Source organism: Astyanax mexicanus, chromosome 2 (assembly GCF_023375975.1).
Source record: "Astyanax mexicanus isolate ESR-SI-001 chromosome 2, AstMex3_surface, whole genome shotgun sequence".
NCBI lineage: Eukaryota > Metazoa > Chordata > Actinopteri > Characiformes > Acestrorhamphidae > Astyanax > Astyanax mexicanus.
In genome coordinates this window covers 3,368,066-3,611,858 of record NC_064409.1, presented here as the reverse complement: position 1 = coordinate 3,611,858, position 243,793 = coordinate 3,368,066, and the positions used below count along the sequence as shown (strand labels likewise).

The 243,793-nt window shown below is 36.7% G+C and overlaps 4 protein-coding genes and 1 long non-coding RNA gene across 8 annotated transcripts in view; 4 read left to right on the top strand and 1 right to left on the bottom strand.

Moving 5' to 3' along the window:
• Window positions 1-294: 294 nt before the first annotated feature.
• col7a1l (collagen type VII alpha 1-like) lies at window positions 295-159,874 on the top strand. 3 transcript variants are annotated; one of them, XM_049474987.1, is made up of 110 exons: window positions 295-677; window positions 17,350-17,549; window positions 28,318-28,498; window positions 32,331-32,490; window positions 35,084-35,177; window positions 36,951-37,124; window positions 38,241-38,404; window positions 41,449-41,578; window positions 41,676-41,792; window positions 43,091-43,246; window positions 45,553-45,669; window positions 46,941-47,087; window positions 48,297-48,416; window positions 50,210-50,368; window positions 51,059-51,172; window positions 52,075-52,224; window positions 55,229-55,366; window positions 56,560-56,706; window positions 58,266-58,385; window positions 59,782-59,928; window positions 61,339-61,545; window positions 62,548-62,687; window positions 63,575-63,698; window positions 63,789-63,932; window positions 65,297-65,484; window positions 68,269-68,346; window positions 70,065-70,082; window positions 72,340-72,366; window positions 72,474-72,542; window positions 74,419-74,499; window positions 74,932-74,958; window positions 75,411-75,455; window positions 75,644-75,715; window positions 77,104-77,199; window positions 79,359-79,385; window positions 79,470-79,523; window positions 80,348-80,419; window positions 80,538-80,597; window positions 80,728-80,763; window positions 81,163-81,207; window positions 81,546-81,581; window positions 82,632-82,676; window positions 87,328-87,363; window positions 89,450-89,485; window positions 90,014-90,046; window positions 94,285-94,356; window positions 94,465-94,524; window positions 94,615-94,650; window positions 95,438-95,518; window positions 97,048-97,083; window positions 98,270-98,314; window positions 98,816-98,887; window positions 99,013-99,048; window positions 99,301-99,330; window positions 99,963-100,004; window positions 100,110-100,172; window positions 100,334-100,372; window positions 101,085-101,135; window positions 102,522-102,554; window positions 102,792-102,857; window positions 104,781-104,825; window positions 105,115-105,150; window positions 105,252-105,278; window positions 105,386-105,454; window positions 106,524-106,586; window positions 108,247-108,264; window positions 108,355-108,390; window positions 108,512-108,550; window positions 109,187-109,222; window positions 113,752-113,886; window positions 114,128-114,244; window positions 116,561-116,707; window positions 118,102-118,209; window positions 120,361-120,405; window positions 121,495-121,569; window positions 122,534-122,581; window positions 122,858-122,905; window positions 124,708-124,758; window positions 124,843-124,896; window positions 131,369-131,443; window positions 131,537-131,590; window positions 132,163-132,198; window positions 132,716-133,258; window positions 135,123-135,158; window positions 135,558-135,584; window positions 135,695-135,754; window positions 136,838-136,963; window positions 137,601-137,672; window positions 138,842-138,877; window positions 138,984-139,043; window positions 139,215-139,259; window positions 140,890-140,925; window positions 143,055-143,090; window positions 143,192-143,248; window positions 143,404-143,475; window positions 145,649-145,720; window positions 146,290-146,325; window positions 146,913-146,993; window positions 147,745-147,798; window positions 148,826-148,879; window positions 148,970-149,032; window positions 149,182-149,244; window positions 149,731-149,847; window positions 150,517-150,594; window positions 150,706-150,759; window positions 151,696-151,744; window positions 152,222-152,386; window positions 155,470-155,532; window positions 155,648-155,833; window positions 157,443-159,874. In XM_049474987.1, exons 2-110 carry the CDS (start codon window positions 17,474-17,476, stop codon window positions 157,454-157,456), a joined length of 8,886 nt encoding a protein of 2,961 aa, XP_049330944.1. In that variant the 5' UTR covers window positions 295-677; window positions 17,350-17,473; the 3' UTR covers window positions 157,457-159,874. The 3 variants fall into 3 exon arrangements, with proteins under 3 accessions (XP_049330944.1, XP_049330945.1, XP_049330946.1); XM_049474988.1 differs by lacking the exon at window positions 108,247-108,264; XM_049474989.1 differs by lacking the exon at window positions 120,361-120,405.
• A 4,702-nt stretch (window positions 159,875-164,576) lies between these two features.
• Window positions 164,577-167,723, top strand: ucn3l (urocortin 3, like). The gene is made up of 2 exons (XM_007259008.4): window positions 164,577-164,756; window positions 166,925-167,723. The coding sequence occupies exon 2, from the start codon at window positions 166,934-166,936 to the stop codon at window positions 167,372-167,374; it is 441 nt and encodes a 146-aa protein (XP_007259070.2). The 5' UTR covers window positions 164,577-164,756; window positions 166,925-166,933; the 3' UTR covers window positions 167,375-167,723.
• A 3,598-nt stretch (window positions 167,724-171,321) lies between these two features.
• On the top strand, window positions 171,322-189,635 carry copg2 (COPI coat complex subunit gamma 2). The gene is made up of 23 exons (XM_022671782.2): window positions 171,322-171,469; window positions 173,699-173,751; window positions 173,850-173,930; window positions 174,037-174,108; window positions 174,604-174,683; window positions 174,779-174,854; window positions 175,893-175,985; window positions 176,089-176,175; window positions 176,273-176,430; window positions 177,138-177,271; window positions 178,016-178,083; window positions 178,340-178,528; window positions 178,670-178,765; window positions 179,773-180,016; window positions 182,832-182,907; window positions 184,523-184,626; window positions 184,749-184,874; window positions 185,062-185,130; window positions 186,166-186,477; window positions 187,463-187,560; window positions 187,666-187,804; window positions 188,687-188,785; window positions 189,178-189,635. The coding sequence occupies exons 1-23, from the start codon at window positions 171,433-171,435 to the stop codon at window positions 189,306-189,308; spliced, it is 2,622 nt and encodes an 873-aa protein (XP_022527503.1). The 5' UTR covers window positions 171,322-171,432; the 3' UTR covers window positions 189,309-189,635.
• Window positions 189,636-193,180: 3,545 nt separating this feature from the next.
• mest (mesoderm specific transcript) lies at window positions 193,181-206,067 on the bottom strand. Of its 2 annotated transcripts, none has more exons than XM_022671781.2 (12): window positions 205,852-206,067; window positions 203,659-203,833; window positions 202,904-202,983; window positions 202,030-202,107; window positions 201,809-201,945; window positions 200,617-200,675; window positions 200,380-200,420; window positions 200,215-200,285; window positions 199,915-200,016; window positions 199,006-199,082; window positions 196,523-196,586; window positions 193,181-195,230 (listed from the first exon to the last, which is right to left on the bottom strand). In XM_022671781.2, exons 1-12 carry the CDS (start codon window positions 205,870-205,872, stop codon window positions 195,113-195,115), a joined length of 1,023 nt encoding a protein of 340 aa, XP_022527502.2. In that variant the 5' UTR covers window positions 205,873-206,067; the 3' UTR covers window positions 193,181-195,112. The 2 variants fall into 2 exon arrangements, with proteins under 2 accessions (XP_022527502.2, XP_049330975.1); XM_049475018.1 differs by having other exon boundaries at window positions 205,875-206,049.
• A 12,831-nt stretch (window positions 206,068-218,898) lies between these two features.
• LOC125799090 (uncharacterized) overlaps window positions 218,899-243,793 on the top strand; it is a 229,757-nt gene continuing 204,862 nt past the window's right edge. Inside the window, exon 1 of the long non-coding RNA XR_007437940.1 lies at window positions 218,899-219,056. This is a non-coding gene — a long non-coding RNA (uncharacterized LOC125799090). The remainder of the gene's footprint in view (window positions 219,057-243,793) is intronic.

Sequence of the window (243,793 nt, the reverse complement as noted above, 5' to 3'; positions counted from 1 at the left end):
AGTTGTCCACTGTGAGCTGTGAGCTCCAGCCAGCCTTCCAACTGGAACCATCTAAATCTGGAGCTACATTCCTTCTCTCTTTACAGACATTTACAGGGAAAAAAGGGACGTAGATGGATGGAGGGGCGGGCGGGGGGACAAATACTTTCTTGGAGGAGCTAAGGAACAAATCAATGCCCTCCAGCCCCTGTTGCTGGTTCCCCAACCCCCCCCCCCCCCTTTCTTCCCTCCCTCCACACACACTCACACTCACACTATCTCACTTTCATACTTTCACTCTTTTTTCTTTTTTTTTAACTACGCTGTTCGACCTGTTACTGCAAATCCACACACTCCATGTGTTTGCAGCTGGAGAGGTGTGTGTGTGTGTGACTCATTCATTCACACACACTTACACACACACACTTACACACACATATTTGCACATATCGCTACTTTCCTGGATTCTAACCCCCACTTGTTCCACTGGGACTGGAAAGTTCAGTGCATGGAGTTTCATCTCTTGCTCTCTCTCTCAGAGAGTTGTTCGCTCCAGTTTCTGCAGAAGGTTAATAAACTCAGGAGCTTCTGATTCCAGCAGGATTGTGTTGGAAGCTGCTGGAAGAAGACCGGTGTGGTGGTGGTGGTGAAGCTGGTGGTGGTGAAGCTGGTGGAGGAGCTGTGGCAGCAGGTGAAAGGTGAGTTTGACACAACAGCACAAATAGGTGCACTTCACTGTAACAGTAATGAATGGATGTTTGTTTTTTATGGTCTGATTAAAACACTCTTTTAAAAAATTGGAGGCCAGTGCATTCGCTTCACACTGTCAGCTGTGTCTCTGCCAGCCCTCTTTCTCTCTCTCTCTCTTTCTCTCCATCTCTGGATGAAGGCCATTCACGCGTCGAGTGAGCGTCTAAGCATTGTAATTACTATTACTCTCTGATAGCTTGTTAATGTCTCTCTTTTTGTTTCTCTCTTTCTTTCTCTCTCGCTCACATGTACCATTCTTTTTAATCCCCAGGCTCAAATCGGTCATCAAAAAATAGGGTAACACTTTACTTGGATGGTCCATTTGATGATGCTCAACTGACATTCAACTATAATTCAACTGAATGCCTATTAAATGCAAGTAAACTAAAAGGTGAAAGTAATGATTCTCTATTAACCCAAACTCAATTTTAACATTTCAGCATTTAAGCATTGAGTTTAGAGTTAGATTTAAAGGTTAGGTTAAGGTTAAAGTTAAAGGGTAGGGTTAGATTTTAGGGTTGATTAAGGGTTAAGGTTAGGGTAAGGTATAGGGTTAGATTTTAGGGTTGATTAAAGGTTAAGGTTAGGGTTAGGTGTAGGGTTGATTAAGGGTTAAGGTTAGGGTAAGGGTTAGGTGTAGGGTTGAGAAGGGTTAAGTGTAGGGTTAGATTTTAGGGTTGATTAATGGTTAAGGTTAGGGTTAGATTTTAGGGTTGATTAATGGTTAAGGTTAGGGTTAGGTGTAGGGTTAGATTTTAGGGTTGATTAAGGGTTAAGGTTGGGGTTAGGTGAAGGGTTAGATTTTAGGGTTGATTAAGGGTTAAGGTTGGGGTTAGGTGAAGGGTTAGATTTTAGGGTTGATTAAGGGTTAAGGTTGGGGTTAGGTGAAGGGTTAGATTTTAGGGTTGATTAAGGGTTAAGGTTGGGGCTAGGTGAAGGGTTAGATTTTAGGGTTGATTAAGGGTTAAGGTTAGGGTTAGGGGTAGGGTTAGATTTTAGGGTCAATTAAAGGTAAGGGTTAGATTTTAGGGTTGATTAATGGTTAAGGTTAGGGTTAGGTGTAGGGTTAGATTTTAGGGTTGATTAAGGGTTAAGGTTATGGTTAGGTTTTAGAGTTGATTAGTGGTTAAGGTTAGGGTTAGGTGTAGGGTTAAATTTTAGAGTTGATTTAGGGTTAGGGTTAGGTGTAGGGTTAGATTTTAGAGTTGATTAATGGTTAAGGTTAGGGTTTGGTATATGGTTAAATGTTAGGATTGATTAAGGGTTAAGGTTAGGATTAAGTGTATTGTTAAATTTTAGAGTTGATTTAGGGTTAAGGTTAGGGTTAGGTGTAGGGCTAGATTTTACGGTTAAATAAGGGTTAGGTGTAGGGTTAGGTGTAGGGTTAGATTTTACATTAAATAAGGGTTAGGTGTAGGGTTATATTTTAGGGTTGATTAATAGTTAAGGTAAGGGTTAGGTGTAGGGTTATATTTTAGGGTTGATTAAGGGTTAAGGTTAGGGTTAGGTGTAGGGTTATATTTTAGGGTTGATTAAGGGTTAAGGTTAGGGTTAGGTGTAGGGTTAGATTTTATGGTTGATTAAGGGTTAAGGTTAGGGTTTGGTGTAGGGTTAGATTTCACGGTTAAATAGGGGTTAGGTGTAGGGTTATATTTTAGGGTTGATTAATAGTTAAGGTTAGGGTTAGGTGTAGGGTTAGATTTTAGAGTTGTATTGTTGATTAAGGGTAAGGGTTAGATTTTAGGGTTGATTAATGGTTAAGGTTAAGGTTAGATGTAGGGGCAGATTTTAGGGTTGATTAAGAGTTAAGATTAGGATTAGGTTTAGGGTTATGTTCAGTAGAATGTTGGTTGAAGGTCAGTTGAGCATCAACGAGGCCATCAAATGACCCATTCAAGTAAAGTGTTACCAAAAAAGTCACACTAATATGATGGATTGATGAAATAACCTGGTCTATAATATTCAGTATATTCAGGTAGTCAGCTGACCTCATTCTTTCAGCACATACTGTTGCTGAACCTAAACCTGCAGACCAACTGCAGCATCAACCAACCAACCAACATCATTTACTTACTTAAACACAGATGGAGACTTATTTTGTCCAGGCAGTTGATTGATTTATGTGATAAAATAATTGCAGAACAAATTCTGAAACTGTTAAGCTTGGTGCAGGGTGTTCCATTCAATTTACAGAGCTTGCAGATTTTGACCTAACCATACATTTTATAATTTTTTTTCACTGGGTATATTTGCATCTAAAACAGGGAATCTAGTGCATCCCAAATTATATTTTTACATTAACATTTTAATATTTTAATATTATAGTCATTCTAGCTTTTAGAAAAATGTGTTTTTGGGAGGGGGTGGGGTTAGTGCACTATAGGACTTCCTTTTACATTACTTTTATTTTTATACTTTAAGTAGTTTTAAAACCAGTACTTAAATCCAGAGTAAAAAGCTTGAGTTGATAGTTCAGCTAAAATACAGAAGTATTTTGAATTCTTTAGAAGTATCTATACTTCTACCGACAGAATAATGAATGGAACGAATCCCGAAACTGTTAAGCTTGGTGCAGGGTGTTCCATTTAATTTACAGAGCCAGAGCTTGCAGCAGTAATGACCATAACCATGCTAATGCAGCACATGCATTACACAGTGTACAGAGTACAGCTACTCAGTTCTAGTGATCAGTGAGAGTCTTCAAAACCTTTTTGTTTTTTATTTTTAGAGCATGCACTCACTCAGTGCATCAGTCAGGCTTTTGACCTAAGTGTAAAGAACGGGTGAGAAAGTGCATTTCATCACTTTGCACTGTGTGGCACGCTGCCTTGTTGATTTGCTTTTGCTGATCCACAAACTATATTAGATGTAATAGTGTTTTTCTCTTATTGTCAGTAAGAGAAAGAGCTTCTGACGGCATGTTTGCTTTCAGCTGAAATGTCATGTGAACTGAAAAAAGCATGTTTTCTTGCTTGCGTTAGTGTAGCATCTTGTCCAATTTAAAACGCATTTAATGACGGTGGCCTTATCTTAGGTTGTGTTTGTATTTGTGTGTGTGTACGTGTGTGTGTGTGTGTGTGTGTGTGTATTTGTGAGTGTGCGTGAATGCAGGCTCCTACGTGTTTAAGTAGTGTCTACACGCGAGTGTGAGTTCAACAACCAATTTCACACCTACAGGGATAATCCTTTGTGAAGTAGAAAAATGCCATTATGTAGAAATAGCTGACATGCAGAGGCGACTTGTAGGATAGAGAGGGAGGAATAGAGAGAGAGAGAGAGAGAGAGAGAGAGAAGGGCAGACGTGGAGACTCGGGCCGACTCTTGTCTTTTTAATCCCCTCAAAGCCTCTATCCACGAACCCCCGGCACACTCGCCTTCAGACCGGGGGTCGGCCTGCGCTCGGGCGATTAAGTTTTCCAGCTTGCTGCGCTGGTTATACTGTATGAACACTGTAGAATAAGTTGCTTGCATGTTCTGCATCATTCTGGAGACACCACAACCATGCATCTCCTAAACCGAGGATCTGGGGCCTCATGTACTCATGTAAGACTTGCGTGGACTTCCTGTTAAATTGTTCCGTAGGCACAAAAAAACGGATGTATCAAACTGTGCGTAGGCAGAGTCCCACGTACTTTCTCTTAGTACATCGCACCTCACACCTCACACCTGCCATGTCTCCTCCCTCAATTATGCAGAGTATAGTGTTATAATAATAATAATTATAATAATATGCTAGATTAGAACAGTTAGTTCCGACCTCACAATCTGATTGGTTGAGCACAAGCACAAGCAGCAGCGTTAGCTTAGCACAGGCTAGCGCTCAACCACGACACGCTCGCCCGCAGCGCTGGCTCGTCTTTTGTGGAAAAAAGGGAAAGAAAATCGCTTGGCTAATGGCGTCTGACAGCCAGAACACTAACTTAACCAGCTAAAGCAAGCTATGCTAACCTAACCACAGTCCAGCCGGCATGCTAAAACCAACACCACCCAGCAAAACTGCTCAAAAATGCAAAAAAAAATTGCAGCTTTCACCTGAAGACGACTCCACAGAGCAGGAGAGGAGAGTATTAGCGGTATTTCAGGGTCCTAATGTTACCATCTTCAAGCTAACTTTCAGGGTTTTAATCTGTATGAACCATGCACCTTAAAGTTTAGTTTCAGTTCTGTTACAGTTGTTGTGGAACTACTTTTTGGCGGAAGGCACAGTTCATATTAAGGCATATTCATTCTGATCAGATCTTTGATTTATTTTCTTTATTCATTTTGTAACAAAAAACTGTTGTATAAAAGCAATAGAACACTCAAGGTCGTGTGTTATCACGAATAACATCACGGCTGTGATGATCAACGGATCTATGACCGAATCACAGCCATGCTGCTACTCGTGATAACACACTCCCTCTAGTGTTCTATTGCTTTAGTATAATATGCCCGTCAAGAAAGTGTCGCAAGGCGCATAGCGTTGCCTCTGTCTTCTAAGTTATTTAATAGTTACCCATATTTTAAATTAATTGTTCTAAGATGGATAATAAATTCTTTCATTCAAATGCTTTACATGAGTTAAATGACCAAGAAGCCACCAGTCACGCACTCTTGTAATCTTAACCCAACCCAAATCTGGAAATCTGAAACGGTTTATAAGCCAGTCGTCATCATGGGCCAAAAAACCCTTAATGGTCACGGAAAAAACACGCTCTTGAAGAATTCGGACATAAGCAATATTTTTTTAATAATGCCAACGCTGCCATCTCCCACAACTCCAGTTCAACATTTTAATGCATGTTTATATAATCTAGGCCAATGAAATTGTCTAATTAATTTACTGTTTAATTGTCATAATAATTTACTTTATTTTACCCAGTAATGGCTGATTACTATAATCTGTGCATAAAGGATATCTTAATAGTTGTAATTTCAATGCATCGCCTCTAAGTGTCGCCAAAAGACAAAAACACATTAGAAACATACGTACAAAAATCCTACGTACGCCTAAAATGAAAGTGTTGTGGGGAAACACGTGCATTTAGCACATCTGACCGTGAGTGTGAAATATGGCGTACGCTAGTTTTTCTGGTATGCACCTTTAGTACATGAGGCCCCAGATCTTCAGTTCTGTACTGTATGACTGTATGAGAACTCTGTGTGAGGATTTACATGCAGGGGCAGGACTGACTTGCTCTGGCATGTTGGCGCTGAGCTCCACAGCTCTGCCACTGAAAGCCATGGCAACTTTCAGAACCATCTGCTCTCTGGAAAGCAGTGAATAGAAGCAAATACACACAAAAATCTATATGTAGCTCTGGAAAAAAATAAGAGACCACTTAAAAATTATGAGTTTCTTTAATTTCATCAAATTAAAAACCTCTGGAATATAATCAAGAGGAAGATGGATGATCACAAGCCATCAAACCACCAAACTGAACTGCTTGAATTTTTGCACCAGGAGTAAAGCAGCATAAAGTTATCCAAAAGCAGTGTGTAAGACTGGTGGAGGAGAATTTCAGATTTCAGCAGGACTTGGCACACTGCCCACACTGCCAAAGGTACCAATTGGTCTTATATAATATTCAACGTTTCTGAGACACTGATTTTTGGGTTTTCATTAGCTCTAAGCCATAATTAATCATCAACAATAAATAAAAAAGGCTTAAAATAGATCACTCTGTGTGTAATACAGCTATATAATATATGAGTTTCACATTTTGAACTGAATTAAAAAGTTATCCAAAAGCAGTGTGTAAGACTGGTGGAGGAGAACATGATGCCAAGATGCATGAAAACTGTGATTAAAAACCAGGGTTATTCCACCAAATATTGATTTCTGAACTCTTAAAACTTTATGAATATGAACTCGTTTTCTTTGCATTATTTGAGGTCTGAAAGCTCTGCATCTTTTTTGTTATTTCAGCCATTTCTCATTTTCGGCAAATAAATGCTCTAAATGATGATATTCCTATTTGGAATTGTGGAGAAACGTTTTCCGTAGTTTATTGAATAATACATATATAGTCCTGCAGATAAAAAAAAAAAATATATCATTGAAAGGTACTTGAAAATGTGAAACTCATATATAATATAGACTTTGTTTATATATCTATTTTAAGTGTTTATTTATTTTATTGTTGATGATTTTGAGCTTACAGCCAATGAAAACCCAAAAATCAATGCCTCAGAAAATTTGAATATTGTGTAAGACAAATTGGTACTTTTGGCAGTGTGGGCAGTGTTCCAAGTCTTGCTGGAAAATGAAATTCACATCTCTATAAACGTTGTCAGCAGAGGGAGGCATGAAGTGCTGTAAGATTTTTAGGATTTCAGCAGGACTTGGCACACTGCCCACACTGCCAAAGGTACCAATTGGTCTTATATAATATTCAACGTTTCTGAGACACTGATTTTTGGGTTTTCATTAGCTCTAAGCCATAATTAATCATCAACAATAAATAAAAAAGGCTTAAAATAGATCACTCTGTGTGTAATACAGCTATATAATATATGAGTTTCACATTTTGAACTGAATTACTGAAATAAAGTAACTTTTCAATTGTAATATTCTTTTTTGACATGCACTAGTATATAAAGTTGCTGCTACTGAAATCCAGTCTCCACGCAGAAAGTGCCAGAAATGTAAGGTTGCTACCACAGATATGAAAGGCTCTGAGATTGAGAGACTATATAATGTATATCATTGGTGTCCAAACTTTTTTTGTTGGGGGCCAGAAGGAGAAATATATTTGAAGTCACGGGCCACAGACTCTGTAATAAAACAAATAATGAAATATACCACTTTAAATAATACATTTTCCTGATTATTTTATTTACACACCATCTTACATGTCTTACAATCTTTATCTTTGACAGTGTTGTGTAAACTAAGATTTTTCAAATTTATGTTTAATTTCATGATGTCTCTTAATATTAAACTCCTTAATTACGGCAACTTTTAGACTCTTTTGCCATTTTTCTGCGCTAGAAATGTGCACTCTCTCCGCTTTTAGACTCTTTGGCCTGTTTTTCTGCGCCAGAAATGCGCACTCTCTCCGCTTTTAGACTCTTTTCCCCGTTTTTCTGCGCTAGAAATGCACACTCTCTCCGCTTTTAGACTCTTTTCCCCGTTTTTCTGCGCTAGAAATGCGCACCCTCTCTGCTTTTTGACTCTTTTGCCCTGTTTTTCTGCGCTAGAAATGTGCACCCTCTCCACTTTTACACTCTTTGACCCGTTTTTTTGCGCTAGAAATGTGCACCCTCTCTGCTTTTTGACTCTTTTGCCCTGTTTTTCTGCGCTAGAAATGCACACTCTCTCCGCTTTTAGACTCTTTGGCCCGTTTCTGACACCTAGCGTTCAAACTTTGAATCTCACATTATAAAAACCTGCTTAACAGCGGGCCAACTTTCATTCTATTTCTAAAATACCTCCAAAAATAGAAACGGGCCGCAAATGGGCCATAGTTTGGACACCCCTGATGTATATTAAAGTGTGTAAAGTATAGAAGTGCTTGTAAATACAGTTTAAAAGCTACAGTCTTTTAGCTCTCAGTGTTTTGAAACACTGTGTTGCTTCAGTTCCTTCCAGCACTGGGCTTCTTGCAGGTCCTCCTGATTAGGGCTTTAATCAGACGCAGCAGCTTTCTGCTCCATCTGTGAGCTGGAAGCCTCTGAATGGAAGAAAAAGCTTTCAATTAACTGTGTTTGTGCTGCAGACTGAAGTCCAAGACTGAGTTTTTCCTAATCGAAATGATGTGTTAACGCCGTCCAACTCCATAATCATAGTCCTGTTGCTGTATTTAATACAGAGATATGAGATTCTGCACGGCATGATTTATATACTTATGCCATTTTTCACGAGCTTATGTACAGATGATTTTGATTACACTGTAAATCCATACGCTGTTAAAACTCAAATGATTTAATGAAGTCTGTTTTATATAAAATTGGATATTTCTAAACAATAAAAACTCAACTATATTGAGTTAGTTTAACTGAATTTGTGGCCACATAAACTGTACTATTCAAACTGAGATCTTTGAGTTGAACCAACTTATAATAATAACTGAGTTTAGTCTGTTTTGTCATTAACAGCTTCTTTTCCATTGGCTTCTGTCACAATCGATTTGCATACTGGGGGTGTGTCCAACAGATTCTGACTAACTCTCACCATCAGTGTGTAGTGATTCCCCCTGGGCTACCTTACAAATAAATCAACTTCCCCTTTAGTTGTAATAACTTGATTTTTTTATGTTATGCTAACTCAAGTTTTTATTCCCCATTACTCATTATTTAAAAATATTTGAGCAAACTGGCTGCCTTAAAAAAGTTAAGTAAACTCAACTTATCCGGTCTTACAGTATAACAAAAATAAAAAAAAGTTAAATCAACTTCCTCTTTAGTTGTATTAACTTGATGTTCTCAGTTATGATAACTTAAGTTTTCATGATTCATTACTTAACTTTTTTAAGGCAACCGGTTTCCTAAATTTTTTTATGTAAATTCAACAGCAAACATTCTTGCTTTAATTTAGAACAGCCGTATTTGTCTAGAAGCCAAAGAAGGCATTTATTGAGAATTTTAAATTGTTTTTTCATGAATAAACGTGACTTTTTGGACACACTGTGGTGTTTTTTACAGGCCTTTTTTCAATGCTCAACATGAAAATGAATGAAATTACATATGGCCACAGCCAACCACATTGGCTCATATGAGCAGTATATTACATAATAGCTTTTAAAACAGAAATAAATACACCATAAATGTTTTTCATAATTATTTTTGGGTCTTACAGGAAAGCATTGGTAGTGTTATGGTACTGTTGGTGTCTTCTGAGCAGATGTTTGACAGAGATAATAAACCTATCGATGCTTTGGAGATCAGTAACGGTTTCCGATCACCTTATAGTACGATCAGCTGACTGCATTTATCAATCGAGGATGGGACAGGATGCCACACTAATCTTTCTTTCTAAGATTAAGATTAATTATACTTTACTCTTTGCAATCAACAAGATTTAAAAGCTGTTAAACTTAATACAACAGCTATAGCATTTAGCAAAAATCCAACTAGACAAAATGTAATTCGAGACATAATAAGAGAGCACTTCAGTTTCTGAATCAGTTTCTCTGATTTTGCTATTTATAAGTTTATGTTTGAGTAAAATGAACATTGCTGTTTTATTCTATGAACTACAGACAACATTTCTCCCAAATTCCAAATAAAAATATTCTCATTTAGAGCATTTATTTACAGAAAATGAGAAATGGCTGAAATAACAAAGAGATGCAGAGCTTTCAGACCTCAAATAATGCAAAGAAAACAAGTTCATATTCATAAAGTTTAAAGAGAGTTCAGAAATCAATATTTGGTGGAATAACCCTGGTGGTTTTAAATCACAGTTTTCATGCATCTTGGCATCATGTCCTCCTCCACCAGTCTTACACACTGCTTTTGGATAACCTTATGCTGCTTTACTCCTGGTGCAAAAATTCAAGCAGTTCAGTTTGGTGGTTTGATGGTTTGTGATCATCCATCTTCCTCTTGATTATATTTCAGAGGTCTTTAATTTGGTAAAATCAAAGAAACTCATCATTTTTAAGTGATCTTTTAAGTGATATTTTTTCCAGAGCTGTATTTACTTATATATATATATATATATATATATATATATATATATATATATATATATATAAAATAAGGGCAAGCATGGTAGGATCTTGAAATGGTTTCTTCTAATAAGCTATTGTAAAATCTCAGAATGAGTAAAGTACGTCTTAAAACAAAGCAAAAATCACTGACTTTTGCCTTAAATTTGGATAAAAGGATATGGACTACCTTGCCTATTTTGAGTTTAAATTGCTTAAAATAAGATTATAGTTCCAAGTAAGACATTATCCCTAAAATAAGCAAAATAATCCTATACTTACAATGCTTACTAAGACTTTCTAAGATTTAGTTCTTTGCAGTATGTGTTTTTGTTCATGATTATTTGTGGTCTGCAACACTTGCTGTTTAATGTGGTTAGTGGTGTTTGTTAGCTCTAGTGCATTGCGATACTCACTGTACTGGGCTGAGCAATGGGAGTACTGGTTAGTGTTGTTTAAAGTCTTTATTTGTTACCCCCACCAGCATAAAGACCCAGCACAAAGTGTGAACTCGATAGGTCCATCTAGTGGTTGAACAAGAAACTGCAGTGACAGAAAAATCTAGTGACTGATGAACCTCACCCAAAGCTGCTGTAATCCTTAAAATGTGACTATAACTTGTTTGGCTCTCAGGATTTGCTCTATTTGAGATTTGAGACATGTTTTGGCTGAAAATCGGTCAATATGATACGTAGCCAATTAATTTTCCATCTCTTCCTCTTCTCACTTCCTCTGACTTGTGGTTTAGCAGCTACTTGCTTCCAGGGCTTTCGCTTCATGACACAAGCTACTGCTTTTGAGCTTCTTCTGAAGACGCTGCCAAATAAATAACCAGGGACATGAAGCCTAGGAACCTTCTTTATGATAACTAGCAGATTCTGGCAGTGATCTGCCGCTCTCCAGTGATAATCACCAAGCCAAATAGAGTGCAGTGCAATTTGCACGTTCGTTTTGACGATCTGAGACCAGGAATCAAATCCAGCAGGAGTTAGGCGTTCATAAAGAGTGATAAAAGTAAATGAAGGTTTCAGTCAGCTCGTTCCTCTTGTGTATGTACTGTAGATAGATAGATAGATAGATAGATAGATAGATAGATAGATAGATAGATAGATAGATAGATAGATAGATAGATAGAAAAAGTAACGCAATAGTGTAAGGGGTCAGCCAAGTGCTGCCAGCAGGGGGCGAACACAAAAACCCCAGAATTCCAAGAGGTAATCAGTGCAAAGGAGGCACACCTGCTGGCACTGGTATATCCCTTTCAGACCCTACGTCCATTACAATGGACATATTTTCTTATTATTTTAATTTATATTATTATTGAGACCTGTTTTAAATCAGAATAGACTATAAACGAGCCAAAGAAAAAGTTTATAAGCCAATGAAAAAAAAAAAAACAAGCACTAGAGCCAAAGAGGCAAATAAAAAGCGCTCAATTTTTACCAATTGTTCGTAATTTAGAACACTTTTCATCATGTTTATTTTAGTGTTTAGGCATGGCTTGTGAACAAAAAGGCCAATATCAAATCTAAAATAAAAAGGTTAATCACAGGCTTCCAGCTTCCAGTCCAATATACATTTTATTTTATTTATTTTAGTTAAATGGAATTATTGTTAATATAGATTTTATATTATAATATAGAGTCTTCCTTTGTGTGCATTGTAGACAGACAGTAGACAGCATTATTATTATTATTATAAAAAATATATATATATTTTTCAACACTGGCACATAATTCAGGACTGAAAGGGATATAAGGCCAAGGAAAGCAGCACACTCTTGCCGCACCTTTGTAGAGGGGTGACCAGGTAACATAGGGTACTGAAGAAAATAAAAGAAAATAAAAGAAAAGAAAAGGAAAAGAAAAATCTCAAAAGATCTCAAAAGAAGGCAAAAAAGAAATAAAAGATCTCACAAAAAAGAGTGAAAAATATGAGAGGCTTACAAAAGAAACAAAGAGATAAAAAAGAAAAAAAGAAATCAAATAAAGAAAAGATCTCAAGGAAGTCCCTCTCACACTACCTCACATCCACATCAACTTGTAATAAAAATAAATCCTTAAATAGCAGGCAAATATTACTTACCTCTTTGCACTTGGGTCCTGTCCTTCTTAGTCCCGTGACAAATGGTTACTTTTACTGGTAACTAGTTACTTTTATAGTGGAGTAACTCCTCTAGTAACTCAGTTACTTTTTTTGGAGAAGTAACTAGTAACTATAACTAATTACTTTTTTCAAAGTAACGTGCCCAACACTGAACATATGTCACTGTTTAAACTGCAGAGGTTTTTCATTGCTGTGGTGGTTCTGATGATCTGATGATCATGGTTTTGGCGCGATGACAGACGGTCTGCATGTCTACAGAATCTAAAATCAGTTAGTGTGATTAGTAAATGGCCTTGAGGTCCATCACTCATCATCATGAAGTTCTAGAATTATCTACCTTTAGGGCAGAAGAGACAGAAACAGTCAGATCATATCTCTCTTTTTCATATCTCATTTTACCTCATACATTCCCAGGAGGTGTGGGTTCTCACGAGCAGGTGTGAAGTTTGACGTGAAGTATGCATAGATCGAAACTGTATTTCCATACAAAAACGATTAGAAAGAACTGACTCGTTAAAGTTGACTCAAATAAAATACTAAGACTAAAATGCTATAAAATATAAAGTACCATTTAAATTATATATTTTTCTACATAGTAAATGAATAGAGAAGTGATTCAGACTATAAAGAAACACATAAGGAATCATGTAGTAACTTAAAAACAGTGTTAAACAAACCAGAATACTCTGTGAAGAAGCTTTTAGGTGCTCTTATCTGGGGAGCTGTTAACTCTGATGAACAGAGGTAACTCTTGCTCTTCCTTTCTTGGGGCAGTCCTAATGAGTGCCAGTTTCATCATCATAACCCTTTCGATGGTCTTTTTTGTGACTGCACTTGAGATTACTTTCAAAGTTCTTAAAATTCTTCTTCTCATTTCTAAAAGTCATTTTTTCTTTATTTAGTTGAGTAGTTGTTGCTTTTCATAACCTGGATTCGAACTTTACTCAAATATTCACTATTCACTGTATACCTGTAACTCTACCTCTTCACTACTTTACTTTAACTGATGCTCTCAAACACTTTATTAAGAGACAAGTAATTAACTCTTGACGTGGTCAGCACAGCTGTTAACTGAAAGCCTGAAAGCCAGAACATTTTAAAATAATGAAAAACACTATATTTAATTATATATATATATATATATATATATATATATATATATATATATATATATATATATATATATATATATATATATATTAATATAAATTCTAATTATAATGTAAATATTCTTTACAATAAACGTGATGCACCCTTTATTGTCTTAGCAGTTTCAACAATAAAAGAAACGTTATTTGACTAGATTAAGAACTAGTCTAGTGAAGAATACAATACTAGCTCTGTAGAATACAGAATTCAGATTATATTCATCAATAGAAGCTTTTACTAGTAGCTTATTGAACAGATAGTGAGCTTATCAAACATTGTATTTGATATGTATTAGTGTTGTTCCCATCTGATACTTACAGTAGTATTTAAATAATCAAGGGATTAAATATTGGAAAAAAAAACATAACGTGATGTTGATTATTAGTGTATATATTTTAAGACTGATTATTCTGTCCGTAATGTGTGTTCCCTCTACACACCAATGACAGATAGTGAACACAGAATCCAGAGAAAGACGAACACAGGGATGTAGTTTAAGTGTTTCACTTAAATCTTTTCTCTTCTTTCTTGGTTAGAATTTTGTTCATTCCCTGGTTCTTTATTTTGTAAACTGCAAAGAACACAAATATACAATGATTTGTTTACAAACTACTTCAAAATACAGTACACATGAATTTACATTGTTTACAGGTAGAACCAATTTACCCAATGGACTGCATTTAAATTTCTACCATTTCGAATTTTAGCTCTCTAACACATGAACAGCTTATTTATTGCTCCAACATTATGAAGACAGAGCTCTTCAAAGAGCACTTACTCTCCTAACACCTCTAACTAACTACCTTCTACTACCAGATCAGGAGAATCTCTCACTATCTTTAATAATAAACTCCTGAAGACAGAGCTCTTCAAAGAGCACTTACTCTCCTAACACCTCTAACAAACTAACTAATTCTAACCTCATCTCCTTCTTCCTCTTCTCTACTCCTCTATCCCATTATTTCCCTCTGACCTCCTTAAGGCCCTATCTATAGATGCTTTATTTTTAACTTCTATTATTTTTGTACTTAACCTCTTCTATTATTTGCACTTCATTATTGTAAGTCGCTTTGGACAAAAGCGTCTGCCAAATGTAATGTAATGTAATGTAATGTAATGTAATGTAATGTAATATCTACAACATATCGTCGCTGTCCAGTGAAAAACACTCATCTCCATTTTTGTCGATTTTTAGTTTTTTACATAATCTGAACAGACAAACTGTCCTTTACACTTTCTTGTCCTTTTCACTACAAAATGTCTTGATGAACGGACCAATTGAAACTCTTCAAAATGAATAGCTCTTTCTAGCTAACCTTTACCCTCAGAATCACCTGTTCTGAATTAACCAATATAAAAAAGCACCACTAGGTGCCGCAATTATGCACCAAATAAAAGCCACATTATATGTGCCATGACACTGATTTTATTTTAAGTCTGCAGTTCTGAAATGAATAAAGTGTATTTTTTAATCTGTAAAAAATCTATAATAGGTGAAATAAAAGCTTTTTTTGACAAAGATATTAAAAAAATAAATTTTAAATGTACATGTTAATTTGTTTGTTACTGGAACTGACACACTCTTTATCAGCAATTTCATAGGTTAATAATAGTGGTGCATAATAACACTGTTGCATATCCTAATATAGATGTGAAATAAGTTATTTTTAGGCTCTTTAAAGGTTTTTGCTGCATTGATTTTGGGCATAGAGTGTAAGAAGTAGTTTGGAGTGAGCATTCACTGTGGAACCCTACCTCACTCTACCTCCAGTCTAGTTGCTGTATGTGTTCATTGTGAAACCTCAGCACGATTATGTTAAACATGCGTTAAACATTTATCTGTAAAATTTATCATACAGTGTACATGTACTATAATCTGTCTAGGATATAGAATATTCATTCAGCATTCAGAGAAAATGTTCATACAAGGCTTAATCTGGACTAGAAGAGCAGATCTGGTACCTCTAACCTTTAATCATCTGTTTTTTATCTGTATCCTAAGAGAGAACAGTACACTGTGCAGACTGTTGATGTATTTAATCTCAATAATAGCATTTTATTCTCTCCTCATTGCTTTTTCTTGTAGTCCCTGATCAAATGCACATCAGTAGATCCATCACTGTCATTTACGTCTGATAATATTCATTGTTTTCCTGTACTGAGGAAACCGTACACACAGACACGCTTTTCTGAAGTAGCTGGATTGCTCTCATCTCGTGCTACTACAGATTCCTTCGGTGTTATTTAGGTAATAGGTGATCATTTATACAGGAATTGGACAATGAAACGAAAACGCCTGTCACTTTAGTGTGGGATTTTAGGTTTCATGGCTAAATCAGAGCAGCTTGGTGTCCAATCTTTATCATTAATTGCACATTATTGCACCAGTAAGAGCAGTAAGAGTGTGAAGGTTCAATTAGCAGGGTAAGAGCACAGTTCTGCTCTAAATATTACAATGCACACTATAACATTATGGGAGACATACCAGAGTTCAAAAGAGGACAAATTGTTGGTGCACGTCTTGCTGGAGCATCTGTGACCAAGACAGCAAGTCTTTGTGATGTATCAAGAGCCACGGTATCCAGGGTAACGTCAGCATACCACCAAGAAGCACCAACCACATCCAACAGGATTAACTGTGGACGCTGTAAGAGGAAGCTGTCTGAAAGGGATGTTCGGGTGCTAACCCGGATTGTATCCAAAAAAAACATAAAACCACGGCTGATCAAATCACGCAGAATTCAATGTGCACCTCAACTTTTCTGTTTCCACCAGAACTGTCCGTCACCACAATCAATTACTGTGCTCTAAAACCAGGTGTTTCAGTTTCATTGTCCAATATGTTGCGCTTTTTCCTCATCACTCCTAGGGTGATGTGGATCAGCACAAAGCTGCGTCTGTGAGCTGATGTATCAGAACCAAGTCACTGCGCTTTCCTCTGAGCGTTAGCGCTGTGATGCTATGCTGCTCAGCAGCAGTTCAAAAAGAGGCGGTGGCTAAAAAAATATATTGGTCAAAAAGCTAATTTACAGATCCTGGCTTGTGCCTGCCTTCTGATATTATCTTGCTGTTTATGACCCTTGGACTGAATCTTGTATTTGGTATGTTTGTTTCCCCTTGCTGCTGTTTACCGGTGTTTACTTTGCTTGTTTTGACTTCTCTTTGTGCTCAAGCTTCTTTGGTATATTTGCATTGTACTAAAATGCATTAATTTTCAATGTGCATGTATGTTATTTATTGTTATATTATTCTATAAACTACAAACAACATTTCTTCCAAATTCCAAATAAAAATATTGTAATTTAGAGCATTTATTTGCAGAAAATGAGAAATGGCTGAAATAACAAAAAAAGATGCAGAGCTTTCAGACCTCGAATAATGCAAAGAAAACAAACAAGTTTTAAGTGTTCAGAAACCAATATTTGGTGGAATAACCCTGTTTTTTAATCACAGTTTTCATGCATCTTGGCATCATGTTCTCCTCCACCAGTCTTACACGATGCTTTTGGATAACTTTATGCTGCTTTACTCCTGGTGCAAAAATCAAGCAGTTCAGCTTGGTTTAGGCAGAGTGGCTTAAACAGGCTGAATTTGTAAGTAACTGGAGATTACAATAAAGAAGACACACTCTAGATTAAGAACTTCATTTAAACGCATTTCTCTGCATGTAGTATTCTGATATTGATCTCTCTGTCTTTCTTTCTCTCTCTCCCTCTCTCTCTTTCTTCGTCAGATAAAGGAGCGCAGGAGTCACGGCTGAATAAAGCGACGCTGAGCCCCGTCACACGATATCAGGCCAGAAAAGAGGAGCTGCTGGAGGAGAGATAAGAGAGGGAGGAGAGAGAGAGAGAGAGAGCATGGATCATTGCTATGTGTGGATCTTGCTCCTGTCCCTTCCTCTCTCCTATCAGAGTGTGTCTTCACAGGCTGAAGGTATGAGCTGGAGGCTGAATCATTTTGTCCGTTCTCTTGTTTTTACCGCATTTATTTTAAAGACACGTGCTCAAGGACAACACGCTTTTTTATTGAAAGACTTTTTAGATCTTATATATGCAGTAAAACCACCAGCATTAAATTAACTGTAACCGAGTTTCTACATGAGTTTACTGTTTAGAACTCCTGACCTTTGAAAGTCAGCATAAAGGCAGATAAAATCTTTATATAAAAAGCTTTAAAAAGGATCGTCCGCACTAAATTCTGTCCATATGTCCGTCTGTCTGCACACCTGATCTGCAGTAGAGTAAGAAATACTGACTATTCATACTATAATTCATATTATAATTTATATTATATTCATCAACAAAAGTTTTAAAAAGTCTTTATGTGGTAAATTCTGATCTAACTTAAATAAATAATAAATATTTTTTTATGGCATTTTCCATTGCTGCACTCATTTAGCCAGTTATAAAAAGCTATTTGTATACGGCATTCACTGCCTCATCTCCAGCCTAGATACTGTATGTGTTTATCATGATTATGTTAAAAATATTATATTAGCTAGACTGCTAGCTAGATAGATAGATGGATGGATGGATGGATAGATTGATTTCAGACCTCAAATAATGCAAAGAAATTGAGTTCAGAAATCAATATTTGGTGGAATAATCCTGGTTGGTTTTTAATCACAGTTTTTTTCATGCATCTTGGCATCATGTTCTCCTCCACCAGTCTTACACACTGCTTTTGGACAACTTTATGCTGCTTTACTCCTGGTGCAAAAAATCAAGCAGTTCAGTTTGGTGGTTTGATGGCTTGTGATCATCCATCTTCCTCTTGATTATATTCCTGAGGTTTTTAATTTGGTAAAATCAAAGAAACTCATCATTTTTATGTGGTCTCTTATTTTTTTATTGTATTTAATCCTATTCCTGTTCTACATGAATTAACTGTATAGACTCCCGGTCCTTTGAAAGTCAGCAAAAGGCAAATAATTATTTTTTTATTAAAATTTATCAACAGAAGTTTAAAAAAGTCTTTATGTCATAAATTATTATATAACTGTATAAATGTTGAGTTTATTAAATGTTTTATGGCATTTTCCATTGCTGCACTCATTTTGCCAAACATTAGAAGCAGTTTGGTGTGTGTATTCAGTTTGGAACTCTGCCTCACTCTACATCCAGCCTAGTTACTGTATGTGTTTATTGTGAAACCGCATCACAATTATATATATAAACAAATATATAATATTTATCATATTAGATTTATCTAGGTCTATCTATGTCTAGGATATAGGACGTCCATTCAGCATTCAAAAAGAAAACCATACAAGGCTTTTTATTGACTTGAAAGGTAGATCTATACACTGTATGCAGACGGTTGATATATATTTAATCACATTCCTGTTCTACATGAGTTAACTATATCAAACTCCTGTCCTTTGAAAGTCAGCATAAAGGCAGATCAAATCTTTACAAAAAAAAAAGCCTTTAAAAAAGGATTGTCCGCACTAAATTCTGTCCATATGTCCGTCTGTCTACACACCTGATCTGTAGTACAGTAAGAGCTGGAACGGAAAGTTCTCTGTCTTTTACACTCAGCACATTCTTTCACATGGGCATCTGTATGCCTTCCAGCAGAATCCATCCTTTACTGTAAATCACTGTAAATCACCTTCACTCCTACTGTCTACTGTCTACTGTCTACTGTCAGCCTGACAGAGCAGCATGAGTACAGGCCGAAGTTTCGCTCTGTGTCTTCGGCTGAGCTTAGGAAGGCTTTGAAGTTGGTAAAAGAATGCGAGAGAAAGTGTATGTTTCATTTGTCTGTGTAAAAAGAAGACTTTTTAGCACTGATGACAAAATATAGAAATAAGCCATCTAGCCTTAAAGGAGAACTCTGGTGTAAAATGTACTTTTGTTGTAGTAAAACATGATAAAAAGTTCTTATCTTTGATGAATAGCTCACCTCCGTTCTCCCACAGCGTTCAGAGATCCAGAAATTTTAACAGTTTGTCCAAACACAAATCGCTTTTTCAACCATTATCCAGACTCTAAGTAGCTCCACATCTGCTTTCTAGAATCCGGACAGCCCTGACATTTAAAACGAGGCATAAATAACTTAAAAACGGCACAAGAAGATTATTAAAAACCACTCTTTATATCCATTAATGCTAGCTTCAGCTCCGAGCGCCGCCATTACTGTACTGATAATGACATAGACATATATATACATAGATTCCACATAGCGTATCAGCCTGCGCCAGGAGGCAGGGTATTTGGAGTCTATGTATATATACTGTATATCTATGTTATTTTTTTAGTATAGTGATGGCAAACAGTGATTTTTAATAAGATTCATGTGCTTTTTTTAAGTTATTAATGCCTCGTTTTAAATGTCAGGGCTCTCCGGATTCTAGCAAGGAGGTGTGGAGCTACTTTGAGCTGGATAACGGTGGAAAAAGTGATTTATCAGGGCAAATTATGTCCCATATCCCCCAGTCTGAAAAGTGTCTGGACAAACTATTTAAATTTCTGGATCTCAGAACGCTGTTAAAGAAAGAGCAAGGTCAACACTGCAAAACAGCAGCTAGAGGGTCGTAAAGGGTGTATATATAGTTAGTGCATGTAACAGGTGAAATCAATATTCAGGTGATTTGCTCCCTGGTAGTGCTGTGTGCAGTGTGATGTTCACAGTGTGATTGGGAACAGGAGTGATGTCAGTGTGAGGTGCATTCTGGGTATTGTAGTCCGGAGGCTGCAGATCGGTGGTAGAGCTGAGTGTGTGAGAGACAGGAGCCTCTTTGGCACCAATTTATACTGTATATATATATCAGCATCAGCAGCCAGAGTCCGAGAGAGAACAATTGGCAATGCTTTCTTGGACTCGATGACACAATTAGCCTTACTCTGGGTTGACGGCAGCCTCTCCTTTCACTCCTAGTTTACTGTTGTTCAGCGCATGCGTCTGTTAGATGATGTATTGCAGCTTAATTTCTTTATGAATCCTTTGTTCACTAAATGTACTGGCCGAGAGACAAATAAAAGCAGTGCTGTATTGAGTTATGTCTCAGTTTTCAATGCTAAAGTCTTGTGTATAAAGGTCTCACTGCATTAAACTCAACTTATCTCTAATAGTGAAGCTAACTCCAGGTGGATGCGCTGAGTTGTAGACGTCACTGTAAATTTAAAAGGTTTAAAAAGGGTTTTATTTGGGAGTGTTTTCTGTGGCAGTGACGCTGAGCTGAACAGACAGGTGATCTGTTTGTTGTGTTTTGTGGGATGAAAAGTCTGTCTTCAGCTTCTCGGCTGTATTATGCTGCTGTCGCCCCTCTCGGGCGCGGGTGTCAGTGCTAATCCAGAGTGTGAAGGGTCGAAAGAGGAACGGATGGAGGGATGGAGGCAGCAGACGGGTTCCTGTGCTGCGTTTTTTCAACACTGCTACTCGTTGCCTAAACTAGGTGTCTAACTGTGGATTGGGCTGATGGAGGATGTGTTAATGGACAGATCAAACTGATTGAGGGTTGCTATTGGAATATAACCTCAAGCTTTTTACTGTTTAAGTAAAAGTGTTTAAAAAGGCGACTCGGTTCTGATACAACAGCTCACAGACGCAGCCTTGTGCTGATCCACATCACCCTAGTAATAATGAGGGGAAAGAGCACCATCTACTGTACCCACCCAGAGAGAGCAAGGCTAACTGTGCTCTCTCAGGGGTCTGGCAGCAAATGGCAAGCTGCATGACAGGGATTCGAACCAACACCTTAGTCCGCTGGATGAGATTTGATTTGTTTGTTATTTTTGCTTTTTGACAGTGTTTTTAGTAACATGTGGAACTTACATATTATATAGCTGTATTACACACAGTGAAATTAATATTTGGTGGAATAACCCTGGTTTTTAAATACGGTTTTCATGCATCTTGGCATAATGTTCTCCTCCACCAGTCTTACACACTGCTTTTGGATAACTTTATGCTGCTTTACTCCTTGTGCAAAAATTGAAGCAGTTCAGTTTGGTTTGATGGCTTGTGATCATCCATCTTCCTCTTGTTAATTTGAAGTGGTCTCTCATTTTTTTCAGAGCTGTATGTTAGGTCTTACTAATCCCAAATAACTAAAAAAGTCCTGTTGGAAAATGAAATCTGCATCTTCATAAAAGTTGTCAGTAGCAGAGGGAAGCTGTAAGATATGAAGTGCTGTAAGATTTTGTGGGAAAACAAAACTGCACTGACTTTAGACTTGATAATAAAACACAGTGGATCAACACCAGCAGATGACAGGCATGACTCTCCAAACTATCACTGATTGGTGGAAACTTCACACTAGACCTCAAGCAGTTTGGACTGTGTGTCTCTCCCTTCTTCCTCCAGACTCTGCTCCCTTGATTTACCTTTAAATAAAAAGTAAAATGTACTGATGATCAGTGATGGTTTGATGGAGAGACATGTCATCTGCTGGTGTTGATCCACTGTGTTTTATTATCAAGTTATATGTGTTTTCATTTTCCAGCAGGACTTGGCACACTGCCCACACTGCTCCAAAAGTACACATTGGTCTTATATAATATTCAAAATTTTCTGAAACACTGATTTTTGGGTTTTCGTTGGCTGTAAGCCATAATCATGATCAACAATAAAATAAATACACACACACATTTTGAACTGAATTACTGAAATAAAGAGTAACTTTTCAATGATATTCTAATTTTTTGAGATGCACTAGTAGGTTCTAGGTTCATATTGTCTAGTCATGGTTCTGTGCATGTGCTTCTCACCTGTATTCTCCGTCAGACATTCAGAGATAGAGAACATCTGTGAGCTCGATCTGTTTTTCCACTTCGTCTGTCCTTAAACTCAGCCTCGGCCCGGACGTGTCTGGGTGTCTGGGTGTCTGGGTCAGCGGCGTTGCCTGCAGCAAATGTGTGTTCAGTAGATCATCATATTCATTCAGTGGGTTTGGAGTCACACACCAGAGCGCAGGCTTTATTTTCGTGTTTTTAAAGTTGCTTTTCTCCACAAAAGTGCTGCACACACAGAGCTCAGAGCACCCATATCACATCAGCAGAATTTACCCAGCCTGAGAAATAATGTCTTTGCCAATTGCTTACCTATTGTAAATGTCAGAGTTGAGGATAGATGTGCTGCGTCTCCTCCAGGAAAATAGACAATAGTGTGTTTAATGTACTGTACATTTCAAAAGCAATGGAAATGAGGATGTGTGCTGTGGGAAAGGTGGGGGTGTAGCGGTCGTTTGTGAATATGCCTTTTTTCTTCTGTCCTTTTATTGTGGGAGTTAGAGTATCAAACCTTTTCTGTCTGTTATTTCTATTGTTCTCTACTAATATTAAACTGTTCATCAGAAGTTCACCTTTGGGATAAAAAACATACAGTTTATACAGCTCTGGAAAAAATAAGAGAGCACTTTAGTTTTCCGAATCAGTTTCTCTGATTTCTATAAACTACAGACATTTCTCCCAAATTCCAGAAAAAAAAAATGTCATTTAGAGCATTTATTTGCAGAAATTGAGAAATTGCTAAAATAACAAAAAAAGATGCAGAGCATTTAGACATCAAACAATGCAAAGAAAACTAGTTTTAAGAGTTCAGAAATCAATATTTGGCGGAATAATCCTGTTTTTTTAATCAGAGTTTTTTTTCATGCATCTTGGCATCATGTTCTCCTCCACCAGTCTTACACACTGCTTTTGGATAACTTAATGCCTTTACTCCTGGTGCAAAAAATTCAAGCAGTTCAGCTTCCTCTTGATAATTTTAAGTGGTCTCTTATTTGTTTTCCAGAGCTGTATGTTAGGTCCTACTAATCCCAAAAAACAAACAAAAAAAAACATGGGGAGGTTAAACTAAGCTTATTATACTGTAATAATCTATTTTAGTAGCTGTTGCTTACTGCTATCTCTGATTTATGTAGGTCTGTTCGAAAAGAACACTATGAAAATCACTGGCAAGATTGCACTGGCACAAGCGACCAAAGAAACCCACAATTTTTTTGTATTTTCCTTGTTAAAAATGATGATAACCACTATTTTGCCATAGTTTCTTGCGTAATTTCGTAATTTGTATAGCCATTTTCTTCATAACATGCATAAAAAATTGCTTGTAGTTTTTCTCAGTAGATAGCTATCTAGCTAACTTTCCTGTTCCACCTTAAATTGGTAAAATAGACAAGAGGCTGCAGCTTTTATGGTGGAACAGAAAAATAAAATACAATAAAGGCTAATAAGTGCTAGTGCTTAGCGGCTAATGCTAATGCTGCTACAGTAGTGCTTGCTGGGGTTAGCAGCAGGCCACAGGCTGATAATACTCACCTCTGAAGGTGAAAGGTAAAAGAGTTAGCGCTTAACGCGGTTAGCGGCTAATGCTAATAACCGCTCCAGTCTCGGTGCTGGAGAAACTAAACTGAAGCATAACTGTATAACTCTGTATTTCAGTGAAATGGCTTTACTGCTCCTTAATGGGTGGCTAATAGAATTCATACATAATGAGCACCGGATTATAAGACACATTTGATTTTTGGGAAATTAAAGGATATTAAGTTCACGTTATAGTGCAAAAAATACGGTATTTAAAAAGCAGTGGAGGTGAGGATTTATGCTGTGGGAATGGAGACTTCCTTCTGCCTTTTTAATGTGGGTGTAAAAAATATAAAACCTTTTATAGCCTTTTGTAGTTTGACGTTTCAGGGTCTGCTATTGCTATCTATATCCTCAAACTGTTGAACAGATCAGCTCCTGTCAGCACACCCGAGGGGTTTATATACTGTAACTTTTGTTCTCATATTATCTCTTCGTTTTTTGGATCATTGCATTCTCAGACACTGAGTTACTTCTCAGTCTTTGGATGGAGAAACCATATGAACTGAATGATTGCAATACTTGTGTCAAAACCATCACTGGCTATATTATTAAGTACTTCACACTAGACCTTGGGCAGTGTGTCTCTCCACTCTTCCTCCAGACTCTGCTCCACTGATTTACTTAAAATAAAATGTAAATTTTTATTGATGATCAGTGATGGTTTGGAGAGTCATGTCTGTCATCTGCTGGTGTTGATCCACTGTGTTTTATTATCAAGTCTAAAGTCAGTGCAGTTTTGTTTTCCCACAAAATCTTACAGCACTTCATATCTTACAGCTTCCCTCTGCTGCCGACAACTTTTATGAAGATGTGGATTTCATTTTCCTGCAGGACTTGGCACACTGCCCACACTAACAAGTAACAAGTACCAATTGGTCTTTCTGCATATATTATTCTGTATATAATTTTCTGAGAGACTGATTTTTGGGTTTTCATTGGCTGTAAGCCATAACTATGACCAACAATAACAGGTGAAATAGTGCAGTAATAAAGTAATTGCTAAGACAAAAAGAAATATAGAAATAAAAATAAGAAAAAAAAACCCAAAAACACTTGTAATAGAGATTTGCAAGTGTTTCAAAGCATTGTACATACAAAAGGAAGTCCATATTTTTATTATCCACAGTGACAATACAGTAGCACTGTGTAGTTCTACATTAGTGGTTTTAATGTTATGGCTAATCCGGGGATACAGGTGCATCTGAAATAAGTGAATATTATTAAAATAAAGATTGAAATTGCAGTAGTTATAAATAACGTGATTTATTAAAATGATTTATTTGAAGTGTTAAAATCTCTTTTAATGTTGATTATTATGTCTTACAGCTAATGAAAAGTCAGTATTTCATAATATTACCCAAGAAATATTATATAAGACCAATTTCTACTTTTGGCAGTGTGCCAAGTCCTGCTGGAAAATGAAAACTGCGCCTCACTATGACCTGTGGTACGAATGAATGTGTTTGTTTAGACTTAAAATATCCAGTTATATTATTTACTGTGGTTCATTCTGTAAACATAAGACTATTGTAAAGCATATAGACGGCATATAGGATGCCATCTCCTCCGTGGTCCACACTGCCCTCACCCACCTGGAGCAGAAGGATTCCTACGTCCGTATGCTCTTTGTGGACTTCACATCCGCTTTCAACACCATGATTCCACAGACCCTGATAAATAAACTCTCCTCACTAGGACTGAGCTCTTCGCTGTGCAACTGGGTCCTAGACTTCCTGACCAACAGGCCGCAGTCTGTGAGAATTCACAACATCTCCTCCCCCACTATAATCCTCAGCACTGGCTCCCCTCAGGGCTGTGTGCTGAGCCCCCTCCTGTTCACACTGCTCACATATGACTGCTCACCTCTCCATCCAGGCTGTCATATTGTGAAGTTTGCAGACGACACAGCAGTGGTTGGATGCATCACAAACAGAGATGAGTCCAGCTACAGGCAGGAGGTGGAACACCTGGAGGGTTGGTGCAGAGAGAACAACCTCTGCATCAACGTAAAGAAGACGAAGGAGATGATTGTGGACTTCAGAAGAGGCAAGCATGCCCACCTCCCCCTGCACATTGGAGGATCTGCGGTGGAAGTGGTCGACAGCTACAGGTACTTAGGGGTGCACCTGAGCAGCAACCTCACCTGGAGCAACAACACTTCCACTCTGGTCAGGAAGGCACATCAGAGGCTCTACTTCCTCAGGAGGCTGAGACGAGCTGGACTCGGGAGCGCAGTCCTCACCTCCTTCTACAGATGTGTGGTGGAGAGCGTCGTGTGCTCCAGCATCAATGTGTGGCATGGAAGCTGCTCTGCTGCAGACAGGAAAGCTCTGCAGAGGGTGGTGAAGGCTGCACAGAGGATTGTTGGAGTCAGCTTCCCCAGCACCATGGACATCTACACCTCCAGATGCAGGAAGAGGGCCACCTGCATCAGGAAGGATCCCACCCACCCAGCACATGCACTTTTTGTCCCGCTTCCCTCAGGACGGAGGCTGCAGAGCATCAAGTGCAAAACAACCAGACTGAGAAACAGCTTCATTCCGGAAGCTGTAAGACTCTTAAACTCCACTTAACAACACACTGCACTGACACACAAGGACAATTACTGCACAAACACGGTCACTTTACCCGCACTGAGACACTTTATTTTCTACTGCTCTAATTCATTTCATGCTGCTATAGCACATTTGCACTCTGGACTTGTTGTTGCAACCTGTCTACTCTTTCTATTTATTTCATTTGGGGTATTTATCTTTAACTATTTTGTATATTCTATTTTTATTGTATTCCTTTATTGTACTTTTATCTATATATCTATTTAATAACAGCTCTTGGGTGTAAACTGGATCGTGAGATCACAATTTCGTTCCACCTCATGTACCACATAAGATGCGAATGACAATAAAATCTCCTTGAATCCTTGAATCCTTGAATATAGAAAAATGGTTTATATATAAATATTATATATTTAACTGAACTGTCTTTCTGAAATTCACACATACAGTATTAATGGTCTTGTTTACAGAGCCGGTGCTGCATTAATGTATGTTCTGTTTCTTTCTGCTCAGTTTGAGCTCGTGTTATCAGAAGCAGATCACAGAGCTGTGTGTCTGTCTGTAGTCTGAAGGCTTTCAGTATCATACTTTCAGTATCATTAAAAACCTGCCTGCAGTTTAAATAGCATGATTTGACCACCAGGCCGCTGTGCAGATCAAGGGTTCCTATTTTTTCTTAAAGCCATACTGCCATCTAGTGGGAATTTCAGTGAGTACCAAATCTTTGTACAATTTTATACTAATTTAACCAATAATAAACAACCTCATAGCATGTATATTTATTATACTGAAGCACAACATATCATCACTGACCAGACAAAAATCTTCTTATCTCCAAAATGCATTATTTCAAGAGAAGGATCAAAACTTTACTCTATTTTTTTTTTATATTCCAAGTAATTTTAGACCATTTCTATTTTGCCAGTTTTCACAGAATTGTGTAAAGATTCAAAGTATGACAAAAAGGAGACAAGATTTAAAAAACCTCTGGAATATAATCAAGAGGAAGATGGATGATCACAAGCCATCTAACCACCAAACTGAACTGCTTGAATTTTTGCACCAGAAGTAAAGCAGCATAAAGTTATCCAAAAGCAGTGTGTAAGACTGGTGGAGGATAGAACATGATACCAAGATGCATGAAAAAAACTGTGATTAAAAACCAGGGTTATTCCACCAAATATTGATTTCTAAACTCTTAAAACTTTATGAATATGAACTTCTTTGTTTTCTTTGCATTATCTGAGGTCTGAAAGATGTGCATCTCTTTTATTATTTCAATCATTTCTCATTTTCTGTAAATAAATGCTCTAAATGAGAATATTTTTATTTGGAATTTGGGAGAAATGTTGTCTGTAGTTTATAGAATAAAACAACAATGTTCATTTTACTCAAACATAAACCTATAAATAGCAAAATCAGAGAAACTGATTCAGAAACTGAAGTGGTCTCTTATTTTTTTCCAGAGCTGTATATCATTATAATTATCAAATCAAATTCTTTCAAAGCCTATGCTCACCTAAACCATGTTCCACCCCACATTTTCTGAACATTACAGCTGACATTTTAAAGACTGTTCTGATACATCAGCTCACAGATGCAGCCTTGTGCTGATCCACATCACCCTAGGAATCTACTGTACCCACCCAAAAAGATCAAGACCATTGTGCTCTCTCAGGGCTCCAGCAGCTGATGCAGAATTTGGGGTTCAAGACACTGTTCCAATAATATCAGGGTTTTAAATGATACCTATGCATTTATTGGTTGTACGTAAATGATGTAAATGAATATACTAATGCTGATATATTTACGGTTGTGTTTCTTCTCTTCCAGAGTGCCGCACGGCCGCGCCGGCAGACATCGTGTTCTTGGTGGATGAATCCTGGTCAGTGGGTCCTTCCAACTTCCGGCAGATTAAAGAGTTCATCGCTGAAATTATGAGGTCCTTCCAGAACAGTGTGATTGGACCCGAGGGAGTCCGATTCGGAGTGACTGTCTACGCAGACGTCCCAAGGTACAGGAGATAATGAAGACTATGGTGGATCATACTGTAGTTTGGGTTTTAGACTAAAAAACTGGTATTTTTGCTGGCCTGATCCCAGGAATGCTGTGTCTAACGTCTATGTCCACTTTGTCCAGTCTATGTCCAGTTTGTTACTGCTGTGCGGGGCTGGAGATGTTCTCCTGATGATTCCCCTCTCCTGATAAATAAAACTATAGAATAAAATAAATATATAGAATTGTATACTTCTAAGCTGCATTAAATATAGCTTAATATTGGGCTAACCCCCCTTAGAATTTTGTATATTTCTGTAAAAATATGACTTATAGTGACCGGACAGTCAAAGATGTGTACAGTACAGGCCAAACGTTTGGACACACCTTCTCTTTTTTCTTTATTTTCTTTATTTTCATGACTATTTTGTATTGTAGATTCTCACTGAAGCATCAAAACTATGAATGAACACATGTGGAGTTTTATGTTCTTAACAAAAAAATGTGAAATAACAACAAAAAACATGTTTTATATTCTAGTTTCTTCAAAATAGCCACCCTTTGCTCTGATTACTGCTTTGATTACACACTCTTGGCATCATTCTCTCAATGAGCTTCTTCAAGAGGTGGCCACCTGAAATGTGACAATTTTCCAACAGTCTTGAAGGAAGGAAGGAGTTCCCAGAGGTGTTTATTAGCACTTGTTGTTCCTTTGTCTTCTTCACTCTGTGCTTCAGCTCACCCCAAACCTCAAATCTGGATTGGGTTCAGGTCCGGTGACTGTGGAGGACATCACAAGCAAATGTGATTTCTGAGAACCGCAGAACAAGAGTTGTTGATGCTCATCAATAAAATCGTCTGTGAAACATGGTGGTGGTAGTATCATGGTTTGGGCCTGTTTGCTGCATCTGGGCTAGGACAACGTGACTTAAATGATGGAACAATGAATTCTGAAGTATATCAGATAATACTAAAGGAAAATGTCAGGAAATCTGTGCATGAACTGAATCTCAAGAGAAGGTGGGTCATGCAGCAGGACAACGACCGTAATCAGACAAGTCAAAATACCAAGGAATGGTTAAAAAAGGATAAAGTTAATGTTTTAAAATGGGGCCAAATCAAAGTTCAGATCTCTTAATCTAATGGAAATGTTATGGAATAGTTTCTTCAAAATAGCCCCCTTTGCTCTGATTACTGCTTTGCACACTCTTGGCATCATTCTCTCAATGAGCTTCAAGAGGTGGCCACCTGAAATGTGACAATTTTCCAACAGTGTTGAAGGAAGGAGTTCACAGAGGTGTTTATTAGCACTTGTTGCCCTGCGTCTGTGAAACATGGTGGTGGTAGTATCATGGTTTGAGTCTGTTTGCTGCATCTGGGCTAGGACAACGTGACTTAAATGATGGAACTATGAATTCTGAAGTATATCAGATAATACTAAAGGAAAAAATATCAGGAAATCTGTGCATGAACTGAATCTCAGGAGAAGGTGGATCATGCAGCAGGACAACGACCCTAAGCACACAAGTCGAAATACCAAAGAATGGTTAAAAAAGGATAAAGGTAATGTTTTAAAATGGGGCCAAATCAAAGTTCAGATCTCTTAGTCTAATGGAAATGTTGAGGAAGGAGCTGAAGTGAGCAGATAATGTGAGAAAATCATATCAACCACCAACATCCCAGAGCTGAGGCTATTCTATATGGAGGATCAAATAAGCTAAAATTCCTTCAAAAAACGTTTAGTTTCACAACAGATACTGAAAGCAAAGCTTCATACACTTTTTCCAATCTAAAATATGTAATAATGGATAATTGTCCTGGATAGATAAATGACCAATTACTCTTTATCTACTTTTTTTAGACTAAAAAAACTGTATATTTTTTTAGAAACCACTATAATATTGCCGTTTTGCATAGCAGTAATAGTGTGTGTGGAATACTAAAAAATGCATAACCTTGTACATTTCTAACCTAGAAGCACAAGAAGTACTCCTCATATATATTCTACATACAGCTCTACATCTTCTATTTACATTACATTTTTAGATCATATCTCATGCTTCCAGAAGGGAGCCTTCAAACGCCTCATTTGCAAGGTGCATTTGTTACAGCAAGTTAGAATACAAAGTAGGAGGGATATTGTCTTTTGTTTTTCTTTTTCACATTTTATTCAGGCAGTTACAAAATAAACAATTCAGAGCATTAAAATGTTCTTTGTGTTGGAGTTTTTGCTTCTCGCCTGCAGAGCTCAAGCGAGGAGTTTTCAGAGGGGAACATGCCCCCAAGCCATTTCTCTAGTTGTTTGAGAAAATTCAGTCTCAGCCACTTTGTTGTTCGGAAATCCCTTACTGTGACTCTAATGAGGAAACTGTACCCAGAACGCTTAAGAAGCTTCCTGAGGAACACGACAATACTTTCTGTATACTTATAGCAGGCATAAGAGATGGACAGTGAATGATAATGAGCTTCTGACCCCTGAAGTAAGTGTATTACAGTCTGAATAATACTGTATATTGGTAGATAGTGATAATGATCACCCAAATTATGTTTTATTATAAATACTGCACCTTTACATTAAAAGTGTTTGTTTAACCCTTGTGTGGTGTTCGGGCCTGTGGGAGCCGTTTTCATTTTTCATCAAATGATACTAAAAAAATATTTTTTCTAACTCAAACTCATTGGCATTGGCTCATTTTTTTGTGAGAAACATATATCAAAACACATTTTCAATAAACACACACTGTACACCCTCCCCCCCCCCCCCCCCCCCCCACACACATTTATATTACATACAGTATGTTTGGCCAAGGGCTAATAAACATTGCTTCATTTGTAAATTTGAAACTAAACAAATTTTCTACTCATATCTTGAGTTTAATTCATTTTCTTTTACATTTTATTAAAAAACTAATAAAAAAAAGAGTAGCGCTTTTTGAAAGAAATGTAACATAAGAAAGGTAAAGGGCAAATATTAACCATGTAAGCTGTTTATATTGCTTGCAAGCATGTGTAAAGCATTTTAATGTAAAATTGCTTAATTTTGCTGAATTAAAGTAACAAAAATATGAACACCACACAAGGGTTAACAAACTTACAAAATAAAGGGGAACCTTAGACAACGATTAAATTAATAGTAAAGTGATCTATCAGACTATGAAGGAACACATAACAAATCATGTCGTAACTTAAAAGTGTTAAACAAACCTAAATACTTATCCTGTACAACAGAGGAAAATCTTGCTCTTCCTCGTTTTCCTCGTGCAGTCCTGATGAGTGCCACTTTCATCATCATCAAAGACCTTTTTGATGGTCTTTGCACTCAACTGCACTTAAGGATACTTTAAGAGTTAAGTTGGTTGCCATAATGCGGATTTTTCACTCTATACCACTGGTCCAGCAGTCTAAAGCGCTGGGGAAATTGCTGGTCAAACTGCCAGTCATACAGCTTGCCATCAGCTGCCGGAGCCCTGAGAGAGCACAATTGCTCTTGCTCTCTCTCTTTCTGTGGGTGGGTACAGTAGATGGCGCTCTCTCTTTCCCCTCGTCAATCCTAGGGTGATGTGGATCAGCACAAGGCTGCGTCTGTGAGCTGATGTATCAGAACCGAGTCGCTGCGCTTTCCTCCGAGCGTTAGCGCTGTGATGCTACTCGGCAATGTCGGCTTAGAGCCTAAACTGTATATGTGTGTGCATCCATATGTGAAGATCAGACTATGGTGCCATGGTTAGACTGAAAAAATCATCTGCTGTAGTTTATATTTGTTACATGTGTCCCCACACATATAGAAGATAAAAGATAGTTAAGTATGTGTGAATTGATTCAGTTTTCTCTGTGCTGCTCTGTGTTGTCAGGATGCGGATTGCTCTGACGGATTACTCCACCCTGAAGGAGGTGTTGACTGCAGTGGAGGAGATGCCGTATGAGGGCGGAAGCAGCCGAACCGGCCTCGCCCTCGACTTTCTAGTAGAATCTGTCTTCAGCTCAGCCATCGTCCGGGACAACACTCCAAAGGTGTGATAAAACTCAAGCTTAAGTTATTTTTATTCACTTTAAATACTTTTAAGAGCTCTGTTAGAACAGTATGAACACTTAAATACCTTTATACAGAGCTTTGATATCAGGCTGTGTATCATAGTTTTCATCAATCAGACAATTAATCAATAAATCAATTAATCAATTAATCAACCTTTATTTTGTCTTGGAAGTACATTAAGGGAAACCCTCATTTTCAATGTAGCCAAGCATTTACAAATACAGAAAATAATAACTACATTTAATCTTTTTTTTTTCAAATAATAGTGAATAAAAGTTAAAAATAAAAAAAATAAGAATAAAAATAAGAATAAAAAGCTTTAAGTTTAATTGATAGAAAATTGAGATCAAATGAAGATTAATTTAACGAAAACAGTTAAAATCAAGCTAACTTTCAAAACTAACTTTTACATAGTGCAATAAAATATAATAAAGATAAATACACAATACTTATAATGAATAAAAATAATTAAATTATAAACTAATCAAAACAAGGTAAAAATAAATAATACAACAAATATAATACAAATAAAGAACTAAGAGAGGAACTAAAATTATAAATAAAAGTTAGGTATAAATATGATTAAGTAAAACAGGTACAGGCTGACTGAAGGTGGTTAGATATTAGGGTACCACTCTAAAATAGGACTACCTTTATAATGGGTTTATAAATGGTTTATAATTAGTTTATTAATGGTTACTAATTAGGTTGTAAATGCCTTAACCTTGTTTTGCTATTAGTGTCGAGTAGTGGATCAGGCAAGCAGTTACACTCTTTCATGGCTCTGCAAATGACTGTTTTACATGTGTAACTGTTTTTTATTATTTTTTGTTGAGTATCTGGAAGTATTAGTTTCTCTCTCTGTTATTTTTTATAATATATTGATATAGAACATATCTATCCCTATCAAAAGAAGCACAGCACCTTTCTGAGCCATGATTATGCATATTAAAATGTAGATTGTTCTTTATTCAGAAACTTAAGGTCAGTGTTGCTTTCATGTCAGAGCAGCACTGCGTCTAAACGAGCAGTTCATTAAGATTTCTAACTGCATACAGCTGCAGGTCCTGCGGAGAGAAGCACCTGATGTGCAAATGAGAGCAGAAGAAGAAGAACAAGAGGCTTGCTGTAATGAACTGCAGAGATATCGGCTCGTATTTAAAATCTGATCACACCTGCTTACACAGTGCTCTCTCTAGTATGCACCGAATAAACAGTGCATCATACTGTCTGGTGGTGCATAGAGAAGAATGTAGACTGTGGATTCTGGGTTCAAAAATAGTATTTTAATATTTTTTTTTAAAGTTTGGATATTGTATGGATTGTTTATTGTGGATTATGTATTAATTAATAATGTATGTGCAGCTTGATTTAGGGCTTGTCAGTGTGTCTTTGCTATCGTAACGTCGGGAAAAGTACACCTTGCTCATCTCAAAATGCGCTAAATGCATGTACTAATTCTTAATTCTAAATAACCATGGGTGTGTACTGTATTTGACGTAACGTGATCGAAATCAATCATGTAAATCAGCATGTCAATTGTATTATATACTCTTTATTTTTATCTATATTCCCTTTAAGAGCCAGGTTTGCTCTGACTTTGGCAGATTGCTATTTTAACAGCGCAGCACTTCTGCGATTCTCAGCAGATGAAACTGAGCTGCTCGTTCACGCTGTGAAGATGCACAAGCAGGTCATTTTACAGAAACAGCAGTGTTACTTTACTTAGTATTCTGTTTATGGTAGATGTAAAAGTTGGGTTTGTGCACTGCTGCCTGCTTATGTGTGTGTGTAATAAGCAAAGGTGTAAAGATAGCAATGAACGTCTGACGTTTAACTATTGTTAAGGTTTAAATCAGTCAGTGGAGCACCTGTGTTTTCTGTTGCCAAGATAGCAATAAACCAGCTCATTTCCAGATCACCACGCCCACTGGCGTAGATACAGCTCTGGAAAAAAATAAGAGTTCACTTAAAAATGATGAGTTTCTTTGATTTTACCAAATTGAAAAATCATATAATCAAGAGGAAGATGGATGATCACAAACCATCAAACCACCAAACTGAACTGCTTGAATTTTAGCACCAGGAGTAAAGCAGCATAAAGTTATCCAAAAGCAGTGTGTAAGACTGGTGGAGGAGAACATGATGCCAAGATGCATGAAGAAAACTGTGATTAAAAAACACCAGGGTTATTCCACCAAATATTGATTATTTCTGAACTTTTAAAACTTTATGAATATGAACTTGTTTTTTTTTCTTTGCATTATTTGAGGTCTGAAAGCTCTGCATCTTTTTTTCCTTTTCTGCAAATAAATGCTCTAAATGAGAATATTTGTATTTGGAATTTGGGAGAAATGTTGTCTGTAGTTTATAGAATAAAACAACAATGTTCATTTTACTCAAAAATAAACCTATAAATAGCAAAATCAGAAAAAGTTTTAGATTTTGAACTGAATTACTGAAATTAAGTAACTTTTCAATGATATACTATTTTTTGAGATTCACTAGTAGTGTATATAATATGTAATATTATATTATATACTAAATGTATTATTTCTGCTGTAATTTCAGATTGCAGTTCTCATTACTAACGGCAGATCTGATGATCTGATTGATGGACCGGTTAAATCTGTATCTGACAGTGGAATCTCTCTCTTTGCGGTTGGTGAGTAAAATTCTTTATATTGCTTTATTCAGGTCTATTTTATGTGTCTGTCTCTAAACGTCAGCAAGTTAGGAGGTGTTGAGACATTTTGATCAATTGTGTGTGTGTGTGTGTATATGTGTGTGTGTATTTGTGTGTGTGTGTGTGTGTGCTGGGTCTTGCTGCCTTGACTCTTTTACACACTTAACCCATCCCGATGCCCAGAGCGCAGGAATAATTACAGCTCATTAGCTAGTGGCCGATTAATTGCAGCGATTTCTCATCAGGCTTGTCTCCTCTCCCCTTGTGCTCTGACTCCCCGACTGCCTAATCAATCTCAGCCGCGAGAGGTCAGAATAAATCAGCTCAGATCTGCACATCTGGGACACATGCGCACAGCAGGCCATCCATCCACATAACTCCCATCACTTACTGTCAAACCCTGCATGTGTGAATTTTCAGTATTGCACTCAAATAAAAGCCTGGAACTGAGCCTGAACAAATGTTACACGTATTTACACAGCATTTACACTGATACATACGAACAAAGGTGTTACAAGGTGTTTAACCCTTGTGTGGTGTTCATATTTTTGTTACTCGTTTACTTTGTTACTTGTATTTAATTCAGCAAAATTAAGCAATTTTACATTAAAATGCTTTACACATGCTCGCTTCACCTAAATTGCAAGCAATATAAACAGCTTACATGGTTACTATTTTCAAATTTACTAATGAAGCAATGTTTATTAGCCCTTGGCCAAACATACTGTATGTAATATAAATGTGTAGGGGGGGGGGGGGGGGTGTACAGTGTGTGTTTATCGAAAATGTGTTTTGATATATGTTTCTCACAAAAAATGAGTCAATGCCAATGAGTTTGAGTTAGAAAAAATATTTTTTTAGTATCATTTGATGAAAAATGAAAACGGGTCCCACAGACCCGAACACCACACAAGGGTTAAAGTATTCCCATTACTCTGTAGGTAGAAGTATAGATACTTCTAAAGAGTTTAATAAAATACTTCTAAAGAAGTTGAACAAGTATCAACTCAAGCTTTTTACTCTTTAAGTAAAAGTACTAGTTTCAAAAACGTCTTAAATGCTATAGTGCTACAGTGCATTACATGTTTTGTGGCCCACTCAGAAAATAACATTAGCTGGTATAAATAGGCTATAATTAGTTTCATTGCCTCAAAAAAAAAAACACATACAGAAAAATACTTGTGCATCTCAAAAAATTAGAGTATTAATGAAACGTTACTTTATTTCAGTAATTCAGTTCAAAATGTGAAACTCGCATATTATATAGATGTATTACACACAGAGTGTATATCTATTTTAAGTGCTTATATCTTTTATTGCTGATGATTATGAAGCTTACAGCCAATGAAAACCCACAAATCAGTGTCTCAGAAAAATTAGAATATTATATAAGACCAGTTGGTACTTTTGGAGCAGTGTGGGCAGTGTGCCAAATCCTGCTGGAAAAGGAAATCCACATCTCCATAAAAGTTGTCAGCAGCAGAGGGAAGCACTTTAGACTTTAGACTTGATATAACGCAGTGGACCAACACCACAACTTTTATGGAGATGTGGATTTCATTTTCCAGCAGGATTTGGCACACTGCCCACACTGACAAAAGTACTTTACATTTTAAACTGAATTACTGAAATAAAGTAACTTTTTATTGATAAAATTACAAAAAGTTAACCTAGAGCTCTGCTATTCAGAATATTATGTTAATATATTGATCAAATAGATTATTTAATACTGTGGCTGTTTTTTTTGCGTAGGTGTGAGGAACGCTGATCCAGAGGAGCTGAGGAGGATGGTGAGTGAACCTCCTGATGAGCACCTGATGCTCAGCCCTGACTCCTCCCTCTTAGAGCACCTGCTGCCCAAACTCTCCCGCAGAGTGTGCTTCACTGCATCCGAACCTCCCCGACCTGTTAAACACAGTCCTCCAGGTGAGACACATCACATTTACACTCACTCTACAATAAATCTCGAGCCAGTAGTACTACACTGAAAAAATGATGAGTAAAATTTACTTTTAAAAAGTTTCACAACTTCCTGCATTTGCTTTTTTTTAAGTACATTTAATTTCAGATAAATTTAAGTTACTTCAACTCGGTTTCAAGACTTAAATGTTACTCAGAGTAAATAAGTGAACTGAACTTCAGTCAATCCTTTCTTTTAGTAAACTTTACTTCATTTATTTTTACTGAATCAATCCTTTCTTTTAGTAAACTTTACTTCATCTATTTTTACTGAATCAATCCTTTCTTTTAGTAAACTTTACTTCATTTATTTTTACTGAATCAATCCTTTCTTTTAGTAAACTTTACTTCATTTATTTTTACTGAATCAATCCTTTCTTTTAGTAAACTTTACTTATTTTCCTTTTACTGAATCAATCCTTTCTTTTAGTAAACTTTACTTCATTTATTTTTACTGAATCAAAAAGCAGGTGCACCACTGGCTTGAATACGTTTATTGCTATCTTGGCAATGCGTACACCTTATTATCCACTTATGACACGCACAAGGACATGCAGCAGTGCACAAACCCAACTTTTACATCAACAATAAACAGAATACCTTCACAGCATGAACGAGCAGGTCAGTTTTCTCTGCTCCGCACTGTTAAAATAGCAAAAAAAATATGCCAAAGTCAGAGCACACCTGGCTCTTAAAAGGAATTTTACGTTACGCCCACAAAACACCCATGATTAATTACGAGAATTATTAGCACATGCCTGTACTTTTCCAGACGTTACGATAGCAAAGACACACTGAAACGCTCTAAATCAAGATGCACAGTCAAAAAATAGTGCCCTCTGTCTCCAATGCTTCAATTTACTGACTAACTGTTATTGGAAATTATTTTATTCATCCCTTTTTCGCCTTCTTTACCTCTTTTATTCCACGATTTATCCCTCAAACCTGAACACTCTCCTCTGCTCCACAGAAATCAATGGGAGGTAAATGATCTTACCTGGTTGGCTGTGATGTAAATGCATTGTCAGACTTTCTCTCTCTCCTCCTCTTCATCACTCTCTCCTCTCCTCCTCTCTGGAACAGTGGTGGAGAAGGTGGTGGGCCCCAGAGACCTGCAGGTGAGTGAGCTGAGTTACAGCTCTCTGCAGCTCTCCTGGAGTCTGGCCACCGGAGACGTGACCGGCTACAGACTGCTCATCTCCCCTGTGTCCCCGAAGGGCCATCTGCTCCCGGCTCAGCACAGACAGGTGACACACACACACACAAACACACACACACGCACACGCACACACACAAACACACACCAGCAGGGTTCACTACTGCAGCCCTGTCCATGTTTTGGTTTACATAATTCATACATTCATTTTTTGTTTTCCATAATGAATTAAATTAGAGGAAAACAAGAATACATCACTGTTACTTTCGATTCCCTACACTGAAAATATAACATAATTAAATCTGTGTTATTAACAACAAAAAAATATGTTTCTACCTTTACATGAATATATCTAGTTTTTATTTACTCCACATTTGTTCAAAGTCAAGTCAAGTCAAGTAGTTTTATTGTCAAAACTGCAGAGAATTGAAATTACGTTAATCTCCTTCCCAATTTTACAGCAGGTACAGATAATAGATATAATTAGAAATAATGGGAGACACTATGGGTACAATACAGCAGGGACACAAATAGACATACATGAGACAGAAACAAGGTGCAGTAGTGGAGAGGGTGAAATAAGATATATAAATATAAGTAAATAAAATAAATAATAAATAAATTAAATAAAATTAAATAAATTCCCCCCTCCCTGTGGAACTCTCTCCCAAAACACATCCGCGCCTGCTCTGATCTTCCCACTTTTAAATCTCTCCTCAAAACTCACCTTTTCAGATCTGCTTTTAACGCATGATGCAACATTTCTGTGTGCCTCTTCTTTTTTCCTCTCCTCCCTTTTTCTTCATCTGTTTTTAACTCATTAAATTACATTTTTAATTTTCTATCTTTTATGCATTGATTGTTTTGCTCTATTTGATTTCTATTGTATGGTATTGATGATGTTGATGATGATGATGATGATGATGATGATGTTGATTATTTCCTATGTATTTTCATATTGTGTTTTTTTATTTTTTTTATTTATTTATTTATTTTTTATTCATTTATTTATTTTTTTTATGCAATGTAAAGCGTCTTTGAGTATCCTGAAAAGCGCTATAAAAATAAAATGTATTATTATTATTATTATTATTATTATAAATAAGATATATAATCTAAAAGAGTGGGAGACACTAAATGTACAAAACAACAAGACACAATAAACATACGTAAGACAGAGGACAATAGTGCAATATTGATGGTGATTGAGATGGAATGACAGTATAAATAGAACCCGTATAACAGTAGTGCAAATAAGGTATATAGCTTAAGGCTGGTAAAGTGAATGAGTGCGTAAAGTACTTAAAGTTCACAGACATTGTGTATTTTTTCCTTAATATAATTTATTTATGTAATCCCAACTAATCTTTTTAGGTACACAACACATCTGCACAACAAACACAAGTCCTGTTATATTTACTCGGGTTTTAGTCACTACCTGTGTCAATGCTCTTTCTACAGTGTTGGCTCATGCAGCTTTCCTATAGGCTCCTGGTACCATACATTTGCATATTGGGTGTGGCCTCTCCCTTACTTACCATCTCTGTGTTGTCTGTTGCCCAAAGCTACCTGATCCTGGGCGTGCAGTAATTATAATATACATGTTGATTGGCAGGTCTCAGTGTTGTAGAGCTGTAAGAGCACATTAACTTTATTCTGTGTTTCTAGTGATCACAGTATGCTGACTCTGAGCTACAGAGTTCACTCTTTACCCAGTTTGCTCCTGTATTACTCCAGTATTATACTGTTAAATAATAATATACTAAATATGTTGAGAATACCCATGATTATATGTGAATATTACTAAAGTTAAGTTTATTAACTTAAAAGTGTGTGTTAAAATAAAGATGAATTGTTTGTTTATTTGACTAAACAGATATATTTTTTTTAAAAAGGACAAATTAAACACTTAAGTTGAGTTAACTCAGCTTTTTAAGTCAGCAGTGTACAAGAGAAAATTAAGTTGACGATACTTAAATTTCCCATGTAGTGTCAATGGACTCTTTTAAGTTGACACTACCTGAAAAAGTATGTTAGCACTAGTGGAGAAAATTAAATAGTAAATACAATGACTTCTCTTGCTTGATCTACCTAATTATCTGATGCAAAAAGTTGACATGATTTTTTTAAAGTAGATCAAGCACACTATTTTTTTCAGTGTATATAAAAAAATGGTGTGTTACAATAAAAAGCCAAAACAAGAAAACACCATAGAAACCTACAATACAAACAATGAACAAGGAAGTAAAAAGGAAAAAACACCATAGAAAATGGGGTTGATGCTGCAGTTGGTCTGCAGGTTTAGGTTCAGCAAAAGTATGTGCTGAAAGAATGAGGTCAGCTGACTACCTGAATATACTGAATATAGACCAGATTATTCCATCAATGGATTTTTTCTTTCTTCCCTGATGAACACGAGCATATTCCAAAATGACAATGCCACGATTCATGGGGCTGGGATTGTGAAAGAGAGCATGGAGGTTCAGGGAGCATGAGATCATCATTTTCACACATGGATTGAGAGAGAGTTCACCACAGAGTCCAGATCTTAACCTCATTGAGAATCTTTGGGATGTGCTGGATGGAGAAGAGCTGCTTTGTGCAGTGGTTGGTCAGACTCTACCATCATCAATGCTGCTGCAAGATCTTGGTGCAAAACTAATCCAGCAACACTGGGTTGAAATAAATCTTGAGACATTAAGCAGAAGCTTATTGAAACAATGCCACAGTGAATGCAGCGTGAAGCAATCAAAGCTAAAGGTGGACAAACCTATGTAAGAACATAGCAGACGTATGTAGTCTAGTATGAAGATGATCCATGCAGAGACTCAAGAGAACTCCAGACAAACTCCAGTCCAACTAAACTTTAACTTTAATATATTTACATTGTTATGCACGTAAAATACATTAATTTTCATATAAAAGGCATATACTCAGCTGAAACAGACAGGGAGGAGCCTAGTGCATTCCAAAATATATTTTTTCAACATTAACATTTTAATATTTTAACATTATAGTCATTATGGCTTTTAGTAAAATGTGTTTTGGGGAGGGTAGCTGAGGTAATGCACTATAGCACTATAGGCGTGGCCTAAGCTTTTGTCCTTGCTGAATACTGTATAAATGTGTTCACAGATTAATCTGAAGGGAGATGCTGGAAGCACTAAAGTAACAGGATTGACTCCAAAGACCGAGTATTCACTCACTGTTCACGCCGTTTACCCCGGACGAGTTGGAGAATCCTCAACTATCCGCATAGAAACCAGTGAGTAATGCAGAGGTTTTTTTTTTAACCCAACCATTGTAAAGCAATGGTCTATCATCTCCTAATCCACCTTATTTCACTGTTTTGTATTATCCAGCTCCTGTTCCACCAGTAGCTAATTTCCGTGTGATTGAGGAGGGTCTGTTCTCTTTGCGTCTGGGTTGGACGTCTCCAATTGGTCTAGTCGACAACTACAAAATCTACATCCCCAGATGTGAGCAGCTGTCATCTGTATATTTCTGTATAAATTGCTGTCTATATGTGTTTAAATGAACTGTATTTTACATTCGTTACTGTGATACAATCTAGATATAATTACAGTGCCTCGTAAAATCAATCATACTCCTCGAACCAGGAACCCTTAATGTATTTTATCAAGATTTGTCAAATACATTTTCTCCCCAATTTGCAAAGTCACTCATTAGGACTCCCCCTATCACTAGCGATGCTCCAACACCAGGAGGGTGAAGACTAGCAGCGCTAACACTCGGAGGAAAGCACAGCGAATCGGTTCTGATACATCAGCTCACAGACGCAGCCTTGTGCTGATCAACATCACCCTAGAAGTGATGAGAGGAAAGAGCGCCATCTAATGTACCCACCCAGAGAGAGCAAGGCCAACTGTGCTTTCTGAGGGCTCTGGCAGCCAATGGCAAACTAAATGAACAGGATTCGAACTTGCAACCTCCTGATCATAGTGGCAGTGCTTAGCTCGCTGGACCACTCTGAGCCCTTTTATTGAGATTTTAAGTGATAGACCAACACATAAGTAGCACATAACTGTGAATTGGGATCAACATTGATACATAGGGCCATATCGCACATCTTGCGTAAGGCGTGTTGTGTTGCTCATTGCTATCTTACACCCTGTCAACAGTCTACTTTCACGCCTTGCGCTTGCATCGTTAAAATAGCGTTGGAGTTTAGGAATATTTCTACACTGATGGGTGTGGTGGTCTGGAACTGAGGTGTGTTCAGCTAAATTTCTGGCGTGTTTCTATCTTGTTGGCAGAAAACACAGGAGCGCCACTGACTGATTAAAACCCCGACAACAGTCAATCATCAGAGTCCATTCCTATAGCTGCTGCAGAGCACAGGTTTATGTTGGAGTAAAATTAATATTTTATGTTTTATTCTTTAAACTACAGACAACATTTCTCACAAATTCCAAATGGAATCCAAGTGGAATACCACTGGTTTTAATCACAGTTTTTTTCATGCATCTTGGCATCATGTTCTCCTCCACCAGTCTTACACACTGCTTTTGGATAACTTTATGCTGCTTTACTCCTGGTGCAAAAATTGCAAAAACAAGCAGTTCAGTTTGGTGGTTTGATGGATTGTGATCATCCATCTTCCTCTTGATTATATTCCAGAGGTTTTTAATTTGGTAGTATCAAAGAAACTTTTTTTTACAGAGCTGTACATATTCATATTGTAAAATAATGAACAGTTTTGTGAGTGATTTTGTTATGGATCTATTTTATGACTGATGCTGTTTTATTGCCACAGCTGACAGACCCGGGCTCACCTATGAGCAGATGCTTCAGGGTGACTCCTCTTCTCATGTGATTGACAGCTTGGAGGAAGATAAGACGTACACCGTCAGCATCTACGCCATATACCCCGAGGGACCCAGCGAACCTGTGTCTGTTGTTGGGAGAACGTGTATGAATCTCTATTAATGCCATTGATCTTGGATACATAATTTAAGAGACAAAATTAATGAAGTTTTAGATTGTAGTAGTTTATAATATTGTATGATAATAGAGTAACCAATCACATTAACTTAATATGCAGCCGAATGAGGATGAGGTTGGATAGATATCTTGATTATGCACTCTAAAAACCAGAGGTACGATATAAGTACTATAAGTACACTCTTTATAATTGTACCCTCAAAGGTACAATATTGGTCTTTACCAGTGTTGGGTACGTTACTTTAAAAAAGTAATTAGTGATAGTTACTAGTTACTTCTCCAAAAAAGTAACTGAGTTACTAACTGAGTTACTCCACTATTAAAGTAACTAGTTACCAGTAAAAGTAACTATTGCGTTACTTTTGTGTTACTCGCCCCTCAGTCCTGTTACCTAAATTACTTCTTAGATCTTATTTTTTATTTTTAAAATACAAATTTTGGGAAAAATCACTTGAATATTCTCAGTGCGCTTGTGCTATTAGCATAGCCGCCATTTAGCTATTTTTCATGTTTTTGTTAATTCTATGCTAAAAACTCAGTCCTGTTATGTTACTCAAAACAGGAGTGAGTGCCAGTAACAGGAGTGAGTGCCAGTAACAGGAGTGAGTGCCAGTAACAGCAGTAGTGAGTGCCAGTAACAGGAGTGAGTGCCAGTAGCAGGAGTGAGTGCCAGTAACAGGAGTGAGTGCTAGTAACCGTAGTGTGTTCCAGTAGCAGGAGTGAGTGCCAGAAACAGTAGTGTGTTCTAGTAACAGGAGTGAGTGCCAGTAACAGTAGTGAGTGCCAGTAACAGGAGTGTGTTCCAGTAGCAGGAGTGAGTGCCAGAAACAGTAGTGTGTTCTAGTAACAGGAGTGAGTGCCAGTAACAGGGGTGAGTGCCAGTAACTGCAGTAGTGAGTGCCAGTAACAGGAGTGAGTGCCAGAAACAGTAGTGTGTTCTAGTAACAGGAGTGAGTGCCAGAAACAGTAGTGTGTTCTAGTAACAGGAGTGAGTGCCAGAAACAGTAGTGTGTTCTAGTAACAGGAGTAAGTGCCAGTAACAGGGGTGAGTGCCAGTAACCGCAGTAGTGAGTGCCAGTAACAGGAGGGAGTGCCAGTAACAGCAGTAGTGAGTGCCAGTAACAGGAGTGAGTGCCAGTAACCGTAGTGGGTTCCAGTAGCAGGAGAGAGTGCCAGTAACAGTAGTGAGTTCCAGTAGCAGTAGTGTGTTCCAGTAACAGCAGTAGTGAGTGCCAGTAACAGTAGTGTGTGTTCCAGTAGCAGGAGAGAGTGCCAGTAACCATAGTGTGTTCCAGTAACAGGATTGAGTGCCAGAAACAGTAGTGAGTGCCAGTAGCAGGAGTGTGTTCCAGTAACAGGATTGAGTGCCAGAAACAGTAGTGAGTGCCAGTAGCAGGAGTGTGTTCCAGTAACAGGAGTGAGTGCCAGTAACAGGAATGAGTGCCAGTAACAGGAATGAGTGCCAGGAACAGGAATGAGTTCCAGTAACCGTAGTGTGTTCCAGTAACAGGGGTGAGTGCCAGAAACAGTAGTGTGTTCTAGTAACAGGAGTGAGTGCCAGTAACAGGAGTGAGTGCCAGTAACAGGAATGAGTGCCAGGAACAGGAATGAGTTCCAGTAACAGGAGTGAGTGCCAGTAACCGTAGTGTGTTCCAGTAACAGGGGTGAGTATTGTCCCCTAGTTTATTGGTTTATTAATGTGAATATTAATTAATGTAAACCAATTTTATTTCCAATTATGTTTGGTTCATCATTTATCCATTTGTTTAACAAATTACATGATAATTAATTTAATTATTTAGAAAAATACAGTGTGCATGCATATATAGTGATTTTTTTGTCATAAATATCATATATTTGAACATGCAGTCAACCGTTTCTTTAAAATAAAGACTTTTTTGAGAGAAAATCAAAGGAATTAGTGGACTTGCTTTTAAACATGCTTTTTAAATCTTACATGAGTTTTGTAACCTAATCTTCGGATTAACCTTGTAAGAAATTAAGTAAAGCTGCCTGAGTTTGACCAGATTTAGAGTTACAAAAAGATAAAAAGTAAGAGTTACAACAAGCAAATGGCACAAATAGTGGATGAAATACTGGTGGAATATATGGAAATCTGATGGGTAGTTTAAATATGCAGAAAGGGCAATTCACCACTAGAGGGCAATATAAGATTTATTCTAAAAAATCACATTCAGTACACACAGGATCCCTAATCATTGTGAATTTTCTTCATGCTGTATGTTCATCATTATTTTATTCTGTGTTTTACAGTGAAATTAGTTCCTGTTCCGCAGCTGCTGGTTCAAAATGCGACGACAGACACAGTGCAGGCTCGCTGGCTCTCAGTCAGAGGAGCATCCGGGTACCGAATCACCTGGGCCTCTTCAGGTACTGAGCTACAGACATCCACAAGACACAACAGTCAGATATATTACTTTAGAATATGGGATGTACTGTATTTTTAGCACAGAAAATAGCAAAACATCTTGAATTAAGATCAGCAATGACTTTATTACTGCACTTCACCTGTCAGGCTGCTAAAACTGAGACTCAGTCCAATCATATTAATCTAAGACAGAGGAGGCTGTTTCCATGTGGGTCAGCCAGACGTCTTCCTGTAGCTCTCTGGCTTCATCTGTAATTTCTCTAAAAGAAAGAAAAGAAAGACTTCTACTTTTAATAGTTACAGAGAGTTCTCTTTGTGTGTTTCTGTGTAACAATCTGTTCCAGCACTGCTTTACTACAGGCTAAGACTTTGGAAATTGATGTTTTCTTAAATTATTTTCCAAAGCTCAGTTTATCTTTAATTCTACTTTCCAGCTCCTAACTAATGAATTGTTTGCCAAAAATCTACACTCTTCTCACTCTTCTTAAAAACAACATATTGTCGCTGTCTAATGAAAAACAAGTATCTCCAAAAAGGCTTTATTTTATAGGAGAGAGAAGAAACCTACAAAATTTTCTAATTAATTAAAATTATTTTTGTGGTCAGTTTGGAAAGTTTCTATTGGTCCATTCATCCATTTTGACACAGTTCAGGGAAAAGTTGGTGTGTTGAAATGATATAGTAAATTAAAAATACACAAAAAATTAGATTTTTTGTGTTTCATTAGACAGCGACAATATACAGCTCTGAAAAAAGAAAAATAATTGAAATGATTTTCGTTATTTCAGCCATTTCTCATTTTCTGCAAATAAATGCTCTAAATGAGAATATTTTTACTTAGAATTTGGGAGAAATGTTGTCTGTAGTTTATAGAATAAAACAACAATGTTCATTTTACTCAAACATAAACCTATAAATAGCAAAATCAGAGAAACTGATTCAGAAACTGTAGATAATGTCTTATTTTTTCCAGAGCTGTATATATTTAAATTTCTTTACAATATAATTTTACAATGTCCTATTTTTTATAATAGTAAAATTACTTTTTTTTCAGTTTTAAGCTTATTTGTTTTTCTTAAAGGCCCTGAAAAAAAATGTGTACACTGGATTTTATATTATTTCCAGTTATTGGCTGGACCTGAAGAGTCTAAAACGTTTGTGTAGTGTATATTTATATTATAAGTATTGTATTGTAATGAGTTAGAGTTGGAATATTAAGTTGGACAATAAATAAAAAATATATACTGATCTTTTCTTCATCGGTTTTCCCCAGAGGGCCACATAGAGAGCGTTAACCTGGGGGATAACTTTAACTTCTACATGGTGCAGGGGCTCCATCCTGGCACTGACTACACCGTCACCATCAACCCCATCTTCGTGGATATAGAAGGTCCCGTCACATCCGTCAAAGCGAAGACATGTGAGTCAGAAAATACATGTATTTAAATATATTTAGAGCAATAATAAATGATTGTAGTGTTTGGAAATGTGAGAGAAATGTTACAGACAGTAAAAACAGTTAAAGGAGATCTCCTGTGTGAAATGGATTTTGGTTGTATTTATTAAAACGTGATTAAAAAAAACTATACTTTGTTGAACAGCTCTCCTCCGCTCTCCTGCAGCTTTCTGAGATCCAGTATTTTTTGCACTTTGGCCAAACAGGCTTTAATCTGGGTGATATGCACTCAAAAAAAAAAAAAAGATAAGTAAAATTTACTTAAAAAAAAATTCAGATAAATTTGAGTAACTTCAACTCAGTTTCAAGACTTAAATTATACACATAGTAAATAAGTGAACTGAACTTCAGTCAAACTTTTTGAACTTTACTTCATTTATTTTTACTGAATCAATCCTTTCTTTTAATAATTTATTGTGGTGACGGACAGTTCTGGTGGAAACAGGAGAGTTGAGGTGCACATTGAATTCTGCGTGATTTGATCAGCCGTGGTTTTATGTTTTTTGGATACAATCCGGGTTAGCACCCGAACATCCCTTTCAGACAGCTTCCTCTTACAGCGTCCACAGTTAATCCTGTTGGATGTGGTTGGTGCTTCTTGGTGGTATGCTGACATTACCCTGCATACCGTGGCTCTTGATGCATCACAAAGACTTGCTGTCTTGGTCACAGATGCGCCAGCAAGACGTGCACCAACAATTTGTCCTCTTTTGAACTCTGGTATGTCTCCCATAATGTTGTGTGCATTGCAATATTTAGAGCAGAACTGTGCTCTTACCCTGCTAATTGAACCTTCACACTCTGCTCTTACTGGTGCAATGTGCAATTAATGAAGATTGAACACCAGGCTGCTCCAATTTAGCCATGAAACCTAAAATCCCACTCTAAAATGATGACAGATGTTTCAGATTCATTGTCCAACCCCTGTACTATGAGCCTGAATAACGGTGGACAAACCACTTATTCTACAGCCTGTTTGGGCAAATTGCACAAAATACTAGATTTTAGAAAGCTGCAGGAGAGCAGAGGATAGTTATTCAACAAAAGTAAGCACTTTTTATCACTTTTTCACACCATTTCACACCGGAGTTCTCCTTTAATATAATAAGAAACGTATATTTTTAGGTATATTTAAATTTTTTTTCTCCTGAATTGTCTCTCTCTCTCTCTCAGTGGAGAGCAGTGCAGTACAGACCCTGAGGGCTACAGCGGTGAGCACCAGCAGTGCTGTTACCTCGTGGAACTCTGTCTCTGGAGCTACTGGATACAGACTGGCCTGGGGTCCAACAGCAGGTAATCGAATTTAACCTATAGAAACCTACAGACAGATTTTACCTCCAAAATCTCACATTGTGTTCTCAGCTTAATTACTCAGGAATCCCTTCACACATTAACATAATCTATATATGGTTAGAAAGGGCGGAGCTTACTCTTTCTAAAAATAGTGATCACATCACAGTGCAGTAAAGCTTAATCTACAAGAAACCCATTGAGAAAAACACCTAAAAAAGTGATAAAATCTCCTTCCCCAACCAATATTATTTACCTTTAGTGCTTCAAACTTATTTATATGATGTTTCATCAGTATCCAAATAATATCAGTAAATAAAGACTCAAAAGTGTCCATAGAGAAAAAGTGTGAAACTACCTGCTTTACTCAAACTAAAGCACTAAAGGTATGGTGTGCGCACTACTTTATATAGATTTTATTTTACTTTTATTACATTTTTACTAAGTAGTTATTTTGCACTAAATATTTTTATTTATTTAGACTAAAAAGTTTACATTTTTGTATATATATGTTTTCTTTGTGTGTCCTGATCAAAATACTGAAAGGTGTAGGCTGCTCTGAGTGTCTTTAGGTTTTTAATAAGTTAATCAAAATGTATCCTAGAGGTGTGATTATTGATTATCAAGAAAAATAAACTCTGCCTGATGCTGTTTCTATATGTATTTTGTTAAAATAATAATTAATAAGCCATGTAATGAACTCAAATCATCAATATTCTTATGCTTTCAGCTCATAAACACTTTAGTCTAACCATTTTTGAAAATATATCTTAGGTGTGAATATATTTAAAGTCTATGCATTCAAAAATAAGTTTTAAAAAAACAGGCGCTTGGTAAAATTTTGACCAAAACATAAAACATGATCAGTTCCAGTGAAATATAATTCTGCTTCCTTTTACATTTTAAATGATGATATTTTTGAGTAGCCGTATGTCTTCTGGAGTAAAAGAGATCAGGGCATGTGTCTGTCTGATATAATTACTGTGTTATAAGACCTGAAAGAGAGAAAAAACACACCAAAACAGACTAGAGTTCAAAGGGTGGGTACATATATCTGTTAGTATATTTACAGCATACTTAGACATTCCTCAATATGTTTTAAGCACAATTAAGTTTATATTTTTTTTTTCACCAGGTTAAGTTAAGTTTTTTTAGTGCACGGATGCCACAGGAAGAGGAACCGCTGCACCAATTTTGTGTCACCTCTGAAACCTCTCTGAAAACAGAGCCTTTGAAGAAATCTCCGGCAGCCCCTGCCTGTCAGCGCTTTCTCTTTTACCCTCCGCCTCTAACGAGCATCCTGCGGACACGCTGTAAATAAGGGAAACGCGGTGACTCACGCTTATGGGCGCGGCGTAGAGATAAGTTTAGATCAGGACCCCTCGCTTCAGAGAGAGAGAGAGAAACAGAAAGAGAGAGAGAGAGAGAGAGAGAGAGAGAGAGAGAGAGAGAGAGGAGGAGTTTGAGGGGATTGATCAAGACGAAAGATGAAAGATCAGAGATATAAGAGAGTCAGATTCACCTCGTATCACTTTATATTTGTGTATAATTACTGTAAATCTATATTTGAAGTTGCTTTCATGTCATATTCACTTCCTATCCCTCTTTACTCGCCTCACTGTTTCGTGCCTTTTTGACGTATCCAGAAGAAAGGGTGATATTATTAAAAATAGCAACCACCTTGCATCAACAAGGTGATGGTAGTTTGTATAACCCAGTGAATATGTGTGTGTGTTTGTGTTTGTGTGTGTGTGTGTGTTTGTGTGTGTGAATGTGTGTGTTAATGTACATTACAGAGTTTGTTGGGAGAGATCGGCCGAGGCAGTTGGCTCTGAACAGCACTACTACAGAGTTTGTATTAAAAAACCTGGTCTACGACACAGAGTACGTCATCTCCCTCTATGTGCTCTTTGGCTCTGTGGTGGGACCTGGAATCACTGCTACTTTCAGGACCTGTAAGCATATATAGCTTTAAAGTTACACATTCTTATTTTTATGAATTTGAAAGTATGAAATAAGAGAGCATTTAAAAATGATGAGTTTCTTTGATTTTACCTAATTGAAAACCTCTGGAATATAATCAAGAGGAAGATGGATGATCACAAACCATCAAACCACCAAACTGAACTGCTTGAATTTTTGCACCAGGAGTAAAGCAGCATAACGTTATCCAAAAGCAGCGTGTAAGACTGGTGGAGGAGAAGAACATGATGCCAAGATGAAAACTGTGATTTAAAAACCAGGGTTATTACACCAAATATTGATTTCTGAACTCTTAAAACTTTATGAATATGAACTTGTTTTCTTTGCATTATTAGAGGTCTGAAAGCTTTGCATCTTTTTTTGTTATTTCAGACATTTCTCATTTTCTGCAATGAATGTGTGAGAAATGTTGTCTGTAGTTTATAGAATAAACCAACAATGTTCATTTTACTCAAACATAAACCTATAAATAGCAAAATCCAGAGAATTTCCAGAGCTGTGTACGATTATATTGTACCTGTGAGCACAACTATAATATAAATGCTCTAAAGTTAAATTTTTGTTTGACGCATTTCAGGTCTCGCCTGTTCTGCCTTGTCAAATGTTGTAATTGATAATGATACTGAATGTAATGCTGCTTTTTGTTGACTGATTGTCCCCAGCTCCCCTTGGCTACGTGTCTAATTTTAAGGTGACGTCCTACACCAGTTCTTCTATCAGCGTGGAGTGGAGCCCCATTGTAGGATCCACTGAGTACAAACTGGTCTGGAGCTCAGGTAATTCTTACCTGATCAAGATGCACCTCTAAAGTGTTTTGATTTAACTTTGAGAACTAGAGCATGTAAAGACAGCGCTAGCTCTTACTGCAGCACTAGCTCTTACTGCAGCGCTAGCTCTTACTGCAGCGCTAGCTCTTACTGCAGCACTAGCTCTTACTGCAGCGCTAGCTCTTACTGCAGCACTAGCTCTTACTGCAGCGCTAGCTCTTACTGCAGCACTAGCTCTTACTGCAGCGCTAGCTCTTACTGCAGCGCAAGCTCTTACTGCAGCACTAGCTCTTACTGCAGCGCTAGCTCTTACTGCAGCGCTAGCTCTTACTGCAGCGCAAGCTCTTTGCCGTTCAGAGGTGAGTATGTCGGACTGTAGCTGATATCACCCTGGGTTACTGGAAGACTCAGGATTCCTCAGTCTAGCGCTATTGGGTGGCATTTACGTCCTGCTAGTAGCTGGTTAGCAGGTAATGCTAATGCTGCTGCACCCAGCCTTAGTGCTGGAGAAACTTCACTGAAACTCACTGAAATCTAAGCTTACTGTAAATAACCAGACAGGTATTACTCCCACAAATAAAGGGTTTTCAGGAGAGAAATCTGTGTAGATTGACATCCAGCATTTGTTTGACTTTAAAAGAAAATGTTTTTTTTATGAATTATAGTTTTGTTTACTTAGGTGCTTCCCCCAACTTCCCCACTAGAAGGGATACATGAGGACACTCTTGCTCACTTTAATGTAGCATCCTTACTAGTGGCGCTTAAATCGCCTTATAATCTGATGCACCTTATTGTTCGAAAAATAATGTATATCTAGTACATTTTGTAGTTTTGAGGAGCAGAATGCAGTTCTGATCCTCTTCTCTGTAAAACTGACTTTTTTGATCTTGACTTTTTAAATTTTCTCTCAGACGGCTCAAGTCCACAGAAGCACTATCTGGACCGCAGTGTTTTACAGCACAGCATCACTCGTCTCCGGCCCAACACCCTGTACTCCATCAGCATCCACGCCCTCTTCGGCAACACAGAGGGACCAGAAATCTCTCTCTCACAACAAACAGGTACCGACTGGCTTCTGAATCAGCCAAGCTTTTCAGAGCTTAAACTAACTAATGTAAGAGAGAGGCCTTCAGTTGCTTAGAAGTTATACTGGGGTCATTCATGACCTCACTGACTATTACAAGCCTTGCTCCTGAGTGATCTATGTTGGTTGACCACTTCTTGGGGAGAGTAATTGTGGTCTTAAATTTACTCCATTTGTACACTGTAATTTTCTGACTCTTTAGAGATGGTTTTGTCACCTAGCATGATGAGTATCAACAACCCTACTTTGAGAAGTCTTCAGGAATCTCCTTTGTTCACCTTTAAACTCACTTTTTAAACTTTCAAGCACATTACCAGACCATTTCTTACACAACTTTAGATTAGTTACAAAACTGTCTGAAGTAGCATTACCAAAAATAAAAGTGCAAAAAAGCTTTTTATTTTGGCATTTCTAAAATTCCAAACTCACCTGCTGTGGTTCACATGCTTTGCCACAGCTTGCCATGTCTACAGCAGTGTTTTTTTAACCTTTTATGAGTCACGGCACATTTTTTACACTGGAAAAATCCACCAACAATTGCACATCATCAACCAAAAATGTTTTAAAATGACACTTTTTAGCTTAGATATGTCAATATGCTCACTTAATTCATCTATACTCACTCAATATGTGAAAAGAGTGATGTCACTTTACAAGCAGGTGAACAAAATAGTCCATTTGCTTGTTTTGAAGCGTTGGATGGTTCGTTTGGAGACCGTGGCACCGTTAGCTAGCTTTTCGCCACACAACAAGCACAATGGAGCTGGCGTCTCCGCATCACTGGTGAAAGTAAATCCAAATGAAAGATAGCTTTCGCTGTTTTGCTGCCTTGAGTTCATTGTCTTTGACTTTTTTTTTTACTTTCACCAGTGAAATTACTCTTAAAACACTGTCACTTAAAAATGTGCCAAGTAATGACCAATGAAAGAAATTGGATAATTTTCTTACACTGGTGTGCCATGGCCATAGACTGTATATAGCAGGACAGTGCATTGTCCCTCAAAAGTGAAGCCACCACAGGTCGGGCGCCCCCTGCTGTTCGATTGCAGAAAGCTGTGTAACCCCACCCATCCCCATAGGTTTCAATGGCAAAACAGACAACTTTCAATCACATTTTTTTTTACCAATATACTGTAATTCTACCTCCATTATTTAAATGCAGCAGTGTTATTCAGCTCTATTCAAAAAGGTGTGGTTATTGGTGTGTAAAAGGGCTGGGTTACACCTATAGCCGGGGTGGGACCAATGACTGTATGGGCGGGACCATAGACTGTTGGATCTCTGTGAAGGCAGCGTAGGCTGTCTCTCCACAGTCTTTCTCCCTCCTCTGGTCTCTACTGCGACTCAGACTCGGGTTTCAGGATCGCCAACATGGCGGAAGATTTTGGCTTCATTTTCATTGAATGTATAGGAACATGATGTGCGACACGCCGTCCATCTTTTTTACAGTCTCTGGCCATGGCACAGTGGTTGAAAAACACTGGTCTACAGGATATCTTACCATATGATGATGGATTAAGTGTCTACAAACTTGTTTTAGATCCAATCCAAACTATATCCCATAAAAGTGTATAATAGCTAAATGACTTAAAACAGCTAGAAATACATGAATAGGAATAATCACTGATTGTGGTTCAGGGGCGCTGATTGACTGGGCACTCCGTGCTGTGCATCAGGTTGCATGTCAGTCCGTGAGCATCAGTGCGTGATGAAGGACTTAGTGACAGCTCTTACTTAACAAACCCATAAGAGGAAATGGTCTGATGGGTTAATTGTGGGTTTGAGGCGCAGACAGAAAGGTTCTGGGACAGGTTCCGCCCTGTTGTTCCCACAGAAATGGCTGATATCAGCTGATTGATTGACAGCTCCTGTATTTTTAGTGCCCAAGTTCGAGCTGCAGCTGTCTAAGGCAGCATGTGTTTTAAGTTAAGCTCCCCGTGTGTGTGTGTGTGTGTGTGTGTGTGTGTGACTGCTGTCAGCATGACTGTTATCATCTCATCCTATACTGAAGTGTCTACTTTTTTCAGAGCAGCACACTGTGAAAAGCAGCAGCAGCGACCTGCTATTTAAAACTAAACTAAACACGTTTTTATTCTCAAATAAAGAGCGCACCATTTTTAACTGTACGCTTCATACCTTCTATTAATAGATATGTGACTGAAGTGATTGACTAAACACATCCTGTAGCCATCATGAGTATTCTTTCCTCTAAAAAACTGATTAATATACTGCATTGTTACTACACAGTGTAAATGATAGATTAAAAAAAAGTGACTTTATTTCAGTAATGCAGTTCAAAATGTGAAACTCATATATTATATAGATGTATTAAACACACAGAGTGATCTATTTTAAGCGTTTATCTCTTTTATTGTCGATGATTATGGCTTACGGCCAATTAAAATTTATACTTTTGGCAGTGTGGGCAGTGTGCCAAGTCCTGCTGGAAAATGAAATCAATAAAAGCATCTCTATAAAAGTTGTCAGTAGCAGAGGGAAGCATGAAGTGCTGTAAAAGTTTGTGGGAAAACAAAACTGCACTGACTTTAGACTTGATAATAAAACACAGTGGATCAACACCAGCAGATGACAGACATGACTCTCCAAACCATCACTGATCATCAGTAAATTTTACATTTCATTTAAAGTAAATGAAGGGAGCAGAGTCTGGAGGAAGAGTGGAGAGACACACAGTCCAAACTGCTCGAGGTCTAGTGTGAAGTTGCAAGGTCTAGGAGATGTGGATTTCATTTTCCAGCAGGACTTGGCACATTGCCCACACTGCCAGAAGCACAAATTGGTCTTATATAATATTCTGGTTTTCTAAGACACTGATTTTTGGGTGTTCATTGATAATAAATCACTCTTTGTTTAATACATCTATACAATATATGAGTTTCACATTTTAAACTGAATTATATTGTAATTTTTTAAGATGCACTAGTCTGTTCTAATATATTTGTCCTTTTTTCTTTTGGCAGCTTCCTCGAGTGATTCAGAACAGATTGATACAGTAAGAGAAGTGAAAGTTGTAGACATTGGAATGAGCTCCTTGACCATAGCCTGGAGGAAAACACCTGCGGTTACCGGCTACAAAGTCACCTGGAGCCCTTTTCATGGTGAATACAGATACACCTGACTTACACCCTATTCTACGCCCTATTAACAGTCTACTTTTATGCCTTCTGTCTGCGTTGTTTAAACAGCAACAGTGCTTGTGAATATATAACTAGGTACAGTATATTTAGGTAAAGTTCTGGGGTATTGCTATCTTGGCAACGAAAAATACAGGTGCGCCACTGACCGAATAAAAACTAGACAACAGTCAACAATCAGACGTTAATTGCTATCTTGGCACGTACACCCCCACTTGTTTCGCACAAATGAACATGCAGCAGTGCACAAACCCAACTTTTACATCAACAATCAACAGAATACCAGCATAGAATGCTGCGCTGTTAAAATAGCAATCTGCCAAAGTGACATTAAAGGGAATGACAAGTGACACACTGATTTATTTCACGTCACACCCAAACAAACCCATGATTAATTAAGATTATTAGTACATGCCTTTTGCATGTTTCGAGCTGAGCAAGTTGTACTTTTCCCGCCGTTACGATAGCAAAGACACACTGACGTGTCTTGAATCAAGCTGCACTGGAAAAAAATCCATTGGCAGAAACGAGTCAACACATGTATGTAAATTAAGAGGTAAATGCTAAATTAAGCAAAAAAAACTCAGCCAATGGGATGAGCAAATTTTTCTTAGTAAGATTTTTTTCTAAAATAAGTCTCAAAGTCTCAAAATGAGTGAAGGAAGACTTAAATCAAGCAAAAATTCTGTATTTTTGCTTAAATTTGTACACAAAAATCACAGTAACTTGACTGGTGGTTTTGTGCTTATTTTGAGATCAAATGACTTAGAATAAGAAAACATCTCTAAGCACAGCCAGTCTAGACTGAAACATGGCTTCATGTATCTTAGCATCATGTTCTCCTCCACCAGTCTTACACACTGCTTTTGGATAACTTTATGCTGCTTTACTCCTGGTGCAAAAATTCAAGCCGTTCAACTTGGTTTGATGGCTTGTGATCATCTGTCTTCCTCTTAAATTATATTTCCACTGTTTTTTATTTTTTTTAAACCAAAGAAACTTAATTGGTCTCTTGTTTTTTTCCAGAGCTGTAAGTTATGTCCTACTAATCTCAAATAACTAGGAGAAATTAAAAAAAGCAAACCAAGAAAAAGCATTTTACACTGTAATAATCTCTTGTTGTAGCGATTGCTCACTGTTATCTCTGATTTATGAAGGTGGAGAGGAGCAGAATGAAATGGTTGCTTCATCCAGCACATCTTACACCATCACCGGACTGCCGGCCAGCACTGCCTATAAGATCCAGGTCACATCAGTGGTGGGAGAACGAGAGGGAAGTTCTGTTACAGTGACAGCAAGAACTTGTAAGTCCATTCCATTTAAGCACACACTCACAAATGATCAAAAGTTGGGACGTACTCTGTCTTCTCTTCTGAAGTGATCCAGATTATAAAGGAACACATGATGAGTCATGTAGTAACTTAAAAGTGTTAAACAAACCAAAATACTCTATAAAGAAGCATGTCTCCTTTCCTGTGGCAGTCCTGATTAGTGCCAGTTTCATCATAATGTTTTTTACTTTAAAAGTTCTTGAAAACTTTTTGATTAATTGGCCTTCATTTCTTAAAGTCATTTTTTGGAACCACTTTAAAATAAGGCTCCTATATAAGGGGTTAAAAATGGTTTATAAATGAGTCTATAAATGATTATTAGTTACATTGTAAATACTTTAAAACCACTAATAAGCAGCTGCAACAATAAGTAGAAAGGGTAACATTGGTCATTCATTGGTCAAATAGTGATTCCACATCTGTTTATACTGTTAATCTTTGTTTTTTTTCCATCAGTCAACATTAACATATATGTTAACAACTTTATTAAAGCTGATGTCTGTATGTTTTGGGATTTGGAGGATTTAGCGCCTCTCTGGTGAGAATGGGTAATTGCACAGAGCGTGCGGAAGAATCATTTTAAACTGGGTGGGTGTGATGCGGTCTCCTTTCAGAGTGGATGAATCCGATTCCAGGTTTCCAGGTATTTAGTCAGGGAAAGAGAGAGAGAGAGAGAGAGAGAGCTCAGTCAGAATCTTTACTCCTTCGTTTCTATGTTTTTATACTATGAGTGAATGAGCTACTGAGCTCTGAGTTTCCTCTTCTGAAGTCTCCAATGCTCCACCAGCCGCTCGCGTTCAGTAAAACTGAGCCGGATCCTCTTTTAGAGGCTGTACGTGTGACGTAAGTACGTAAAGAAAATAAGCGTGATGTAGAGAGAAGAAGAACTCCCAGAAAATGCGACCCGACACCCCAGTTTTTACAATGAATGTATTAGCAGGCTTAGCAGGGATGGTCGTTCCAGCACACTGCTACCAATAAACACAAAATTTTATCTATATTCTTCTTCACTTAGACATGCTTCTGCTTTCAGTTTAGAAACAAAATAATACAGACTGACACTAACCCAGATTAAAATGTATTCCGTAATCCTAATGTGGTGTATACTAACAAATTGCATTAGTTTAATTATATTATAGTATTTTATTAGATATGTTAATGTTGACTGAAAAGCATCCAGACCAGTGTTGCCTGTTGACCTTTCTATTGATGTGTTGTAACTGCTTATTAATGGTTTTACAACCTTGTTAATAGCCATTAATAAACTCCTTTATAAGTGAGCCTTATTTTAAAGTGGTACCAATTTTTTTATTTAGTTGTGTAGTTGTTGCTTCTCATAATCTGGAGAACATTACTCAAAAATTCACTATTCCCTGTATACCAACTCTCTAAAGCTTCACAACTTTACTACTGATGCTCTTAAACACATTAATAGGGCAATACAAATTTATATAATATAGTTTATATATAATTTTATATATAATTGTGTTTATCTGTTTAACTGCTTGTTTTCTGTGTTTTTAATGTTACAGTGGATCTGCCTAAAGTGAATGGTTTCATTGCTCTGAACACAACTGATAACAGCACTACACTCAGCTGGACCAGTGTTACAGGAGCTTCAGCGTACCTCCTCACCTGGAGACACATATCAGGTCTGACATACAAGAATCAAAGCATGTACTAATCACTCTCTGTGTTTCTGATAGAAATTTAGAATGGAAATAAGTCACTTTACTCTTCAATAACAATTTCAGTTGTATTTGCTTCAAGGGTAAAGTAGCCTGTTTATATTATGGGGTGTGAAGTGCATTTTTAGACCAAAATGGGTCCAGAAATACAGCCTGAGCAGAATAAACGTGTCGTCCCTGTTACACCACTGCACTTATGTTGGCTCGGGCACTATCATTTCTGTACACCAAAGTAGCAGCAGGGTGTGAATGGGACACAATTAACAACAAGCCAACCAAATTAGCAATATGCCGGTTTATACCACTAAACCCTGCAGAGAAACACAGTCCTGAAGTTTAACATTTATAAACTCTGTAAAGAGTTGTCCTGGTAATAATCAATTAATAGTCTGTCTGTCTGTCGGTCTGTCTGTCTGATATATATATATGTATCTGTCTACTTGTCTGTCTGTCTATCTAAATGTAATTTATTTCTATATTGATTGATGTATGTGTCTGTTTACCTGTCTATCTATCTATCTATCTATATATCTATCTATCTATCTATCTATCTATCTGTCTGTCTAAATGTTATTTATTTCTATATTGATTGATATATCTATCTGTCTACCTGTCTGTCCGTCTGTATGCATTCTATCTGTCTGTCTCTCTGTCTATCTGTCTGTCTGTCTGTCTGTCTGTCTATCTATCTATCTGTCTATCTGTCTGTCTGTCTGTCTAAATGTTATTTATTTCTATATTGATTGATATATCTATCTGTCTACCGTCTGTATGCAATCTATCTGTCTGTCTGTCTGTCTGTCTATCTGTCTGTCTGCCTGTCTGTCTGTCTGTCTGTCTGATATATATGTATCTGTCTACTTGTCTGTCTGTCTATCTAAATGTAATTTATTTCTATATTGATTGATGTATGTGTCTGTTTACCTGTCTGTCTGTCTGTCTATCTGTCTGTCTGTCTGTCTGTCTGTCTGTCTAAATGTTATTTATTTCTATATTGATTGATATATCTATCTGTCTTCCTGTCTGTCCGTCTGTATGCAGTCTATCTGTCTGTCTGTCTGTCTGTCTGTCTGTCTATCTATCTGTCTGTCTGTCTGTCTGTCTGTCTGTATGTTATTTATTTCTATATTGATTGACATATTTATCTGTCTACCTGTATGTCCGTCTGTATGCAATCTATCTGTCTGTCTGTCTGTCTCTGTAAATATTATTTGTTTCTATATTGAACTGGAATTAATTCATTAAATTTTTATTACACCATTTTCATGTTCATGTGTGTTCATGTGTGACCTCACTCTTATCTCCTAAAGTAATCATCTTCATCATGTGTTTTTATCTCATGGTTTTTTGATTCCTGCAGAGGTTGAGAGCACCACTGATGTTCTTGGTCCTGGTTTCACATCATATAAGATCAGAGATCTGCAGTACGGCAGAACCTACATCTTCACCATCCGGCCCCTGTATGGAGAGGTGGAGGGCCCCATCACCACCATCACCAAAAGAATAGGTGAGAATAGCTTATCAACATAGCACAGGAACTACGGAGGTGTTTAGTGATTAATTTGGATTCAGTAACGACTTATTATTCTTTTATCCCAATTACACCACATGAACTCATGACACTCACATGCTGACGTAAATCAAAATATACTTTATTTACAAAGGTATAAGACAGAGGGATGGTCGAACAAAACAAGGTCGATACCAGTTAACAGCAGTGGCAAAGATATAATATACCAGAAACGGGAAACAGTCCACAGGGCATACACAGGCAGGGCAGTATCAGAGAGCAGGCAAAAATCAAGGTTGGAAAAATAAAAAGCAGGGTAAAAAAAACGAGGGATGAAATATACAGGCAAGAAAATGTGTTGTAGGAGGATAGACCATCAATACTCAGCAAAGGATAGGTAGAACTGAGCCTCTTCAATAATGTCAAACACAGCTGATTAGAATTCAGGTGATTTGCTTCCTGGAAGTGTCATGTGCTGTGTCATGTGATCGGGATTGGGTGTGATGTCAGTGTGTGGTGCATCCTGGGAAATGTAGTCCGGAGACTGGAGATCACACACTGAGCTGAGTGTGGGAGATATAGTAGCGCTTTCAGCTGCAGGTGTGACAAGTGTTTCGCTTGTGGTGAGAATGTGATCTGGTCTTGATCCAAACCAGCTATCAAATATACTTCTTTTTAATTGAGCTAAACTGCTGTAAAGGCACAGTGAGCCAGATAATATCCTGCTATGAATAAACGCTGTCTCTGCTGCTCCATGCTGTTTACACACTGAGCGTGCAGTATGTGCAGCGTTCACTGCTCACATCTGCGCTGCACGTTCTATTGAAAATGCTATATTTCGCTATATTGACTTTTATGCTCCCGCACCAGACAGCTCTGTCCAATCAGAGGAGACGATGTGCTCGCGTGGTTTATTGGTGCGCATTTTGGTGCATTTAGGTTTATACCTGTGTGAAACCAAACAAAACAGAAGGAGAAACTGAAGCTCCAAATAAACAAGCTCATCAACTGATTCGGATCATAGAAACTTTCACAACTACAGGTGTGGAAACGCTCTTTTTTACTCTTTATAGCTATTTAAGTTCTAATTCAGAAATGCTGAGATGTTTATAATAAAGTAAAACAAGTGTCTTCTATCCAATTCATCATGCAATTTTTTATTCCAGTGTCACACTTTGTATTTATGTCGCCTCAAACATAGAAGTATATACTAGTATTTTAATTAACACCACTAATATAAATATAATTGTATTTTACATTTCTTACATTCATTTTTTTATACCTTTAAATATCTACTATAAAAACTTAAAGCGTTTTAAGAAGAACGATTACGATTAATCGCAGTTAATCACAGAATAGTGTGCAGATTAATCAGTAAAATTTTTATTGTGTATGATTTTGTTACAGTGGGAGCATCTCGTCTCATTCCTGTCCACACTGCCACACCAGCCCCTGTTTCAGCTCGCGGAGGAACAGCTAAGAAGATCACTACTACTCTGAGACCTGCTGGAAAACCTGATACTGCCATCACTAAAACAGCACAAGCTTTAACCATGCTCACCACCACCGTTAATGACCAGACCACTGCACCTGAGACTCCTCCACCTGGACCAGGTCTGTTTACACAAAGAGACTGATGATATATGTGTTCCTTCTCTTTTGACAAGCTATAAAAAATAATGAACAGACCTATTTTTACTGTATCAGAAATGATCACAGCAAATTGTGTTTTTTTATTTCAAATAACAATTTTTTGTATTTTTATGTGTGCTAGTTGTTAGTTGTGACTATTAGAATAGAGTTTTTGTTTTTAGTAGCTTCAGTTTGTCTCATCAGCAATCAGAACAAACAGAGCTGAGATCAGATACTGTAATTTGATGGAAATTAAACTAGTTTTGTTGTAAAATAAATCAAAATGACTGTTAAAACATTAAAATACAGGACCTCCAAATGAATTGGAACAGTGAAACCAATCCCTTTATTTCTGCTGTAGACTAAAAACATTTGGGATTTGACATTAATAGATGAATATAAGACAAAAGATCAACATTTCAGCTTTTTTTTCAGCTTTTTATTCAGGTATTTACATCTGTATTTTTGTACATTTGTATTTTTTATCTGAACCCACCCAATTTTCTTTTGAGCAAAAGTATTGGAACATGTCAATGTCAGATGTGTCCTGATACATTGATTATTCAAAAAATAAATAGCACTGAATGTCTGAATGCTAGTTTCAGATTTGGGTTTTATCTGTGCAGACTCTGCATTTAAAATTAAAGGAATAACCAGCATGAAATCCAGAGAGATATGAGTGAAAAACAAGCAATTGTGATGCTAAAAGAAGATGAAAAATCAATCAGAGCTATTGCACAAATATTAGTCCTAAAGAAGAAAGTCGTCACTGGTGTATTAAGTAACATGTCAAACAGATATACATATACATATACAGCTCACATATTTGCCTAGATTTACTTCAAGCAACTGTTGGAAAACTCATTTGAGGAAAACCGGTCATAGTATGAAACAAAACTCAGGACATTTAGCATGTTTCTAAGTTAGATGGTAGGCCTGAAATATGAGTTATTAAACTGTGAAATATATATGTATGTGTCTCAGTGTGTGGCAGGATGAAAGCTGATATTGTTTTTCTGGTGGATGAGTCCTGGAGCATTGGCACCAATAATTTTGGCAGACTGAAGGACTTCCTGTTCAGGATTGTGACTTATTTTCCAACAATCGGCCCTCACGGCACACAGGTAAGGGAATACAACTGTAGTAATAAATTAAATCCAGTATTTTCAATGTTCAGCACCTTTCGAACATATAGTTTGAAAATGACGATCACACTGTAAACGAGCAGGTCAATTTCCTCAGTTTTCTCTGCTGAAAGGTGCAGAAGTGCTGCGCTATTAAAATAGCAATCCTCCAAAGTCAGAGCTCACCTGGCTCTTAAAGGAAATCAAGAGCAAGTGACATGCCGATTGGTTTATTTCATGTTACGCCCAAAATCCAGCCATGATTAATTAAGAGAATTAGTGCATGCCTTTTGCGCGTTTTGAGCCTCGCAAGTTGTACTTTTCCCACCGTTATGATAGCAAAGATGAGGTAACACTCCCTAAATTAAACTGCACGGTGCATGGTTGACGGCTCGTTCTATATATCACTAAAACAGGCCCTGAAGACTGTATATATAACTGAAACACCTGTCATTTTAGTGTGGGAGGTTTCATGGCTAAATTGGAGCAGCCTGGTGTTCAATCTCCATTAATTGCACATTGCACTAGTAAGAGCTGTAAGAGTGTGAAGGTTCAATTAGCAGGGTAAGAGCACAGTTCTGCTCTAAATATTGCAATGCACACAACATTATGGGAGACATACCAGAGTTCAAAAGAGGACAAATTGTTGGTGCACGTCTTGCTGGAGCATCTGTGACCAAGACAGCAAGTCTTTGTGTCAGCATACCACCAAGAAGAACCAACCACATCCAACAGGATTAACTGTGGACGCTTTAAGAGGAAGCTGTCTGAAAGGGATGTTCGGGTGCTAACCCGGATTGTATCCAAAAAACACAAAACCATATATATATATATGTGTGTGTTCTGCACACCTTTGTTGAGTTACTGGCGTGTTTCCCTTTGTTTAGATAGCTGTGGTTCACTACAGTGACCAGCCCAGGATAGAATTCAACCTGAACACTCATAAAGACCGCAGCTCTGTGCTGAGAGCCCTCAGATCTGTTCACTATGGAGGAGGAAACACTAAAACAGGTAAAACAGTGGAAAAAACTCATTACACACGTACATATCTTTTTTCTGTAAATGCAGCTTTAAGGATGTTGAAATTGCTTGCGTGTGCAGGTCGAGGGATCAGCTACGTGCTGAGGGAGCTGTTCCAGGAGTCTCTGGGCATGAGGCAGACTGTTCCTCACGTGTTGGTGCTGGTGACAGATGGGAGAGCCCAGGATGATGTGGAGCCGCCCTCCAGGATAGCTCATATTCTGGGTCAGAAGCTTCTCTGTGCTCTTAAGAGCGTCTCTGTGCACCTTTATCTACCTCTACCTTTATCTCTCATGTTCATGAATAGGTTAATAAAATAGTCTTCTTATTCAGTATAATTTATAATTGGAATTTGGATAGTGGCCATTTGATTTTGTTTTATTGGATTTTATTTAAGAATTAAGATATTTCATGTGTATAAAGAGGATAAAATAGAAATCATATGTCTGTAAAAGCTTTTAATGGACCTGGCTTATACAATTTGCACATTTACAGTAGTCTGACTATTCTCCACTAGGGGCACTAGTTGTCCAGTAGTGGGCACTATTAGTATTTGTAGCAGGCTGATGATTTTCCACTAGTGGACACTATTAGGATGCTTCAGTAGGGGCACTATTAATACTTAAAGCAGGCTTATGATTTTTCACTAGGGGATACTATTAGTGTTTACTGCAGGCTGATGATTTTTCACTAGGGGGCACTATCAGTGCTCACAGTGTTCTGAAGATTTTCCACTAGGGGCACTATTGGTATTTTCCATTAGGGGGCACTAATAATACTCACAGCAGGCTGATGATTCTCAGTTAATTGCCTCCATGCGTATTTATACCAGGCTGTTCTTATGTTCTCACTAGGGGGTGCTATTAGTAACTACAGCAGGCTAAAGATTACCTAGTTGTGGGCACTATTTGTACTGTAACCGCTAATTATTTTTCACTAGGGTCACTATTAGTAACTACAGCAGGTTGATCATTTTCACAAGGGTCACTATAAGTATTTATAGCAGGCTGATGATTTTCCACTAGAGGACACTATTAGGATACTTCAGTAGGGGTATTATTAATACGTAAAGCAGACTTATGATTTTTCACTAGGGGGCACTATCAGAAAAATACAAAGAATTTCATGTTTTATGAATAGGTTACTAAGGTTACTAGTGGACAATAATTGTCCAGTAAGGGGCAATATTATTTTCTATAGCAGGCTGACGATTTTTTACTAGGGGGCACTATTCGTAAGTATAGCCAGTCTGATGATTTTCCACTAGGTGACACTATTAGTAACTATAGCAGGCTGCAGTTTTTTTTAGTAGGGGGCACTATTAGAAAAACACAATTAATTTAATGTTTATGAATAGGTTACTAAGGTTACTAGTATACACTAATTGTCCAGTAGGGGGCAAGCTGATGATTTTCCACTAGTGGCCACTATTAGTTACTATAGCAGGCTGATGATCACTGGTGTGTTGTGGTTTAAGAAAGGTCTTGAGTTGCTTCATGTGTTGTTTGTGTGTGTGCGTGTTTGTGCGTGTTTGTGTGTGTGTGTTTGTGTGTTTGTGTGTTTGTGTAATGTGTGTGTTTGTATTGTAGGTGTCAGTGTTTTGGCTATTGGAGTTTTAAATGCTGATATGGAGGAATTAAGGAAAATTGCGTCGCCTAAACCCTACAAGAACTTGTTCTACGCTGCTGATTTCAGTGATTTCCCCTCCATCGAGAGAGAGTTTATCAGCAGCCTCTGCAGTAAAGCTGTGCTCACTGAGTTCCAACAACATGACGAGGTAAATCATTCAGTTCTAACAAGTTTGTGTAAGGGGTCGGCCAGTGCTGCCAGCGGCCAGCAGGGGGCGAGCACAAAAACCCCAGAATGCCAGAAGGTAATCAGTGCAAACGAGACACACCTGCTGGCACTGGTATATAAGACCAAGGAAAGCAGCACACTCTTGCCACACCTTTGTAGAGGGGTGACCGGTAACATAGGGTACTGAAGAAAATAAAAGAAAAGAAAAAGAAAAGAAAAGGAAAAGAAAAGATCTCATAAAAAGAGAGGAAAATAAGAGATCTGAAGAGAAAACAAACTTACAAAAGAAACAAAGAAACAAAGAAATAAAGAAATAAGAAAGAAAGAAAGAAAGAAAGAAAAAGAAAAGAGCTCAAAAGAAATAGACTTCTTTTAGCAAGTCTGTCCTAAGTTTCCTTTTTAGTTTGTTTGCCTTTCCTTTGTTTGAGCAATGCCATGTGGCATCTCCTTTGTTTAGTTTTCCCGCCTTTTTCCCTCCTCAGTTAAGAGGGTGTTATTCCAACAGCTGCCTGTCCATGCCAGTGGCGCAGGAGTAGAGTGTTGGCCCAGCACTGTCAAGGTTGGGAGTTCGAGCCCAGCATAAAGCAGTCCCTCTCACACCACTTCACATCCATAAATCCTTACATAATCCTTACACAAATATTACTTACCTCTTTGCACTTGGGTCCAGTCCTTAATAGTCCCGTGACAGTTTGTTAAGATTTATTCTTTGTGTTTTGGGGTACCACACCCGACTGTAGCTACACTGGTTAGATAGGTTAGAAGCCATAATAAATATTTATCCTTTAATTGATATTAAATTATATTGTATCGTTGATTTGATTGTTGATAATATTACAAAGGTTTTTTTTTTCCTTTTTGGTAATGTGCAATATGTGATCAGTGCCAGAAACTCTTCTGTCCTTTATATCTATATTTAACTCTTTTATAATTGTTCTGGTTTTATATTTAATAAAATGCATTAAATGCATTCAATACTAGATGTTTTGTTCAGTAGTCCCGGTGCTCTGAATTTTAGTTAGAATTTCAGTAACAACTTTTGAAATGCATTGCATTTTTTTACATTTTTTATTTATTTATCATTTTATTTGTCTTTTACAATTACTGCATGAACAGAAAACCAAATTTTTAACCACTTAAAAAGGATGAGTTTCTTTGATTTTACCAAATTGAAATTCTCTGGAATATAATCAAGAGGAGGATGAATGATCACAATCCATCAAACCACCAAACTGAACTGCTTGATTTTTTGCTAATGGCATAAAGTTATTCAAAAGCAGTGTGTACGACTGGTGGAGGAGGAGAACATGTTATTTTAGCTGTTTCTCATTTTCTGCAAATAAATGCTCTAAATGAAAATATTTTTATTTGGAATTTGGGAGAAGTTTATAGAATAAAACAACAATGTTTATTTTATTCAAACATAAACCTATAAATAACAAAATCAGAGAAACTGATTCATTTTTTCAGAGCTATATATATATATATCCTCCACAGGATGTGTCAGTGCCCTTGGGTTGTTGGTAATGGTTTGAGATGTCCGACAGGAATAGCTCTGATGTCTTTTGACAGATATCTGAAATCAATAGGGGATCAGTCTGAGAGAGTTCTGTCGAGTTTGACGTATGAGTTTGACGTACATCTCTGATAATCAGAACCACCTTTGGTCTCACAGATATTTCTACTCTAACATTCCTCTCTGAAGAACTACAGGGCTTAAGCACATAGTACAGTATCCAACAACATTAACATTATATTTAAATAACATTATTTAATTTATATTTCAGTTATATTCATATTGTATGTGCTCATACTCATATTTAAAAAAAAAAAATATATATATATATATATATATGTATATAAAGAAGAGTTTTGTGAGAACTATGCGTTTGTTTGTCTATTGTCTACAATTATGTCATAAAACTACAGATATTGTCATAAATATTCAGTGTGGGCGTCCATTCAAATATGTCAAAGGAGAAATCCAGTGTGAAATGGACTTGGTTTGTAGTAAAACATAATAATGAGTTTTAACTTTTTTTAAATAGCATTTTGAAATACAGAGCAGGGTACTACTTTTTTACTGTTTTGAAAAATTCACACTGTTCTCATTTCCCATTATATATCTACTAGAGTCAGATTATAGCTGTCCAGTATCATTTATTTTACTTTAATCCTGAATATATGGAGATATTTGGAGTGCATTATTAGTATTATTAGTATCATGACATTCTGGATCATTGACTTCTTTTACAAATCTGATAAAATTCTTTTTTTTTTATTATCTCAGTTAGGTTTTCATTTTGTTGCAGTAGTGTATTCTTAAAATATTTTTTTATTCAGTTTTGTAATATCGCCAAGAGTATCGTAATCTCGAAAATACCATGAAATATCATGATATTATTTTAGGGCCATATCGCCCACCCCTACTCCCAACAGGCTTACAATATTAGTAATAGGGGCATAGAGTTGTCCATGCAAAGAAATGGACATTTTTACACCATTAACAACAAGTTCAAATTTCACTTGTTTTAAATGTCAGTTCCTCAGAATTCTACCAATGAAGTGTAAAGCTACTTTAAGAAAAATATAAAAAAAAAAAATAAAGTAAAACACAGAGTGAGAAGGTGTTTCCAAACTTTTTACTGGTACTGTATATTTAAATGTGTATAATATAATGTACAAATACTTGTGGATGCAAGTTTATCAGCTTAAATGACAGCTTTCGTATATATTTTTCTACGTGTTTATATTTTATTCATAGTCTGCCCAACTGGACACACCCACAAATGACCCAGAGGCTCTTCCCAAACCTGAAGGTCCTTGTCCAATCCAGTGCAAGGTACAAGTCCCACCCTTTACTTAGAAAAAAAATCCTTAATTTGCCATTGTAGTAATAGGTTTACAATTATTGGATGTTGTGTAAAATCACACCTGATTTTAGTGCTGCTGCTAACAATTACTTTGTTAGATGATTAATCTGTTGATTGTTTTTTTGATTAATCGCTCATAATTTGAATAAAAAAGAAGAAATAAGCCAAATTTGATTTCGAGCATTTTATTTACTACCATTTTTAAAAACATGTCATGTAACGTTTACATGAAGAATTAACCCAACAGTTACATAAATTTTATTATAATCTATATTTAATAAAACATAGCAGTGTGTGTAATGCAAATATACACTTGACAGAAAAAAAAACTTGAAATCAGCTAAAAATGAGACACATCTTGTTTAACTACTCTAGCAGGCTCTAGTAACACTGAGTGAGAGAAGAAATAGAACTTCTTACAAATTAACAAATGTAAGCTTGACTAAAACTACAGCTTGCTTCGCAACTGCTGGTTGAGCTGCAACATTTAAGGTGGAATTGAAAACTTAAGAGAAATGCTAATGCTAACTTGTTCCTTAAATGCGAGTGAGATATAAATTTAATAAGAATAATAAACATATTGTTTAACCCTTTCAGACCCTGTGTCCATTACATTGGACATCATGTATTTTCTATTTTTTTTTTATGTTTTGTTGCACATAACACCAATTGAGACCTGTTTTAATCAGATTGGACTATAAACAAGCCAAAGAAAAAGTTTATAAACCAAGGAAACAATAGCTTAGCCCCGCCCACTGCACTGAAGAAAAATCAAGCACTAGAGCCAAAGAGGTTAAAAGAGATCATTTTTACTAGTTGTATGTAATTTAGAACACTTTATTCTCTTTAATATTTGAGTCTTCCTTAGTGTGCATTGCAGACAGAAAACAGCACTATTATTAGTAGTAATAATATGTTTTAACACTGGCAAATAGCTCAGGTTTGAAAGGGTTAAGGAGCTCTGTGTGGTCCAAAGTTCTAAAGCGCTGCCACTATGATCGGGAGATCGCTGGTTCAAATCCCGGTCATATAGCTTGCCATCAGCTGCCGGAGCCCTGAGAGAGAACAATTGGCCTTGGGAGAAAAATGGGAAAAAAATAAACAGAAATAAAGAAAAAAACGAACATTTACTCAAGCCGCATTTAAGGTGGAATGGAAAACTCAGTAAACGTGAGATATAAGTGAGATTTAAATTTACTAAAAATGAGGCTCGTCTTGTTTAAACAATCTAGTAGGCTCTAGTAACACTGAATGAGAGAAAAATAGATTTGTTGCTAAAGTTAGCTTGACTGAAACTAAAGCTTACACATTTAAGGTGGATTTTAAGGTGGAATTAAAAAATCTGGGGGATGGCAAATGCTAATATTAGCTTGTTTACTAAACATGAGGAAGATATAAATGTACTGAATGTGACACATCTTGTTTAACTACTCTAGCAACAGGCTCTTGCCAACTATTTTAATAATCCATTAGTTGTTGCAGCACTACCTGATTCTCTATTTTCCTTAATGGCCCCAGTCTTCAAACATTTATTATATTTATTTGTTCTATATAATTTTCTCTTCTTGAATGGAATTAAAACCTGCAGCCTGTGGCCTTTTACATGCTATATATTAGTATATTAATGATCCCTATTCTGAACCAATCATTTAAACGTGCCTTTTTTTCTTATTTCTTATCATTACAGGGTCAGAAAGGAGAAAAGGTTAGTAAAGGTAGTTTTTCATTCATTTTGATGATGTGTACAGTAGTGCTGTGCGATATGACGATAAATATCGTGGGGATATATCCCTATCGTTTCTAAAGTAATTTCATCAATTATTCATGCAAATATATTTATATTGGCGTAGTCACTTTGCATAAACTCGATTTATATAAGTGATAATAAAGTAATCTTCGCAAAAAAAGCTTCATAATGTGTTTTTTTTTTTTTGTGACGTGACGCTGCTTTACCTTATTTGACGGACACTTTAAAAAATGTTAATTGAGTTTATTTTGATAACTCAATTTAAATACCTGTATAATTTTGAAAAAATTAGCTATTGCATCTACCTCACCTGTCCTCATTTGATACATATGAAGAGTTTGGTTCCAAAACGCTATAAATCCATTTTTATCAATTTGAGTAAAAAAGGGTTTTCTTTAGCAAGAAAGTGGTAGGCTCAAAACCACCGTTTTCTGTTTCAAACTATCAAATACCATACCAAGGTTAAAATAACACAAAAAATCAAATCAAGATTTTAATATTTAAAGATTTTTTTTTTTTTTTAAATCGTTTTTTCGCAAAACGCAATAAATCCATGCCAATTTTTTTTTTCTAAATGTCTTATATATCCTTTGGCATCAATAGATTTCTTTTTACTGAAAATTTGAAAAATACAATAATAAATAACAGTAAATTGTACATCTGAATATAATAGTTTAACCATTGGGCCTAAAAACACAAATTTCAAAACATTTCTTTTCAAAAAAGTGCAAAATTTCATTAACGAACAAGACATTAAGACTATAAAATCCCCAAAATCACGTTACATTCATGTGCTGTACTGTAGTGTAGTGTAGTGTGGTGTAGTATAGTGTGTATTGTGTGTGTGTGTGTGTGTGTGTGAACTGCAGATGACAGCGGGCATTTCCCCCCCTCCTGAATGCCTCATTTTCTTTACCTTTTCACGTACATGAGACTCTTTTGACGGCTTTCTCTTTTTTTAATAACTGCTGCACGAACAGGCTCCTATGGAAGCTCATTTCCGCCACCTGAAGAAAAAAAAACGTCCTCAACTAAGTCATAATTATGAGATAGAAAAGTCATAATTATGGGATAGAAAGTCATAATTATGAGATAGAAAGTCATAATTATGAGATATAAAGTCATAATTATGAGATGACTTTTTATCTCATAAATATGACTTACTATCTCATAATTATGACTTTTTTATCTCATAATTATGACTTACTATCTCATAATTATGACTTACTATCTCATAATTATGACTTACTATCCCATAAGTATGACTTTTCTATCTCATAGTTATGACTTACTATCTCATAATTATGACTTTTTTATCTCATAATTATGACTTACTATCTCATAATTATGACTTTTCTATCTCATAATTATGACTTAGTATCTCATAATTATGACTTACTATCTCATAATTATGACTTACTATCTCATAATTATGACTTACTATCTCATAATTATGACTTACTATCCCATAATTATGACTTTTCTATCTCATAATTATGACTTACTATCTCATAATTATGACTTAGTTGAGGACGTTTTTTTTTTTCTTCAGGTGGCGGAAATGGGCTTCCATAGGCTCCTCTATACCATCAAAACCGCTCATTTTCGCGGACTTTGAGAGTGAAAAACGAAAGTGAAAGTAGGCTACACGAAATACCGGCTGGCTCAACAGGGCGCGCGTTATAATGTTTACATTCTATGGCTCGTGGAATGCTGCCCTGTGATTGGATGAGGGGAGATGTGGCGTTCTGGGGGAAATCAAGACTGGCGTTTGTTGCATTTTGGAAAGAAAGAGAGAAAGCAGGGCAGTATTACACGGCAGGTGTGGCGTTTTGATGAAAATTGAATATTGGCTTTTCAAGAGTGGTCACATAACATTCTGTTATTTTTTTTTTAAAAGGCGTTTATCGCGTTTTGGAATCATACTCTTCATATATATATTGCTGCACTAAAAGGTAGTAATTCTCATTTATGTTTAGTCACTTTGAAATAAAGTTGAAAAAAAGTAAGCAATTATATAATTTTGTCATATTTTTCAAAGAATAACTAAAAAGAAAATACTCAAATGTGGTAAATTATGATATATATTGTTATCGTGATATAAAAAAAATCCATATTGTGATATATGATTTTTCTCATATCGCCCAGCACTAGTGTACAGTATTTAATGTGATATAAACTGTGATATGAGAACACACTCCTCTCTTATTAACAGGGGGACGGGTTCGGACACGGTGGATTGGTACGTTACAGCGAGATATGCTGTGTTTTATATTAATTTATATATTAGTTTGTGTATTCACTATAGTTAATTTCTATTAAAAATGCGTGTTTAATGCTGGTTCACAGAGACCGAAGGTTGGCGCTGGCGATTACGATCCGTTCACGCTGAAGATCAAAGGGGAGAAAGGAGAGAGGGTGAGTATACAATGTGTCATCCGGCGCTCATCCTCTCTGACTTTAAAAAGGATGAGTACAGGGTCTTCTTTTCTTTATAGGTTACATTTAATTGTTTTTCTTTCCAAAGTTGATCCAGCTTATTAAGTGTGGATTTACCCCACGCTGTGTTTAATCATTCGAGTTGATTAAAGGATTTATTGTGGTGATTAATGTCAGAGACGATGTTTGTATGGGTTTGTTCTGTTTGTGCTCCACACTTTTCACCCTTCATCCCTCGTTCTCTGTTTAAAATAGAGGCAGATAAAAGTTGCTGTCTTATCAAAGTGACTGTCTGTCAGAATTCACAATATCAGCTGGAGGGACGGTGTGTGTAATGAGCCTGGATTTCTTTTCTTTTGTTTGTTTTTGCCTTGAAAAACACTGAAAATATTGGCTTTAGAGATAAAAAAAAAATATATTGTGTGTCGCATTCAAAATTGTAAAGTTGCAAAATGTGAAAATAAATGAAATTTTTTTAAAGAATAAATTATAAAAAATATTTAATATATAAATACTTACGCTTACAATTGTGTACATTTACATACAATACATTTATCATTGATAATAGTGTTCTGTTTGTGGGGAAGAATGAAGACCCTATCATTTGCTTATTGCTTATATGCTTATTGCTATCTTACACCCCGTCAACGTTATACACCAGGGTTGTCCAAACTAAGGCTCACGGGCCATTTGGACAATAACATTTCCTGTTTTAGGTATTTTTGAAATAAAATATAAGTTGTCTCGCTATTATATGAAATATATATTATATTATATAAAAGCAAACACACTTGCTATCTCAAAAGAACGACTTAGAATCTCAAAATAATGACTTAGTATCTTAAAATATTGAAATATTATCTTAAAATGATGACTCAGTATCTCAAAATAATGACTTAGTATCTTAAAATATTGAAATATTATCTCAAAATAATGACTTAGTATCTCAAAATATTGAAATTTGAGCAGTTTACTTAATAATAATAAAACAAATGTGCTTTATTGTTTCATATATATATATATATATATATATATATATATTATCAATCAGATAAACCCAATCTAAAACGCTCCTCATCTCCTTTTCTTCCTTCGTTATGCCTACATTAATTTTCCTGAGCTTTTGGGAGAACATGGATACTCCAAAGAAATGAAAAATAGACAGCAAATGCTGAAAATTTCAGGCACATTGGGAAAATTACTATTTTTTATCTGAGTTTTAACAGAGGGAGATATTTTTTTATTTAATCTGTCTGAAATCAGTCAGATAAAGATAAAGCAACTCAAGTAAAATGATGTGTAAATGTTAGTTATCAAGAAAGTGTATTATTATAAGTGGTATATATTCTATGGTCCATGACTGCACATGTATTTCTCCTTCTGGCCCCCAACAAGAAAAGTTTGGACACCCCTGGTATTTTCACACCTTGCGTCTGTACTGTTAAAATAGCCTCAGAGTTTAGGAATATTTCTACTCTGATGGGCATGATGGTCTGGAAGTGAGGTGTGTTCAGGTACATTTCTGGTGTGTTTCTATCTTGGCAATGAAAAACCCAGATGCGCCACTGACCGATTTAAACCCTGACAACAGTCAACAGTAAGCCGTCCATTCCTATCGATACCAAAGACCCATCGACATGCCCTATGTTCAGCTGAGTGATGCACAATTGATGGCTCGCCTATGGATCACTAATATAGGGCCCTGACTGTGCAACATTAATGTGTATCAGAAAATAGAAATCACTTTTGTTGTAAGTGTTGTGTGTTGTTCAGTTGTGAATAATTACATTTTCTCTAAATTGTTTTCTCTGTAATTAATAGGTAATAAAAGGTAATAATTCTGCTCTTTCTTCAGGGTCTTACTGGGACTGATGGTATTCCAGGGTTACCAGGGAGACCAGGTCGAACTGGACCTCCTGGCTCTGCTGGATTAAGGGTAACTATATACAGTGGCTTGCAAAAGTATTCATACCCCTTGAACCCCTTTTTCCCTTTTTTTTTTTGTTGCAATTTACTTTAACCATTTCAAACCCTGCCTCCATTGCAATGGACATCATGTAATACTATTCCAGAGCTGTTATTCATCAGAAAAGACCATAACCATAATTTTACTAATTTAATGTAATTTAGAACACTTTCAGTCATGTTCTTACTGTTTTATTTTATTTAAATTGATCTACTTCATAATTATGTGCTACTTTGTGTTGATCTATCACTTCAATCAAAAAGTTTGTGGTTGTAAGGGGTATTAATACTTTTTCAAGCTACTGTAATCAAAATATAATTCTTACTTTGCTGCACTTCTGTATTATAATCATCTTATATTATCTTTTTTTAATATGGTATATATGATGTATTTGTATCACAGGGTCTTCCTGGTGTTCCCGGGGACATGGTAAGTGTCTACATGTATTCAAACATTCATCCAACGTCCAACTAAGCTTTAACTTTAATATATTTACATTCTACTAAAATACATTCATTTACAATGGAGCATATATTGCTATCCTATGTAAAATCGATTTTTAGTTTACTACATAATTTGAACAGACAAACTGTCCCTTACACTGTGTCAAAATTTCTTGATGAACGGACCAATAGAAACTCTTCAAAATGACCTGAAATAAACTCTTTTTACATTGACTTCCATTGAAAGTTTACAAGGTTTTTTCTCTCTCCTGTAAAGTTGCTGTTTTGGATATGTAGTTGAAACAGGAAACAGCCGAGTGCATCCTGAATTATATAATCAACAATAACATTTTAATATTTTAACATTATAGTCATTATGGCTTTTAGCAAAATTTGATTTGTGGGGGGGTATTGTAAAATTATTTTTTCTGTTCTCAGGGACGACCTGGCATTCCTGGACAAAAAGGCCAGAGAGGGGAAAGGGTGAGTGCATTGATTTAAACACCTGTGAGATGTTGTATATAATGCCGTACAAATTAACACACTGTAGCAAACAATGCTTTTTAATGCTCGCAGTGCTAAATGTTTTAAAAATGTAATAAAATTAGTGTTACAGTTGTATTATATTTATGATTTTTAAAAAAGGCAATATAATTTATCCCTATTTAAAGGGAGAGCCTGGATATTCACTGGGGGGTATAGAAGCTGGTATGCCTGGACGTAAAGGAGAACCAGGGTCTGCTGTAAGTATAATACACATTTAATACACTCATACACTGTAAGCCTGGATATTTTATTTCCTTAAATTATTTACGGAAGCTGGTTACCTTAAACTTGAAAACTTGAGTTAATTAGACTTAAAATGTTTAGTTATTATGCCTAAATTGTAAGTACATTTCATCATTTTATTTATTATTATCTTTGCATAATAATTCTCCTTTAAATGTTATGGCCAGGTGAATAAAATACATTTGTGTTTAGTCTTCTCATTGATTTAATTTAAGTAAAATACAGATTTGAAATACTCATAGAAAATTCGATAAAGGAAGAAAATTGACTCTGCTATAGAGCGTGCTACAGACAGTAAAAATGAAATACATAAAAAAATAAATAATAATAATTAATGCTCATCTGATTTTGTACTTATCTTTTATATTGGTGGGAAAACATGAGAGTTTAATATCAACGTACTGTAATGGATAGAAATGTCTAATTTTGTGATCTTATTCATTTCGTGCAGTTTTAATATTTAATTTTACTGTAGTAACTTTTATACACGCAGTTGTCATATGTTCCTCCTCAGTTTCATAAAAAAAAATTCTCTCAAATTTACTTTCAATGCATATGTATGTTTAAATGGGTTTTTGAAGACAATTAAAAAAAAGAAAAAAAAAGTTAAGTTTATTTCTATAAAAGAGGGTCATGACTTAATTTTAATTAAGTTTTTAGTTAAGTTTCTCCAGCACTAAGGCTGGGTGCAGCAGCATTAGCATAAGCGGCTAATTGAATTGCAGCGCTAGCTCTTTCGTCGTTCAGAGGCGAGTATTTCAGACTGTAGTCTGTGTTTTTTTTTACTGTGTTAAAACAAGCTACGAGAGTCGAACCGCTAGCTGATAGCGCCCTGGGTTACCAGAACACTCAGGGTTCCTCAGTTTAGCGCTATTGAGTGGCATTTACATCCCGCTAGTGCTTCAGTTAGCGGCCAATGCTAATGCTGCTGCTCCCAGCCTTAGTGCTGGAGAAACTTATCCTACACTGAAAACTCACCCTTAGAGCTTTTAATATTGGGAATCTAAGCTAACTGTAAATAAACGGAAGCACTTTACTCACCCAAATAAACAGTTTTCAGGAGAGAAATCTGTGTAGATTAACATTCAGCACTCGTTTGACTTTAAAAGAAAATTTATTTTTTTAAAGAATTACAGTTTTGTTACTTAGCTTCCCCATTAGAAGGGAAACGTTTAGGCATCCTAACTAGTGTTGCTTAATGCGCCTTATAATCTGGTGCGCCTTATGTATGAAAATAAACCAGAAATCAGACGTTCATTAATAGTGCGGTATTCTTTTTACTGAATTATTTTACAGCTTTATTTGATATATATTAAGTTATATTTGTATTTCTGTTTAACAGGGTCCTCAGGGCATGCCAGGTATACCGGGAGTCTCAGGACCTCCAGGCCTACCTGGGCAGTCTGGACCACCTGGATCTCCTGGCATTTCTTTAAAGGTAAATAACATTTATTTTAAATATATGCAATACATCCAGCATACTTTGACCATAACAGAGGGTTTATACCAGGGGTGTCCAAATTACGTGAGGTATTTTAGAAATAGAATGAAAGTTGGCCCGCTGTTAAGCAGGTTTTTATAATGTGAGATTCAAAGTTTGAACGCTAGGTGTCAGAAACGGGCCAAAGAGTCGGAGAGGGTGCACAGTTTTAGCACAGAAAAACGTGGCAAAGAGTCTAAAAGCGGAGAGGGTGCGCATTTCTAGCGCAGAAAAACGGGCCAGAGAGTCTAAAACGGAGAGGGTGCACAGTTTTAGCACAGAAAAAACGGGGCAAAGAGTCTAAAAACGGAGAGGGTGCTCAGTTTTAGCACAGAAAAAACGGGGCAAAGAGTCTAAAAGCGGAGAGGGTGCGCATTTCTAGCGCAGAAAAACGGGGCAAAGAGTCTAAAAGCGGAGAGGGTGCGCATTTCTAGCGCAGAAAAACGGGCCAGAGAGTCTAAAACGGAGAGGGTGCACAGTTTTAGCACAGAAAAAACGGGGCAAAGAGTCTAAAAACGGAGAGGTTGCTCAGTTTTAGCACAGAAAAACAGGCCAAAGAGTCTAAAAGCGGAGAGAATGCGCAGTTTTAGCACAGAAAAAACGGGGCAAAGAGTCTAAAAACGGAGAGGGTGCTCAGTTTTAGCACAGAAAAACAGGCCAAAGAGTCTAAAAGCGGAGAGAGTGCGCAGTTTTAGCGCAGAAAAAACGGGGCAAAGAGTCTAAAAACGGAGAGGGTGCTCAGTTTTAGCACAGAAAAACAGGCCAAAGAGTCTAAAAGCGGAGAGAGTGCGCAGTTTTAGCGCAGAAAAAACGGGGCAAAGAGTCTAAAAGCGGAGAGGGTGCGCATTTCTAGCGCAGAAAAACGGGGCAAAGAGTCTAAAAGTTGCCGTAATTAAGGAGTTTAATATTAAGAGACATCATGAAATGAAACATCGATTTGAAAAATCTTAGTTTACACAACACTGTCAAAGATAAAGATAGTAAGTCAAGTAAAATGGTGTGTAAATGAAATAATCAGGAAAAAGTATTATTTAAAGTGGTATATTTCATTAATTGTTTTATTACAGAGTCTGTGGTCCGTGACTTCAAATATATTTCTCCTTCTGGCCCCCAACAAAAAAAGTTTGGACACCCCTGGTTTAAATATAAGATACAGACTGTTTCATTTTATCCAGATTGTGTATGATTATCTGGCCTCATTGTTGTTCAGAATTGCCTATAAAAATCTATCAAATCTGAAATGAGGAATAAATGAGTGTGACAGGTGATCTCTATGTGTGTTACCTAATTAACCTTTCACCAGCAATAGGTGTTATTCTAATGATTACTATAAATACAGCATGGGGGCAGTAGAGTGAACAGGTTTGAACATTACTTACAAAACATGACAAAGTTGTTGTGTCGGAAATGTTTCTATAAAATAAAATAAAATAAAAAAGTATTTCCACCAGACAATTATTGCAACACAAAAAAAGCAGAGGACATATTTGATAAAATATGTGTTTTTTTGGGTTTTCACACAAAACTCCAAAAATAGACCAGATAATAATATTGGCACTTTTTCAAAATTGTGAGTAAATAACTTTATTTCAAGCATGTGATGCTCATTTAAAAATAAAATTTAAATAAAAATAATAATAAAAGTCTCAGCTCAAACTCAATATTTATTTTCCAGAGCTGTATATTAATAAGTTGAGGGTGCAAATCCTCTTTTTTTAGTCTTATGTGAAATTATATAAATTGTGGCTTTTTTCTCATTATTTTGTGTTGTTCCAAAACACACAAAGGAGATCAACATGTTTATCACTTGAAATAATGTAAAAATTTTCTGTGAGAAATAAAACATTTTCTGGATTGACCATGACTGTATTTTTTGCCATGACTGTATTAGAATGACCTGATCATAAGAGTAAAAATACTAAATTATCCCAATGTATTTTTTATCTCTTTATCTCTACATGTCCTGCAGTAGATGGGAATAATTCAGATGATTTACACATTGCTTGACAAATGGATGAATATTGTTTAAAAAGTGAATTCTTCAGAATTAGACTGTACTGAACATGAAAGACTTAATTTGACTAAGGTTCATGATCTGGTTCTACTTTTATTTGCAGGGTGAAACTGGAGAACCTGGTCTTAAAGTAAGTCCTCTCTCAACATTTGTCTGTAAATGAACTTTTATTTATGGTGGTTTATGTTAATTTAGATGTGTTTGATTTTTGGAGGGACCACGTGGAAAACCAGGACCCAAAGGCGAAAAAGGGGAAGACGGACAAAACGTTAGTTTTCTCAGACCTTTACAAACATTACAGCTTTTATTTTATATTGAGATGGGAAAAATATAGTTAAAATATTAAAGCACAATATGTGAAGATATTTCCACAATAGGCTTTATTTATTCCAATAGTTTGTTTTAAAGTATATATATTTATATACTAGTGCATCTCAAAACAATTTAACATCATTGAAAAGTTACTTTATTTCAGTATTTCAGTTTCCAAATGTGAAACTTATATATATTATATAGATGTATTAAACACATTAAAAACAGTGATCTATTTTAAGTGTTTATTTATTTTATTGTAAATGATTATTATGGCTTACAGACAATGAAAACACAAAAATCAGTGTCTCAGAAAATTTTAATATTATATACAGTAAGACCAAGAGGTATTTTTGGCAGTGTGGGCAGTGTGCCAAGTCCTGCTGGAAAATGAAATCTGCATCTCCATAAAAGTTGTCAGCAGAAGGAAGCATGAAGTGCTGTAAGATTTTGCTGGAAATCTGGAACTACAATACTAAAATAAAGTATAAATGCACTAGTAAATATATCTAAAACAATTATTGCAGTTTGATCAATTTCATGAGGTACATATATTTGTTATTTTTTGGCAGTTTTCTGCCATATAATTTAGCTTTACCAATTCCAGTCTCATTAAACCAGTCAGTATCCTGACCCCAGAATGAGCAAGACCCATTATTATACATTTCATTACTTGATTTATATAGTTTTAAATATTTATTATATATATATATATATATATATATATTTTTTTTTTTTTTTTTTTGTTTGTTTGTTTGTTTTGTGATATTGTGTAACAAGGGTCAAGCAGGTTTACCTGGATCAATAGGAGTGGATGGAAACCCTGGTCTTCCTGGTCAGAAAGGAGAAAAAGTGGGTTTTATTTTATATATATAATAATATTTTTAGAGAGATAATTATTATTCTCTGATAATCTGTAATCTGATTGTCTGAAATTCAGAGTAAGGGATTAATCTTTAATCTGATTTAGGGGGAAGAAGGAGTTGGAATCCCAGGTATACAGGGTTTACTTGGACCTCCTGGAGAAAAGGTAATTAAATAGTATTTTACATACTTACTTTTTATTTTAAGTATTATGGTATTTTCATATTAAAATATTAGTGTAATTATGCTTTGGTCAGGTTCTGTTGTTTAATTCTTGTTGATTTTTCCACTTTAAGGGTAACATTGGACTTCCAGGTCCTATTGGTCTAAAGGTAAGTGCTCAGAATTATAATTTTTAATAGTCATCATATTAAATAGTCTATCCTATTAAAACTGTATAAAAATGAATCTCGAATATCCATTCTACATTAGTATGAAAACAAACCAGTGTTCACTTTAACCACTTTAACACATTGTTATGTGTGCTTTATAACACTGCAAAAACTAAATTATCTCATTTATCAAGGCAATAAACCGTATTTTAAGCAATAAAAAACTCAAATAAGCACAAAAAGTCAATGTTCAAGTTATGTTTCCATATTTAATCAAATCTGTGATTTTTGCTTGATTAATTTTTTTTTTTTTTTTTTTTTTTACAGTTTTTGCCCTACCCAATCATGTTTTATTGGATAGAAATTATAACCCTAATCAGGTTTATTCTTTATTTAAAGGGTGAACAAGGAATTCAAGGAGTACAAGGACCTATTGGGCCGAGGGTAAGATGAGATCTATCTATCTATCTATCTATCTATCTATCTATCTATCTATCTATCTATCTATCTATCTATCTATCTATCTATCTATCTATCTATCTATCTATCTATCTATCTATCTACCTAATACTCTGTGAAGAAGTATTTAGGTGCTTATATCTGGGGTGCTGTCTTGCTCTTTCTTTCCTGGGTGGCCCTGATGAGTGCCAGTTTCATCATCTTAATAACCTCTTAAGGATACAATATCAAAACAATATCCAATCACAGGTCTAGAAGACACTTTTATTGCTTATGAATATATATGAAGTTTTAGAGAGCTTTGTTTGTTTGTTTGTGCTTAGGGAAAAAGGGGGCCAAAAGGGGACCAAGGAGAGAAGGTAAGAACATTTGGTTAAAATAAAAATAAATAAATATAATAAAATAATAAATAGTATAACATCCAACACCACCAAAGAAAGTCTTGTAGAAAACTACAAATAGAAATTATATTTCTGTCAAAAGCAGTTGCAAATCAGATAAAATCACTATGTCTTTACTAGGCAGAATTAAGAACACTTGGTTTAGATTGTGGGCCCTATTTTATTTGATCTATTTTAGCCATTGTACCCTATTTTAGCTTGATTAAGGGGGTGTCGGTTTGTCTTTGCTATCGTAACGACGTGAAAAGTACACCTTGCGCAGCTCGAAACACATAAAATGAACAAAATGAATGTACTAATTCTCTTAATTAATCATGGGTTTGGTTAATTTAGGGCATAACGTGAAACAAACCAATCAGCGTGTCACTTGCTTATCATTCCCTTTAAGCTCCAAGTGCACTTTGACTTTTATTGAATATTGCTATTTTAATTAGTATTCTGTTTATTATTGATGTAAAAGATGATGTAAAACAGGGGTGTGTTGTCAAGATAGCAATGAACGTCTGATGCTGCATTTACACTGCTCCGACACGTAAACGCACATGAATGCACTGCCCCCCTTCAACTGGTTGCATGTGATTGGATTGACTCATCCCTTTGGACGGATTCATTTGCATAAAGTTCACCTCAGCGCAACTTTTAATCGCATCACGTCCCCCGGAATCGACGATGGATCCATGGTGCACTGCATTGAAAATGAATGGGATTCTTTAATGTGTGTTGACGCATGGGAGCAGTGTTAGTGCAGCGTAACTGTTGACTGTTGTCAGGGATTTAATAAGTCAGTGGCGTACCTGTTTTTTCTATTGCCAAGATAACAATACCCCAGAAATTTACCCATCAGTGTAGATATATTCACAAGCACCATTGCTATTTAAACAACGCAGGCAGTAGTGTAATGAGGATTTTGTGTCCATGTGTTGATTTTATTGGTAATTCTCAATAGTTTTACTTATTTACTCTGAGAATTATATGATTTTTTTTTCTTTTAATTAAACTAATTCACAGGGTGATCGTGGTGAAACTGGACCTTTAGGACCTCAGGGAATAGCAGTAAGTGAAGTTTTATCAATATTATTATATTGTCTTTTTACTACGACTTCTGATTACAGTCATAATTGCATATATTTCAGTGTCTATTTACACTAACACTTCCCCAACCTCACTTACATTCAAGTATTACTCATGATTGGGTATTCACATATTCACATTCTCTTTTTAGAACTATATTTGTTACAGATGCATATTTATATATTATATTTATATGTCACATCATTCACTTTCATAATCAGTGTCATTGCACATTGCACTTTGCTTTGCTAATTATTTAATTACTTAATGACCATTAGCAACATCTACTGCACTGCTCCATTTACAGATATATCTTTACCTTATCTATCTATCTATCTATCTATCTATCTATCTATCTATCTATCTGTCTGTCTGTCTGTCTGTCTGTCTGTCTGTCTGTCTGTCTGTCTGTCTGTCTGTCTGTCTGTTTGTCTATCTGTCTATCTATCTATCTGTCTATCTGTCTATCTATCTGTCTGTCTATCTATCTGTCTGTCTATCTATCTGTCTATCTATCTATCTGTCTATCTATCTGTCTGTCTATCTGTCTATCTATGTATCTATCTGTGAAGAAGTATTTAGGTGCTCTTGTCTGGGGTGCTGTCTTGCTCTTTCTTTCCTGGGCGGCCCTGATGAGTGCCAGTTTCATCATCTTACAGTTTTTCTCAATTGGTTTGGCTCATTTCTTGAAACTGAGATGACATTCCTATAACTAAAAGGTAAATTGGCCAAACAGACTTACAGTTCTTCACAACACTTCAGATAACCAGCAAAATGTCATATGTCTCCCAAAACATTCATTCTTGCTTCAAAATGAAGTTTTTCTCCCATATAAATAGTCAGTACCATAAAAATGGCATAGATCCTTCTCAATTGCTTTGGCACATTTTCATTAATTTTGTCCATCTGTCAAAATAAACTGGACGGTGCAGCACAACTACATGGATCCTCATCACTGCTCATATCGCTCCAAAAACAGTTTACCCACGTGTCAAAACTGATTTCCTTTCTCACACAAATCATCAGTGCCCCCAAAATGCATTGTCCCTTTGGCATTGTGTAAGTACTGCAAGTCAAAATGCTTAGATGTTTTGTCTTTATGGCAGAGGTCTAGCTAAAGGAATACAATGTTCACACCACACACACACTGCACTCTTTCTGCTGAGGAAATTGTAACTATTTTTATTTACAAGTACATTTTTACACATTACTGTAGGTAGAAAGAAAAGAAAATACTAAAATGTATCAAATATACTATGTATACAAATTACAAAAACCTGCAAAAACAAAACAAAATACATTTCAGTAGGTAAAAAAATAGTCAAGCATCACAAATGCAATACAGTAACATTCTGACTACTCTGTGTCACTCCCCTCTCTCCATCACCTTCCTGGCCATCCATCCGCTGCAGTCTGTTTGGCCATAAATTCTCATCAACATTGCATCTGATATGTTCTTTAGCAATGCACTGTGGGAAGAATGCCTGAGCCATCCTCTACACTGATCGCCACTACTATATAATCATTATATCATCACAGGACTATATCATCATTATATAATCACAGGACTAGCATCAAAGAACTAGCACCAGGCCAAGATGTATACAGTGGATAGAAAAAGTCTACAAATAATTTCTACCTATAATGTGACCTATAACCTGTACAATGCAATTGAAAAACAAACAGAAATCTTTCAGGGAGGTGAAGTAAAAATAAACAACTGAGATATTGAGGTTGCATAAGTGTGCACACCCTTTTATAACTAGGGGTGTTGCTGTGTTCAAATTTAACCAATAACCTTCAAACTCACTTTAAATTGGAGTCAGCACACACCTGTCAACGATTAAAGTGCCTCTGATCAACTCCAAATAAAGTTTAACTGTTCTAGTAGGCTTGTCCTGATATTTTTGTAGCCACATCTTTCAGCACAAGCCATGGTCCACAAAGAGATGCCAGAGCATCAGAGGTATCTCATTATTCATAGATATCAGTCAAGTGAAGGCTACAAAGGTCATTAAATATACCATGGAACACTTTGAAGACTGTCATCATCAAGTGGAGAAAACATGGCACAACAAGACATTACCAAGAACAAGACATTTGACAAAAATTGATGATAAGACAAGAAGAAAATTGGTCAAGGAGGCTGCCAAGAGGCCGACAGCAGCACTGAAGGAGCTGCAAGAATTTCTGGCAAGTACTGGCTGTGTAGTACATGTGACAACAATCTGCCGACTTCTTCATATGTCTGTGCAAAACAAACATCCAGAAAACATCTAAGCTCTACTTAATTTTCCAAAAATTCATCTGATATCTACCAAACGCATGTGGGAAAATGTGTTATGGTTTAATGAAACCAAGGTTAAACGTTTTGGACATAATTCCAAAAGGTATATTAGGCGCAAAAGCAACACTGCTCATCACCAAAAGAACAGCATACCTACAGTGAAGCATGGTGGTGGCAGCATCATACTTTGGGGCTGTTTTTCTTCAGCTGGAACTGGGGCTTTATTCAGGGTGGACGGAATTTTGAACAGTTCCAAATACCAGTCAGTATTGGCAAAAACCTTCGGCCTCTGGTAGAAAACTGAAGATGAAAAGGAACTTCATCTTTCAGCACAACAATGACACAAAGGACACATCTAAATCAACAAAAGAATGGCTTCAGCGGTATAAGATTAAGGCTTTGGAATGGCCCAGCCTGAATCCAGACCTGAATCCCATTGAACATCTGTGGGGTAATCTGAAGAGGGCTGGGCACAGGAGATGCCCTCACATTTTGTCAGATTTTGAGCAGTTATGCAAAGAAGAGTGGGCAAATTTTGCCACATCAAGATGTGTCACGCTGATCACGTGTCACTGTGTCACGGTTCCTACCCAAAAAGACTGAGTGCTGTAATAAATGCAAAATATGTTGCAACATAGTATTAGTTATATGTATTTAACCAGGTGATTTTAAGTTTTTTGTTTTATATTTTTTCGCTGTAAAGATTTATGTTTGTTTTTCAATTGCATTGTACAGGTTATAGGTCACATTAAATGTGAAAAAAAAGTTATGAAATTATTTGTCTTGCTTTAATTTTTTTACAACACAAAAACCTGGCATTTGAACAGGGGTGTGTAGACTTTTTATATCCACTGTATATAGAGCAATGCCAGCATTCAAAATAATAGACAACAAACTGATGGATTGGTCACCAGTAATGTGGGACACTCATTTTCGTCAAAACCTGCTTTCACCTGTTACCTACTCACCTGATTGTAATGAATTTATGAAATGTTCCAAAATATGTGTTCTGTATTGTATTACAATTTCTTAGTTCATTTTGAGAATTGAGCAGACTATTCTGCAGATGATGACTTATATGATGAAATTGTGCTGACATGTTTTGGAGAGAACAACCATTACACTGAGAACCAACCAATTAAGATAGATCAACAAGATGCATTCTTTTGGAAAATGTACTAAATGTAGGATGATTGTGTTAAGTGTAGGCTACTTGTACAAAACCATTTGCAAAGATGTACTAAGTGCTTGAGAAATGTACAAAGCATTTGAAATGTGATGAAAGCAATGAGAAATGCCATTCTGTTATGAGAAACTGCAAGTTAGTTTGGGAATTTGTCCATGTTATTTTGAGAATGTCATCTCAGTTTCAAGAAATGAGCCAAACCAATTGAGAAAAACTGTAATAACCTCTTAAGGATACTTTCAGAGTCCCTGAATTTTTATATTTATTTGAATGTATCTGAAATTTAGAGTGTATACAAACTTTCAACTGGTACTGTATATTTATTATCTATACTTTTGCGCAAAACAATATCAAAACGAAATACAAATCTATCTAAGATCCTCTTAGCACTTGGAACATGCTGAGTTTCATCATCAGGAGAGGAACATTACACCACACAACACTACTTACTCATAAATTATTGTATTTTCCCCGCTTTAAAGTACAGTACGAACAAACCAGTTACTCATAACTCTCAGAAATCTCACTTATTACACTTTTTTACTTCCTCAGCTGCCTCTTCATAGATCTCTACAGTAGTTCTGCCCCCGGTTGCTATTTTAGTTGTACAGAAACACTATTAAGAGAGAATAAGTTCCAACTCTCCAGGGAAATTAAGGAAGCTGATTAGTGGAGGGAGCACCACCTCCACACAGATCTTTTATTATTTTTTTATCGACCACGGATTTCAGCCCTGCAGTCGAGGACCACCTCCTCCGCCAACTGGATCCACATTAACCGAGATGATTAAAAAGAAATATATACCTTGATAAAGAAGATCTGAGACCATTAGTGAGTGTGTGAGTGAGGGTCCAGGCCTGTGATCTTCATGATGAATTATTAATTATATTTATATATAATTATTTATATATTTCCAGCCATTGGAATGGCTGTAGTTGAACTTGAAGTTGAGTCACTTTATTATAAAACATATTTCACTGAAGTTAAGACCTGAGCTGGTTAGAAAATCAGTCCTGATGGAGCTTTGGTACGAGAGGATGTAGAAATGGGAACGAAGGTTTGAGAAATTATGAGATGGGAGTCCATGTTACATAAAAATATAATAATTTAAATGATATTCAGATAATTATACAATATTTTTCCATTTGTTCTGAACCTAGGGCTTGCCTGGAGCTGTTGGGCTGAAGGGCGAGGAGGTGAATATCAACTTTGTTTTACTTAACTAACTTTAGATAACTTTGGTGTGTGTGTGTGTGTAATTGATGTGTGTGTGTAACAAGTGTGTGTGTGCAATGCCTCTGCATTTTATTTTAAGTAATTGGCCTGCGCTCTATAATAATAATAATTAATGCATGCAGCAGCAGCATTTAAAGCTTGCTGAAAAAATTTCCAATCAACCATTGCTATTAATAATAACATATAAAATCTTATACTGTCTCATACTCTCACAGAGTGACGTGACTACAATCTTCTAATCTACTGATAATAACAAGTTAATCACACAGGATGAACTGAATATGAATTCATAATAAACACATATAGATTAAGATGAGATGCAATTAAATACAGCTGCTTCTGAATCTCCGCATTTATTCCATCTTGTCTCTTGCTTTTCCTATAAAAAAGACATATATAGTGGGGGAAATAATTAATGGATTGCAAAGTTTGATGAACAGTATATCATTTTTATCATTTTATCATTGATTAAGTGAAATAACTATGTGTAACCTCAAGCAAAACGTGACTTAGTCCTTGTAGTTGGTCACCAGGTCATTTTTTTTTTTTACATACATTTCCAAATCCTGAAGATTTCAAGGATGTTGCTTGGCTTACAGTTTCAGTTTTTTCTTTATTTTTCATGAGAATAAGGCCCGAAAATTGGCTAGGCATGTCCATAATCTTATTGTATTTCTCCTCTCCTTTGTTGCCTTGGCCGTATTTTTTGGGTCATTGTCATGTCGGAAGACCCATCCACAACCCTTGAGACAGGCACTGCAGGACCTCAGTCCATTATGGCAAAGTTAAATCATTAATAATAATGGTTTTCTTAGTGAATCTGCTCCTAGCTCCCTTGAGATCATTAACACCATATGTGGTGCTTCAGAGGGAGGGTGATTGATTGACTGAATTATCGTGGAAACAGTGGGCTTTTTCTTAGCAAACTTTGTTCTGATGGTTTTGTTGGGCATTACAGCCATGTGCAGGTCTGCAGTCTTGTCCCTGATGTTAAATGAATTTTGACCTTCCCTTTTTTACAAAAAAATTCCAAATCCTGAAGTTTTTAAAGATGTCGCTTGGCTTGAATTTTCAGCTTTTCTGATTTTTCACTAGAATAAGCTTCATAAACTGGCTAGGCATGTCCCAGCTCCCTTGAGATCATTAACATCGTGCGTGGTGCTTCAGAGAGAGGGTGATTGATTGACTGAATTATTTTGGCACATATCCCAATGGTGGAGGGCTCCATATTCCTCTAGTAATGGAGCTTTCCCTTTACTTTTAGACATAAACAGCCCTGACGTCTTTATGTTAATTGAAATCTGGAAATCTCCGTTCGCACTACAACAGAACATATTTTAGCGAGTAAAATGATCTAATTTGGGTCATTGTCATGCTGGAAGATCCATCCTCGATCCTTGAGCCTTCTTGAGCAGAAGAACTTGGCGGGCTCTGCATGACCTTAGTCCATTATGACAAAGTTTAATAATAATATATATATTTTTATTATTTGAAGTTTAATAAAAATAATGTTTTTTTATGCCTCTGCTCCCAGCTTCCTTGAGATCATTAACATCATGTGTGGTGCTTCAGAGGAAGGGTGATTGATTGACTGAATTATTTTGACACATAGCCCAATGGTGGAGGGCTCCATATTCCTCTAGCAGATATTTAACAATAACAATGAGAACCAGAACATTTAGTTTCCAGCGTTTTTATATGCATCAACATGACTAAAATGGAAAGGGAGCTTTTGCTTTACTTTTAGACATACACAGCCCTGACGTGTTCAATTTAATAGAAATCTGGAAATCTCCCTCTGCACTACAACAGAATATATTTTAGCGAGTAAAATGATCTAATAATCTGGGTCATTGTCATGCTGGAAGATCCATGCATGACCTTTGAGTCTTGTTGAGCAGAAGGGTTTTGCGGGCACTGCTGGATCTTAGTTCATTATGGCGAAGTTTAATAATATATTTTTTTATTAATTCTATCTTGTATATATTTGTTATTTTGTGTATTTCTGCATTTGAGTTGATTCAGTTGACTCTATTTATTCCACAGGGACCGCGTGGAGAACCAGGAGATCCAGCTAAAGGGGTAAAAAACTGTGTAGAATCAATTTTGGTGCCACTTTAAAATAAGACTACCCTTATAAAAGGTTTATAAATGGTTTATAAATTAGATTATTAATTATTATTGGTTAAATTGTAAATGCCTTAAAAACTAATTTTATTCAACTCAGTCATTTTTATGTATAATAAATAGTAAAACATAATTGTACATATATTAATATGACAGTTTTATTGCTGATTAATGGAAACACAAAGTGAGATCAGTCTCTAGAAAGATATAAGGTTTGATACTATGATTTATTTATATATTTATAATAATTTATTTATGTGCTGTTATATTTTTATTATATTTATTATATTTATTAACTGCATATAAATTGATTTTTGGAGTATATGCAACTTAATTAAAACCATTAAAAAACTCCTTTATAAACCATTCATAAACGCTTTATAAAGGTAGTCTTATTTTTAAGTGGTATCTCACTTTTATATGATACATTATGTATTTTATTTCACGTAAACAGAAGATTATAACCTGCTTGTTCACTTTCAGGTGCTCGGGCCTCCGGGGAAGAAGGGCGCCAGGGTAAGACATGCTGTAAAACAAGCATTTCCTGCACAAATCAAACGCAGAAGCATATTTTAATATAAATACACCATGCAGACGCTCAGTAGGTGAATTGTCTGCTAAGTCAGCTGAAGGTAGGCCATCCAGGGGAGGAGTCCCTCCCACACATGCTGTGTTTGGTTTTGCCTGAACTTATGAATCAAATCTGACAGTTATTCTTCCTGTGGGATCCCTTCATCTGCGCTGATAAAAGCAGGAAATAGATCTGCCTCTCTGATGATTCATATGCTATTAATTAGTAAAAAGGCTGTTGAAGTGAGACTAAAGGCTCCCTGAGGTCTACTTGACGATGAACACGATTCTCAAAAGATGCCACTTGCAGTCCAAACAAAGTTTACTCTGAAAAAAATACAATTTCTGTTCATTAAAAGTTTAAGCAGATTCGGAAAGACTTTAAAAAATTAAGACAATGACATACTGCAGCTCCAGCTGCTTCAGTTTCTTTATGTTTGAGTAAAATAAACATTGTTGTTTTATTCTATAAACTACAAACAACATTTCTCCCAAATTCCAAATAAAAATATTGTCATTTAGAGCATTTATTTACAGAAAAAGGGAAATAGCTGACATTTTCAGATCTTAAATAATGCAAAGAAAATAATGTTTTAAGAGTTCAGTCAATATTTGTTGGAATAACCCTGTTTTTTAATCACAGATTTTGTTGTGCATCTTGGCATCATGTTGTCCTCCTCCCCCAGTCTTACACACTGCTTTTGGATAACTTTATGCTGCTTCACTCCTGGTAAAAAGCAGTTCAGTTTGGTGGTTTGATGGTTTGTGATCATCCATCTTCCTCTTGATTATATTCCAGAGGTTTTTACTTGGGTAAAAACAAAAAAACTCATAATTTTTAAGTGGTCTCTTATTTCTTTCCAGTTTTCCAGAGCTGTACATTCATGTCTGCATTTTAGACATAAAACAAAAGTTAAAGACAAACTGTTAAAGACAGTTAAGACAGTAACAATTTAGGCAATTTTGTCAGGTAACGTCAACAGGTGATTATAATCGTGATTTGGTGCATAAAGCCTTAATACTTGAGGAGCAAAAATGGCCAGAGGTTATCCTGTTTGCTTTCAGACCATAAATTATTCATAGAAAACAAATTCAGAAATCAATATTTGGTGGAATAACCCTGTTTTTTATCACAGTTTTTTTCATGCATCTTGGCATCATGTTCTCCTCCTCCACCAGTCTTACACACTGCTTTTGGATAACTTTATGCTGCTTTACTCCTGGTGTAAAAATTCAAGCAGTTCAGTTTGGTGGTTTGATGGTTTGTGATCATCCATCTTCCTCTTGATTATATTCCAGAGGTTTTTAATTTGGTAAAAACAAAAAAAAACTCTAATTTTTTCCAGTTTTCCAGAGCTGTACATTCATTTCTGTACATTTTAGACATAAAACATATAACAAAAAAAGTTAAGTCAGGAACATCTGAGGCAATTTTATCAGGTAACGTCAACAACAGGTGATTATAATCATGATTTGGTGCATAAAGCCTAAATCTTTGAGAAGCAAAAATGGGCAGAGGATATCCTGTTTGCTTTCAGACCTTTAATAATAATAAAAAAAAACAAATTCAGAAATCAATATTTGGTGGAACAACCCTGTTTTTTTATCACAGTTGTTTTCATGCATCTTGGCATCATGTTCTCCTCCTCCACCAGTCTTACACACTGCTTTTGGATAGCTTTATGACTTTATACCTTTACTCCTGGTGCAAAAATTTAGTAAGCAGTTCAGCTTGGTTTGATGGTTTGTGATCATCCATCCATCTAAATACAAAGAAACTCATAATTTTTAAGTGGTCTCTATATTTTTTCCAGTTTTCTAGATCAGTGAACACATAAAAAAAGGTTAAGACAGGAACAATTGAGGCAATTTTGTCAGGTTATGTCATCAGGTGATTATAATCAAGATTTGATGCATAAAACCTAAATCTTTGAGGAGCAAAAATGGGCAGATGATAACCTTTTTGTCATCAAATGCCTCAGAAAATTTGCTGAAATGTTTAAAAACACTGATTCACTCTGTATCAAAGAATGATTCATTCTGGGATTTGCATATTTCTTTCACTACAGTGGATAATCTAGTTAAAATTCAGTGTGTAAAGGGCAAGAACGTAAGCCTAAGCTGAACATCCATGATCTCTGATCCCTCAGAAGACCCAGAAGCGTCAATAACCGTCGTTCATCAGTAGCTAATAGAACCACATAGACTATAGTAATTACTATAGGAAACATTAGTGAAGCAATACGACGGGGAAATACGTTAACAAATGCCAATTAAAACTCTCCTGTGCAAAACAGAAGACTTATGCTGCCTTCAAGATGACAAGAACATCCGTGCTGCACAACACAGTGGCTTAGTGGTTAATATGTGCACCCACAAGCACTGGGGTCTTGGGTTCAAGTCCCTATCTGCGTGGGTTTCTTCCCACACTCCAAAAACATTGAGTTTAGGTAAATTAGATACTCTAAATTCTAAATTATTTGTGAAAAATGAATATGATTCTATACCCTGAAATACAACAAAGATCATGCTCTCCCAGCTTCTGATTGCTTACACCTTGTCTGTTTAGTATAAATACCCCATTTGTTTCTTTAGCTCCTCACCGAGTATTGAATCTAGTTTTCTATCTCTTCTACAATACGTTTCTTTTATTGTTTTCCTTTGTTACCAACACTTAATACTGTTCACAGTACTGTTCATTTCTATTTACAGCTATTTTATGTGAATTAATGATTTTGATAAAAGACTACTAATGTAAGCTTGTTTTCTCTACTGCATCCTGTTAAAAGTCTATGTTAATTCAACTCAACTTTTAATTGTTGTCATTGTTTATTTAGATTTTTTTTTAGTGGTGCGCCTTTAATTTAGAATTTTTGGCTATAAAATTAACTAGAATATCGTCGGTGTCCAATGAAAAACAAGTTTCTGCATTTTAGTCGATTTTTAGTTTACTACATAATTCGTACACTAAAATTGTCTTTTAAACTGTGCAAAGATTTCTTGATGAACAGACCAATAGAAATACCTAAAAATGACCTGAAATAAACTCTCTTTATTTTGACTTCCATTAAAAGTTTAAAAGGTTTTTTCTCTCTTCTGTAAAGTTGCGGTTTTGGAGATACTTGTTTTTCATTGGAAAAAAAAACTCAATGTAATCATTCAAATAACTTAAATAAATAAGATATAGTGGTTGTGCATCAGTTACTTTACCTTACTTTACTTTACCTAAAAAAGTTTCTGGTTCATCACATTTTGAGTATTAAGTACTTGTGGTTTTTATGTTTTTTATGTTTATGTTTTTTTTTTTTATAATTTTATTTATAATTTTTTCCCATTTTCTCCCCAATTTACTCGGCCAATTACCCAACCCACTTATTAGGACTCCTCCTTTCACTAGTGATGCCCCAACACACCAGGAGGGTGAAGACTAGCACATGCTTCCTCCGATACATGTCAAGTCAGCCACCGCTTCTTTTCGAGCTGCTGCTGATGCTGTAGCATTGCAGAGCAGCATCACAGCGCTCTTGGAGGAAAGCACAGCGGCTCAGCTCCGTACATCAGCTCACAGACGCTCTGTGCTGCAGACATCACCCTAGGAGTGATGTGGGGAGAGAGCGCCATCTACCCAGCCGGAGGGAGCAGGGCCAATTTTGCTCCCTCTGAGCGCCGGCAGCTTGATGGCAAAGCTGCATGAGCGGGGGTTCAAACCGGGGTTTTTATGTTGAACGTAAAGATGAAATTACTAATAAAAAAGTAGTTTTCGAAAACGTAATCATTTTAAGCAATAAATTACCTCAAATTATTCGAGTAGATTTAGCTCATTAGGATTTATTGTGGGTTTACAGTGAATAGAGAACTAAAATGAAAAGAGCATGTTTTAAGGAAGAATGAGACAAAATTATACTTGAAACACTTACATAATTAATTGCTTTGCTTGGCACCCTCAGTGCCGAAACATCTTTTAAATGTTGTGAGAAGCAATAGAAACATTACAAAAATAGTAAAAAAAAATGAATGTTTATTAACAAATTAAATATTGACCAGTTTAAACATGAAATACATTGAATTCAGTGTAAATGTATAAAATGCTGTTTTTCATGATGAATACTCTCATGACCTTTTTTCTGATATGTGGTTGCAATTACAGATGTTAGTTACAGTATTTGATTAACCTCATTTTACAGGGAGATATTGGAGTTGTTGGACCTCCAGGACCTCAAGGAATTAAAGGGGACCAAGGAGACAAAGGTGAAAAGGTAAAGTCCTGTTTATACTGTGATTGATTGGCAGAGCGATTGATTGATTATTGAGGAATGATTAAGCTTGTTTTACTCATTTAAATTTTATTTTATTGGCTCATTAAGGGCAGTCCTGGCTTTGGTATTCCTGGTCAGCCTGGTCCTAAAGGAGAGAGTGGAGAGAGGGTGAGTCTATTAAAAGGTTTATAAGAATAATACGTTTACTCCAGTTTTTTTTTATTGTGTTATATATTTTTGTGTGTTTTTTTTACACAGGGCAATGTGGGATTATCCGGGAAACCTGGACCTAAAGTATGTTCACTCATTTTACCTTTTAAAGATCTCATTCCATCGTTTTTTTTTTTTTTTTAATTTTAAAATGTCTAATTTTAGTCTTGAGTATGATTAAATATCATGTGAGCTATTTTTTATGAATAAAGTGCTCCGGTGATCCAGTGTAACACTGCTTTAGTCCAGTGGAGGAGTGGAGTGGGGAGGAACGATAGGATTTCAGCTCTTGCTCATGAATATTCATACATGCAAACATATCGCATCTGATTGGCTAACAGCATTGCAACACTAGGAGGCAGCGAGACGTTTAAAAGTATATTATAAGACGTTTTATAAAGTATAAGACGTTTTATAACGTTTTATAACGCTTTTTAACGTTTTATAACGTATAAGACGTATTATAAGTATATTATAAGACGTTTAAATATTTAAGACGTTTTTACACTAATAACATGTCTTAACAATGTTATATGTTACTTTACAACATGTGTAATAATGCCCTGCTATGAGCAGTTCAGCCTATACTGATCTAGTCTTAGAGTCTCTGTAAAACACAAAATCCACCGGAGATCCTATTTAAACCTATAGTTACACACAGAGGTGGGTAGTCCAGGTCCAGAAAGTAAAACTCCACCAGGGGTTTTGTTGGCTGAGCCATTTTTCTAAGTATATTCTTTAACTAGCTACTGCAGACAATGGAGGTTGAGGTTGAGCACCATAAACGTTTCGCTTATTGTTCACATTTTTTAGTTTAGACATTTATAAAGCATGGAAAATTATTTCTGCACTCAACTGTGCTTTCCTTTAGGGCAAAGATGGCAGTAATGGAGAAAAGGGTGAAATTGGTCTCACAGGCAACCCAGGAGCTCCAGGACTAAGAGGTAAAGATGTAAGTAAACCATGAAGGAGACGTGCATGCTTGTGTTTAGCTCTTATTCGTGTGTTTCATCATTTTTTTTAAATGGAAAGCTTAGCGATTCTATAGCATTTGTTACAGTATTATATCCATAGATATTTATTTGTATTGTGAATTATCAATAGGAATGACCAGATTTGGCTTTGATGACACTTGCAAGTTATGTATTCCATTTGCTACTTGCTGGAGTCATCATTCCCCTCTGGCATGAGTGGCCTGAGTGCTTATTGCTATCTTACACCCCGATCTATTTTTACAATTTGCAGCTGCGCTGTTTAAATAGCAACAGTGCTTGTGAATAAATCAACGCTGATGGGCGTGGTGGTCTGGAAATAAGGTTGTTCAGATAAATTTCTGGAGTTTTGATATCAAGGCAACAGAAAACACAAGTGCTCCACTGACTGATTTGAACCTTGACAACAGTCAAAAGTCAGATGTTCATTGCTATCTTGGCAACGCAGGCACACTGTGCACATCAACAGAATACAACAAAAAATAACATTGCTGTTCAGTCTGTTTCCTCTTCTGAAAAGCACAAAAGAGCTGTGCTGTTAAAATAGCAATCTGCCAAAGTCAGAAGGCACCTGTCTCTTGCAGAAAATGGCAAGTGATATGCTGATTGGTTTATTTCACACCCATGATTAATTAGGAGAATTAGTGCATGACTTTTGTGCATTTTAAGCTGTGCAAGGTGTACTTTTCCCATCGTTACGATAGCAAAGACACTCTGACATGCCCTAAAAAAAGCCGCCTATAGATCTGTAAAATAGAGCTCAGTGAGTAAAATATCTGTTCTGGGTACACCTTTAGTATGGTGGCTCTATAACATCATAATAAGTTATTGGTTTCTGAGATGCTGCCATGTTTTTTCTGGTACCATATACCAGATTCCTTTATGGGCAGTCGTATATAATCGTATATAATCATATATATATATATATATATATATATATATATATATATATATATATATATATATATATATATATATATGATAGTTGGACAATACCATAGACATTTTTTATTATTATTTAGAAATGACACGCACAAAAACAGTTAGATGATTGAGATTGAGAGGGATGTGAAATATAAATGGGTAAAAACATATAGACCATGCTTTATCCAAAGCTGCAGCTGCAATACTGCTATTTAAATGCCAGGTCAAAAGACTTACTCAAATAAAAGACAAGCTTTAAGTTGATTTAATCGATTAATGACTTTAAGCAGGTTATTTTAAATTCAGGTTTTATTAGTGATAAAGGGAGGTGTGTTCTGCTGTTAATCACAGTCGTTTTACTGCACTGAGCTGCTTCTCCACGCAGCTGATGAGCAGGGAGGTCTGGCTGGATCTCAGTAGGGTGATCAGAGAGGACTGATGCTGAATTAGGTCTGATGAAGCTGCGAGAGGAAAACGTATCACTTTATTAAAAATGACTGAATCTGAAGAGAGTAGGAGAGAGAAGATTTCTCAGAAGCCGTTTCTGTGCTTTCATCTCTTACAGGGTTTACCAGGATCAAAGGGGGACCCCGGAGCAAGAGTGAGAGAACACACACACACACACACACTCACACACACACACACACACACTTACTGTAAAATACAATTTGGTGTGTATAAAAGTAGTAGGTAATCTAGACACTTTTGCACACATTAAAGCAAAATCACATATAATATTTACTAGTTTAAGTGTATTCTTTACCAACTGTCACAGTTCAATTCACATAAATGCACGCAGAAACACGATACAGCCTATAGCAGACGCTCTCGCGCCCTGTCTCTCACTCTCTCTCTCACTCTCTCTCTCACGCACACCCTCTCTCTGTCTTTCTTTCGCACGCCCTCTTGCACGTGCCCTCTCTCTCTCTTTATGTCTCTCTCGTGCACACCCTCTCTCTCCCCTTTTCTCTTTCTCTCACGCAGACTTTCTCTCTTTGTCTCTCACACGCCCTCTCTCTCTCTCAATCTCTCTCTCTCTCACCCTCTTTCTCTCTCTCTCTCACGCAACCTCTCTCTCACCCTCTTTCTCTCTCTCTCTCTCTCTCTCTCTCACCCTCTTTCTCTCTCTCTCACGCAACCTCTCTCTCACCCTCTTTCTCTCTCTCTTACGCAACCTCTCTCTCACCCTCTTTCGCTATCGCATTCGCCCTCTCTCTCTCTCTCTCTGTCTCTCGCCCTATTCTCTCTCTCTTTCTTGCACACGCACACACTCTCTTTTTTTGTCTCTCGCGTGTGCACACCCTCTCTCACCTCTCTCTCTCTCGCCCTCTTTCTCCCTCTCTCTCTCTCTAGCTCTGAATATGTGTAGTTTAATCAGTGAAAGTAAAGCTGTTGTGTTTGTTCTTAATAAAGCTCAACAGTCAGGCTCATTATTTATTTGTTCCAACAAGATCTAAAAGATGGATCTTCTCATGATGACAGTAGGAGAGAAACCTGGTTTTAAGCGTTTAATAATAAAAGTGCTCGAGCCCCGATACAACATTCCCTCCCAAAAAACTAAACATGATTACAATGAAGATTCATTGTTATTATAATAGTTATAAAATAGTAATTAAAGGTGAGGCTATACAGAATAACCATCCAACCGTACCGAAAACATACCGAAAATATACAGAACAGTGGGGTTTATACAGAGCTTTGCATCAAACCATGACTTTTCTACCATAACACCCCTAACATATTTACTATAAACTTATTTCCTGCTGTTTGTGGGTCATTTTTCTCAGGGTGATCCGGGTGCTACAGGAGAGCCAGGAGAGAAAGGAGTCAGGGTAATAATACTTCCCTATGTGTTTTAATCATGTCTCATTAAAGGAGAAATCCGGTGTGAAACAGACCTTGAGTGTAATAAAATCTGATAACGAGTTTAAACTTTTGTTGAATAGCCCAACTCCGTTCTCCCCCAAAATTCCTAAATACAGCACGTTTAGCCGATGCTCCCAACAGGCTTACAGCGCTAGTGATAGGGGCATAGAGTTACCTATGCAATGAAATCACTATTTTTACACCATTATAAAAATTTCATTGGTAGAATTCTAAGAAGCCTGACATTTAAAACAAGGCACTGAGAACTTAATACATTTCTTATCATGGGTACCTCTATACCCCTATCACTAGCATAGTGAGCCTGATGGGAGTATTGGCTAAAAGTGCTGTATTTCAGAATGAATTTTTTTTTTACATCTTTACAAATGTGATAGCATGTTAATAAATTATGTCATACTTTATTGTTATTACTTTATTGTCATAAAGTTGTTACTTTAAACAATTAGGGTTCTCTCGGTCTCCCTGGACGGCCTGGAGATCCTGGGGAAAAAGGTGACCCTGGAAAAATCGGTTTACCGGTGAGAATCTGCAGTTTACACACACAAAGACTGTCCTTCACACACACACACACACACACACTCAGAATAAACACTGTAATTCCCTTCATTTGATGCTCTTGCCTTTTTTTTTAACTGTTATTCAGGGTCCTGAAGGACCGAAAGGAGATAAAGGCGAGCCGGTAAGATCTATATTATGAATATTATGATAATCCGTCTTCAGCAGTGCTTTGTTTTGTTCTGTGTTTTGAGACACTGTTAAAGTTAAATGTCTCTCCAGTGCAGCAATGCAGAAATTCCTCCATATTTTTTAATAAGATACCAGAACTTTATCACAGTCGATTGTTGGAATGAATATTTTAAATCAGATTGATTGTGTCTGTTTTAAAATCCAATCTTTTTATTTCATAATTCTTATATTTTCTGATCTGCAGGGAAGACCTGGTCCACCTGGGAACGCCCAGGTAAGTTTCCTCACTCTGAACTGAATGAACATATTAAATATCAGATCATTACAGACATCTACAGGAGTTGGACAATGAAACTGAAACTGAGTGCAAATTGAATTCTGCGTGATTTGATCAGCCGTGGTTTTATGACTTTTGGATACAATCCGGGTTAGCACCCGAACATCCCTTTCAGACAGCTTCCTCTTACAGCGTCCACAGTTAATCCTGTTGGATGTGGTTGGTCCTTCTTGGTGGTATGCTGACATTACCCTGCATACCGTGGCTCTTGATACATCACAAAGACTTGCTGTCTTGGTCACAGATGCTCCAGCAAGACGTGCACCAACAATTTGTCCTCTTTTGAACTCTGGTATGTCTCCCATAATGTTGTGTGCATTGCAATATTTAGAGTAGAACTGTGCTCTTACCCTGCTAATTGAACCTTCACACTCTGCTCTTACTGGTGCAATAATGTGCAATTAATGAAGATTGAACACCAGGCTGCTCCAATTTAGCCATGAAACCTAAGATCCCACACTAAAATGATGACAGGTGTTTCAGTTTCATTGTTCAACTCCTGTATACTATATCTATATCTATATGTAAATATATATTTAAAAACTGGGATTTCTTTGCTTTTACTTCAGTTTTCCATGTCAGACAACAATATCCTCACCAGAGCTATTAAGGTATGAGAGCAGATTTTGTGCTTTTTCGTACATCTTGTAATAATGTTAGGGATATATTTTAAATTCTAGATTTTTAAACATGTTCTTGTGTGGTTTTTTTTAAAGGGTGAACCAGGTGAACCGGGGCTCCCAGGCCTTAGAGGAGAAACAGGACTTCCAGGACCAGCAGTGAGTAGCAGGTCCAGGGCAAAAGACAGTGTTGGATGCGTTAGATGAGGGACGAGGGATTTGCAATGCTTCTTGGGTTCAGTTTTAAAGCAGTTGGTCATTGGTCAAACTGAGCTTTTGCCCCATATGTCTTTTATATTTTTTGCTCTCCTTTTCTGCAGGGAGCTCCAGGGACACCAGGACCTCCAGGGAATTCTCTGGTGAGTCATTGATTAAATAATAAGCATTAAATATTTTTTTGCTTCTATATTAGCCACAATGCTTTTTATTGCATGATATTACATTCCATTGCATTGCATTTGCCAGACGCTTTTATCCAAAGCAACGTACAAGTAATGATGTACATTCAGCAATAAAGGACAGGAGGAAAGCAGGGGAAAAAGGAAATGAGTTAGAAGTAGTTAGTGTGTTAGAGGTGTTAGGAGAGTAAGTGCTCTTTGAAGAGCTCAGTCTTCAGGAGTTTATTAAAGATAGTGAGAGATTCTCTTGATCTGGTAGTAGAAGGTAGTTAGTTAGAGGTGTTAGGAGAGTAAGTGCTCTTTGAAGAGCTCAGTCTTCAGGAGTTTATTAAAGATAGTGAGAGATTCTCTTGATCTGGTAGTAGAAGGTAGTTAGTTAGAGGTGTTAGGAGAGTAAGTGTTCTTTGAAGAGCTCAGTCTTCAGGAGTTTATTAAAGATAGTGAGAGATTCTCTTGATCTGGTAGTAGAAGGTAGTTAGTTAGAGGTGTTAGGAGAGTAAGTGTTCTTTGAAGAGCTCAGTCTTCAGGAGTTTATTAAAGATAGTGAGAGATTCTCCTGATCTGGTTGAATTAGGATCAGTACATAGATGAGAACTATGTTACCAGTTAATAAAACTATTCTATAGCTCTTTTGCCTCTGTTTTAGTGATTTTTACTTGTTTTTCCTCCACAGGGAGAATCTGTCAAAGGAAATGATGGACTGGATGGTTTACCTGGAGCAAAGGTGAGGCAAAATGCAGAGTTTAATTGTTTAAAGTTTGCAAACGAAGTCTCCCCCTGTTATTTTCTGTTCTGCTCAAAGGGCGGGGTTATATATAATAAGTTGCTCTGGATAAATGCTGTAAATGTAAAAAAATATATAAAAAACTGAATTCCTGGTACTTTCGCTTTATAATTCACACTTAAAATCTTTTGATTTTCCCAAAAATCATCAGTGCACCTTTTAATCCAGTGCTCCTCATATATATATTCTACCAGTCAGGTATTAAGGAGCAGTAAAGCCTTATACAGGAGTTTCAGTTTAGTTCTACAGCACTGAGACTGGAGCATTATTAGCATTACCTGCTAACCGCACTAAGCTCTTTGAGTTTTATTAGCTTGTACCCTGCTGCTAACCCTGGGTAGCACTGCTGGAGCAGCATTAGCATTACCCACTAACCGCACTAAGCTCCAGCTCTTCAGAGGTGAGTTTATTAGACTGTAGTCTGTGTGTTTACCGGGTTAAAACAAGCTACGTGGGACTAACCACTAGCTGATATCACTCTGGCTTACAGGAACACTCTGGGTTCCCCAGTTTATCGCTGTTAGGTAGGCAAAAGAGGAGGCAAAAATACGCAAAAATAGGCAAAAGACAGGTTGGTAACAAATACAAAAAGAAAATGCATCGTAGAAGAGCTAGGAAATCCAAATTAAACACTCTGCGAAGAGTGAGGCAAACTGAGGGGTGTTTATACAGGGGAGAACAGGTGGAAACAATCAGTAGCTTGGAGAGCTGGAACGCCGTAGTGTTTCCTGATCAGTGGAGTGAAGAAATAGAGTCTTTGGTGTCAAATGTGTCAAATCCAGAGCAGGCGGACGAATTAACTAAAAACCAAAAAAAAAAAAAAAACTCATATATTGTTTGAAAAATAGGGGATATTTTTTAGCAAACAATTCAGCAAAGCCAATAAACAGAGCTTTGGAAATGGATTTAGCGTTAGCTGCTAGCTGCTAACCGTCTTATAATCCGGCGAGCCTCATATATGAAAATAGACCAGAAAATAGATGTTTATTGATAGTGCACCTTATAATCTGGTGTACCTTATAGTGTGAAAAAGTACTGTATTTACCTGGAAACTATGTATGATTAAACCATAGTAATTGGAAAAATTATTTTAAATGAATTTCGAACAGTTTAATTTGATTCGATACACAATATTTTATTCAAAATTCAGTATTTTCACAATATTTTCAGATTTTTTTGTAAGTACTCATAAAAAATTAATAATGAATTAAGAAGAAAAAAGGACAATTGCATCAGTACTGAGTCTAGATTACACAACAATACTGATCCAATTGTCGTAAGTTTAATAAAATTGTAACCCTGAATGTCTTTATCATTGTTTTTAAGGGTGAACCAGGGAAGAAAGGAGAGCCTGGAGCTGTGAGTAATCATTCTGATATTATAAAAGATGGTGTGATTCATAATTTAAATGCTGCATTGACATTAAAAAAATTACATGTTGTGCATTAGGCTTCATTAGAGGCTTTAGATTGTGTCAGTTTTGATGTGATATTTAAAGTTCTTTCACTGTCACTAATATTATATGTTAGAAGAAGATTTTATTAATTGTGTGCGTGTGTGTGTGCGTGTGTGTGTGTTTGTGTTTTATTTTAAAAGAAAGGAGAAAAGGGTGAAGCTGGTCGAGTTGGAGTTTCTGGTATGCCTGGACTGCCTGGGACTCCTGTGAGTAATTTAGGATTTTAGTAATTTAGGTGCAAAAATACATTATTATACAATATTTCTGCATTTATATGGATTAAAACATTATCAGATTTTCTGCACAAGTCCTAAAAGTAGATAAAGAGAACCCAGTTAAACAAATGATACAAAAGAGTTTATTATTACAATTATATACAATTCCATTATCTCTGTGTATTGAAAGATTGATTGAGTTAAAGAGGAGGAGAAAATGTGAAAATGTGTTTGATTATAAAAGCTCCGCCAGTTGAAATAGTTCCATTGCTACTCTGTTTGTAGCTGCGCTGTTTGGTTTGTAAGCGCTGCATCGTTGCTAGGTTACCTGTATGTGGCGAAGTAATACATGGAGAGCTTCGGTTACAGTACATTACCGGCTGATAATGGCACTCATAGAACGCCTCTCAGCCAATCACGTTGCAGAGTGGGAACTAACTGTGGTATAATTCAGAATTCATTGTTCCATCAATGAGGGTAAGCAGTCTTGGCCCAGATGCAGCAAATAAGGTCCAAACCATGATACTACCACCACCACGTTTCACAGATGAGATACGATTCCTATCTTGGAATGCAGTGTTTTCCTTTCTCTAAAAATAACACTTTTTATTTAATCCAAAAAGTTATATTTTGGTCTTCTTTGTCCACAGAAACATTTTTCCAATGTCCACATGATCTTTAGGTCACTTTTTGGACTTTTGTGAAAATATGATGATATTTAGAAATTTCTTTAAATTTTTTAACTTTCAAGCGTAAATAAATGATCATTTTAAAATAAAAAACAGCCACTTAATTGAAACCATATTGTTTATTTACCTTATTCTATAATATTTATGACCCCACATGAGAGAAAACCACCTCAGAGCAGCTTTTATCATTTTGGTGGTGGAACACAGAGGGGTTTAAAAACTCCAGCAGCACTGCTGCTGTATCTGATCCACTTACTGTACCAGTGCAACACACACTAACACCTCATACACCACCACCATGCTAATCACTGCTAATCACTGCAGTGCTGAGAATAATCACCCACTTTAAAATAAGGCTCTTATTAGGAGATTATTAATGGTTATTAATTAGGTTATAAACCATTAATAAGCTGTTACAACACATAAATACGGGCAACAGTCCACATGATCTTTAGGTCACTTTTTGGACTTTTGTGAAAATATGATGATATTTAGAAATTTCTTTAATTTTTTTAACTTTCAAGCGTAAATAAATGATCATTTTAAAATAAAAAACAGCCACTTAATTGAAACCATATTGTGATACAAAAGAGATGCAGCAAATAAGATCCAAACCATGATACTACCACCACCACGTTTCACAGATGAGATACGATTCCTATCTTGGAATGCAGTGTTTTCCTTTCTCTAAAAATAACACTTTTTATTTAATCCAAAAAGTTATATTTTGGTCTTCTTTGTCCACAAACATTTTTCCAATGTCCACATGATCTTTAGGTGGCCTGTTGTGTACCAGATCTTAATATAGCCTCAGATCTTAATAAAGGTTATCTAACTTTGTCTTTTTTTCATCGGTCATCATTGACTTAATTTCTGTTAATCACTTTATTCATTGAACTATAATAACAAATTAAAATACTAAATTGACTTTTTATATTATTATTATATATGTTGAAGTAAAGTATTTTTACTGCTGTTGCTCTTTTTATTTGTGTTGTAAATTAAGGTTTTAAACTTTTAAAGTATTTACAATTTAAGTTATAACCAGTAATAAAATCTAAACTATGTATAAACCCTTTATAAAGGAGCCTAATTTTAAAGTGGTACCAGATTTTGAATAATATTATTAAACTAATACCACAAGTGACTGGTTTTAGCCTCCTGTGACTTCAACCATATGATCACTAGGAAAAATATATCTTTTAATCTGTGTTGTGGTTTGTAGGGTAAACCTGGTGTGGACGGGAAACGTGGAATAGCAGGAAAAGACGTAAGATATTTATACTAATTTATATTTCTAATTTGCGCCAGCCTGTTCTGCTGGATTTTTCTATTGTCAAGCCATTCACCTATCTAATAAATATATAAAAAACATAATTATAATTGTTTGTAATGGTGGTTTTAATGATAAGCATTCAAGAACTTCAGAAACATTAATTACTCAATTACTCAACCAGTGAAATGGTGTTCAGCTTAGCATTTGTATATTATTATGTAGTTTTGTTAAAAGAATAGTAATACTAGTTTAGTATAGTAATATTTCTGTTTGTCTACTTCAGGGAGAACGAGGACTTAGGGGTGATGATGGAAAAAAGGTTTGCTAAAGGATTAAAGGATTACTCTAAATTTCTTATTTTTCTTTGTAAATGGAAATTATTGTAAAACTTTAATATATTGTCTTTTTCTGTATTTTCAGGGTGAAAAAGGAGAACCTGGTGGTGATGTAAGAACCTAAAAAGCTACATTTAAGTAAAAAAAAAGAATGTTTTTAATGTGATTTTTGTAGTTATTGTGTCTTATTTAGTACAGTAATCTGTTCTTCTGTTTTAGGGCAAAGCTGGAGAAAAAGGAGAGATGGGGCCTCCAGGTTTACCTGGTTCTTCTGTTTTACTGCATGAGGTAGGGGACCTTTAAAAACACTACTGGTCAAAAGTTTTAAAACACCCCCATTTTTTCACTTTATTTTTTGCAATTTAAGCAAAATTAACACAGTAACACAGGGCAGACACTCACAGATACGAATCACAAAGTTTATTGGTAAAAGGACCAGGCTTATAGGAGTAGAAAGGGGCAGGCAGGGGCAGTAAGACAATTGCAGCAAACATACCAGAAAGGGTAATCAGGCAAACTGTGGTACTACAGGATTGATTCAGCAAAAACAAAGAAGAAGAAGGCAAAAGAGGAGTCAAAAATACAAAAAAAGACAGGTTGGTAACAAAAAAAACAAAAAGACAATGCTTCGTAGAAGAGCAAGGAAATCCAAATTAAACAATCAGCGAAGAGCAAGGCAAACTGAGGGGTATTTATACAGGGGAGAACAGGTGAAAACAAACAGTAGCTCGGAGGGCTGGAACGCCGTAGTGTTTCCTGATCAGTGGAGTGAAGAAATAGAGTCTTTAGTGTCAAATGTGTCAAATCCAGAGCAGGCAGCCTTACAAATTAACTGAAAAAAAAAGTAATTGTAGTACCGTTATTGTAAAAACAAATAAAAAACTCATTGTTTAAAATAGGGGATAATCTTTAGCAAACAATTCAGCAAAGGCAATAAACAGAGCTTTGAAAATTGATTTATCAATGTTAATTTGCAGCATTTACACACTTATAAAAAGTCTTATTTTATTTAGAGAAATTACAGATTAAGCCAGAGAGCGACGAGTACTGTTTCAGAATACTCTTGTAAACTGGAGAAAAAAACTGCTACAGGAAGACGTCTGTCTGACCCACATGGAAACAGCAGCTTTAGCCTTTAGCTCTTTAGATTAACATGATTAAAATGTACTGAGTCTCAGTTTCAGCAAAGAATTAGAGAAGAATTAGAGTTATTCTGACAGGTGAAGAACTGCAGTAATAATAGTGTACATCTGTGTACAGTGTAGATTGTTTAGCAGCTGCTAGATCCATTTATTTTCCATTTAAATGTTATTTAAATGATATTAGTTATAGATTAATACTGTGTTTTTTTCTGCAGGGAGCTTCAATAGATGAAATAAGAAAAGCCTTTCCAATACCAATGGGACCGCCTGGAGCAACGGTAAGAGCAATCTGTGGATATTATCTTTTCAGAATACAGTTATTGTGCTTTTATAGTGCATGATATATTAAGTCCTACCCATCCTGATACTGCTGCAATTAGAATCAGAGCTACGCTGTTGCATCTGTATAAAGTCATATGAGTAGGTTTGACACTGGGGGGACACATTTGTTAACCCTATAGTATCTTAGAACAACATAAAAAAAAAAAAAAATATATATATATATATATATATATATATATATATATATATATATATATATATATATATATATATATATAAGGCTTTTGGTGGCCAAAATTAATATAAAAGTAGCCCAAAAAAATAAAATAAACGGACACTACGGACACTGGGCACAAGCCCAGTTTTGCTTGAAAACTGCAAACTTGGCAACTCAGGTTAGAGAGGCAATTCAAGAGCACAATAGAGAAAAGGGAAAAATATTAATACTAAAAGAAGTAAATACTAATAAATAAACACATAATGTAGATATAATAAACAGACTTAATGGCAATTTACTTCTGTTTATTATTAGAAAAATCCGACTAAAGGTGACTTTAAGACCTAAACAAGTTACTACTCCACATTACTACATTTACTGCTGTTAGAATGTCCGAATTATAAACATATATATGACAAAAAACTGATCAGTAATCACCTAATATTTAAAATAATATGACAACAGATTTGTTCATTATTATTATTATTATTATTATTATTATTATTATTATGTATTGAAATTTCATTTCTGTTATATATTTACATTTTCTCCACTCATTAAAATAATAAAATAATTGTTTCTACTGAAAACACTTCTTAAATTTTTTAAATTTTTTTATTAAAAAAATGCAACTTTTACATTTTATAGAGTTTTTTGGCAGCAGTTCATACAAACGTTAGATAACCCAAACCCTCCCAATCTGTCAGCAGAACGAGACATAACCTTAAAGTCATTTTTAGTGCAGTATATTTAAATTTACCGGCTCGCGTGTAAATCCAGTGTTGTGCCAAATTCAGCACCCCCGCCAGAAAAAGCACCCTCTCTCGGGAGCGTGCGGCCATGTCTTCATGGCTTGTAGTTTACTTAGAAAATGGAAATACCTTTTAAAAGAAACTATTCTAAGCTACGCCAGCTCGTAAGAAATAAGGAAAATGAAATGTCACCTGCAGCCTCTCCCAAGAGGGGGTGCTTTTCCTGGCGGGGGTGCAGAATGTGGCACTATAGTAGTGCCTAAATCTGCACCCCCACTATGAAAAGCACCCTCTCATTGCAGCGTGTACACATCGCTTCTTGATAAAAGTGGAGGTAATTGATTAAGCTAACTTTAATTAGAAACGCTCTCCTGAGAGAGGGTGCTTTTCATGGCGGGAGTGCAGATGTCGGCACGCTTTCAAAATAAAAGTTTATTTTAAAACAATTTCTGCTTTTTCTGCGGTATAATTTTTTTTTTTGAGCGGGAGGGCGGGCAAATCCACCTATTTCTAATATCCCCCCAGTTCCTACGCCAATGCATCTGTACGATTTAAAGAGAATGGAGTTTACTTTCCTTATATCAGGGAGCTTTGGTGATTTGGTCACATGCTTTCTTTTATCATGCATTTCATAATGCATGCTTTCCTTTTGCCTCTGTGCGTCTGTATGTGTTTGTGTGTAAACAGGGTCCTACTGGAATAAAGGTAAGATCATTTTAATTTAGAGCTAAACTATAAATGACAAAGTTATTATATGATATATATGATTTATATTTTTTATGTTCTGTCTTACAGGGAGACAAAGGAGATCAAGGCTTTAAAGGAGACAAAGTGTGTAATTCTGTGTATAATCTTCTTATGCATTCTTATACACACTGACTAAAACTGATTTTAAGCATTTAAAGCAATTAGACATGTTTAATATCTCTCTTATTTTTTATATTTTATATAGGGGGATGCTGGTGTTCCAGGGAGAGCTATTGAAATAAAGGTATACAGTACATAGCCACAGATTTATAGTGTAATATCCTCTTGAGACCCAGTGTCCTCATATGGGGACATTACATTTCTGCTTCTCTGCACCAAGATACTTAATTTTTTAAAACATTGACCCTATGGCTTCATATAGAGACACTGCCCGTACCATCTAGTGGTCACAACATGACAACATTACACTAAATTGGTTGAAAACCAATTGGCGGGAAGCCCAGTCAAAGGTTTTTACAGCCATTCCAGACAGAAACATGGGCCAGGTAAAAATGGTAAAAAAAATCCTCCACTTTTATGTTTGAAATTAGTTTATTTTATTTTTGTAGAAAGCTTTAGTTCTTGCACTAATTTTGTCTTTCTGATAACAAATGGAAAGGGTATTTTTTAAATGTTAAAATAAACCTCCGTCCCCACATGAGGACATGTTTTTTTTTTTTTTTTTTTTTTTGCAAAAATGACTTCCTGTACAAGGACAAAGTTTAGTTTTAATACTTCTTAAATCCCAGTAATCCCCAAAAGCAAGGAGAAAGTAAAAAATGTCAGGCATATGTCCAGGTCTCAGGAGGATATAGTAATATATTTTCTAGTATACAACACTATATTTGGCATTAATGGGACATTTTTTTGATTCTTTTAGGATATTGAAGCATTATTTGAATCATACGGCATTAAGGTAAGCTTTTATCATCCTATTTCTTATGTTAAAGATTGAACATAATTATTCAAAATTAGTAAAAGTAAAATTAGTAAAATGTATAAAGTGTTTCGACCAAATACTGTGAAGAAATACAGCTATAATCTTGCATATTAAAATGCATTTTATGCTTTTAATGCTATTGTTCAAAAGTTTGGAATCACACATGTACTCTACAATACATATTTGAATACTTTAGACTAAACATTTCTAAATACTAACTTTTAAATACAAGATAAATAAATGTCGCACTCCGTGTCTCCAAAAAATGTAAACACATCAGATAAGGGACAAGACAACACCCGTACTCAATCACTGTACATCAACTAATCTTATACATTTAAACATATCCTGTGCGTATAAATAATATATAGTGGCTTTTGTTGTCTCTGGAGTGATGTAGAGAAAGAAAGCAGACAGCGAATTACCACAAGCCGCAGCCAGGGTTGCCAGGTCCAGCAAAAATCCTCTCCAAAGTCTGTCTAAACCAGCCCAATCTTTAAGGTTGCCAGAAAAACAAATAAACGGACACCTCGTCCTTTATTTATTTATTTTTTTTCTGCGACTATCGAACAAGCCTGGTTTCGCATGAAAACTGCAAACCTGGCAACTCAGGTTACAGAGTCAATTCAAGTGTGCAGTAGAGAAAAAGAAATATATTGACACTAAAAGAAGTAAATATTAATAAATAAACAAATAATGTAGATATAATAAACTTAGACTTAATGGCAATTTACATAATTTAAAAAAGAAAATTTTAATTCTTATACATTGAACATATATAATATAATATAAGTATATATAAGTAATATATAAATATATGTAATATATAAATTCTGTTCTATATTATATTATGCTTATGCTTATTATCCTATATTATGCCTAATAACTTTATATCAGTACATCAATAATTTATCAAAATGTCCTGCAAAATCTGTCTAGAGCCCTAAAAGTGTAGCTGTAAAGATTCAGTAAAACATCCTTTAAATTGGGAGCCTCAACAGTAGGAGAACTAAATAATTGTGACTAATCGGAAAAATAATCGGCAGATTAGTCGAGTAATAAAATAGTCATATAGTCAAATAGTTGCAGCTCTATAACATTATTAGATTAATTAAACACTAAATTCTAGTAATCAATTCCCTTTTGACAGTAATTTTACTGCTTCAATGGTTTGAAAGTTGGGAAATTATCCTCACTAATTATTATTACATTATGCTGTATATAATTTTATATAGTATATGAATCAATCCTTTCTTTTAGTAAACTTTACTTCATTTATTTTTACTGAATCAATCCTTTCTTTTAGTAAACTTTACTTCATTTATTTTTACTGAATCAATCCTTTCTTTTAGTAAACTTTACTTCATTTATTTTTACTGAATCAATCCTTTCTTTTAGTAAACTTTACTTCATTTATTTTTACTGAATCAATCCTTTCTTTTATTAAACTTTACTTCATTTATTTTTACTGAATCAATCCTTTCTTTTAGTAAACTTTACTTCATTTCTGCATATAATATTATCTAATTACAATTACTTCATTTATACAATATTACTCAAATAATTTATGATACATAATATATTATATTTCCTAAAATGTATATATTTTTGGTTAAAACACGTTAAAATATTTACATAATCTCAAAGATTTATGTTGTAAATAGACCAAGTATTATAATTCCTGAAATTTAAATAATTTTAGTGAAAAGACACATATTACACTGTCTCAACACATGGATGGCATTTACCTAGTTAGTATTTAGTTTACTAGTATAAAGAATGTATTACATGCCATCCATGTGTTGAGACAGTGTAATATGTGTCTTTTCACTAAAATTATTTAAATTTTAGGAATTATAATATAGTATGTATCATTAATTATTTGAATAATATTGTATAAATTAAGTAATTGTAATTAGGTAATATTGTATGCAGAAATGAAGTAAAGTTTACTAAAAGAAAGGATTGATTCAGTAAAAATAAATGAAGTAAAGTTTACTAAAAGAAAGGATTGATTCAGTAAAATAAATGAAGTAAAGTTTACTAAAAGAAAGGATTGATTCAGTAAAAATAAATGAAGTAAAGTTTACTAAAAGAAAGTATTGATTCAGTAAAAATAAATGAAGTAAAGTTTACTAAAAGAAAGGATTGATTCAGTAAAAATAAATGAAGTAAAGTTTACTAAAAGAAAGGATTGATTCAGTAAAATAAATGAAGTAAAGTTTAATAAAAGAAAGGATTGATTCAGTAAAATAAATGAAGTAAAGTTTACTAAAAGAAAGGATTGATTCAGTAAAAATAAATGAAGTAAAGTTTACTAAAAGAAAGGATTGATTCAGTAAAAATAAATGAAGTAAAGTTTACTAAAAGAAAGGATTGATTCAGTAAAAATAAATGAAGTAAAGTTTACTAAAAGAAAGGATTGATTCAGTAAAAATAAATGAAGTAAAGTTTACTAAAAGAAAGGATTGATTCAGTAAAAATAAATGAAGTAAAGTTTACTAAAAGAAAGGATTGATTCAGTAAAAATAAATGAAGTAAAGTTTACTAAAAGAAAGGATTGATTCAGTAATAATAAATGAAGTAAAGTTTACTAAAAGAAAGGATTGATTCAGTAAAAATAAATGAAGTAAAGTTTACTAAAAGAAAGGATTGATTCAGTAATAATAAATGAAGTAAAGTTTACTAAAAGAAAGGACTGATTCAGTAAAAATAAATGAAGTAAAGTTTACTAAAAGAAAGGATTGATTCAGTAAAAATAAATGAAGTAAAGTTTACTAAAAGAAAGGATTGATTCAGTAAAAATAAATGAAGTAAAGTTTAATAAAAGAAAGGATTGACTGAAGTTCAGTTCACTTATTTCAGGGGTCCTCAAACTTTTAAACTAAAGGGCCAGCTCACTGTTCTTCAGTCTTCTGGGGGGCCGGACTAAAAATAAACATTAAAAACTATTTATCATGTGATACTGGTTGCATAATATATGCTATATGTGTAATTCACAATGCAGACATTTTAATGATTTATTAAGTAATAATTTCCATTATCCTACCTCATACAGTGCTTTTCCATAAGTTAATGTGAACTGTGAGCCTGCTTCTGGCTGACAAGACTGTCAATGTCAGGTTCCATGTTTGTTACTCTGTGTAGTGGGAAAATGGCAGAATTTTTTCTCCTTCACATGTTTAAGGAGGAGACCCAGTTTTACTTCAAAGCGCACCATCCGTGGTAACACTCACTAATTTAGCCCAGTCCAGATCTAAATCCGCCACCGTTTGGTGAACTTTCCTGTAGATGTCCTCTCCTGTTGTCGTTCCCTTGATGCTTTGTAGTCCAGCAAGCTCCTCTGTGACTTCGAACTTATCATTAGTTCCGCGGATGAAAATCAACAGTTGCGCCGTGTCACGCATACGTTGCTTTTGTCAAGAGCCAGTGAAAAGGAGCAAAGTCTTTTTGTCTGAGTTTGCAGTTGAAGGTGCAAATTGTCGCCCATTTCTTCTACTCTCTGTGTAACTGTGGGTGCGGATAGACTCACCGCGCTGAACAGGTCCGCCTCCTTGACAACCGCCGTCAGGCACTGTTTTACAAACTCTCCGTCGGTGAACGGCTTTCCACTGCTAGCTATTAGCTTGGCCACTTGAAAGCTAGCTCGAACTGATGATATATTTAGGTGTTTTTGCTTTATAAAAGAATTTTGCTGAGTCTCCAACACATGTTTCAGTTTTGCTATTTTGTCTGTCCTCACCTGCCCCGTCAGACAGCCGAACTTGTCTTTATGGCGCGATTCATAATGGCGGCGCAGGTTGTATTCCTTAAACACGGCGACTGACTCCTGGCATATGAGACAAACAGCCTTTTCTTTACATTGCACAAAAAGGTAGTCAGAGGTCCACTGTTGATTAAATACCCTGCACTCAGAGTCGATTTTTCTTTTCCTCGACATTCCGTCAGATGTGAGTCTCAGAGCTCATGCGAACAGCACAGAGCGAGTGGTAGTATGTTGTCTGATTACCGTGGGAAATAGCCTTCTGTTTTTTTTCATCTGTCTACGGAGACACTCGATGGCCAATTGTCATTTTTTTTTACTGTTTTTTTCCCCCCGTATAGCTAATGCTGCTTGCGTGAGGGGCCAGGGAGCAGGTACTGCTGTTGGAGCTAAAGGGGCCGGTCAAATGAGCGCAGGGGGCCGTATGCGGCCCGCGGGCCGTAGTTTGAGGACCCCTGACTTATTTACTCTGTGTAACTCTATTTAAGTCTTGAAACCGAGTTAAAGTTACTTAAATTTATCTGAAATTAAATTTACTTAAAAAACAGCAAATGCAGAAAGTTGTGACTTTCTTTAAAGTAAATTTTACTCATCATTTTTTTCTGTGTATAAAGAATTACAGTAGTCTATTCGTAAAGAGAAATGAACACAGGGATAACTTTCTCAAGATCATGAACATGTATGAACCCTTTAAATAGTCATAAACAGCTGAGTTACAGCTCCAATAAACCTCCCCCCACAGCTCTCCCTGCTGAAGGCCCTGATTGATCGGCTTCTCCAGGACGGCATGGAGGAACTTCTGCATGAAATGGCCACTAAAAAAAGAACCAAAGGCCAGAGGACGGACCCCAGCTCTAATATCATCACCGAGTACACGGTACCGTTTCACAGCTTCTGTTATCTGATTTGATTTGATGCAATGTTATATAAACTGTTTCACTCTGTGCTTTAAATTACTGTTAAATCTGATTTAATACTCTTAAAGCTTCCCAGGTCAAGATTTCCACTCCAAGCAATTATACAATAATTATCCTCACTGCACATCTCTCAACCAAAAGAGTAATACAGCCTCATCTCACTCTCTCCTCACTCTCTGTTCACTCTCTCTTCACTCCTAGAGCTCAGCCAAGTACCAACTCTCCAGTGATCCTCAGACTGATGAGGCTTTAATCACAGAAGAAGAAGAAGAAGAAGACGAGTTAAACGAGGAGCTGCTGCTGCCTGAACCCGACCTGGTAAAAATGTTTAAACTCGAAAGACATGAACTCTTGCATAGTTTTGCTATTTGGACTAATTGGCACCTTTTTACATGATGTAGTTTTTGAAAAAAAAATGATGTCCACATATGTGGACGTTGGTTTTATATTTCGATAAAACACAATAAAGTGGCAATTAGTAATGACGTGCAAAACATGTATTTATATTTATGCATATTTATGTGTGTTTTTTACCTTGTCTTATTATTTTAGTGTTGGTTCTATGTTCTATAATGATCTATGTACAGCACTTTGTTTCAACTGCTGTTGTTTTTATAGTGCTTTATAAATAAAATTGAGTTGAGTTGAGTTGAGTACAAAACAGAAATAGTAGTAGAAATAACAATTGTGCCCCTTTGAGCAATATGGCTCATTTGAAGTGCTGCCTTAACCCTTGTGTGGTGTTCATATTTTTGTTACTCGTTTACTTTGTTACTTGTATTTAATTCAGCAAAATTAAGCAATTTTACATTAAAATGCTTTACACATGCTTGCTTCACCTAAATTGCAAGCAATATAAACAGCTTACATGGTTAATATTTGCCCTTTACCTTTCTTATGTTACATTTCTTTTAAAAAGTGCTACTCTTTTTTTATTAGTTTTTTAATAAAATGTAAAAGAAAATGAATTAAACTCAAGATATGAGTAGAAAATTTGTTTAGTTTCAAATTTACAAATGAAGCAATGTTTATTAGCCCTTGGCCAAACATACTGTATGTAATATAAATGTGTGTGTGTGGGGGGGGGGGGTGTACAGTGTGTGTTTATGGAAAATGTGTTTTGATATATGTTTTTCACAAAAAATGAGCCAATGCCAAAATATTTTTTTAGTATCATTTGATGAAAAATTAAAATGGGTCCCACAGACCCGAACACCACACAAGGGTCAACACAAAGACATAACTAACTACGTAACTAAGTAAAAAACATACAATTTTACTGTATTTACTGTTTATTTAAATTTCTCAACAAAATCGAAACTGAAACGTGTTAAACTCTTCTGCCACCACTAGGTGACAGTATAATGGCCTCATAAGAGGACACCAGGCCTTCGTAGCCTTTTTGATTTTTACTGTGGATTTTTTTTAAGGTTTTATACTCAATATATCTCAGTCCAACTTATTAATGTTATATTTTCGATATGTTCATCTAATGAATTTAATTCCCTGCAAGATCGCTTTATGATTACTTTTTTCTAGTTATAGCCACCATGTTATGATCACTGCAGCCTACTGAAAGCACTGACATTTCTTTAGAACAGATATATTGCATTTGTGTAAATATGGTCAATACATGTACAGGCATTGGACAGTGAAACTGAAACACCTGTCATCATTTTAGTGTGGGATTTTAGGTTTCATGGCTAAATTGGAGCAGCCTGGTGTTCAATCTTCATTAATTGCACATTGCACCAGTAAGAGCTGTAAGAGTGTGAAGGTTCAATTAGCAGGGTAAGAACACAGTTCTGCTCTAAATATTGCAATGCACACTATAACATTATGGGAGACATACCAGAGTTCAAAAGAGGACAAATTGTTGGTGCACGTCTTGCTGGAGCATCTGTGACCAAGACAGCAAGTATTTGTGATGCATCAAGAGCCACGGTATCCAGGGTAATGTCAGCATACCACCAAGAAGGACCAACCACATCCAACAGGATTAACTGTGGACGCTGTAAGAGGAAGCTGTCTGAAAGGGATGTTCGGGTGCTAACCTGGATTGTATTTAAAAACCTGTTTCCACCAGAACTGTCCGTCACCACAATAAATTATTGTGGTCTAAAACCAGGTGTTTCAGTTTCATTGTCCAACCCCTGTAGATGTTATTGTTCCTGGCTTATTTATCAAAGTTATGTCTTAAGTCAGTTCTAAACTTTACTATAATATGTGTAAACATTTCCATCATAACATGTCCTGTCTTTCCTATATATTGTATTATATCCCTGTATCTTTATTGCCCCATTATCAAAGGTAGGATCTATTTGTTTTTGACACTTTTGAGCCTGAAGTTTATACTCTTCTAATATTTCTGATATTTCATAGACTATATTTCTTAAACTACATATGTTAAGTATGTGATTCTTAGCACTGTATATTTATCATACAGCAAAATTACTAAACTAAAGTCATGGCATAGATTCAGTTCAAATCGTACTATTGATTATTCCTATTGATGATTGACATACAGTAGTTAAACCTGGATTACATGACCACCAGAATGGCTAAAGGCATAATATGGATTCATCTGTCATAGTTAAGACTGGATTATTTGACCAATATGTTAATTTTTTAAAGGATTCTCTTAATGGAACCGATGGAATGAGTCCTGCCCTTTGGAACACATCCTCCTCAGATGGAAAGACAGATATGAGTGGAATGGAAGTGGAAGAAAAAGGAGGAGAAGAAGCTACCATCAATCAAACTAACACTTCTTCAGATAGGGTACGCCATATCCTCTATCTATCTATCTATCTATCTATCTATCTATCTATCTATCTATCTATCTATCTATCTATCTATCTATCTATCTGCTTTTTTTGTCCTTATTATATTTTAATTACAGTATAAAATAGTAAAAAAAGCTTTACTTAAATTGTGCTAAGTGTACTTAACTGTACTAAAATATAACCATTTTAAATATACTTCAGTAACATTTAAACATTTAAACTACTTTATATATGTAACCCCATATTATAAATATGATTACAGTAAATTCATAATATATTTAAGGAGTATTACAACTGTATCACAATTATATTATGCACCAGGTATATTAGAGAGAATAAAGAGACATAAAGAGACAGAAGTGAGAGAGACAAAGTACCTAAAAAAGAGGAGAAAGTTGAGAGAGTGAAAAAGAGAGAGAAAAAGAAAAGGAAAAAGTGGAGACAACAGAAAAACGAAGAGAGGAGAGAAACAGAAATATAAAGACCAAATAAGAAAGGAGACAGAAGTGAGACAGAGAGAGATGAAGAACAAAAAAAGAGAGAAGAGAGGTGAGAGAGAAAGACAGAGAGAGATAGACAGAGAAAGAGAGAGAGGGATGAAAAAAGTAGAAAAAGAAGTGAGGAGAGGAACAGAAAGAGACATCATATAAAAAATGAGAGAGAAGTGAGACAGAAAGAATAAGAGAGAGCAAGAAAAGGAGAAAGTGAACAAGAGATAGATTGAGAAAGTAAGAGAGAGAGAGAGAGAGAGAAATAGAGATGGAGACAGCAGAATTAATGTTAAATATATGTGATCTATTAACTTTAGAGTACAAATATGCTTCTTGTTCCTGTCTTTTGTAAGTAGCACACTTCTAGTATACTTCATTGGGTATAAAAATATATTTTATATATTTTTAATATAGTGTACTACAATTTTTAGTGTGTTTTTAAATTAGAAGTAGTCATTTAATTTACTTTCTAAAAAGTTAGATGATACATTGTACTTAAAATTAACTACAGAAACAGCTGTTTTTAACACACTTTTTAGAAATTGATATATATTTAGAAATAAGTATTTTAGAAGTATATTTAATTACATCAAACTAAAAACTATTTTTTTAATACAATATATTGTGCTTTTTAAAAATTATGATCAAAGTTTACTTTCAAACATTTGATGAAAGCATAATATTAATGTACTTTTTTATATATTTTTAAGTACATAACTCTGTTAGTATATTTACAGCATACTTAAACATTTCTCAGTATATTTAAGAGACAGTTAAGTATATATTTCTCACCAGGTTTGTTTGATTTTGCTCTGTTTTATATTGTGTCTGAAATATTAAACTGCAGTGATTTCTGTTTGTCTGAATGCGGCTGTATATATGTGTATATTTTTGATAGACCGGTTCAACAAAGACAGCGGTAAGTATGGAGACGGTCCTCCACAGTCAGGAGGACACAGGGAAGAAGAGCTCAGGAGAGAAGAAGAAGAGCAGAGAGAGAGGAAAGGTACAGTACTCCTTAGATTTGCATTTATAATAAAGTTATAATAAATAGTAAAGTAGTAAAGAGGTAGAGTTACAGGTATACAGTGAATAATAGTGAATATTTGAGAAAAGTTCTAAGGTCAGTAGAATTTTGAAAGTATCCTCAAATGCAGTCGGAAAGACCATCAAAAACACTATGATGAAACTAGCGCTCACCAGGAATGGAAGATCATATTAAACCCATATTAAACCCCAGATAAAAGTGTTTTGGTTTGTTTAACACTTAAAATAAATGCATTAGAGCTGGGCGATTAATAGTTTTTATCGATTAATTTAAATTTACAGTTAAGGACGATGTGTTTTTATGAAAATCGAGCTTAGCCCCGCCCCTCTCTCCCTCACGCAGCCCCGCCCCTCTCTCCCGCGAGCAGAAATATAAATATAAAAGTGTCTTCAGTGTGACACGAAAAGAAACTCACTGAATTTAACTCACACAGTCTCAGCCTGTCACTCACCTCATCCACAGTGTCTCCCTCTTTATAAAAAGCTATTTGTCTATAATAGGTTTGAAAATAAAGAAAACTTAAGAAAGCTAAAAAACAAATTAATAAAATAAAAAACTGCTCTTATAATAACATTCAACAACACGGCAAAAAACTGATTTATGTAATTTACGTAAAAATAAAGTTATTTTGAGACGTGACTCCCTATTTAAAAAGCAACAGAAGTTGTTCATTAGTTGAAGTTTATTAGTATCATTTCTAACATATTTAGAGTGTTTTTACTCACATTTTTCTCTCCCACAATGTTAATCCTTTACAGCTTCAAAAACATGTATTATGCAAATTAGGCGATGACGTCATTTAGCGACTTCTAGTGACTTTTAGGAGATTTTAGTTGAGGAAAAAAATCAATGTAAATCGAAAATCTGATTTTTTTTTTTTAAATCAAAGTTTTTTTTTTTTGGACCATATCGCCCAGCTCTAGAATGCATGTTTCCTTATGTGTTCCTTCATAGTCTGGATCACTTTACTATTTATTTACTAAGTAGGGGAAAAAAAAGAAAAAAGAGAAACATTAAATAAGATGTGACCTTTAACTCTAATTCATGATCTTTAACTGTAAAATATGACTTTTATCTGTAACATATGACTTTTAACTGTAAAATATGACTTTTAACTGTAACATATGACTTTTAACTGTAACATATGACTTTTAACTGTAACATATGACTTTTAACTGTAACATATGACTTTTAACTGCAACATATGACTTTTAACTGTAACATATGACTTTTAACTGTAACATATGACTTTTAACTGCAACATATGACTTTTAACTGCAACATATGACTTTTAACTGTAACATATGACTTTTAACTGTAACATATGACTTTTAACTGCAACATATGACTTTTAACTGCAACATATGACTTTTAACTGCAACATATGACTTTTAACTGTAACATATGACTTTTGACTGTAAAATATGATGTGTAACTGTAACATAGACTTTTAACTGTAAAATATGACTTTTATCTGTAACATATGACTTTTAACTGTAATATATGACTTTTAATTGTAACATATGACTTTTAACTGCAACATATGACTTTTAACTGTAATATATGACTTTTAATTGTAACATATGACTTTTAACTGCAACATATGACTTTTAACTGTAAAATATGATATGTAACTGTAACATAGACTTTTAACTGTAAAATATATGTAACTGTAAAATATGACTTATCTGTAACATATGACTTTTAACTGTAACATATGACTTTTAACTGTAACAAATGACTTTTAACTATAACATAAGACTTTTAACTATAACATATGATTTTTAACTGTAACATTACTTTTAACTGTAACATATGTAGGTGTAACATATGACTTTTAACTGTAACATATTATATATAACTGTAATATATGACTTTTAACTGTAACATATGACTTTTAACTGTAACATATATAGTCTTATTCATCTTACTTTGTTTTAAAATGTAAAACTCTGTTATTTGTGATGCTTTATAATATCTTGACTATACTGTACTATGCTGCTCATCTCTATAACCTGTCTTTAAAATATATTATAATGTGTTTTAATTATAATGGCAGCAATGCTTTAAGTGTGACATTAACACTCTGATTGTAAAACTCTTAATTAGGGTAAAGGAAATAAAGGACGGCATAAACGGCAAAGGAAACGAGTGGTAAATGCCCTGCTTAAACATTTCTAAACAACTCTAAACTTATTTAACACTTTTACTTAATTCTATCAGAGTTAAACACTATTTAAACTTCATTCTAACTGTCCTTCTAAAACATTCAACTAACCACTACATAACCACAACATAACCACTACATAACTACTACATAACCACAACATAACCACTACATAACTACTACATAACCACTACATAACCACTACATAACCACTACATAACTACTACATAACCACTACATAACCACTACATAACCACTACATAACCACAACATAACCACAACATAACTACTACATAACCACTACATAACCACTACATAACCACTACATAACCACTACATAACCACTACTTACAGTGTTAATCTGAATTGTGTGAATATAATGTGTTGTAATCATGCTTTTATGGTTGTTAGCTTTTAGCATGCTTTGTTAAGGCTCTTGGTATTAACATATAACATCTTATAAACACAACTGATGATGCATTATAATCAGAATTCATTATGCATAATAATCATGAATATACAATGTCATATTTATATATTTTATAAATATGTAAAACTATGTTTATAATGTTTTATAAATGATTTATAATGTGTTATGAGTATGTTAATAGAGATATGACATCCTTAGAAATAATTCTAAAAGTACAAGATACAATAAAAGATAACAGAAACAAGCAACAATGTAAATAGATACAAATTTCACACTGCCCTATTAAACAATGAAATATTGCACTGTAAAGTGACAAGTTCAATATGAAGTATAAAAAAATAAATAAACACAGTCTTTCAATGCAATGAACATTTAAAAAACAATTAAATATTTCAGTTAATTGGATAAAAACTTTTAAATAGTTTTTATATTGAAATATTAAATTCTTCATTTGTGTGAATTACAGATGGAATTTATTTTTTCCCATAATTTTAATCAGGTCTGAAAGGGTTAATATGTCTAATATTTAACTTTAATATATAAAAAATGCAACATAATACATAAATAATAAGTAAAATATTATAAATATTTGTTTTCTGACATTTACAGTGAAGACTCTCATTTTTTTTATTTATTCTACTCACAGGAAGACCAGGCCAGCAGGGAGGAGGAGATAGAGGAGGATATTTATGATGATGAGTTGTATAACTATGAGGATGAGGTTTGTGCTTGTTAAAACATATATGCATGATTCATTTAACCCAGCAGGAAAACTTCTATGGCAGAAAGAGTGTTTAATTTTTTTTTCCTTCATTTTAACATGTCTAGTTGTGTTTGTAGTATGAATAAATGCCATGTGAGCTGTTCTTTGTGAAAAAATATTTGCTCAGGTGTTTCTGTTTAGCCCTGTTTTAGATCACTGAATGAGTGTCTCTGAAGAAAGAGAGGATTTCAGCTCTTGCTCATGAATATTCATACATGCAAATATATTGCCTCTGATTGGTTAATAGCATTGCAGCAGCCCATCAGCGTAGATACTGTGTATTCAGAAGCACTGTTGCTATTTAAACAACAAGATAGCGGGGTGTAAGATAGCAATGAGCATTGGGAGAAAGCTTGGTTGATTGTTACTAACATATATAGCTCCGGAAAAAAATAAGAGACCACTTCAGTTTCTGAAGCAGTTTCTCTGATTTTGCTATTTATAGGTTTATGTTTGAGTAAAATGAACATTGTTGTTTTATTCTATAAACTACAGACAACATTTCTCCCAAATTCCAAATAAAAAATAGTTATTTAGAGCATTTATTTACAGAAAATGAGAAATGGATGAAAAAACAAAAAGAAAAAAAAGAGTTCAGAAATCAATATTTGGTGGAATAACCCTGGTGGTTTTTAATCAGTTTTCATGCATCTTGGCATCATGTTCTTCTCCTCCACCAGTCTTACACACTGCTTTTGGATAACTTTATGCTGCTTTACTCCTGGTGCAAAAATTCAAGCAGTTCAGTTTGGTGGTTTGATGGTTTGTGATCATCCATCTTCCTCTTGATTATATTCCAGAGATTTTCAATTTGGTAAAATAAAAAAATCATCATTTTTAAGTGGTTTTTTTCAGCACTCAATTTGGCCAGCTGTCAGTAAACATGATTATGGTCTATAATTTTGTTTATAATTCTTTCTAGATTGTTTCTGAATCAACAACAGAAAGCAATCTGCCTTCACAAAGCACAGTGAGTATTTTAATGTATTCTTTTTATGTTTTTTTTTCTATATAATACAATGCAAAACATACAGCACAACTTTATAAATACCTAGATTATGACATATATACGTCTTTTTAAGTGTTTTAATTTATTTATTCCTCAGAAAGTTAATTTAGTTCAAATATTTAAAGCAAATAAGAGTATTTGACCGTCATGGAAGCATCACAAAGTGACAACTCAGGTTATAAAGTACATTCTTTACTTTTCTACTTATTAAAACTGAAGTACATTCTCTTCTTTCAGCTTCAGCAGAACACAGTGACAGCTCCTTCATACACACAAGAAACAGAGGTAGGAATTAACGCTGTATTATTAGTGGGACAGTTATTTTTACAAGGGATTATTATAAATTGGTTTCTCAAAGATAATCCCTAAATATACATGCTTAAGAACACTTAATATCACTCACTCACTTAATGTGTGATCAGATTATATGGGATCAGAATCTGAAATCATTTATTTATTTTTTAAAGAACTGATCCAGGCCTTTTGTAACTTGTTAAAGACCCAACAGAATACGTTTTATATGTATTTTATGTTGTGTTTTGATGTAAAAAATAGCAAATATATTTACAAGACTTTGGTTTGGGATAAATGCTCAGATGGAGTTTTATAAGCCTCTTTACAATCCTTAAAAATGTTTTCTTTTTTTTTTTTTCATTTTCTGGTCCAATCCAGAAAGAAAAGTAAAAGCTCACTTTTTATTGGCTGGTTTATAGTCTTGCTACAGATCATATTAGCCATGTAGCACAGAATAACCTAAGTTACTTTACCATACTAACAAAAACTTGTTTTAATTCATTATTTTGTGTTTTTTTTTGACCTGGGAACATTTGTTCCAGTACCACGTTTCTAGTGTTATCTTTATTAATATATAATTATAGGACAGTATAGACTGGATTAAGATTACTGTAATAAGCTCAGCTTTGTGGTGTGAGTGTGTGTACTGACTAGTATTGCACGATATACCGATATTATAAACATATTTCAATACTTTGTCATTAAAAAAGGAACATTATCTCATTTATTTTGTACCGGTACTTTCAAGAGTCAAAATTTCACCATTTCAACAATATCTTCTGCTATATGCTTCTGACATATTTAAATACATATTTCAGTGTGTTTCTCATTTAACAATACCTTCTTAGAAATTGTCTTACTTTTATCCTTGTACCGTATTTTTTGGACTATAAGGCGCATTTAAAATCCTTTAATTTTATTAAGGAACAGTAAAAGACACTGCCAAACGCCAGTTCTTTTGCTGTTCAGAGGTGATTATGATCAGCCTGTAGCCTGGTGCTAACCCCAGGTAGCACTGCTGGAGCAGCATTAGCATTAGCTGCTAACTTCGCTAAGCACTAGCTCTTTTGCCATTTAGAGGTAAGTATTATCAGCCTGTAGCCTGGTGCTAACCCCAGGTATCAATGCTGGAGCAGCATTAGCATTAGCTGCTAAATTCACTAAGCGCTAGCTCTTTTGCCATTCAGAGGTGAGTATATTAGACTATTGTCTGCGTGTTTACTGTGTTAAAACAAGCTACATTGGACAAACCACTAGCTAATATTGCCCTGGCTTACTGAAACATTTAGGGTTCCTCAGTGTAGCACTGTCTAGCGGCATTAGTAGCTATCTGCTAGCGCTAGCAGTTAGCTGCTAATGCTAATGGCTGCTAGTGCTTTGCGGAAATCTGGAACTCTAAGCTTACTGTAAATAAACCGAAGCGCTTTATTTACCCAATTAAATAGTTTTAGTTCATTTATTAGAATTAGAAGGAAAACATGGCGACACCCTTGTTCCTTACTAGTGTTGTATAAAGCGCCTTATAATCTGGTGCTCCTTATAGTCTGAAAAATACAATAAAAAGTCAATAGAATATTCAGAATTGTTTAAATTGGCCTCGTAAATTGAGTAAATCCAAAATAAGGAAACTCTGGTGAATTCCACAATCTTTATAAGTACGTTTTGAGAAGAAATATACAGTATATTTATATATAAATATACAAATATACAGAAGAACAGTGAGTAAATAAGGTGCATTGCAGTTTTCAGCACAATCATATGACTAACCTGTACTTAACGTACATTTACCTCAGGAGAGCTACACAACAGCGCCCCCTCTCTCCACACCTGGAGTTACAGAGCAGGTACTGATTCCACCTCACTGAGTTCTACAGGAATATGTGTGGAAATTCTTACTGATGCATGTGTTCTGTGTTTTTTTTATAAAGTATAAAGAAACAACATCATCCTCAAATCTCAATACCACACAACCTGCAGAAGAGGTAAGCATGCATTCTATTCATTCTCTCTCTCTCTCTCTCTCTCTCTATCTATTTTTGCATTAACCCATTTCCAGTACTAATGAGCTCTATAGAAAGTCTATATATTTGTACAGGGTACACACATCTCTGAATAAAGATATGAATTTCTTAATATCTTAATTTGCAATTTTAATACGTTACATGATGCAAAAAACATCTTAAATTCAGTGATTTTTTTCCTTGTTTTAAAATAATCTGCATTGTAGTAAATCTACATATGTGAATATGTAAATACCCAATAATACTAAATGACTTTAATACTTAAACTATGAAGAAAAACATCTGGAATCATTTAATAAACAAAAAAAGTGTTAAACAAACCAGAATATGTTTTAGATTCTTCAAAGTAGCTCCTCTTGCTAAAATACAGACAGTTTTGCAGATCACTGCTGGATTTTCTCAGTCAGTTTTATGAAGTAGAGTCACCTGGAATTCAGGCTTTCAGTTAACAGCTGTGCTGAACTCATCAAGAGTTAATTTCATGTTGAATTTCTTGTCTCTTAATAAAGTGTTTGAGAGCATCAGTTAAAGTAAAGTAGTGAAGAGGTAGAGTTACAGGTATACAGTGAATAGTGAATATTTTAGTAATGTTCGAATCCAGGTTATGAGAAGCAAGAACTACTCAACTAAATAAAGAAAATCAATTTCCAAAAGTCAATTTCAAGACCTTTGAAAGTATCCACAAGTACAGTCACAAGAAAGACCATCAAAAAGATTATGATGATGAAACTGGCACTCATCAGGAACACCCTTGGAAGGGAAGAGCAAGAGCTTCCTCTGTTGTACATGATGAGTTCATCAGAGTTACCAGCCTCAGAAACCACAAGTTAACATATAAGAGCATATACAGTAATTGCTTTTTTACAGAGTATTATGGTTTGTTTAACACTTTTAAGTTACTACATGATTCCTTATATGTTCCTTCATAGTCTGATAGATCACTTTACTATTCATTTACTATGTAGGAACAATATTAAAATTATAAATAAAATAATTCATTTAAATAAGAAGGCGTTTCCAAACTTTCAACTCATACTGTATGTTTCAAATTATATAATAAAAACTTAATTAACCTGAATCCTAAAGGTTAGTAGTTTTTGTCAACTCTGTCATTATCATAGAATATATTTTAATACTGTGCAGTTAATTCCATAACTGGGAGATGTGCAGTTATTTTAGTGCCTATAAATGTACCCCAATTCATCCAAAACTCAGCAGCAGTGAGTGGGCAGCAACCTAAGAGACCAGGGAGTAACTGAGATCAGGTGATCAGGTGCTTAGCTTCAGGGCTTTATAGCCATAATCCTGCAATTCCTTCTGCTCAGCTTCTGATCCCAGACCTGCTAACCTTTAGGCCACAGCTGCCCCCAATGACCTGATAGAAAGTATACAAATCCTTTACATGCCAATTATTCATGTAAATGCACCACTCTATTCTATCCGAGTGGTCCAGCGGTCTAAAACGCTGCCACTATGATTTTGGAGATCTCGGATTCGAATCCCTGTAATGCAGCATGCCATCAGCTGCTGGAGCCCTGAGAGAGCACAGTTGGGATGGCTCTCTCTGGGTGGGTAGATGGCGCTCTTTTCCCTCATCACTCGTAGGGCAGGGGTGTCCAAACTGCAGCCTGTGTCCTTTTTTGGAATGGCCCCCAATCCAAAATGCTCCTCATCTCCTTTCCTTCCTTCAGTATTCCTACATCAATGTTCCTTTTAGGAGAACATGGCAAATTCAAAGAAACGGGAAATAGACAGCGAATGCAGAACGTTTTAGGCATGTTTGAAACAAAACATCAATTTAAAAAATCTTAGTTTGCACAACACTGTCAAAGATAGACAAATATAGTATTATTATAAGTAAATGTATTATTATAAGTAGTATATTTCATTATTTGTTTTATTACATAGTATGTGGCCCATGACTGCACATATATTTCTACTTCTGGCCCCCAACAAAAAAAGTTTGGACACCGCTTTCCTAGGGTGATGTGGATCAGCACAAGGTTGCATCTGTGAGCTGATTTATTAGAACCGAGTCACTGCGCTATCCTCCGAGCGTTAGCGCTGTGATGCTACTCGGCAATGCTACATCAACAGCAGATAAAAAGAGGCGGAGTCTAACTTCACATGCATCAGAGGAGGCGTGTGCTAGCCTTCATCCTCCTGGTGTTGGGGAATCACTAGTGATAGGGGGAGTCCTGATGAATAGATTGGATTATTGGCCTTGTAAATTGGGAAGAAAATGTGATAAAAAGTAAAAAAAAGATAATAAATACACCACTCTGCAGAGACTTCCCATAGACTGGATTTTTTGTCCGTGCAGATTCATCACTAACACGATATCTGTCCCACGCAAGACCTTGGCATGTGGCATGAACTGATGGAAACATCAAGAATCATTCTTGTTTCTTCAGCTTGGGATGACTAATCGCATTTAATTGTGTTTAATGAATGAAACTGTTTTAGCACATGTTTTTTTTCCTGCTTAATTTGCTTGTAAGTGCTGAGAATGCGCTCAGAATGACTAAAACAAGCTTCAGTTAATTCACTAACCCTCTTGTGAATTTCACCAGTGTCAACATTAACAGTCAAATGTACGTCAGAATGATATATGATATATAAAATAAGAGTAAAAGGAATAAATATAAAAGTTCCCAGCATGCGCTTCATAGTGTTTGTGCTAGAGTTTTTTTTAGATTTCCACTCATAGGAACGATCCGGAGGGGATTAGTTTCTCAGGGTGATGTTCTCTTTTATGGAGGTGATTTTATTCCTCTCTGTAACGACCATGTTCATGTTTTTCTCAGACGTCCTCTTAAAAAAAAAATACAGGCTGATTTATCTATTGTTTTTCCTAAACTCCATGGTCCTCCAGTAATTTTAGTCCCGTCCAAATGCACATCTCTTAGTTTTGTCTCCTCGTGTTTAATAAAATAGAAATTTTTCCACTGCTACGCACCGTAAGTACACTCTGGGAGCACGTTTCCATGGAAACACAACAGCGAGTGGAAATGGAGGAGCTACTGAACATGCACGCGATGTCATGTGATCGAGAAAGCCTAAAAACTCACTGGTTCTTCTGTTTTTTCACTTGCAGTCCAGATGCAAGAGTTTAATCTTCTACTAAGTAGAAGTGTGATTATTATTATTATTATTATTATTATTATTATTATTATTATTTATTATTATTTTTTTTTTTCAGACGTCCCCCTGAGAAACTAATCCCGTCTGGATAGGGCTTTAGTCTAGCAGCATTACTTGCATTAGTTGCGCTGCTCTAGCTCTCTTTAATACCTTCTTTTTCTGGATCTTTAACACAGGCGTTGCTCTAGGCTCAGTTAGAGGGTCACTCAAGCTCTGGCAGAACGTGTGGCCTTCCCGAAGGAAGGCGTGTAGAAACTGTGAACTGACTGATCAGCATTACATGGAGAGGGACCCCTATTCCTTCCTTTGCACAGTGATGTCACGTGCCACGTTCCTCGAACCCATGATGCCTGATAAGAGTGCAGGGTTTTTTATTAATGCACAGTCATTGTAATTTACCTAAAGAAAATTCAACATCAGAGTTGCACATGAAATGCCACGGTTTCTGTTAATTTGAGGGGTGCATAAAGTCATGTCTAGGTATACTCATTTATGATTATGACTGCTTATACAGCTTTGGAAAAAATTAAGAGAGCAATTCAGTTTCTGAATCAGTTTCTCTGATTTTGCTATTTATAGGTTTATGTTTAAGTAAAATTAACATTGCTGTTTTATTCTATAAACTACAGACAACATTTCTCCTAAATACTAAATAAAAATATTGTCATTTAGAGCATTTATTTGCAGAAAATGAGAAATGGCTGAAATAAAGTTATATTCATAAGTTTTAAGAGTTTAGAAATCAATATTTGGTGGAATCTATGCATCTTGGCATGCTCTCCTCCACCAGTCTTACACACTGCTTTTGGATAACTTTATGCCTTTACTTCTGGTGCAGAAATGCAAGCAGTTCAGCTTGGTTTGATGGCTTGTGATCATCCATCTTTCTCTTGATTTTATATTTTTTATTACAGAGGTTTTTTAAATAAAAAAATGGCAAAATCAAAGAAACTCATCATTTTTAAGTGGTTCTCTTCATTTTTTTTCCAGAGCTGTATATTTTTCCAGCACTGCTTTATTTATTAAAAAGACACTATATTGCCAAAAGTATTCGTTCACCCATCCAAATTATTGAACTCATGTGTTCCTATTATTTAATTTCATGGCTACAGGTGTATATATATAATAAAAGCAGCAGCTAGGCATGCTGGGATTGCTTCTACAAACATTGGTGAAATAATGGGTCTCAGGCTCTCAGGAGCTCAGTGAACTCCAGCACTGTGGTACTGTGATAGGATGCAGCAGCTTTGCAAATCCATTTCCAGTCGTGATATTTCACTATTCACTACTAAAGATTCCACAGCCAACTGTCAGTGATATTATAACACAGTGGAAGAGACTGGGAATGAGCTCAGATTAGAACAGTAGAGTGTAGAGAGTGTAGATAGACTTATGGAACAAAGAGTCTCCATCCATCCATGCAGGCAAGCGAAGATACTTTTGGCAATATAGTGAAAAGGTTAAATAAGTTGTATTTTGTTTTTCTGTATTGTTACTTTCTCTAGTTACAGTAACATATTGCAACGAACTGTATTCTTTACATGAATTATTTGCTGCCTGTTGATTTTCACTGGTGAAATTCAGTTTACTCTCTTGTGGTGCATGTGTCTCAGTAAATGTGTTCAAGTTTTCTAAACTGGTGTTTGTGTCTTTTTTTCACGTCTTTCGAATTCCTGACACAATAAATACCTAACAATAACAATATCCTGTCCATGTTATGCCGCTGAATAATACTGATGACTTTTTCTAGAGTGATGGAGTATAGTCACAAATTACTGACGCAATTCAGACAAGTAAAATCTAATAAAGAAAGTTAGAAATCAACCAGTGAACCTGTTTTAATGTTAACATACATTAAACTCTAACCTTAAACATGATCATAGTTAAATCGTAGTAGAATTATTACCATATCTGAATATGCATCTTCATTAGGGGTGTCACGATTCTCTAAATCCTTGATTCGATTTATTTTTTTAGGATCACAATTCGATTCGATTCTCGATTTTCTTTTTTTTTTTTTACAGCAGAGAGGCCTATGCCAGTTTTAGATTAGTCTATGGTCAGTCATTGGTTTGATTCATCAAATTTACAATATCTTATTTCAAAAGGTGGGCTTGATATAAGTGATGCAAAGTGATACAAGTGATCTGTAATACACCACATTAGGCACTAATGGTCAAATTTAAATAATTGAAATAAGATATATATGTAATGCCATCTAGTGGATTTTTCTGGTAGCAGCAGTGTGCACTATTAAAACAGCAATGTGCAACATAACAAAATAATAAAACAATTAGAGCCTTAACAAACTGAACTCTATCCTACTATAACAGTTAAACACAAAAAATAAGACTTTAAGACCTTTTCGGTTCCTGAGAATGACAAGTTAGTTTTTTTTTCTTTAATAAAGATATATTATTAACTTTATCTGAGAGAAAGATGCTCAGGTAAGGTACCAAAACTATTAACCTATTTGAGGCTAGACAAAACAACTGTTATTTTTATATTTTCAAGTTTTTCTTTAAGAAGATGAGAATGTCCACATTCTCTGGAGAAAGAGCTGCTCCATTTGCGTAGCTTAGAGGGAGGGATCGACGATCCTCTTTTTGACTTCGATGCTCGAGACCATGACATAATTTCGATCGATTTCGATGAAATAGCGAAATCGTGACACCCCTAATATGCATCCACTGATTCCTTTTTAAAAGCTCCATTGCTGTTAAAAACAGCAAGAATATTCCTATCAAAAAATTTTTATGTAATTGAAAAGTTACTTTTTTTCTGTAATTCAGTTTAAAATGTGAAACTATTATATAGATGTATTAAACACAGAAAACTTGAATATTATATATAAGACCAATTGGTACTTTTGGCAGTGTGGGCAGTGTGCCAAGTCCTGCTGGAAAATGAAATATCTCCACATCTCCATAAAAGTTGTCAGTAGCAGAGGGAAGCTGTAAGATATGAAGTGCTGTAAGATTTTGTGGGAAAACAAAACTGCACTGACTTTAGACTTGATAATAAAACACAGTGGATCAACACCAGCAGATGACAGACATGACTCTCCATCAAACCATCACTGATCATCAGTACATTTTACATTTTTTACATTTAATTTGTAGACACACAGTCCAAGCTGCCTGAGGTCTAGTGTGAAGTTTTTTTTTTACCAATCAGTGATGGTTTAGAGAGACATGTCCTCAGAAAAAAAAAAAAAATACTAAAATGCATATAAAATGTAATCATCCTTTGATGGCTCCGGGTTTTTTAACTTTTTGGGTGTTATCAGGGCGTCACATCCAGTTCTGATGCACAGCCTGTGATTCGTAAAGTGAAGAGGAGCGCCCCCGATCCTAAATATGTGGTAATACAGCTTGTACACATATTTTAGCCTTTCTGTTTCTATAAAAGTGTTTCCATATAAAACAGTGATTAACCTCAGTGCTGTTTTGTGCAGGTCTACTTGCCTGGAGCTCCAGGAGGACAAAATCGCTATGAGCAAAGACAGAAGGTGAAGGGGATTCTTTACTATTCTACAGTTATCAGTCAGTGTCAGTCTATATTATTTTGTTTCTAAACTGAAAGCAGAAGCATTTCTCAGTGGAGAAGAATATGGATAAAATATAGTGTTTAATGATACCAGTGTGCTGAAACCATCATCCCTGCTAAGCCTAATAATATAGTTCTTCTTCTGGCCACGTCATGCATCTTTACGTACTTATGTCACACGTACAGCCTCTAAAAGAGGGTCTGGCTCAGTTTTACTGAACGCGAGCGGCTGGTGGAGCAACGGGGACTTCAGAAGGGGAACCTCAGAGCTCAGTAGCTCTTCCATTCACTCATAGTAAAACCAAAGAAACTCTCTCTCTCTCTCTCTCTCTCTATCTCTGACTGAACATAACCTGGAATCGGATTCATCCTCTCTGAAAGGACACTGCATCACACCCACCCAGTTTAAAATGATTAATCTTCCGCATGCTCAGTGCAATTACCCATTCTCACCAGACAGGGCCATAAATCCCACAAATCCCAAAACTTAGAGACATCAGCTTTAAACAGGAAACTGTCTGTTTTCTCTTGCAGTCACGATCTGGTGCGAAAAAGAAAAAGAAGCTTAACGTAAGTGTGTTTCTTATTCAGTCTGCTAAATAAATACATTAAAAAAATATAGATTTCCATTACCCTCATACTAATACTTGGTTTTTCTTATTTAAGTAGAAATGTAGGTTATCTATACTTTACTGAAGTAAATATTTTTTACATTTTCACACAATTATCAGAACGTTCTACTCTATATTTGCATTCTACTAAAATACATTCATTTTCATATATGGGAACATATATGCAGCTAAAACAGGGAGGAGCCTAGTGCATCCCGATTTATATTTATAAACATTAATATTTTAATATTTTAACATTATAGTCATTATGACATTTAGAATATTTTTCTCAATACATTACTTTTACTTTTATACTTTAAGTATTTCTTTTTAAACCAGTACTTTTAACACTTTTACACTTGAGTTGATACTTTAACTTCTACAAAAGTGTGATTTTAAACCCTTTAGAAGTACTTTTATCCACAGTGTAAAATGGAAGGGATACTTTTATGACCCCTCTTTCTTCACTTTCACAGAAAAAGAAACAAGAAAACAAGGACCCTGAACCCGGACCTGAGATATACAGCGAACGAGAGAGAGAAAGAGAGGAAGAGGGATCAATGCTAGAAACAAATATAGACAAAGGGATTGAAAGCTTAGAGGAGCGACCGGCTGAAGGAGAAAGAGAAGAAACAGAGTGGGAAACACCAGAGGAAGAGGAACGAGGGATAGGGTCTGAGTCAGTGCGAGAGAGCGGCTCAGGTGACGGAGATGATGAGAGGAGCAGTGAGTATGAGGAGAATGAGAGAGATTGGGAAGAGGAGAGAGAAAGAGACAGAATAGAGATGGAGAGAGAAAGGGTAGAACTAGAGCGAGAGAGAGAGGAGGAGCTGGAGAGGGAAGCGCTAGCAGCAAGAGAAAGAGAAAGAGCGAGAGAGAAGGAGAGAGAGGACACTGAGGAAAGAGAGAGGATAGACTGGGAGAGAATGGAGAGAGAGAGAATGGAGAGAGAGAGAGTAGGAGAGGGAGACAGAGAGGAAGACATGAGGACACACATCTCTCAGTATGAGTTTCTCAAGGTAGGTTTGCATTGGAATGTAGTTCATACACTCCTGAATCTGAATTTTATCAGGTACAGTACAGGCCAAAAGTTTGGACACACCTTCTCTTTTTAATGCGTTTTCTTTATTTTCATGGCTGATATTTACATTGTAGATTCTCACTGAAGCATCAAAACTATGAATGAACACATGTGGAGTTTTATATTTCACAAAAAAAGGTGAAATAACTAAAAAAAAAACATGTTTTATATTCTAGTTTCTTCAAAATAGCCCCCCTTCACTCTGATTACTGCTTTGCACACTCTTTGCATCATTCTCTCAATGAGCTTCATTAAGAGGTGGCCACCTGAAATTAAAAGTTTTCCAACAGTCTTGAAGGAAGGAAGGAGTTCCCAGAGGTGTTTATTAGCACTTGTTGCTCCTTTGTCTTCTTCACTCTGTGCTCCAGCTCACCCCAAACCTGGATCTGGATTGGGTTCAGGTCCGGTGACTGTGGAGGTTCAGCTCATTTTTTATTAAGTACATAAAACTCCACATGTGTTTTGATGCTTCAGTGAGAATCTACAATGTAAATAAAGAAAACGCATTGAAAAAGAGAAGGTGCGTCCAAACTTATGGCCTTTACTGTACATCTGGTGAATGATGATAAACCTTTATAGCATCTTTCAAGACAAAAACCCAAAGACGCTTTATAATCAAAACTTTATACAATAAAAAAGCACCGCATTCAACCAACACACACCAATGATGAGAGTGGAAGCCTTCAGGCCACTTCCACTTAAATGTGGGAGAAACCCACATAAGGGGACACAGGTAGGGACTTGAACCCAAGACTCCAGCACTGAGACTCAAACATATACAGCTCTGGAAAACATTAAAAGAGCCCTTCATTTTCTGAATCAGTTTCTCTGATTTTGCTATTTATAGGTTTATGTTTGAGTAAAATGAACATTGTTGTTTTATTCTATAAACTACAGACAACATTTCTCACAAATTCCAATTACAAATATTCTCATTTAGAGCATTTATTTACAGAAAATGAGAAATGGCTGAAATAACAAAAAAGATGCAGAGCTTTCAGACCTCAAATAATGCAAAGAAAACAAGTTCATATTCATAAAGTTTTAAGAGTTCAGAAATCAATATTTGGTGGAATAATCCTGGTTTTTAATCACAGTTTTTTTCATGCACCTTGGCATCATGTTCTCCTTTCTCCACCAGTCTTACACACTGCTTTTGGATAACTTTATGCTGCTTTACTCCTGGTGAAAAATTCATGCAGTTCAGTTTGGTGGTTTGATGGCTTGTGATCATCCATCTTCCTCTTGATTATATTCCAGAGGTTTTCAATTTGGTAAAATCAAATAAACTCATCATTTTTAAGTGCTCTAATTTTTTTCCAGAGCTGTATACGGGTTTAATACCTGGTTTTGGCAAGCTACAAATTTTAGTTCACTTTGTGTTTTTACCATTGTAAAATATACCATTACAAGTGTTTTACATTACATGGTAAAAACCTACTAAGTTCACAAAGTCAACTTGTAATTAAGAGAAGGCACGCTTGGTGTACTTTTCCTGTCATTACGATAGCAAAGACTCAATGACATGCCTTAAATCAAGCTGCGTGGTGCACGGATGACGGCTTGCCTGTAGATCACTAAAATAGGGCATAAAAAAGTCAGTAATTGTAAACCTACAGTCTTTCCATATGGTTGATGTACCAGTTGACATGTAATACAGAACTCAGAACTCATACACAATAATTTCCTCTCATAAATACTAGAAAAATCTCTATAAAGAGGGTTTTTACCATTGTACTCCATTGCAAGTGTTTGATTTTTTTTTTCACATTGGTTTTTACAAGTTTTCTGTCGTTTTAAAGGGACCTCCTGGTGATAATGGTATACCAGGGACTAAGGTAATTAGTTTTACACATCCTCTTTCTCTTAAATGAAATTTTGTGGCCTGATTTTCGTGTGTGTATTCTGGAGCTGTAATTAGTTACATAATTCCTGCTTCATGATTTGGTTCAATCACACCCACACCCACTGACATCATCATCATCCACCCCCGTTCCACAGGTTGAGAAATTAACACCGTCAGTCAGGCAGATCGTGTGGAATATAAACCATACTCCATTAACTTTAACTAAGTCCTCAGAGCTCTGTTTTACTGGAGCTTTGCTTAAAGAACATAATCTGAATATTGATCAGTTTCTCGCTCTATAAATATGTCTTTTTTACCTCTTTTTAATTTTATCTCCTCTCGTATTTAAAGATGTCTTTTTGTTGCTGTTGCTCTTTGCGTGCATTTATAGGGGGAGATTGGAGAGAAGGGACAAAAGGTAAATTGATGTTTTAAATCCAATTAATTGAGTAACAAACCAACATTATACTGTATAAAGGGGTGAGTGTTTTTGCTGTTATATTGAGATACGGCCGTATGTTTTTCTAGGGGGAACCTGGTATTGGCCACCGTGGGCCTGTTGGTCAAGCTGGTCCACCTGGACAGAAGGTAAATCCCACCTATATATTTGTGTTGTTTATTTATTTAACCTTTAATTTAACCAGGCAAATCATTACGAACATATTCTTATTGACTGTAAAAGCCTGGCAATATATTATGGAGACTTATTTAGGATATATTTGGCCCTGTCTTACATAAAAGATGTGTTGCAATGCTTATTGCTCACACCTTGTGCCTGCATAATTTATTTATTTATTTATTTGGTATATCGCTACCTCCCCTCTCTTTAAATGACTAATTCAACTGTATTAGTATCTGTATCTTTACACTCCCTCGAGTGTATTATTGCTAGATAGGATTATACCACAGTTCCATTATCGCTGTATTCCATTGCTGCTCTGTTTGTAGCTGCGCTGTTTGGCTTGTAAGTGCTGCATCGTTGCTAGGTTACCTGTATGTGGCGGAGTAATGCATGGAGAGCTTCTGTTACAGTACATTACTGGCTGATAATGGCACTCCAGAACACCTCTTAGCCAATCACATTGCAGGGTCGAAACTAACTGTGGTATAATAGAGATAATAATATAAGCAAAATAACAGGCAAACAAAGGGGGGGGGGGGGTGTGAAATAAAGAAACCCATAAATAACGAAATAAATTTAAAAAATATATCTGGAAGTGAGGTGTGTTCAAGTAAATTTCTGGTGTATTGCTATCTTGGCATTCAAAAAAAACACAGGTGCTCTACTAAGCTACAAAGTGCACAAACCCAGCTTTTACATCAGCAATAAACAGAATACTAAATAAAATAACATTACTGTTCCCGTTTCCACTGCTGAGAAGTGCAGAAGCGCTGCGCTGTTAAAATAGCAATCTGCCAAAGTCAGAGCTTATCTGGCTCTTTAAGAAAAAGGTGAGTTAAACCCAAAACACACCTATGATTAATTAAGAGAAGGCACGCAAGTTGCAAGTACTTTTCCCGTTGTTACGATAGCAAAGACACACTGACATGCCTTAAAGCAAGCTGAATGGTGCGCTGTTGACGGATCAGCCTGTAGATCACTAAAATAGGGCCTATTGTCTAAGTTTTATGTTCCTCTGCAATGATTTCTTCAATTTGTCGTTATTTTAGGGTGAGCCTGGAGAACCAGGACCACCAGGAGCACAGGGCATTCAGGGTATTCTTGGCAACCCAGGAATTCCAGGTACACCAGGTCACAGAGGTCATCCAGGTGACCCTGGAGAGCCGGGAAAGGAGGTAAATACATTTCTACTCATAATCATAAGTTATATGGAAACAAAATTCAACTTAGATTTAGCTGAACTCTTTTACGATGTGCAAAAACACTCTTTACTTATTATATACTTATTATTAAGGGGTTAGGCGTACAAGATAGTAAGAGTAGTACGGGACAGGCAGGGTCAGTAACAATAAACAAAGAAATCAAGCTGTAGAAGAGCTAGATAACTTGATTTAATACTCAACAGGGAACAGAGCAAACTGAGAGGTATTTACTGTATACTGGACAGGTGTAGACAATCAGAAGCTGGGGGAGTGGGATCGCTATGATCAGCAGGGAGTCAGGGAGGGGAATTAGAGTCTTTAAGTAGTTCAGAGTCCTGAAACACCATGTTCACCAACAATATGTGAGATATCACTATTTATTTACTATTATCTACTTATTTTACTGTTATTAATATTTTGCTATTTATTTACTGTCAGCCTATGTGCATTGGTCACAAGTTTTTCTAGATCTATATTTTTAATATTGTAAAATTCAACTTGTATTTTTTGGTTTATATAGATTTTTATTTCTATCGTATATTGCTAAATATTTTTAAACATATTGCAAATTTCCCCGCTGTGGGATTGATAAAGATTTATGTAATCTTAGGGAGACAGAGGAAAACGAGGTAAAAATGGATCACCTGGCGCCCCAGGAGCGGCTGGACCTCCAGGAAAAGAGGTAAAAGAGTTAAAAAGCATTAATATAAAAAAACCAATATAAAATAAAATTATGATTAATTATTGATTTGGCTATGAAGAGTACTGAGTGCCTTTTTGTCAAATTGAATTGTTTCAGGCTGTTTCAGAATCTCATGTTAGATTTTTGACGTCTATTAAAACATTAAAGAACACAAAATAGAAAGGCTTTAAGTTGTAATAAATAAATAAATCAGTAAATTAACCTTTATTTTCCCTCTGATTGACATTGAGGTTTACAGTACAGCCGAGAGTTTATAGTTTAAAATGGATTTAAAATATTTAATAAGAAATAATTAGAAACTAAATAGGATAAAGGAACAAAATAGTAAAAAATATCAAATATATATATATATATATATATATATATATATATATATATATATATATATATATATATATATATATATATGATATGATATATAGATGAATAAAAGACAGCTCTGAACAAAATTAGGAGATCACTTCAGTTTCTGAATCAGTTTCTCTGATTTTGCTATTTATAGGTTTAGGTTTGAGTAAAATAAACATTGTTGTTTAATTCTATAAACTACAGACAACATTTCTCCCAAATTCCAAATAAAAATATTGTCATTTAGAGCATTTATTTGCAGAAAATGAGAAATGTCTGAAATAACAAAAAAGATGCAGAACTTTCAGACCTCAAATAATACAAAGAAAACAACAAATTCATAAAGTTTTAAGAGTTTAGAAATCAATATTGGTTGGACAATAACAGTTTTCATGCATCTTGGCATCCTGATCTCCTCCACCAGTCTTACACACTGCTTTTGGATAACTTTATGCTGCTTTACTCCTGGTGCAAAAATTCAAGCAGTTCAGTTTGGTGGTTTGATGGCTTGTGATCATCCATCTAACACATAAAAAAAGCCCTGGGCCAGACTCCTAACAACCCTGTAAGTCATTTTGGATAAGATCATCTGATAAAATGCTGTAAAATTTAATGTAATATAGATGTAATCATAGACAATAGAGGAGCAGTTCAATAAATTAAATATATTTTTTAAATAAATTGTTTTTTTTTTTACGGTTTCTCAGGTTTGGTTTTGTTTTGTTTTACTTTTTTGTATTTTTACTGCATTCTGCATGTAGCTCCATCTACATATTTAGAGGTCATTTTTATTGTTATAGGGGTCTGCAGGTCCACCTGGAGCGAAAGGTGACAAGGTAAGTGTTTTAGACGGTTTATATCCCTGCTATCAGGTGTTGCTGTATTAAAAATGAAAGGTCACTTCTTGAAAAAAAAAAAAAATCTGCCATCTGTTATCTCCAGGGTGACAGCATCCCGGGGGAGCCAGGAGATAGAGGCGTGGCTGGGCTTCCAGGTCGCAGGGTAATGCTGTAATGGATATTTATGTGGATATTATCTGTGATTTTGTGCTGCAATATAAGAAAATTGTGTTTTATGTTGTGTTAAATGTATATTAAACACTTTCTAACCGTGATGTTATAAGAATGCATCTCTATTTATGTGGAATTTTTAAAAAAAAATCTAAAATCGCAGGGAGCCAAGGGCACTGTGGGAACCAGAGGGCCACCAGGACTGATGGTAGGTTTCAAATGACTTAAAAGTTAAACTCAATGGAGTTTAACACAATTATCTTTCATGCTTCTGATTAAGTACATTGTAATTGGATCATTTAGAAATATACAATATATGCAGTGTATGAGGATGTGTACTGTATATTTTATATGCAGTTTTATATCAGTTTCAGAATCAGTTTCTCTGATTTTTACTATTTATAGGTTTATGTTTGAGTAAAATGAACATTGTTGTTTTATTCTATAACATTTCTCCTAAAATCCACATAAAAATATTTTATCATTTAGAGCATTTTTTGCAGAAAATGAGAAATGGCTAAAATAAAACAAAAAAACAGAGCTTTCAGACCTCAAATAATGCAAAGAAAACAAGTTCATATTCATAAAGTTTTAAGAGTTCAGAAATCAATATTTGGTGGAATTACCCTGGTTTTTAATCACAGTTTTTTTCATGCATCTTGGCATCATGTTCTCCTCCACCAGTCTTACACACTGCTTTTGGATAACTTTATGCTGATTTACTCCTGGTGCAGAAATTCAAGCAGTTCAGTTTGGTGGTTTGATGGCTTGTGATCATCCATCTTCCTCTTGATTATATTCCAGAGGTTTTCAATTTGGTAAAATCAAAGAAACTCATCATTTTTAAATGATCTCTTATTTTTTTTCCCAAACAACTAAACAAGGAAGTTTTAAGTCTAGACTTAAAGATTAAGACTATGTCTGACTCCTGAACATTTTCGAGAAGGTTCATATAAGCTTTATATAAGAAACATAAGAGCTTCATAAGAGAAACATAAGAGACACATAAGAGCTTAATAAGAGAAACATAATAGCTTAATAAGAGCTTCCTAAGAGCTTCATATCAGTTTTATAAGAGAAACATAATAGCTTCATAAGAGAAAACATGAGAGCTTCCTAAAAGCTTCCTAAGAGCTTCATAAGAGCTTCATTAGAGAAACATAAGAACTTCATAAGAGAAAACATAAGAGCTTCCTAAGAGCTTCATTAGAGACACATAAGAGCTTCATAAGAGAAAACATAAGAGCTTCATAAGAGCTTCCTAAGAGAAACATAAGAGCTTAATAAGAGAAACATAAGAGCTTCATAAGAGAAAACATAAGAGCTTCATAAGAGAAAACATAAGAGCTTCATAAGAGCTTCATAAGAGAAAACATAAGAGCTTCATAAGAGCTTCCTAAGAGAAACATAAGAGCTTAATAAGAGAAACATCAGAGCTTCATAAGAGAAAACATAAGAGCTTCATAAGAGAAAACATAAGAGCTTCATAAGAGCTTCATTAGAGAAACGTAAGAGCTTCATAAGAGAAACATAAGAGAAAAATAAGAGGAACTACTAGGTAACCAGCACCCTGTGATCTAAGTTGTTATAAAGGTTTATAACACTCTTAATGCCATATTGCTTCAAAGTGTTCATATTAATCATATTAATCATATTAATAGTGTTGATTTAACACAATGACAGATATACTGTGAATCTGTGGTTTGGATTCATACAGTCTACTGTATACAACAATCTATATTTAAATGATCAGAATGATACAATTTTAATGCTAAGATTTTAATAGACTTTCAGATCCATTTTTATTCACGTTTTAAAGATCTATCTCTTTGTTTTAGGGTCTTAAAGGCGTTTCCGGAGTGAAAGGAGAGAAGGTGAGGTGACCTTTCAGCGGAATCGTCAGCAGTTTAGCTCTAGTTAAAATTCTAAGGAGCTCCTCCGTATTGAAAGGGTTGAATTTTTATGCACCGCCCGTCACTCTTCACTTTCAGCAAAGTTTGGGCTCGTGTCAGCTGCTCTGACAGGGTTATAGAGGGAATTAATTTAGAGGATTCTGTCTTTCCTGAGTGCCGGAGTGACAGAGTGCCTCAGGCAGGCTGTTCTCAGACCTGTCCCTGTTCAGCTGTGGACGCCGCGCTCAGAATCGCTTTAGTGCGCAGTGAGATTCTGACTCACACTGTTTTACTGTATATCTAAAAAAGTTTGCAGACGTCTACTCAACCTGCTCAACCTTCTCCAGGCAGGCTGTATCCCCTTTACTCCAGTTTCAGCCGCAGCTTTTTTACCTGGGGAGGCTTTACACTAGGGGCCCTATTTTAGTGTTAGCGTGTCTTTGCCAGAGGTGGAAAGTAATGAATTACATTTACTCAAGTTACTGTAATTGAGTAGATTTAATGAGTAATTTGTCATTTTTTTAAAGTAGTTTTTAAAATAGGTAATTTTACTTTTACTCAAGTACATTTTGACACAAGTAATTCACTTCGCTACATTGGAAAATTCCCCGTTACTTAGTAAAAAATAAAATGCTGGGAAAAAAAAACAATTGTCTGAATAAAAAAGAACAAAATTGGCACGGATGCTTGTGCTTGAAATAACGAGGCAATAATGTCCTCATGCAATGCGAGCACATTGTCTCCTCTGATTGGTCAGAGCTGTGTGGTGCAGAAGTCAGAAAAAAAAATATACAGTGAGAAGACAGTGTGTTTCATTGTGTATATCTGTGCAATGTGAAGCAGCTTTCAAACGTGTAACGTAGTAAATAGAGTAAATAAACACTGAAAAAAATGATGCGTTAAATTTACTTAAAAAAAGTTTCGCAACTTTCTACATTTGCTTTTTTCAAGTAAATTTAATTTAAGATAAGTTTAAGCAACTTCAGCTTAATTTCTGCATACAGTATTACCTAATTACAATTCCTTAATTCATACAATATTGATGAAATAAAAAAAAATGGTTAAAACACACATTTTTACATCATATTTACATAATCTCAAATATTTATTTTGTAAGCAGAGCAAGTCTCAACACATGGATGTTTTTAGTAAACTACAAATAATGTATTACATGCCGTCCATGTTTTGAGACAGTGTAATATGTGTGTTTAAAATTATAATATATTATGTATCATAAATTATTTGAGTAATATAGTATAAATTAAGTAATTACAATTAGATAATATTATATGCAGAAATGAAGTAAAGTTTACTAAAAGAAAGGATTGATTCAGTAAAAATAAATGAAGTAAAGTTTACTAAAAGAAAGGATTGATTCAGTAAAAATAAATGAAGTAAAGTTTACTAAAAGAAAGGATTGATTCAGTAAAATAAATGAAGTAAAGTTTACTAAAAGAAAGGATTGATTCAGTAAAAATAAATGAAGTAAAGTTTACTAAAAGAAAGGATTGATTCAGTAAAAATAAATGAAGTAAAGTTTACTAAAAGAAAGGATTGACTGAAGTTCGGTTCACTTATTTACTCTGTGTAACATTTAAGTCTTGAAACTGAGTTGAAGTTACTTTAATTTATCTGAAATTAAATTTGCTTTTAAAAAAAGCAAATGCAGAAAGTTGCAAAACTCTTTTTAAGTAAATTTTACGCATATTTTTTTTCAGTGCATACTGTGCGCTCTTAGTGTGTGAACAGCATGGAGCAGCAGGGACTGCGTTTGTTCATGGCAGGATATTATCTGGCTAATATATTTTGGATTGAACTGTGCCTTATCAGCAGTTTAGCTCAATTAAAAAGAACTATATTATAAATATAATATAAATATATTTTATTATATAGCTGGATTATATAGCTGGATAGAGACCAGATCACAGAATAAATATCTGCGTGTTGGTTGGGGGTGGGGCAGATTTTGGGGACGAACTTGGTGCCATAATTCATTTACATTAAAAATATAATAACAAGTTACTGATTCTAATTTAATCGCCTGCATAAAATAAAAATTAAAACACTGAATTTGAACTCTAAAAACTTTAATTTTCACATTTGTTTCGCAGGGTGACAGAGGTGTACCTGGTATGAGAGGAGAAAGGGTAAGAAATAAAGCTTTAATTAATAATCACATACTGTATAAATTACAGCCACACCAGACAGTTCTGGAGTCATCCTCCTGTTGTTATCTGTCTCTGCACAGGGAAGTCCTCTGTCCATGCCTGGACCACGTGGATATAAAGGGTTAAAAGGCGACGGGGTGAGACATACATGTTATTTGCTCTGGATTTTCTTGTGTTAGGAATAAGCCTGGGTCATATCCATACTGATCAGCTAGATGTGCTGGATGCTGGATGTGACTGGCATGCTGTGTGTGTGTGTGTGTGTGTGTGTGTGTGTGTGTGTGTTTATCAGGGGGAAAAAGGACCTCCAGGATTTGATGGAGATAAAGGAGAGAAAGGAGAGGATGGGCCTCCTGGTGTGAAGGTATTCTACATCTTTAACCTTACTGGATAATAAGTTTATAAGATGTTAATCACTAGATGCTTCTGATATATTCTTTAGAGGTGTGATAAAGTACAAATCGACGCTGTCTAATGAAAAATAATTATCTCTATTTTTGTCGATTTTTAGTTTTCTACATAATTTAAACAGACAAACTGTCCCTTACACTGTGCCAAAATTTCTTGATGAATGGACCAATAGAAATACTTTAAAATGACCTGAAATAAACTCTTTTTACATTGACTTCCATTGAAAGTATAGAAGGTTTTTTCTCTCTCCTGCAAAGTTGTTTTTTATTGGACAGCGACGTAATACTATGTTACATTTCTTAAGTAGAAAAGTAGACATTTCTACTTTATTGGAGTAATTATTTTTACATTTTCACACAATTATCTGAACTTTCTCCTCCTTACATTTTACTAAAAATAGCCTCGTTACTCCTATTTAATTTCAGCTCATTTTTAGTCCAGCTTCTCATCATTCAAAAAAAACCTATCCAGATAAATCTCTCCATCCAGATAGAGTGAATCTGATTGTGATTGGATGTAGAGAAGTATAAACATATACCATTCAGACTCCCTATTGGTTTATACCCCCCCCCCCCACACACTCCAGCAAGAACATAGCAGACGTATGTAGTCTAGTATGAAGATGATCCGTGTAGAGACTCAAGAGAACTCCAGACAAACTCCAGTCCAAGCAAGCTTTAACTTTAATATATTTACATTGTAGCTACTAAAATACATTCATTTTCAATGGGCATATATGCAGCTGAAACAGAGAACAGCCTAGTGCATCCCAAATTATATTATCAACATGAACATTTTAATATTTTAGCATTAAAGTCATTATGGCTTTTAGACAAATGTGTTTTGGTAAGGGAGGGGTTGAAGGGTAGTGCACTATAGGGCTCTGTATGTGGGCGTGGCCTAAGCTTTTATTCTTAATGAATTTATATTTTTCTCCTTACATTACTTTTACTTTTATACTTTAAGTAGTTTTAAAACCAGTACTTTTACACTTTTACTTTTAGTGAGTAAAAAGCTTGACTTAATACTTCTTCAACTTCTACAGATATATTTTATTAAACCCTAGTATCTGTACTTTTACCTACATATTAATGAATAGGAATACTTTTGACGCATATGTTCAAACTCGCCTATAAAATATGCCTGTAAAATATATTAACTTATACCATTCCGACTTCCTATTGGTTTATACTGTGATCCATCACACCTGCTCATCACATCACGCCCCCCCCCCCCCACACACACACACACACTCCAGCAAGAACATAGCAGACTTATGTAGTCTAGTATAAAGATGATGCGTGCAGATATATTTACAATATATATATATATATTTACAAATATATTTACATGTGCATATATGCAGCGTGAAACAAGGAGCAGCCTAGTGCAAAAAAAAAAATTCAACCATTATTTTATGTATATATTAACATTATATTTATTTCATGGCTTTCAGAAAACTGTGTTTTGTACTTTTGTACTTTAAGTAGTTTTTTGAATCCAGTACTATTTACTACACTTTTACTTAAAGAGTAAAAAGCTTGAGTTGATTCTTCTTAAACTTCTACAGAAGTTATATTTCAAACACTACTACCTATACTTCTACCTACAGAGTGAATGAAGACACTTTTATTGAAAGGTTTTAATGTTCATACACCTTTAATGTTCATATAAATAATAATAAAAACACGTATTTAAAGTCCGTCAGCAACTGCTGGATTCAGTTAAATCTGCGTCATTGCCCTGTAGAATCCATTGGTCTGCAGAAGCGTTTCAGAGCACTGTTGGATGGCCATTTGGCTGATGGCTGTTTAATGTTGTTTTTGATGCTTTCTGTGGCGATGCTGTTGTTATTTTTATCTGGTTGGTAATTGTGCGTCTGGGTGAATAAAGGTTGAGAACGAGGCTCTGTGAGCTCAGTAATACTCTCAGCAGGTCACTATGATAAACAGATAAATCAATTAAATTCCCAGTGTTAAAATATATTCACTAAATGACTAGATAAATGCCACTGAATCATCACAGTGATGAGTTAGTGATGTCATAAAGCTGTGTTGGTCAATCAGGAACTTCGAGAATTCATTGTGCTAAATTTATATATTTTTTCTATATAACTGTAACGACAGGGTGTGAAGGGTGAAGGTGGGACCAAAGGAAAGATGGGACCCTTTGGGGCTCGAGGACCTGTCGGACAAAAGGTATGATTTTTAACTATTTAAAAAAAGAGTTTTAGACACCTAAACACATTATAATAAATTATAAATACATTATCTCTGCAGTAAAAGAGGCACTGCATGTATAAGTGTCTAAATCACATTAGAACAGAGACAAGTGAATATAAATACAGTAAAACATCTTATTTCTAATTCCATCAGTAGCTCACAGCTCTATTTTATTGAACAAAATTAAACAATTATCTTAGATAGATAGATAGCTTTAAATATATTTAAATGAATGAAGTGATGAGAAGTAAATAGTAGTAAAAAGTAGTAAATGCACTACTTTTTGTGTTAGTGTTATTTTTAGTTATAATATCAGTATTACTGAGCAAATAAGCCAAAAAAATGTTAATGCTAATTGCTGTTCAGTAGGTGCATTTTTGTAGGTGCACTGTCTTTTATATTGTCTACAATAGAACTAAAATAGAGGTTTTTAGACTAGTTTTTAAAACTTGTATAAAACTTTTTATTCCTTGGCTTTTAACCTGAAATGATCTATCTGTCTGTCTGTCTGCATAACCAAGTATTTTTTACTTTTTGGTTTCCAGGGAGAAGCAGGGGAGCCAGGTATCAATGGAGAAGTTGTAAGTTAGCCTATTTTGTGATTCCTTTTAAATTTAAATAGATTGTCTTAAGATGGTTTTCTTCGATTTAACCAAATTGAAAAACCTCTGGAATATAATCAAGAGGAAGATGGATGATCACAAACCATCAAACCACCAAACTGAACTGCTTGAATTTTTGCACCAGGAGTAAAGCAGCATAAAGTTATCCAAAAGCAGTGTGTAAGACTGGTGGAGGAGGAGAACATGTGATTAAAAACCAGGGTTATTCCACCAAATATTGATTTCTGAACTCTTAAAACTTTATGAATATGAACTTGTTTTCTTTGCATTATTTGAGGTCTGAAAGCTCTGCATCTTTTTTTTGTTATTTCAGTCATTTCTCATTTTCTGTAAATAAATGCTCCAAATATTTTTATTTGTAATTTGGGAGAAATGTTGTCTGTAGTTTATAGAATAAAACAGGAACATTCATTTTACTCAAAAATAAACCTATAAATAGCAAAATCAGAGAAACTGATTCAGAAACTGAAGTGCTCTCTTAAGCTGTAAATATAAATTTATATATGATATATAAATGATTTATGTGTATATGATATCTACATCAGGGCCGTAATGGAGCAGATGGTCTGGACGGTGCAAAAGGTGACAAGGGAGACATGGGCCTGCAAGGTCAAAAGGGTGACCAGGTACGATTGGATATTACTGAAATTATGTCTGCAGCCAGCAGGGTTTAGGGTATTTTTAGTACAGAATATTTATTTAGAGTAGATGTTTTCTATGATTGATAGTTCGATGTGGTTTATAAAAAACAGAAGTAAGATTGGTAACACTTTCTATAAAGGTCATCTCTATAAGACTCTACAAACATACTCATAACACATTATTATAATGCATTTATAAGGCATTATAACCATGATAATACGTATTTATAAAAATGTATAACCTATCAAGGCCATGTTTATCATGCATTATTTTAATTGTAATCATAATGCATTAAGAGCTGTGCTTATAACATGTTATATGTCAATAGCAAGAAACTCAGTCTTAGCTTGCCGAATTATGGATTATTACTAAAAATGCTTCCAAACACTTATAAACACACCCTGTATAATACTCTAAATATCATGAATTATACTTGACTTGAATATATTATTAGTTAAAGTCACTTATAATGTATTATAACAAGTATTTGTGCCCTCCAAGTAAAGTGACAGACTTTTATTGTGGGATTATATTTATTATTAATGATATATATATAATATAATAATATATATTATATAAATCATCTAATTATTATTCGTAGAAGACATGTATTCTAAAGAAATAAAGCCACTTTATAAGGCCTTATGATAGTATTATAAGATGTTATAAATGTGGTTATAGAGTTTAACAGAGATGACATTCATAAAAAATAAGATTTTGTGTTTTGTTGTACAGGGTGAGAAAGGAGATCACGGTTTTCCAGGAGACGAAGGCTTTAAAGGAGAAAAGGTAAAGCTCTAAACCCTGCACAAGGAGTTTGCTTATATGCTCATTGCTATCTTACACTCCACCAGCAGTCTATTTTGACAAGGTGGTCTAGAAATAAGTTTGTTCAGTACATTTCTGGTGTATTGCTTGTGTATTTTGGCCTCAAAAACACAAGTGCACCACTGACTGACTAGTGCAAAATCACTGCGCCATCAAAATAGCAATCCGCCAAAGTCAGAGCACACCTGGCTCCTAAAGGGAATGGCGTGTGACACTCTGATTGGTTTATTTCATGATATACCCAAAATTAAACACACCTATGATTAAGGTGTCAGTCTGTATTATTTAGTTTCTAAACTGAAAGCAGAAGCATTTCTGAGTGGAGAAGAATATAGATTTAATGGTACCAGTGTGCTGGAGTCTTATAATATATTCATTCTAAAAACTGGGGTGTCGGGTCACTTTTCGTGGTTTCAAGTTCTTCTTCTGGTCATGTCACGCGTCTTTACGTACTTACGTCACACGTACAGCCTCTAAAAGAGGATCCGGCTCAGTTTTACTGAACACGAGCGGCTGGTGGAGCATTGGAGACTTCAGAAGAGGAAACTCAGAGCTCAGTAGCTCCTCCATTCACCTATAGTAAAACCAAAGAAACGAAGGAGTGAAGCTTCTGACTGAGCTCTCTCTCTCTCTTTTTCTCTCTCTCTCTCTTTCTCTATCTGACTGAACATAACCTGGAATCGGATTCATCTGCTCTAAGAGGAGACCGCATCACACCCGCCCAGTTTAAAATGATTCTTCCTCATGCTCAGTGCAATTACCCATTCTCACCAGAGAGGGAGCTAAATCCTCCAAATCCCAAAATTTACAGACATCAGCTTTAATGAACATAATTAATACATGCCTTTTGCACATTTTGAGCCCCTTAATGTATACTTTTTTCCATCATAAAATAGAGCCCTATATGTCTAGATATTGTACTTTTATATACTGTACTGTACATAGTGTATTAAGCTCTTGTTCACTACTGTTGCTTCTTTCACTTCAGGGTTTCCGTGGTTTACCAGGACGGATGGGCAGCTCAGGATTAAATGGGGAACAGGTATTTGTTTTACATCTGATTATGTTATCATCAGATAAAATATATTTACTGTCAAATCAAAGCACTTTCGTGTTTATTTGTGAAATTTAGGGCAGCGCTGGAGGAGCAGGGACTCCAGGCCTTCCAGGACTGGATGGACTCCCTGGCCAAAAGGTGAGGAACAGCAAATTAACAAAGACCTGGGTAATATCTCAGTTACCACTATGATCATTACCAGTAAACGTATTATAACCTGCAGCTGTGATTATTCTGCACACCAAGAGGAAAAATAAACAGTGAGTAAATTATTGATTTTATTTTAGGGAGAAAAAGGCGATAGAGGCCTGAATGGACTGGATGGTTCACCAGGGGAAAAAGGAGAAAAGGTAATCCTCTAATTTATTACATTTCTATTTATTTATTTATTTTTTTTCCTCATTAAGAAGATCCTAGCTTCAGGGCTCCAAATGGTCCAGAAGGCTAAACGCTGCCACCATGATCAGGAGATCGCCGGTTTGAATCCTGCTCGTGTAGTTTGCCATCAGCTGCCGGAGCCATGAGAGCGCAATTGGTCTTGCTCTCTCTCTGGGTGGGTACAGTAGATGGCACTCTTTCCCCTCATCACTCCTAGGGTGATGTGGATCAGCACAAGGCTGCGTCTGTGAGCTTATGTATAATAACTGAGTTGCTGCGCTTTCCTCCGAGTGTTAGCGCAGTGATGACACTCGGTAATGCTCGGTAATGGGTAATTGGAAAATTAGAAATAAAATTATCTAAAAAAAAGAAGATCCTTGTTCCCTATATATATATATATATATATATATATATATATATATATATATATCAGTATCTGATGTTTTTGTCCTCTGCAGGGAGCTGCAGGTTTTGCAGGTTTTCCTGGGTTTAAAGGATCACCCGGAGCAGCAGGAACCAGTGGAGCTGCTGGTCGACCGGGGCCAGTCGGACCCAAAGGAGAAATTGGACCAAAGGTATTAATGAGGGCAGGTAGTAGTTATTAGAGATATCTGAAGGATCTGAGATAAGAGAGTGAATTTTAATAGATTCTTTACTTTGTGTAGTATGCCTTCAGTTTACAAAACAAGCACACCATTAATCACCATTAATTCTGATAACCTTTCTAAATTATGTTAGCTTGGGTTTCCCCATAGGCTTCCCAAAGAGTGATTAAACCTATAGTCATGTGTTTAACACTGATATTTTTATCTCAACTAATCTAACTCAACTTATATTGTTTTTTTATTCTACACATTTTTTATTAAATATATTTTTTATCAAATTATTTCTAATCAGTGAAAAACTCATAACATGATGGGAAAAGGTGTTTTCTCTGCCACATTAGCTGGGATGCTACCATGCTTTTCTTCAGAGTGTAGATTTTTAGTTTTCCACTGCTGCAGGTGGGGCTAATCTGCGGTCTGATTGGCTTATAAATAATTAATAAGTCTTAGTAATTATCTCAGTATTTCCTCAGTATATTCTTAGTTATCTCAGTTATTTTTGCACCAGGAGTAAAGGCATAAAGTTATCCAAAAGCAGTGTGTAAGACTGGTGGAGGAGAACATGCACTCAGTTTCATGAGACACTTCCATACAGTACACTGTATGTTTTTAATGGACTTTATGTTCTTCCTTTCTAAGGGGGAAAAAGGTAAAAGAGGCAGAGGGAAGACTTGTCAGAGAGGTCCTCCTGGAATTCCTGGACAAAGAGGAGTAGATGTAAGTTATTCCCAACCAGAACTCCAGAATTTATAAAGATAAATCCAGACTGTGTACACTGGTACACGTCTTTCTGATGTCCTTCACAATGTCTGTGTGTGTTTTCTCCAGGGTGATATAGGCACAGAAGGAATGAAAGGAGAAAAGGGCGAACCAGGACTTACAGTGAGTGTGTGCTTCTTGTTTTCAGTGATTCAAAAGTCATATAAACCCTTAGAGTTGTCTATATTTCTGCAATAAATTTCTTTGATTTTACCAAATTGAATAAATAAAACCACATCAGAGAAACTGTTTTAGTAAGTGAAGGGATCTCTTAATTATGAAGAGAACCCAGTTAAACCAATGAAAACAATATATTAGCCCTGTTTTTTTATTTGTTGAGGAAAATGATCCAATATTACATTCATGCCCATTGGTACCCTCTACAGTGGGGGTCCACCAACTAAGATCACTTCAAGGGCCAGGCAGATAATAGTCAGCAAGGTTTTAAGGAACCCCAGTGTAACTTCAAAGCAACTGAAGGCCTACAGTCGCCACTCATAGATATGTAATATTGGATCGCTTTCCTCAATAAATATATAATCAAGTATAATATATATATATATATATATTTGTTTAACTGGGTTTCCTTTATCTACTTTTAGAACTTATATGTCTAAAATCTGATGATGTTTTAGGTCATATTTATGCAGAAATATGAAACTGTTCTCTGTATGACTGTCTTTTTGTTTGTCTCTCTGTTTTCTCTCTCTCTTCGTCTGTCTGTCTGTCTCTCTGTCTGTCTCTCTTTCTCTCTTTATAACCTCCTCTCACTCTCTCTCCCTCTCCCCTCTGTCCATCTGTCTGTCTGTCTGTTTTTTTGTCTGACTGTCTTTTTTTGACACTTCTTGTATCTCTCTCTTTGTTTGTCTTTCTCTTTATCTATCTGTCTGTCTGTCTCGTTATGTCATCCTCTTAATGTCTCCCTGTCTGTCTGATTTATGTTGAAATATGGAAAATGTACAGTAGTTTTACAGTGAATGCAGAAAGAAGACTTTTTTCGTTTTTATATAATTTTTTATTGTCTAGATAAAATTTTACCTGTCCCTCTCGACCCTGTAGGTAGAAGAGGTGAAGGACCTGGTGACCAAGGAGGTGGTAGAGAAGTGTGGTGAGTGGGGGGGGGGGGGGGGGGGGTGTCGTTATACAGTATAAGCATGTGGCTGTGGATGGAGTTGAGCTGTGTGGGTGGTTGGTGCATGCACGATTTTGCCCATTTGTATGAATTTGTGCTCCTCCGTATACAGTTATGCACGCTCAGTCCCCCGCTGTTGCAGTATGGAGACCCCATGGGTTCCACCATCTGTTGTGTTCTAGAGTGTTCTCTCAGTGGAACAGACTGCTGAGCTCCGAGTGGCTTCAGGAGCCATTCACAAACAACCTTAAATCCATTAACAGAAATGAAGCATATGCCACACTGCGTTTTATCATTACAGCCTTCAAGTCTTTCAGACGAGCGTTAGAGCTCCTTCCAGTCCCGACAACGTCGAGCTGATCAAACGGGCTCCCCTTAGATTTCCCTCAATGACTTTTGACTAACAAAGGACGCCGTCTGTGACAGCATTTCCACGTTCTGTGTTTGATCAAGGGAAAGATTACCTCCTCGTGGTGAACACCAACGATCCGGATGAGGGAAGCATTCTGAAGGAAGAGATTGAAGCAGAGATTGAGGAGGTCCAGGAGGAACGATCAACCCCTTCGCCCAACGTTTCAGACCCAGAGCTGTACCCTGTAGCGTACGACAATGACACAAGTAAGCAAGGAGATAATGAACACATCTAAGAATAGTAAGCCTTATCTTGTCCTGTGTCCTCTTTCCACACAATCCTGTGCACTGAAAATAGCACGCTCTAAAAGCTTTGATCTTTGATCTGAGTTGTGGGTTGCAAATAAGACAGAGGCATGCATCACGGAATGCAGTACGGAAACAAGCGTAGGCTAATCACACCGAAGGATTTCACTCTGAGATGCTTTATTAGTGTCTAAAGGAGACAGGAAACCTCCTCATACAGTAAGACGTCAATGAGAACTCAGTAAGAGTTGAGCTGAATATCATAATTAACGTCTGACTACAAATATCATTAGATAGAAATAGAATTAGAACTAGAAGTATTGTAAGGAAACATACCGGGCGTCAGAGTTTAGAAATATATAAAAAATATATAAAGTGAGGCGTACTGCTATATATTTTGGCAGCGGAAAACACAAGTGCGCCACTGACTGAAATTAACCTATAAAACAATCAGTTGTTTTTTGGTTCAAATTAATAAAGCATTATGTTTAGAGAAAGGAAAACACTGATTTCAGCATATGAAACCTTATCCCATCTGTTAAACATGGTGGTGGTAGTGTCATGGTTTGGCTTTGTTTTGCTGTATCTGGGCCAGGAAGGCTTGCTATCAAGTATATCAGAGAATATTAAAGGAAAATGTCAGAACATCTGATCATAAACTGAATCTCAAGAGAAGGTGGGTCATGCAGCAGGACAATGACCCAAAGCACACAAGTTGTTCTACCAAAGAATGATTCATATATCTATACCTATCCCATCTGTGAAACATGGTGGTGGTAGTATCATGGTTTGGCTTTGTTTTGCTGTATCTGAGTCAGGACAGCATGCCATCACTGATGGAACAATGAATTCTGAATTACTGTATATCAGCGGCTTCTAAAGGAAAATAACAGAACATCTGTCTATAAACTGAATCTCAAGAGAAGGTGGGTCACGCAGCAGGACAATGACCCTAAGCACACGACACAATCTACCAAAGAATGATTCATACTGTATATCTATACAGATGGAAGTGAGGTGTATTCATGTAATATTCTGGCGTTTTGCTATATATTTTGGCACTGACTTATTTAAACCCTGGCAACAGTCAACAGTTGTCCATACCTATAGGTTCTTGTTAAACGCTGCAGAGCTCAAACCCCACTTTTAACTCAACAATAAACAGAATAAAGAATAAAATAACATTGCTGTTATTTAAAATGAGCTGCTGATGCAGAATAAAAAGGAAAAATGATTTCTTTGCATGGGCAACTCTATGCCCCTATCACTAGCATTGTAAGCCTGTTGGGAGCATCAGCTAAAATCACCTTATTTGGGAATTTGACTAAAGTTTGTACTCCTCATCATGTTCCACTACAACCCAAGTCCTTTTCACACTAGACTTCTCCTTTAAGGCCTAATAAAAATGAAATTTCAGCCTGACAGAAAACATGAACACAACAGAGGGAAAAATTCCAGTTTTGATGATTCTAATGCCATTCTTCTGAAGCACTACATGTAGTAATTGTGATATTTAAAGAAGGTGCAACACATTTTGAAATGCACACAGGACAAAGTGCAACAGTCTTGTCAAATCTAAAAGACAACAGCAATGTAAAACCAGTGCGTCAGGCTCTTAATGAGGCTCACCTGGAACTCTCTGGAGACCTGACCTCCCAATGACAAGACTTAGACGTGTACTGCTGAGATTAAAGTCTAACTAATTGAGTAGTGAGTCTAAATATCTGCTGTACACAGTGTTAGATTACTAACGCTGCCGTCAGAAACACAGCTGAGTAATTCTGAATGAACAGGTCGGGTGGATTAGGCTTGGATCCAAACTTAATCATTGATATTAAACTATTGCCTTTCCTAAAGCATCCATATAAAACCCTTTTCAAGAATAAAACTGTTCTCTCTCTGTCTGTCTGTCTGTCTGTTTCTGTCTCTCTGTCTCTGTCTCTCTGTCTTTGTCTATCTATATGTTTCTGTCTGTCCCTCTGTATGTCCTCCTCTCGCTGTCTCTCTGTCTGTCTGTCTGTTCCTCTTTCTGTCTGTCTGTCTGTTTGTCTGTTTCTCTGGCTGCATGTCACTCTTTGTCTCTCTCTGTCTGTGTGTCTGTCTGTCTCTCTTTTCTATGTTCTTCTCTCACTGTCTCTCTGTCTGTCTCTGTCTATCTGTTTGTTTCTCTGGCTGTCTGTCTGTGACTCTTTGGCTTTCTCTGTCTATCTCTCTTACTATCTTTATGTCCTTCTCCCTGTCTATCTGTCTCTCTCTCTCTCTCTCTCTATCTGCCTCTCTGTCTATCTCTCTTACTATCTTTATGTCCTCCTCTCTGTCTATCTGTCTCTCTCTATCTGTCTCTCTCTCTCTCTTTATGTCCTTCTCTTGCTGTCTCTTTGTCTGTTTATCTCTCTCTGTTTGTCTGTCTCTCTTTTCTACATCCTTCTCTCACTGTCTCTCTGTCTGTCTCTGTCTATCTGTTTGTTTCTCTGGCTGTCTGTCTGTGATTCTTTGTCACTCTCTGTCTATCTATCTTTCTGTCTCTCTCTGTCTGTCTCTCTCTCTTTATGTCTTCCTTTTCCTGTCTCTCTGTCTGTTTATCTCTCTCTGTTTGTCTCTCTCTCTGTCTCTCTGTCTTTTTGTTTTTGTCTGTTTCTTTCTCTATTTATGTACTTTCTCTGTGTGTCTGTCTGTCTCACTTTTCTATGTCCTTCTCACACTGTCTCTCTGTCTGTCTCTGCCTATCTGTTTGTTTCTCTGCCTGTCTATCTGTGACTCTTTGGCTCTCTCTGTCTATCTTTCTTTCTATGTCTATGTCATCCTCTCTTTCTGTCTCTCTCGGTCTATCTCTCTCTTTTTATGTCCTCCTCTTGCTGTCTCTCCGTCTGTCTTTCACTATATCTGTCTGTCTCTCTTTCTTATTCTGTCTATCTCTCTCTCTTAACATCTGTCTGTCTGTCTCTGTCTGTCTGCCCCTCTCTCTTTATGTCCTTCTCTCACTGTCTCTCTGTCTGTCTCTCTCTCTGTAAATCTGTGCTGAATTACATGTTTCTGCTCTACAGGAGCTGGTGAAGGGGTAGAGCAGTCAGAGAGAGCACGCAGACACGTTTACAACCCAAAACCAGGTAAAATAAATACATTTAAACTGAATTTGTATAAAATATTTATTTATATAACACAAGATTAACCCATCAGTCTCTGCTTTAGTGTCCGTGTGTAGTGATGTATTTCCTCCCGCAGGCTCTGTATCTGACGTGTGTTTGGAGCCGATGTCGGAGGGGCACTGCTCGGACTTCACTCTGCTCTGGTACTTCCACTCCAGCTCTGGAGGCTGTCGGCCGTTCGTGTACAGCGGCTGCGGGGGAAACGGAAACCGCTTCAGCACTAAACACGACTGCCTGAGCCACTGCAGCCCGGGCTGGAAAGGTGATGAGAGAGCGTTGATACCGTCAGAATCACACACGACTGTGACGCAGGCAATTTAGATATACACAGTGTACAGAAACATTTGCTAAAGGAGAATTACTATATGGCTCTATTTTACACTCTGCGCCAGGTGCGTTTAGATGCTTATTGCTATCTTACACCCTGCCAACAGTCTATTTTCACTCCTTCTTCCTGCACTGTTTAAATAGCAGCAGTGCTTCTGAATAAATCTACACTGATTGGTGTGGTGGTCTAGAAATGAGGTGTGTTCATGGAGATTTTTGGCGTATTGCTATCTTGGCAACGGGAACAAATGTGCGCCACTGACTGATTAAAACCCTGACAGCAGTCAACAGTCAGACGTTCATAGCTATCTTAGCAATGCAGGAGTTCATTCCTACAAAACAAAATAACATTGCCATTCTCCTAAATTACCTGCTCGCACATATTCATAATATAGTGAATAAGCAGGTCAGTTTTCTGAAGTGCTATGCTGTTAAAATAGTGAGAATCTTTTCTCTTTTCGAGCCACACAAGATCTACTTTTCCCGTCGTTACATTAGCGAAGATACACTGACGCACACAGTATGAATCATTGTATTAAATCAAGCTGGTTGATGGCTCGCCTATATATTGCTAAAATATGATCCTATATGTTGTCCTTTAGCAGTAGAGTTAAGTGAGTAACACTGATTATCTCATCACAGTGGCACCCATCTAAAAATGGAAAATATATGCAGTATATATTATGTATCTACACACATTCCACCATACAGCTTTGGAAGAAAAATAAGAGAGCACTTAAAAATGATGAGTTTCTTTGATTTTACCAAATTAAAAACCTCTGGAATATAATCAAGAGGAAGATGGATGATCACAAGCCATCAAACCACCAAACTGAACTGCTTGAATTTTTGCACCAGGAGTAAAGCAGCATAAAGTTATCCAAAAGCAGTGTGTAAGACTGGTGGAGGAGAACATGATGCCAAGATGCATGAAAAAAAAAAACTGTGATTAAAAACCACCAGGGTTATTCCACCAAATATTGATTATTTCTGAACTCTTAAAACTTTATGAATATGAACTTGTTATCTTTGCATTATTTGAGGTCTGAAAGTTCTGCATCTTTTTTGTTATTTCAGCCATTTCTCATTTTCTGTAAATAAATGCTCTAAATGACATTATTTTTATTTGAAATTTGGGAGAAATGTTGTCTGTAGTTTATGTTTATTTGAGATGAGATGTGTTCTGGTGGTCTCCTGTGGGGTCCTGACCACTGAGGAACAGGGTGAAAGAATAATAATAAATGAAGAGACCACTTTAGTTTCTGAATGAGTTTCTCTGATTTTGATATTTATAGGTTTATGTTTGAGTAAAATGAACATTTTTGTTTTATTTTCTTATGTCTAAAATAACAAAAAAAGATCTCAGATCTCAAATAATACAAAGAAGGTGTGTAAGCATGTAAGCATAAGCTTGTGGTTTTAATGTTATGGCTGTTTAGCAAGTTTCCATTGCAGGGATACAGTTTTGTAGGACCACATTTTAATATTATTTGCACTGTAATGATGATGCATTTTAACATCTTTGTGTTTGTTTGTTTACGCAGATCCTGGGTCCTGATGACACAACCTGTGGTGCTATTTTCCAGTGATTAATGTTAATGTTGTTTTTATGTCAGTGATTGATGTAATAAAAGGTTATGTTAGTTATTTGTGTGCATTTATAGATAGTGTTTAACTTGGTGTATATTTGTTGTATATGGCCGTAGCATTTCTGAGATATTTGGATTATATCATTGTTTTGAATGTAATTTTGTTTTGCTTTTTTTTTGGTCATTGTACTCCTGCAATATATAAATATACTACGAGCCATCCGTTGTTGCACTGCTATACTGGCAAATACGTGAGTAACAGTATTCACTCTTTATCAATAACTGTTTGCATTTAGAAGGGTGTGTCAGATTGCAATTAAATATAAGCCCTATCCGGAGGGATTAGTTTCTCAGGGGGTTCTGGGGTAATTTTCCTCTGTGATTTTATTCCCGTCCGGAACGTCCATGTACATGTTTTTCTCAGACGTCCTCTGATAAAGAAAATTACAGGCTGAATTATCTACTGTTTTTCTCGGAACTCTTTTACGTGGTCCTCCGGTAATTTTACTCCTATCCGGACGCACATCTCTGAATTTCGACTCCTCGCATTTAATAAAATAGCTATTTGTCCACTGCTGCGCACCGTAATTACACTTTGTCCACGTGTTTCCATGAAGATCCACGTAAAACACAACAGGGATTGGAAATGGAGGAGCTACTGAACGCTGCTATATCATGACAGAGAAAAAAGCCTAAAAACTAATAATGGTTATGATTATTAAATTTTATAAATATATATAATCATGTTAATAATGCCATATAAATGCATTATAATCTGTTATGCGTATGTTTATAGAGTCTTAGTTTCTAGAAATTGAAGTGGCTCAGATCAGATTTTTTTAATGGCTGTGTGAACGTGCCAAATCTGATATTTTCAAATCAGATTTGATTCACTTTCATATGTGGTCCTAAATCAGATACGTATCCAATTCATGGACATGCAACATGAATGTGAACGTTCAAATCGTAATTCATGTGTTTTTTTTACGCTTTTACGCATTAGAGCTAGCATTAGCATTAGCGCTACGTGCTTCTCTCTCTCTTGTACCCACACTGCATCTCTTGGTGCAGCTGTGCAGCTATAGCTGGAAAAAAACAGCAAAAGCAAACCACCTGTCCTTTATTCTCCTCCTCGACCTGAGCATGAACTTCAGAGCAGCTGTTTACTCTCCACTCCAGCAAAAGATGCTCCACATATGAGCTGCTAACTCACCCATTTATAACCCTTTATAAAGCTACGAGTCTCTCGTCTCTCTAATATGAGGGGTTTTTTTGGTGATGGTGGTGTGAGGCAGCGTTTCAGAAACAGATTCTGTGTTCACATTACACACAGATACAGATCACTTACATTTACAGTGAATGTGAACCGACAAGATCTGTGCCAAATCTGATCTGAGCAAAAGATCAGATTTGAGGAATATGGCTTCTTGTAATGTGAACATAGCTTTAGTTACTTATGTTCTAATAGTTGTAGAATCCAAAACAGGAGTCATTTACATGTGATTTGTGAAGCAGGCACGTATGGTAGCTAATGGGTATTTTCAATTTGGTGCTGCTGTGATGTGGAGTGGGCTGGTCTAGAAGAAAGCCCAGGGTTGAATTTAGTTTGATTACATTTATCTTTGTCTTTATCTTTACCTTCTAAAGAGCTTTGCAATCCGACACTTCCCGAACTTTCCTATGCAACTGTGTTTTTTGATGATGAGTGTACTGTATACTAGAGTATATACTAGAGTGTATACTGTTGTATCTTGAGCTGTGATGTCATGTAGATGCATGAAATAAGTCTTCACTGATACTGTTCTTTGTATATAAGAAAATTTATTACAGAACAAAGAATAATTAGTACAAAAGATAACAGCATCATTAACAAGCAAACCGGTTTGCAGGGAGAGAGTTCTTTTCCCAAATCTGATCTGTAGCTCTCTGGCTGGACTTGCTGAAGTCCAGCCTTTATGTTTGAAAACACCTCACAGCTGGAGCTGGAGCGCACATACATAAGTTATTCTGACTCCATGTATGGCAGTACTCCCCCATACTATCCTATGCTTGAAAAAACAAATGTGTTTAAGTTAGGGCTTACTCCATCTGTTCCCTGTGGTCCAGTGGCCATTCTGTGTGGAAAATTTATAGAATAATAGTGAATAACCCATATGTTTACAACTGTGTATGCTTAAATATACGTCAATACTTACTGCACACTTCCAGAAAATCCTGTTTAAACTTCTTGAGCTACAATAATGTAATGTACAGTCATTGACACTGTGTTTTTTTTTATGTTTTATACTGTTTTGCACTAATAGCGCTTTTGATTTGAATGCATATACTGACCATCGGATTCAATCTTGTTTGTGTGAAGTATTAAATATTAAAGTGGCAAAACACGCTGTGGGTGGGAGCCTTATTGGACAGTAGGATGCTGACTCTGTGCATGCGTTTGTAAGAGTGTAAGTGCGTGGGTTTACATCGTGACCTCTCTCTTTCTCTCTCTTTCTCTCTCTCTCTTTCTCTCTCTCTCACTTGTATAGTTTCATCCTGTTTAGAAACGCTGCCACGTTGGCTTTTCTTCAACTGGGTTTGTTGAGTCGTGTCTGGACGTCGTCTCCCGGGGGCAGACAGAAATCCCTTACAGAACTGGAATTATGTTTTTGTTTTTGTTTTTTGGTTTGTTAGTGAAGATTGTGCTTATGTTTGCCCGTAGGCTAAATAATATCACCCCCCTGCCGCTCATTATCTTCATAATACACTCATCTGACCTTCCTCGCCTCTTCTACAAGATGCAGCATCCTTAATGTGACTTTTATCCTCATCTTATATAAGCACTGACCATACTGGCCCCTCCGGTGAGGTGTTTGCCTGTTTCTCGTCAGAGCGATATGTCCGAGCAGTAGGGGGTGCCATGTAGTGGGCAGCTCTCCAGAGGAAGGCGTGGCGATGATTTGGGTCTATGAGTCTTTGAGGAGAGACTCTGTGTTCGGTATCTAGGGGATCCCAAACTGAACTCGAGAGCTGATTTTAAGAGTCTGGGATCAGGCAGAGACTAAATTGGAGCAGCCTGGGGGCCAATCTTCATTAATTGCACATTGCACCAGTAAGAGCAGAGTGTGAAGGTTCAATTAGCAGGGTAAGATCACTCAACACAGTTTTACTCAAAATATTGCAATGCACACAACATTATAGGTGACATACCAGAGTTCAAAAGAGGACAAATTGTTGGCGCACGTCTTGCTGGAGCATCTGTGACCAAGACAGCAAGTCTTATGGTCTTGTGATGCATCAAGAGCCACAGTATCCAGGGTAATGTCAGCATACCACCAAGAAAGACCAACCACATCCAACAGGATTAACTGTGGACGCTGTAAGAGGAAGCTGTCTGAAAGGGATGTTCGGGTGCTAACCCGGATTGTATCCAAAAAACATAAAACCACGGCAGATCAAATCACGCAGAATTCAATGTGCACCTCAACTCTCCTGTTTCCACCAGAACTGTCCGTCACCACAATCAATTATTGTGATCTAAAATCAGGTGTTTCAGTTTCATTGTCCAACCCCTGTAAATGAGGTGCATCTCTTGTACAGTATGTACAGTATTCTCTGTGTCTGCATGCAGGAGAAACTAAATTATGTTTTAAGCTGGTCTGTAAGTCAGGAAGGAACCACTACAGCAGGGGTCACCAATCTTGTCCACATTGGGCCGGTGTGGGTGCAGGCTTTCATTACAACAAAGCTGTGGCACACCTGATTCCACCTGTTCAATCAGCCTCAGTCTCAGTCCCCAAATAGGTGGCCACCCATAGAGGGTGTGCCCGTGCCTGGTTGGAATGAAAACCCGCAACCACAGCGGCCCTTTCTGGACTGGATTGGTGACCCCTGCACTACAGGAATCATTACAGTCCTTTTGTAAGATCTGGCTGTTTGGGTGCATTTGGGAAGTTTTGACCTCTAGTGGTTCAGCTCTGCTATAGCAAGCTGAGATTTGCTCTGCCTGTGGACAACCTGAACATCGGTGGATACAGTAAATTTCATAAAACAAATAAAGGTTATTCTGACTGGTCTGATGATCTGTAGTAGTAGAAGTGATGTTGTAGTAGAGTTTCTACTATGATCAGAGTGTGGAAAGCACTGTATGGGTTTACCCTTAAATAAATACACTGTAAAAAAAGTTAAATCAAATTGAATTTAATCAATATGATTTAGTTCTGGACTCCTCTTTGGAATTTGAATTGACTACACAAAGCATGGCGTTATTTTACTCTGACATCATGTTAACAGGAACGAGATCCTAATGTGTAGGAACAAGATAATTTAAGTTGTGGCCACAGCTTATTAAGGCATGGGAGCGAGATCCTAATCTGTTGGAATGAGATAATTAGGTCAAAGCCAGAGTGAATAATAAAGCTTGCTTTTTTGTAAGTTAATGTCAATGAAGAAACTGATTATTACATCAAAGCTCCAATTCAAGATTAAATTAAAATCTGTTGTAAGAAAATTGAGAGTGAACTGGTTTTATGTTTGAAATGCTTTTTATGTTAATCTCTGAATGAATTATGGTGATATTTTGGAGTGTCTTGCAGTGAGACATGGTTTAATTCCAAGTAAAAGACACTCGGCACATGTTATAGCACTCCCTCTTTTGTATTAATGCTTAATTGACCCATTGTCCCTTTGGGGAGAAATCAGTTCTTTATATTATAGGTTACTTTATACTTTATAAGTTCCTGAATGAATGAAGATGTATGTTGTGAGTGAAATTATTTAAAATGATTTAAAGGACCACAATGGGTTTTACACATAAATTAAACTCGTCCATACAATACATGGTAACTTGCTCTTATAGCCTATAACACTGGATAATCTGTCGGCTGGATAATCAACGATAGATAGATAGATAGATAGATAGATAGATAGATAGATAGATAGATAGATAGATAGATAGATAGATAGATAGATAGATAGATAGATAGATAGACAGACAGATACATAGATAGATAGACAGATACATAGATAGATAGATAGATAGATAGATAGATAGATAGATAGATAGATAGATAGATAGATAGATAGATAGATAGATAGATAGATAGATACTTAATTGATCCTGAAGAAGGAAATTTAGCAAAATTTACCTTTGCATAAAATACAACAGAATATACAATAGAAGGTAGATTGGGGCAAAACTACACTACTCACTATTACCCACTATGCAAATAAATGATTGCAGGAGCCAATGGGAAACGTCAAGTTGAGTTGAAAGACTCACAAACTCTAGTTGAAATCACAAAACTCAATTTGATGAGTTTATATAAGTAAAAATAAGTATAATTTTACAGTGTAAAATGCTCTTTCTTGCAGTCAAAGCAGGCAGAGATGTTCTTGCCCCTTTATGTAATCAGATAAGACTGCATCCATACTGTATTTTGAGTTCTTAACAACAACATCCACAATGTCCACTGTCTGTCCCTCCTCCAGGCCATCATTAAAACACACTCCTGACCTCAAGACCTCTGAGAACAAGCTAACCATCTTTTGCGTGATGCTCATTAATGACAGGCGCATTTTTCGCCTTTCTTGCCAAAAACTGGAGAGCAATTAGTGCTGAAAGTGGGTCATTTGGGGGTAAATGATCAGACCTTCTGTAGCCTGAAGAACAGACACAGGATTGGTCCTGGAAACAGAAAGATGATAATTTGACAGTGTTTAATCATAAGGAGATGACCCTTTTCCAAGATCAATTCTGTTCATGCTTATGATGAGTAGTAAATATGGATATTTACTACTCATCATAATAATACAGAGATTAGATGCGCCCTCAAACTTTTATACTGGAGATTAATCTTTTTATCAAGCAAATATTATTGTCAATATCTATTAACATGCTTTGCATATTTTTATTTTAGATAGACTATTATTATGATGATTTTTCACAAGCCTGATTGTTTGGTGCCCTGCTCCCAATGCATGTTCTAATTGTGTTGTTGTGCCAAGTTGTGTTATCTTGACAAATCGTGCCACCCTAGTGTATATTGACATGAAAAAAATATAAAAAATATGCACTCTTAGATATTATATTTTGTGTTTTTAATTGCTTATTATTATTATTATATTATTTTTTATTTTGTATTGCTATTTACCCTTTTGCATTACTCAAAAATGCAAAGAATGACAATGACTTGAAGTTTAAAGCACACAAAATAAACGAATGAAAATAAACAAAAAAATTGTAAATCCTACAATCGTGAAAATATTACAAAAAGTAAGAGATCACTTAAAAATTATAAGTTTCTTTGATTTTACCAAATTGAAAACCTCTGAAATATAATCAAGAGGAAGATGGATGATCACGAGCCATCAAACCAAGCTGAGTAAAGGCATAAAGTTATCCAAAAGCAGTGTGTAAGACTGGTGGAGGAGAACATGATGCCTAGATGCATAAAAAACTGTGATTAAAAACCAGGGTTATTCCACCAAATATTGACTTCTAAACCCTTAAAACTACTTTATGAATATGAATTTGTTTTCTTTACTTTGGGTTTTCTTTTTCTTTTTCTTTTTTTTATTTCAGCCATTTCTCATTTTCTCAAACTTTTACTCAAACTTAGAAACGAGTAAAAGTGGTCTTTTATTTTAATTTTTTTGTTTTAACACTAGCATTTTCTGATGACATCGTTTATATAGGCTTTCTAAATATCATACCTTCTATTTTATTCCTGGGGCATTTTCCGAAGACGTCATTTAGGCTATTAAAAATGTCATACCTTTCTATTTCAGTACTGGGAGTGTTGTCTGATGGTACGCTGTCTCTGTTCTTCTGCTGTGCTGCTTTTATCTGATCACTATATCCTACTTCTGCAGTTTTATCCGGGCAGCTGTAGCTATAAATAAGAGTCTGCCAGGACAGTTTGACAGGAGAAAGTTTTGGGACAGTAGTTGAGCTCTGGTGTATGGAGTGTGGTGTGTGGTGTATTAATCACTGCTCTCTTTTACCTGGGCGGGACCGATGATGTCAGATGCGTGACGTCATGGCCGGTGTCCAATCAGGCTGCAGTAATTGAGTCCCCGGGTGGAGGGGCTGAGAGGCTGCACGCTTTATACTGTCTGATCCGGAGCAGAGCTCAGTCTGGACCAACTTTACTTTATTAAACACAGACCTGAAGCCCTGCCCTGTCCATCATTACTCTACACTACTGTACCTGAACAGACAGGACTCCTCATCTCATCTCATCTCATCTGCTGATTATACTTCTGAATACTGTGCTGTTCCAGCATCAGGTACGTTCAACACAGAATATATAACCTCTACACTTTAATATTCCTTATTACTATGATAGGTTTTTACTTGTACAGCAAAATCCAGTGTAGAACTAAACCATATCCTGCATTTACAGTGTTTATTTGTTTACAGTAGGACTTTTAAGTCAACAGCAAGTGTTTCTGATGCCCTGTAGGTGTTTTATTCAGACTGTAGGTGTTAGTGATTAACTTTATCTGTGTTATACAGACTGAATATAATGGAAATGGACTGTAAGTGTCTTAAAACGACCCTATAAGATGGTTAAAAGAAAGAAATTCAAGTGTTTCAGATTTGTAGATGGACTCTAGTTGTATTAGATGGACAGGAGTTGATATGTAGTGTTTTGTAAGTGATGTAAACAGACTTTCTGATTCAGATTGACTGTAAGTGTTTACATGGACATGAGATGATTACCTGTAGTTGTTTTGGATGGACTGTAGATGCGTTAGATGGACAATATAACAATATGGACAATATACAAAATTTAATACAAGTTCTCTAGATATAGATTGTTGTTTATAGAGATGGAAAGTGGATGTTAGAGATGGACTGTAGATTATATAGTTATATTGTAGGTGTTAGAGAGGGACTGTAGGTTATAGAGTTGGATTATAGGTTATGGAATTGGACTGTTGGTGTTAAAGATGGACTGTAGTTGTTAAAGATGGACTGTAGTTTATAGAGTTGGACTGTAGATTATCAAGTTGAACTATGGGTTATAGGGTTGGATCGTAGGTGCTAGAGGTAAAGGGCTGGTAGTTAGAGATGGAATGTAGTTTATAGAGATGGACTGTAGTTTTATAGAGTTGGACTGTAGGTTATATAGATAAACTGTAGTTTATAGAGATGGACTGTAGATTATAGAGTTGGGCTGTAGGTTATAGAGATGGAATTTAGGTTATATAGATAAACTGTAGTTTTTAGAGATAGACTGTAGTTTATAGAGATAGACTGTAGATGATCAAGTTGTACTGTAGTTGGATTGTAGGTTATGTAAATGGACTGGAGGTTATAGAGATGGAATGTATTTTATAGAGTTGGTTTGTAGGTTATAGAGTTCAACTGTAGGTTATAGGGTTGGATTGTATGTGTTAGAGAGGGATTGTAGGTTATAGAGATGGACTGTTGATTATATAGTTATATTGTAGGTGATAGAGAGGGACTGTAGGTTATATAGTTGGACTATAAGTGATAAGGTTGGATTGTAGGTGTTAAAGATGGAATGTAGGTTATAGAGAAGGAATGTAGATTATAGGGGTGGTTTGTAGATTTAGAAAATGACTGTAGATTATAGAGTTGGTTTGTAGGTGTTAGAGTTGGACTGGTTATACAGGACTGTAGGTGTTTGAAAAGAACTGTAGGTTATGGACTTGGATTGTAGGTTATGGAAATGGACTGTAGTTTTTAGAGATAGACTGTAGGTTATAGAGTTGGATTGTAGGTAAAGGGCTGGCATTTAAGATGGAATGTAGGTTATAGAGATGGACTGGAGGTTATATAGTGGGATTGTAGGTTATAAAGAGATCGACTGGAGGATATATATTTGTACTGTAGGTTATATAGATGGGCTGTAGGTTATAGAGATGGACTTGAGGTTCTATAGATGGTTTGTAGGTGTTGGAAATTGGCTGTAGGTGTTGGAGATTTTCAGTAAGTGATTAGTACTGTAGGTTATATAGATTGAGCTGCAGGTTCTAAAAATGAGCTAATAAATAATTTATCTCTAGGCATTTTAGATTCATAGAGGTTTATAGTGTATGATCTGAAGGTATTTTACCCCTGCTGGCACGTAACAGTATTAGACATTATTCTGATCTAGAATTTTTGTCATCTGGCGTCATGATCAACATTCAATCTGAAATTAGGGTCTATTGACGTTGGTGGCCAGCTGGGACTGTACATAAAAAGGGGGTGAGATTAGAGATTTAATGTAGGTTCTCTAGCTGTTTCTGATGGTTGGGGGTTGATAGAGAATAAATATAGGCTGGTCTAGAGGTTTCAGCGATGGGCTGTAGGTCTTTTAGATGGACTGTACATGTTATTGGTGGACTGGATGGGTTTTAAATTAACTGTAGATGAAAGAAAAGGGCTTAATGTACTTTAGATCATCTGAACTGTATGTATATCTTGTCTTGTTGTCCAACAGTACACAGCCATGGTGCTGGCCAGATCTCTTCTGGTGCTTGCCGTCCTCTGCGCTCCACTCCCCAGCCTCTGTTTGCGGCCCCCCGAATCCGAGCCCGTCCTCCTCTGCTCTGAGGAGCTCCTCCCCACGACCAACAACAACGATGATCTGCCTCTGAACGCCCTCTACGACAGCCTGCACCTTCTCCACAGGGCAGGAGACTCCCTTTCTCTGGAGGAGAGCCGAGAGAGGAGGACTTCTCCTGGGTCTGGCTACAGGATTCTGAGCCAGAGTCTGCTCAGGAGGAGTAAGATGTACCGGAACGGAGCCAAAGGTGACCGGGGCAGCAGGATGACCCTTTCATTGGACGTTCCCACCAGCCTTATGAACATACTGTTTGACATTGCCAAAGGCAAAAGCATGCGCGCCCAGGCGGCCCACAACGCACGCCTAATGGCCCAGATCGGCTAACGAAGGCAGAAGAAGTGCAGACTTTTCTCACTCGCAGTTGTGTCTAATTAATGTCATCGACTCGCCTCTCACATTAAACCCAGTAATGTAGAGCAGGCGAACAGATTTACACAGGTCTAACTGATTTTCACTTTAAGGGAATTCTCTTTAGTCTTTGTGGATTATTTATTTAAGACAGTTTCATGATGTATAAATCTGAGGAATGTATTTCTACTGAAAAAAAAAAGAGATTTTTACGAGAGTTCACAATGATTTTAATAATAGTTCATGCTAGTCAAAATCTAAATGAGAGAGCTAAGATTAATCTCATTGTGGTGAGAAATAAATGTTGGGTGGTTTGAAGGCAAAAGTGTTGTCTGGTATTGAAGAACTTGTTTTGGTTGAAGTGGGTTTGGGTTGAGGGATGTGAGCAAGGATGGATTAAGGATAATCTGGGCCCCTGGGCAAATTCAGAAACATTAAATAAGGGCCTGAATTGCATATTTGCAATAAAACGTCTGGTAGGAAATATGGTAGGTCCCTAGAAAGTCAAGGAGGCATGGTAAACAACTTCTATGGAAGTCAAGGGACCCATAGCAGGGGCCCTTGTGATCAAGGTCCCTTTAATGGTATGCCCTTCTCTTCTCTAGGGCCCCCTGGTTGGAGCCCTCATAACCAGGGCCCTCTAAAAATATGCCTCCCTCTTTCCTAATAGCCAGAAGTCAGAGCAGTGGCACAAAACCTCATCCATAAGGGTCCCAAAAGCATGGCTAGGGCCCCCAAAAGCATGGCTAGGGCCCCCCAAAACATGGGTAGAGCCCCCAAAGGTATGGCTAGGGCCCCCAAAAACATGGCTAGGTCCCAAAGGCATGGGTAGAGCCCCCAAAAGCATGGCTAGGGCACCCAAAAGCATGGCTAGGATCCCCAAAACATGGCAAGGGCACCCAAAAGCATGGCTAAATCCCCCAAAAGCATGGCTAGGGCCCCTAAAAGCATGGCTAGAGCACCCAGAGGTATGGCTAGGGCCCCCAAAAGCATGGCTAGGATCCCCAAAAGCATGGCTAGGGCACCCAAAAGCATGGCTAGGGCACCTAAAAGCATGGTTAGAGCACCTAAAAGCATGGCTAGAGCTCCCAAAAGCATGGCCAGGGCCCCCAAAAGCATGGCTAGGACCCCCAAAAGCATGGCTAGGGCACCCAAAAGCATGGCTAGAGCACCTAAAAGCATGGATAAGGCCCCCAAAAACATGGCTAGGTCCCAAAAGCATGTCTAGGGCCCCCAAAAGCATGGCTAGAGCCTCCAAAAGCATGGCTAGGGCCCCCAAAAACATGGCTAGAGCCTCCAAAAGCATGGCTAGGGCCCCCAAAAGCATGGCTAGGGCCACTAAAAGCATGGCTAGGGCCCCCAAGTGACAAAGGGGTCAAAGTCCCTAATAGTCAGAGGATGCTTAGAATTGAGGGACCTCAGAAATAAAAATATATGGTATCATAAATGTTGTTAGGCATTGCAATATGTACTTTTAGCATTTTAACCTAATTTGAACATACTTTTAATGCTCTTATGCATACTTCCTTTTTGGAAGTATACTTAAGGGAATGTCAAACTTCAAGTTCAAAAACAAATCAAGCTTTTAAATGCACTTAATTTAGGAAGCTCTACACCTTTAATCTGAAATTTATTATTTATCATTAATAGCTATATACTTATCATGATTATGACTATGATTGGTGGACTGGTCTATGTATGTAAAAACCCAATCATACACAAGGTACAGCTGTGGTAGGAATGGTCCCCCAATAAAACAATCACACACACACACACACACAGCAAACAAACACACTGTAGCATGCATATCCTGTTATTCCTTCATTAGTTCACAAACTCATCAACTTAGTCCACTAAGATACAAAGTACTAAGATATGCACTGAAATAATGAACCTGAACCTTTTAAAGGATCAACAAAATGTGCACTACATTCCATTATAAAAGTTTTAAGACACTACCCCTTATGCCCTTCATCTCTAATCAATATTCCATTGATTATTTAAATGATTCATCCATTTTTGGCAAGCATTGCCTGGTATAAGTGTATGCTCTAATCCATTTCTCTTTCTTTTTGCTTCCTTCACAAACATACCCTATACCGTTTAAATAAATATAACATATTTTGGCTTTTTAATAAAACACCAATACATCATTACAATAGATTGCCATCATGTATTGCGTACAGTGATGCACAGGAATAGGCCTACAGTGAAAGTGGACAACATATAATAGCCAACATGGTTTTCATCATTTTTGTGACTATTACTATGATTGAAAGACTGACCTATGTAAACATCCAGCCATAGAGAATTATAATTACATTCATACTTTATATAGTGGGCCTACTCTAATCAGCCATAATAAATAAATTAAAAAAAATGGTATATATAAAAAATATAAAAACGCTTTTACAGGTGCAATAAAAAATACATTTCTTGGCACCAAATAGTACCTGACAAAAGGCCTTCATAAAGGACGATAGGGTCATTAACTCTTTCTACACTGACCTGATTGACTGGACAATATTTGAAAGCAACATCTGTTCTTTGCTAAATAAAGCATTTTTTAAATTGCCAACATTAAAACAACATTAAAAAAAAAAACTAAAATGTGCTTTATTTAGACGTACACAGCTCTGGAAAGAATTCACAGACCACTTCAGTTTCTGAATCAGTTTGTCTGATTTTGCAGTTTTCATGCATCTTGGCATGTTCTCCTCCACCAGTCTTACACACTGCTTTTGGATAATGTTATGCCACTCTAAGTCAAGCAGTTCAGAAACTCATCAAAGAAACTCATCATTTTTAAGTGCTCTTTTATTTTTTCAGAGCTTTATATTGTGGCCATATCGTCCAGGCCTTATATGTAATGTGACATGATGTAAAAAATAATAATGCCTAAGTTGTCCCCACAATTTAATTATCTTGTTAATTTTCTTATTACATCTGTTCATTTTGAGAGATTGTAGCTAATTAGATACTTTTAAAAGGGGAACAACACCTTACTCCAACATGCTATTCTTCAGGACCTAATTAGCTTAATAAATGTATCATTTATATTCATACATGTACACTACTAGTCAAAAGTTTTAGAATACCCAATTTTTCTCTGTTAATTTTGCCATTTAAGTTCTTCAGGTCCAGTCAAGAACACTGAAAATTTTGCAAAATCCAGTGTAAAAATGTTAAGGCCTTTAAGCAAAACAAATGACCTAAAACTGAGAAAATGTATTTTAAAAACAAGAAAATATTAGTAAGGAGTATTGTAAAATTATATTGTAAAAAAAAAAAAAAAAAAAAAAAAAAAAATATATATATATATATATATATATATATATATATATATATATATATATATATATATATATATATATATATATATAAATTGTTTTAAAAAGAGGGGATGGTTTTCAACAAACAATTCATTTAACAATGGAAATAAAAAAAAAAAGCTTTGGAAATGGAGTTTTTGAAAAACATCAATTTCCAAAGTCTTTGTCTGTATTAAAGCAGAGCAATATGGTGTTGCTGCTGTTACTCTCTACTGCAGCACATTCACATTTTCATCATAATAACTAGAAAAAGACTAGAACAATAACCCTATTTTTAATCACAGTTTTCATGCATCTTGGCATTATGTTCTCCTCCACCAGTCTTACACACTGCTTTTGGATAACTTTCTGCTGCTTTACTCCTGGTGCAAAAATTCAAGCCGTTCAGTTTGGTTTGATGGCTTGTGATCATCCATCTTCCTCTTGATTATATTCCAGCGGTTTTCAGTTTGGTAAAATCAAAGAAACTCATCATTATTACGTGGTCTCTTATATAAATATATAAGAGCTATTTTTACAAAATAGGCAGTAATAAAGTAGGGAGACTCTTATGAGGTGAGAACGAGGACTTTTATTTTGTAAAGCAGTCAGTGGCGCTGCCATTTTTCCGTGTCGACGTACAGGATAGAGTGCAGGCGCTGACGTGGAGGATCTGCGGTGTGTAGACTTCAGTCTGTCAGAGTCTGCAGGAACATTCCCAACATGATTAAAAAATTCGACAAGAAGGACGAGGAGGCCGGTAAGAGCGAGTTTCAGTCTTTATACGGGTTTATTAAGAGCAGAAACGCTGCTTTATGGACATTTATTTAGCGGTTAGTGTGCAGTGAGTCTGACTGGACTAGCCCAGCTAGGTTAGCCAACGTTAGCCAACCATATTAGCGGCTAAAATGTTAGCTGTTACCTGTTTTAGCTAAATAATTAGCTATATAAGGTTAGTTAAGTGTCGTTAAAACTCTTCTCTTACTGTATGTAACAGTAGTCTACCAGTAGTGTGTCTGTTTTATTCATAAAGTCTTCATTTTGCCTCTATTTAGCTAGCTAAGCTAACTAGCTAACGTAGGACAGCATCAGCTGAGGTAGAACCTTAGCTAAGTTAGCTAACGCTAATAACTAAGTTAACGTTAAATGGTTAAACTCTAGCTGGCGTAATTAAGTTTAGATTTCTAAATTATATCTGTGATAAACTGGAGTCTGTTTAGTTAAATGTTAAAATAAAGTAAGCTAAATTTTCATTTATATAGCTATATAAACACTGAGTGTATTTAGTTAGCTTAGGTTAGCTAGGTCTAAAAGCAGCCACGTAGCTAACTAAATAGGATGTTGTCACTTTTAGTCGTGTCACACTAACCAAGTTAGATTATGCTGTTCATACACTAGTACACGACCTTAAAAAGACTTAAAAAAAAAAACCTTAAACAGACTAAAGTCTGACACCCTCTCACATCTAAAAACAAGTCACAAAAACAAGTTTACATACTACACATATTACACATTCAACTACAAATAATGTGTATATTAATGCTGTAATTTATCAGAGACTTTATCAGTCCCCAACAACATTGTTTTTTTCTGCCACACTGTTCGTTCTTGATATTTTTAATAGAACACATTTTCTGTTAACTCTGCCTATAAGCTTCTTTTCCCAGCTTTTTATTCTACAACCTTGTATAGCAAAGAATCACATTTTACTGAATTTCACAGCTATACGTTTGCCTTGGTTTTAGATAGAATTAATACAATAAAGAACATAATTCTTGCAAAATGTTTGTTTATTAAACTTGTTTGTATCAAAAACAACTTCACAATAAAACAAAGTAATACTAAATAAAATTAATGTAAATATAATGACTTATGTAATATTATTTGCACAATGCATTCTTTTTGCAAATAGTTTGTACACAGTCACATACAACTCATCAACATTAAGATCTTCCTAAAATATTTAATTCTAACATTTCCTCTCTACTGTTACACTGCGAAGTTGCAGTTAATATTTTGATAATCGATTAATCTTGTTTTTCTTACCCATTCATTAACAAAAGCACCAGCATCTTATTTAAGACCGCATACTGTCTTTGTACTTATGCTGTAACTAAATTGTATATGGAACACACAAGTGAAGTCAAGTAGTTTTATTGTTAATATTGCATATGTACAGGACATTCAGAGAATTGAAATTGAGTTACTCTCCTATGCAAAAATTGCAGCAAGTACAGAAAATAAAATTATGAATATAAAAGAATGAGAGACACTAAATGCACAATACAACAAGGTCACAGATATAGATAGACATAGGTGAAACAAGAGACACAAAACAATAGTTCAAATGCAATAGTGATGGGGGAATAAAGTGGGAATGACGGTACCAGTATAAACAGAACTTGTATAAATAGTAGTGCAAATATAGGTATAGAATAGGGGTGGGCGATTATGGCTTTAAAATAATATCACAATATTTCAGGGTATTTTTGCAATAAGGATATACTTGGTAATATAGGAAAACTAAAATAATTCATTCATTTCAGGAATATAGTATAATAGTAGAACAGAATAATCATAATATGGCAAAATAAATAATATAGCATTAAAGTAGCAAATAATATTGCAGAATCTGTAGTGCGTGCATATAAACTGCAAACTAAAACAATTCTACAATAAATACACCTAAAGCTTCACATTAGACTACTTTTAAGACAGAACAGCCCTATTATCACGATATGGATTTTTAATATCATGATATTTCTGTGTCATGATATATTGTGTCCGATATAATATTGCCCACCCCTAGTATAGAGGTATATAAGCTTGAGGCTGTGCAAGTGAATTGGTGCGTAACATTCTTTAAAGTTCACATTTGTAGGAAGAATTAAAGTGGGTATGACTCTGCAAGTATAGGCAGTAAAAAGTTGCATTGCAGTCAGATTCTCAAAATTTTATCTGTTCATAATCACTTTAATTGTATTTATAGGAAGTGGCTCCAACCCATTTCAGCATCTGGAGAAGAGTGCTGTACTGCAAGAGGTGAGGAGCATACTGAGCACTGACGTTTTTTCTCAATGTGACTGTCAGAACTTTGTGGTCATGTGTGATCAATCTAACCTTATGTGTTTGTTTTTAAGGCTCGCATCTTCAATGAGACCCCAATTAACCCACGGAGATGTCTGCACATCCTCACAAAAATCATCTACCTGCTCAACCAGGTCTGTGCTATTATACACCAATACACAGATTACACCTACGTTGTATGACTTTGTTCATTGGGCTCTTCTTGTATTCTCTTTAACTAAATATCTTTCCTGTCCGCAGGGTGAGCACTTTGGGACTACAGAGGCCACTGAAGCTTTCTTTGCCATGACCAGGCTGTTCCAGTCAAATGATGTAAGTATTTATATATTTACGTATGTGTTTGGAATTGTTTTTTCAGTCGAATAACCCCTTAACAAGCATTGGGCAGTATTGGGCTACAGGTGTAGGTGGAACAAAACACATTTTTCTCTGCAGAAAAATACAATTATATAATTTACATTCTGACATAAAATACCTAAAATTCTAGACATAAATGTTTGACTGTAAGGAAATGTAAGGTTTGAAAGACATAAAATGTTTGATTTGTATTAATGAAAATATTGATTTCAAAATTAACCTCAGGAGTTTTTAGTTTTATATTTTTTATTTTATCGTATTTTGACAAATTTTGACAGGTTGCAGATTTACTTCACTATTGTATAATATTCTCTTTTTAAAATTAACATTTCTTATCAAACATGTTTTTATGTAACACTTTAATAGAAATCCTAAAGATTTATGTCTGTATTAAAGGTCTAATTATATTTTTTTACTAAATCACTTTTAACCTGATTTCTATTCTGATAGCAAACCCTGAGAAGGATGTGCTACCTGACCATAAAAGAGATGGCCAACATCTCTGAGGATGTCATCATTGTAACAAGCAGGTAATATAAGAGCTGAGTGATTTATAGTTATAATTTATAGAATTGTTATTTTTTCATTATCAGCTTGCATTAAAACAAATCTGTTTTTTTTTTAGTCTCACCAAAGACATGACTGGTAAGGAGGATGTGTACAGAGGCCCGGCCATCAGAGCTCTCTGCAGGATCACTGATGTGAGTGCTTATTACAATTACAATAGGTACTACACACTATATGGGCACCAGTCAAAATTTGGATGCTCCTTAAATTAAAGCTCCACTAGGTAGGATTAAGATTTTGTTCCCGTGGGCTCCCCCTACAGTTGTAGAGTGTAATAAATGTTTCAGGCGGATTAGTTTCTTTCTCGTTTTCTGGCTTTCACAGACATATTTGGTCTCTTTCCAGCTTCTGCCAGAGTGTCTGTATGTTAGTTTATAAAGAATGAACCAGTAGTCCTTGTAGAACTGTTAGAACTAAAGGTCGGAAAGCAGGTCGCAGTTCTCGTGGCCGCCTCGGAAAACTTGGGCTGGTTTGAGCTCAGATGAGCTGTAATTTTACTTCTTAAAAAGATCAAAAATCAAGGAAATCCTACCTAGTGCTGCTTTTAGTAAAGTAAATATTTTATATTCTTCAAAGAAGCTCCTCTTGCTTATATACAGACAGTTTTGCACATCTTTGCTACATTTGTCAGTCAGCTTTATGAGGTAGAGTCACCTGGAATTCAGGCTTTCAGTTAACAGCTGTGCTGAACTTGTCAAGAGTTAATTACTTGAATTTCTTGCCTCTTAATAAAGTGTATGAGAGCATCAGTTAAAGTAAAGTAGCGAAGAGCTAGAGTTACAGGTATACAGTGAATAGCTTGATTTGAGCTCGAAGTTCTAATCCAGATTATGAGAAGCAAATCACATCAAAGTCATCGAAAACATTGCATGATGAAACTGGCTCTCATCAGGAAAGGAAGAACTCCCTTCAAGAGTTCTCTCTGTTGTACAGGATAAGTTTATCAGAGTTACCAGCCTCAGAAACCTCAAGTTAACAGTACCTCAGATAAGAACATCTAAATGCTTCTTCACAGAGTATTTTGGTTTGTTTAACAATTTCAAGTTACTACATGATTCCTTATATATTCCTTCATAGTCTGATAGATCACTTTACTATTAATTTACGATGTAGGAAAAAATACAAAGATACAACTTAAACTTAGGTATTCTATTAATCTCTTTATCCAATAGACCACCATGCTGCAGGCCATTGAGAGATATATGAAGCAGGCTATTGTGGACAAGGTGGCCAGTGTCTCCAGCTCTGCTCTGGTCTCCTCTCTGGTAAGAACACATATTTGAAAACTTTTAATTTTAGATGCAAGTCACATTGTGCTGTATTGATATTTTTAGCTAAAATAATCTTGTGTTTTCTCTCCCCCTTCAGCATATGGTGAAGATGAGCTATGACGTAGTGAAGCGTTGGGTCAACGAAGCTCAGGAGGCAGCTTCCAGTGATAACATCATGGTGCAGGTTGGTGTAATGTGGTGTAATTAACTGACTCTATAGTGTTGTTTCTCTTTTTTTTTGTATAAAAGGTTTTTTCACCTGTTGTGTTTTTTTTTTATAGTACCATGCCCTGGGTTTACTCTATCATCTGCGTAAGAATGACCGTCTCGCTGTGACGAAAATGCTCAATAAGTTCACCAAGTCAGGCCTCAAGTCTCCCTTTGCCTACTGCATGCTGATTCGCATTGCCAGCAAGTTGCTGGAGGAGACTGAGGGAGGGTATGTATGCATAAATACTAGTGCATCCAAAAAAAAATATGAAATCATTGAAATCAGTTCAAAATGTGAAATTGTACATTATATAGATGTATTAAACACAGAGTGATCTATTTTAAGCACGTATTTCTTTTATTGTTGATAATTATGACTTAGAGCCAATGAAAACCCAAAAATCAGTGCCTCAGAAAATGTGAATAATAGACTTTTCTTTAGGCAGTGTGGGCAGTGTTCCAAGTCCTGCTGGAAAATGAAATCCGCAACCCCATAAAGGTTGTCAGTAGCAGAGGGAAGCATGAAGTGCTGTAAGATTTTGTGGGAAAACAAAACTGCACTGACTTTAGACTTGATAATAAAACACAGTGGATCAACACCAGCAGATGACATGTCTCTCCAAACCGTCACTGATTGGTGGAAGCTTCACACTAGACCTCGAGCGGTTTGGACTGTGTGTCTCTCCACTCTTCCTCCAGACTCTGCTCCCTTGATTTACCAATGAAATGTAAAATTTACTGATGATCAGTGATGGTTTCATTTTCCAGCAGGACTTGGCACACTGCCCACACTGCCAAAAGTACTCAACTGCCATAATCATCAACAATATAATAATTCAGATGTGTTATTTTCATCCTTTTTGAGTTGTGCATTGAGCATAACATATATTTAACAGGCTTGTCAGTCACTTGTGTGTTTTGTGTAATCTCTTACAGACATGATAGTCCACTGTTTGACTTTATTGAGAGCTGTTTGAGGAACAAGCACGAGATGGTGGTGTATGAAGCAGCCTCTGCTATAGTGCATATGCCCAACTGCACTGCCCGGGAGCTGGCCCCTGCTGTTTCTGGTTGGTGTTTTACTTGTTCTTTGGTCTTGCCATATTTTTCACACTTTAAGGCGGACCAGATTATAAGGTGCATCATTAAACGTCTATTTTCTGCTCTATTTTCTTACTAAAGCCACACCTATATAAGGCACATTATGTGATACTAGTAAGGAACAGGGGTGTTGCCATGTTTCCTTCAAATTTATCTGGGTGGTGGTGACTCAGTAAAGTAAAGCTTAGCAACGTAAACAAAACTGTAATTCTTAAAAAGCGCTGGATGTTAATCTATTTCTCTCCTGAAAACAGTTTATTTGGGTGATTAAAGCATTTCTTTCTCACAGTAAGCTTAGATTTTCAGATTTCCACTAAGACTGGGTGGTGCAGCATTAGCAGCTAACCGCTAGCACAAGCCACGTTTAGCACTAATAAATGGCACTCGACAGCACCACACTGAGGAACCCTGAGTGTTTTCCGGTAAGTCAGGGCTATATTAGCTAGCGGTTTGTTCCACGTACCTTGTTTTAACACAGTGAACATGCAGACTACAGTCCAATGTACTCGCCTCTGAATGTCGAAAGAGCTAACGCTTAGCCCGGTTATCAGATAATGCTAATGCTGCTCCAGCAGTGCTAGACGCACTGATTATTTTTGGAAGCATTAAAGGATTTTAAGTGTGCCTTATAGTGCGAAAAATATGATATACATTTATTTATTAATCATCTTTCACATTATATTATCTTTTTGGGTGTTTTTTTTTTTTATCAGTGCTCCAGCTCTTTTGTAGCTCACCCAAGGCAGCGTTGCGTTATGCAGCTGTGAGGACTCTCAATAAAGTGAGTATTCTCTCCGTACTATTCATTTTTTTAACAAATTAGAACATATTTTTTTTGTGTATATACAGTCATACTTAAAATGATTGAACCCTTTATAATTGTCTTTATTAATTTATTGTCTCATCATCGGATTTCACTAAAAGTAGATGAAGAGATCCCAGTATCCCAAATAAGACAAAAATGGGTGTAAAAAAATACAAAAAAGGTCCACCAGGCTTTTTATTATAATCACTGTAATTTTCCTTATGTTCACTAGGTGGCAATGAAGCACCCCTCTGCTGTGACTGCCTGTAACCTGGACCTGGAGAATCTGATCACAGACTCTAACCGCAGCATTGCTACTCTGGCCATAACCACCCTGCTGAAGACCGGCAGTGAGAGCAGCGTGGACCGCCTCATGAAGCAGATCTCCTCCTTCGTCTCAGAGATATCGGATGAGTTTAAGGTGCTTAAACTTGTCACAAGATTTAACACATTTATATGCATATGTTGCATGTTCTATACATGCATTTTACTCGCTCAGTGTTTGAGTTGTTCAGCTGACGCTTGTGTGTGTGTGTGTGTGTGTGTGTGTATGATTTTTCAGGTGGTTGTGGTCCAGGCCATCAGTGCTCTTTGCCAGAAGTATCCCAGAAAACACAGTGTGATGATGAACTTTCTGTCCAACATGCTGAGAGACGATGTAAGTGTTGATTTGATGGAAAAAAAATGATTTGTAGTCAAAGGTGTGAAAAGTATTCACATTCATTACTCAGTAGGTAGAAGTATAGATAATTCTATAGGGTTTAAATTACTTCTGTATTTTAGTTGAAGTATCAACTCAAGCTTTCTACTCTTTAAAGCCCCACTAGATAGATGCAGCGCTGCATTGAGGTGTAATAGTCTGTGCCGGAGCTCCTCTGAGCTCAAACCAGACTCTGTACGTTTTCCGATGCGGCCACTGCCTACGCTCGCGAGAACTGCGACCTGCTTTCCGACCTTTAGTTCTAACAGTTCTACAAGGACTACTGGTTCATTCTTTACAAACTAACATACAGACACTCTGGCAGAATCTGAAAGAGACTGAATGTGTCTGTGAAAGCCAGAAAACGAGAAAGAGAAACTAATCCACCTGAAACATTTATTACACTCTGCAACTGTAGGGGGAGCCCATGAGCACAAAATCTCAATCCTACCTAGTGGAGCTTTAAGTAAAAGTGTAAAAGTACTGATTTTAAAACTACTTAAAGTATAAAAGTACAAAATATATTTTTCTAAAAGCCAGAATGACAATAATGTTAGTAAATATTATTTGGGATGCACTAGGCTTCCTGTTTCAGCCAATGCTGTCCAATGAAAAACAAGTATCCATTTTTGTCTATTTTTATTTTACTACGTAATTTGAACAGAAAAACTGTCCCTTACACTGTGCCAAAAATTTTTTAATGAACTAAATAAAAATTACCTAAAATAAACCGTCTTTGTCCTGTAATATTGCTATTTTGGAGATACTTGGCTAACGAGATAACGAGGCTAATAGATAATTAGATAAGATGAGAGAGAGTAGAAGTAAAAAGTCGTCTGAAATAAAATAATTCTTCCAGTAAAGCATAGATATAATATAAATACAGCAGTATTTAAAGCTAAAAATCTTACATTAACACAATTTAAACCAATTACTGACCTTTTCTCTTGTGCTGTGTTCTGCAGGGAGGCTTCGAGTATAAGCGTGCTATAGTGGACTGCATTATCAGCATCATTGAGGAGAATCCTGAGAGTAAAGAGACGGGTCTGGCTCACCTGTGTGAGTTTATTGAGGACTGTGAGCACACCGTCCTCGCCACCAAGATTCTGCACCTGCTGGGGAAGGAGGGTCCTCGCACCCCGTCTCCGTCTAAATACATCCGCTTCATCTTCAACCGCGTGGTGCTGGAGAGCGAGGCAGTCCGTGCAGGTGAGCTGATTCTGAACGTGTAGCTGATTCTGAATTATTTATACTCACCAACAAGACCCTGATAGCTAGTTCACACTGATACTCTAACATATACACCACTTAATCACTAAAGTCCAAATGAGACAGAGAGACACAGAGTGAGAGACAGACAGACACAAACAAAATAAGAGAGAGAGATACAGATGAACAGAGAGAGTGAGAGACAAAGACAGACAGAACTAGAGAAAGTCACATACATACAGACAGAGGGACAGAGCCAGCGAGAGAGAGAGACATGCAAACATACAGAGCAAGAGAGGGACAAAGGCAGACAGACAGAGCAAGTGACATACACACACAGACCGCAAGAGAGAAAGACACACAGACAGACACACAGATCAAGAGAAAGACAAGAGTGAGAGGAAGACAGACTGACGGTGAGACACACATACACACAGACAGAGCAATAAGCAGACAAAGGCAGCCATGGACCAAGAGAAAGACGGACAGACAGTGAGAGAAAGATAGACAGACAGAGCAAGAGAGAAAGACAGAGCGAGATAGAGAGACACGCAGATAGACAGATCAAGAGAGAGACCAAGGCAGACAGACAGATCAAGAGAGAGACCAAGGCAGACAGACAGAGCAAGTGACATACACACACAGACAGAGCATGAGAGAGAGACACAGACAGACACACAGATCGAGAGGAAGAAAGACTGACGGTGAGAGAGAGAGACACACAGACAGACATGGATTGACAGACAGACAGACAGACAGAATGTGAGACACACACACAGACAGAGCAATAAGCAGACAAAGGCAGTCATGGACCGAGAGAAAGACGGACAGACAGTGAGAAAAAGATAGAGAGAGCAAGAGAAAAAGACAGACAGACAGACAGACAGCGAGAGAGAAAGACAGGCAGACGGAGCAGGAGAGAAAGACAGACAGACAGAGCAAGAGAAGGACAGACAGACAGAGCGAGAGAAGGACAGACAGACGAGACAAAACAAAAGGCAAAAGGACAGACAGAGTTTGACACAGACAGACAAAGATTGAGAGACAGACAGAGCAAAAGACAGGCTGACAGACAGAGCGAGAGTAAGACAGAAAGACATGCAGACAGACAGAACCCTGCAAGAAGCTGCGCATCTCCAGTAGGAATTGTAGCTCATTTTCCTTCCTCCTGTATTTACTACTGATGTCTCATAATGACACTGAGGAAACTAACGTGCATTTATATAGTCTATTTTTTATCTAAGCATAATTTATTTATTGATATTTTTATTTATATATCTAGCTAGCCAGCTTACAAGGTTTGCTTGGTGCTTGCTCTTTTAATATATTTAAAAACATGTTTATACAGCCATGTTTAAATGTATAAACTGAGATAAACTGCCCTGCATTTCAGTGGATTTGTTTGATTATAAGGACATGACCCTAAGCAGAAAAACAGTATTACCTCATCGTTTTAAAATGTCAGATTAAACTGTGATTTATACTGATCCCAGCCGCTGTTCCAAGCTTTATTCAGTTGGATTGTTAGCTCAGAATTTGGCCAGAATCTGGTTTAGACGTGAAGCTGTTATAGTAGAGTTGTTTGCTTGAGGAGTTTACAGCATTTATTTATTATTCAGCCTTTCATTAAGGTTTTAAACACACTGCACACAGTCCAAGCTTTTATGACTCACCTGAGCCACGTGCAGCTCGAGCTCCACTTGAGCTGGGATACAAGAAAAGGCAAAACTTTATAATGATGTGGCTAAAAAAGAGTTGAGAGGCTTTAAGGCAGAGGGGGGCATTTTTCTAGAGTGACTGTGTTGTAGTTGGCCTGGTAAACAATGCTTTCACTGACTTAATAAATAATTGTTTAGCAATAAAATCACATTTTTTGGTGTTTTTGCAAATAGTTTTTATGATTTATTTTGTGTTTCTCAAAATTAATGCATGTTATAAATATTATATAGTTTTGCTTTTACTGAGTAACTGCATAGAGATCAGATGTGCATTTCGCCATTCTAAACATATCATTCAACCAGGAATCCATAGCAAAACATGCACACTACTTTCTGGTTAAATGCACTCCTTGATTCCTTGCCATGTGGAGAGGGTGTCAACATTCACCTTTTTTGTATAAATTTCATGTCTGTAAGCTTCTTTTGCAATATAATTTTACCAATTTTTAAATAATACATTTACTTGGTACACTGGATTTTTGTGCCATTTGTGGTTATTGACTGGAGTGGGCTGAGCGCTGCCACTATGATCGGGAGATCGCTGGTTCGAATCGTGGTAATGCAGCTTGTCATCAGCTGCCGGAGCCCTGAGAGAGCACAATTGGTCTTACTCTCTCTGGGTGGGTACAGTACAGTAAATGGCGCTCTTTCCCCTCATCACTCTAAAGGGTGATGTGGATCAGCACAAGGCTGCGTCTGTGAGCTGATGCATCAGAACCGAGTCACTGCGCTTTCCTCCGAGTGTTAGCACTGCTGTGATGCTACTTGGCAATGCTAAAGCTATCAGCAGCAGTTCAAAAAGAGGCGGAGTCTGACATGTTTCGGAGGAGGCGTGTGCTATTCTTCACCCTCCTGGTGTGTTGGGGGGCATCACTAGTGATAGGGGAAGTCCTAATAAGCGGGTTGGGTAATTTGGCTTGAAAATTTTGGAGAAAATGTAAATAAAATTATAAAAAAATAATTAATAATAAAAAAAAGAATAAAAAATAAAGGGGAAAAATAGGAGTGTTCTAAAACCTTTTATCAGTATTGTACCTCTATACTACATCTGCAAACCTTTTGAAACATGAATATATATTTTTTCTTCTTTCCTGAAGCTGCTGTGAGCGCCTTGGCCAAGTTTGGAGCGCAGAATGATGACCTGCTGCCCAGTGTTCTGGTCCTGATGCAGAGGTAAACTTGTATGAGAGAAAATAGCATTAATATACAGGGTTTCCCCCAGGATTTCCTTGAAGGTGCGGTGGCAGGACCCCCCGGTTGGGAACCGATAATTTATATTTTAATACCCTTTTCCAAAGAAAATTAAGACCAACTCGCAAGATCATATACGTTAAAATAAAAAAAACTATTAATTGTTTACGTTTAATCTAGCTGCTTGAAAACTTCAAATGTGAATGCACAAGACACAATACGAGACACAAACATTACAATTTTCTCACTGTACAGTATACACAATTAAACTTTATACAAAACCAAATTCAATTTAATATATTTAATATATATGTATTATTTATTCGCTCTTATCTGTATTAGGTATTTTAAATGTGAGAATGAGTAAATAAAATAAAAAATATTATTGAATTTAATTAAAAATTGTGCTTATTAAAACAGACAAATAATATCTTTAATCTTTAATTTAATTACAATAAAATGTTTACTGGACCGTGAAAACAAATGCATCACAGAGCTGTTCTAGGGTGCCTCTATTCTAGGGCCCTACATCCTTGCTTTATGACAGCTCCAGAAACAGAAACATAGCGTGATTTTCACTCCACCAGGTGAGTGAGCCTGAGTGGACACCTGCGTAAGTTGAAGCTGTTTAATCACTGTTTAATTCATCTCTCTCTCTCGCGCGCGCATTATGTTTCAGTCTCTCTCTCTCTCTCTCTCTCTCTCGCATTATGTTTCAGTCTCTCTCTCTCGCTATTTACAGGCGCGCTCTCGCTCTCTCTCTCTCTCTCGCGTTATGTTTCAGTCTCTCTCTCTCGCTGTGTCCTATACTCACACTCTCTCTCTCGCGCGCGCGTTATGTTGGCACTGCATGACTAACTACCGATTTCCACCCCCGAAGTTCAACACATGGCTGACGGAATTATTCCCCCCTAAATTTAGCTCCGGCAAATTTAAGACATTTTGGTTGAAATTTTAAGACAAAATAAGACTTTTCAAGGCCTTATTTGACAAAAATGAAATTTAATACCATTTAAGACTTTTTAAGGACCCGCGGCCACCCTGCTACATGTGCAGGACTGGAACACAGCTGTGCGTTTAGGAATTACGGCTAGAGAAGCCCTCACCTGTAGCCTCCCGAAATAGATGCAACATGCGAAACCAGCCGTGTTGTGTAGGCTACGTCTACAACATATTACCGATATAACCCTTGAACAATGTTCAACAACTTGTTCACAAATATAAAAAAACATCATTTCAGCGCCACATACCTCGGATTCAGTTGTCCAGTTTGACAGCCGGTGTCCTGTCGAGATGATCAAATTCCAGTGTCAGAAACGAGAGAGGGCGGGGCAACGCTGATCAAGCGCGGGAAAAACGCCGGGCTCCGAATTTTCACGAAGGGTGGCGGGGAAGAACGAAGGCGTGGCGGACCGCCGCACTGAAATGAACGTGGCGGAAACCCTGATATAGCCCCATGCTGGATATTAACATTAATATTAAAAGCTCATAAGTTGCTCCTAAAATCCTGTTTTATCTTGATAATCTGAGAGAAAGTGTGTGTTTGACCTGTAGAAAGAAATAACTCGGGTTGTTTAACATGTTTTTTCTGTTGCAGGTGTATGATGGATAGTGATGATGAAGTGAGGGACAGAGCAACATTCTACATGAATGTCCTGCAACAGAAGCAGAAGGCCCTGAATGCTGCTTACATCTTTAATGGTATGTTTCCTAATGCACTGGATTAACTTTGATTAACTTTATTGTTATTATAATAATAGAAAAGGTCAAAGGAGGAAAGATTTTATTTATTTTTAATGTTAATTATTTTGTTTTGTGCTTAGGTTTGTCCGTCTCTGTTCCTGGTCTGGAGAAATCACTCCACCAGTATACACTCGAGCCTTCAGAGAAACCGTTTGATATGAAAACCGTTCCTCTCGCTTCTGCACCAATCACAGAGCAGAAAACAGGTAGGTTTGTTTTCCTTAATATATCATTCAGATTTCAACCATGCAGTGAATTAATTCAGTATTTTACTCCAATATCTGTTTAAAAAAAGTTAGAAGCATCTTGCATAAAACTTAGAAATCTGTTTTATTTGACATTTTTATATCATATTAATGTTATTTTTTTTATATATTTTCTCCTGTGTAATAGAAATTGCTCCAGTGGCTACGAGCAAGCTCCCAGAAAAACTTGCACCTTCCCGCCAAGATATTTACCAAGGTAAGCAGATCACAGCTCACAGATATTCTCAGCATTTTAACTGCTTTTTAGTTAAAAAATCACTGGGGGGGAAAAGTTAGGCAAGTTCAATATTTATAGATACTGTTGTTGTTATAAACATACAGTACCAGTCAAATATTTGGACACATCTCTTTTCATTCAGTGTGTTTTTTCTCATTTATTATGATTTTGTTTTAGTTTGTAATTTAATATCGAAGACTATATGTAATATATATTATAGCTTCTCCAATAGTGATATACAAAAGCAGTCAGCAAAAAGTCATATTCATTCATTTTACACCACATTATTAATTTAATACAAAATGTAGGGATATTCCTTCACCCTATATTATTAACACATTATTAAATAAATTAAACGCAATATATAGCATAATATGTGTATTGTTTTCAAAATCTGTTATGCTAAAGATAAGGAAAATATATTAAACATGTAATGTAATGTAATGTAATATAATATCATGTAATGTAATATATTATAATATATTATTTAATATATAAAAAAGTGAGTGACAAGTACTGTAGCAGTCAATAGTTTGGTTTTGTGGGTTTTTTTACATTTTAAATGTAATATTTAACAAATTATTAAAGATATAAAGAAACACATGCGAAAAAGTGTTAAATAAACTAGAATATGTTTTATACTTTAGATTTATCGTTGAGCACACTCTTGAAGAGATTTTAATCTCAGTGTCTTCATGAGGGAGGGTCACATGTAATAGTTTTCTCAGCATCTTGAAGGAAGGAGTTCCTGGAGGTGCTGAACAATAGTTGCTGCTCCAGCTCATCCCAATTAAATCACCTCAAATCACCATCTCAGTTCATCAGGTTTAGATCAGTGGGATTAAATCCATATGTGTCCCTTAAATATTTACATTTCTTTAATATTCTACAATGTACAATGTAGAAAATATGTAAAAATAAAGATATGAAGAAAAACATTGAATGAGAAGTTCTCAGCTGTATAAATAAATTAGTTTATTAATTTTAAACTGTGTTTTATCTTGGTTCTCTCAGAGCAACTTGCTGCCATCCCCGAGTTCGAGTCTCTGGGTCCTCTGTTCAAGTCTTCAGAGCCGGTCCAGCTGACGGAGGCTGAGACGGAGTACGTGGTTCGCTGCATTAAACACACGTTCGCTGCTCACCTGGTGTTCCAGTTCGACTGCACAAACACTCTAAACGACCAGCTGCTGCAGCGCGTGCTGGTGCAGATGGAGCCCTCAGAGTCCTATGAAGTGGTGCACCATGTTCCTGCACAAAACCTGCCCTACAGCCAGCCCGGCTCCTGCTACACACTGGTCCGGCTACCTGACGATGACCCCACAGCAGGTTATACATTATTTTATTAACAAATATGATACTACAGTATTTTACTTGGTAGTATAGGGGCGTGGGGGGATCCACCAACAAAGATCACTCCAAGAGCAAGGCGTGTAATAGTCAGTGAGGTCACAATGGACCCCAGGGTAACTTCTAAGCAACTGAAGGCCAGTGTATCATCAGGAGAACACTGAATAACAGTGGGGTGTATGACCAGGTTGCAAGGAGAAAGCCACTAGGCTTTGGGAAGAATGTTTTGTCAACGCATGTGACAAAAATAGAACTTTTTGGTTCAAATGAAAAGCCTTATGATTGGAGAAAGGAAAACACTACATTCCAGCATAAGAACAATATCCCATCTGTAAAACATGGTGGTGGTAGTATCAGGGTTTGGGCTTGTTTTGCTGCATCTGAACCAAGGACCAAGGCCAAGAGGAAGATGAATGATCACAAGCCATTAAACCACCAAGCTGAACTGCTTGAATTTTTGCACCAGGTGTAAAACAGCAGAAAGTTATCCAAAAGCAGTGTGTAAGACTGGTGGAGGAGAACATGATGCCAAGATGCATGAAAACTGTGATTAAAAACCAGGGTTATTCCACCAAATATTGATTTCTTTGTATGAAACTTTATATGAACTTGTTTTCTTTGCATTGTTTGAGGTCATTTCTCATTTTCTGCAAATAAATGCTCTAAATGGGAATAGGTTTATTTGGAATTGAGGAGAAATGTTGTCTGTAGTTTATAGAATAAAACAGCAATGTTCATTTTACTTAAACATATACTTATAAATAGCAAAATCAGAGAAACTGATTCAGAAACTGAAGTGGTCTCATACCTATATAGTATAATATTTTTGTCTTAATTGTTTAACTGGGTTCTTTTTATCTGCTTTTAGGACTTTTGCTTAAATTTTATGATGTTTTCGGTCATATTTTTGCAGATATATATAAAAATTTAGTAGATAAACACTTTTTCAATGCTTTCCTTTCAGTTACCTGCACGTTCAGCTGTACTATGAAATACTTGGTGCGGGATTGTGATCCGAACACAGGCGAGCCAGACGATGATGGTTATGATGATGAATATGTGGTACATACACCTACAGTTAAAAACCGTGTTTAATACTGGTTCTAATTATTGAGTACATATTAAAAGTCCTCATCCTGCCCGTGCTGTTCTTCGTGCTTCCTGCAGTTGGAGGATCTGGAGGTGACGGTAGCGGATCACATACAGAAAGTTCTGAAGCCCAATTTCGGTGCAGCGTGGGAGGAGGTTGGAGACGAGTTTGAGAAGGAGGAGACTTTTGCTCTGGCTTCAGTCCGAACTTTAGAGGGTAAATGATATGTTTGTTCTTATTAATTCTGCTGTAACTATTATAGCATGTATTATAGTATGTTTTATGACACCGCTTGAATATATACAGGGTTTGTACGGCCATGAAAAACCTGGAAAAGTCATGTAATTTGAAAATAGCAGTTTCCAGGCCTGGATAAGTTTTGGAAAAATAAAAAACACCCAGAAAGTTTTGGAAAAGTCATGGAAATTTGGTCTTTTTGTCTCCGTTTATCCCTGAGAAAATTTATTTTGAGCTAACAAATACATAATCTCAGAGTTAATTCAGTAATTTAAGTTTATTATTAAAAATTGTGTCAACTTTATCATATTTATTTTAGGCCTACTATAATTGATTTTGATTGTAGTTTTAGATAATTTTTGGGTTTTATTTTCCGTGTCTGCAATGAAGTTTTAAAAATCGTTTGGTCATGAAATGTATTGGTTAAAACATGTATGAACCCTGTATGTAAAACAATAATACGTTCTGATAGATTAACCCATAAGAGCCCAGACCCATTTCTGATTTAAAAATGTAAATAGGATTAATTCAGTGAGCAGCAAATTCATGTAGTTTTTTTATTTTTATTTTAAATTTCAATGTCTATGTAAGCATTTAAATAGTTAAAGGGTTGGAACAGAGCTGTATAAGCGAATAATATACCTATTAAAAGAAGCTAGTTTAGTTTTATCTCCAGCACTAACCCTCCAGAACTTCTACATTCTGTGTAGGAGCTTTTAAAGGGTCTGTGAAACACACACAGCACCATAGGCTCTCTTTGATCAAAACATATTTTTTAACCTACACTTCATACACTTTAGTTCAACATTGGTACTGATGGATTTTTTTTTAATAACCTGTATCCTGTATGTATTTCCACAGAGGCCGTCAACAACATCATCACCTTCTTGGGGATGCAGCCGTGTGAACGCTCAGACAAAGTTCCAGAAAACAAGAACTCTCACGTCCTCTTCCTCGCTGGTAAGGATTCACCTCAGCTTTATTTTTAATTATTGGCCTTTGGGGAGATTTTCCATTGCTCTTCATAGCAGTACTAATAGTCTGTGCTATATATAGTGTGCTATGATGGATACGGCAGCATGTCATCAGCTGCCAGAGCCCTGAGAGAGCACAGTTGTCCTTAATCTGTCTCTGGGTGGGTACAGTATATGGCGATTTTTTCCTTTATCACTCCTAGGGTGATGTGGATCAGTACAAGGCTGCGTCTGTGAGCTGATGTATAATAACCGAGTCGCTGCACTTTCATCTGAGCGTTAGCGCTGTGATGCTACAGCATCAGCAGCAGCTCAAAAAGAGTCGCAGACTTCACATGTATACCTAAATTTTCACCTTTTTGCCTTTTTTTTCTGCAGGTGTGTTCAGGGGGGGTTACGACGTGTTGGTGCGCGCTCGCCTCGCCCTCGCTGATGGCGTCACCATGCAGGTGACCGTCCGGAGTTCAGACGAGAACGTGGTCGATGTCATCCTCGCGTCTGTGGGTTAAAGTGATAAAATGCTAGATCCGGTCACATGCCAATCAAACCGGATCTTCGCATGTTTAAACGTTTTAAAGATGTTGCCTCTTCTGTGCTAAATAATGTATGTTCTATTGTTCTGTTGTATCTTTTTCCACTTTTCACTTTCAACTTGGTTTGTTCAGTGGGGAAAACAATAAACTAAAGCCTGAGCTGATACCATTCACTAAATCATCTATGGTTCGTAGAGCTTAGTTGTATTCCTGTGTTTTCCACACTGTAAAAACAACTGTGTCGAAAAATCAAGATGACCTTTACCTTTACATTAACTAATAAACAGCACTCAAATACATTAACACTTGTGTAGTCCTTAATTCATATTGAGTCAGTCAAAACACGAGGCCAAAAAGTCATCAAAAAACACTTTAATTATAACAGGAATTTTCATCATGCTGTTTTTTTTATTTATTTAAAACAAGTCATGTACAGGTTAAATGGCATTCCATTAAAAAAATATTTTCATTTTATAAGTTGCCATAGTGTACATCCATTAAACAGAGAGCTCAGAGCACTTTTAGAGCTCTACAGTTCATGCTAAACAAACTCTGTGCTTTAATTTAAAGTCGAGGAGTCACTTCTCTTGCTCTTTTAAGTGCCAGATTTAGTAGATTCCTTTTTTTTTATTTTTTTTAGAGTTTTCACACCTGAAAGTCCAGACCAGAGTTTGCACCAAGCTTAATATCTGTTATATTGTATTTACTGTATTTGTTCTGTTTAGTTTCGGTTTCACTCTGCATTTTAGTTGATTATGCAGACTAAAGATATTTATTACATCATGACATCATCATCATCAGAAGCAGCAGCAGCTTCATGGGCGGAGTTTCTTTATTCTTCTTATTACGTAATATTTTGTTTATAGAATGTTAGTTACCGTATTTTTCGGGCTATAAGGCGCACTTAAAATACTTATTTTTTCCCAAAAATCGTCATTGCGCCTTATAATGCAGTGCGCCTTGTGTATGGATTTTGCTTGTGTTTACTGACCTCGATTTTTATGTGATACACGGCGCTCTGTTGTGCAGAATTCCTCACCCACGCCAGAAAAAGATCCCCCTCTTGGGCTAGCGCGCGGTTACCTTTGACTACGGCCTGCCTCTCGGCTGTGGCTCAGGGTAGCTAGTTTCCACTGTAGCTCCGTGGCCAGAACAAGGTGCCGGTAAACTTTCCTTTCCACCCGTTCTGGGGTAATAGCACAAACTGTTTCTTTTTAGCGCCCACTTCTAAGTAAAGTTAACCTCTTAACACGCGCTGGCCCACCGGCGGGCCAGAAATATTTAATATTTCATAACTGGCTGTGTTTCTGAATAGTTATGAACAGTTACAGGTTCAATATAGACATCCAATATACCATTTTAAAGCTTAGAATCTCTGCTTTTGAGCTATTTAGCCTATTTAGCGGAATATCCTTTCAGAAAATAAACATTTAGGGCGAAATATGCCTTGGTTATGATTTTAATAATTCATAACTCTCATATTTGCGTTTATCGTTCGCCCATATTTCATCGAATGCGGTCATGTCATACACCATTCGAACCGTCTGGCTCTCCGGATTCCAGAACTGTGCTTTTACTGTAGGATGTATGTTTCATGAATTAGAGCTGCGTCAGAGCGCATGTTTCCAGTAATAAAAGGCTCTCCTTTTGTAACCTCCGGTCACTGCCGCCACCCCCCGAACACACACCCGCGCTCAGCCACAGGTCCTACCTTCAAAACGCGTCCAGACTAAAGAGAATCCATCAATCCAGTCTCCTGTAATCCACAGTTATATCCAAACAGCGCTGGAAATCACTTCATCCAGAAATGAAACTTATCCAATCTTTATCTCTGTTTTAAAACCGTTTTATTCACCGAATTCGGCACAACACGCTATTATAGTCAGAAGCCTCGCGGAGTAATGCGGTACTTGCTGTGCTTCAACATAATATTATGGTCTGTCGGAGCGTTGCGGCTACCGTTGTCAGGAGCGTCGCGGAGTAATACGTACTTGCTGTGCTTCAACATAATATTATGGTCTGTCGGAGCGTTGCGGCTACCGTTGTCAGGAGCCTCGCGGAGTAATACGTACTTGCTGTGCTTCAACATAATATTATGGTCTGTCGGAGCGTTGCGGCTACCGTTGTCAGGAGCGTCGCGGAGTAATACGTACTTGCTGTGCTTCAACATAATATTATGGTCTGTCGGAGCGTTGCGGCTACCGTTGTCAGGAGCATCGCGGAGTAATACGTACTTGCTGTGCTTGTTGATTTATTGCTCAGAGATGTTGTTATTTTTCACAGATATTGTGAAGGATTTATTGCTCAGAGTTATTGTTACTGATATAAATAAAGTTTCATTTAGTGCGCCTTATAATCCAGTGCGCCTTGTGTATGGACTAACACTAAAAATAGACCGTTCACTCATCGTGCGCCTTATAATACGGTGCGCCTTATAGTCCGAAAAATACGGTATGTTAAAATTTCAGCATGATGCTTCGTTTTTCAGGTGTTATGCTGAATTTTAGCTCTCTATCAGAATCCAACTCCCCTTTTCACGTTCACGCTTTCTCCCCGCAGCAAAACGAGTGTAAAAGATTCAACTTAGATTTATTTTATTTCTGTTTATAACCATTTAAATTGTAGTTAATCTTCTGTTACAGTAAATAAATGTATTCCCAGTCTAAGTGTTTGTGTTAATACGGCTGCATAAACTGGATTTCATCACAACACCAGTTTTTTTTTTTTTTTTATTTCTCTGGTTTGTTTAAAGACAGACTTAATATTCTGTAATTTGTCTGAAAGTCAGAAACAATACTATCTACTAGTGCATCTCAAAAATGTTTAACATCACTGACAAGTTAATTATTTCAGTAATTCAGTTTAAAATGTAAATCTTATTTATTATACAGATGTATTACATAGGGCTGCAACTAGGGATTATTTTGAAAGTTGACTAATCGGACGACTATTTTTCCGATTAGTGGATTAGTCAACGATTTTTTTTCTCTAAAAACAATAAAAACAGCTGAACATGAGATTTAAAGGGCATTTAAATGTCTGGATGTTGTTAAAACGTGCAAATACTGATATTTAGTAAGTAAATATATAATCTGTTGTGTTTGGGCACTTTTGAAAACACAAACTGAGTTGAATTTAAACTGTTTGAGTGAGCCATTTACCCCAGCACATTGTGTAATACAGGACTCTTACAAATTAACGATTAGTCGACATATTAAAATAATTAACATTGTCCATTATATCGACTTATCGTTGCAGCCCTAGTACTACACACAGAGTAATCTATTTTAAGCATTTATTTCCTTTATTGTTGATGATTGTGGCTAATGAAAGCTAATAAAAATCCAAAAATGTGTACTTTTGGAGCAGTGTGGGCAGTGTGCCAAATCCTGCTGGAAAATGAAATCCACATCTCTATAAAAGTTGTCAGTAGCAGAGGGAAGCTGTAAGATATGAAGTGCTGTAAGATTTTGTGGGAAAACAAAACTGCACTGACTTTAGACTTGATAATAAAACACAGTGGATCAACACCAGCAGATATCAGACATGTCTCTCCAAACCATCACTGATCATCAGTAAATTTTACATTTTATTTGAAGGAAATCAAGGGATCAGAGTCTGGAGGAAGAGTGGAGAGACGCACAGTCCAAACTGCTCGAGGTCTAGTGTGAAGTTTCCACCAATCAGTGATGGTTTGGAGAGACATGTCATCTGCTGGTGTTGATCCACTGTGTTTTATTATCAAGTCCAAAGTCAGTGCAGTGTTTTGCAGGTGTGAACACGCCCTTAAAAAGGAAATCGATCAAAACCGTCATGTGTTAAAATGAATAGATCAAACACAGAAAGGCTGTATGGTAGCAGTCATGGACCTAGTCCAGGTTTTTTTTTTTTTAATAATAATACAATCAACATCAGATCAGATATCAGAGGAAGCTCGGAGCTGTAGAGCATTTTTTATTAATAGGCTCTGATTACTGCAGGAATTCTCTTTTTTTGGTCTCTTTTGGTCAGAATTATGGTTCAGCATAATTATCTTTTTTTTTGCATATGATTTATGATTATATTTGTTCAGTGTATTTAATAAACAGCTGACAGAACGGCATCAAACAGTGGGAAAATACAGCAAATTGTATGGCTTTGTCTTACAGTGTGAAAAGTATACAGACATTTTCCTGTTATTTTATTCATTGTATGAGCAGGTCAACCAGTTATCTCGTTCTCATTAGGCTCCACCTCTTTATACGTGAGGTCATAATTACACTGATGAATAAAACACTATTGAAAAACTGAGCTCTTCATAATTAAACCCTCTTTATTGGCACCAGTACTTCTCTTTCTTAATCCATTTTTAGTTGTGCGTATCTCAGCATTTTAAACTTTTTCTTGCTGGTGAGAAGTGCCTTATTGTTCAAGGTGCGTCAAGATGCTCATTGCTATCTTACACCTTGCCAGAAGTCTATTTTTACACCTTGCGTCTGGAAATAGGTGGAGGTTTTTTTTTTAGGTACATTTCTGCCTTATTGCTATCTCTATCTTTCCAACGGAAAACACAAGTGCACCACTGACTGAATACAACCTAGACACAAGTCAAAGTCAGGCATTCATTGCTATCTTGGCAACGCAAAATAAAATAACATTGCTGTTCCTGTGAATTAGCTCTTTGCGGACCATCACAGCGTGAACGTGCATCTCAGTTTCTTCTGCTGAGAAGCGCAGAAGCACTGCGCTGTTAAAATAGCAATCTGCCAAATTCAGAGCATATCTGGCTGTTAAAGGGAATTAAAGGCAAGTGACACTGATTGATTTATTTCCCAATAATTTCCCAAAATTAACCACACCCATGATTAATTAAAATAATTAGTACATGTTCTTTCTGCATTTTTGAAACGTGCAAGGTGGTACTTTTCCCGTCGTTACAATAGCAAAGACACACTGACATGCCCTAAATCTGCAAGCTGCAAGGTGCACGGTTGATGGTTCACCTATAGATCGCTAAAATAGGGCTCTTAAGCCTTATCTGGACGGGATTAGTTTCTCAGGGGGTTCTGGGGTAATTTTCCTCTGTGATTTTATTCCCATCCGGAACGATCATCTATGTTTTTCTCAGACGTCCTCTGAGAAAATTATAGGCTGAATTATCTACTGTTTTTTGCTGAACTCTTTTTCGTGGTCCTCCGATAATTTTAGTCCCGTCCGGATCCACATCTCTGAGTTTCGGCTCCTCGCGTTCAATAAATAAAATAGCAATTTGTCCACTGCCGCGCACCGTAATAATTTTGGGTGTGCGTTTCCACGGAGATCCACATTAAAAACAAAACAGCGAGTGGAAATGGAGGAGCTACTGAACTCCCATGCAATGTCATGTGACCTGTTTTTTTCAAATGCAGTCCGGATGCAGGAGTTTTATCTTCTACTGAGTAGAAGTGTGAAATATTTTTTTACAGACGTCCCCCTGAGAAACTAACGTAATCCCGTCTGGATAGGATGTTAGTCTGCGACGTTTTGTGGCTATAAAGTTGAAGGTTGTAGGTGTTGGAAAGGTTTATATGTCCAGGTACTGCCTGGTCAGAAGCACGTGGTCATCTTCGGGCTAAAATACAAAGAAAATACTGTATGCTATTGTCAATAGAAACATTCGAAGATTTCTGTATTTATTTATTTTTTTTAAGAAAAAGTCAAATCAAGTGTCTGTTTCCTCCCTTATTCATACTGTTTAAATTCAGATTAATACTGTCACTGTTTCTTTACTGTTATCGAAGTCTCTGGTGGATGATTTCTGCTCAGAATGAGTTGATGAAGTTGAGGTAGGCGTTCATGAAGCCTGTAGGGTCCTCCAGCTGTGGGTAATGACTGACGTGTTCATCCAGAACTGATACAGTCGACCTTTGAACCAGTTTTCTGTGGGTGTTAAAAGAATAAACATTGAAACATTGACGCAACCTGACAACACATCAATCATCAGATCAGGTGATTCATCTCTTATCTCTTCTTTTGTTTAGTCTTTTTAAGTGCAGGTAATCTAGCTTTAATAACCCGGTTAAAAAAGGCAATTTGCTTCTTTCAACTGCAGATAAATGTTTCAGATCAGTGTTTAATATTTCCTAGAATTTCCTAGATATTTCTGTATAAATAGGAACTAAAACATCATCAGATTTTCACACAAGTCCTAAAAGTAGATAAGAAGAGAATCCAGTTAAACAAATTAGACCAAAGTATTATACTTACTAATTTATTTATTGAGAAAAAAAGATCCAATATTACATTTTTGTAAGGGGTAAAAGTTTCTGAATCAGTTTCTCTGATTTTGCTATTTGTAGGTTTTTGAGTAAAATGAACATTGTGGTTTGATTTTATAAACTACAGACAACATTTTCCCCAAATTCCAAATAAAAATATTGTCATTTAGAGCAATTATTCAATTTTCATATTTTTTCATATTCAATTTTTTTTCAAGTTTTAATAGTTCAGAAATCAATATTTGGTGGAATAACCCTGGTTTTTAATCACAGTTTTCATGCATCTTGGCATCATGTTCTCCTCCTCCACCAGTCTTACACACTGCTTTTGGATAACTTTATGCTGCTTTACTCCTGGTGCAAAAATTCAAGCAGTTCAGTTTGGTGGTTTGATGGTTTGTGATCATCCATCTTCCTCTTGATTAAATTCCAGAGGTTTTCAATTTGTTAAAATTTGGCCTGGATAGATTTTATTCCATTCCTTCGTAAAGAACAGTTTCAGCTCTGGGATTTTGGTGGTTAATATGGTTTCCTCGCATTAGCTGCTCACTTCAGATCCTTCCACAACATTTCCTTTAGATTAAGGTCAGGATTTTGACTTGTGTACATTTTAAAACATGAACTTGAACTATTTAATTTGTGTAGGCCGACTTGTGTGCTTAGGGTCGTTGTCCTGCTGCATGACCCAACTTTTCTTGAGATTCAGTTCATGGAAAGAGGTCCTGACATTTTCCTCAATAAATAAATAATAAATGACCAAGTATAATATTTTTGTCTCATTTGTTTAACTGGGTTCCCTTTATCTAGAGATAAATAGGTGTTATCTTTAGGAATATTTTATTAATAAATTAAATCAAATAAATCAAACAAAATCCACTGTAAAAGAAAGAAAGAGTACTTCAGTGTACTCCCAGTAAACTAATCATATCATGTTCTGAAACATTATATACTTACTGGTAGAGATGAATAAACTGAGGGTGTGGGTTAACTGGATCTAGTGGTCCGTAGATCATGTGCACTGAAACACACAAGAAAACATATATATATATTATAAATATAAAATATATATTTTTTAAGCACAGTAATGAAAAGAGGAATTACCATAAAAGTTAACTACTATAGTGAGCAATATGTGAAAATGTATTATTTCTTGCTCTTGGGCTCCTCTTACAGTCAGGCAGTGTAATTTACGCTTTAGACACACCTTCTCATTCAATGTTTTACATTTTTTTAAGTTTTTCTTACATTATAAGTAAATACTGAAGTGATCCGGACTATGAAGGAACACATAAGGATGAATCTATCCTAATAAACCGATTAATATTTTTTGTTTAACAGAGGAAACTCTTGCTCTTCCTTTTCTGGGACGGTCCTGATGAGTGCCAGTTTCACCATATAACATGTTTGATGGTCTTTACAGTGACTGCACTTGAGTATACATTCAAAGTTTGATTGATTAACTTTCATTTGTTTTAAGTATGTTTTTCTTTACTTAGTTGAGTAGTTGTTGCTTTTCATAATCTGGATTAGAACTTTATTTAAATAGAGATATTCACTGTATACCTGTAACTCTACCTCTTCACTACTTTACTTTAACTGATGCTCTCAAACACTTTATTAAGAGACAAGAAATTCAAGTAATTAACTCTTGATAAGTTCAGCACAGCTGTTAACTGAAAGCCTAAAATGTCTAATCTAAGCAAAATGTGCTACTTTGTATTAGTTTTAATAGTTATTAGTACTTAGTAATTATCTACAATGCAGAACCTTTTTGAAATAATGAAAAAAACACTTAATTTACGGTGCGTCAGAACTTTTGACTTGTGCTGTTCTGGTGTTCATTGTTGTTTTACTGTGTTTAACTGCACTACCTTCATTACACACACACTAAAAGACTATTTTTATACTTATTTTATTATTATATACATAATTTATTGTATTTTTATCTGTAGCATTTTGTCTTCTCCTTCTCTTGTAAATTCTGTGTACTACATATACCTAATCCACCCAACCACCCACCCAATCACCCATCCATCCATCCATCCATCCATCCACCCAACCACCCAACCAATCACCCATCCACCCATCCACCCACCCATCCACCCACCCATTTATCCACCCATCCATCCACCCACCCACCCAACCACCCACCCAATCACCCATCCACCCATCCATCCATCCACCCAACCACCCATCCATCCATCCACCCAACCACCAATCCATCCACCCAACCATCCACCCATCCACCCACCCACCCACCCATCCATCCACCCACCCACCCTTCCACCCACCCAATCACCCATCCACCCAACCACCCATCCACCCAACCACCCATCCATCCACCCAACCACCCATCCATCCACCCAACCATCCATCCATCCATCCATCCATCCACCCAACCACCAATACATCCACCCAACCATCCACCCACCCACCCATCCATCCACCCACCCACCCACCCACCCACCCATCCATCCACCCACCCACCCAACCATCCACCCATCCACCCAACCACCAATCCATCCACCCAACCATCCACCCATCCACCCACCCACCCACCCATCCATCCACCCACCCACCCTTCCACCCACCCAATCACCCATCCACCCAACCACCCATCCACCCAACCACCCATCCATCCACCCAACCACCCATCCATCCACCCAACCATCCATCCATCCATCCACCCAACCATCCATCCATCCACCCAACCACCAATCCATCCACCCAACCATCCACCCATCCACCCACCCACCCATCCATCCACCCACCCACCCAACCACCCATCCACCCAACCACGTAAAATCTTTATTTATTTGAGTAAACAAGTTTAAAATATGAATAAATAAAATGGCATGTTCATTTGATTCGTCACTAAACTATGAGGTAAATTACATACAAAACAATTTTAACTAAGTTGATTATTCATGTCACAATTCACAAATCATAAGGTGAGGAAAATAGAACCACTGATGAGTCTTTACTGTTTTATTGTTATATTAAACAGAACCGTGTGCACATAAAGCGCATGTTGGGGGTGTAGGTGAGGCTAAGCAGCTCCTCGAAAGATTTTCAGTGGATTAAAGCTCTTAACCTCAGCAGGCCGTTTACTCACTCGGCCTCCAGCCCAGTGTATTAATTTTACACAGTAAAGAGCATTATCTCCAGCGTCAGCCTTTTACTACACAGCGTGGCAGAGTGGCACGCGGGCAGCATTAACATAATACCATCCTTTACACTTAATTCTAGAGGAATTTGCTAAAGGCAAATTACAGTAAATTACAGTAACTGATAATAAATGCTACAATAAGATTTTTTTTGTGGACAATTTATATCCTCTCAGAAATGATTGTGATAAACGATATTAGTTATTTCACAGTTATTAACTATCTTATCAATAACTGGGATAGTTAGATGTGTGTGGTAAATGTACTCACATGGGGTTAAAGTTGAAGTAAGTGCTCCCACCCATCTCTCTCTATGCTTCAGTCTTTGGTTGATATACTGCAGTATACTGCGTAATACAGGAAGAGAAAGAAACAGAACACACTTAACTTTATTACATAAACTAGATGTGTGTTAATAGGGAAAAAAAAGAGAAAAGCTTTCTAACAAAAGTTTAACGTCCAAAGTTCACTTCTTTAGTTTTAGTCTTTAGTCGTTTAGTTTAATTTAGCTAAAAGTAATGGAAGTCTACAGCTATTATTTTTAAAAACTCTATAAACTCTATTGTATATCCTGCGAAAGGTGCGTCACAATGCTCATTGCTATCTTACACCCTGTGAACAGTCTATTTTCACGTCTTGCGCACGCACTGTTAAAATAGCATCAGAGTCTAGGAATAAATATACACTGATGGGGGTGGTGGTCTGAAAGTGAGGTGTGTTTAGGTAAATTTCTGGGGTGTGTCTATCTTTGTGATGGAAAATACAGGTCAGGTGCACCACTGACCGATTAAAACCCTGTCAACAGTCAACAGCTGCACAATCATATCTTGACCATGCAAGAGTGCCATGTGCATTGCTTACACCCGGCAAGTGTAAAGCCTCGTTCATTACACACACAAATAAACACACTGCAGTGTGCAAATCCAGCTTTTACATCAACCATAGACCAAACAAAGCATAAAATAATGTTGCTGTTCCTTTAAATGACCTTCAGTATCCTCTGCTGAGACGTGCTAAAGCGTTGCGCTGTTAGGATACGAAGCGCCAAAGTCAGAGCTCACCTGGCTCTTAAAGGGAATGACAAGTCACACACTGATTGGTTTATTTCATGTTACACCTAAAACACACCTATGATTAATTAAGAGAGTTAGTACATGACTTTTGCACATTCACTCTTACCTGTCCATCACCAAGTTTCCATCATTAAAGCGGACGCCCGTCCACATGTCCCAGTACTCAGCTTCAGTCGGCTGTGTGTACGGACCAAACACATCTCCGATCCTGACAGACAGTCATAGAAAGGAACAGAACGATTTAATAATTTCCTTTTTTTATTCATTAGAATAATGCCTCTCCATTTTTGATTAAAGGATCAATAGCAATGTTCTGAAATTACTTGGAATAAAAGGACTTTTTCCACTGTAAAATTGTAATTTTGGAGTTAGAAGGTTTCTGTCTAACAGCAACAGTCTAACTTACCCTCTAGAAAAGAACTGGAAGTTTATAAGACGAGTGAGAATTGGAGAAATGAAGCCAGAGTCCTTCAGAATCTACAGACATCAATAAAACATGCAAACACTTTATATAAAATGTATATATAGATTTAAATGTGAGGTATATATGGTAAATAAAATTTGGACTTACCTTCTGAACAAATCTTGGATAATGCGTCTCAGGAAATATACCTTTCAACAGTAAATATATCAGAAGTTATTCAGCAAATCTCTGTGTCAGCATTTTGCGCAATACAATTGTTCCACAATACAAAAGCATCACACCCTTGTGTGTTGATAGTTTCACACTTCCGGGTTTTAAACACAGAACAGTCGGAGCTGAAAAGTGGGTTTTCAGCTGTTTAAGCCAGAAAAGGATGAAAAGTACCTCCATTTGAAAGGCAGAGGCTGTTTATGGCCAGGTGTCCAGTTCGACTGTGGTCAGTCCTGTGTGGAAAGCACTGCATGTAAGAGCCGTAAAGATCACACAGACAAACAATCACAAACAACCAACTCCACCCTGTGTGAGGGTGGAGTATTAACCCAGTATTAACCCAGATCCAGATAGTAAAAAATAATTACCAGGATTTTGTTCCAGTTCTGGATCCTGGGGTGGATTTGTACTTTCTGGACCTGGATTACGAATTACCAACTCATCTGCAACTCATTCCCACCTCATCTTTAACCCCCCCCCTCATCTTTAACCCCCCAACTCATCTGCAACTCATTCCCACCTCATCTTTAACACCCCCCCTCATCTTTAACCCCCCAACTCATCTGCAACTCATTCCCACCTCATCTTTAACCCCCCAACTCATCTGCAACTCATTCCCACCTAATCTTTAACCCCCCAACTCATCCTCAACTCACCTGCAACTCATCCCCACCTCATCTTTAACCCCCCAACTCATCTGCAACTCATTCCCACCTCATCTTTAACCCCCCAACTCATCCTCAACTCACCTGCAACTCATCCCCACCTCATCTTTAACCCCCCAACTCATCCTCAACTCACCTGCAACTCATCCCCACCTCATCTTTAACCCCCCAACTCATCTGCAACTCATTCCCACCTCATCTTTAACCCCCCAACTCATCTGCAACTCATTCCCACCTCATCTTTAACCCCCCAACTCATCTGCAACTCATTCCCACCTAATCTTTAACCCCCCAACTCATCCTCAACTCATCTGCAACTCATTCCCACCTCATCTTTAACCCCCCAACTCATCTGCAACTCATCCCCACCTCATCTTTAACCCCCCAACTAATCCCCAATTCATCCTTAACACAAAATTAAACATGGGGCCAATAGGTTCATGCTAATCTACTCCTGAAAGCTACAAAGACTACATAAGCTGTTTGTGGCACTGATGAGTGCCAGTTTCATCATAATACTGTGTTTGGTGGTCTTTGCAACTGCACTTGAGGATACCTTCAAAGTTGCTGATTTTTTTGCATTGTAAAGCCCTACTTAAAACCTTAAGATCCAATAGTGCAAAATGCTAATTCTTACTATTTGTAAATTGTCTTATTATATTGATCAGGAGTGTGTTATAATTAAAAAAAAGTCAGCTCACCTGTACAGAAGCTCTAGTGCGACAGTATCTCCATAATCATGGGAGAGGAGATTGAGTTTCTGGTCAGTGAGGCCGAGGTGAGAGATGAGGGCCTCCACTACGCTGGCCTGCTCAAAGATGGAGTACCGATGCGGTCTCTAAAACACAGGGACGTGATGGAGGTGAAGGAAGACCAACTGATATAGTTTGACTTTAAGAAAATAAAGATAATGATAACTTACAGGTTTATCTGAGAAGCCAAAGCCAAGGAAGTCAAGTGCAATAACTCTGTTAAACCTCTGATTCAGAGGCTCCCAAATCTACAAAACAAAAAAACAAGTGCCATTGATTTCTTCTTTATATACTGTATTTAAACAGCTGCCACAGAATGGGTCTATTTTTTCTATATCCACTCAGAAAAAACTGTCTATTCACACACACCACAAATATAGGTTGCTCAAATTTCCCACTGATCCAGTAACGTCACAATTAGGAAACACACCCACTAGATCAGTTAAAGAAACACCAATTGGGTCATTTTGGTTGAGAACCTCCGACAGTACACAGCAGAATTTGCCAGTAGACTTTGTCTGAGGGAGGGATCTGTACCTACTGTATAATGCAAGTCAACAGATGATGCAGATGTAAGAACTTTCAAATAATAGTGCATCAACCAGCTTGTTTGTGTTTTGCCATTTAGCACAAGCTAACACTAACATGTGGTAAACGCTCATCGGGCGTGGCCAGCAACAGCTCATTTGCATAAGAGCGACAGAACCCTTAAACGGCCCATTCTGAAAGGGTCTGAAACTGGTAAGAATAGAATTTTTGTGCGCAAGTGATTTTGTGTAAAGTACTTTTTTGTATAGCCCATAGACCTATTCTAACTTCTAATCATAGACCTATTCTAACTTCTAATCATAGACCTATTCTAACTTCTAATCATAGACCTATTCTAACTTCTAATCATAGACCTATTCTAACTTCTAATCATAGACCTATTCTAACGTATAAAAAGTACAAAACAGGTATAATATGTTCTCTTTATAATATTATGCATCTGGAGAGGACAGATGTTATTGCAATGAATAATAATGAAGATTAAAGTCAGATTACCTTGTGCCAGTCATAGCTTGACGTTGGAAAACCATGAAGGAGCACAACCACATCTGAGCTCCCCACAGCACCAAATGTATCTGTTACAGAACATTAAAATATAATGAGGCCATCAATAAACTCACTTTTATGAACAGTAACATTGTATTTTTTAGAACAATTATTAAAACAAATAAATAATTCATTAAGTAACATATAGTAAGTAAAGCAACAGTGAATGCAACTTAAATAATTCTCTATACACCAAAATGTACAGTTCAGTGTCTGAGAAATGCTTTATTTATGTAGGCAAAGTAAAATAATGAGAGTTAATATAAATGTGAACCTCAAAATTCCCATTCATTAGCGTTCTTGACCTAATTCAACAAGGTGTGTCGTAATATAGAGCATATGGTGTTTTTGCTACAATTTATTTGCCTCTCTTAAGGCATTTTATTCTATTATTTTCCAAACTTCAACATAATTAAATGCTTTAGACACAGGGAATTTTTATCAGAGTGGTCTGGTGTGAAACTATAGAATAAAAAATGCTGGTGTGTGATTCCTGTTGTTTAATCGCTTGTTCATTCATTCTTTAAACAGCTGATTAACTGTGTTTCTGCTTGGCTTGAAGTAAAAACCTACAGCCACACTGCTGTCATTGCTTACAAGGTTTGACACCTCGACAAGGAGCTCTCACTTTTAACAGTTTACACGGAACGATTCTGGAAACTATAGTTTACATCTGTGGAAGAGTATGAGAGAGCTGAGCTCACCTCTGTAAAAGATGTTGTTTCCTCTGAAGCTGAAGACGCGTCCGGAGGTGCGCCAGGTGTTGAGAGCGGGGGAGAGCTGAGGCTGAGGGATGTGCAGGTAGACGGCCAGCAGGGGAATGCAGAGAAGAGCCACATGCAGCCACCACTCCCTCCCCATCCCGCACTCCACTGCAGCCTGCAATCACACACACACACACACACACACACACCTGAGCATACTGTGCATTTACCAAACACATGAAATGCTGACTCGATGCCTTACTTTAACAGATAACACACTTTAACAGTATTTAAAAGTATTTCATGCTTAAAAACACACCAATCAACAGCACATTTGATTATGAAAAGCGTATTTAGTCCAGTATAATTGGATAAAGCAGTTACTGTATTTAATTATTTAAGTAATCTGTCGTTACTAATGCATTTTGTTTGCTTGTGAAAATATTGATATGAATCAATACTAATGATATGTTCACATGTGTTGAACATGTGATAATGAACATATCATTAAACATCTTAATACAATTTTTTCTTACCATATTGCCCAGCCCTATCATAAAGTTTCCTAAGTATGGACTAGTGTTGCACAAGTTATACCAATACTAGAAAAGTATCTCAACACTCACTTATTATAAACAATACAACGGCCCATTTATTTAGTACCGGTAATTTAATCCAAACGGCAGCAGGCGCCAAGTTTGACACAAAAAATTGCATGTTTTAACTGAAGATTACCTCAACACATCAGCATAAAGCATTTTTATGGCAAGAAAGAGCTAGAACATTTAAAAAACTGGCTCATAACATGCCATAACATGTCAGCATTATTAGGATTGGGGATAGTGCTTCCCCTCAACCCAACCCTGATGCCACTTGTGTTTCTAATAGGTTTAAAAGTAGTATATTCACAGTTGTTGTTTTTTTTTTTTTTTTTTCTTGGGAAAAGTATCTTTAGTTAGAGTGTCTTTTCAGCTACAGCTGTATTTTAGCAAACCTATACACTGTGTTATATTGGTTTTATTGTTCTTTTATATTTGCATTGTTCATTGTAATCTTCATGTTGTTTTTAGGTAGACAATTTCAAGATCTGTCCAGGGACAACGGATGAAAAATAGCCTTTTGGTTAATTCTGGTGCATTTACAGTAATGTTAATTGATAAACACTGTCCCTGTTAAATAAACTATTTAAAAAAAAGAAAGAAAGAAAGAAATCCTACTGATTGTAAAAACGGCAGTGTCATTGCTCTCTGTGATTAATCCATTGTGGAAAACACTCAATAATAATAATTATCATAGTAATTGTATTTCTCACTTTCCAGTTCTGAAGTATAATCCAGTGTCAAAATATGGGCTTAAAAACAATGTCTTGAATCATTGAATCGAATCTTCACTCGATTCGTGAATTGATTCACTCAATGAGTAGAACAACTTTACACTTAAAACTCAAACCATTTTGTTCCTCCAAGTTCCTTAAAGCGTCTAAACACCACACATATCACACAATAAAAGTCTTCCAGCTTTTAAAAGGTCTTACTGTCCGGCTTCTTCTGCTTTTTTCATTCAATGAGTGAATCAAAACACTGAACAAGGACTCGGTTCTTTTCTTGAACTTCGATTCTAAATGGGAAATTCAATAAATGTATTATCTTCTTACTTGAAATGAAGAATAAACAACAAACCATTTTTAGTTGCGTGTTCTTCAATCTTCTCCTATACCAATATTTATTTATTTTTTATTTTTTTGCATTGGTATCGCTTTAGTATCAGTATGAAGATATTTAGTTAGGTATCATATTAAAAGTCATAATTCACTAATAGATATGATCCTTTAGCTGTGATTTCTTAATAATAACGTTAGCTGTTATTATTTAGTATTCAAATAAAACAGAAAGCTACATTAATAGCTAGCTGCACTATCCTGCCTAAGTAGGCAGCATGTGTTACATTTGAGACACAGCCCATCTTTAAAGACTGCTGTTCACCTGTGCTGCTGTTCTACCTGAACTACAGGTAAGCATTAGTCTTACACACACACACACACACACACACACACACACACACACACACACACACACACACACACACACACACACACCTCTTTCTGCATGTCTGAAAAACTATCAGAGACAGTCTGTGATCAGATTAACACAGATTAGCTCCACTATCACACACTAACACACTGAGAATACCTACAGCCGAGCTCCGGCGGCTCATACCCCGGCTCTGCTCCCGCGCTGCGGCCGGGCTGCTGCCTCCTCTCCGCGGCTCTGCAGTGAGGCTGTGCCGCTGTAGGTGAGTGGAGCCCCGGCTCCGCGGCGGGCTGAGCTCCGTGCTGTGCCTGAGACTGATCCGCTGGAGTTCAGCCCAGGAGCCGAAGGTCCCCCGCTGGATCTGCGGAGCGGCAGCTCTCAGGCCCCCTGGCGGCGCGGATGGTAAATTACAGTTTAGACCAGAATAAAATTAACTAAAATCTACCAGATAAGTGCATCTAAAAAATTATAAGAATATCATATTTTTAATAATAAATATTGAAAAGTTTATTTCACTTTATTTCAGTAATTCAGTTCAAAACGTGAAAGTGATATATTTTAAACATTTATTTCTTTCATTGTGGATGATTATGGCTTACAGCCACTGAAAGCCCAAAAATCAGTGTGTCAGAAAATTTGAATAGTGTGCCAAGTCCTGCTGGAAAATGAAATCCGTATCTCCATAAAAGTTGTCAGCAGAGGGAAGCATGAAGTGCTGTAAAATTTTCTGGGAAAACAAAACTGCACTGACTTATAATATAATTGATAATTGATATAATAAAATTGATGATAAAACACAGTGGATCAACACCAGCAGATGACATGTCTCTCCAAACCATCACTGATTGGTGGAAACTTCACACTAGACCTCAAGCAGTTTGGACTGTGTGTCTCTTCACTTTTCCTCCAGACTCTGGAGGACATTTGTCCCTTGATTTCCAAATAAAATGCAAAATTTACTGATGATCAGTGATGGTTTGGAGAGCTTCTGTACTTTTGTAGAAGTTGAATTGTCAACTTGAGCTTTTTACTCTTTAAGGAAATGTATTTAATTTAAAGTACTTAAAGTATAAAAGTGAAAGTAATGTAAGGGGAAAAAATAAAGCCATTTAGAGCAAAAACTTAGGCTGATCCACATAGTACTACAGTGCGTGACGTGTACTGGTAAGCAGAAACTAACAGCTTTGCTAAATAGCTTACCAAGTACTTAGCTAAGTAATTATAACTAAAAATGGTTATTTAACTAAAATATAATATCAACAGCTAGATAATACTAACTAATACCAAGGAATTACTCTTAATGAAACCTAAACCTTATCTAATATTATATACAACTCTCTTTCCCTACTGTCATCAAATATTTTCTTATGTAATTTTAGAGCAAATTTTATAGTAATTTAAGAAAACTTTGTGTTATGGGTTTGTTTGGCCACCAGACGGCGCTCCCGAGTTAGACCAAAATGAATGGGTTCATATGGAGCTATTGAGCAAAATCAGAGTCTATTATTGTTTATAAACCTAAATATAGAGCTTCCTTTGTTTATTTTTAACAAAACATACTTATACTTTCGACAATTAAAGTTATGTATTGGCCAGGTGAATGGTTAGTATTTTAAATTTAATTTCCTTCCATTTAACTCCATTCAACTCCATTCATTTTGCACTCACTCCCGGGCTCCCTCTAGCGGTAGGCAGCTATTTTCTGCTATAACGGCGGCTATATGAAATGCACAGTCTCTCCATGAACCAGCTGTGGCTTACCGTCCAGTCAGCTCATAGAAGCAGTCGCTGTATAGAAATAGAAATATATGAATATATAATATATATAAAGGCTGTTTTATATGCTTTTTAGCGAAGTACTTCAGTATCCTTTCTAAAATCAAAGGAACATCCCGCGCATGTAGCTAATTTGTATATTTAATTTGAGTTTTAGCCGTTTAGCTCCATTCGCCCCTATTCATTGAGGACTCCCTCGCGGGCGCCCTCTAGCGTGTAGCGATTAAATTACAATGTTTAGCTCTGATATTAAATATATACAATTTAAAATCAGTACAACAGAAAAGTTCCACCACTTTTTGAACAAACTCACATACTGCTTTTGTGCACTGTTCAGTATGGAAGTACACGATTTCGGACGCAGACCACGATGCTATTTCATGTGATTTTTTTTATAGAAGTGATCTTAACAAAAAATATATATATACTGACTAATTTTCGACAAATTAAAAATAAAAATGTCATAATTCCATTGATACTTTTAAAGTAACTTTTTAAGCCCATTTTTTGTTTTCTTTATTTAGGTTTGTTGTTTGTTTGTTTGTTTGTTTGTTTGTTTGTTTGTTTGTTTTTTTGTTTGTGATGTTGGATGTATATTCTGTGAATTTGACCTATTATATAGTATTGTATACAAAAATGTATAATAATTTAAAAATAAAAAGCCTCTTGACTTGTCTTGATTCCTTTGTTTGGAACACCTTGAATTGTTGCACTAGGAATAAAGGCATAAAGTTATCAAAAAGCAGTGTGTAAGACTGGTGGAGGAGAACATGCCAATATGCATGAAAACTGTGATTAAACCCAGGGTTATTCCACAAAATATTGATTTCTGAACTCTTAAACTTCTTCATGAATATGAACTTGTTTTCTTTTAATTATTTGAAGTCTGTTTTGTTATTTCAGCCATTGTTTATTTTCAGCAAATAAATACCTCTATAAATAACAATATTTTTTTATCTGGAATTTGGGAGAAATGTTGTCAGTTTTTATGAGAGAATATTATATATTTTTTTAATTACTGGATCTCCTCTATGCTGTAAAAAATAAAGGGGGGGGGGGGTAGAGAGTTCGGAGAGGAGACTTTTACAGTGGAGAAGTAGAAGAACCGGATATCCGGAATATTGAGGCCTGTGATTGGCTGATGTTTGAACTCGTCACGCCTGCTTTTTTGCGTAATTACCGGCGGTGACTCGGCAAACGTTACACATACGACGGAGCAGCAGCTGAGAGTAGAGCTCAGATAGAGCTTCTTTGATAAATAGCTACTCTTTTTAGTTTTATACGGCTTTTTCTTGCTGTTTCGACTCTTCAGTCGTTTGTTGGTAGTATTATCAGTGCGAGCTATAGATATCTACCTTTACTTCACTTATTTTAGGCGATATTTTGATGATTATGTGCGTTGACACCATGGTCGCTGAAGGAAGAAGAAAGCGCGCTGATAGACAATCCTGGTCCAAACCGATGAAGAAAAGGTTTCTGTACGTGAATCTGGTGAAAGCAGCGCTTCGTAAATACGTGGAGGGGAAAAGAATGGAGATGAGCCACTGCAGGACGGTGGGGAGAACTTTTGGACACCGTGAGGAACCGCAGGAGGCCTGGAGAACCGACCGCTTACCATGTGGAGCGATGGCCCCGAGGAACACCACGCAGTACCTGATGGATCAGGCCTACAGTGATCCAGTGAACATCTCGACACAGCAGCATTTAAACGACTTTGAGCGGAAATCTGCTGATGTTTCTCGGACTGAAGATGAGCACTTTTATTCGTCTTTGTATTCAGATGAAGAAACCATGGACTTCCAGCAGAGGGACTTCGAGAACGTGTACTTTCTCCACGAGATCTGATCTCCAGTAGAAGAAAACTACTAATAAAAGTTACTACTTCAGATCTGAAAGCGAGCAGATGAACCAAAGCGTTTTGCCTGTGTGCGTAACTTTTTTGACTATTGCAATTATTGTACTATACGTTACTTTTAGACAGAACACATGTCTGTCAATGGTATTTGTTTTTGTTTTACAACCAATGTAACGTTATATATATTGCATGGTCATGTTGGTTTTTTATTTATTTTGTTTCGTTTACGCACTAATTGATTGACTAATTGGTTAATTAATTAAAAGGGTTGGTTTGTCTCACAGCAGTGAGGAGACGCGTCGCTGCCCCGGAGAGCACCATCTCCAGCCCCGCCCAGGCTTGGTCAGACCCCGTTACGGTGACCTACAGGTAAACCTGGTCCTGTCACAGGTATCCATGGTCAGTCTGAAGGTGTTGGTTGGCTTTGTGTCAAAGATGTGGTGAATTGTCTGATCTGATCTGCGTGCAGTTTCTTGCCCATGTGAGACTTTTGCAGGTTGGCTGATCTCTCCACGCTCAGACCTCAGACCCCGCTGATGGTGGTTCAGCTTCAGGAGGAGAAGCCAGGCTTCGAGGCTTCCGGTAACTTTCTCCTCTATCAAGCTGTGCTGAATTATAGCTACTTGTTTTGCTATTTAACTAATTGGAAAAAAAAAAAAAGGGAAGAAAATATTGCATTCTTATACATAAGTACATAATGCTCTTGTTAATTTGTTTGTTTAAAAAAGAAATCTGTGAATACTGATGAATAAAACTCTTATTTTGGAAATTTGAGATCGTGTTTGTCTAATGTTAATTTTGTCTTAAGTTTATTATAATTTATCAAGGTTTGATTCACGTTTCTAAAAAAAAAAAAAAAAAAAAAAAAACACGTGGTCACTGACTTCCTGCTTCTTCATTCGGCAGAACCACGTGATTGGTGATCAGGTATCGATTCAAAAGAATCGGTTCAGTGTCTGTTTCCTTGGTTTTAAGCCAAACACTGGTAAGTCCCTCATGGTTGGGGGAGGGAGGTGGTAAATTAGTAGCTATGCTTTTATCTTGCTTAGCAACAGTTGCCTAGTAGATTTTATAAGTATACGTAAACATACATCACGTATATAAAAAGTGTGTTAACATATGTAAATAGGTTGTTGATTGTTTTGTCAGTTTTAGTAATTGAGTAGAAGTGTTTCAATATCTGAACTTTTAACACCTAAAGCTTGGGCTGTATTTATTTTTTGGGCTTTACACTCCAAACACGTGTATAAAGCTTGAACCAGCTAATTATTTAAAGTAACAATACTTTTCTTAGTTTAGACCTCTAACGCTTGTTTAGGTTACCTATTTTCATAATTACATCTAATACACTGTTTCTCCGTACTTGGTTAAGAGTGTAAGCTATCAAGCATGTCCTGGTATCAATAATAAAAATAAAATGGTTTAAAATACTTAAGATTTTGTTTCTCAAACATAAGGTCTCTGTGCACACTTAAAAAGATGTGCAACTCCAGATAAAACCACGTTTTCAATAAATTAATGAACATTATTTTAGTGTCCCTGTAATGTGTGCTTTAAATAAATGATTAAAGGGTTAAATACATTTTAATGCATTGCTCTTTTATGAATGTTTTTTTTTATGCATGTCAAGTTTTATGTATGGTTTAAAATAAATTCTACATCCCAAATCAACAAGGAAAGAGTTTGCTACAACTGTGGAATAGCACGGGCTGTGCAGTTTATTACTTGAAAAGTTAATGGCTTTTTGAAAGAGGAAGACATTTTATTTATTCAATATGCAAATATATGAAGCTAAGCAAGGACAACACGGTTGCAATCACTACACCACATGTATACTTTCCTCTAGTAGATATTTAACGAGTAAGATTAACTATTAAGTGTTGGCCATATGATGAACTGGCTTTAAATAAAATTATTAGGTGTTCCTTTTAATTGTAAATTAATTATTTATAAATGTCCAAATAAAATCGCTTTTATAAATAAATGTTTAGTGGATTCTGTCTCAATAGCAGAAATAGTTCATCTGAAATTAAATTATTCTCTTTAGAAAGTCATTGATGGGCTGTATTACTGTTACAAATAACGTTTTTGTTATTTGTAATAGTTATTTGTAATTTGTGAGTAGCAGGGGTTAAAGTCCACAGCTGACGTGTTGCATTGTCATTGAAATGGTTCATTTGGAAATGTGTACACAGCGGTCCTTAAATGGTTAAAAGAACAGTCTTCTACTTTGGACTGGGTCACACAGGGCCGCTGCTAAGGTTTTGGAGGCCCTAAGCATAACTGGTCAGGGAGGCTACTTTAGTTAGGACTAAGGTTGCCAGATAAGTTACGATTTTTCATCCTATTTGTTTATTTTATTTTAAGTTTTTAACTTACACAAATATTGCACTGGACAAGTTTTTGTATAGAATGGCCACATACACTTTAAAAATGGTTAAACATGCGCAAGATTTAGCGCCTCCATGCATTTTTTGATTATTTATTTGACTGGAAAATGTCACATCTGGCAACAACCAACAGAGCAAACCGAGCCGTGCCATTTCAGGCAATAGGGGTGGGGGCATTATATTATGCACAAAAATAATAACGTGCCGCTTTTAAGTAGTAGAGTAGGTGCCCCATGCAATGTTTAAAGACAAAAAAGATGAGCGTATCATAAATAATTCACATTGGGTTTTAAATTTAATAATGTCATAATTTCAACACATTTCATTCTCAGTCAATTTGGCTCCCTGCAACTGCAAAATGGTTGAGGCCTAACGCTGGCTGCGTTGTCTGCGTATGCAGAGCGGCGGCCCTGGGGTCACATGGTGCGAGGCAGGGCCTCCCAACCCCCAACAGGCACCTCTAGTGGGGGTTGGGTTGGTGGTATTCACCGCTTTAATACAGTTCTTTTCTGAAACTTATCTGTATGGGCTCAGCAGGTTCCTCTAGATTCATGTTTCGGTTCATAAAAACTCATTTTTCCTTCACAAAAACAATAACTTAGTCTAAAGCCTGGACTGTATTTAATAAACTGGAGTTTTGACCATTTGTGGTCAAACTATATAGCTTGGACAACGTTTTAAATAATTTAGACATCTCTAGTTATTCGTTTGCCTATTTTCATAATTACATCTAATATATAGTTTTTTCTCCATATACTTAGTTAATATAAAGTATAAACTGTCCACTATGTCCTGGTAAAAAAAAAGGTTAAAATACTTTTTTTTCCCCTCAAACACAAGGCCTCAGTGAAAACTTCATAAAATGTGTAACTTGAAGATCAATCCACGTTTTCAGCAGATGACTGTCTTTGGCAAAATTGACCATTCTTCCATTGTCCAGTTTAACATGCTCAGTATCCATAACCTTGCTAAAAAAAACTACTGATCAAATTTTACATTTGAAATTTTAACATAATCTCCAAATGATCCAACTGAGTTTACTCATAATACATGTTTTACATGATAACTGTTTAAGGGCACAATTATTTTGTTTGGTTCATTTCTTTTAAAAATTTGTAAAACCAAGAATATCGTATCCTTTAAAAAAACTATAAATCGGACTAAACATTTAAATGCGCTGCCCAAAAATATCTATGTATCCTTTGTTTGTAAAAAATAAATAATAATATGTGGTTTTAATGAAAATTTTAAGATAGATGAAGATTAGGTGCGTTTTTAACTATTGGAAGTCCGGACAAGAGTTCGCACCATGTGGTTCAGGTTGTTAAATTATAATTATAGTAATATTATTATAGTATATAATAGATTTGGCCCGGTCAGTTTTGAGGTAGATTCACACTGCAGTTTAGGAAGCGGAGTAAAAGGCAAGTTGCTTTGCTTTTTAATATGTGCTGAATTCTAGCTCTCTGTCAGAATCCGACTCCCCTTCGCGTACAGGCTTTTCCTCCCCGCAGCAGAATGAGTTTAAAAGATTATCCTCATATTCCTTTTATTTATGTTAATAAATAAGAATTAACCTACTGTTACAATCACAATCTAAGCGTTTGTGTTCATGTTTCTGCGTGACGCGCTGCACTTTACACCAGTTCATTTTCTGAAGAAAATTCGGTGTTCTGTCGAGTTGTGCTACCCATCGATACGTGCTTCCTAAAGCCACTGCGCATGCGATGACGTACACTTTTTCATTTTTATAGTTTCTCGTGTTTTCTTTTATATTAAATCTGTTTTTAGTTTTTTTTTGTGCATTACAGAAGCCCACTGCCATTGCATAAAAATGAAAAAGGAAATGAATAATAATACTACACAATAATTATTATATATATATATATATATATACATATATAAAAAATGTAATGACCTTATCTTGCCGTAAAGTTACTGTGATACAGTGATTTATGCTATCTAAATATACTAACGCTAAATCTATCGGCACTTCTACTGGCAACATGCTGTAATATGGTTATTATTGAGTACTTTTACAGTTAAATAAAGCTACACTAGAGTAGCACGGTTTGACAGGGTAGCAGAACTCGGCAGAACACCGGAGCACGTATCACCAGTGTCACACCCGATACTTCGGTTCGGGCCAAAACTGAACAGTCAAAGTCCAAACCAAACAAAATAGGTGTAAAATAAACACCCTGAGTAATATGAATCACGAGCGGAATTACCACACAACATAAGAATGATGTAGTTTATTATTACATGTTGGTGTAATTTGATGTCTAAAATCAGTACAGTAGGCATAGCATACGTTTAAATTACACTATTACGTGTAATTATGTAATATTTTAGTATAAAAACTAAACTTTGTCTTCGTACAGGAATTGTTTTTGCAAAAAAACAATGTCCTTACATGGGGACAGTAATAAAACAAATAAACAATATCCTTGTCAATTTGAGGTCAGAAAGACCCAACTTACAGTAAGTAATTAACTACTTTCAAACATAAAATTCAATGATAATTGTTACCTGGACCATTTATCTGCCTGGACTGGCTGTAAAAACTTTTTAGTGGGATTCCCGCCATCTTTTTTTTATCAGTTAAGTATAATGTTGTAATGTGAACACTAGTTGTTATGGGCATATGAGGTCAAAGGTCAACATTTAAAAAAAATATTACAATAATTAATTATCATGGTGCAGAGAAGCAGAAATTTAATGTCCACTTATGAGGACGTAGGGTCTCAAGAGGATATATATATATATACACATCCCTGGACAGTCGTTGTTTGTTTGTTCATTTGATTACTTGATGTCACATTCTATTCGTGCAAATAATAAAAAAAATAATAAATTTCTCTACTACACTACAGACCCAGGTATATATTTACAGCCTTACAGTGTCTGTAGCAACAAAAAAAAGAGTATTGAGACAGGCTGGAAAAGCACACTGATGCTAATGACCCAGTTTCAGTGTGAAAAAGTCCACAGGAGATCACTAATAGTGAGTGAATCACTCTTTCTGAACTATGCCAGCTCATTAACAACCTGTGAGTTCTATAGGTCTTACAGAACAAAGGACAAGTGCTGCATCCCCCACTCTGTCTGTTTCTCTCTCTTTCTGTCTCTCTTTCTCACCTTTACCCCCTCCCTGCTGCTCCTTTCAGAGGATGTCCCAACACTCTTCAGGAGACAAAAGGTCCAGACCAAGACTTAATCTCACCATCCAACCGAACCATTGTTCTGCTCAACAAGCCCCATTTTCACACACGTTCTCAACAAATCAGTGAAACTTTATTGTCCTTTGTTCCCACAACTCTTCAGACACTGCTCCAAAACCCCCAAAAGGCGCTTCAAAAATAAAAAAGTCCAATATTACATGAATGAAGGCAGTGAATATTTTACTGAAGTAAAAATAATACTGCAGTATATACAGAAACACTCTAAAAATAATATATACTGGATCTACTTAGAAAAATTGACATAACAGATTGTATGCATCTCAACTACAATGTTGTCGAGTTAAAGCTATGAGCCATTTTTGTTGGACTAATTTAACTTTTTAAAGTTGTTCACTCAATATTAATTCAATTGTTTTGTTCAATAAACACAACTTCATTAATTTCCACCAACATAATTGAAAGGATTAAAAAATACATTTTAAAATTGTCTGAATTTACAATAAAAAAAAGAAATTAACAAACATATTCTTTTATTATGTCTTATTTATTTTTATTTACTTTTATTTATAACACCGTAAATAATTTTTTACAGTGTACAACATTTTAGTGCTTCAGTACAGTAGTATTTCCTTACTATACATCTCTTTTGGCAGCCATCTAGGAAAACACATAATCTGGATCAATAGTACTGGACTACAACATTTATTATTATTAATATTAATAATTTGTCTAATAAAAAAAAATCTAATTTCAGATTTTCTTAAATAAAAACTTCTAGATAAAGTCTAGATAAAATCTGTGCATGCGTTTTCGTTTCACTAGATGGCGCCATCCGAACACAATTGTATATTTTTCCTATATTTTTTTAAATATATATATATATACTTAATAAAATATGGACATTCCCACACATTTTAGCAGTCCCTTAGTAAAATGTCTCTTATGATCTCCAAATGTTCAGAAATAAACTTTAAATCAGTCAAAATTAGCACAATTTTAAAATTCATTCAGAGAAATGAGTACAAATGCTCTTATAATAAACATGGACTAGGTCTCATCATATCTGTCCAGTATCATTTATTTTACTTTAATCCTGGATATATGGAGACATTTGGAGTGCATTATTATTAGTATCATGACATTCTGGATCATTGACTTCTGTTATAAATCTAATAAAAATCTCAGTTAGGGATGTGCTATATCATATTGTATGCAGTAATTGAATGTAATATTCACATATATATATATATATTTTCAGTGTTTTGTCATATTGCCAAGATAATATTTTAATTTTAAGGTCAAATTGCGCACCTCTAGTAACAATGGTCTTATTGTTATTTATTATTCATACTAAGGTAAGGGAAATGTATTACTATATTACTCCATCTATAGTAAAGCTTAAATCCTAAAATGATTAACGTCACACTTTTCATAAAGACGTAAGCAGTTTGCTTGTAATCAAGTCCGTTATCATCTATGGATCAGCGAATCTTCACATGTTTTTTATGCACATTAATAATTTTCTTTCAGGAACACTGTGTTCCTGTCCTCTCCCTGTGGAGTTTTTTTTTTCTTTTTGGCTTTATGTTCTGCTTCAAAACAGTGGGTCTGCCCCACACCATGACATGAGCCCCGGTCTGTCCCAGCTGGCTCGCGATGAACCGGCATAAAGACCCTGCCTCAGCCTTTACTCGAGAGATACACTGATGGTGAATGGAAGGCTGATGCAACATGAACCTAAGAGACACTAAAGTTAAGTGACTAGAGATGCACTGGGCCGTTACTTATGTTTCTTTAAGTTTAAGTTTTGGGTGTTGATGGAGGGCATTTTTCCCTCCCTGTGTCTGTGTCAATCTGTTCTTCTGCACTTCCAGGTCACAATATACCAGGGGTGTCCAAACTTTTTTGTTGGGGGCCAGAAGGAGAAATATATTTGAAGTCCCGGGCCACAGACTCTGTAATAAAACAAATAATGAAATATACCACTTTAAATAATACATTTTCCTGATTATTTCATTTACACACCATTTTACTTGACTTACTATCTTTATCTTTGACAGTGTTGTGTAAACTAAGATTTTTCAAATTGATGTTTAATCTCCTTAATTACGGCAACTTTTACACTCTTTGGCCCGTTTTTCTGCGCTAGAAATGCGCACCCTCTCCTCTTTTAGACACTTTGGCCCGTTTTTCTGCACTAGAAATGTGCACTCTCTCCGCTTTAGACTCTTTTGCCCGTTTTTCTGCGCTAGAAATGCGCACTCTCTCCGCTTTTAGACACTTTGGCCCGTTTTTCTGCACTAGAAATGCGCACCCTCTCCGCTTTTAGACTCTTTGGCCTGTTTTTCTGCTCTAGAAATGCGCACCCTCTCCGCTTTTAGACTCTTTGGCCCGTTTTTCTGCACTAGAAATGCGCACCCTCTCCCCTTTTAGACTCTTTGGCCCGTTTCTGACACCTAGTGTTCAAACTTTGAATCTCACATTATAAAAACCTGCTTAACAGCGGGCCAACTTTCATTCTATGTCTAAAATACCTCGCGGGCCACTCCAAAAAAGGATATGGGCCGCAAATGGCCCGCGGGCCGTAGTTTGGACACCCCTGCTATATACAGTATGTAAGTGCATTTTGGAAGTACAAACACAATGGACAATATCACGATTATTAAAATGATTAAAGTCGATAAGATAAGTCAATAATGTAGTTTTATGTGACAGGTCTAAAATATAAAAAATGAAAGACACACATAAAGATTAAAAACACACTTTTATTTTTTAGTAAGATGTAAACAGGTCGCTTGTTATGAGGTCCATTATAGTCTATGGATCAGCGAATCTTCACGTGTTCTTTCCGCACATTAATAATTTCCTTTCAGGAACACTGTGTCCCTGTCCTCTCCCTGTGGAGGGTTTTTTTTCTTTTTGGCTTCATGTTCTGCTCCATAACAGGTGCACCGGCCTTCCCTGCTTCGTGCAGTGGGTGGCGCTGTGTTGCCACGCTGTGTGAGGAGGGCAGGATAGTCTTTCAGCTTGTGGAGAGAGAGAGAGAGAGAGAGAGAGAGTCTGTGAGGGAACACGGGAGCTAGGTGTTGATTATCTCAGTGCCACATTTAGATTGTAGCATGTGGCATCTGTCTTAGAGAGGGGCACGCAGGGCAGAGCGAGGTTTTTAAAGTGATGCGGGGGGAGGGAGTGCTGACAACCCAGGACAAACTACTCTGATTACACACACACACACATATACACACACAACCAGGACATGCACACTTCCTCTGTTGCTCAGCATCCCTCTCTCTCTCTCTCTCTGGTCAGTTTGAATCAGATCATGCCTGAAGCCTCTCTGAGATTGGCAGAATGAATGGCAGTAGGCAATGTCTGTTCTATTAAGGTCTGTCTGCTGCCCCATCCTCCTCCTCCTCCTCCTTCTCCTCTTCCTCCTTTTCCTCCCCCATCCTCAATTGTTTTCTCTCTCTCTATCTATCTTTCTCTCTCTCTCTTTTCTTCCTCCCCCACTGTACCTCTCCACCTCTCTCTATGTATATCTATTGTATTTCTGTTTTCCCCTCCCCTTTCTTTATCTTTCTATCATATCTCCATTCATTCTCTCTTTTATTCCTTTCATCCTTCTTTCCTTGTATCTGTAAGGACTTCTATTCAAGCCTTACATAAAAGGTTTCATGTTTCATAAGAAACATTACGGAAAATTCTAATCATAATCTGCTATTTATAGGTTTATATTTGAGTAAAATGAACATTGTTTGTTTTATTCTATAAACTACAGAGAACATTTCTCCCAAATTCCAAATAAAAATATTCTCATTTAGAGCATTTATTTGCAGAAAATAAAATAATAAATGGCTGGTTTAACAAAAAATAAAAAAGATGCAGAGCTGCTTTCAAACCTGAAATAATGCAAAGAAAACAAGTTCATATTTATGAAGTAGTTTTAAGAGTTTAGAAATCAAAATTTGTTGGAATAAATCTGGTTTGTAGTAATGTTTTTTTATTCATCTTGGCATCATGTTCTCCTCCTCCACCAGTCTTACACACTGCTTTTGGATAACTTTATGCTGCTTTACTCCTGGCGCAAAAATAATTCAAGCAGTTCAGTTTGGTGGTTTGATGGTTTGTGATCATCCATCTTCCTCTTGATTATATTTTAGAGGTTTTTAATTTGGTAAAATTAAAGAGACTCATCATTTTTAAGTGGTTTCTTATTTTTTCCAAAGCTTTATTCGTCTGATAAATATATAATACAAGTATGATTAAAAAATTAAAACTAAAAAAAAGAAAAATGGACTGCTTTTGCCTATTCTCAGGTCTGTTCTTTATGTTCATTACAGATTTCTCTCTTTTTATTCTCGATTCCTCTCTTTTTGTTCAACACCTCCCATCTGTTATCAGCTTGAATCAGATCAGGCCTGGAGTTTGACTGAGATTGGCAGGATGAGTGACAGTAGGTCAGGCCCATTTGATGATGGTCTGTCTGCCAATCTCTCTTTCTTTCTCTCTCTCTCTCTCTCTCTCTCTCTCTCTTTCTTTCTGACATTCAAGTTGACAAAAACCAGCATGTCTGCTTCAAACTTTTATTACAGCCCATCATCTTCCTCTTCTTCTTCTTCCTCCAGCGTTAAGGTTGGTGCTGCTCCTGGGTCAGTGCTTCATGTGGGCGAGGTTTGCCCCGTGGTCTATCTGGCAGGAATAATAGGCAGGCCGGCGGAGGCTCGGTGGGCGGTGAGGCTGCTGTCAGTGAGATGGAAGCCGTGTTTGAGGCTCTGCTCTGCATGATTGATGTGGGAGCCTCTGGGCCAGGCTACAGTGCTACTATATTGATTGGTCACCAGTCTGGTCTCAGGGGCAGCTGCACTCGCCCACCATTCATCAAGCCTCTTTTTCCCAGCTGGGCAGACAGGCGGAGAGCCACATTAACGCAGTTAGAACAATAAGCTTCAGCGCTGAGCATAGATCCTCCTCACTTTAAACGATTCACAGTGTTTAAATCACAAACGTGTGGATGGGCTGATGGATTTGAGCCAGAATCACTGTCCATCCACTTATTATATACTAGAAACAGAAGTAAAATAAAAATAATACTCCAGTAGATACAGATACAGCATTTTAGTATTTATGAGTTTCTTTATTTTTACCAAATTGAAAACCTCTGGAATATAATCAAGAGGAAGATGGATGATCACAAACCATCAAACCACCAAACTGACCTGCTTAAACTGCTTTTGCACCAGGAGTAAAGCAGCATAAAGTTATCCAAAAGCAGTGTGTAAGACTGGTGGAGGAGGGGAGAACATGATGCCAAAATGCATGAAAACTGTGATTAAAAACCAGGGTTATTCCACCTAATATTGATTTTTTTTGAACTCTTAAAACTTTATGAATATGAACTTGTTTTCTTTGCATTATTTGAGGTCTGAAAGCTCTGCATCTTTGCAGTTTTTGTTATTTCAGCCATTTCTCATTTTCTGCAAAAAATGCTTTAAATGACAATATTTTTATTTGGAATTTGGGAGAAATGTTGTCCGTAGTTTATAGAATAAAACTGAAGTGGTCTCTTATTTTTTTTCCAGAGCTGTATGTGTAAAACACAATTTTGTTACTGCAATAAAAAAAAACAGCATAATAATTAGATTGACAATGCCTTTGGGAAATATGGTAGCTATTATTAATATTAAAGAGGAAAAAAAAAACACTGCATCAAACTCATAGTTGCAATAACGCTTTGACCTTCTCCGAGAGAGGAAGCGACAGGTCCCTGTGGCATTAGGGGGTGGACACTCAGGCTGCTGGGGACTCGTTCGTCCACAGTAAAAGGTTGCAGAAAGGTCACCCTGTAACTTCTGTATATGTTTGATGGTCTGTGATAAAAGCAAGACTCCACTGCTTTGCTTCCTGCTGCTCCTGTGTCTGACACCTCCGCACCTCATGCGGCGGCCCACTGGGTGGACCAACCCACCGTGTTAATTCAGGGCTAACTGTTTACTTAATGTCAGATCACCTTGAATCAGCTGAAAGTGGTGCAACGTGTTCGAAAAATCAGTTTGAAACCAAGACAAACTCGAGACACAATCAATACTTTGAAAGATTTTTCTTGTTTTCTTTTTCTTGTTGTTTGTGAAATACAGTGGGTCTCTCTGAGTTGTTCATGATGCTGCACATGAAACTCTTCCTTAACCACCATTGTCTGCAGTAACTAAAGTAAAAGAAAATATTCAGAAAAAAAAAGTCGAACAAGAAAAGCACTGTGTCTACGTCAACCAGTGAATTAGTATACATGGCCCCACCCACCTCGGCTCGGGACCGCCCACAGACAGACCTGAAGCCGGGCAGCAACGCCGTCTCGTCAGATAGGAGATAACTAACAGCGCTTGGAACAGCATGCAGTTCATTCCTGTGTTATTTGTGCGAATAACACATCAGCGTTTATATACTTTACCCAGTAATTCAGAGCTAAGAAACAAATGGTTAGAATTTGTCTATGGAGGAAAAACACCAGCAGCCAAGTCTTTCTGCCGTGATTTGATCAGCCGTGGTTTTATGTTTTTTGGATACGATCCGGGTTAGCACCCGAACATCCCTTTCAGACAGCTTCCTCTTACAGCGTCCACAGCGTTAATCCTGTTGGATGTGGTTGGTCCTTCTTGTTGGTATGCTGATGTTACCCTGGATACCGTGTCTCTTGATGCATCAAAAAGACTTGCTGTCTTGGTCACAGATGCTCCAGCAAGACGTGCACCAACAATTTGTCCTCTTTTGAACTCTGGTATGTCTCCCATAATGTTGTGTGCATTGCAATATTTAGAGCAGAACTGTGCTCTTACCCTGCTAATTGAACCTTCACACTCTGCTCTTACTGGTGCAATGTGCAATTAATAAAAATTAGATACCAGGCTGCTCCAATTTAGCCATGAAACCTAAAATCCCACACTAAAATGACAGGTGTTTCAGTTTCATTGTCCAACCGCTGTAATTGTAAGCGTTCTTGAGTCGTTTGAGTGGCAGAAAGGCGATAGATGAGTCTAATTTTAAGTAAGTAGCTAATATGGTTCTTATAAGTGGCCGGACGTTTTTAATGACTCTCGATGCAGGAAGTGGGGCACGGGCAAGGAGAGCAGCGAACCCTCGGGAACGTCCCCTAGCTTCTACCTTGCCTCATTAGTCTAGACAGGCATTGGCAGAGCTGCTGCACATGTCATATTTATTTTAGACCCCCTCCACTTCCTACAAGGTGCCCCCATCAACCTGTACTTTCTGCCTGAGCGTACCCCCGGAGACGCAGAAGGAGGGACGTGACTGGCTGGTGGGTCAGCGCCGTCAGGGAAACATGGCAGGTGCAGAGTGATCGGACCGGGCTGACCACGGTTAAATGTGTCAAGGACAACTTCAGATCCCCAGCTTACAGCACAGTTTACAACCCAGGAACAACCAGAACAGCTAATCCACTAAAGACGCTCTCACAGAGTTCTGCTTCTTGCTTCTTGCTGTTACAACATTTCAGTAAAGTTGCAGCAAGGCCTCAACAAAACTACTTCAACCACAAACATATATATATTAGGGGTGTCACGATTCCGATATTATTTCGAAATCGATCGAAAGTATGTCATGGTCTCGAGCATCAAAGTAAAAAAAAAAGCCGCAAATGGCGCAGCACACTGTTATGTTTAACTGTTATAGTAGGATAGAGTTCAGTTTGTTAAGGCTCTAATTGTTCTATTATTTTCTACATGACTGTTTCTGTTTTGTTTTATTATTTTGTTATGTTGCACATTGCTGTTTTAATAGCGCACACTGCTGCTACCAAAAAAGACACTAGATGGCATTACATATATACTTAATTAAATTATTTAAATTTGACCATTACTGCCTAATGTGGTGTATTACAGATCACTTGTATCACTTTGCATCACTTATATCAAGCCCAGCTTTTGAAATAAGATATTGTAAATTTCATGAATCAAACCAATGACTCACCATAGACTAATCTAAAACTGGCATAGGCCTCTCTGCTGTAAAAAAGAAAAAAAAAGAAAAAAGAAAATCGAGAATCGAATCAAATCGTGACTCTAAAATCAGAAATAAAATCGAATCGATGATTTAGAAAATCGTGACACCCCTAATATTTATCTATTTACTCAGCAAATATGCATCCAAAGACATAATCGGCCCTATTTTAGCGATCTATAGGCTATAGTCTTTGCACGGCTCAAAAAAGAGCAAAAGGCATTTTAATTAGTTTTAATTAGTCATAGCTGTGTGTTGGGCTTAACGTAAAATAATCCAACGAGTGCATCACTCACTTGTCATTCCTTTAATAGCCAGGTGCGCTTCGCTATTTTACCGGCGCAGCGCTTCTGCACTTCTCAGCAGAGGACACTGAGCTGCTCGCTCATGCTGTGTGTTCAGATACACTTAAAAGTTTAAATGTTCATTAAAAGTATGTTAAGATTAGGTAAAAAAAAAAACTAAAAGTGCATTTTCAATTAAATATACTTAGAATACTCTGTATTTCCATAAAATATATTTTTTTAATGCAATAAGCTTTGAATTATACGTTGTGTTGACTGACAATATGTATAGTGGCATTAAATACTAATCGAAGTGCACTTCAGTGTAGTTTTTTCCCCCAGTAGCATTAAGGTGTACAATACAGTATGTGCATCAATATGCAAAGTAGTGCATTTACAATATATTTAATTTGGATATAAACAAATGTTAAAAAAAACATATTTTTTAAATATTATAAATATATCATAAGTTGTTCCAAAATTATTTAAAACATATACTTAATATACTTTTCTTTTACATGGCAGCATTGCTATTTTTTTTTTAGTTTTCTTTTTATTATTTAATGCAAAAGTTGGGTTTGTTTGTGCACTGCTGTGTGTCCGTGTGTGTGTGTGTAACAAGCGGGAATGTATGCGCATTAAGCACACTGATCACCTGCATTGCCAAGATAGCAATGAACAGTGGCACACCTGTGTTTTTTGCTGACAAGATAGCTTTACGCCAAAAATGTACCTGAACACACCTTACTTCCAGATCAGTGGGTGAGTGTGTTAGCTTAGTCACCATGTTTCTGAATTCAGAACTGTGATTGGGTAGGTCATGACCTCGCTGGTATGCAGTGTCATTTGATCAGTTTAAGCTTCTCAGGCTTTTTAAAGCACCTCTGTGTTCTGAAGTACTTTCAGAACCAGGTCTACGGCTACAGTTGACTGATCTGGAGCTTTATTTATCTTGATTAGTGGCCTTTGTGTGTGTGTGTGTGTGTGTGTGTTTACTTGGTGGTGTATTTGTTTTGGCACTTTCAGTAAGTCACTTTGCACCAGCTGCTGACACAAATGTGCAAATGCACACAAGCTACTTGTCAGCAGAGAAGCACTACTGGCTCTATGCCTAATGCCAGATGCGGATAAAAGGGATATAAAGTGAAACTGTGTTTTCTGGAATAATGGTGGTCCAGTCAAAACAACATTTCGGCACAGTGGCTTAGTGGTTAGCACGTTCGCCTCCCAGCACTGGGGTCTTGGGTTCAAGTCCCTATCTGGGTGGAGTTTCCATGTTCTCCCTGTGTCTGCGTGGGTTTCCTCCGGGGACTCCGGTTTCCTCCCACAGTCCAAAAACATGGAGATCAGGTAAATTGGATACTCTAAATTGTCCAGAAAAATTGATTACTCTAAATTGATCTGGTGTGTATGTGTAAAGTGTGTGGTATGTATGTAGGTTTTTTGTGTGTGTAAATGTGTGTGTATGGCTGGGCCCAGATATGGATTGGCACTCTGTCCTGTGTAAATGCTGTAGTGCCCGATGCAGTCCTCCAGGTGGACGGTCGTTTCCGGTTGAGAGTACGCTGTGCGCTATTGGCTGCCGCTTCTCACCGGTGTGTGGATGAGTGTATATGTGTAATGTGCTTGTGTGTAAAACGTGTTAATTAAAAAAAAAAAAGCGTCCTTGGGTTTCTAGAAAGGCGCTAAATAGGTTGAACTTCATTCATTCATTTCTCCCAAATTACAAATAAAAAAATTGTCATTTAGAGCATTTATTTGCAAGAAGTTAGAAATGGCTGAAATAACAACAACAAAAAAGATGCAGAGCTTTCAGACCTCAAACAATGCAAAGAAAACAAGTTCACATTCATAAAGTTTTCATTAAAAAAAATCAATATTTGGTGGAATAACCCTGGTTTTTAATGACAGTTTTTTAATCATGCATCTTGGCATCATGTTCTCCTCCACCAGTCTTACACACTGCTTTTGTATAACTTTATGTTGCTTTACACCTGGTGCAAAGATTCAAGCAGTTCAGTTTGGTGGTTTGATGGTTTGTGATCATCCATCTTCCTCTTGATTATATTCCAAAAGTTTTCAAATTAGTAAATTTTTTAAGTGGCCTCCTTTTTTCAGAGCTGTATTATACATATGGGAGGCACACAACCAGACAATCTGACATTGTACAGAAAACATCCCTTGAGTTTGTGTGTGTGTGTGTGTGTGTGTGTGACCGTATGTGCCCTCCACCAGGTTTCTGGAAAGTGGCAACAGACAGTGTGTCTGGTCAAGCTTCGTCATGCATGACTAAACCAGAAAGATGTGTGTAAAGATGACCTTTACGAGATCTATTCTGTCTGTTTGAGCAAGAGGGAGAAAGAGAGAGAGAGAGAGAGAGAGAGAGAGGGAGGAAGAGAGTGTGTATACACAGAGCTGCTCTGTATTAAAAGTCTATGTGACTCTCTAGGAGGTTTACGCTCTAATAGGCCGTGGATTATTTATAACAGCATAAATAAAAATGGTCACAGATGTAAACACACACACACAGACAGAGCAGACAGTGCTTGCTGCCTTCTGCTGCTTGCTTGTCTTTGCCCCAGCTGGACACATAGTCCAGACATTGTCTGAGAGAGGGACGGGTATGTCCTGCATGAAAACCACTGCCAGGGGCCAGTCAGTATCTGGGTCATTATCACAATAATGAGAGCTGTTTGGCCCTCAGAACACTAAAAAACTAAAAATAAATGACTTATTGTTTTAAATTATTTTAGACAATACTTTGCAATTTAAGAATATTCATATTTATTTCTTTTTGAACAGTGACAGGGTGGACAATATTTCGAAAAAGTGGCATTTGATGAAAATGTGTTTGATCTAGAGTTCATCATGACCTTGTTCTGATTTTATTTTAATTTTTTATCCCATTTTCTCCACAATTTTCACAGCCAATAACCCACTCTAACCCACTCATCAGGACTCCCACTATCACCAGTGATGCTCCAACACCAGGAGGATGAAGACTAGTGAAGACATGTGAAGTCAGACTCCGCCTCTTTTTGTACTGCTGCTGATGCAGCATTGTCGAGTTGGACCACTCAGAACCCAGCTTTTGATTTTCTAAAATTATTTTAACTATTTAATATTTATTACGACATTTTGTACAGATTAAAATTTACCTCAGCTAAGTATAGAGACAATACAGTATGTATAATTTTTTTTTTCAAATTAATAGTTTTAATTGCTGAACATACAGAATGTGTCTTCACTTCCTTAAAAATATGTTTTAAATTTTTTAAAATAAATTAATATTAAAATGTTTTATTTTATAATCTAGGTGCTTACGTTTGTGTTGCAAATTGGCTGTCAGTAGTGTATTTGTTAAAAAAAAAGCTAGAAAAATGTTGAAATCCCCAAAACATGTAAATGAGTTACTCTGTCATAATCTGGCAGACTATTGTGAATAATACAAGTTGTATAACAATATACAGTCGATCTGATTTGATGCTATTTATATGTTATATGTATATGTTTTAGTAAAATTATCCTTGTTTTTTATTTTTATTTCTATGAACTATGGACAACATTTCTGCCAAATTATAAATAAAAATATTGGAATTTATTTGCAGAAAATGAGAAATGGCAGAAATAACAACAACAAAAAAGATGCAGAGCTTTCAGACCTCAAATAATGGAAAGAAAACAAGTTTATATTCATAAAGTTTTAAGAGTTCAGAAATTAATATTTGGTGGAATAACCCTGGTTGATTTTTAATCACAGTTTTTTTCATGCATCTTGGCATCATGTTCTCCTCCTCCACCAGTCTTACACACTGCTTTTGGATAACTTTATGCTGCTTTACTCCTGGTGCAAAAATTCAAGCAGTTCAGTTTGGTGGTTTGATGGCTTGTGATCTTCAATCTTCCTCTTGATCATATTCCAGAGGTTTTCAATTTGGTAAAATCAAAGAAACTCATCATTTTTAAGTGCTCTCTTATTTTTATCCAGAGCTGTTGATGCTTTAATAGGTTTAAAAGCTTTATGATTGCTGTGCAGTGCACAGCCATAAGAAACCTGAACCTGGACTGAAATTAAGTCATTCGTTTGACTGGATTCTAAATGTATGAGGCTCTGTATCAATGACCTGCTTGGAATACTCAGTCTAGGTGTGTTACTGCTGCGTCTCTAGACAGACCAGTACTGGGTACACAGTAAAAACGGTCTGGGAGAGAGAGAGGTGCAGGCAAAGGGCAGCGTGATGCCAAACAAGTCTGGAGTTATATAACAGTTACTGTCGGCTTCAGCTTACTCATGCCATCAGCCCCAATACACACCCACAAGTGTCATCAAAATACCAGCAGGTTTGTCTTCCTGTCTCGCTCTCTGGGGCTGTATTCATCTCTCCCACTCGCTGACCTAGCTCCAGTTCCCTTCCTGGAAACCAGAAACACAACCCCACTTTTCCCAGAATAGGGCCATCACACTCTTAACAGGAGTTTCCATCCGAGTGAGAAGAAGTGAGGGAGAGAGAGAGAGAGAGAGAGACAGACAGTGGCTGTCGAGGAAGAGCTAAAAACGTTTGTCTGGTGCTGGAACTGTGATGGTGGTCACCAGCGCTGGAGATGTGTTCACACCTCCGGTAACAGAGCGTCCTGACACTCCGGCGGAGGAATCTTATATTTGAGAGTCTTTGAGAGTCACAGCTCTATATCTGAAGGAAGCTCTTCAGTGCTTACGGGACGTGGTGTCGTCTCACTGCTGTAAATGTGAGACAGCTGATGCCCCTTTCACACATGCACTTTACTGGTATGGGTATAATTAACGCGTAATTAAGAGGGAAGGGGTTGAGGGTGATCATATGCCAGAATCTAAATCAGATTGCTTCAACCTGTTCAACTTATAAAGGTTTGGGGCGTTCCAAGCCATCCTTAGAGGTAACTCTTTATTTTTTATCCCATGACTTTTGGCACATCACTTGCGCATATACAGGGGTTGGACAATGGAACTGAAACACCTGTCATTTTATTGTGCAAGGTTTAAAGGTTAAATCCAACAGGATTAACTGTGGATGCTGTAAAAGGAAGCTGTCTGAAAGGGATGTTCAGGTGCTAACTCAACTCTCCTGATTCCACCTGAACTGTCCGTCAGGACAATAACTTATTGAGGTATAAAACCAGGTGTTTCAGTTTCATTAAAAATAATAAAGCAATTTGGCATATTCCACCAAAAGGGTGCCTTTTCTGTCCCCAGGACATTACATGTTAAAATACATTTTATTATTGAGGATAGTGTCTTGTACATTGACTTAATTGCAAAAGCTAGATATGTACTTAAAATCATTAAAAAAAACTACTTATAACACTTAAAAAAATAGCATTTGTTGCCTGTCCCCACTTTCTCAAATTTTGGGAAAATCATTAGAATTTGGTCATTGTACTCATGATATTAGTATAGCTGCAATTTAGCTATTTTTCATGTTTTCGCTCATTCTATGGTAAAAAAAATCATTGCTGTTACTTTCAGTCCTGTTACTCATAACATAAAAAATAACAGGAATGAGTGCCAGTAACAGCAGTGAGTCCCAGTAACAGGAGTGAGTGCCAGTAATAGGAGTGAGTGCCAGTTGCAAGAGTGAGTGCTAGTAACAGGAGCAAGCTCAAGTAACAGGAGTGAGTGCCAGTAACAGGAGTGAGTGCCAGTAATAGGACTGAGTGCCAGTTGCAAGAGTGAGTGCCAGTAACAGGAGTGAGTGCCAGTAACAGGAGTGAGTGCCAGTAATAGGACTGAGCGTCAGTTGCAAGAGTGAGTGCCAGTAACAGGAGCGAGTTCAAGTAACAGGAGAGAGTGCCAGTAACAGGAGTGAGTGCCAGTAATAGGAGTGAGTGCCAGTAACAGGAGTGAGTGCCAGTAACAGAAGTGAGTCCCAGTAACAGGAGTGAGTCCCAGTAAGAGGAGTGAGTGCCAATAACAGAAGTGAGTCCCAGGAACAGGAGTGAGTGCCAGTAACAGAAGTGAGTCCCAGTAACAGAAGTGAGTGCCAGTAACAGGAGTGAGTGCCAGTAATAGGACTGAGTGTCAGTTGCAAGAGTGAGTGCCAGTAACAGGAGCGAGTTCAAGTAACAGGAGAGAGTGCCAGTAACAGGAATGAGTGCCAGTAACAGAAGTGAGTCCCAGTGACAGGAGTGAGTCCCAGTAAGAGGACTGAGTGCCAGTAACAGAAGTGAGTGCCAGTAACAGGAGTGAGTGCCAGTAATAGGACTGAGTGCCAGTTGCAAGAGTGAGTGCCAGTAACAGGAGTGAGTGCCAGTAACAGGAGTGAGTGCCAGTAATAGGACTGAGTGTCAGTTGCAAAAGTGAGTGCCAGTAACAGGAGCGAGTTCAAGTAACAGGAGAGAGTGCCAGTAACAGGAGTGAGTGCCAGTAATAGGAGTGAGTGCCAGTAACAGGAGTGAGTGCCAGTAACAGAAGTGAGTCCCAGTAACAGGAGTGAGTCCCAGTAAGAGGAGTGAGTGCCAATAACAGAAGTGAGTCCCAGGAACAGGAGTGAGTGCCAGTAACAGAAGTGAGTCCCAGTAACAGAAGTGAGTGCCAGTAATAGGAGTGAGTGCCAGTAATAGGACTGAGTGTCAGTTGCAAGAGTGAGTGCTAGTAACAGGAGTGAGTGCCAGTAACAGAAGTGAGTCCCAGTAACAGGAGTGAGTGCCAGTAATAGGACTGAGTGTCAGTTGCAAGAGTGAGTGCCAGTAACAGGAGCGAGCTCAAGTAACAGGAGAGAGTGCCAGTAACAGGAATGAGTGCCAGTAATAGAAGTGAGTCCCAGTGACAGGAGTGAGTCCCAGTAAGAGGACTGAGTGCCAGTAACAGAAGTGAGTCCCAGTAATAGGAATGAGTATTGTCCCCTTGTTTATTGATTTATTAGTGTGAATATTCATTAATGTAAATCACTTTTTCCAATTCTGTTTGGTTAATTATTTATCTATTTGTTTAATAAATTACATGATAATAAATTAAAGAGTAAAAAATACTATTTGAAAAGTCTCATTAAATAAGTGGTACAGACAATAATGTCCATCTTCTATTTGTGGACATGTTTTTTATGGTGTTTGGACGTACAAAAAATATAATTTATATAATCACTAATAAGGATAACCTGGGCAATTAACTGTTAATAGGATTTTTGGGGAGATTTTGATTGGATTTCCCATGAAACGTTGGTAAAATTTATACTGTACTACGACCTTTTTAAACAGTGCTCAGCCAATGTGTACAATAATTGTGTAATAGAAAACGCCTTCTACTTTATGAAAGATCACGACCTTTAAATGGTCAAGCGTGTGGCGTATGAATCATGCCCGTACACACAGCACCTGGAGGAGGCACTCATCTAAAATTCCTGCTGACAGGAGAACGGGGGGAAAAGCCTGAGCACAGTGAGCTGGGTGGACTTCAGAGTCTCTCTCGGCAGTAGAAGCCTGACTCACATCTCGTTAGAGGAGTCAGGCTCATTAACCTCCCCCTAATTACCCACGGCATCGGCTCAAGCCTGCGGCAGACATCTCCTCCGGCCTCTGCGTACCAGACTGCAGCCGCAGGGCCGCCGGAGCCAGAGACGCTCTAAAATCCTCAGCTGACTTTATGTTCAAACTGTGTCTCCAAATGTTTGGGCTCCATTTACCTCTATAACAAATGCTGTCTCTACTGCTCCATGCTGTTTACACACTGAGGGTGATATGTGCAGTGTTCACTACTTTTACTACTTTTACTACTTGTGCTTGCGTGGTTTATTGGTGCACAATTTGGTGCGTTTAGGTTTATGCCTGTGTGAAACCAAACCAAACAGAAATAGAAATTGCTTCAAATAAACAAACTCATAAAATGGTCCGGATCATGGAATCCATTACAGGTGTGAAAATGCCTGGACAACAATCCTGATTCAATGACATCCTTTCTAGCAGAGTAGTTTGTGTGGTGTGTCCACTCTGGGTGGTAACGCCTTTAATGACATTCTCAGTTTTAATGTACATACTGCTATCCTATGACCTATGATGACTGGTTCGATTTCTGTTCATGCAGCTTGCCCTCAGCTGCCGGAGCCCCGAGAGAGCACAGTTGACTCTCAGTTTGCTCTCTCTGGGTGGGTACAGTAGATGGTGCTTTTTCTCTTCATCACTCCTAGGGTGATGTGGATCAGAACAAGGCTGCGCCTGTGAGCTGATGTATCAGAACCGAGTCGTTGCGCTTTCGTCTGAACGCAATAACTACTCTTTTTTTCAAAAAGAGGCGGAGTCTGACTTCACATGTCCCTTTACCGTCCTTGTGTTGTAGCATTACTTGAGATAGGGGGTATACAACTGAGAAGAAGCTGAATAGGTGGATAAAACAGCATTCTTACTACAACAATGTGAGTCACTTATCTGTTCAATCCAAGACAATCCTAGCCAAATATATGCAAAATGTCCACTGTGGATGGAAAAGCCAATTAAAAATTCCCAGTTACAGTTTAGATACTCCTATCCTATGGCTTGTAGGATGCATGTGTAAAGTTCATGTAGGTAAATTGATGTTAATTCATATTGTTATCCTCTATGTTTTATTTAATTTTTTTGTGATTGCTGTAGGGCAATGTTCACTATGTTCTGGTACATCGGGGGAACTGTCTCTCCAAATGCTCAGGCTCCATTTATCTCTATAGAGCTCAGTCTCCACAGAGATGAATGTTCTACCTATGCAATGTAAAAAATGTGAATCACAGCAATCCTGCTGCTACAACTCTCCCCGTCAGAGTCAACCGTCCAGTAGGAAGCGCAGCAGAACAGGCGATTGATGACGAAGGGAAATAATCCAGTGCATCTTCACTACAGAACTGTCTAGGGTACTGTATATTATCACTTTTTCCCTCCCCGCTGTTCTCTTTCCATTCGGCGACGTCGCAGCGCCTTGGGAACGGTTTCTATGGAGACCGCAACTGCAGCCAGAGAAGGAGGGCTGAGACAGGGATGTTTCTCGGAGAACATGCCGCTTCTTTTTCGTCTCACTGGCTCGGCTCGCCGCCTCCTCCCCCTTCGCCCGCTTGTAATTTGACCTGCCAGCTTGTTTTAATCCAAGCAGTCGAGCAACTGCACGGTCAAGGATGTCAGACGCTACCGAAAGAAAAAACAAAACACCAGAGCTGGCGTCTATCTACTTATTTATTTATTTATTAATTTATTAATTTATTTATTTATTTACTGCTGATCACTGTTACATTAATTACATTGCTTACATTAATCACTCACCTAACTGGACCAAATAGTGCTGATGTAAAAACGCCGCTAGAATCAACAGAGTAAATGAACCCTATTTTAGTCTATTTTGATCTATAGCTAAGCTCTCAACTCTATAGCCTGCAGCTTGATTTAGGGTCTTTGCTATCATAACAACGGGAAAAGTACAGTATGCCTTGCGCAGCTTGAAATGCACAAAAGGCTTGTACTTATGTTTTATAATGAATTCTGATTGTTCTAAAAGTGGCTCTAGTTTTTACAGGGTCAGTATACTCTAGTTATTCATGAAACTGAAACACCTGGATTTAGAGCACAATCATTTATTGTGGTGATGGACAGTTCTGGTGGAAAGAGGAGAGTTGAGGTGGACATTGAATTCTGCGTGAATTGATCAGCCGTGGTTTTATGTTTTTTGGATACAATCCGGGTTAGCACCCGAACATCCCTTTCAGACAGCTTCCTCTTACAGCGTCCACAGTTAATCCTGTTGGATGTGGTTGGTCTTTCTTGGCGGTATGCTGACATTACCCTGGATACCGTGGCTCTTGATGCATCACAAAGACTTGCTGTCTTGGTCACAGATGCTCCAGCAATTTGTCCTGTTTTGAACTCAATATTTTGAGCAAAACTCAAAACTGTGCTCTTACCCTGCTATTTGAACCTTTTACTGGTGTAATGTGCAATTAATGAAGATTGAACACCAGGCTGCTCCAATTTAGCCATGAATCCTCCCACACTAAAATGATGACAGGTGTTTCAGTTTCATTGTCCAACCCCTGTATGCCATCATTCCGTCATTAATAAAATTATTATAAAAGAAAACAAAACACGGGAGCTGGCTTTTATCTACTTATTTATTTATTTATTTATTCATTTATTTACTTCTGCTGATCACTGTTACATTAATTACATCGCCTCCATTAATCACTCACACATCCAGTACAGCTGGAGAGTTCTCCGCTGAGTCCTGTGCGTCTGTGCATTCTGTTCCACCACCCTGTTTGTTCTTGGCACCTGTTTCCATCTTAACCAGACAGGCATGTCTTTGATGACCTCGTTGCCTTTGAACGTTGCACGCAAGGCTGTACGTTTGATGTTGGGTTGAATCCCGGCTAGCCCTGTTTCCGCCCATGCCATCACTGCTCGTGGCTAGATCAACAAATAAAGGTGCATTTCTATTTTTCCCATTTTCTCCCAATTAGAAGTCAGCAACAGCCTCTTTTTGAACTGCTGCTGATGCAGCATTACTGAGTAGCATCACAGCACTAATGCTAATGCTCGGAGGAAAGCGAAGTGACTCGGTTCTGATACATCAGCTCACAGGCGCAGCCTTGTGCTGATCCACATCACCCTAGGAGTGATGAGGGGGAAGAGCACCATCTACCCACTGTACCCACCCAAAGAGAGCGAGACCAATTTGTGCTCTCTCAGGGCTCCGGCAGCTGATGGGAAGCTGCATGACCAGGATTCAAACCCTCAAAATATTTTGATCATAGTGGCAGTGCTTTAGACCACTGGTAAATGCAGCACACACAATGCGTGTCAACAGCATGGAGCAGTAGCGATAGCGTATGATCATAGCTGTGGTAATTAGCATTATCTGGCTAATATATCAGATTAAACTGAGCCTTATCAGCAGTTATTAGCTCAAATAAAAGGAGTGCAATTGTAATTTTTTCGTATTATAATCTAAAAGTGGCCTTAAATGCTGTTTATACAAGGTCAGTATGGTTCTTCATGAGAAATTTTGCCTGAAACTAGGTTTATTCAATGTATTATCTAAAGAGATTGTTATTTATTATAAAAAATATACAGTATACAGTACATTTTGGCGTAGGTTCTGTTTGTGGTGGGCGGATATTAAGGCTAAATTTAAAGCATAGCATTGTTCTAAAATTGCTTTATTAATTAATCAACTTTCCAGTTTTCTGTTGTAGATGAACTTTAATAAAGGGAACTAAACTATAAACTCAATTAGTCATAATATAAGTATACAAATATAGTTAAATATTACAATTTAAAGATTTTATATAAAACACATAAACATTTAACCATAGTAGATAATACATAAAGAATATGATCTAAGTGAATTATATATTAAAGCGTGTATATTTAATTTAATATTTAATAGATAATTCATAATCTGTCACTAGCATAGCCAGGCTGTTTAGTTACAAAGTCAGAGAAACGAACTAACTAGAAATATTGTTTTCATGACAAACTCCTGCGTCTACAAACTGAAAATTATACTTAATATTTAAACAACAATTAAATAATAGAGCAGGCAGGGGGCTCACCTTCCTCAAAACAGACTCAAACTCCTTCAAAAATAATGAAGTTTGAGTTTTAGGCAGGTCACAGATGAGTTCAGAGTAATTTATTAACCGTTCCTTTTTACTCTTGATATGGTTTGGGTGAAAAATAAAGCTTAAATTATATAAACTTACTTTTCTGTGAGGGTTTTCTGGCTCACCTCATTTTTCACCACTTTAAACGCACATGTGCACGAGTGTGTTTGTACCAATAGCTGGATAAATGAAAGGACAACATGGCGCTATTGGTTCCAATGACTGTGTACTGTATACAGACAATGGTTTGTGCTGTAAGCATGAAGGGCAGTGTGTGTGTGTGTTTGTGTGTGTGTGTGTGTGTGTGTGTGTGTGTGTGTGTGTGTGTGGTCACTGTATCTGTGCTAAAGTGTTAAAATCTTAATGAATATAACAGCTATGTTAGATTAGTAGAAGGTAGTGGTGTAATATATAACATTGTATATCTTACAGCATTGTCATATTGTACTATTTGACTGTTTAAGGCATTATTGCGATTCTCATTGCTATGTCACACCCCACCAACAATCTATTTTCACACCTTGCGTCTGCGTCCTTTAAATAGTGACGGTGCTTGTGTATATTTTTACACTGATGGGCGCGGTAGTCTGGAAGTAAGGTGTGTTCAGGTAAATTTCTGGCCTATTGCTGTCTTGGTAATGGAAAACACAGGTGCTCCACTGACTGAATACAACCTAGACAGATGTTAATTACTATCTTGGCAACGCAGCTGCACCGTGCATACACTCACATGAACATACAGCAGTGCACAACCCCAACTTTTACATCAACAATAAACAGAATACAAAATAATAAATTACATTTCGTTTCCTCTGTTAAGAAGAGCAGAAGCACTGCGCTGTTAAAATAGCAATCCGGATCCTGGATTCTTTGCAGTGTACAGCTCTGAAAAACAAAAAATTAAGAGACCACTTTATTATTACCACTTTTTTGTTTCTAGGTAAATTAAATAAAAAATTAAAAATTGGCTGAAACAACAACAACAAAAAAAAGAGGCAGAACTTTCAGACCTCAAATAATGCAGAGAAAACAAATTCATATTCATAAAGTTTTAAGAGTTCAGAAATAATCAATATTTGGTGGAATAACCCTGGTTCTTAATCACAGTTTTTTTTTCATGCATCTTGGCATCATGTTCTCCTCCTCCACCAGTCTTACACACTGCTTTTGGATAACTTTATGCTGCTTTACTCATTATATTCCAGAACACAAAGGAATCCTGTCCACAGATAGAAGTTGGACAGTACTTTGTATACGACTGATTTAATGATGCACAAAATCATATAAGTGGTGATAAACTGTATAATATTACTGCTGTGACTTTCTGATTTGGCGCTGGATTCTGGCCTCAGTTCGGGTGAAGAGAAGAGAGAATTAGAGATTGAATTGCTTTTCTACACTTATAGCTGGTAGGAAGGGAGGAAGAAGTGTATTCTGTCAATAGAGGCCTACCGGATTTGGCAGCAGCTAAATAAAATGAACAATCGATGGGAACAGGATTCTCTCTCTCTCTCTCTCTCTCTCTCTCTCTCTCTCTCTCTCTCTCAGTATTTCTCACTCTCACTTTCTCACAGTTTAGTGTCTGCCACCCACCACTACACAAACCTGCCGTTTTACACTTTGAGACACATACGACCAACTGTTCCCCTTCAGACTGACCACATCTATGTGATCTGTTTATTTCACATATACAGCTCTGGAAGAAAAAAAGAGAGCACTTAAAAATTATGAGTTTCTTTAATTTTACCAAATAAAGTAATAATTACTTTACTGATTAGCAGTTGCAGCTACATGTCTTAACTTAGTATTTTTAAACATACAAGTCCCAACCATTGCCTCAAACAGCTGCTGTGTTATATCTTCAGATATTATCAGCATATTGTGTCACATGACCCGACATTGGATTGGGATTTTTTGTGCATCATCTTCAGAAGAGGCTAACCTCTGCAGGATGTATGGTCTGAGCACTGCAGAATGACCTCCCACTTCTTCAACCTCTGCAGCAGTGCCGGCAGCCCTTATTCATCTATTTTTTAAAGCCAACCTCTGTACATTACTTTGGTCGACGCTGGTGAGGCCTGTCCTAGTTGGAACTGATTATTATATATTTGCGTAAAAAGGGTTGTATCTTCAGTGTTGTCCCATAAAAATAATTTTGAGAAGTTGCTCGGGTCTTCATACTTGCTTATTGCTCCAGCAGGAACAGGTCAAATGCTGTTCACTTACAAATACAGTACATTTCAGACCTTATTCAATATTATTTCATGCATATATTCAATTCAAATGAATTAAAATTGATTTTTTGCATAGCAATATTTCAGCAAGTGTTACAAAGCAGCTTTACAAAGATACTGGTCCAAGCCTTTATGGGTCCAAAGCCTTTATAGGGGTGATCTTAACATTTAGCTCAGTGTTCTGTATGTTTAAAGTAGACTGCTGGCTGTATGTTACAATATTTACACTGCAAAAAACCTTAGCAAGTGAAATTATCTAGTTTCTAAGCAACAAATCTTATTTCTTTCTCTGATAAGAAGTTATAGTCTTATTAAACATTGTAAATTACTTTTAGAAGTAATTATCTTATTTAGTCTTACTTAGACTTTTCACCTTATTTTAAGTCATTTGAATTCAAAATGAACACAGAAATTCACCAGTCAAGTTATTCTGATACTTGAAAACAGAAAAAAAATTTTTTTTTACTTGATTTGAGTCTTACTTTACTCATTTTGAGGCTTTGTCATTGCTTATTTTAAGAATACGTTATAAGAAAATTTTGCTTACTCCATTGGCAGATTGTTTTGCTTAATTTAAGCATTTATGTCTCAATGTAAATAGTTTTTATCTAGTTTTTCCAGTGGATTTTCTGCAGTGTATAGTATCAGACACTCTTTGATTGATCAGAAAATCAACGTTTATTGATTGTGCAGCTTATAATCCAGTGCACCTTATAGTGTAAAAATTACGGTAAAAATAAGAGTGAGAAGAACCAAAAAGTGGGCTTATATCAGTGTATATGTTCTGTCCAAGCAGATATTTTTACTTGATTTGAGTCTTACTTCACTCATTTTGAGGCTTTGTCATTGCTTATTTTAAGTAATTGCTTATTTTTTCTTAATTTAAGCATTTATATCTCAATTTAAATAGATTTTAAAGAAGTTTTGCCAGTGGATTTTCTGCAGTGTATAGTATCAGACACTCTTTGGAGCTCTAAAGCTAAAGATCTTTGGTTGCCAAATCCCAAAAGACAACCAAATGAGCAAATCCAGTGTATGTGCTCTATTGTAGAATTTGTAGGACTTTTGAAAACAGCAGCATTGAGAAGAAGGGCATTAAAATAAAAGCAATGACAGAAAATGTCCACGTTCTCTGCAGCACGTCTGTCCGGTTGGAGCGATTAATGCGCCGCAGTGGTTTCGATGTAACGGATCAGTTGGTTTCACTCGCTGCCAACGCTCTACCCCCACCTGTGGCCCACCAGAGCCAGATCCTCCACGCATGACTCAGCCCGGCGGCTTCTTTCTAATAGCTGAGCATGAGGCGTTGAAACGGCTTCCATTCTGCACCAGCCGTCCTCCTGCAACCCCAGATATTATTATAATTAGGCAAATGAGATTTAACTGAATGCCAATTGCTTCTAAATAAATGAATATAAAAGAAAGAAGATCTCCCTCAGCAGCAGTGCTCTCTACATGCCACAGCACACGACTGTGAGTGGCTGCAGTTATAACAGTGTGAATAGTGAGGGGGGGTGAATTCTATAGTTAGGAGATCCTGTTTGCAAATTTAGTTCAATTTCTAAAAAAAAATCACATCTAAAAGTAAGAACTGCGTGTGTGTGTGTGTGTGTGTGTGTGAAAAAGATGATTGTAGAGACGGTAAGGAGACAGCATGGCTGGAACGGCACTGTTGTGCCACGTGTCTTTTGTCCTTGCAATATGATTCCCTGCATGGCCAGAAAGAGGACAGAAGGAGCACTCTGTTAGGGCACAGTGGTGGTCGTGTGTGTGTGAGTGTGTGTGTGCATGCAAGGAACGCTTTGTGAAGGTGGCTTGTGCAAAAAATAAAATAAATCATTGCACAAATGATCACTTGAAATGTTCTTACTTTTTATAAGACAAAACAAAATGCAGTCCTGCAACCATTTAATCAAAACGTGTTTTAAAAATAGGCTAAATAATTAATCCTAATACTGAAAATATTATCAATTTCTTATGTAGTTCTTCTGTAGGACTCATGAAACTAGCATTAGCTGCTAACCGCGCTAAGTGCTATCTCTTTGGTTGTCCAAAGGTGAGTATTATCAGCCTGTAGCCTGCTGCTAACCATGGCTAGCACTGTTGGAGCAGCATTTGCATTGCTGCTATCAGTTGGCCACTAATGCTAATTCTCCAGCTTTAGTGGAAATCTGGAAATCTAAGCTTACTTCAAATAAATGGAATCACTTTATTTACTCAAATGAAACATTTTCAGGAGAGAAATCTGTGTAAATTAACATCCAGCACTCGTTTGACTTGTCTGACTCAAGTTTTGTTTACTTAGCTTAGCTTAGCTTTACAGGCCACCCAGTGGCAAACCTGCTGAATTAGAAGGAAAACATGGCGACGCCCCTGTTCCTTACTAGTGTTGCACAAAATGTGCCTTATAATCCGGTGCACCTTATGTATAAAAATAGATCAGAAAATAAACGTTTATTGATTGTGCAGCTTATAATCCAGTGCACTTTATAGTGTAAAAATTATGGTAATAATAAGAGTGAGAAGAACCAAAATGTTGGCTTATATCAGTGTACACGCTCTGTCCAAGCAGATCACACACTCTGCATAAGGCATCAAGTGAAAATTGGAGTGCGAATCTAAACCGCGTATTACGGTAGCTGCGTGCTCAGCGGAGCTGAAAATGCAGAGACTGAAAATGGAACAAAAATGAGTTTTACAGCCAAATAAATATCATTTAATCAGGTCTAATCAACTAATATACACCTAAAACACATAAAATACATATCTTTAGAACACCTAGACTGAGAAACCATGAGTTTTCCTGTAATCCAGGGCACTATCAGCTAGTGGTTTGTCACATGTAGCTTGTTTTAACATGAAAAACACACAGACTACAGTTCGATATACTCACCTCTGAACGGCAAAAGTGCTAGTGCTGCAGTTAGCGGCTAATGCTAATGCTGCTGCACCCAGCCTTAATGCTGGAGAAACTTCACTGAAAACTTACCCTTATAACTCTGTATTTTAGAGGAGTGGTTTTACTGCTCCTTAATACCTGACTGATAGAATTATTTCATAAGGAGTTATCTATATGCACGGTTGATTTTTTGGGAAAATTAAAGTAATATACTGTATACACTGCAGCCATAATATTCTTATAAAGTACAGTGCATGCAGAGGCAGAATTAAATTGTGTTTATTTGTTGTTGTAGTCAGTCGTTCTGACAAACCTGCAGGAGATGCTAACCTCGTCTGATCCCTTCCTCAGCTCTAAACTATTCCTGAACACCTTATTTCGTGGTAAATCCTCTGTAAGTGCACTTGATGATGTGAGTTTTTTTCCAGACCACTGAAGGCAGTATCGATCTCGGGCGCGCTCATCTGTGCTGCAGCTGGGATTGGCTGAGTTGTCAGGATCTGATGAAGTGAGAAATGTCAGCTTGTTATTATTAGTGTTGGGGCAGTAGCTGTGATTGCCGTGACTAGGTGACAGAATCAGGTCTTCTTCTCCGGCACTCTGTTACCTCCTGACCTTGCTGCTGTCTCCTGGAATCGTACAAGTTGGAGAAGGCGGAAAAATGTGTTTGTTTGTTTCTTTCTTTCTTTCTTTATTTATTTATAGTGTTTGTTTGTGTGCCTTCCTCCAACTTTTTAGAGAAAGATCCATTTGTCATCAGGACTTTAGAGAAGTCTCGTTCTATATCTTTTAATTTCTTTCTCAGGCACACACATGCTCTTCTTCTATCTTTAATTCTTAGTCTTAAATGTGAAACTCATATACAGTATTATATAGATGTATTAAACACACACAGTGATCTATTTTATGCATTAATTTATTTTATTGTTCATTATGATTATGGCTTACAGCTAATGAAAACCCAAAAATCAGTGTCTCAGAAATTTTGACTATTATATAAGACCAATTGGTACTTTTGGCAGTGTGGGCAGTGTGCCAAGTCCTGCTGGAAAATGAAATCCACATCTTCACATCTTCATAAAAGTTGTTATCAGCAGAGGGAAGCATGAAGTGCTGTAAGATTTAGCGGGAAAAGTAAAAACTGCACTGACTTTAGACTTGATAATAAAACACAGTGGATCAACACCAGCAGATGACAGACATGACTCTCCAAACCATCACTGATCATCAGTAAGTTTTACATTTCATTTAAAGGAAATTAAAGGAGCGGAGTCTGGAGGAAGAGTGGAGAGACGCACAGTCCAAACTGTTTGAGATTTAGTGTGATGGTTTTCATTTTCCAGCAGGACTTCCAGCAGGCACACTGTCCACACTGCCAAAGTTATATAATTTTCTAATTTATCTGAGTATCTGAGATACTGATTTTCAATTGTTTTTTATTGGCTGTGAGCCATAATCATCAACAATAAAGGAAATCAACGCTTAAAATAGATCATTCTGTGTGTTTATTACATTAATATAATATATGAAGTCTCTATATTATATTTGACTTTGTCTTGTCTTGTTTTAAGTGGATGTCAGTGTAAACAGATATTTTTCTTGTAGGTACCTAAATATTTTAGATGCTTTCTGTCCGTTTACCATAAAATATTATGTATAATATTTTTATACAGCATTAATCCTATTATTTTAGAGCATTTCTGTGTTCCTGGTCGTCCTACAAAAAGTCGAGACCTTTCGTTTCTGATTGCATGAAAACATCACATACGCACACACGCACTCCCTGCCATGTGTTACTATTTTCAGCTTATTGAATTCCACTCCACCCTGCCATCTACCTTGGATTCTCCTTTGCAGTGAAGAGCCTTGCTTTCTCTTTATAGAAGTGTGTTTATACCCTTGACGTGGGTGAGAGGTGTGTATACAGACATAAAGCTCATCAGGTTTTCCCTCACGCTCCATAAACCGCGTTAAAGCTCGCCTGAGGTGAGAGGTATCGGCTGCGGGGGGTCTAAACACGCTAAATTACGACTCTCTGGGAGGCCCCATAAGCGCTTAATATAAAACCCTGGTTCAGTGCGGATGAGACCGCGAGGGAGGGAGAGGAGCAGGGAATGAATGGATGAAGTAACGATATCTCTTTCATTTAGTTAACACTGCACCTGTCTCCTCGCCTCTAATGAGGACCGGCCCGGCCCCCTGGCGAGCCCGAGAAACTTCTAATTACTGATCACACAAGGCCTCGTTAGCCCGCTGGATGCACGCCTGCTCCACCTCTTTAAACCAACAGCGGTTAAAGGCCTTCGCCCAATCACTTCCGTCAAAGACACACCGCGGCGTATATGCTGATTAGCTGCAGGAAGCCCACATTTACATCGGTTAATGATCAGTTAAAGATTAGGATTATACAGGGTACAGCACATCATGAAATCATACAGTAAAGCCATGTGGTGCGTGCATGCAGGGTTGTCGAGAAAATCAATATCAATTTCTCTTTACAATGCAGATAGAATTCTGAATGAATTCTGTGGAGTGAATTTTGTGCCAAAAGTTTTACATACAAAAAATATCTAAAAGGACAAATTGTATGTCCCAAAATTCAAAAGAGAAAAAATATATAGCAAATACATATTTTTTAATATACTTTTTTACTTTATTATTTTTTGTAGTTATTTAAAAATTATTTCAGTTTGGATTTTGCCGGTCGTTGCTTCAATTTTTGTTTTTTTGTTAATTTTCTGTGCATTTTTTGGGGTTTTTTTCTGTTAAAGACTTTTGCTTCTGGAATCTCTCGTTTGCTTCTGAGCAGTTTTCACGGATGGGCGGGGCTAAGAAGAAGGCGTTTCTCTTGAATCTCCATTGGTCAGCTGGATTTGGACTGACAGCTGGTACCCTGAACCCTCCTCTGAGACTGACCTTGCCCCCAAACACCCCGCCAGCTTCAAGCGTTCTTCCAAACACGGAGAGCGAAGAGCTTCCAGCGCACAACAGCAGCAAATCCTTTTTTTGCAGTTAAATTTCATGCAAAACGTTATGCTTAATGTTATATTTATTCTTTAAGCAAGTGTTTCACTCCATTAAATAGCTCATGTTAGCAAGGTGTGCTAAATAAGCTAAGATAAGATAAGATAAGACAAGACAAGCCAAGACATAACAAGTCAAGAGAAGACAAGATAAGATACGTTTAAATAAGATAAGATGAGATGAAATAAGACAAGACAAGACAAGACAAGATCAGAGAAGACAAGCTAAGATAAGCTAAGATAAGAGAAGACAAGCAAAAATAAGCTAAGCTAAGACAAGACAAAACAAGACAAGACAAGACAAGTGCCCTCTGACCTTACTAAAACCATGCACACAGTAAGACAGTGGTGTCCAAACTTTTTTTGTTGGGGGCCAGAAGGAGAAATATATGTGCAGTCACGGGCCACAGACTCTGTAATAAAAAAATTATGAAATATACCACTTTATATAATACATTTTCTTGATTACTATCATTTACACACCATTTTACTTGAGTTACTATCTTTATCTATCTTTGACAGTGTTGTGTAAACTAAGATTTTTCTAATTAATGTTTCGTTTCATGATGTCTATTAGTATTATACTACTAATCAGGCAACTGATTCCTGACAAATTAAACATACACACTTCCCTTAAAAATAATAATTTTTCCAACATGCCTGAAATTTTCAATTTTTCATTTCTTTGAAGTTGTTAGACTACTTGGCCCATTTTCTGCGCTACAACTGAGCACTCTCGCTGCTTAAGGCTCTTTGGCCCGTTTCGCATGCTACAACTGCGCATTCTCGCCGCATATAGACTCTTTGGTCTGTTTTTCCGCACTACAACTGCACATTGTTGTTGCTTTTAGACTCTTT

What these genes read in the sequence shown, in the direction of transcription:
- col7a1l (XM_049474987.1), top strand. Translation starts at nt 17,474, where the DNA reads ATGGATCATTGCTATGTGTGGATCTTGCTCCTGTCCCTTCCTCTCTCC. An exon ending in TCGGCCCTCACGGCACACAG is followed by an intron (nt 62,688 to 63,574) that starts GTAAGGGAATAC and finishes CCCTTTGTTTAG; the next exon opens with ATAGCTGTGGTTCACTACAG. An exon ending in GAGGGCCACCAGGACTGATG is followed by an intron (nt 139,260 to 140,889) that starts GTAGGTTTCAAA and finishes TCTTTGTTTTAG; the next exon opens with GGTCTTAAAGGCGTTTCCGG.
- ucn3l (XM_007259008.4), top strand. Translation starts at nt 166,934, where the DNA reads ATGGTGCTGGCCAGATCTCTTCTGGTGCTTGCCGTCCTCTGCGCTCCA.
- copg2 (XM_022671782.2), top strand. Translation starts at nt 171,433, where the DNA reads ATGATTAAAAAATTCGACAAGAAGGACGAGGAGGCCG. An exon ending in TGCTGCTTACATCTTTAATG is followed by an intron (nt 184,627 to 184,748) that starts GTATGTTTCCTA and finishes TTTTGTGCTTAG; the next exon opens with GTTTGTCCGTCTCTGTTCCT. An exon ending in TTCAGTCCGAACTTTAGAGG is followed by an intron (nt 187,805 to 188,686) that starts GTAAATGATATG and finishes GTATTTCCACAG; the next exon opens with AGGCCGTCAACAACATCATC.
- mest (XM_022671781.2), bottom strand. Translation starts at nt 205,872, where the DNA reads ATGAGCCGCCGGAGCTCGGCT. An exon ending in TGAGCCGCCGGAGCTCGGCT is followed by an intron (nt 203,834 to 205,851) that starts GTAGGTATTCTC and finishes GTGTGATTGCAG; the next exon opens with GCTGCAGTGGAGTGCGGGAT. An exon ending in TTCCAGTTCTTTTCTAGAGG is followed by an intron (nt 200,017 to 200,214) that starts GTAAGTTAGACT and finishes ACTGTCTGTCAG; the next exon opens with GATCGGAGATGTGTTTGGTC.